This window comes from Cygnus olor, chromosome 27, assembly GCF_009769625.2.
Source record: "Cygnus olor isolate bCygOlo1 chromosome 27, bCygOlo1.pri.v2, whole genome shotgun sequence".
NCBI lineage: Eukaryota > Metazoa > Chordata > Aves > Anseriformes > Anatidae > Cygnus > Cygnus olor.
Window position 1 is genome coordinate 1,138,303 of NC_049195.1, and position 221,322 is coordinate 1,359,624.

Consider the following 221,322-nt stretch of genomic DNA (forward strand, 5'->3'; position numbering starts at 1 on the left):
GCTCAGACCTTGTACGGCTGCAGGGTTTTCCACAGGAGGTGGCTCTTCTCCTTGCTTTGATGTGACGGATGGGTCCGGTGCGTCCCCTTCCCACGCTGCCCGCACCTGGGCAGAGGAGTGGACAAGAGCAGCAAAGCTCGAGGTGTTCGTGGCCTCTGGGTGTGCTCCAAGGGGCTCTGGCACTGCTCCGTGACTCTCCAAGGCGCCAACCTCCTCTTCGGGTCCATCCCTCAAAGGCCCTCCAGGAGCTGGAGCGAGCTGTGCCCCATCTCCGAGCTGTGCCCCATCTCCGAGCTCTCCGTCGTCCCCATCGTGTCCCCTCCAGCCGTTCCCATTAGCATCCCCTGGCATGTTGTCTCTGGGGCTGTTCTCTGCTTTCTCTTCCGCTTCTTTAAGGCGCCCCCGGGATCTCCACACTGGATGAATCCCCTGCTGCATTCTGGCTCCCTCACCGACAGGTCCCCCTCTTGCAGGGCTGCTTCCAGCTCCTCTCCCACCGGCATCGGCTCGGCCAGGCTGGCTGCATCCCCCGCTGCGTTGGGGTCTCCAGCCAAACGCCCTTCCCCAACGCCATCTTCCATTTGGGCTTCTGCCGGCACCGGGGCTTCACTGGGAGAAGTTTCCACCGGAGTTTCATCATTGTTGGTGGCTTTTTCCTCCTCCCTCCCCACCTCCTGCCTAACCAGGGCTGAGGAGCCAGCGATGGGTTCGCACTCAGCTGAGTTTTTCTCCCCCTCGTTCCTCTCTCCATCCTCTCCCCATCCGGTCGGGGGCTCCTGCCCCCCCTCGAGCACTTCTGACCCCACAGCTTCCTCCTCCATTGCACAGGGCACCAATGATGCCCCCTCCTGCAGCACCCTTTCCCCCTCTGGATTGGTGTCCTCAGGCTCCCCATCACCTCCAGGTCCCGTGGGTGCCCTCTCTGCTCCGTCCCGTCCTTCCCAGGGCCACCTCCAGCCCCAATGGAGCCAGCCTCACTTTCAGACCTCGCAAGGGCGCCGTGACCCAACACTGATGCTCTGCGAGCCTCTTGAAGCTCTGGGCTTTGGTCCCAAGGGCCACAGGTCCAGGGCTGCCACCAGCTGGGAGCCGCCCCACGGTTGCTGCTCGGCGTGGGCGCCAGCACAGCCCAGGCGCTGCTTCGTCCTCCGTCCTCCTGGGTCCTCACCCAGCACCCCTGCGGCCGAGCCTCTGCACTGGTCCCCATCAGCTCCACCTGGGGGCCTGGGCAGGACCGGAGAGCTACGAGCAGCAGCATCGCTGATTCCTTTTTCTCATCAGTTTTGGGGGGTGAAACAGGGCTCAGCGGGGCTGCGAGCTGTCCCTCCGCAGGCGTTTCATCCACGGGCGCTGTATCAGTGTGTAGCCTTCCCTCCTCAGCCTCAGGTCCAAGCCGGGGTTCTTGCACTTCAGGAAGGTCTCCCTCCTGGCCTGGCCCCGGGGGGGGGCTCACGGGGGTGCAGGGGGTCCCTGGAGGGACGTTTCCCCTCCTGCTGGCCCCCTGGATGTCTCCTCCTGCCTCTGCCGTCCCTTGGGGTGCAACCCAGCGCCATCCGCTCCAAGCTGCTCGCCTCCCCCCCCGTGCTGCTCCTGAGCTGTTTCTTGGGGACTTGACCCCCCCGAAGAGCGACCTGCGCCGCATCAGCTTGAGGAATTCGGACGGCTTCCTTGAGGGGAGCCTCAGGGAGCCCGTGGGCATGGGCGAGGATTTCCTCCCTCGCTGGCTTCAAGTCACCGGAGGCTGTCTTGCTCCTGGGCACTACCTCCGTCCGGATGGGGGGCTCCTCGCCGAGCCCCCCTGCTGGGGCTGGGGGGCTGATGCTCAAGGGGCCCCCTCGGGGATGGGGGGCAGGAGGAGCCTCCGTGCTCCTGGACAGCTGCGGGATGGACAATGGCAGGGAGGTGAGGTGAAGGTGATGGAAAGGGGAGCTGTCCCCTGCACCCACGGCGCGTTGGCCGCTACTCACGCACCGAGGGGACCGGAGCTTCCTCCTCATCCTCTTCCTCCAGCACGTCTGCCCGGCTCGCGGCCACCAGCTCCCGCAGCGGCCGCTTGTCGGAGACGCCCGCCACGAAGGGGTGCTGAGAAGGAGCCGGAATGAGCAGGGATGGGGCCAGGGGCCACCACCAGGGACAGGCAGGGAGGGGACGGGACGGGGGCCACCCACCTGCAGCAGCTGCGTGGCCGACCAGCGCGCCTCGGGGCTCTTCTCCAAGGATTTCCTCAGGAAGTCCTTAAAGTCTTCGGACCTGTGGGATGGTCCCCGTGAGCACAGGGGGAGCTGCTCCCGGCCGTGGTCCCCAGGGGACTTGGGGGGTGTTGGACACCTTGGCAGAAAGGTCCCCAGCCTGGCGCTGCCCACCCATGTCACCTGCCGCGGGTCACAGCGGTGCGATGGGAACCCCCTGGTGCTGTGCCGTGGAGGAACCACAACCAACATCACCATCAGTCCATGAACCCCCGTTCTGCCTGCCCCTGCCTTGGCGTCCCCATGGGACCAGCACTCGGGGGGGGTCAGTGACAAGTGACGGGACGTGAGGGCATGGCCGCATGTGGCGCCAGGGGAGGGTTGGATCGGGCATCAGGAGGAATTCTTCACGGGGAGGGGCGGTCGAGCTTTGGAAGGGGCCTGCGGGGGGAGTGGTGGGGTCACTGCAGGTATCTGGGAGCTGTGGACGTGGCACTAGGGGACACGGACAGTGCTGGGGCTCAGGTCAGCTTGTGAGCTCGAAGGTCTTCTCCGTGCCGGGCGACCCCAGGGGGCTCACCACGCACTGCATGGGGACTCACCACCTCTTGGGGTGACGCAGGGTGGGCGGCTGGACTTGGCGATCTTCAGCAGCACCCGCAGGGGGTTTCAGCTCGTGGTGGGGGGGCTCCATCTCGGCCATCTCGATCAGCGTGATGCCCAGGGACCAGATGTCGGCCTTGTAGCCGTTAGGGGTTCTCCTTGGACGTCTCACACTGCACCACCTCCGGGGCCATCCTGCACACAGGAGCGAGGGGAAGGGGCCAGCCTGCCCGTGCTGGAGCTGGCGCCTCCCTCTGAAACCAGCCCCGGCTCCTTCCCCTCGGAGATCTGACCTCTGACACCCCAGCACTACCCCAGGGGGCTGTCACCCACCAGCAGCCCCACTACCCCTCCGTGCTATTGAGAAACCCAGCCTGAAACCAGCGCTGGGTCTGGCCGGAGATGCTCCAGGGGTTGCAGCAGGAGCGAAGCTGGTGGTGAGCAGCCACAGAAGGCGCGGGATGCTCGGGACACCCCAAAACCCCACCATCCCCCCCGGGATTTCCACCCTGCACCTACCAGTATGGGGTGCCAATGAAGGACAACCCGGCGCTGGATGGTGCTGGAGTTTTTCGCAGAGACGCCGAAATCGGCTGCAGCGCAGAAAGCGGGCTTAGGAGGGGACCCTCGGGGCAGAAGAACCAACCCCCAGGGGTGTCCTGTCCTCACATCCCCCTGGGGCTCACCCAGCTTGATGTCCCCATCGAGGGTGAGTAGGACGTTGCCGGCCTTCACGTCGCGGTGGATATCTTGCAGCGTGCAGGTACTGCAGCGCCAGCAGCAGCTGCTTGCACGCCGCTCGGATCTGCTCCTCCGTCAGGCCCTTCTCCAGCTCTGCCAGCAGCAAAAATGAACCCCGCCACTAATGAACATGCCCCCCCTCCTGGCTGCACCCTGACCCTTCCTGCAAGCCTACACCTGCCTCAAAATACCTCAAAATTTGCCAATCCCCCTTCCCACCCCTCTGACAGCCGCGCTTGTAAACCCGGAGAGCATTTATTTACCCAAAATCGCTGCATCCACGGCCCCGCCGGGACAAAACTCCACCAAGATCTGTGGAAGAGCTGAGTTTTCCACCCTAAAATCTGCAAGCGTGCCCTCGCCAGCCCCAAAGACCCGTCCCCGAGGACGCTTCACCCCCGCCTGTGTCCCCGCCGCTCACCCAGAGCCGCCCGTCCCAGTAGAGCGCGTCCAGGAGCTTGGTGTATGTTGGGGTGGTCGCAGCCGCCAGGATCTCGATCTCCACCACGTAATCCTCCAGCTCCTCCTCGCTCGGTGTCTCGATCACCTTCGCCGCCGCCAGCGCCCCCGTCGCATGTTTTGTGCCTGGGGAAGAGGTTTTCCGCCTGCCCGACAGCACTAGGGGGGCACTGGGAGCATGCCCGGGGGCTCTGGGCACTACTGGAGGGCACTGGGGGGGAGCTGGGGGTCTCTCAGTGGCAATGGAGGGCACCGGGAGGTGCAGAAAGTGCTGGGGGGCGTTGGGGAGCTCTAGGGAACACTCTGGGGGGCTCGAGGCAATACTGGGGGGCACAGGGTTGTATGCAAGGTGTTAGTACTGGGGGGATACTGGGAGGGCTCTGGGAAGCACTGGGGGGCACTGGTATTGTACTACGAGGTGCCGGACAGCACTGGGGGGGTGCTGGGGGGGGGGGCGTCTCGGTGGTACTGGGTGGCACTGGAAGGGACCTGGGGGTCTCTAGGCATCAGTGGGGGATACGGGGAGGTTATTGAGGGTCTGTATGCAGCACTGGGAGGCACAGGGATTGTACTATGAGGTACTGGGGGGCACTGGAGGCCCTGCAGGTTTTAGGGGACATCTCAGACTGCAGCCCACCCCAGCAGCAGCCTGCATGGGTTTGGGGCCGGGGGAAGAGGGGGATTTTGCCCCATCCCTGCTGCCTGGCGCCCACCCCAGGTCACCGGGTGCTACAAGGAGGCATTCGGCCACCCCCCAAAAAAAAGAGCCGGTGCCGAAGGGAAGGGGATGGTTTAGAAGCGGGGCCATTGTGCACCCCCCAGCCCTGGTGCCGGAAGGCGGCTGCTGCTGCTTTGGGGCCGGAGAGCAGCAAATCGGGTTTCCTGCCTCTGCACCGCAGTGGCAGCGATGGTGCAGGAGGGAAAACATCCCTGCTGCGCCCCACCGCTGGAACGGGGGCGGTGAGCGGTGGCCCGTGGGGACCCAAAACGGGGCTCACCCTCATGCCAGGAGGTGTGGATGGGGCTGCACTGAGCCAACGCTCAGGGACCTGCACCCTGCCACCCCCTGCTAGAAATCTGGGGCCATTTCAAAGGTTTCTGGCTTGTTGCATGATGGCGATGAGCTCCGCGCTTGATGGAGCATGGAGGATGAAAAAAAGAAGAAGAAGAAAAAGAAAAAGAAGAAGAAAAAGAGAAGAAAAAAAGCGCGTTTCCAGAATCCTTGGGGGACCGGCGGTGGTTTTTGGCTGCTCATTTTCCCCCCCTACCTTGAAGACCTTTGCCGAAGGCCCCGTCGCCCAGCTCGCCCAGCACCAGCCAGGCCTCCTCGGGGTCGACGTCCCGCTTGACATGCTCGCACCGCCTCGGCTTCTTCTTCTCCGGACCCAAGCGGAAAAGCCTCCGGAGGAAAGCCATGGGGCTGGGGGCTCAGGGGGGGCCAGCGGCCACCTCCATGCGTGGGGCCGGGGCTCGCCCCGGGGGTCTCGGGCTCCCCTGCGAGGCGCCGTGGCAGCCCGCGCTCTTCCTGCCCCGCTCAGGAAGCGGCCTCGCGGAGGGCGCAGGATGTGCGGAGGCTGCAGGCGGAGGCTGAGCGGCGGAGGCCGTAGAGAAGAGGCTGCGCTGCCCCAGGGTGGGGGTTCGGGGTGTGTAGGGGCACCCAAGGGTGCTGCCTGCACCCGCCCCCTGCAGACACCCCGCTCCTTTGGGGGCTCCGTGCTCCCCTGTGCGTGGCTCCATCACCACGCAGCAGGTGTGCACGCATCCAGGTGCTCGTGCCGACGGGTCCCCTTGTCCCCAAGCATTTTGGGGACATTAAAAGCAGGCTTGCTGCTCTGACAACACCCCCCCTCACCGAGCAGGGGGGTTTGAGGCGCCCACCCAAGGCTGTGGGGATGGGATGGAGCCACGGGGAGCCCCCCTTGGTCAGGGGCACAGAATTGGCGGGCAGGGCTGAAACAGTGCCCAGAGGAGTGGGGCAGCCCTACAGGGCCCCATGGGGGTTTTCCTCGGGCCCCACGGTGCTAATTGGTTTTTAATCAATTAATTGCCGTCGTTAATCACAGCGTCATTAATTACCCGGGGAGGTTTCATTGGGTTGTGCTCCCCATGCGTACTGGACTGCTCCGTGCCACACACGCCTGGTGGCTTTGGCCCCGGGGAGGTGAGCCGTGAGGGGGGGGACAGCTCGGGGGGGCCCCAGGGCCACAACAAATGTGCTGGCGGCCGCTTACACCCAAGGGGTGTGGGCGCATCCCTCTCACCCCCCCCAGACCTCTTGCACCCCCAGGCAAAAGCTTTCCTTCCCAGAGGAAAAGCCAGCAGCCAGGCTTTCACACTTGCACTTCTGATTTCCGCTTTTCCTTTTTTTTCCTTCCTTTCACTTCCCTTTTTTCTCTTTTTCCCATTTTTTCCTTTTTTTTTTTTTTTTTTCTCTTTTTTCTTTTTCCCTTTTTTTTTTTTTTTCCCTTTTCCTTTTTCCCTTTCCTCTTTTTTCTTTTTTTTCCCCTTTTTTCTTTTCTTTTTTTTTTTTTCCCCTTTCTTCCCCTTTTTCTTTCCTTCCCTTTTCCTCTTTTTTCCCCTTTTTTTTCCTTTTTTCCCTTTCTTTCCCCTTTCCCTTTTTTCCTTTTTTTTTTCCCTTTTCCTTTCCTTCCTTTTTCCCCTTTCCTTTCCCCCCTTTCCTTTCTCCCCTTTCCTTTCCTTTCCTTTCCTTTCCTTTCTGCTCCTTTCTGCTCCTTTCCTTTCCTTTCCGCTCCTTTCCTTTCTGCTCCTTTCCTTTCCTTTCTGCTCCTTTCCTTTCCTTTCTGCTCCTTTCCTTTCCTTTCCTTTCTGCTCCTTTCTGCTCCTTTCCTTTCCTTTCTGCTCCTTTCCTTTCCTTTCCTCCTTTTTCCTTTCCCTTTCCTTTCCTTCCTTTCCTTTCCTTTCCTCTCCCCTTCCCCTTTTTTCTTTTTTTTCCTTTTTTTTTTTTTCCTTTTTTTTCTTTTGCCTATTTTTTTTTCCCTTTTCCCACTTCTTCTCTTTTCTCCTTTTCACCTCTTTTCCTTATTTCCATTCTTTTTTTTTTTTCTTTTTCTCCTTTTTCCCTTCTTAACCCCCCCCCCCCCCTTTCCCCTTATTTCCCCCCTGTATCCCCAGCAGACCATGGCAGGACCCCGGGGTGCTCTGCCCAGGGCTGACCCCCAGCACCTCTCAGCACACCGACGACCCCAGCGCTGCCTCGACCCCTCCCCAGCCGCTCGCTGCTTCCCCTGAGCACAGCGGTAAAAACCCAAACCCACTGGGGGGAGATTTTCCCTCGCGGGCTGGCCCCCACCGGGGGGGCTCAGCCTTAAATTCGGTGTTTCCCAGCCTGACACCGGCCCCTAGCTGCACATTTGTCGTTCCCAAACCCATCGCGAGTCCCAGGAGGCTTCGCACAAGGGGAAACTGAGGCACGGGGCGGGCAACGCGATGCGGGGCCCTGACCTCCTCCCGATACCCCCCCCCTCCCACATGAATAGAAACCGGAGCCGGGAATAGAAAGCAGAGGTTTGGGGTTTTTTAGCTCTTTTTCGCCATAACACACTGTATTATTGGGGTAATTTTGCTGCCCCAACTTCCTGCCGCGGTCGGGGCGACGCCGCCCGGATCTGCCCCGGCATCGCCGCATCCCAGTGGGGCTCAGCACCGGGGGGTCCCGGGGCGGGGGGGGGGCGGCGTGGGGGCGAGGTGCTCCGGCTGCGACACGGGGGGGGGTGGGGGCTTTAAAGTCCCCATCCCAGCAATGAGCGTTCACCCCGGGAATAAAAACAACACAACTTTTATTCCAATGGCACAGGCTGGGGGCTGCGGGGTGGGGGAACCAGGGCCGGTGGGGCCGCACTTGCCCCCCCCCCCCCAATTTTCCTCCCTTTGGTGAATCTCACGGGAGGCCCCTTGCGAGCAGGGGGGGGGATGAGGGATGGCTTTCGCTCTGACTGCTAGCTGAGTCAAGCCCAAGGGGGAGCGTTCCTGGAACGAAGGGTTAATGTCACACCCAAAGCCACCCCCCCCCCAGGTCCCCCCCTTTCCCTCCCCCTGGGCTCAGCCTGCTTTCCCTCTCCCCCCATCCCACTGCCTTTTGGGGGTCTCAGCCCCACCCCCCCCCCATGTCCCCTGCCCAGCGGCTCCTTTGCCCCTTTCCTAGCCCAAGGTGTGGGGGGGACAGGAGCGAAACGTCCCCGTCCCCCTCGCCCCCCCCCCCCGGTCTGCTTTTTTCTGGCTGTTTGGCCCCAAATGAGTCACCGGGGGATTTTTATTTTTTTTTTCGGGGCTCTTTCACAACCCGGCGGGGGGGGATTCTCGGCCGGGATGCCGAGGGGTGAGCACCCATGGGGTGCTCCAGCAGCCCCCCACCACCACCCTGTTTTGCAGGTGGCGGGACCACGGACACCCGGGCTGGGGACCAAGGATAAGGCAACGTCCCTCTCGGTGGCACGGAGCCGCCGTCCCTGGAAAGCAGCACACGGCACCGGAGCGGTGCCGGGGTCTCGCTCCCGCTTTACCGGACCGGTCCAGCCCCGGGGGTGCAGGGGGGGACACGCACACGGTGGCCTCGGTCCCCATTTCCAGCCCCGGAGGGACACCGGGCAGGGACAATGCACCGGTGCCAAACTCAACGGCCGACACACCGAGCTGGGGGTGCGAAGCCACCCAGGGAGCAGGTGGGACGAGGGCCACGCGCCCACCGTCACCCAGGGCACGGGGGACCCGGCCCCGGTGATGTCCCCAATGCCCCGGGAGCATCACCCGGGACTGGGGTTGGGGGGGGGCTGGAGCCGGAAAGTCCGGCACAGTCATACAGCGAGGTGCCGGCTGCCGGTTGGCGAGAGCCCCGAAAAGCCCGTCCGTTCCGGTAAGGAAAGAGTCAATCGCACACGCACACGCAGAGCCACACACGCCACTTCCCTGAGTGGGGATGAGTCATCCTCAGCCCTTCATCCCCGTCCCAGTAACACCAGCAGCCCCACAGCGCTCTTCCTCCGGCCGCCCATGAGCCGCTCGGCCTTCGCCTCCTGAACCGGTGAGTGCCGGGGGGCACCGGGCTGGGGGGGGGGGGGGGGGGGCACCGCGCGGCCCCCGCCCCACGGGCACGCTGCGTGGGGCCCGAACACGAGGGGGCTCCGGGCACGGGGTCCCGGCGATGAGCCCGGAGCGAACCCAGCGGCACCGAGCCCCCACTTTTTGGGGCTGCCCCCCCCCCCCCCCTCGTTTTGGTGAGGGGCTGGGGTTGGTGTTGGCGGCGGGCGGTGGGCGCGCGGCGGCGGTGGGCGCAGGGTGGCAGCGGGCCCGCGGTGACTTCACGCGTTACTCACCCCGCCTGGCACCGGGCCCGCGCTATTCCCGGACCGTGACGCCCCCGGCGTTCGCCCCGGCCGCCGCCGGTCACCGGGAATTTGGGGGAGCGTGGCGGGATCACGGGACATCCCGCAGGCCTTCGACCGGGAAGCGCGGTGCTGCGGGGGGCAACGGAGTTGTTTGTCACAAACTTTCCTGCTTTGCTACAGCGCAGCTTCCCGCGCCGTTTTCTTCTTTGCCCCAAAGTGCTGCTTTTTGCCCCAAAGCCCCCGGCCCCCCCCTGCGCTCAGGGCAGCCGCGCGCGGTTTCTGCTTTTTTCGCAGAAAGGGAGGAAATCGCGTCAGCCCCGCCGCGCTCGCAGTGCCGGGAACCGGGCGTGAGCCGGGAAATCACAGCCGGGGCCCGGGCTGTGCACGCGCACGTTCACGCGTGTTTCTGCATGTGCACACGCGTGGCTGCGCGCACCCCACACGGGCACAGCGTGTGCCCCGCGGCACCCACATGTGAGCACTGGCACGCACATGTGTGTGCTCAGCTGGACCCGCATGCACACGCTTCTACTCACACGCACACACCTAAACTCACACGTCTATACTCACACACATGTGCCTGTACTCACATGCACACACCTATATTCACACACACACACCTATACTCACACTCACACCTATACTCACATGCACACACCTATGCTCATATGCACACGCCTCTACTCATATGCACACGCCTCTACTCACGTGCACACGCCTATACTCACGTGCACACACACCCACACTCACACGCACACACCTATACTTACACACACACGCATGTCAGCACATACCTGCACACATGAGCACGCTGGCACATGTGTGCCCTGCCTGGCACACGTGTGTACAGCCCCCTGGCCACGCGCCCAGCTGCCACCGCACCCACCCACCGCGATGGACGACCCACCTGCACGCACCCACCTGAACACATGCGCGTGCACACACACACGTGTTCACACACGCGCCTGCACACAAGCACTGAACACAGGCCTACACACGTGTGCACACGCACGAAGCCGCGCGCACACGCACATACACTTCCCCCATGCACACACGTGCACAAACATTCCCCCCCAGCACCCCCCTTGCACACGCGTGTTCCCGCGCCCTCCCCCCCTGCGCACGCACGGGCGGCAGGACTACAACCCCCAGCGTCCCTTTCGCCAGCGGGGACGAGCAGCGCGGCCGCCCAATCGGCGGCGGGGGCGTGGCGGAGCCGCCCAATCGGCGGCGGGGGCGTGGCGGCACCCGCCCAATAGGCGGGCAGTCCACATGGCGCGGCGGCGGCGGCGGCGGCGGGTGAGCGGCCACCGGCACCGGGACACCCCCCCCCCCCCCCCCCCACCCCCCCCCCCCCCGGGCTGCCCCCCCCGAGCTCGGAGTATTCGGGGGTGGACCGCCCGTTCCCCCCACCCCCTCAACCCCTCCACCGCCTTTTTTAAATTTTTTAACCATTTTCGGAGGGTTTTCCCCCAAAAGTTGGCGCTGGGCAGGGAGGGGCAGGCGGGGGGGGGGGGGCAAAATTAATTATTTTTTTTTGGGGGGGGTGTGAAAGACGTGTGTGTGGGGGGGGGAGAGACCCCCGGTGGGCGACCCCATGGCGCGAAGCATCCCACTTGCTCCTTATTTGGGTAGGGAGCGAGAATTTGGGGGATATTGCCCTTTTTCCCATATTTGGGGGGGGGGGGGGGAGGGAGCAGCGACGACTTGGGGGGGGGAGTGGCGATTTGGGGGGATCTTGCCCATTTTCCCCATTCTCACCCTTTTTCCCCACCCCCTCGGCAGGCTCACCGTGAGGGCGCCGCCGCTCCCCGCATGGAGGACAGCCGGGAGCAGCCCCCCGGCCCCGCCGAGCCCCCCGCCACCCTACACAGCCCGGGGGCCACGCCGCCGCCCCCCGCCCGCAGCAGGCCGCCCCCCGTTTCGGGGCAGACCCCCCGGGCACGAGCCTCCCGCGCCGGCCTCCGACGGGGTGAGAAAGCGAGGAGGAAGAGGAGGAGGGCGCAGTTTCCCGGTTTTGGGGGAAAAAGAGCAAAATTGGGGTGCCGGCGCAAAGCCCGATGGAGGCGGGGGGGCCCCGGGGGTGTGGGTCCGGTGGGTTTTAGGGTTTGTGGCCCCGCGGGCCGTGCCGCTCCCCGGCGGCCTCTGTTTAAAAACAAGCCTCGAAATAGTTCGGCCGTTGAAACGCCGCGGCTGTCACAAGCGGTTAAAAGAATAGAAAGAAGAAGAAAAAGTACTTTGGGAGCCGAGCAGCTGCTTTGCCCAAAAATAGCAACAAGTTTTATAACTCCGGAAAATGTAGAACAAACAAACGAGAAACATTTTTTAGCTGAGAAAGGAGGCGGGGGGGGTAAGGGGGGGAGGGGGGGGTGGGGGACGGAGCAAGAATTTCTGCCCTTCTGTTTTCCTGGAAGCCGGTCCTCGTGTTCTCGCGCGGCTCCAGCGCTTTGACCAACTTGGCCGCCTGCCCGGGCTGCCGAGTAACGAACGGAGAGCTCAGAAAATGCCCCCGGGCTGCAAAGGGAGGGGCGGGGGGGGGGGCTCCTGCCCTGCCTCAGTTTCCCCTCCAGGACCTTTCTGTGCCCCCCACCCCGGGGTGCGGGGTCCCTCCTGACCGCTGTGTCCCAGGAGCCGCCGCTGCCGAGGATGGCCCCGATGGCGGCGAAGGCGTCCGAGGAGGACGCGGTGGCCAGCGGGGAGAAGGAGGAGGAGGAGGCCTTCCTCGTCAGCCTCTACAAGTTCATGAAGGACCGGCACACGCCCATCGAGAGGATCCCCCACCTCGGCTTCAAGCAGAGTCCGGCCCCCACGGGGCAGGGGGGAGGCTTTTTGGGGAATTGAGGGCTCGGAGCGGGGCCGGCGGGCGCTGCGCCCTGCTGACGCCTTCTCCTCTCTTCCCAGTTAACCTCTGGAAGATTTACAAGGCGGGGAGAAGCTGGGGCCTACGAGCTGGTAAGCGGCTGGGGAGCACCCACGGGGGGCCGTCCGGGGGTTTGGGCAGGGGTTAACCCGTCCCCACTGCAGGTAACGGGGCGAGGCTCTGGAAGAACGTGTACGATGAACTCGGGGGCAGCCCCGGCAGCACCAGCGCGGCCACTTGCACCCGGCGCCACTACGAGAGGTAGGGGGGCAGCGGCCCCGCTCCATGCCTCAGTTTCCCCTCCCTGGGATTCGTCCGAGGCCGGCGCTCACGGCCGCCCGCTCGCCCCGAGGCTGGTCCTTCCGTACGTGCGGCACTCAAGGGCGAGGACGACAAGCCGCTGCCCCCCAGCAAGCCCCGCAAGCAGTACAAGGTCTCCAAGGGCGCCGAGACGGGCGAGAAGAGCAGGAGGAGCAAGAAGGAGAAGGGCCGGGAGCAGGTGCGCAGCCCCATGGGGCTGGGATGGAGCGTGGGAGCAGCCCCCAACCCCCTGGAGACCTTTCCTCCATCCCAGGCACGTGGGAGGACGTGGAAGAGCTGGGGCAGGAGGAGAGCAGAGGACTGAGCCTCCGGCAGTGGAGGACACGGGGGGAACCAGTGGGGTGGGCGGGGGGCCCAGCACCCCCACCCCAACTTCCCTTTGGTTGCAGATGCCGCCGGAGAAGGCGAAGCCTGAGGCTGTGGCCACCCCTGGAGGCAGCAAGGAGGAGCCGGCGGAGGCCCCGGAGCGAGGCCGACCGGCCGAAGGACGTGCCAGCCCCGCGGCCCCAGCGCCAAGCCCCTCAGCGGGGTGTGCGGGCACCTGCAGAGCCCACACCGAAGCCTACAAACGCCTCTTCTCCAGCTTTTACTCCAAAGGCAACCACCCCATCATGTCCCCGCTGGCCAAGAAGAAGCTGCTGGCCCAGGTGAGCAAGGCCGAGTCCTTGCACTGCCACAAGCGCCACTGCCCAGAGGGCCGGCGGGGGGCGAGCGACGCTCACCCCAGCACAAGCCCCGAGCCCCCCCGGCCAGCAGAGGAGCGGAGGAGCCCGGAGCCTCCTGGATTTAAGGATCCATCCCGAGGCAGCAGGAGTGAGGTGGGATCCGTCCCCAGCGCCTCCCCAGGGGGGAGAGACAGCCAGCCCTACCCCAGAGCCGAGGAGGGGGGCCCCGCGCCCGCCGTCTTCACCGGCTACTTCCACGCCTACCACAACAAGGTGCTGAAGCCCGTGAGCTGCCACCCCCTCGGGGGCTACTTCTCCAGCTTGAAGGATTTTTTGGAGCCGCAGCTGGAGGACACGGAGCAGCCCCAAGACCTGCGGAGCAAAACGGGGCAAGCGTGGAGCGGGGAGGGCCCGCGGGCGGCCGCTTTCACTGCTGTTAAATCCTGCCGGGTGCCCCCCGGGGCTGGCTTCGCGCCACCAACGCAGAGCCCCACAGTGCCGGGGGGCAAGCGGAGCCGGGAGGAGGAGGCTTTCGGCCCCGGCAAGAAGCTGCGGGCTGTGTCCCCCTTCGTCAAGGAGCCCGAGGGCAGGGACAAGGGCGCTGGCTCGCCCAGGGGCCAGCAGGTGCTGGCCAAGCCCAAAGCCATCGTGCCCGGTCCCGCCTACACCGCCCAGCTGCCCGCCGTGCCGCCAGCCCCGGACGTTTACAAGGGAGCGATGCTGCGGTTCCCGGTGAGCTTCGCCAACCCGCTGGAGCACCTCAAAACCCCGGCGGCGCCGCTGATGCCGTCCCTCTCCGTCAACCCCTTCGTCATCCCTGCTTTCCCCAGCCCTTTGATAGCCGCCTCCACGCAGCCCTCCGACCTGTGCCGGCCGCTGGCGACCGGCCCCGGGCACTACCCCACGTCCTACGAGAGCTCGCTGCAGCACCGGCTCTACCCCGTGGCGACGTGGCACAGCCAGCCCACATACGCCACCCCGCACGCGTCGGCCTTCCACCGCAATGCCAAGCTGTAGGGTTTTTGCCCTGATCCGGACCGGCCTCGTCCTCGCAGACAGGTGGCCGCGGGGGTGCCGCGGTGGCCGGAGCCCATCGGCGCTTCAGAGCCGCCGCGTCCCGCGGCAGAGACGAGCTGAGCTGGACCGTGTCATTTTTACTTCTGATCTTAGAGCTGTTTGTATCTACCATCGTTCGCCGGTGACTTAACTTCCAGTATCACAAGGTTATATATATATTATATATATATAAAAAAGGGAGCAAAGTGAGCTGCAGGTTTCTATTTTGTTAGAGAGGCCGTGCCCCGTGCAGTTTCACATGGCCAACGCCGAGAGGAGGCAGAGCCGAGCGGTGGCTGTCCGCCATCTCACCAGAATGCTCTGTAACTCCCTGGGTACACAGCCCCTGCTCACTCCTAGGAAGCAATGCAATTTTATTTTTAAACGACGTTGCCTTGAGCAGGGGGTTCCTGAGGTTGTTCAGGGGCTCGGGACCGCGGCAAAAGCATCCGTGAGAAGCGCGCCGGCCGCTCCGCTCGCTGCCGCCACGCACCTCCAACAGCCGAAAGGGCTGAGCCGGTGGCAGAAGGCAGCATCCCAAAATAAAACTGGCTGGATGGTCCCAACCTGGCGGTGTTTGGGTGTCCTTGATTTCTGGGATTTTCGGGGCGGGGCTGGGGGGGGACCAGCCTCACCCTTGCAGGTGTTTTGCAACCTGTGGGGAACAGGCTGAGACTTACCTGTGGGGCTTCCCCAGTCCGGTGGGGAAGGAGGGGTTTTCCTGCATCGTTTTTGGCAGCTTTTTCCCAGCCCCGGGGAATCTCAGCTGTTTCCTGGAGCACCCGTGTGCCCGGCTGCGGGTGCCGTAGGGCTGAGGGTAGCGCAGTGATGGCACCGCAGGGAGGCCTCCTGGCTCTGAAGCGCTCCTGCATGGCTGAGAACATCTGGGAGGGGACAGATGGACAGGCAGGCAGGCAGGCAGCACCTTGGACGTGAGCTGGGGAAGAGAGGAGCACGCTGGTGGTGGCCAGATGGCCCAGGACAACTCCAGAGGAAGGAGCAAACCCGCACAGACCTGCACAGCACATCTCCAGCTGCTTCCTGCCTGCGGGAGCTCCTGATGAGCCATTGCAAACGACCTGAACTCTTTATGGGACCCTCAGGACTCATTTCTCTTGTGCCAGCCACTTCCCACGAGAGCGGCTGCGGACTGCGATCCTGGCGCCTTGCTGTGAGCCGTGGAAAGGGCGGCGAGACGGTGGCACTTGCTCATCCCCAACGAGGGTAACGGCTTTGGGTGGAGAAACGGAGCAGCAGCAGTAAATCGGCTTTGAAGGACCACTTCTGCTGCTTCCACAGAAAGCAGAAAAAGAGCTAAAGTTATCCCCAAGCAGTGCTGGTCACTGGGCTGCCTTTAGGGTTAGACTTGGTGAGAGGAGTCGTCATCGCTGCTGAAATAGGGAGCAGCTTTCTGCAGCATCGTGGAGCCAGCCAGTTCTGGGGCCTCCAGACGTCAGACGCACGCTGCTGGCTGCCCCGGCACGCCTTGTGCCCCAAGTGTTGCCACCAAAACGCGTACAGCTCTGTGAGCCCCAGGGCTCGAGTGCTCCCTCAGAGCTGCCGCACTCCCTCCGCACCTGGGAGCGAGGGCACCGGGGCGAAATGGGAGACGCCCCATCCCTCAGCCTTACTGCAGCAGGGAAATTGTGACTTGAAGCCTAGGAAAGACAGCTGGGCTGCTCGAAAACACGGCAGGGCGGCAGCTGACCAAGCTTTTAGGAGCCGTTCACACGCTTCTGTCCGTAGGTCTCTCAGTTGAAGTTCATCCAGGCTGCGTTTTGCCCCGATCCATCCCCGGGGGGACTGGCAGAGCTGCGCCCCGTGGCCACCCCTCACCTGCAGCAGGTCACGGTGTCCCTCGCGCAGCCGCGGTGCAGGAAGCAAGCCGAGACCCAGCCGGTCCCCGCTTGGTGCTGGCTCCCGTTGGAAAGGTCCACGTGCTTTTTGGGAGGTGCAAGGCCACCTGGGGAAGAGAAAAAACAGTAGGAGGTGGTGCGTTTTGCACCTCGGGGCATCCAGTCCCCTCTTTAACCAAAGCGAGCCCCCGACTTGGTGCAGGTAGCAGCGGTTAGCAGCAGGGCTCAGAGCAGAACCAGGGTAAAGTCAGGAGAGCAATGGGTCCGCAGCCGCCTGCTCAGCTCGGCGCTGCCTGGCCTCCCAGTTACAACCCCGAGGATATTTGGATACAACCTCCCCTGGCAGAGGTTTTGCCCGGACTGAACCCAGATGGCTGGCAAAGTAAAACCTTGCCAACTTTTCCACAAAACCCCAGGGAAAAGAGGTGAGGTGAGGCAGGCCCTGGGCGCGGCAGGGCTTGGGAGAGCGGTCCAGTGAAAGGGCAAAACTCACGATCATTGCTCAGCACCCTCGAGACCTCTACTCACCAGCGTTGGGGCGCGAAGTCCAGTGCACAAGAGGCAATAGCGAGGCTCCGAAGGCCACGTGAGGTCCCCAAAAGCTGGACAGCGTCTGGAGCGGGTACACGGACAGCGCAGGAAGGGTGGGACGAGCCTCATGCCATCTCCCTCCTCTCGCGACGAGCAAACCCAACCGAAGGTTGAGATGTTTATCCCCTGTGGCTTTCCAGGCTCCCCGTACCGATCACCCTTCCTCTGGTCACTGTCTCAGCTCGGCAGAGCCAAAAATAGGACCTTCTCACGAGCCAGTGGGATGAGGAAGTGAGCGGAGATTTCGGAAACGTGCCTGCAGCGGGGTGGGGAACGCAGGGCTGCCCCGGCACCGCAGAATCCCATTCGCAGGCTCGTGCTCCCTGGACGCACCTCGGATGGCGCTTCACACCCCACATCCCTCGGGGGAAGCGAGTGTTGAGGGCTCAGGGCCGTAGCGTTGGGCACAGGGATTAGCCCCAATAACCACAGAAAGTCCCCCAAAATCACAGCCCTAAGCTCTGTGCTGTGAAAGCACCCCCAAGAGCCCAGTGACAGCCCCAGGGGCATTGCTGGTCCTGAGCCCCAGCAGACACAGGCCCTGGGAAACCACCTTCGACACCCCCAAACCCAGCCTCACCTCATCCCCTGGGCACCCATTTTGGGGCTCAGCACCTTTGCGGTGCCCTTTCTGCAGCTTCCCCCATTTCAAGCACAACCTGCTCAGGTCCCCGGTGCTTTCCCCTGCTTGGTGGTGCTGAGCCCCCACGTAAGTCAGGCCTTTTTCAACCAATTCAAATATTCCAAAAGTAGAAGGGAATTTCTACCCGGAGGAGGGACATACGGATGGATGGCAGTGGCAGGAGGAGCCTCCCTCCTTGCTGCCCAGCCTGCTCCCAGGACCCACAGCGTGAATTTTTCCCTGCCTGCACACTGCTTTGTCTGTCCGTGCACCCATGGCGAGAGAAATCAGAGAAATTAGGCCCTCAACAGAACCGGTCTCTTCCAAACACCCAGAACACCCAACAAGCCCACAGCTGGGCTGCCACCAGAGCCGCTTTTGGAAGAGACAGGTACAACAAAGTCAGTAAAGAAAAAAAAAAAAAAAAAGATTTATTAAACAGCAACAAAACCAGAAAACATCCCCCTAGTTTGCTACAGCCGGAACCAGCCCCCGGTCACCACGGGGCTGCTCCTCTCCCGTCCTGCAGCCTTGTTGGGTCTTCCCACGGTCCTGGCCGAGGGGCCCTGGGGTCCCTACGGCTTCTGGCTGAGCGTGGGCCCCGCCGCGGCGATGATGGAGGAGCTGGCCAGGCTGCTGCCCAGCGTTATCAGCGTGGTGCCGGCCCCTCCCGGCAGCACGCCCTGGGGCAGCAAGTGTCTGTTGGCCAGAGCCTCTCTGGTGTGGATGATGGTGCTGCCGTCGTCCACCACGGAGGGAACCCTCCCCAGGGTCTCCATCGTCCCCAGAGCGTGGCCGAGGGCCGAGGCGCTCTTGGTCAGGCTGACCTTCTCCCCGAGGTGCCCGAGGGGCCCGTCGCCCTTCACCGCGGCCAGCGTCGAGGTGAGGATGACGGTCTTGGAGGCGGTCTGCAGGACGGGTCCCACCTTCGAGTGCACCAGGCTGCCGGGAGGACTGGGAGTGCCGGCCAGCGGGGAGGTGGCGAAGGTGACGGCGCCAGTGGGAGAGCTGGCGGACGAGGAGGAGGAGGAGGAGGAAGGCTGGATGCCTGGCAGTTTGAGGGGGACTGAGGTAGCCTCACCCATCACGGACTTGGTGAGCGCAGAGAGCTTGGCGTCCGACATGACGTACAGCGTCTTCATGGGGCTGGCACTGGTCACTGCAGGGAAGGGGAGAGCGCGGTCAGCGGCCGGGGGGACGAGGTGCCCACCCCGAGCTGAGCCCCCCCGGCAGCACAGCTGTAGGGTTTCAGGCTGAAGAGAGAGAACTTGCCTCGTTTTGTCATCCACAACAAACCCCAGTGCTGTCACAGCCTGGGCAGAGCACTGCAAGGAAACCCCAAACCTGCCAGCTCCCTTCCCGGACCTCTCAGACCCCACAAAAAGCCTCTCTCTTCCTTCAGTGTCTCACCCAACACAGTCCCTTCCCGTGGGGACGGGACCTTGTGGCTCTTTCTTGGCCAGGTACCTGCCATCCTACCCTCCGAGCTGCCATAAACACGCTGAGCTCACGCTGCTCCCAGCGGCCTGGCTCAGGGCAAGCTCTCGCTCGGCTCAGGCATCTCCAGCTCCATCCCACCAGCAGCGAAGGCAGACGCTGCCGCAGGTGCTCGGACACTCACCACACTCCACCTTTGGGCAGCTAAAAGACATCAGGCTTCACAAAATGAAGCCCTTGGTGCTCTGAGGCAATAGCTGAGGTTGTGCGCGGTGGTTACCCCATCCAAGCCTGCTCCCCGGCCACATCTGGGGTTACCACAGCCCAGAGTGCAAGGGGGGAGGGAAGGAGACGTTTCTGCAGTCTGATCGCTGGGGTTAGATGCGCTCAGGACATTGGATAAAGCCTGGAGACCCACTGCTGGTTAAAGACGATGCTGACCAGAAAGACCCCGACCTGGAGAAGCCCACGGCTCGCTCCTGTGGTCACCCAAGGCCACTTGCTCTGTCCCCCAGGAGCCCACATCGACGAGCAGCACAGCAGCAGTGCTGGCTCACCCGAATCGCACCACAGCTCCGACACAACGGTGTCAGAGATGTATCGCGGTGTCCCTCACGCTCTTCAGCGGCAAGAGCTCGCCACAAGCTCCGCCAGCAGCGTGGAGCTCTCCAGATCAGGGTGCCAGGCTCAGGCACGGAGGACACAGAGCGAAGGCTGAGGACTGACTGTCTGACCAGGGTGGGGTGCTGACCCCACCGTCCTGGAGGGGATGAGAGAGGCCAAACGTGCAGCGGCACAGCAGGAACAGGAGGGTAAAACCCCTGCACAGGCTGGGAAGGGGCACAGAGACATGATGCTGCTGTCGGGCAGCAGCACACACTGCTCCATGAAAGCAGGCTCCCTGAAAGCTCCACGGAAGATATTCCGGCTGGAATACCTTCTGTGCTAACACCCCAGTCCGCCCTGCTGCTCTGGCAGCTTTGCTGCAAACCGGTCCTCCCCCTGCACACAAAGCCAAAATGAACCTCAAATGAAAGCAGGTAAAGTTCTCCACGGATCTGACTTCATCCACTAGTTACGACCAAAAAAACCCCACCAAGAACACAACATAAAATGGCAAAGTAAAGCAAAACAAAACACAAGAACACAGAAGGATTAAGCCCAGTGCTTCTGCAGCTCCCTGTTGAGTCCTGGGGGAGACCAGCAGAGACTGGGGGGTCTGAGCCAGCGCCGACGATCAGTTATAGCTGGGTCTGACGCCTGCGAGGAGCCAACGGCACGGTGAAACAGCACACGCATCGGCGTGGTGCAGAGCAGCCTTGTTTGACCTCTGGAAAACTGGCACAGCTCCCCCGAACGTCACCCACCAGACCTGGGTGCTGAATACCTACCCGTCCTTCCCCTGGCTTGGCAAATCGGCTGGACCGAGGGAAAGGAAAACATTTCTGGCGTGGCTGGAGGCGGGCTCTGCTGTGCGGAAGCCTTTTGAGGATGCGACGGGCTGCATCATTGCTCTGCGGAGGTTTTTGATTTTTTTTTTTTTTTGTACTGTGAGGCTACTAGCTGGGTATGCAATGTTTGTTCGGGTGTAATCGGATGGGTCTGCTCTCTCCAGGCAAGGTAAATAAATGTGGGCAGCAGGGAGAGTGCTTAGTGCTACCAGCGTGTGGTGGGGGCCCTACACACAAACTGAAGGTAATCCCCCGCTGCGTTCGGGCTCTAGTTTTACACCCCGCTCTTTGTCAGCTGCACGGAGCGAAATCAGAACTGCATGTACTCGTGCAAAGAAACCACAGGGGACCTAACTCAACGGAGGAGGAAAAAAAAATAAGAAAAAAAAAAGGCAACGGACTTAAAAATAAGCAGCATTCAGGCAGCTATTCCCCAGAGGGACTCCGCACACGTCACCCGGCAGGCATGGCTCCAAGCCGGCCTCCGCTCTGGCCCCCAGGCCGGCTGCCCGCGCCCCACAACTGCCATGCGCCTCACCTACGGGTGCTGCCGCGGCGGTCAGGTGGGCTGCGGGGTCGGCAGGAGCCATCTCTGCGCCAGCCTGGGCTTTGCTGAGATCCATCTGAGACAGCAGCTTGCCAGGAGAGGCGGCGCTGGAAGCTGGGGCGGCCAAGTTCCCAACTGCACCGTCTGGAGCCTGGAGGGGTTAAAGGAACGGAGAGCTGCTGGGAGCGGCCGCGGCGCTGCCAGGAGCGCCAGGACCCCAGGTGGAGCGGGGTTTGACCATCGCTGGGGGGGCTGCAGCCGTTCCTCAGGGCCTGCGCTGTCCCTCACCTCGAAATCAGAGCGCGCCTCCTCCCTGCTTCTTCTAGCCTTGCCCTCGCTCCCATCAGTCACGTCTAAACTCGAGGCAAAATCCACACCGAGAGACAATCTGCAGAGATCTGTCCTGTAAGGTGTGACGGCGCCGCTTACAGAGCCCAGCACTGTTGGCAGCGCTCGGGCTGGGACTGCCACAAACTTGTTCCCTTTTCCTGGAGTGGGGTGGCTCTGTCCCCACCGCAGGCTGCCAGGGAGGTCAGGCCTGCTCTCGTGCTCTCTGCAGCACCAGCGAAGCAACCGCCAGGAACTGGAGCTCACGCACAACTCCCACAGCACACAGACCTGCTTGTGAGAACAAGGCGCTGTTACCGCCAGCACCGGTGAAGTCCAGCAAAGACTGGAAACGGCACACACCAGAAGAGCTCCCCGGGTGCCAGAGGAAGACTACAAGTCCTTCTGGTGTCCACCAGATGTTTGCAGATGTCCACCACTGGGACAACCGGGCAGCTTGGATTCGTGTCCTAAGGCGCACGTGGCCTTCAGGGGCTGACAGGCTTCAGGCAACTCGCTCACTCTCCTCCACCACTGCCAAACATCGCCAACAAAGGCTTAGCTCCGGTCCGAGCCCTTCCTACCTGACGCTCGTGCAGGCCACAGCCTGCTCTTCCACGCCCTGCGCAGCAATTTGACGGTGCTCCATTCGTTTTAACTCATTTCTGCCCCTGGGAGGCAAAAAGGTCAGACTCCAACAAGGGGCGGTACGTCCACCACCAGCACGGCTGGCTCCGGGCAGCACCAAGGGCTGGAGGCTCCTCGCTTGCCTCGTGCCATCTAGGTGAGATCCCTGCCCACAGCTCAAACCGTCACACCTCAGCTCGTAGCTCTGGCCGTTGCAATGTAAATGGTTTTCCGCCTCGTGGCAGGACAAGAGCACGATCCAGCATCGGCATCGCTACATTTACGGAGCTGCTATCGGGATACAACCACGCTGCAGAGAGGAACTCACGCAGAAAGCACCGCTCAAACCACGTTGGAACAGTTCCTTGAGAACAGGAGCTGAAGCTTGCTTGTATTTTCACTTTAAAGCCACCCAAACACTCTTCTGCTTTTCTTACTCTGCTACTCGCAGAAAACATTTGCGCCAAACTCCCCGGGAAGATTCCTCAGCCTCCCGCCTCCCCTGTAACGCCCGTGGGGGAAGGAAGAGTTACCCACTCAAACTGCATCTCAGCTGCTACAGGCATCGCCCCAGCCCCCAGAGTTTTAAATCACAGCCGATGCGTGGGCTTCACGCTTCCTGCGCAGGCACAGTGGAGCCGTCAGCTGGAATTTCAAAGGAAACCCAACCAACAAAGGCTTTGGCTACCGCTGAAAACACAAGAGTTTAAGCTCTGGCATAATCCCCCCCCAGCCTTTTGTAAATTTGCTCTTTTACAGGAAGCCCCGGTGGATTACGTAATCCTATGTGCTAAAGGTACACACAAGCTGATGTCAAGGGCTATAATTAGTTACAAAAACACACAGCTCATTCCATTTCCTGTAAAAGCCTGCTTTCAGTTTGCTTTTGAAGCAGCTCTCACAACCGACCTCACAATTAAGCGCTACCCTGAACACACAAGCTCAGCATTGTAGGTCCAAGCCGCAGCCTGCGACCAGCTATGCAGTTTTCTAGGATCAGCGAGGCAGTCTCAGGTGTCGCTGCCTTAAAACCCCAACCCACAAAGGAACCCACTAACCCTCGAGCAGTCCGTGCCAGGTCTCATTACACCTGGTAGCTGCTGATGGATTTTGAGTGTCTCAAACAGGTAACAAAGGGCACAGAGGGAAGCACGCCAGGTCTCGTGGTTTCTTCCGACGGCCTCTGAAGAGCCCAAAAACTGAGATTGGGAGCTGCGAGGCAGCACGACGTGAGTCACCCTCTGCTTAGGCAGGAGCTGCACTGAGTGCCACTAGCTCTGCGTTTCCGAGCTCTACCTTAGCCGGCAGCAGCCCGGCTCTGCCAGCGCTCGCAGGCTCTGGTGCGCTACGAGGCGACTGGAAGAAACACAGAGAAGTCAAGGGAGGAAGGACGCGGATGCTCCCGGATCTTGGCTTTAACCAGCGGCAAACCAGGAGCCTGGGTGGAAACTACCGGCAACGGCGGATGCGAGGCCAGCTCTGAAGCAGCACGGGACAAACTAAGGACTCGTGGCTGCTGTTAATACTTACCCAGCTCCATCCAGAGGCTTCACCTGTAGACGATGCCTCCCTACACATCTCAGGGCTTTGAGCAACCCTGAACGACCTCGGCAGACAGCAGCAAGGAGCAGAAGCACGCTCCCTGCCTCCACGACACGAGCTGCCTCACTAACAGGGACCAGAACTGCAGGGCTTCACCTACAAGGCAAAGATTGCTCTGCGTCTCCTACACCAGCTCACCTGCCCCGGGCTGCGTTAGCGATATCGAGAGCCCCACGTGCAACAGAACAGAGCCGCGGCCACGCTGGAGAGACCTTGGCATCCTCCAGTGCCTTCAGCACCAGCTTGTAGGAACTGGAGCTCGATCCCCGCAGCCCTCGCTCTGTGCCCACCCCACTGCCCAAGCGTTTATCACTCTGGGAATTTGTTCTCTTGGTCTTTAAATCCCTGTTTGCCTGCAAATGCCTGTCTCGAATCACTACTTGGCTCCTGCTGGGCAGTCAGTTGAACCCCGAAGTTTTTAGGCTGGGGGATGTTGCTGGTGCCTCTTTGTCCCTGCTCTGTGGGCTCCTCTGATGACCCCAAGCTAACCCCCAGTTAATTCAAGAGCTCCTGGCAAGCTTCAAAGCTTTCGTTTACCTCCAAAGCTTGCTGCTTTGTTGTACCGTCAGACCCTCAACAGTTCAGTTTGTGGTTCCCTTCAGGCTGTTCATACAGAAATTGTTTCTGACCATCCCAGGTTCCCCAGGGCAGTGGTCATGGCCCCAAGCCTGCCACAGCTCCAGAAGCCCGTGGACAACGCTCTCAGACACAGGGTTTGACTTTTAGGGGTTCCTGTATGGAGCCAGGAGTTGGACTGCACGGTCCTTGGGCGTCCCTGCCAGCTTGGGATGGTTTTATGGCAGAGCCAGCCAGGTGCTGCCTCCCACACTGCTCATCCTCAGACAACCAGCCCTCCCTGCAAAGCCTCCTTCAGTCCCATAAGGCAGATTACAGGGCTGCCTGTCAATCCTGTGTCCCGCCAGGATAATGCCTACAGGAGAGGCCTGAGTGCTGCACAGCGCTGGAGCTGGGATCATGGGGAAGCCACCTGAGCTTGGGCTAAACCTTGCTGACGGCACGTTACGGCCACCACTCACCGAATGTCCCAGCAGGGCATCGGAACCGCTCTTTCTACCCTCACATTTACGGATCCATCTCCAAACTGGCAGTGGTTTAGGACAGAGCCCAGGGACACACCTGCAGCAAACGTACCGCGTCTGCTACCTCCAGGTGTCGGGGTGGAGAGGTCTGCGTTACAGTACCCAAGACCACTGCCTTCACCACCACGACAAAAAAAAACCCTCTCCAATTTCTTGTGCCCTCAACTCATCTGCACCAAGCCTCGTCCTGGGAAGCTGGGAGGCAGCCAGGACCCTTCCGAGACAGTACCTGGCACACCTCTAGCATGGGCACGGCAAAAGCATTTCCTTCTGTCAGCGATCCATCGCCACAAGGAGATCTGCTGTGAACAGACAACTTCGGAGCACGCACTGAGCACTTCATATATTGGTTTTAACAGCACAGCAGCGAGACGGGGCAGAAGCTGAGGTCCTGCAGCGGGAAAGACTCCAGCACCCTGACACCCGCTGTCACATCAGGGCACCTGAGAGTCAGGAGCAGCATTTCTGAGAGGAAGACACCACCAGACAGCACAGCCAGCCCACTCTCCTGCCTGAACAGACAGAGGACAGACGCTGCAGCAGCAGCCCTCCTCCTCCCACCAAGCCCTGTTACTGCCAAGAGAGCCCAGAGCCACGACAAGAGTTTCCATTCCGATGTCAGCGTTAGGAACTAGACGGAGGTTTCCTCGGTGCGGTACCAGCAGGACACCGAGTACAATCTCTGGAGGAGACGACCTTGCTGCTAACAGATGCGAAGATAACCCGGGTCCTCCAACCACCACCTTGCAAGGCCCCTCTCTGCACAGCCTCAGCAAAAGAACAAGGCTCAAACCCAGGGGAGATGCCATGACCAAGAACACTCTCCCCAGAACAGCCGTTCCTGCCCGTGAGCTTTCTCTGATCACAGCAAACACTCTCTCTAGGGAGGAGACGCCGAGGATTACCTGAGGGGCCTGCGTCTGCATCGGCTGCTCGTCGAGCTGGGGCTGCACAGCCCCCATCGCAGCCTGGCTGAGCGTGGTCACTCGGCTGGGCTGCCCACGCAGCGTCACAGTAATGGTCGTTGGGGCCTTCAAGCCTGGAAAACACAAGCGAGACGTCCCTGAAACACAGAACTGCAGGGGCCACCTTCACCCACGGGGCTGCATCAGGGGTCTCTTCCCAGCAGAGGAAGCTCACGAGTTGCTACCACACGCAGCTTTGCACAGCTACAGCTCAGAGCACCACAAAGGCAGAATAAACTCTGGAAACACCAGGCCTGGGGTGCTCCGGAAGCCTGCAGCGCTTGCTTGCCTCACCTGCCGCCTGGTTGGAGATCTGAGCCAAGCCAGGGAGGCTGCTGGCCAGCTTGGCCAGTCCCCCGTTGGTCAGCAGCTGGTGAATGGCCGTGGGTTTCCCGCTCGCCGAGGCTCCCACAGACAAGGAGGTGGCGACTGGGATGGTGCGGACGATCGTGCCCGTGCCTGTGGTGATGGCACTCAGGTTCTGGATCGGTGCGGGTGTCTTCACAGCTGAGTTCTGGAAGGGGAAGCAGAAGCACTGAGCACCTGGGAGGACTGGGGACGGTGGGATGACACAGCCTCTCCCTCCCGCAGGAGCTAGAGGTCAGATGGAGAGTTTCCACACTTCATCCCGGTAGCCACAAGCAGGTCAAGCCATCCCTTCCCGTCTGCACGTACTCATTTCAACCTGAAAGCACAACTGGGAGAAAGGCTGGCTCCACTTCTACTGAGGCCTCTCAAACTGGAAGGATGGGGAGCACTGCCTGACAGGGTCACAGAAGGACAAGAGGAGGACAGATTGCTGATCCTCCCCTCTCCATTCTCCAGACCCTTATTTATCAGCATTTTCTAGGTGGGTGCCAAGCCATTTGAGTACAATTTCCCACAGCCCTGTTCCCTAGAACCAAGGCCTTTTACGGGAACCCGTACCCTCATCACCTGTCAAACTTTGGGCACATTATTCCAGCTGCAGTTCACACCCAGCACCACTCGTCTCTCCCGGTCCTACACCACGCATTATCTGGGCTCCAGCTCCTGCCACGTCACCCCCGTACTGCTTCCCTCCAGAGAGGGACCTCCAATGTTTGCAGGCTGTGTACCTGCACGGGTGACCCAGCAGCAGCCACGCTGGCAGGAAGGGCTGATGACTTGGTCCCGATGTCCTGCAGGCTGAAGCTCAGCCCTTGCAGCAGGCTGCTGGCAGACGCTGCTCCTAGAAAAGAGGAAAGAACAATAGTTCTTTCAAATTAGTCCTGGAGAATTAACCACCATGAAATTCTAGGTCTGTCATGCAGCAGTGCCTGCAGAACTGTCCTTTGAAGAGCAGCATCCCAAGCAGCCCGCAGGGATGCTCCTAGTTATCCTATAAACACAGCCCAACACGTTTCACTGCTGCAGTGACCAACAACGCCATCTGTGAGAGAGGGAAGGCACGGTACAACTGGGCAGGAGCAGTCGTACTGCCAAAAGGAGGTCGTTTTTGGTATCTCGAGGCATCATTACATGAAAATGATGCAGTTAACGGGTTATTGAACCTTCAGCCTCATTTCTAGCAACCCTCTGGCTCTCCACGGGCTCTGAAGAGCAAAGCACTGCAAGCGCCACCTCAGCCACTGCAGGGCCGAACCCAACGCAACCAGTGAACGCAAGAAAGAGGATCCCCCGAATGATGTGGAACCTGGTTTACCTTTTACATTCACAAGAGACAGGTACCTTGGAGGGCACTGGCTGGCTGGGCCTGCATGCAGTGGGAGCTGCTGGCTACCAGCCTGCTCTGCAGGGCATGGAAAGCGCTGGGCGCTGTGCTGCTGGGGATCACGGCAGACGGAGCAGGGCTCATGGAGGAGGTTTCTGTTGCTGAGCTCAGCCTACAAAGCAAGCAGAAGAGAAAGGCACGTCTTAGTGATAAAATGGGCAACGCAACATGGCTTCGACAGCACGCTGTCACCAACCTAGCGCAACCAAGCGGGGCTTCTGGAAGCGTAAGGTGGGGAGGCGATGAGCTAAAATAAAACAAAGCAAGAGACATTTCCCTGTGTCCACCGCAGCGAGGAGCACCTGGGGCAAAATCTGTGCATTTCCAGATCAGAAGGAAGGTGCTGCAAAGGCTGTGCCAGCCTACACAAATGCAATCCACCTTGGAGTGAAAAATTTCCCATTAAAAACCTACTTCCTATCTGAGAACAGCTCTTCTTCCTCTCCCCATCCCGATCAGTCGGGGTCCAGTTCTCCAGGGCATGGTTTAAATTACAATGGAAAACAGTGATGTGAGAGATTGTCAACACCACATTCGTTCCTCAGAAGAAATCCCAGTGGCCCGTTAACTTCAGAGCCAATATCGAGAATTCTTTCGCTATCTTTGGAAAAAAATGCTCAACTACCAAAGAACGAAGACAACACTGAATTTTTGGCAAAGACAACGGCACAGTCGTTCAAAAGACGAAGATAAGCAGTCCTGCAGCAAACTTGGATTTGGAAAACCATACAGAAACGGCCCAGCAGCCACACCACCTTCCCCATCTGCCCATTTCCACCGTTCTCAGACTCGACCACCAGTTGACAAATAGTTTTCGAGAGCCTAAGTGTCTCCCATTCTTCGGAGAAATCCAGTCATAAGCAAGGTACCAGGAAGCTCCACGCACAGAACGCGCCACGCTGTGGTGCTTCATTCACACCTGCAGCCTCTCAAGGAGGCGCAGGGCTTACAAAACCAAAGCTGCACTCACTTGGAGGCGGTGAGCAGTCCGAAGGGCTCCTTCACACCTGACACGGACTGGCCGACAGCCATGGGGACCGGCTTTCCAGAGACAACTGCAAAAGAAAAAGAAGAAACCTAACTCTCCCTCCTCCATGAGGCTTGAGGGATTCCCTGTCTCACGCACTACCCCCAGGCACAGCCCAGCGCTGCAGGCCACGGGCTCATCCTGCTCACAAGACCTCTTCTCAAGGAAACCTCCGCTGCAGCCGTGAACACACGCTCGAGGCACCGCACTACAGCAGGTCAGGAGTAGCGGAGAGAGCAGAGTTGTGAATAAAAACCAGAAAGCTGCCGTCGTCAGAGCGTGACGACAGGCAGGACTCAAGGAACCGGCTCAAAGTCCGACAGCAGTGGCCACTCAGGCCCTCACCACCAAACGCAATTCTCTCTCCTAAGCGTCACCTCCACTAATCCCCTCCTCCTACTCCTCACGGCACAGAGCTACCGCCTCCAGCGCTCAGTTAGGGTCTGGCTGGCTGCTGGAGATGGATTTTGTAAATTTTGTAAGCATTCCTTACAGACACTTTACAAAATACACAGGGATGCGGCGAGTCGCAATATTTGTTTATTGTGTCACAATATTTATCGTGGCCTTTGGGATACAACTGCATTTGTCTCGTGCATTCCTCCTGCTCACGCACGGTAAGAGGGAATTCTCGTTTGGTTCGTGTTTACTTCTGCAACTCATTTCCTTTCTGTGGAAAGAAGTAAAGTTTGGAAAATTAAAAAAAAAAAAAAGATTCCGGAAACCAGAGATCTTCAAAGCTGCCCGAAGATGAACTTTAACCCTACGAAAGGATGTGTATTTATTAGTTAATTTTCACATTTCAAAACAACCGCTAATTAACCAAGAAATCCTTCTAAAGGAGCACGGTTATTTCTCAGCTTGGAAAACCCTCCGATCTCCTAACACTTTGAACGGAGACGTTGACCTTCCAGCCCTGCACTGCACCGAGCTAGCGCTAAAAATGAGCACCAGCATTACATGTGTGGGGCTCTGAGCTCCAGAAGTCCTTTGCACGAGCACAGAGAGCAAGAAAGCAAAATCCTCCGAGTACAGGAGCGAGAGCAGCCAAAGCTTCTGCCCTCCTCACGAAGGCTCGAGGGGAAGACGATGGAGCACATCACCTCTTCTTGGACAGAAGGACCTCTGCAGCGCCCGCGGCAGCGGGTTTTCTCAGCCCCGCAGGCAGGAGAGGAGCTGGAATTTGTTAACACGCGTATGAAGGGCGAATTGTCCTGGACTTCAAGCCACTGCACAGCCCCAAGGGGCACTTGGCTGAATCGTGAAGTCCGAACACGCGGAGAGGTCTTCCAGAGGGAGGAACATCGCCGTCATCCGTAAAGCAGGAGCGCGTTCCCGGGGAGAGCCTTGCTTCCGCTGCGGGGGACACGCGAGCAGGCAGCAGAACCGAAGACCCGCACGACCTACGTGGAGCGAGGCTTCGCCAGGAGCGGCACCTCGATGCCTCCCAGGAAGGTACAAAATTCGCCTCGCAGCTCACAAGGCTGCCGTCAGGCGCCTCGCTGAAGCGCGCGACCCGAACTGCTACGGAAAACGTCCCGGCTACGCGCTGCCAGCCCCCACGCATCCCCTGCTACCCCCTAGAGCACCACATCGCACCTCGAGCCTCCGTCTCCTTCCTGCAGCTGCCTCCTCAAAAAGCCAAAAACCACAGCTCCCCTCCCCACCCCACGCCGTGCCCCGGAGGAGCCGGGCGCCGCCACGACCCGCTCTCTGCTTACGAAGCGGCTTTGCAATCGCAACTCACTTTCTGCCTGGGTGGTGAGGGGTGCTCCGTTCCCCACGCCCGCAGCATCTCCGTGAGAGACAATGGTCACCTTGATTTTGGCTCGTTTGGAAGTTTTGCTGCACTGGGTCGGGCTGGGGGTCTGATGCCTCTTCAGCTGCACGCGCACATCGTCTCTCTCAGCCCCTTCCGAGTGCTCTGAGGAGACTGGAACTAGGGGACACAGAAGTAGCTTTTTGAAACCGACGGCCGATTCCTCGAGGTCAGTGCTGCTCCAAGGCGCGGAGGAGGGACACATGCCCATGCATACTTCCACAGCTCCCTTCATGCCAGCCTTGCCCATCTCCCATGCACCGGGACCCCTCGCTTCTCCTTTTCACTACGCTGACTCCTGCGTGCCCTACGCTGCTGCCTCAGGGCCAGCGCTTAGCTTAAGCTGCTCACAGGCATACAAAGCCCGTCCTGCCCTCTGCAGCGAAGAAAAAACGGATGCCTACAGTAATAACACATCTTCGCGTGAACACTTTTCCTTTCAAAGCACGGTACAATCGCTCCCGGCATCCGACCCTTCCAGCAGCCCTAACTTCCAGACGAGGGGGACGAAGGTGCAGACTTGCAGAGCCGGTGCAGGCGTTTTGTCAGTGCTGGGATTAGAGAGGAGGTGTTTGTGTGCCTGTCATTCAGCACGTCCCTTCCAGCGCTCAGAACCGGCCCTCAGAGGGCTGGACAGGAGCGCCCAGGTGGCCGGGAGGCGCTAAGCGAAGCAGCCATGAGCACAAGAGGTGCTGCAGCAAAGCCAAGCCCCCCGCACCCTACGCTGCGTGGCACTAGGGAGAAAAGCAGCAAGCTGAGACTTCTCTTCCACACCAAGGGCTCGTTCTGCTGTCGCGTCCTTTCGACCCATCACATCCGTTTCGTTCCGCCTACGGCACAAGCTTGCTGGGGAAAGGATTGTGCAAAAAGCACAGAGAGCCCGCTACAAGCGCTTTTGGGTGGCACGGGGACAAGGGGGGGTCACGAGACAGGATCAACAGCATGGGGACAAGAGGGGTTATCCCATCTGTCCGTCCTCTGCGCACTCCTCCGCCGGCGTACGGTCACCCGGCCCCGAGCTGAAACGCTGGTGGAGCAAACAAGAGCGTGGATCTGCCTCCTGCTGCGGCGCTGACAGCCTGGCAGCGCTCACAGCCGCAGCCCTGCCATGATCTGCGGCAATGGGACAAGCTCTGGAGACCCCTCTCCACCTGGAGCTTTCGAAGAATGCCGTGAGGCAGCTAACTCCCTGCTGGTAAACGTCCTGGCTTTCTAAGTCACCAGCCTGGAAGCCAAGCTACACGCATCTTTTTATTTCTATATATGTAATCAGTGCAGAGATGTGCACGTGTATGTGTCTTTACTCCTCTCCCTGCACACCCCACTACCTGCGTGTCTCTGAGCTGCGGGCTGGGACAAGGCTGCACCCAAATCCCTCGGTGTCAGGCGACTCGCAGCAGCGTTTCGGGGCTGCTCTGCTCCCCTCAACAACCTCCGAGCCCGCTGCGCTGCTATCGCTGCAGACCCGCAGCTGGAGCATGTGAATTGGTCACACTTGTGCACGCTCCCATGCCTCCCGCTCGACTGCGAACACGCTCGGACAGAACCGCTGCCCGGAGGGACCTCGCCCGGCATGCACGGACTGCGGGCACCGAAGCCCCCCGGAGTGCCACAGTGAGTGCCACCAGCCAAGCAGGACAATGAAACGGCACACGCACAGGCAGTGGCGTTAGGTGCCCCTCAAAGCGTCACTGAGCAGCGACCCGAAGTCCCTCCCGGTCACCACGAGCGAGAGCAGAGCCTGCTGCTTGCTGCAGAGGCAGCCCGTGCTGTACGAGGACTCTGCTGCAAGGGGCTCACCGTGTCTTTACGGCTCCAGGGGGGTGGCGGTCACCCCCACGTACACAGCACGCGCGCCCCAGCTTCCTACCTCACGGCTCAGGCAGCTGAGCCAGCGCAGTAACGAGCCCTGAGATGTTAACGACTTTCAGTCTTAGCAAAAGGCAGGGCAGGCTGGTGCCAGAGCATCCCCGATAAAGCATCCGGGCACCCGACTCGGCCACCGTGGTTTCTCTTCCCCGCAGGTACTGGGTAAGGGCAGAGCTCCACGTGAGCTCCCAGGCTCATCTCTACAGACGGGGAGACCACCAGCTCTCTTGAAAACAAGGCTTGAGGGAGAAAGAAACCTTTAAGGCCACCACCTTGGTCTTTGTGCCTCAGGGCTTTGTCCCCATGGCTGTGCACGCATGTTTGGACTGCGTCCTGTGTGTGCTCAGCATGCTGAAACAGCACGGACGTCACTGCATCCTTGGCAATTAAAAGCACCGGCACTCGGGGGGCTGCAGGCATTTGTCACCCCCAGCAGCACTCTCAGCTCCTGGGGTCACCTGAGCTGAGCACGGCCACCCCACACGACAGCGCAGCCTCCCAGAGCCTTGGATGTCAAGCTCTCTTCCTCCCCTAGCCCCAGATCTGCCCAGTCACCGCCTTCTGAGACACTGAAACACGTCTTCAGACATGCTGCGGATCCTGCCCCTCAGTACCTAACCCTCGGAGCACCGCAGATGCTGACCTCCACCTCGGGGTGCTCCAGCACCCAACCAAGAGCCCCCAGGATCACAGACTGCTCACCTCGGCCTGTCTCCCGCTCAGCACAGCCAAACCTGTCAACAAACTCAATCCTTTACATCCTTCTCCCACCACGCCGCCGTCACCCCCCGGCCATCCCTCTCCCTCCTCTCTTTGCTCTTCTCTAACGCCCTCTGGCCAAGAAACGCTGCTCCAGCCTCTACATCTGCCCCTTCCACTCGGGAGCTCCTCGCTTCCACGCCCGCCGGCAGCCACGTTGCAGTAAGGAGCTCCACCAGCATGCGGTCGGTCTTTAAGCTTCCCAACAAGTCACCACACCGTCCACAAAGCTTCAGTTTGGAGCAGAACTGCTGCCGGGTTCCAGCAGCATTCACCTACCGGGGCAGGGGGGGAGCTCAGGAGGCGTTAGTGCTCTCAGCTAGCACGCGAGCCGTTTGCTTAAGCTTCAGATACAGCAACGAGAAAGCAAAAAGCAGGGGACGAGGGGACACGTTGGGCCACATCCCCCAACCAATGCAAGGGAAGAGGAAAATGATGAAAGAAGGAAGCCGAGAGACAGAGAAAAGGAGGGAGATGGAGAGGGACAGAGAGAAGTGAGGAGATACTCACCAAAGAGACATGAAGAGGTGCCAGGAGGAAGAGCTTTCCTCACCAGCATGTTTTGTTTCAGAAAAGCAGCAAACTGAGCTGAAATGAATCAGAGAGAATTACAGTATCACAGCCCGGCTCTGGAGGGGGCAGCGACCTCCAGGAACACCACTGCGACGCGCAGAGACCTGGCAGCAGGCAGGCAAACGGCTCAGGGCACGAGGAGACACGCTCAGCTCCGCTCCGGATGGCAGCGCAGCGCATCCCGCGCCACACCGGGCATCGCCCCAGCTCCCGCAGGGTCCCAGCAGCACGAGCCCTCTCCAGCCCCACAGCCAGCGCGTCCCTCACCACCTGCTGCCACGACACACGCACGGACGGCACGCCGCAGCAGCGCTCCTCACAAAACGAGGCGGCCTCACTCCACTCAGCGAACCATCCTCCTGCCTCCCTTACACTACCTAGGAGCTTCCTCCTCGGCTACGACAACGGAGGAACAGAGTTCTTTAGTCCAGGAGCTGAGAAACTACGAGATCCAAGCTTGAATTTCCCCCCGGAGCCTAGCCTGAGTAACACAAAGACTTCAGAGAGCGCGTGGTCGCGCTGCTGCAGGAGACAACAACAAGTCTGATCAGGTCTGTCCTGAGCGAAGGAACGAGGCCAGAGGGGAGCACGGAGAACTACTCCCCACTCCTGCTGTTCTGGCCAGAAAGGATCCTCAATGAGGAAACCCTCACCTACAGCCACAGCTGTCACAATCGGACTGAAGCTGCGCAAAAAAGGTTTTTAATCAGCATCCAACAGGACAAAACCCCATAGCTCAAGCAGTTCAGAGCGGGTTTTCCTCTGCTGTTTCACGCAGGATGACTAATTACCAAAGGCCCACTGCTCCAGTCACAATTCAATAGCCTCAGCCACCACCTGAGAACCTTTAATCTCCCTCCCAAGCAGCCTGGAGACACCAGTCAAGGGGCTCGCACCCAAAAGGGAATCGGAGCATGGCTACGTAGCGGTTTTGTCAGCCAGAACACGTGAAAATCCTTCCCACTTGGAACAGCAGCGAGGCTCCATGAGCTGCAGAAACACCATTTCCAACCTAATTTCAACCCCCTACAAGCTGCTGCCTTCAGCTGACAGGAACGGGGAACTGAGCTGCAGAGCAAACTGCCACGGGAAGCTTGGAGTTCACGACAGGACTCAGAAGACAAAACCTAAAGAGTCGGGGCGGATAAAGACCAAAAATCCAGGTGCTCGGAGGGAAGAGGGTGGAAAAGCCGCAGGAGGTTACCTTGTGCCTGCTTATGTGTCAGGATAGTGTCCGTCCTCTGCACCTGCCTCTTGAGCAGCTGCGTGGTGCTGATCTGGGTGGGCTTCTGGATGGAGGACACCGCAGCCATTTTAGTCTTGGGGCTTGACGTGGGGCTGCTGGAGACGCTGGATAAGTCCTGCTCGAAGAGAAGGAACACCTTACCCCCATGTTTCCCCGAGGAGAGGCAATCCTAACCCTCAGCTCAGGCAAGAACGTGCATCCCTCTGCTGAAGCAGGTCTAAATCCAAAGGTTCCTTTGCCCCTTCACAAGCCTTCAGTCCTTTCACATCCTCTTGCCTCCCTCTCCCAGCCCTACCACATCTCAGCGGCACACGACATCTCTTTGCCCCATCTCAGCCTTCCCCCGCTCGCCATATCCCAGAGGGAGCCCCCACCTCCGAGCCCGAAGGCGAAGCGGGCACTTTTGCTGCTGGTGAGGTGGGCCTGCTGGATCTCTCTGGCAAATCAAACGACAGATCCCTCCTGGTCGGGTCACGCGGCTTCTTCTTCTTCTCAGCGTCCAGGTCACGGGGATCAGAGCCCGAGTGGCTCTCCGCTCGAGTGAGGACTCCAGTCAGGAAGTCAGCTATTTCATCCTAGGCAGGATGAAACTAATAGTTAGGCTATGTGGTGCGCAGGTCTCTAAATAATTCAGTTTCACGGCTAAAATTTCAAAAAAAATAACTGAAGGTTCTCAAAGAAAAACTGGTAGGGCTCCCTGGATTTAACATTCCACAAACAGAAATCCTAAACCCTTGCAGACAGACCTTGATTTCTCACCAGAGCTCCTAACTCCACTGATTTCTGACACATGGAAGAGAAACGTGACGGTTTCCCTAATGCTCCCCAAAGTACTGCTTGCTTCCCCAGAGAGATGAGAAGACTCAGAAAACTGATCTTTGCTTAAAGTACACAAACAGGAAGCTCACGTCTCTCCTCCTGTCAGAGGACAACCACTTCAAAAACCACTTGAGAAAGATTATGTTTGTTCAACCAATACTGGCAGCGAGGTTGTTACTTGTGACCACAGACATTTCAGCAGGCTTTTTATAGGTACGAAGTGTACGGGGAAGATTTCTGTCTTTACCTGGATGCACCTGTCCACCATACTCTGGGTCAGGCCTTCTGACTTCTTTTTGGCTTTGCTTATCCTAGTAAAAAAACAAGGAAAAAAAAAAAAACAAACCGTCAAACAAGTGGAAGTCAACAAATACTGTTTTTCCCCTTTCACACTCATTACACGATTCTTCACCAGAGAATAAAACTCAAACGATGGCCGGTTTGCTCCCTTACCCACTTGGACCCTACAAAGTAAGTATGAGCTGCGGCTCCCTTAGCGCTCAACTCAAGAGCACCGTCTGCTGGCAAGACGAGATTCATCCTCAGAAGTGCTGAGATGAGCTTTGGGGACAGCAACAAGGGCCCAGCATCGCTTGGTTTATGACTAAAGCTTCTTGCAAAGCAAATACATTTCCTTTCCTTCAGAGCTTCGTCTCCAGACCGGTATCAGAGCTTGACTTTTCTTTCTTTCCTCTCCCTTAGTAACTATTTCTGCTATGGATTTCTGACTTGGACAGTGCTCCAAAATATTGTTTGCATTGTTGGATCCAGCTCTAGCATCAGGCTAAAGCTGTTCTCATACACAACTTGCTCCCGTTTTTGGTGCAGTTATCCCAGAGACACACGAGTGTGACTGGAGAACAAGCTCCAAAGTTCACTGAAACCTTCAGCGCCTCCTGGAAGGCTCTTGGAGCCTCCCTTACCCCAATACCAGACACAACCTCCATCAGCTGCATGTTCCAGAGCCAGGGTGGCAAGAAAAAGCAGATTACTTGCTCTAGCGTTATGCCGTACTGTGGCCTGGATCTTCTACTTCCCACTGGGAGAAGCAATGGGGATTTATCCCAGAAAAATCACCCAACCAACCATCCCTCTATCCAGCACACTGGGCTTTGACCAACTGCTCACGTTGACAGAGCATTATTAGGCAGGACCACGTGTTTTTTTGTAAGCAGCACGCTCAGGTCTTGCCCAGTGCTTCAAGGCAGAGAATCCACCTCACAGGACATCACCTGAGATTGTCGTCTGCTCCTCCCACCACCACCATGCTGTTGTCAGCTCGGATTTTCTCCCGGAAATCTTCCATCGCTTCGATGTTGCACTGCAGGGAATTCTGACCGATCACAAAGAGGACAGGGGTCTTCATCTCCAGGAGGGGGTCATCGACGTCCTGCAAGAGCAAGGGGGACTGTAATTCAGAAGGGCTGTTCCAGGATGCAATCTTTGGGGCCAAACACGTTTCTGAAGCATTTCCCAAACAGGTAAGCACTTCCCAACAGGAAAGCACGTGCCACGGAGGAGCAGGCAGCACGTCACACGCGATCCCAGTGTGTACTAACCACATCCTAGAGGAAAGGAAATTATGAATCGCGTGGTTTGCCTGGACGAGGTGGCACATCTCAGACACCCTATTTCAACTCATCCTTCCTCTTCCGAGCTTTTGCCACACAAACCCAGGACAAAGCTGAAGCAGTGCCAGCAGCACCACAACTCGCAATGAAGCTTTCTAGAGTGAGCCCCAATGGGATTTATGCAGTCATCCTAAAGAGAAGTCTGCTCAAGCACTGCACCATCCCCAAAGAATGTCTTTTACACAGGGCTGATACGGATTTCCACTACAGTCTCAGAACTGGTTATTTCACCAGCACAACCGTAATCATTCCCAACACGGTCACAAACTGGTCAGCTAACACAGGAGCGATTTGGGATCCACGTAAATGACTTTAAGTCATCATCTCTGATGCCAAAGGACACAGTCAACAAGTGACGCTCATGTAAGACCCAAGGAAGGAGCTGCAAAAACACATTACAGGAGGGACAAGCAAACAGGACTTCACACGCCTGCTATCGCATCAGGAAACCTGTTATGGATGCAACACTTCTGCCTGCTGGGCACATCCCCTCCAAATAAAAAAAATCAGAGACATTCCTCAAAAATTTTCCAGGTATCACTGGACTTCCAAACCACGTTCTACGAAACAGTCTAGGGAGGTTAATAAACAAGCAGTTCTTTAAATGGCCCCCACCCCCTTCAGTCCTTACCCCTCTGGGGCCATCAACTGTTAGAAGAGGGAATCCAAGGCACACAACTGCAGTGACGTACTCCATCACTGAAACCTGGGTAGAAAAGCAACAACGGTCAGCATCCTCACAGTCCTCTGCTGTAAAGGTCGCTTTGCTAGGCTCAGGGCACGGAGATCTCCCACATATTTAGACTGTGCTTCGGTGCTTAAAAGTATTGGGGGGGAAAAACACCACGGAACTCAAACTCCTTTATGTCCCCATGGCCAAAAAGGATGCATCTCAAAGCCAGGCCTCAGCAAGAGGGAAGGGAATAGAATAATAATCCCCCAGAGCCTCAAATGCACCAAACTCTGACCTGAAGTTTTCAAATTGTCTGAGAGAATGCAAACGAAACAGGCACTTACGTGACAGGCCACCAAGGCACCCGTGTTCCACCCGATCAGGATGATCGGCTTGTGAGAGAAGTGGTTGTGAATCTACGGGAGACAAAGGACAGCGATGGAGGGACAGACGATGGGACGCTGCCGCTGGGCCCCGCAGCACCTGCAGGCGAGGGCGGCAAAGGCTCGCCCTACTCTCGCTGCTCTTACCTCCGCCACTTTGCTCCTCACCGCGCCGATCATGTGCTCGAGACACTGCAACACTCCCACCCCGCTGCCGTTGTTCAGCAGGTGGGTGGCGATGGGAATCACCTGTCAGTTGGAACGAAAAATGAATAAATAACAAAGGCGCAACAGGCACCAGCAACAGGCACAGGCCGGAGCCAGTTTATACACAACTTTGTGCTTCGTCTCTCCCGTGGAATTCACTGCTAAAAACAGAGGAAACAGAGAATTCCCTCCAGAGACAGCCTCTGCTGCTCACCTTGCCCCTATACACCCAGTATGTCCAACACACAGAGCACTGCGAGCAGCTCTGTAGCCAAGGTGCTCCCTCCTCCAACCTCTTCCTACGGGAAAACTCAAATTCTTAATGAAACGATACAACCTGAACTGCTGGAGACAGTTGACTTTGGATGGCAAGTCTCCCGACGTGACCCCAAACTAATCAGATTGGGCAACTTCAGCCCAATTTGTGCCTTAGCTGCCAAACACCGCAGGTGGCAGATGCCAGCTTCTGTTTTTAGCAATGGCAAGTATTTTGGTGCACCAACGGATCACAAAAATAAGCTCAGCAGCTGCAGCCTACCACAGCTGCTAACGTGAACTAGCTACTAATGTGCCTGCCTCCAAACCCGACCGTACAAACCTTTCCCAAGCAGGAAAGCTGCGACTGCCAGAAGCGGTGCCGTCGAGAAGTGGGGAACATGGAGTTGGAGGGGCCGGAGGAAGCAATCAGGATGAGGGGGGAACCAGGCAATTTGCTCTGCAGAATTCAACGAGAGATACATGAGGGAAGGCGACCTCTCAGCCCCAAACCTCGCCGCCCGCTTCCCCACCCTCCTGCTGCTCCAGACCCTCACGTGCACCAAGGGGTTCACGGGGGCAACTTAAGCAAAGCTTCACACAAGAGGACACTGAGCGGCTACGCGAGCTGCTTCTTGGTGGTAAGCCCGTGGAAGAGCATCCTCCCGGGGGGGGCTGAGAAGGAGCAACACTCTCAGCACAACCCTGATAAGCCACAGAAGAATTAAAACGGTTATTTATAAACCCAAAGCCCAGCCTGCACTACTAAGTGGGAGGGATCTTGCAGAGCTCATTAAATGCGCAAGCTTTCCCCAGCAGATGGTACCTCGGGATAGTATGGGGGAAAACGGGTCCAACAAAAGGAGTCCCCTCCTTGAGCAAGGCTAAAAAGCAGGAGGAAAAGAGCCCAAGGAGCACAAAAGAGACAGAAGGAAGAAGAAAGCAGAAGAACGGGAAGAATAAAGCCGATCTGCATCTGGGCTGGGGCAATCCCAAGCACAAGCACAGGCTGGGTGGAGAATGGATTGAGAGCAGCCCTGAGGAGAAGGACCTGGGGGCGGAGGTTGATGAGAAGCTTGACACGAGCCAGCAATGTGCGCTCGCAGCCCAGAAAGCCGACCGTGTCCTGGGCTGCACCAACAGCAGCGTGGCAGCAGGGCGAGGGAGGAGATTCTGCCCCTGCTCTGCTCGTGAGACCCCACCTGGAGCCCTGCGTTCAGCTCTGGGGCCCCAGCACAAGAAGGATGTGGAAGTAGTAGGATGAGTGCAGAGGAGGCCACGAGGATGATCAAGGGGCTGCAGCACCTCTGCTATGGAGACAGGCTGAGGGAGCTGGGGGTGTCCAGCCTGGAGAGGAGAAGGCTCCGGGGAGACCTGATAGCGGCCTGCCAGTGCCTAAAGGGGGCTACGAAAGCTGGAGAGGAATTCTGTCCGGGAGTGTGGTGATAGGACAAGGGGGAACGGCTTTAAACTAAAAGAGGGTGGGCTGAGATTAGGTATAAGGAAGAAATTCTTTACTCTGAGGGTGGTGAGGCCGTGGCACAGGCTGCCCAGAGAAGCTGTGGCTGCCGCACCCCTGGCGGTGTTCAAGGCCAGGCCGGATGGGGCTTTGTGCAGCCTGGGCTGCTGGGAGGGGAGCTGGAATTAGACGGGCTTTAAAGTCCATCCAACCCAAACCACTCTGTGATCTGCGAACAGCCTCTCGCTCCCCGCGAGCCCCCAGAGGTACTCACTGGTTTATTATGCGACAAGACACCCACTGCTGGGTCCCAAGGTCTCTTCAGCAGCAGAGACAGAGCCTCAGCTCCTGCTGCCCCCGTCTTCGCGGTGGAGGAGAGCAGCATCCTATCGATCAGGGTGGGGATCTGAAACCAGAGGCCAGAAAAGACTGAGTACACGCACACTGTTCTTCCAAGGGGCTTTTAAACATCATCCCTGCCACCCCAAGAAAAAAAAGGATAAAGACTCCATCAGCTTCCTGTCAATGAGCTTTATAAAGGGAGAACGTGGTAAGAGAGGGTAAGGCCTCTCACTGCTTTCATCACCTTTCCTTTAAGCGTTTGCAGAGCGTCCAAGTACGCAGCCAACACTGGCAAACTGAGGGTTTCCACTAACGTTGTGTGAAGCCACTGGATCAGCTTGGTGTCCCAGTTCACACTGGCCAGCGCCTGGCGGACCCTCCGGGCACATTTGTCCACCGCTATCCTCCTCAGGACCGGCTCGTTGCAAGCCTGAGAACCAGGAAATTAAAGGAGAAACACACAGTTACGGGAAAAATCAAGCATGCCACGTGCATCCCAAACCACAGGAAAGCATCAGCCTGGGCAGCTCAAAGCCCTCTGGCAACAAGCAAGGACCAACACCCTCTCGGTGAGGACAAAATCACGCCTCAAACAAGTCCCGGGCTGCCTGGTTCTTAAGACCACAGAACCCCAGAGCCAAGACTTCCGTCTTGACTCAATCGCTTTGCGAGGGGGGACGAAAAACACACAGGCAACGAATCTGCTGGAAGGTAAAAGAGCAACAGGGAGTAAAAGATCTTACCCCTTCGTTGGCCAAGCGGGCCAGCCTGTCGGACTGCAGCGCTTTGTGAATCTTGTTAAATAGCTTGTTCTGAGCCATTGTCCAACCCGTCCTGGGGAGAAAAAACAGAGGTAACGTCGATCGCTTGGACGCAGGCACCTGGGTCGGGCGAGCAGGCACAGCTGGGCATCAGCTGCACCTCCAGAACCTGCTTACAGCTATGGAGAAAGCGAGTTTCGCTAGCGAGGATTTAAGTTAAAAGATCGCTCAACAAAAGCACCAGGTTGGAAGTGTCACCAGGGCACACCCGGGAAGCATTGGAACAACAGAAACAAGAAATAAGACCAAAATAACTGTTCCTTTTAGCAAAGGTTATCTCCCTGTCTCTCAGAATAACCATTCCTGAAAATTGACTGACTACAGTTACGGAGGGGTGGGAATTTACACACGTCCGCGTTTTTAGTCTTCAACACTGGAATATGGCTGAGCCGGGGACCTGCGTGTCACTGTCCCAAGCCCCTCCAAAGAGAGAAGAGAGCCCCACACGAAGCATGCAGGAGCTTCAGCAGCTGGGCCAGCCTCTACCATTAAACCTAACAGTTCTCACTGCAGGCAGACAAAGAATTTGGACACCAGAATTCATTTTCTTTGAACATTACTCGGTTCAGGAACGTCGCTGCGTATTACGTCACACTGAAAAACCCACACTGGGCAGCGTGGGGTCGTTTCGAGCCCCAATTTGTTTTCCCAGCTGGCCCCAGCTACCTGTTGACGTGTTCCTCCCAGTCATCCGGCGGCGGAGGGGCGTCCGCGTCCGTGCGGGCAAACATGACGTGGCGCTCGCACTCGTTCATCACGCTGCGCGCCTTCTGGTTGTCGTAGAGCGGCACGGGCGTGGGCGTCACCGTCTCGACGTCGATGGGGATATCTGCTTCGCTGTGAGGAAAAAAAATCACACGTTAGAGAGCGGGATCACTCGCCTCGGGGTCTGCTATGCTGGTAAAATGAGAAAGGATTTGTAGCCAGCTGGGGTCCTAAGTCCGGCCACGTCTCTCAAAGCTCAGCTCTGGCTGCGAGAGGGAGCGCAGCAGCTGGAGTTGTCTAAGTTGTGTGAACACGAAGCACTGGAACATCCTGACTTTAACACTTAATGACGCAGCCAGAGCTCCTGGCGGGTGTTTGCAGCCAACCACAAGCCCCCGAGCTTCATCATCAGCTACTGCGCCGCTCCTGACAGAGCCCAGGCAGCTCCCGAACCCCGCTGGGACCCCAGACCCTGACACCAAGCCCCCGCGCCACGGCCCCGAGCACACTGCTGTGCCCCCAAACCCGGTCACCCCATGCCCTGCCCTGACCCCCCCCCAGGCCCTGCTGCAGCCCCCAGACCTTCCCTCAGCCCCACGCTCCCCACCACAGAGCCCAGGACTTGCTCCAGAGTCTCCCCGACCCACGTCCCCCAGGCTCTGCCTCACATTCCACCGTCCCCCCAGCCCCACAGACACCCGAAAAGCTTCCCAGCCAACAACCGGACCCTTCCCAGCTCCTCCCCATAGTCCCAGGTCCTATACAGCCTCCCAGCCCCATACTCTCCCCTCACAGCCCCCCAGGTCCCACAGGACACCCCCTTACTCCACAAGACTCACGCTGTCCCCTCAGAAACCACCCCAGGTCCCTCCTTACATACCCCCAGGGCCCTACACCCCCTCACATGCCCCGCAGCCCCCCAAGTCCTACAGACCCCACACTTTCCCCTCATGACCTACCCCAGGACCTTCCTCACAGGCCAACAAGCTCCTCCAACCCCTCACAAGCCCCTCAGCCCCCCAAATCCCCTAGTCCTGTCCTAGCTCTAGTCCACACCTGCCCCTCAGAAGCCACCCCCAAGACCATCCTCACAAGCCCCTCAGCCCCCTACAATCCCTCACAGGCCCCTCAATCCCCCAGGTCCAAACAGACCCCACAGTTTCTGCTCAGGAGCCACCCCAGGCCCCTCCTCATAGACCCACAGCCCCCTACACCCCCCCACAGGCCCCTCAACCCCCCAGGTCCCACAGACCCCACACCTTCCACTTAAGCCCTACCCCAGAACCCTCCTCACAAGCCCCTCACCCCCCAAAACCCCACATTTTCCCCTCACAACACATCCCAGGTCCCTCCTCAGAGGCCCACAGCCCCCTACAACCTCTCACCGACCCCCTCAGCCCCCCACATCCCACAAACCCCACATTTTCCCCTGACGGACCCCTCAGAAGCCACGCCACAACACTTCCCAAGGACCTTCCAGCCCCCCAACTCCCCCAGACCGCCACTTGCCCCTCCGAAACCACCCCAGCCCATCCTCACAGCCTCACAAGCCCCTACAGCCCCTCACAAGTCCCTTGGCCCCCCAAATCCCACAGACCCCCCCCCCCCTTTACCCTCAGAAGCCACGCCAGGACCCTCCTCACAGGCCCCTCAGCCCCCCACACTTCACAGGCCCCACACCTTCCCCCAGACCCCACCCTAGGCCCCTCCTGGCAGCCCCCCAGCCCCCTACACCCCCTCACGGACCCCTCAGCCCCCCCCCTCCCCCAGCCCCCCCACTTTCCCCTCACAGCTCCCTCAGAAGCCCCCCCAGCCCGCTCCTCACAGCCCCCCCCCACCGCCCAAACCCCCCATTTTCCCCTCCCACCCCCCCCAAGCCCTTCCTCACACCCCCCCAGCCCCCTCCACCCCCTCCCAAGCCCCTCAGCCCCCCCCAAAACCCCCCGGACCCCCACTTTTCCCCCACCCCCTCCGTCCCCGGGCCCGTCCCGGCCCCCCCTTCGCCCCCCCCGCCCGCCGCCCCCGGCTCACAGGGCGCTGCCGGGGCTCCGCCGGGGGGGCAGGAAGAGCATGCGGGCCGGCCGGGCGGCGCTGGCGTCGGGGTGGGCGCTCCAGGGCTTGGCGTAGCTGTGGTCCAGGCACACCAGGTCCAGCTCCCGCTCGTGGGCCGACAGCTGCAGCAGCAGCGACGTCCCCATCCTCCGCGCCGACCATTGCAGCTCCCGCTCCCGGTCCCGGTCCCGATCCCGGTCCCGATCGCGGTCCCGGTCCCGGTCCCGCTGCGCCATGGCCGCGCCGCCCCCCCCCCCCCCCCCAACTGCGCATGCGCCGTCTCCTCCGGGGGGGCACCTCCCTGCGGCGGCGCATGCGCTATGGGAGGGGGGAGGTAAGGTGTGGAGACTGGATCGCGCGGAGCGGGGCGGGAGGGGAGGGGAGAAGGGCTGGAGAGTGGAGTCCGGAATGGGAAGGGGCGGGAGGGCGTGGGGTGGGGACAGGAGGGGGTGGGGACGTGGGGACGTGGGGACATGGGGCGTGGATGTGGGGATACAAGGGTGCGGGGACGTGGGGATGAGGTGGCTTGGGGCATATGGATGTGGGAGCACAAGGATATGGGGGTGTGGGGACACAAGGGGATGGGGACATGGGGACATGGGGGTGAGGTGGCATCGAGCACACGGATGTGGGAACGCTAGGACATGGGGACATGGGGACACAGGGACACGGGGACACATGGATGTGGGGACACAGGGGTATGGGGAGGTGGGGACATGGGGCTCATGGGTGTGGGGACACGGGGACATGGAGCACATAGATGTGGGGACACAGTGACATGGGGACATGGGGACACAGTGACTTGGGGCACATGTATGTGCGGACTCAAGGATATGGGGACATGGGGACATGGGGCACGTGGAAGTGAGGACACAAGGACACGGTGACTTGGGGCACATGGATGTGGGGACACAAGGACACACAGACATGGGGACATGGGGGCACGTGAGCATGAGGACACAGGAACAGGCACAGGCATGTAGTGACAAGGGGCACACGCACATAGGGACATGGGGACACAGACATGGGGATGCGGTGACATGGGGCACATGGACTCAGTGACGTGGGACACTAAGACATGGGGACACAGGGACATGGGGACGCAGTGACACAGGTATGCACAGATGGGTTACGCCGTGATGCAGGGACACAGGGACGCGCAGAAAGTGACACAGCACAGTGACATGGCCACGCATGGACATGGCACAGGGTGACATGAGTGCACGGCGGCAGAGGTACCTGGTGACACGGGGACACCCGCTGACAGCAGCAGTGTCCCTGCCTGTCCCCACCGCAGCGCATGTGGTGTCGTTCCAGAACACAGACCGGTGGCAGCACCGTGGTGACAGTCACTCGGTGGCACGGGGACACAACACAGGGACACAGCACAGGGACACAGCCATGCTGCGGCTGCTGATGGCCAGTGCCCACATCCCAGCAGCCACGGGCGCCGGGCCCGGCGTGCACGTGTCCGCCCGCTTCAGAGGTACCGGGGGGCAGGGGGACACCGCGGTGGCCGTCCCCATGAGATGGGTTGGCATTGGCCGTCCTCGTGGGATGGGGTGGCATCGGTCATCATCACGGGACGGGATGGCATCGAGCATCCTCATGTGATGGGACAGTGCCAGCCACACGTGGGGACAGCGTGCGGGGACAGGGACAGTGCCACCTCAACATCCCCAATGCAGGCTGCTGCCACTGTCCCTCCTGTCCCCCCACCCCAGGTGTCCCCAGGAGCACCCGGGTTGTGCCGGCAGAGCGCAACCCCACCTGGAATGAGGTGACGTGGCACGGGGACAGCCAGCAGTGGCATGGGGACACTCATGCCACCCTGCTGACCGCTGTCACCTGCTCCGCAGACACTGGTGTGGCCGCTGGGCACCCGTCCCCTGCGTCCCTCAGCCAGCCTGGCCCTGCGCCTCCGGCACTGGGGCCAGCCAGCACCCCAGGGGTGAGTGGCACCCATGGGTGGGCACTGCAGGGTGCTGTTCCCAGGCTGGCTGTGCTCACCGTCCCTGTCCCCCCAGGGATCTGGGTGCCACCATGGTGCCACTGGGCCGGCTGGCGGAGGAGCCCGGGCTGCCGCTTGCCCTCAGCCACCTCCCGCTGCTGGACCCTCGGGGACGTCCCACGGGGGCCACTGTCACTGTCCGCTGCTCCTACGTCCCCCCCAGCCAGGTGGCAGCAGGGGACACCGTGCCACACCAGCAGGGATGGGTGGCACCCTGCCTGTCACCCCCATGCCTCTCCCCGGTTGTGGGGACAGCCATCGGGGTGCCACCGGGGCCACCACGCCACAACGTTAAGCCCGCGACAGGGAGGAAGGAGGATTTCCAGGTAGGGCACCCAAGGGTGCGGTGGCACCCAGGGCGGTGTCCCAAACAGTGGCCACCGTGTCCCCACGTGTCCCATAGGTGCGGGTGAGGGTGATCGAGGGCCACCAGCTGCAGGGGAATGACATCAAGCCGGTGGTGACGGTCCTCATCGGCGAGCACCGCTTCAGGACCAGGATCCGTGTGGGGAACAACCCCTACTACAACGAGGTGGCCCCAGGGGATGGGGACCCACCGGTGTCCCCCCCGCCCACCACCACGCTCACAGTTTTGCCCAATTCTAGGTGTTTTCCCAGCATTTCCACCTAACGCCTGTCCAGCTGGCAGCAGTGCCCATCCACGTCCAGGTCGGAGCCGGTGGCACCTGTGGGGACGGTGACAACTGGGTGTCCGCTGACATTGTCCCCAACCCCACAGGTTCTCAACTCCCGGGCCATCCGCGCTGAGGCCACCATCGGCGCCTTCAAGGTGAGGCTGGCAGCAGGGAAACGGGGTGAAAAACCCCATTTTAGCCATTTTCCTCCCTTTTTGCTTCCCCGCAGCTGGACGTCAGCACCATCTACAACGCACCCGGTAGGTGAGCCCCCCGTGGGGCGGTGGGTGCCCCCTTGGGGTGTCACCACGCCCCAGGGAGGTGACACGGGTGTCCCCGCGGCAGGTCGCAGGCTGAGCTGGAAGTGGCTGAGCCTGCAGCACCCCCGGCGCCCCGAGGCCGGGTCCTGCGGCTACCTCCGCGTCAGCCTGGCTGTCCTCCGCGCTGGCGAGCCTGTGGCGGTGAGCACCGTGCCCAGCACCCTGAAACCCCCCTAGTGTGCACCTGTGATTTTTTTTTAATTATTATTTTTGATTTTGGGTTATTTTTGCCCCCCATGCCAGGAGCCGGAGGAACCGGCGGGGAGCGAGGAGGTGGAGGCCAACCTCCTGCAGCCTTCGCCGCTCACCCCGTGCGTGGCCACGCTCCAGCTCCGCGTCTACCGTGCCGAGGACCTGCCCCAGGGTGCGCCACGGGGACGGGGGACACGGGTGTCACCGGGTGTCCCTGTACCCACTTGTCCCCCCTCCCCGGTGCAGAGGAACCGACCCGGCCGTACCTCCCGGCAGTGCTACCGGCCGGCGGCAAGCGGGGCTTCGTGGCGGCGGCGGTGCAAGCCAGCTTCGCCGGCAGGACGGTGGGTGGTGGGGAGCACCCACGGGTGCTGGCGGTGGGCGGGGGATGATTTCTGTGTCCCCCCCCCAGCTCTGCACCCGGGTGATGCCCCCCGATGCCAACCCTGCATGGAACGAGGTGCTCTTCTTCCCGCTGCGGGTGAGGTGCCCCCCGCACCCCCCAGGTGGGGACCCCCATTAAAACCCTTATTAATTAACGCTGTCCTTTCCCCCCAATATTTTTCTGTCCGGCAGCTGCCCCCTGTCTGTGATGCCATCGAGCTGGCCATCATCAGTGGGTAAGTGGGGTGCTCCCCAATTTGGGGGGGCCCCCGGCATCACCCCCCACCCATTGCTGCCACCTGTAGGTCCCGCGCCAAGGTCCTGGGCACCGCCACCTTGCACCTCTCCCAAATCTCCTCTGCTGGTGCCGAGCTTCAAGGTGAGCGGGGTCCAACCTCGGGGGGGGTCCCAAGCACCTTCTTCCCCCCAACTGAACCCCCTTTTTTGCTCCCAGGGGGGGTCTCTGGCTTCTTACCCTGCTTTGGACCCAGCTTCCTCCCGTTCTACGGCCCTCGGCCGGATCCTGCCAAGAGACCCAGCACCCCCAGCGTGAGTGCAGCGGGGGGGGGGGAGTAGCACCCATGCTGGGGGGGGACACCAGCCCCCAGCTGCTCCCCCCCCTTTATTTTGCAGGACACCAGGGTTGCGTACCGGGGCCGGGTGCTACTGGAGCTCAGCACCCACACCGGGAGCCCGGATGGGCGCCAGCAGGACACCATCGCCCCCGAGGACATCGCCCGCGTGCAGGTGGGGACACGGTGCCATGCCACTGATGGGGCTTTTGCTTTTTAATAGGGGGGGAGCAGTATTTATTTGAGGGGTTTTGGCTTTTTTATCCCCAGCGCCTCCTGCCCCGGCGCCGCCGCTTCGGGCTGTGCGGGGTGTTTTACTCGGCCACCATGCTGGCACCCGCACCCGAGCTGCTGCGCTTCGAGCTCAGCATCGGCAACTACGGGGACACCGGTGACCCCACGTGCTACCCCGCTGCCTCTGCCACCCCGCACGGCCACCCCCTCTTTGATGGTGAGCGCAGGGGACACCCCTGTCCCCCCCCGCCCCGGGTCACCACAAGGATGCTGATCCCACTGCGGACACAGGCAATCGCTACCACTACCTGCCCTGGTACGACGCCAAGCCGGTGGTGGCCGTCACCTCCATTTGGGAGGACGCCGGCCTCCGCTGGGACGCCACGAACCTGCTGCAGAACATGGCCCAGAGGCTGGTGAGCACCCATGGGTGGGGGAGGCGGGGGGCGAGCACCTAGCGCAGGCGGCTTTTGGGCAGCGGTGAGCTCCACAGGAGGGAAACGTGGCCGCGCTGCGGGATGCGGGGACGGCCACCTGCGGGGACGCCGGGAGGAGGCTGCTCCGGGAGCTGGCACGGGACTGCAGGTGAGCACCCATGGGTGGCCCATGGGTCCCCCAGGGTGCAGCACCCCTGAGACATCCCCACCGGCAGCCCCCCAGCAGCCCCCAGGGTGCTGGTGGTGGGACATGGAGGGGAACCCAGCACCCGCTGAGCTGCACTGGGGCATTTTTTGGGGGAAATGGGGCATTGGAGGGAAAAAAGTGGGTCATTTGGGGATAAAAATTGGATGTTTGGGGGACAAAATGGGTATTTTTGGGGGAAATGGGGCACTGGGTGGAATATGGGGAATTTCTGGGGTGGAAATGGGACTTATGGGGGAAAATGGGGCATATCTATGGGTGAATGGGGCATTTTGGGGTGAAAATTAGATATTTGAGGGGGAACAGGAAAATTCTGGGGAGAAACGGGGCATTTTAGGGGGAAATGGAGCATATCTGGGGGAAAATGGGGAAGTTCTGGGGTAGAAATGAGACATAGGGGGAAAACGGGGCATATCTGCAAGTAGAAGGGGTATTTCTGGGAGAATATGGGGCACTTCTGGGGTAGAAATAGGACATTTTAGGGGGACATAGTACATTTCTAGTGGAAAATGGGATATGTGGGGGGGAGGAAATGGGGCATATCTGGGGGAAATGGGGCATATCTGAGGGAAAATGGGGCACTTTTGTGGTGTAAATTGAACATTTTAGGAGGAAACAAAACATCTCAGGGGCAGAAAAGTGGCATTTATGTGGGAAAACAGCACACTTCTGGGCTGGAAACGTGGCATTTTGGTGCAAAATGGGGCAGTTCTGTGGGCAAGCATCCCCGGCATGCCCCCCGCTGTCCCCATCCCGGTGTCCCCAATCTGGCAGAGTGGCACTGCCAGTGCTGGAGGCGCAGCTCCCCAAAACGCCGCTGGACACGGAGCTGCGTGCCGCCCGCCTGCACCTGCTGCGCCTCATGGCCGCGGCGGCGATCGCCGGCCCCCCGCGCGGTGGCTGGGCCGCGCTGCTACCGGAGGCCGAGGCCTGGCTAGGCCGCGTGGCCGCGCTGGCGGCCGAGGTGAGGGGAAGGCCCCAAATTCGAGGCCCCTCTCCGGTGCCTGGCCCTGGGGCTTTGCCCTCAGCCCCGTCCCGTCCCCAGCCGCAGGCCGGTGTCCCTGACGTGCTGCTGTGGCTGCTGAGCGGGCCACGGCGGGTGGCCTGCGCCCGCATCCCCACGCACTGCCTGGTGTTCTCACCCCGCGGCCGTGCTGCCTGCGGGAGGCTCTGCGGCCGGACCCAGACCCTCTTCTTGGGGGTAGGGGGCAGCGTGGGTGTCCCACGTCCCCGCCGTGTCCCCTCGGTGTCCCCTTTGTGTGTCCCCTCTGTGTCCCACCAGTGTCACCTCCATGTCACTTCCACATCCCCTCCATGTCCCCTCAGTGTCCCATCAATGTCACCTCCCTGTCACTTTCACTTCCCCTCCATGTCCCATCTATGTCCCATCCACATCCCCTCCACATCCCCTCCAGTTCCACTCCATCTCCCCGCCATGCCCCAACCATGTCACCTCAATGTCCTCTCCATGCTGCCTTTGTGTCCCCTCTGTGTCCCCTCCACATCCCCTCCATGCTCCTCCTGCCCCCGCCATGTCTCCTCCACGTCCCCTCTCTGTTCCATTTGTGCCTTGTCTGTATCTCCCCATGTCCCCCATGTCCGTCCACTTTTCCCATGTCCCCCCCCACATCTCCCATGTCCCCGACATCCCCCATGTCCCCCCACATCTCCTGTGTCCCCCATATCCCCCCACTTCCCCATATCCCCTCTGTCCCCCATGTCCATCCACATCTCCCATGTCCCCACCACATCTCCCATGTCCCAGAGATCCCCCGTGTTCCCCCATGTCTCCCCACTTCCCCCATGTCCCCTCATGTCTCCCATGTCCCCCACACCCCCCACATCCTCCCCCCTGTCTCCCATATCCCCCATGTCCCCCCACATCTCCCGTAAGTCCCATGTCCCCCATGTCCCCCATGTCCCCCAGGCCTCGGGCCACATCCATGCCCAGCTCCGTGTCCGGCTGTGGCTGGGGCACGTGGCTGAGAGCCGGGACCTGCCGCGGTGCCTGGAGGGCACCCTGCGCATCTATGCCGAGACGGTGAGCACTGGGAGGGACACGGTGACATGGGGACATCCCCGAGGTCCCCCTGAGCCCCCCACCCTGGTCTTGCTGCAGTACGAAAACCAAACGAAGCTCCTGGGCAAGTGGAGCGGGAGGGGGCTGCCGGGGCGCCCCAGCTTCTCCGACATCACTGGCAAAGCAGGGCTGCCCCGCCACCGGATCCGGCCCCCCAAGGGCTGGCGCTGGGACGGACCCTGGGCTGTGGAGCCACCGCGGCGGTGAGCACCCTGGGGACCCTGCGCTGAGCTGGAGGGGATGGGGAGGTGACACCGGCTTGTCCCTGTCCCCAGGCTGCTGCTGGACACCGAGGCCAACCTGGGCAAGGTGCTGGAGGAGGTCTACGAGAATGAGAGCCGGCAGCCCGGCGGGGACTGGGGACCTGCCGCCATGGCCAACACTGATGCCGTGAGTGAGGGGTGACACAGGGACACCAGGGATGTCACTGGAGTGACACCAGCACACCAGGGCTCAGCTCCCACCTGACGCAGGCTGGTGCAGCGGTGCCCCCCAAGGATGAGGTGGCTTGTCCCCAAGGCTGGCACATCACCGACGGCTGGCGGGTGGACGTGGCGGGGGCTGTGGATGAGGCCGGTGAGCGGGCGTCCCCAGCGGGTACCATGGGGAGGGTGGTGGTGGCAGAGGTGACAAGGACACCTGGGTGGCACAGGCTGGGAGTACGGGGTGAGCGCAGCACCTGGCAGCCCCCCACTGGCATGGCACTCCGCCGAGAAGACGTACCACACGCACCGGCGACGGCGGTGGCTGCGCACCCGCCGCAGGGAGCCCAGCGCCCAGGGACAGGAGCAGGACGTGGCCACCTTCCTCCAGCTGGTTGGGGCAGCGGGGACAGGGTGACAGGGACGGGGGTGACAGGGTGGGGGTAGAAGGAGTGGGATGGCAGGGATGGGATGGCAGGGATGGGGGTGGCAGGGATGGGGTCACCGGGATGGGTTCACAGGGATGGGGTGGCAAGGTTGGGGGTGGCAGGGACAAGGTGGCAAGGAAGGGGGTGATGGGATGGGGGTGATAAGGATTGGGTGGCCGGGACAGGGTGGCAGGTAGGAGGGTGGCAGGAATGGGGTGGCAGGATTGGGGGTGCTGAGGATGGGGTGGAGGGGATGGGGATGGCAGGGATGGGGGTGACGGGATGGGGATGACGTGAAGGGGGGGCAGGGACAGGGTGGCAGGGAAGGGAGGTGACAGGATGGGGGGTGACAAGAACAAGGTGGCAGGGATGAGGTGGCAGAGACAAGCATATGGCCACCAGTGCCCTGCCTTGAGCATCCCCATCTGCGCCCCGTGCCACCGTCCCCTGCGTGCCACGTGTCCCCGCAGCACAGCCCCGAAGCGCCGGCGGCGGACGAGGCGTGGGAGTACGCGACCCTCTGGGGCTGCCGCTTCCACCTGCGGCCCCGCGCTGGGGACCTGTGCCGGCGGCGCTGCTGGCACCGGCGCATGGTGCCATCGCAGTCCTCATCCGTGGCCCCCCTCTTCCTCCTCGAGGGCTCCCCGGTACCGCAGCACCCGGCCGCCACCGTGGGAAGGGGGAGCTGGGGAGGGGGCAACGGGGACGGGGTGCTGGGGAGGGGGCTGTGAGGGTGGGGGGCGGCAGGGCGTGGTGGGATGGGGGGACAGAGGGGGAAAGGGATGGGGTGATGGAGGGAGGGAGGGACAGAGGGATGGATGGATGCAAGGACAGAGGGATGGACACAGGGATGGAGGGACAGGGATAAAGGGAGGGACAGAGGGACACAGGGATGGTGAAATGGAGGGACAGGGATGCAGGGCAGAGGGATGGACAAAGGGAGGAAGGGATGGAGGGAGAGAGGGATGTAGGGATGGGGGATGCAGGGACAAGGGAACACGGGGATAGCAGGATATGGGGACAGCAGAACCCAGGGACATTGGGATGCAGGGACAGGGGGACATGGGGGGTGGCAGGGGGAGTCACAACGGGACCCAGGGATGTAGGGACAGGGGACATGGGGGCATCAGGGGAAGGCTGACCCCCTGCCCCACATCCCAACCCCACAGGGCACGGAGGCGGCGGTGCTGGAGGGCGAGCAGCCGGCAGCAGGGACCAGGGGCCAGGGACGCCCGCAGCAGCCCATGCCCCTCATCCTCTGCACCTTCCAGCGTGAGCCCCAGGCTGCTGGGAGGGGAGGGTCCCGGGGGGGCTACAGGACCCCCTGCCACCCCCTGCCTCTCCCACAGGGCCCAGCTACTTCCAGCTGCGCTGCTACCTCTTCCAGGCGCTGGAGCTGGTGCCCCACGGCACCAAGGCCACGGCAGGTGGGACCCCCCCACCCCTCCCCGGCACCCCGGACCCCCCCAGCAGGCACCCCGGGGTGCTGACGGTGGGTGCCGCTCCCGCAGACCCCGTCGCCCACGTGTCCTTCGTGCACATCAGCCAGAGCACCCGGGTGCTCACCCGCACCCTGGACCTGCGCTGGGACCAGGCGCTGCTCTTCCACCGGGTGCTGCTTTACGGGGACCCCCGGGGGGTCCGCGACGAGCCCCCGGCTGTGGTGGTGGAGGTGTTTGACCAAGAAGGAGAGGTACGGCAGGGGGGGAGGCACCCATGGGTGGGGGACACTCATGGGTGGGGGGCACCCATGCCCTGGTGCTGCTTTGCAGGGTGCTGGCAGCTTCCTGGGGAGGTGCGTGTGCACCCCGCTTGTGTGGCTGGATCTGGGGCACCGGCAGCCCCCCCGGCTGCGACGTTACCCGCTGGAGGGGCCGGGAGGGCCAGCGGGGGAGCTGCTGGCTGCCTTCGAGCTGCTGCACGAGGCTGAGGTGAGGGGTGGGCAGGGGGGTGGCGTGGGGGCACCCGGAACCTGTCCCCATCGTTCTCGTGCCCCCCAACCCCATCAGGAGGGGGCCCTGGCGCAGCTCAGCACCCCGCCGTGGAGGGACGGCACCTTCAGCGTCCCCCTGGGCATCCGGCCCCTTCTGCGGCTGGTGGCACTCGAGGTGACCCCAGGGACAGGGACAGGGATGGGGACAGGGAGGGAGATGGGGTGGGAGGAGGTTTGGGGGTGGCTGGGGACAAGGATATGGATGAGGACAGGGCAGGGACGGGGACAGGGAAGAGAACAGGATGGGGACTGGGATGGAGATGGGATGGGGACTGGGATGGGCACAGGACTGGGACAAGATCGGGACAGGGGTGGGGAAACGGGAATGGGACATGGAAATGGAAATGGGATGGGGACAAAGTCAGGGATGGAGACTGAGAGGAGACGGGGCAGCAATGAAGAAGGGACTGGGGACGAGGACAGGGATGAAGAAAAGGATGGAGACGGGATAGTGGCAAGGGCAGGGGGTGAACGGGTGCCAGGGGGTGACAGGAGCCACGCGGGACCCCCGCAGGTGCTGGCGTGGGGGCTGCGGGGGCTGCGCGGCCGCTCCCTCCTGCCCGTGCGCGCCCCCCACCTGGAGGTGCAGTGCGGGGGCCAGGTCCTGCGCACGCCCCCCATCGCCGACCTCGCCGCCAACCCCAACTTCCCCATCAACGCCTTCCTGCTGCCGCTGGTGAGGGTGCGGGGACGGGGGGCAGCCCACCTGTGGGTGCTGCTGGCGGCACCCGGGGTGACGGCGAGGTTTGGCCCCAGCACCTGCCGGCGGAGGAGGAGTACGTGCCCCCCCTCCGGCTGCGGGTGCTGGACACGCAGGGGTTCGGGTACCGGCCCGAGGTGGGGCAGGCGTGCGTGCGGGGCCTGGGGCGCTTCTGCTGCCAGCCTGACGGTGGGGGGCGACCGTCTGGACCCGGTGCCTCCCCAGCAAGCCCTGGCCCTGGTACAGCCCTGCCCTGCCCCTGCGCATCCCCGGCACCCTCCTGCCCCATGCCTGCCCTCTCCCTGGTAGCCCCTTCCCCATCCCTGGTACTTCTCTTCCCATCCCTTCCCCATCCTTTCCCCCTCCCTTCCCCATCCCTTCCCATCCCTTCCCCATACCGGGTACCTCCCTTCCCCATTTCTTCCTATCCCTTCCCCAACCCTTCCCATCCCTTCTCATCCTTTCCCCATCCCTTCCCAACCGTTCTCATCCCTTCCCCATCCCTTCTTATTCCTTCCCCATCCCTTCTCATCACTTCTTATCCCTTCCCACCCCTTTCCCACCCCATCCCATCCCATCCCACCCCATCCCATCCCATCCCATCCCATCCCATCCCATCCCATCCCTTCCTCATCCCTTCCCATCCCTGCCCATCTCTTCCCCTCTCTGGGATGATTTCTTTCCCCTCTCCCCACACAGCCGCTGCCTGGGACAGGATCGCTCAGGTGAGTCCCCCCCCCTGCCCCCCCTAAGCCCCAGTCCTGGCAGCACTGGCCCCACAGCAGGGTCCCTGGCCCCCCACCTCCATTCCCCAGGTGTCCCCTCTGCTCCCTGCAGATGCTGCCCAAGATCACCGCTGAGAAGGGGGCTACGGACAAGGTGGGCACGGGAAGAGGGCCACCAAGGGCACCGGGGCTGCCCCTCCCTGCCTCACCCTGCTCCCCACCAGGCTGCGGAGAGGGAGGAAGAGGATGAGGAAGAAGGAGACTGGTGGAGCAAATTCTATGCGGCCATGGGGGACACAGCAAAGAGCCACCGGGGGACACACGGGGACAGCCTGAAGGTGGGCTGGGGCAGGGGACTAGGATAGGGATGGGGAGGGGACAAGGACAAAGATGGGGATGAAAACAGAGATGGGAATAGGATGGGGATAAGGGGATTGGGACAGAGATGGGGTTGCGTTAGGAACAGTGATTGGGATGGGGACAGGAACAGGAAAAGTGATGAAGAAGGGGATGGGATGGGGACAGGGACAGGGATGGGGACAGGAATGAATACAAGACAAGGACAGGGACAGGAATAAGGATGGGGAGGGGACAGAAATAAAGATGGGGAGGGGACAGGGACTAGGCGGGGGACAAGGATGAAGAGATGAGGACAGGGACAGGATGGAGACAAAGATGGGACGGTGATGAGGAAGGCAGTGGGATGGGGACAAGGCTGGGGATGGGGACAGGGATGAAGACAAGATGAGGACAAGGACAGGGACAGGAAGGAAGGTGGGATGGAGATGGGGACAAGGCTTGGGATGGGGACAAGAAGAAAGAAGGGGACGGGGACTGGATGGAGAGAAGCACCAAGACAGGGATGGGGCTGAGCTGGGGCTGGGGACAAGGACGAGGACAGCGATGGGGACAGTGCCAGCCGCACCAGCCACCTCCGTGCCCCCAGGTCTACAGCTGCGAGCTGGAGGCAGTGCCCGAATTCGAGGGGCTGCAGGATTTCTGCCAGACCTTTCCTCTCTACCAGCCGGGGGGGCCACTGGGGGCCGGGGAGGACCCTGTGCCCGTGGGCGAGTTCAAGGTGAGAGCCCACAGTGTCCCCTGGGGACCCCAAACGCGGGGCCAGGGCACCTCGGGGTGCACAGCTGGGCTGTCCCCCCCCACCTCCAGGGGCTTTTCCATCTCTACCCCCTGCCCGAGGACCCTGGGGTGCCCCCCCCACCACGCCACTTCCAGGAGCTGCCCCCCAGCCAGCCCCAGCAGTGCCTGGTGCGAATCTACGTCGTCCGCGCCTTCGACCTGTCCCCTCGTGACCGAAATGGGCTGGTAAGGCCACCCCCGTGTCCCCCGCACCCCATGTCCCCCTGGGTCACCCTGATGTCCCCCCCACTGCTGCCAGTGTGACCCCTACATCCGCGTCTCGCTGGGGGCGAAGACGCTGGGCCAGCGGGACCAGTACGTGCCCAACACCGTGGAGCCAGTTTTCGGCAGGTAGGGCCAGCGCGGGTGGCTTGGTGGCACTGCCACTGCTGGGTGGCACCAGGCTGGCACCCAGGTGAGGTGTCCCATGAGGGTCCGTGCTGGTGGGTCCCCATTCCTCGTGCCACCAGGTCCAGGTGCCACCAGGTCCCCAAGCTATTAGGTCCCCATTCCTCATGCTACCTGGTCCCTGTGCCACTGGGTCCCCAAGCTGTCAGGTCCTCATGCCACCTTGTCCCCAGTTCCTCTGCCAGCAGGGCTCTATGTCACTGGGTCCCTGTTCCTCATGCTGGAGGGTTCCTGTGCCACCACATCCCTATCCCTCATGCCAGCAGGTCCTCGTGCCACTGGGCCTCCATACCAGCAGGTCCTCGTGCCACCAGATGCCCCATTCCCAGTGCCCACAGGTCTCCATAACACCAGGTCACCATGCCACCAAGTCCCTTGGCCAGCAGGTCCCCATGCCTTTAGGTCCCCATTCTTGTACCCTACTTCCCATGCCAGTACACCCTTGTGCCACCAGATCCCCATTTCCCATGCCAGCAGGTCCCCATGCCAGGAAGTCCCCATTCCCCATGCTGGTGGGTCCCCATACAATCCAGGCCATCATGTCACCAAGTCCCCGTGCTAGCAGGTCCCTGTGCCAGGAGTTCCCCATCCCACCAGTTCCCCACGCCACCAAGTCCCCACGCCAGCAGGTCCATGCCTGCAGGTCCCCATTCTCGTGCCAGTGAGTCCCCATGCCCTTGAGTATCCCCATACCCTTGGGTGTCCCCATAACATTGGGTGTCCCCATGCCCACGGGGTGCTGGTCCCCGGGGCTGATGGCACCGTGCTGCCAGGATGTTCGAGGTGACGGGCACCATCCCTCTGGAGAAGGACCTGCGGGTCTCGCTGCTGGACTACGACCTGCTGCCTCCCGACCAGGAGATCGGCAGCACCACCATCGACCTGGAGAACCGGCTGCTGTCCCGCTTCCGTGCCCACTGCGGGCTGCCCCGCCTGTACCGCATGTGGGTGCCCCAGGATGGGCACGGCGCCGGGGCACCGGGACCTGGGGGGGGACGGGGCAATAGGGACGGGTGGGGGCATGGGGTTGAGTGTGGGGAGATGGGGAGGGAGCAGGCACAGGGGAATGGGGACAAGGAGATGGGGACAAGGAGATGGGGAGGGCACAACAGGGTGGGCACATGGGGATGGGGACAAGGTGATGGGGACAAGGAGGCTGGGAGGGCAGAGGGGATGGAGCTGAGGAGATGGGGACAAGGAGATGGGGACAAAGGGATAGGGACAAGGAGATGGGGAGGGCACAGGAGGGTGGGCACGGGGTGATGGGGATGAAGGGGTACATGGGGATGGTCATGGGGATGGGGACAGGAGATGGGGACAGTGGGCATGGGGATGGGTACAAGGAGATGGGATGTGGTAGGCACCAGGATGGGCACATGGAGAAGGGGACAGGGTGGGTACAAGAGGATGGGTGCAGGGGGATGAGGATGGGGCTGGCACAGGGATGGGCACAGGGGAATTGGGGCCAGGGAGATGGGGCAGGGGAGGCCCACAGACACGAGGACATGGGATGGGGTGGGCGCAGGGGGACAGAGTAGGCACAGGGAGCTGGCAGCGGCACAAGGGGGAAGTGGACAGGGGGATTGGGTGGGCACAGGGAGATGTGAACAAGGAGATGGGGCTGGCACAAGGGTGGGCATAAAGGGATCATGCGGGCTCGGGGCTATGGGGTGGGCACAACAAGTGGCACCGGCAGCTGGGGAGGGGACACCACGGCCCCCAGCCCCTCCACTGTGCCCTCAGCGCCGGCCCTGGGCGCTGGAGGGACCAGCTCAGCCCCAGCCGGGCTCTGGAGCACTTTGCCCGCATCCAGGGGCTGCCAGCACCCGAATTCAGCGCCGACGGCACCGCCGTCACCTTCGGGTGCTCCACCTTCCTGCTCAGCCATTTCGGTGCGTCAGGGTCCGGGGGTGCTGGGGAGGGATCATGGGGCCCCTCCGGTGGTGCGAGGGCTCGGCCTTGCAGAGAGCGGCCCCCCCGCGCACCGGCACCCTGGGGCGCCCCGGGAGCGCCTGGCCCTGCACGTGCTCCGCGCCTGTCGCCTCGTCCCCGAGCACCTCGAGACGCGGACGCTCTACAACAGCACCCAGCCCGGGCTGGAGCAGGTGGGGATGCCAGGACAGCGGGGAGACGGGGATCCTGGGGCACAGAGGGATGGCGGGGGGAAGGTGGGGACCCCGGGGTGACAAGGACCCTACTGTGATAGGGGCTCCTGGGCAGGGAGGGATGCTGAAGAGAGGTGATGGGGACCCTGGGGTGATGGGGACATGGCTGGGGAGGGACCCAAGGGTTATGGGGACTTTAGGGCATGAAGGGAGTACGACGGGGACCCTGGGGTGACAGGGACCCCCCTGACAGACAGGGACACCAGCAGCAGGGTAAGATAGGGACCCTGAGCCATAAAGGGATACACAATGGGGACACTGGGGTGACTTGGTTGGGTGCTGGGGGAATAAGGGGAACCCTGGGGTGACAGGGACCCCAGGCCAAGGGGGGATGCTGGGGGCAGGTGGCAGGGACATTGCGGACACCCTGGGATGGAGGGGGACAGCGGCACAGGGACAAGGGTGCCGGTACCAGCCTCCCCCCGCCCCATGGTGCAGGGCAAGGTGCAGATGTGGGTGGACGTCTTCCCTGCCAGCCTTGGGCCCCCTGGCCCCCCTGTCGACATCACCCCCCGCAAACCCCAGAGGTGAGCACCCCGCTGGGGGACAGGGACGTCCCCTGGGGGAGGGAGGTGGCACGTCCCCGTCCCCCTCCAGGTATGAGCTGCGCTGCGTGGTGTGGAACACGCGGGACGTGGACCTGAGGGACACCAACGTGGCCGGGCAGAGGATGAGCGACATCTACGTCACCGGGTGAGCCACAGCCACCGCCGGGGGCCCGGCGGCAGGGCCAGGGACAAGGGTGACAGCCACATCCCGTCCCCCCGGGGCACGGCAGGTGGCTGGACGGGCTGGAGGAGCAGAGGCAGAGGACGGACGTGCACTACCGCTCGCTGCAAGGGGACGGCAGCTTCAACTGGCGCTTTGTCTTCCCCTTCGAGTACCTGGTGGCCGAGCGGCTCTGCGTCCTGCCCCGAAAGGTGCCGGGGTCCCCCTGGGGCAGGCACAGGGCTGGGGGGGGCACCGAGCACGACCCACCCTTCCTTCCCTCTATTTAGGAGCATTTTGGAGCCTGGATGAGACGGTGCAGAAGCTGCCCCCCAAGCTCATCCTCCAAGTGTGGGACAACGACATGTTCACGGCCGATGACTTTTTGGGTGAGACCCCAGCTCCCTGCCCAGCGGCTGCTGGGGCGGAGGGGGGCACCCACGGGTGATGGGGGCACCCACGTTTTGGCTTTTCCCCCCCCATGCAGGCGTCCTGGAGCTGGAGCTCAGCCGGCTGCCGCAGCCAGCCCAGCGCCCCCAGGACTGCGCCCTGATGCCGCGGCCGAGCTGCTGGCCCTGGCAGGGGGCGCGGGGACCCCCCCACCTCTCCCTTTTCCGGCAGAAGCGGGTGAAGGGGTGGTGGCCCTGCACAGTGCAGGAGGGCGGCAAGCGGCGCCTCTCGGTACAGCAGGAGGGGTGGGGAAAGGGTGGGCGGCGATGAGAGGGGGGCGCAAATCCCGGCCCCCACCCCCTGAATCCATCCCCCCCTTCAGGGTAAGCTGGAGCTGAGCCTGGAGCTGCTGAAGGCCAAGGAGGCAGAAGAGCGGCCGGCAGGGAAAGGGCGAGAGGAGCCCAACATGTACCCGGCCCTACAGCCACCCGTGTAAGCCCCCATATGGAGCCCCCACCCAAAAAAAAGGGGTGCAGGGGGGTGGCAGTGGGTGCCCCCAGCTGGGTGTCGTTGCAGGCGGCCGGAGTGGTCGTTCCTGTGGCTGCAGGCACCGCTGCGCAGCCTGCGCTACGGCCTCTGGCACCGGCACCGCTGCCGCATCGTGCTGGGGCTGGCCCTGCTGCTGCTCCTCGCCCTCATCCTCGCCTTCGTCTACGCCGCACCGGTGAGCGCAGTCCCCCCCAATCCCTCCCCCTGCCAGCCCCAGAGCACCCCCTGAGCCCCCCTCTCTGCCCCCCGCAGGGTTATTTGGCCATGAAGCTGGTGAACCCTCTGCAAGGCTGGCATCTCTTCGGCAGTGCAAGCAAGCCCTGACGGGCCAGCCCTGCTCGGGGACACCCCCGGGGCACGAGGATGCTGGGTGCAGGGAGTGCCGAGGGACTGCCACCCCTCAGCGTCACCTCTTCAATAAAATGGGACCCAGATGACATGCAGAGCATCATCCCCTGACTCTGCTGGCTTCATCTTGGGGAGCGAGGCACCACGGGGCCAGGATGTCGCCCTGGGGTGCTGGGGCTGGGTCGTGTCACACACCAACGTCACACACACCAACGTTTATTCCAAGACACCAGTAACAGCTCTGGGAAGAGGCGCACGCATTTCACTCCTGGTCATCAGGCAAAAAAAAAAACAGAGGCAAAACACCAGAAATAGTCCTTTCAGGCCACAAGAACGCCTGGGCACTTCTAAAAAAGCTTCCACCTACCCCGGCGGCAGCTTTCTGCCAAAAAAAGCAGTGGTTGCTCACAAAAAACCACCGCTCCCCGCGGGCTGGGACCTGGCCCGGGTCAGAAAGCACCCCGGGAAGCAGCAGGGTGCAGAGGACACGGCTCCCAGCCCTGCCCCAGGGCCCCAGCAAGGAGGGTGCTGCAGAGATTCGCCATCTGGACGTGCCCAGAGCTGCTGGGAGGCTCCTGGGACAAAGTGACCTCATTTTTCCCTCTCTTGGGTCCCTCCGGGGACCCCCTGCCACCACCCCTCACTCTGGGAAAGCGACCACAGGAGCTCGAGGCAGTCCCCGGGGGGAAGGCGGCCGCCCCGTCCCTTTGCAGGTAAAACCGGCCGCGCCGTTCCGTCTGGCGACCGCTGGCGAGAGAAACACAGCAAGAAGGCGCTGAGGTAGGAATAAACTACAGCTCCCTGAAGGGCAGCGGGAGCTGCGGCTCCGAGAGGCACGCGCAGCTCGGCTCCTCCTCGGCGGGGTCGGGACGCAGCGAGGGGGAGCCCCGGGGAAAGCCGGCGAAGCCACGACACGGCATGCGGACGGCACCGGTGCGGGAGGCATGCGGAGGCAGCGGCATGCTGGAGCGGGGAGAGGGGCCGAGCCCCGGGAGGCGGCAGCAGCAGCAAACAGGTGGTAAAAGAGGGGAGCACGGAATTAAGCCCCCAGCGGCCAGGCAGACTGCCAGCTCGAGCTGCCTGGGATGGGGAAATCCATCAGCAGCCCGAAAACACCAAACCGGGGAGGCTGAAGGGACCCAGAGGGGTTGTGCGGTGGTGGGGGGAGCTCAAGGTGCCAAGGAAAAGCAGTCCGGTCTCTAAAGACGGCCTAAAAAGCAGCCGGGGGGGGGATGAGCAGCTCGGCAAACCCCTCCTAGAAAGGAAACCGCTGCAGAGGGGCTGTCGTCAGAGCCTGGCAAGGAACGCAGGCGCTTGGCTGGGCTCTGCTCGCTGCGTTGCTCTCAGCCGGGATTTCACAGCCGAAGCAGTGACCTCTGTATTCCCCGGACAGCAGAGAGGCGGCTCGGCGCTGCCATAACCCCACAGCCCAGTCCCGAACAGCTCCCAGAGCGAGGCTTCTGCTCCCAGCAAACCCTCAGGGGACGGCGGCTCCGTCCCCGCAGCACCCGGCCCCAGCCACGCCGCGCTGGGGGTCCCCGCTCGCACCGGGGGGTCCTGGAGTCTGACGAGAAACGGCGGCCGTCCCCGCTGGGGCTTTGGGGACACCGGGGGCCCTGCCACGAGGCCGGGTCCATCGCGCTCTGGCCAGCCTGGGATGGGAGCCAGGGTGTGGCTAGCGAGGGGCCATCCCAGGCAGGCTCCCAAGTCAATAGAAGTGTTTCCGGCTCTGCTCCTGCCACTTGTTGTAGACAATGACTCCGATAACGATGGCGAAGACGATGGCAACCAGGGAGAAGAAGACGATTAGGAAGAGAGCCAGGCCGCTCATGGGCTCCAGCGGCGCCTCCACTGCGAGACAGAGGAAGAAGAACGGCTGTGAGTTGGACGATCAGCTCGCCCCTGTCCTGCCACCGCTTCGGCCATGGGTTTTCCTGCAGGGAGCTCATTCGGAAGGACACAAAACCAGTGGGAAGAGCTCCTGTGGCTGGGAACGAGGCTCTGGGTGAGAGCCTCGCAACACAGCCAGCGGACACGTGAGGAGGGACGTTTCTGGACAGAAGCAAACACCACCAGGGCCCAAACCTCCGTGAGGTTTCGGCAGACCAGCACACCTCGTTTTGGTGATGCCGTGACCACGGTTAGCCCGGCATGCTCTGGGGGGCAGCACTTCTCCTCCAAGCGTGCCTGTGCCAAACGAAGGCAGGCTGCGACCCGGATTGTGTCACAGTGGGTGAGAGAGATCTGGGCACGGGCCTCCTGATCCCAGCTGGAGCTCGGCTGGTTTGCTGGTGAGGTGCCGTGGTTTCTGCTCCGTGACCCCGCAGGTCCTTCTGCCCCTGTTCTTCCCCCTGCTCCTACTTACTGCCCGGCAGCTTCAGGTTGTCCACCACGGGCAGGTACACCTCCCTGTCTCGCTTCTCCTCCTCCGGCGTCCGCTCCACCGTCAGCTGGTAAAGCTTCAGCGAGATGATGTCGTGGTTGTCTGCAAGCAGAGCAGAGACACGTCCTGAGGTGCCACCGACCGGCACGGCTCCGGCCGGGGACCTGAGTGCCACCGGTGGCACGTTACAACTCGGGCACCAGCCCCAGGCCGCCGGCTGTCCCCTGCCACGGGGAGAACTCACCTCTCGGGGCAGGGTCCACGCTGGGCTGAAAGCTGCGCCCAGCACGGGGCCCTCTTCCAGCACTTCCAAGGGGAACTTTTAAGCTACTTAAACCGAGAAACAACAGCCCAGACCGGGAGATCATCTGACCCCAAAGCATTCAGCCACCCAAAAAGAGCGTGTTAGAACCAGCCTCACATGACCCTATTTCCTTTGCTCGTGACTGCAGAGTTATTAGTGGGACAAGGCGAGTGCTCCACGCCAGCCTGCGAGCTCCCAGGGCATTAGGCGGAGATCTGAGGAAGAAAAGGAACTTTTGTTGGAGCCAACAATGGGCCCGGACACTGGCCATCAATGCGCTTTTGTAGGGGCATAACTCAAAATCGGGCTAAAACCTGCTGAAAGAGACACAGCGGGGTAACTTCAGGCCTCCCGGCACCCCAAGCAGCGCTGCAAGAAGTGAGAAAAAGCAAAGCAGAGGGCTTCAGCTCCCTGCCAAACCCAACTTCCATCAGCCCTTGTTGCACCACTGCTTCCAGACACACCTGGCCGGTCCCTTCCTCAACATCGCTCTCGGGCTGGGAAATCCAAAGCGCTACGAGAACTACACCTGGAGAGGCAGCACAGCACCCCCGTGTTTTAACCCCCGGGGTGCAGTTACCTCCAGCACTGCCCTCAGGCCCCGCCAACCACTACGGGTCGAGCCACGAGAGCACAGGAGGAGATTTTCAGTGCTCGCTCTGCGTTACTCCTCCCAGGGCACACATTTTGGAGACGGACCCTCATGTTTCTCTGCTGTTTGCTCTGAGATGCTGGCTGAAGCCTGGCCGTGTCCCTGTCACCGTCTGGGTGTCACTGTCAGCCTAACCCGGTGGCAGAAGGAGCTCAAGCAAAGTGCTCGGGGGCACAGCACACCCAGACCGGGGATTTGGCTCCTAGGGAATTGCTGCAAGACGAAGAACCAAGGCTCACAGCCTGGGGGTGCCTAAAGCACGGAGAGATTTTGGGCGCATCCACGAGCCCCGCCACATACCCAGCTGCACCTCCAGCACCCAAAGCTGCTTAAGTCCTGCCAGAGCTGCTTGGGAAACGCCACTCGGGGCCCCGTGGCGGTACCTGAGAGGTCTCCAGTGACAGAGGAGGTCCCGAAGTAGTACCCGCGGGGCAAGCGCACGCCTGGCACGTCGATGCAGTCCCGCCACTCGTGCTTGCCATCGATGTCAATCATCACCTGAAGGAGAGGAGGCTGCGGTAGCACCAGGGGGCTGGGGGGGGCTGCCCGCTCGGCCCCGGCCATCCTCACTCACCGTCAGCCTCCTCTTGACGTAGCGGATCACCAGGAAGGTGTCGTGGTTGAGGTTGCGCACCATGGCCGTGCAGCCCCCCAGCTCCGTGGGCCTCCCGTCCCGGTCGTGGTCGTACGTGAGCGAGCCGTTGTTCACCATGGCAGAGATGTAGGGGAAGACGCGCTGCGGGGGCAAGGCTGGGGGTGAATTTGGGGCTCTCCCCGCCGCTGCTCTGCCCACTCCGTGCCAGCGTCACGGCACACCTGCGGGGTGAAGAGCCGCGCCACCCTGCACACCCCAAACTCCTTCACTCCCCATCTGTGCCTCCCCAAACTGGGCTCAGCAGCTGACCGTGATCCCTCGCCACCCTCCAGCCCTCCTCTGGGTCAGCCGTGGCTACTGAGCAGCTGGGATGGAGAGCAGCTCCCACGCCTGCCTCCCTGGTCGCACGGGGATTTCTGGAGCTCGGATGAGGGAATTCCCTCACGGGGAAACGAGGCGAAGCCAAAGAGCTTGGAAACGAGTAGGTTGGCAAGAGCAAGTACCTGATTTCCCGGGCTGTACCTCCTCTTCTGAGCCTGCGAGTCCAGGGTTATCGCAAAGCAAGAAAGAGCACAGAAGCAAAATGGTCACGGACCAGAGTTTAGGATTAACTCGCAACCTGGGAAGTTCCTCCCTGCAGAGCTCAGCACGCTCCCTGCCTAGCAGAGGGGGTTTGTAGGGGCCAGGTCCCAAATCCTGGGGCACAGGGCTAGGAAGCAGCACGGGTGGGCAGAAGCCCCCTCGTGCACCACGTTTCTCCTCCTCAACGTGCAGCACAGCCGCTCTCCTGCGCAAAGCCACGTGCCCCGAGCACAGGCTCTGACGCTGACCACGACCGACAGCTCCCAAGGGTCCCACAAGCCACCCGCCCCCTTCCCTCAGTAATAAAACACTTCTTTAACTTTTAACGGAGATGAAGCAGCTGCCAGCCCCCACGCCTGATCGGCGCTTCTCCACCTCTGCCCTTTCTCATTCGGTCGCAGGAGGGCAGCCCCTCCAGCTGCTGACTATGCTGTAAAGCCATACACATCCCATAAATGATTTTATTTTGTTTAAATAAAGGCTGCTGTGCCTCTTTACCCCAGAAAAGCACGGCCACAGCCCTGCACGTCAAGAGGACGGCCTCACCTACCCACCACCACGCCAGTCCCCGAGCAGTGCCGGTAACGGGAAGGCGCTGCTGTGGGCACAAAGTCCGCGCCCGTGCCAGGGCAGGCTGCTGGTAACGCCTGAACAGAAGCCGCCGGTTACTCAACGTTTGCTCAGCAGCTCCAAGGTCAGGGCGCATCCAAACGGTGCCCCGTGTCCCTCGGGGACCGCGGTGAAGAATGACGGTGGTGCTGTGGGGTGGTTGGTGCCAACGTCTTGGGGTGAAACAGTAAAACAATGCCTGTTTTCTAGGGGCAGCTGGAATTGAGGGCAGGGCCAGCTTTGTTTTCGGGCTGACAAAACTGACTCCAGCATCAGGACGGGTGGAGCCCGCTTCTAACTGCCTCTGCGCCCTCTTCTCCACAGAAACCAATAAACCCCAGGCAAACAAACAACGCATCACGAACCCAAAGGTCTTCAGACGGGCACCTTTCAGGGACACAGCACAGTCACGCCGCGTGCCCCGGAGCAGGTCCCGCTGTCTGGCTGCCATAAAACAGCTCGGCAGGCTGGGGTTGGCCACTAGCCCGCTGCTCTACTCGAGGTCTACAAGGACCAGGCTCACAGTACAGCTTCCCCTCAACTGCTGCTTGCCAGCAGCCTTCAGAAAGCGCAGGAGCTCGCCACGCGGAGGTGATGAGATCCACGAATTTTCTCCTACCCCAGGATTTTTTCCCCTGGGTGAAGCTGACAACAAAACCACCCCGCAGCTTCTCACCTGTCTGAGAGGTTACCGCTTCCCTGGGCAGAAGCCAACTACACAGAGAGGGAAAGGGTGCAAAGGAAGCTGAGCAGCGTCCGCTTGTAGCCAGCTGGCCTCTGAGTTAGGAGCCCAAACCCATCACACCTCGCCGTGAGGGTGAAGGGCTGCACCAGCTGCGAGGCCGTAACCTGGGTGCTGAGCCAGCGCTGCCCGTGCCACGCTCGGCAGGCACCCAGCAAGCAGCACGGTGACAGCCATCGCCCCTCGCTCACCTCCTGCTGCTTCTCCTCGTTCGGGTAGGTGTCCACAAACACCCCCAGGCCCAGGAAGTTATCCTTGCTTCCAAAGACAGGTCCTAAAAGAAACAAAATGGGCTGTGAATGATGGCGCGAGGCGAGGAAGGCATTGCAACGCCAGGCAGGGTTGGTTTACGTGTTCCTTCGCATCGTCCTCTGCACCAGGTAGCGAGGCGGGTGCTCTCCAGCTTGCACAGGGTCAAGTTTACCTTCAAATCACTGGGGGAAACCGGCTGCAAGCTGAGTTAGCGAGGTGTAAAGGGTCAGGGCATGCAAAGGCTTGCTGACACCACGGTGGCAGGGAGACCCAGGCCAAAGGCTGATGGGGATCACTGGGGGGGGCTCTTCTGCCCCCAGCTTCGCCTGTTTCTACGTGAGGGGCCGATGTCACCTCGCAGAACTGGGCTTCACGCGCCAGAGCCGGGCACCCCAGGGCTCCACGCAGCCTTGTGCGGATAATCGAGCGCACAGACCCTCGGTGCCACAGGCAGGGAGGTCAGAGGGACAGGCTAAATCCCCTGCCCTGCGCTGGGCCAGCCTTCAGCTTCCTCCCCAGCCCAGTCCTTATTAGCTGAAGCCCCGTGCTTCCACTTACACCGCCCTGCACGCCCCGAGACTGAGGCAAACAAGTCCCAAAGGTGCTGAGCAGGCTCCAGCCTCCCAGGGACCCCACACACCCCCAGCGCCATGCATCTCTCACGTCTGTTACTCCCTTTTGGGCCTGCCAGCATGAAGGGAAAGCAGCCCTCAGGCCCCACAGCGCTGCAATTCCGCAGAGGGCTCCCGAGGCAGAGCGCAGAGAGAGCCAGCACCTCGAGGAGGTGGCACCGCACCGTCCCCGTCCCCTGCGGGCACAGCCCCGGCCCCGCTGCGTTCACCTGGCTGCATGCGGTCCTTGGTGTACCAGATGGCAAAGCCGTCGCCGTTCAGGTTCTTCTTGCCTTGCCCGTGGATTTTGAAGTGCACCTGCATCTCCCAGTCGCGGAGGTAGCACGGCTGCAGGAGGAGGAACGAGCGCGTGAAATCGGGGTGCCCCCGGGGACCCCCCAACGCCCCCCAGCCCCGAGGGTCAGGCAGCGACCACCACCACGACAGCCCGCGGCCCCGCCGAACCCGCGGGCGCACGGACACTCCCCATTTCCCTGGGCAACAGACGGCACTGCCCCGGGCTTCGGATGGGAGCGAGGATAATTAATGTCCTAATTAACCTCGAGGGACATCATTAGGCCGAGGGAGTCGGTTGTTGCCCAGGGCTATAAGGAGCCAAGAAAACAATTCCGGGCTCGCACCACTCTGAGGTGATGGCAAGTGCGGGGTCTGTAACTCGCGCCTGGGTGAAGGACAGCAGGAGGAGCCCGGGGAGCAGCTCTGCCTTCCTAATTGCTGCCGAGCCAATTATTGCTCGAGCTGCAAACGAACTCCCTGCGGGAACGGGCGCAGAACGCGATAAGCCCGGCGGCAGCTGAGCCTCGCACAGGCAGCGATATTTTGTGGGAGCCGAAAAGAGGACTAAAAACCCCAAACCCAAACCTCCCCCAGCGTTTTATAGGAAGGGCTCTGGGTGGGGCAGCCCAAGACCCCCCCAGACTGCTCAGAGCAGTCACCCCAAAAGGGGCTCAGCCCACGCAGGAATCCCTGAGCCACGCGCTGCAAATCTCAGCGTTGCTGCCCCCGGCCGCAGTCCCCTGCCCTCACCGGGCCCCCAGCCCCATTCCCACTGCCCCCCTCTCCCTACCCCCTCAAAATCCCCCCATTTCCCCTCCCTTTCCCCTAGACCCTCAAACCCAACCTCCCCCGCACCCCAATAACGCCCTCCTACCTGCTGGCCTGGCCCCCCAAACCTCCCCCGTTGCCCTGATTTGACCCCCACCCGTCCCCCAGCTCCCCAAAAGCCCCCAACCACTACCGCCCCACACCCCCTTTTTCCAGCCCCCCCCAACTCCCCCAAATTCACCCCCATTTTCCAGGCCCGAACCCCCTTCCACCTGCCCCCCAACCCCTAAAGCTCTCCCTCCGAACCCCTTCCCTCACCCACCCCGTTCCCCCACCCCGCAGCGGGTACCCCCAGCCCCCCAAAACCCCGGTGCCCCCCCCCGCCCCGGGGCTCACCACGCGGTTCCAGACGGCGCCCCGCTTGCTCTGCGCGTCGGGGGTGAGGCGGATGTACTGCGTCATCACCATGGCGTTGCCCTGCAGGTCCCACAGCCCCGAGCTGGCCGAGCCCACGCCTGCTGGCCCACAGACGCGGTCGCTACCGGGTACCCCAAATCCTGGTGCCCGGGCACCCCAAAACCTCGGCACCCCAAAGCCCTCGTGCCCCAAAGCCCAGGCACCCCAAAGTTCCAAGGCCCCAAGGCCCAGGCACCCCAAAGCCCCGCACCAGGCACCCCCAAAGCCTGGGTACCCCAAAACCCCGACACCCCAAATCCCTGCGCTGGGCACCCCAAAATCCCCACACCCCAAACTTGGCACCAGACGCCCCAAAGCTCTGGCACCCAACCCCCCGCACCAGGCGCACCAAATCCCAGTACTAGGAACCCCAAAGCCCCTGCACCCTAAACCCGGCACCCCAACCCCCCCACGCTAGGCACCCCAAAATCGCCAGCACCCAAAACCCACGCACCAGGCACCCAAAACCCGGTACTGGATGCCCTAAATCCCTATGCTGGTCACCCCAAATCCCTGGCATCCCAAACCCAGCACTGAGCACCCAAATCCCCTGCACCAGGCACCCCAAAACCCCAGGGCCCAGCATTCCAAAACCTCGCACTGGGCTCCCCCAAAGCCTGGGTACCCCAAAACCCCCAGTGCCCCAAAACTTGGTACCAGGCACCCAAAACCCCTCCACCGACCATCCCCAAACCCCCAGGACCCCAAAACCCTGGTACCAGGCACCCCAAATCCCCTGCACCAGGGGCCCCAAATCCCCCACACCCAAAACCCAGTACTTGACACTCCAAACCCGTGTACTGGGCACTCTAAAAGCCCCGCACCCCAAATTCCTGGAACCCGAAAACCACATAATGGGCACCGAAACCCCAGTACCGGGCACCCCAAATCCTCCATGCCTCAAAACCCGGTACTGGGCGCCCCAAAACCCCAACACCCCAAATCCCTGGACCCCTAAAACCACATAACGGGCACCCAAATCCCGGTAGTGAGCACCCCAAAACCCCTGGCACCGAGCATCCCAACCCCCCCACACTGGGCACCCCAAAAACCCCAGCACCCCAAAAGCCCCGCACCCTAAACCCAGCACCAGCCCCCCCAAATCTGGAACCGGGCCCCCCAAAAGCCCCGGTACCGGCTCCCCCAAAGCCCCAGTACCCCAAAACCCGGTACGGGGTGCCCCAAATCCCTATACTGGGCACCCAAAACCCCGGTATCCCGATCCAGGCACCCCAAATCCGGTACTGGGCCCCCAGACCACCGGTACCGGCTCCCCCAAAACCCCAGTACCCCAAAATCCGGTATGCGGTGCCCCAAATCCCTATACGGGGCACCCAAAACCCCGGAACCCCAAATATCGGCGCCCCAAATCCAGTCCCGGGCCCCCAGACCCGCGGTACCGGGCCCCCCAAAAGCCTCCGATACCCCAAAACCCGGTACGGAGTGCCCCAAATCCTCGTACCAGGCACCCAAAACCCCAGTACCCCCAATTAGCGGCACCCCAACACCACACACCGGCCCCCCCGACCCCCGGTACCGGGCACCCCCCGACCCCTGGTACCCCAAAACCCGGTACCGAATGCCCCCAATCCCCGTACCGGGCACCCAAAACCCCAGTACCCCAAATCCCAGCACCCCAAATCCGGTACCGGGCCCCCAGACCCCCGATACCGGGCCTCTCAAAAGCCTCCGGTACCCCAAAACCCGGTACCGGGTGCCCCCCATCCCCGTACCGGGCACCCAAAACCCCGGTACCCCAAATCCGGTACCGGACCCTCGACCCCCGGTACCGGGCCCCCGCCCCGCTCACCCTGGTAGGGCTTGGAGAGCGAGTGCTCCCGCTTCAGGTGCTCCTCGGTCTGCTCGGCCCGCGGCCCGCCCAGCCGCAGCGCCACGGCCAGCAGCCACAGCCCGGCCCGCCACCGGCCCACAGCCGCCGCCATCTTCCCCCGCCACCGCCCGCCCCGCGCGCCCATTTTCCGCCCCGCCCCGCCGACGCCGCGAGCTGATTGGCTGCACTGCGCCGTCCGTCAGAAGGAGGGGCGGGGATAGCGCGCGGGGCATGCTGGGGAATGGAGTCCTCGGAGGGCCTGGGGCCCGCCCCGCAGAGCCTGCCCCGCTCCCAACAGAGGGGAGAGACCGGGGCCGCGCGGGTCCTAGCGCCCCCCTCCAGGTCTCGGCTTCCCGAGTCCTGCCCCGCAGGTCCTGGCGGCCGCCCAGGGTCCTAGTGCCCCGCTCCTGGCACTTAGCTCCCAACCCCCGATGTCCTTAGATTCCCTCCTCCATGCCCTTAGAAACCCCCCCCATGCCCCTAGACCGCCCCCGAGACATCCCCCCATGTCCTGACAGCCCCCCTCTATGCCCGTAGACCCCCTCTCCATGCTCTTTGACCCTCTCCCATGCCCTTATACCCTCCCCTTCCATGCCCTCAGAGGCTCCCTTGCCCTCAGGGACCCCCCTTGCCCTCAGCGCCCCACCTTATCTCCCCACCTTCGCTCCCCATCCGTTCTTCTGCACACTGACCCACTCCACATAAGAGATATCCCCATATCCTATCCTATCCTACCCTATCCCATCCCATCCTAATCCCATCCTATCCCATCCTACCCTACCCTATCCTACCCTGTGCTACCCTATCCCAACCTATCCCCTCCCCTCCCCTCCCCTCCCCTCCCCTCCCCTCCCCTCCCCTCCCCTCCCCTCCCCTCCCGTCCCAACCCTAACCCCACCCCCTGTGGGCCCCATCCCGCATCGCCCCTTTAAGCCCCGCGCTGGGCGTGTCCGCCCTCCGCGGGGAGGGGGCGGGGCACCGGCGGGGCGCGGCCGCCCCCTCCCGGGCGGGCCGGGGGGGCGTGGCGCCGCGGCGTGACGTCACGGCGAGCGCGGCGGCCGCGAGACCCCAACATGGCGCCGGGCGGCGGGCGGCGGCGGGGAGGCGGCGGCGGCTGCGGCGGGGGGAGCCTGGCAGCGGGCCCGGGCCCGGGCCCGGGAGGCGGCGGCGGCGGCGGCGGCCGAGGCCCCGCGTCCCCGCCGCCGCTGCTGCCGCCGCTGCTGCTCCTGCTGGCGCTGCCCGGCGGCGGCGGCGGCTCCCCGGTAGCGGCGGCGGCGGGGGACAGCGTGATCCTGGGCATGCGGCTGGAGGAGAGCACGAAGCCGGCGGCGGCGGCTCCGTCGCGGGGCCCGATCCGGGTGACGGAGGGCAGCGAGGTGCTGCTGCGCCTCTACGGGCTGGGGCTGGGCCCGCGCACCGGCGAGCGGGTGGCCTTCGCCGAGCTGCGCCCCGCCGCCAACGCCTCGGCCGCCGCCAACGGCAGCTGCCCCGAGCGCTCGCAGGACCTGGTGGTGCGGCCCGGACCCGCCGAGCCCCGCAGCACCTCGGCGCTGCTCCGCGTGCGCGTGCAGCCGCTGCGCAAGGACGAGCGGGCCAAGACGTACGTGCTGTGCAGCCAGCGGCGGCCCGGGCAGCCGTGGCTGCCTCACCGGGGCCCCGACGGGCAGCTGGTGGTGCTGGAGGAGAAGAAGTCGCTGCTGCCGCTGTGGCTGCAGGCCACGCTGATCGGCGGGCTGCTGGTGCTGTCGGGGATGTTCAGCGGGCTCAACCTGGGGCTGATGGCGCTGGACCCCATGGAGCTGCGCATCGTGCAGAACTGCGGCACCGACAAGGAGAAGCGCTACGCGCGCAAGATCGAGCCCATCCGCCGCAAGGGGAACTACCTGCTGTGCTCCCTGCTGCTGGGCAACGTGCTGGTCAACACCACGCTCACCATCCTCCTCGACGACCTCATCGGCTCCGGCATCGGCGCCGTGGTGGCCTCCACCATCGGCATCGTCATCTTCGGGGAGATCGTGCCCCAGGCGCTCTGCTCCCGCCACGGGCTGGCCGTGGGCGCCAACACCATCGTGGTCACCAAGTTCTTCATGCTGGTGACGTTCCCCCTCTCCTACCCCATCAGCAAGCTCCTGGACTGCATCCTGGGCCAGGAGATCGGCACCGTCTACAACCGGGAGAAGCTGGTGGAGATGCTGAAGGTGACGGAGCCCTACAACGACCTGGTGCGGGAGGAGCTCAACATGATCCAGGGCGCCCTGGAGCTGCGCACCAAGACGGTGGAGGACGTGATGACCCCGCTGCAGAACTGCTTTATGATCAACAGCGACGCCATCCTGGACTTCAACACCATGTCGGAGATCATGGAGAGCGGCTACACCCGCATCCCCGTCTACGAGGACGAGCGCTCCAACATCATGGACATCCTCTACATCAAGGACCTGGCCTTTGTCGACCCTGACGACTGCACGCCCCTCAAGACCATCACCAAGTTCTACAACCACCCCGTCCACGTCGTCTTCCACGACACCAAGCTGGACGCCATGCTGGAGGAGTTCAAAAAGGGTGAGTGGTCGGGGCCGGGGGGGCGAAACGCCCCGGGGAGGGGGGGGGAGCGCTTCCCGGGGCCACTGCTTGCTTTCGCCCAGCTCCGGTTGCACGATGCCGGAAGCAAAACTGCGGCCGAGCCTCCCTGGCAGCTCTCCAGGGACGGAGCTGCCCTGCGGCCGCGAGCTTTTTCGGTGCTTTAAGGGGGCGAGGGGGCTGCGGAGCCCCCACCAGGGCGCTGGGGACAGGCAGTGGCCCCGTCTCGGTGCCCGACGCCTCCGGGGATCGCTCCGTAACGGCGCCAGGGCAGCGGAGGCAGAGCAATCTCTGCTCGGCGCCCGCCTCTAGAAGCGCTCTGAGAGTGTTTACTTGCGCCTCGTTTTTAATTATCGGCCCCGGAGGCCCTTGAAACGCTGCTGGAAAATTGCTCCGCTCCCGGCTCGGCTCCGCTCCCTGCTCGGCTCCGCTCCCTCCTCAGGGCCCTGCCCTGCCGCGTAGGACGGCCCCGAGCCCTGCGCTTCCTGCTGGCCCCGAAAACCGAGCGCGCCCGGTGGCAGGAGGGGCTGGCAGCAGCACGGCGCCGTGTCCCTCAGCGAGGGGACAAGGGGACGCCCGACCAGGCAGGGACCCTGCTGCCAAGGATGAGCAGCTCTGCGGGGTGATGCCGCCGTGACCCCGCTGCTCCTCCGGCTCCCGTTCTGCTCGCACCGGGGGTGCTTGGCCCTGTCCTTGTGACACTGGAGACGTTTTAGGGGCTTGGGGCAGTCACCAGCACCACACACCAGGATTTAGGGGATCTGCCAATTTCTCCTGCAGCAGCTCTGCTACAGCTTGGGCCAGGAGTTGGCAGGTCCAGGCCAGGCCGATCCTTGAGGGAAGAGCTCGGTGGCCGCACGCTCGGTTCCTGCCTTCCCTTTGCAGCCGTGCTGCCCCCGCACCCCAAAACATCAGCACGGGGACCATGCTGCGACTTGGTGTCACCTGTGGTTGTGACCATGACAGGATCTCACCGCCTCCGAGCCTCTGTTTTTTATCCCCGATTACCACAAGCCTTCTCGGCCGGTGCTTTTGCCTCAGTTCATCTCGCACCGGGCCAGGATTCCCACCCCGCAGCGTGATTCCCACCCCCGGCCCCTTTTCCAAAATCCAGCAGAAGGGGAGCGGGGTCGTATTCTGCAGCCGTGCTGCTGGAGCTGGGCTTACGGCCGCTGCTGGCGCCGGCTTTCCCTCTGACGAATCCTTATTAAAGGATTTAAAGCGCTCCCGCTCTGATTCCAAAGCCGCCGACGTCCTGTGATGTTGCTTTTCATAGCTGGCTCAGGAGCGGGAGGATTTGGGGGGCCCTCTGTGGGGTCACCCCAAAATTCCTGTTCCCTGGGGGTGCCGCCCAACCGACAGCCCCTGCCCTCGTCCCGCTGATCTCGACCCGGGTTGAGTGGAAGGATAAGGAGAGGAAAACGACCCGCCACGCTCCTGATCGTCCTCGCTGGGGCTCCCCTGGTGCCACGGACGCGTCCCCAAGGCTGGCACCGGGGTGACGGCTCCTGCAGCAGCTCCAGCGCCCGTTCCCGTCCTTCTCATCCTCTCCGTGCCAGCCCAGCACGAAGCTCGGAGTGGGGACGGGACACGTCACCCCTTCACAGCACCGGGTCTGGGGCTGTCCGTCCCCTCCTGGCTCCCCACCGTGGGCACCGTGAACACCCCGAAACCCCGCGGCTGCTGCTTGTGCACCACGCATTGTGGAAGGGGAAAAGTGGACTTTTCACTGGGTTACACAGCCAGCGAGCGCGAGGCCTTTGGGAATCGGCCTGTCCCCATCGACGTGGGGACCGTGGTGGCGCTGGGGAGCCTTGACATGAGGAGCGGGGCCCATCCCCACCGCGGGCACGCCGGCGTCACGCCCTTTGCTCTCGTCCTCGCTTGGCCCGCGGGGAGGAACCGCGGCCTGACTCATCGGGGCTGGGCCCTGCCGGTGCCGCCGTCCTTTCGCCGCTCCCTCGGGCCGTCGGCGCGGCCGAGGACGGGGACGACAACGGGCACGGGCTCCCCTCAGCGCCGCTTTCGCCGCCTCGTCGCAGCGGGGCCGCCCGAGCCGCGGGTGTTTGGCTGACAGAGGAGGAACCGGGGAGCCGCACGGTGCCCGTCTCTAAAATTAGCCTTTTCCTGGGTGGGAGCGTGGCGCTGAGCCGCCTGCAGCCGCCCCGCTCTGAGATTAAAGAGCAGAGAGCGTCGGGGAGGGCAGCGCCGGGTGGGCACGCGCCTGTCCTGGTGGCTCGCAGGGTGCGGAGCGCGGCCGGCCACCGGTGTGGGGATTTCAGGGCCTTCAGGGCCGAGCCTCGTGCCCGGGGCAGGGAATTCCCGAAGGCGGTGGCCGGCAGCGAGCTTTGTTGGTGTGGTTTTGGCTGAAGCAAGAGAAACGGAGCCTCGTGGCAGGGAGATGCCAACGCCTGATTTACCCAGAACCAGGCAACCTGCGCGCGGGGAACGAGAGGAGTTACTAAGTCAGGGCTGGGGAGGATTCCTGGGGACACGTCCCCTACAGGCAGCATTTCCCTGCTCTGGGCTCTTTCCCCCTGGATATTTTGGCCCCGTGCAGCACCAGGCGTCCGGAGCGTTCCCTCTGGGCTAGAACAGCGTGGCCAGGGAGACCCAGGGAGGTGGTGGCTGCTGGTGGAAACGCAGCTGTGGCTGTGCCGGTCACCCCGTGGTGCTCACACGGAGCTGTGCCGATGTCCCCAGGCCCTGGTGACGTGGGACGGTGCCTCTAGGACCCGTCCCCTCTCCTGTGACCCCCCTGGCTGAGCCCACGCCCTGAGATGTCCCGAGCCCAGCAGGCGCCGCTGTTATGGCCTTAATTACTGTCATTAAATTAGGAAGGAGCGTCCAGCCCAGGGGCTCATTTCAATTTCTACGTGTTTATTGTTCCCTGCCCGGGGTCAGATGCTGCGGAGGGATGGGCTGGGCCTGGTGGCAGGGTCCTCTCCCCCCCTGTGCTGCTCGGGACCCCCCCAGGGCGGTGGGATCGGGGTGCCCGGCGCGTGTCGAGCGTCCGTCCGTGTGTCCGCAGGGAAGTCCCACCTGGCCATCGTGCAGAAGGTGAACAACGAGGGCGAGGGAGACCCCTTCTACGAGGTGCTGGGGCTGGTGACGCTGGAGGACGTCATCGAGGAGATCATCAAGTCGGAGATCCTGGACGAGTCGGACACCTACAGTAGGTCCGGGGCTCGGCCCCGCGTCCCCGTCGCGTGCCAGGGTCCCCCGGGTGCCACCCGCCCCCACTAACGCCGTGCTCCCCGCAGCCGACAACCGCAGCAAGAAGCGGGTGGGCAACCAGAAGAACAAGCGGGACTTCTCGGCCTTCAAGGACCCCGTCAACGAGCTGAAGGTGAAGGTGTCCCCGCAGCTTCTGCTGGCCGCTCACCGCTTCCTCTCCACGGGTGAGTTTTTGGGGGCCGCTCCGCGCAGCTCGGTGCGGTGCCGCGTCTGGGCACCGCGAGGGCTCCGTCCCCTTCCCGCTGCTCTGTAATCGAGGAGTTAAAGAGCGTCAGCGTCCTGTCCGCAGTCTGCCCCCAGCTCAGCTGCTCTGGGTTTTCCCCCCGTGGCCTGCCAGGGAGCCCTGCCTGGCACCGTGTCCCCGCAGCTGGGCCGCGTTGGTGCTGTCGCTGCCCCTCGGGTGGCCTTGTCCTGCCTGGAGGATCCCAGGGGTGGGGAAGTGGGGGCACAGCGGTCCCTGCATTCAAGCAGGAGCCAGGGATTTGGCAGGAGATGGTGAGGAGGGGGCTGTGACCATGAGATCGAACTGTCCTCCCACCCCGTCCCCCAAAACGAACAGGAATGGGGCTCAGGGATGGCAGCGCTGACACTTGGCAGGTCCCTGTCCCTGCAGGAAGGTCCCTGTCCGTGTGCTGGCACTTGCCAGCCGTATCCCACAGAGTGGGGACCTCAGTGCTCTCCCTCTGGAGCTGGTGGAGGTGCCAGACCTGGGGGCCCAGGGAGGTGTCAGTGGGGCCTGGGGTCCCCCTGCATCCCCCAGCACCTCTGTCCGAGGGGACGGGACAAGGACAGGGAGCCCCGGCAGCTCTGACCCCGTCCCGTCTCGCCCGCAGAGGTGACGCTCTTCACGCCCAACTTCATCTCGGAGAAGATCCTGCTGCGGCTGCTCAAGTACTCGGACGTCATCCAGGAGCTGAAGTTTGACGAGGAGAACAAGAAGTCCCCACGCCATTTCCTCTACACCAAGAACAAGTCAGCCGACTACTTCATCCTCATCCTGCAGGTACCGCTGCTCCTCCTCGCTGGCTGGGAGCGGGGTGGTGTCACCGGCCACGCGTGGGGTCCCCGGGAGGGAACCGTCACCCCAGGGAGGCTGCAGGGAGCCTCCTTCCACCCAGCCCAGCGCCGCGGGACGCGGCGTGCGGATCCTGACGCCGTCTCTCTGCCTTGCAGGGCAAGGTGGAGGTGGAGGCCGGCAAGGAGTGCATGAAGTTCGAAGCGGGAGCCTTCTCCTACTACGGGGTGATGGCCATCAGCCCGCCTCCGGTATCGGGTAAGCGTCCCCGATGGCGTGGGCAGAGCCCCCTGCCCATTTTAGAGCTGCTGTTGGGAAGAGGAGATGCTGGAGGAGGCTCCGAGCCCTGCTGGCTCCACCCAGGCAATGCTGGGGCTGGTGCTGCTCCTCGGGGCGCTGCGCCCTGTGCGTGCCTGGCAGCGGAGCCAAGGGGCTGTGCCCAGGCTGGAGCCAGGACCCCGGTGCTGGGCTGGCACCGTGCAGGCCGATCCGCTCCCTGTGGCCCCAGTTTCGGGGTGCCCTCGTGTCGCTTGCCGAGCTCTGTGAGCAGCCAGACGTGGACCCTGGCAGCCCGTGCCGGGCTCTGCTTGGTGCTGTGGAGTCACCAGCGCTTCTCCTGCTCTGTCTTGCCCTCTGCCATCCCCACCAGCAGCGGGGGGCAGTGCAGCGCTGCCCCTTTGCCCACCAGTCTCTCTTGACGTTGTCCTCTGCGTGTGTCGTGCTGTCCGTGTCCCAGCCTGGCCCCACAAAGCAAGGGTCACCCTTTTCCAGGCTGACAGGTGAACGGCACGGCTACATGGTGCCAAACCCTGCTGGGACCGGGTTACCCCCCACCTTCGGGCGTCCCCCCCGCCCCAGCCACATGAACTCAGCGCCGGGTGCTTTGCCCCTGGGGCTGGGCCGGCTCCTCACCGTTCAACTTGGGATCCCGGTGCTGCTGGAGGAGGAAAAGCGGCTCCACCAGCCTCTGCAACAGGCTGCGGGGGCAGAGCCGAGCACCCGGTCCCGCTCATAGTGGCACAAGGGCCCCGCGCTCCCCTCATTCACCCCGATTTCCCCCGACTGCCTCCTCTGTGGTTATTTATGGAGGAGCCAGCGCTGGCCAGGCGGGTGAGCTCACCTCATGTCGAGGCTGCCCGCGGTCCCTGGGGCACCCCCGGCTTTCGGAGCACGTCACCGCGCTGTCCTCGTCACCCCCCCCTCACCCCCACGCAGGGGGAGAGATCCAGTGGGGCAGGGACGGCGTCCTCGGGCTCGGTCCCACCGCTGAGGACAGAGCTGTCCCCTGGGCGAGGGGACCGCTGTCCCCAGAGCAGGGGGAACTGGAGGCTCTGACCAGGCTCCAGTTGGGGACCCTTTGGCAGGTGACAGGCAGGGACCAAGCACTCAGGGACACGTCTGTCCCACCGCTCTGTGCTTGGCTCCATGTCCCCAGATCCTACAGGACGGGACTCGGGGCAGTGTCAGCGGGGGCTCAGCACCGCGGTCACCCACTGGGACCCTGCCCAGTGCCGCGGTGCTGACCCCGTGCCCCCCGTCCCTGCAGAGACCCGCTCCCCGTCCCACGTGGGCAGCCTGAACCGCTCGGCCTCCCTGAGCTACCACGAGCGCTCCGACTCCGTCTCGTCCCCCGTCAGCGGCAGCAACAACCAGCTCAACGCCGGCGCCCCGTACGTGGCCGACTTCAGCGTCCGCGCCCTCACCGACCTCCAGTTCGTCAAGGTGAGGCTGTGCGGGGCTGGGGGCGGCTGGGGCCTCCTGGGGGACGTGACCTCCACCCCATCCCTCTTCGATTCCCCCCGCAGATCACGCGGCAGGAGTACCAGAACGGCCTCACCGCCTCCCGCATGGACAGTTGTCCCCAGTCCCCGGACAGCAGCGCTCCCAAACCCGACCTGCCGGAGAAGCCGGAGCCCGCTGACGAGACCACCAGCCTCCTGAACGAGAGGAACTGCCTGAGCCGCCGGAGCAACCACAGCCCCGTGGAGAACTCCATCTGACCCCGGCCGCGGGCCAGGGACGCGTTGGGACCCCCGCAGCCGCCCTGCGGGGACCCTGCCCAGGTCAGAAACGCTCCGGTGGCGAAGGAGCGGGTACGGGTCCGCCGCGCCGGCCGCCGAGGGAACGGACGCGCCCGTCGCCGCTTTCACACCCGGTGTTTGCCGGAGGCACCCGCGGCGCGGGCCGGAAGGGAGCCCGGTTTTGCTGCTGCTGCTGCTTTTTGGAGACTGGTTCCGTGGTTTCAGCGCAGTGGAGGCCGGAGGCCCCGCGGTCGGCGGGCGTTCGTTCGCGTGCAGCTCAGGGAGCTTCAGGTCCCGCGGGCCGGGCCCCCCCCACGGCCTCCCCCCGGGGGTGTTTTCGGGCGGACGCGAGCGGCTCCGGGGCCTCCTCCCGGAGAACCGCACCGGGCCCGAGGCCACGGCGAGGGGCTTGGCTCCGCCACCAGCCCCCCCTGCCTCCAGCGGGGGCGCTGAGGACGGCCGGGAGACCCCCCCCCCCAAAAAAATAAAACATAAATAAAGCGGAGGTGGAACGGGGCGGGGGGGGTGACTCAGGGAGTGCCGCGGCCCCGGGGTGGGGGGCTCGGGGGGGCAGGATCCGGCACACAGCTAGTGACCAAAGTATGGGCGGGGGGGGCTCCCCTCCGCCTCCTCCCAAGGAGCTTCTCCAAAATCGCCAGCCGGGACCCCCCCCCCCTCACCGCCGGGGCTCCCCCCCCACCCCCCCCCCCGAAAAGCACAAGTCCCCTGGGTGACCGCTGTAAGTTATTGGGAGAAGGTTAATTATTTTTGTTAATCGTGTCGCGACTATCAGGTCCTAGGTTCTTCTGCGGGGAGATGCTAGAAGTAATAATAATAATAATAATAATAAATCATGATGGAAATTAAAAAAAAAAAAACTTTTTTTATTAAATCTTCCTCTATGCAACCCTTCCCCCCCGAGAATCTGTATTTATTTTTCGCATCGGGTTTGATTTGTATATTTTGGGGAGGGGGAGGCCGGGCCCGGAGGCCCCGCAGGGGCCGGTGCCGCTGTTGCAGCCTCCCCCCCAGGTTGTGGAAGCGACTCTGGAATTTTATTTTATTTTTGCCGATTGGGTAATAAAAAAATCTCTATATCTGTATTGTCGGCCTCTTGCGTGCTTTGAGGTGGGGACGGAGGCTGAGAGCTCCCGCGCTGCCCGTTCGCTTCGCCCTCGGGGAGTGCCAGCAGGATCCTGGGGGACATTGGAAGGGTGCTGGCAGCAGGGTGAGGCGGCGATCCTCCCCCGGAGACCTCATCAAGGTGTACAAATATTTGAGGGGAGGGTGTCCAGAGGATGGAGCCGGTCTCTTTTCAGCTGTGCCCAGCGACAGGACGAGAGGTGCCGGCCGCAAACCGATGCCCAGGAGGTTCCAGCGCCATTTGCGGGGGCGCTTCTGTACTGGGAGGTGACAGAGCGCGGGGACAGGTGGCCCAGAGCCTGCGGCTCTGAGGTGGCCTCGCCACGCTGCCCCGGCCGGGTTTGATGAGAAATGCTTCGCCCCAGAGCTCTGCCGGCACCGCCAGCCACGTCACCCTTCCCCTACAGGTACGGCCCCGCGGGCAGCGGGTGGCCGATCACCCCCACCCGTCCCCTCAGCATCCTGCCCAGCGCCCCCTCCGCCCGCTGGGACGCTCGCCGGGGCTGTCCCTTGGCACCCGGACCGCGGGCTGTCCCTTCTGCCTGCCCCAAGCCGCCTGCTGGAGCTTCACCCAACAGCCTCTGCTTGGCCCCCACCGCCTGCAGGCGAGCACGGCGCAGCGCCCCGCGGGTGCAGGGCAGCACCTGGCCTTTTTTTGGGGTGCAAAGCTGCTCTTTGGCGACTCCTGGCCCTCCGTCCGCCCCAAGCCACAACTGCAGGACCTGCAGCTCCTCGTAGCGCCCCGACCACATCGCGCGGGCACTCGCAGGCCTGTGGCTGGATCCGCCCCAAAGCCAGCTGGGGTGTGAGCAGGGACACAGAAGCTTTTTTTTTCTTTTTTTTTGTCCCAGCATTTGGGTTTTGGAGGCGATAAAAGGTTGCTGGAGGGGCAGGGGCACGCGCTTCTGTCCCAGCAGCTCACCAAAGGAGGTGCCACCCCCTGCTCGTAGCGCCTTGCAAGTCCCCAGCGGGTGGATTGGGACCGGGCCGTGTCCCCTCCCAGGTCCCCTCCCAGGTCCCTGGGGTGCAGCCCCGGCCTCGCTGCTCCCGTTTGGGGACAGCCCCGTCCCCCTGTCCTCACCACGTCTCGGTACCGATGCTCTCCGTGCGGTGACCCCGTGTCCACATCCACACCGTGCGCAGGGGACAGAAAAGCAGAGCCGGGTTTTGGTGCCAGGACCTCGTTTTGTTTTTTTTTCCAGCAGGCACAGAGCCCTGCGGGTCCCCCCGTCCGCGCCGGCCTCACCGTGTCCCCCTCAGCCATCCAGCAGGTCCCGGACCGCAGGGTCCGCCGTGTCGCAGGGCCGCCGTCCCCTGGCGTCGCGGGCTGCCGCCAGCGCCGGGTCAAGCTGCAGGAGCAGGGCGCAGACGTCCCGGTGGCCGCGCTCGGCCGCCTGCGGGCGACACCACCGTCACGCGTGGCGCCGCGGCAGCACCGCGGCCGGGTCCCCGCCTCATCGCCCACCTTGTGCAGCCCGGTGCGGCCGTCCCCGTCGGCGGCGGCGGGGTCGGCGCCGTGGGCCAGCAGGAGCCGGACCACGGCGAGGTGGCCGCAGTAGCAGGCGCGGTGCAGGGCGGTGGCGCCCCCGGGCGTGCGGGCGTCGCAGCGGGCGCCGCGCTGCAGCAGCAGGCGGCAGACCCCCAGGTGCCCGTTACGGCTGGCGTAGTGCTGGGGGGGCAACGGGGCGGGTGAGCGGGTTCTCCCCCCGGTACCCAGTGCTACCCCGGTACCCGATGCCCATCTGGTCAGCCCCGGTATCCGGTGCCCTGCCGGTTCCCACCCCCCCCTCACCAGTACCCGCTACCCCCCTGGTACCCGGTGCCCCCCCCGTCCTCTCCCGGTAGCCAGTGCCCCCCCCCCGTTCCCTTCCCCGGTACCCGGTGCCCCCCCTATTTCCTCCCCAGTACCTGGTGCCTTCCTGGTTCTCCCCAGCCCGGTACCCGGTGCCCACCCGGTTCCCCCCCCCCATATTTGGTGTCCCCCCCCAGATACCCGGTGCCCCCCCAGTTTCCCCCCAGTACCCGGTGCCCCCCGAGTTCCTCCCCCCCCGGTATCCGGTTCTCCTCCGGTTCCCCCCCCGGTACCCGGTGCCCCCCCGGTTCCCCCCCTCTCTACTCTGTGCCTCCCCAGTGCCTCCCCCCCGGTACCCGCTGTCCCCCCCCAGATTCCCGGTGCCCCCCCCGGTTTCCCCCTAGTACCCAGTGCCCCCCCAGTTCCTCCACCCGCCCGGTCCCCGGTGCCCCCCCGGTTCCTCCCCCCGGTCCCCGGTGCCCCCCCCGCCCCGTACCAGGGCCGTGTACCCCGCCAGGTCGGTCTCGCTGGGCTCCCCGCGGCGCTCCAGCAGCTGCAGCACCCGCGGCTCGTCCCCGTCCCGCGCCGCCGCCCAGATCCCTGCGGGCAGCGGCAGCGGGCTCAGACCGGGGGCACCGGCACCGGGCACCGGGCCCCGCGCCGACCGCTACCGGACCCTCCCCCCCAGCAGCGCGGCACCGGCACCGCCCCCGCCCGGCCCGGCCCGGCCGCGGACCCCGCTCGAAGTCCATCTCGGGCAGGCTCTGGTGCACGCTCGGCACCGCCGCCCGCGGCGGGCAGCACGGCCCCGGGGGGGAACGGCGGCCCGCCGCCATCGGCCGGGGCGGGGCGGGGGGCGAGAGGGGGCGGAGGGGGGGGGCCGAGTGCGGCCGAAAGGAGCCGAGAGGCATCCGAGTGGGGCCGAAGGGATCCGAGTGAGACCCGAGTGGGGCCGAAAGGAGCCGAGAGGAACCCGAGCGGGGCCGAAGGGACCCGAGTAGTTCCGAAGGTACCCGAACGGCACCCGAGTGATTCCGAAGGTACCCGAGTAGTTCCGAAGGTAGCCCAGCAGAGCCGAAGGGAGCCGACCGATAATCGGGTGGTTCCGAAGAGGCCCGAATGGTTCCGACGACACCCGTGTAGTTCCGAAGTCACCCAAGCGCCACAGCGCATGCGCGCTCCCCCCACCCCCTCCGCCAGGGGGCGCCCCCTCTCCCCCCGCCCGCCCCCGCCCCCGGTGCCCCCCCCCGGTGCCCCCGTCCCGTCCCCGCTTCCCACGGCCCCAGGGCCGCCGCCTGGCTCCGGGCCCAGCTCCCAGGCCCCGCCGGGACCCCGGCTGCCGCTTCCGGCCCTCTCCCTACTTCCCGGCAGGGCCCCCCCGGGGACCCCCCCCGTCCCCCCCCATGGGGTCCCTACCGGGGGGGCACCGGGCGCGGGGCCAGCCCCGGGCAGCCGCAGGCCCCGGGGGGCGGCCGGGCCCCCCCCGGCCTGGGAACGGCGCCGCGATGCCCTTTTATAGCCCCGAGCGCCGCCGTTTTCCATGAGCTCAGCACCCGGGGGGGAGGGGGGACCCGCACATCCCCCCCCCCCCAGCACCGGACGCAGCCCCGCTTCTGTTATTTTTTTTTCCTCCTTTTTATTATTAATATAAAAATACTCACGTATTTACAGCAAATAAATATATTTCGGTAACAAATAAATTACACTGGGGGGGGGGTTATACAAAAGGGGCCCAGGCGGGCGGCGTGCAGGGGGCAGCAGGCGGGGGGGGGTATTTACAGCCGGGCCCCCCCGGGCGGGGGCGCTTAGAAAAGTTCTCAGGAAGGAAAAAAACCCGAAAAGTCCTTGTGGAGGCGGCCGAAAGGGGCCCGCGGCGGGACACGGGGCCCGGGGGGTGACATGGGGCACAGGGCACGGTCCCCAAGGCGGGGCACGGTCCCCAAGGCTGGTCCCAAGGCCCGGGACGTGGCCCCCGTTGTAAGTTACGGGGCCCCAAGCAGGTTCCAGGGCCTGGGACACGGTCCTCAAGCCTTGTCCCAGTGCCTAGAACACGGTCCCCAAGGCCAGTCTTGGTCCCCAAGCCCTGTTCCAGGGCCCGGGACACGGTCCCCAAAACAGGTCACGGTCCCCAAGTCTTGTCCCAGTGCCTAGGACACAGTCCCCAAGCCCTGTCCTAGGGCCCAGGACACGGTCCCCAAGGCGGGTCGTAGTCCCCAAGCCCTGTCCCGGTGCCTAGGACACGGTCCCCAAGGATGGTCGTGGTCCCCAAGCCCTGTTCCAGGGCCCGGGACATGGTTCCCAAAACGGGTCACAGTCCCCAAGTCTTGTCCCAGTGCCTAGGACATAGACCCCAAGCCCTGTCCTAAGGCCCAGGACACGGTCCCCAAGGCGGGTCGCGGTCCCAAAGCCCTGTCCCAATGCCTGGGACGCGGTCCCCAAGCCTTGTCCCGGCGCCCGGGTCACGGTCCCCAAGGCGGGTCACGGTCCCCAAAGCCAGACGCAGCGCCCGGGACGCAGTACCGAAGGCGGACGTGGTGACACGGTGACAGAAGAGCCCCAGCTGCGTCACCCAAGGCAGGCAGGACGCGGTGCCCAGGTGGGTGCCGATGCCGCAGCCCCGAGCCGGGTGCCGGTTCCCCGTGCTGCAGCCCCAAGGCGGGTGCTGGCACCGGGGCGGTGGTCCCCGCGGCGAGTGCCGGCGTCCTGGCGGCGGGTGCCGGGCCCTGAGGTAGGTGCGGCTGCGCGGTGGCGGCTCAGACCGACGACTCCTCGGGGTTGGAGTCGGGCAGGGGCTGGCGCTGCTGCAGCTTCCGCCGCAGCTCCTCGGCCAGGTCGGCGCAGGGCGGCCGCTCCTCAGCGCCCAGCGCCAGGCGGATGTAGCCGTTGGAGGAGGAACCGCGCAGGGGACCCAGGTGGATGCGGGTGGGCGAGTGGAGGGGCTGCCCGGGGATGGCGCTGGGCGGTGAGGTGGTGCCGGGGGGGCCGCCGTTGCGGCAGACGGCGTGGCCCGGCACGATCTTGAGCGAGCCGTCCGAGTAGTAGTAGCTGGCCGGGTCCCAGAGCTTCTCGTCCGAGTCGGAGGCGGCGCTGGGCACGAAGCGCGGGCTGGGGGGCTCCTTGGGCAGCTCGATGGGGTATACCAGGGTGCTCTCGATGGCCTTGGCGCCTTTGCCCAGCTCCTCCCGCAGCCGCCGCCAGAGCGAGAACACCACCAGCACCAGCACCAGGCACAGGGCGCCCAGGCACACCGCCACCACCCACACCAGCCCCAGGCTCTCCAACGGCGCCCGCGTCTCCAGCGGCATCCCCGGGCCGGCCAGCACCGCCACCCGGTACACCTCGCTGCCCAGCCGGGCGCCCTGCTCCTCCGAATAGCAGCGGTACGTGCCGCTGTGCTGCGCCCCGGCCCCCGGCACCACCAGCGCCCGCAGGCGGGCGTCGTGCAGCACCAGCGCCTGCTCGGCCACCAGCGCTCGCCCCTCGAAGGTCCACAGCGCCTGCGCCAGGTTGGAGCCCAGGCGGCACGTCAGCACCAGGTCGGTGCCCGCCACCACCGTCACGTTTTTGGGGATGATGGGCCCTGGGGGAGAGGGGTGAGTCAGGAGGGGGATGCACAGCACAGGGGGTGTCCCTGCTGTGTCACCTCCCGTGCCAAGGCCTCGCCGCACGCCCTGCCACCCCCGTGACATGTCCCCAACGTCCCAGCTCCACGCAGCACGGGGTCTCACCTTGCTTGGCCACCTGCGGCAGGGTGCAGGCGCGGGTGTCGGAGCTCAGCACGTCCTGGACCAGCTGGGACCTGCAGGAGGAGATGGCAGCGGAGGTGAGGGGGGCCCCGCACCATGGCTGGGAGTCCCGCGGGCACCCCCTTACCCGTTGAGGCCCTCGGTGCGGACGCAGAGGCTGGCGTTGCGGCTCCAGGCGCAGTAGGGGTCCCGGGCGAGGACGCAGTCCGTGCAGGACTGGTAGCGGCTGCAGTCGGCCAGCGGCAGCTGGGCCACCTGGAAGCGCGAGCCGGCGAAGAGCAGCTTCTGCGAGGGCAGGGACAGGCGGTGAGGCGACACCGCGCGACGCCACGGCCACCAGCCCCTTCCCGCGGCACCGCTCACCTTCCGACCGGCCAGGACCAGGCTCTCCACGGGCTGCGCTGGCTCGAAAACCTGCAGCTCCTCGACCAGGTGGACGTGAGCGCCCAGGTTCAGCGCCTTGTGCACCCAGCCGTCACCTGCGGGCCGTGGCAGGAGGTGAGGGGCGTCCCCACACCGGCAGCCCCCCCTGCATCCCCCCCGGCCGCCCGGCAGGTACCTGTGCCGATGAAGAGCACCTCGTAGATGGTGCCGTCCAGCCCCGTCACCCGGTCCACCACCAGCTGGGTGAAGTTGGCGTCCTTCTTGAGCAGCAGCGGGCGCCCGCGGTGGGGCAGGATGGGCTCGTCCATCAGCGGGTGCTTCTTGGCGAAGTTGAGGGTGTTGTCGGGCAGCTCGAGGGAGCTGGCGAAGCCGTTCTGGCGGTGCCAGTCGGTGATGCACTGGGGACAGAGGGCGCCGTCAGCGCACGGCCAGCCCCGTGCCTCCCTCTGCCACGGCCCCGTGCCCCCCCAGCACTCACCGCCCCGGGACGGGGGCTCGGCACCTCGTCCGAGTACCGGCCCCACTTCTGCGCCTGCTCCCGGTACTCCTTGTAGGGCCCCTCGAATGCCTTCTTCACCTCCAGGATGTGGTACCGGCAGATAGCCGAGACGTCCACGTCCCCCCTGCAGGGACAGTGAAGGTTTGGGGGGCACCGACCACAGGGAACCCCCTGGGGGCCGAGGGGCCGCTTCCCATGCGCTCACCAGCGGGCCTGGAAGACCCCAAAAAACGTCGTGTCCTGCCAGTCGGCCCCGGGCAGGGTGAAGACGGCCTGGAGGCGGTTGAAGTGGAGCTGCTGCTCGGGCGCCGAGCACACCAGGCGAGCCTTGAGGAAGGTCGTCCACTTCTTCTGCAGCGTGCGTGCACCGCCGACATCCCCCTGGGCACCGAGCGGGCGTGAGGGCAGCACCGGCGCCTTCACCAGCTGCACCAAGCCACGCCAGGACCGCATCCCGCACGGGGGACGCCCCCCGTACCTTGCAGACCCGCGCCACGCGGGCCACCACCTGCTCCGCGTAGCAGTCGTACTCCACCGCCCGCTCGCTGAAGAAGAAGTAAACCTTGTCGTCGTCCCCGGTGCTGCTGGCTGCGCTCTCCTGCACGTACGCCGAGGCCACGAAGTGGGGCTCTGCGGGGTAAAAAGAGACGGGTAGCAGCAGGCGAGGGGGCCCACGCCCTTCCCGTGAGCCCAGTCTACCGTTGAGCCAGGAGGTGAGGTACTCCGTCTTCATGGAGTAGTGCGGGCCCAGGTTGCGGAGGATGACGGGCTCCGTGCCCAGGAAGTTGTTGAAGGTGGCCGAGTACAGCTCGCCGTCTGCAAGGGGGGGGGTTAGGGGCAGGGTGGGCACCCCCGAGGCCGCAGAGGGGACTGGGGGTGCCCCACGGTGCCACCTACCCACGATGAGGCCGGTGTGTCCCTTGGTGGGGTCGTACGGGCACTTGCCCTTGCCATCCTCGAAAGCCACTTGGTCCAGGGTGAAGCCGGACAGCTCCTGCGGGGCACAGGATTGGGGGCCCAAACCCCCTCCCCAGGTCACATCCCCCCCCACGCCCAACCAGCCCCAGGGCACGGGGACACCCCCGGGTGACCCCCCTGGGGACAGGGACACCCCTGGATGACCTTCCTGGAACAGGGACACTGAATAGTGCTCCTGGGGACAGGGACAGCCTTGGACTGATGCTCCTGGGGATAGGGACACCCCCAAATGATGCTCCTGGACACAGGGACACCCCCAAATGATGCTCCTGGATACAAGGACACCCCCAAATGGTGCTCCTGGACACAGGGACCCGCCCCAAATGATGTTCCTCGATACAAGGACACCCCCCAAATGATGCTCTTGGACACAGGGACACCCCCAAATGATGTTCCTGGGCACAGGGACAACCCCCCAGAAGACCCTCCCAGACACGGGGACCCCCCCCAAACAAAGCTCCAGCACCAGAGGGAGCTGCCCTGGAACCCACCGCCTAACACAGAGGCCCCCCGGGGCCGAGGCTCCCACCAGGGGGAGCAGCGCTGGATGCGGCCGGGTTTTTGGGGGGGTCCCTCGGGGCTCGCGGCGGGGTGGGGGGCGGCCGTACTCACGATGTAGGTGCACTTGGGCTGGAAGGCGTAGGTGCCGCAGGCGTACAGGTGGGAGCTGTTGTAGCTCTGCAGGAAGCGCACGTAGTTGAAGCAGTCGGTCTGGGGGGGTGGGAAACACGCGGTTAACGGCGAAGGGGGGGGGGAGGGGAGCACGCAAACTGGGGGGGGTGCCCCACGCCCCCCCCATAGCCACCTCCGCGCCCCCCAACCTGGTTGTTTTTCCCCTTCTGGATGCACTCGGCTTTCTTCTCCACGGGGGCCTCCCAGGAGATCTGGGGGGAGAAAAGGGGTCAGCAGGAGGGTTCGCCCCACTGCTCCCCCCTCCAAAAAAAATCCCCTTCCCCCCCCCCCTTCGCCCCCGGGGCCTCACCGCCGCCTTCAGCTCCACGGTGCCGGTGGCCAGGGCGAAGACGGCCTCGCGGGCGCCCACGTAGAGCAGCGCCTCGGCCTCGTCCAGCGTCAGCGTCAGGTAGTGCGAGACCCCCCCCTGCGAGAAGCGCTTGGCCGCGTCCTTCAGCTCTGCGGGACATGGGGGGGGGGGGGGGCGGGATGGTGACACGCACACCGCGGGGACATCGGGGCAAGGCCACCGCCGTCCCCGCGGCCGTCCCCACCCCCAAGCCACGGGTGGGCACCGCTGGCACCCCGGGGCACCCGCGGCCCCCGCCGGAAGCCCCCCGGCCCCCCGCGCACAAAGGGCTCTTTGTCACCGGAGCAGGCGCTGGCGGCGCCGGGGAACACAGCGGCCTTTGGCGAGACCCCGTGCCCCCCTCCCCCCCGAGCCCCCCCTGCCCGCCCCCAGGCCCGGCCGAGCCCGCAGAAAGGCCCCATTGACAGGGCAGGCACCAGGGCCCCGGGCGGCGACGGGGCCGCGGGGCTGGCACGGCACGGGGACGGGGACAAGGGACGGGGACAAGGGACAGGGGCACTGGTGGGGCTCTGGGGCACAGCACAGGGACGGGGGGCATGGCACGGGGGTGGGGGGCACAGTATAGGGACAGGGGGCACGGCATGGGGACAGGGGGCTTGGGCAAGGTACAGGGGACAGGGCCCAGGGACAGGGGCTTGGGTACGGGCAGAGCACAGGGACAATGGCACAGGAAAGGGATGGGGGGGTCTGGGGCACGGGGACATGGGGCACAGGGATGGGGGTCTTGGGTATGAGCACGGGGCATGGAACGGGGACACCGGCACGGCAAAGGGACAGGGGTCTGGGGCATGGGCACAGCACAGGGACGTGGGGCACGGCACAGGGACACGGTGCACAGCATGGGGACAGGGGTCTTGGGGACAGTACAGGGACACAGAGCAAGGAACAGGGACAGCAGCGTGACAGAGGGACGGGGTCTGGTACACGGACATGGGATACGGCATGGGGACACTGGCAGGGGAAAGGGACAGGGGTCACGGGCACAGGGACATGGGGCACTGGCATGGCACAGGAATAGGGGACACAGGGCACGGGGATGGTGCAATGGGGCACGGAAAGGGGACATGGGGTGCTGGCACAGCACGAGGATGGAGACAAGGGACGTGGCAAAGGGACAGGGACATAGGACACTGGCACAGCAAACGGCTGGGGGTCTCCGGGTGTTGGCACAGCACAGGGACAAGAACACGGGGCACGGCAAAGGGACGGGGACACCGGTGCTGCCATGGCACGGGGACAGGGACCCAGCACGCGGCACAGATGGGGGACACGGGGTGCTGGCACAGCGCAGGGACAAGGGGGCACAGGGTGCTGGCACGGCGAAGGGATGGCACCTCAGGCGCTGGCACGGCCCGGAGATGAGGACACGGGGCATGGCAGAGGGACGGGGACCGGGGTGACGACAGGAGACAGACAAAGGGACGGGGACCCAGGGCGATGGCGGGGCGTGGGGACAGGACAAAGGGCTGGGGACCCATCCGGAGGGGGGGTTACGGTACTCACCCGCGTAGGGGACGGTTTTTCGGGGCACGGCGCTCCACGAGGACCCCGGGGCGGCGCTGGGGACGAGTGCCAGCAGCGAGGCGAGGGCCAGCAGCAAGCAGGGGGCCATGGCGCCGGCAGGGGGGTGGCCTGCTTTTGGGGAAGGGAGGGGGGGGGACACCCAGCCCTGGTCAGGGTTACAGGGCGTCACCCACGGCGGTGGCGGCGTCACGCGGGCGGCACAGGGACAAGGCAGGCATTGAGGGCCGCGCGTCACGAGGCCGGGGCACCCCACGCGGGACAGGGTGGGGGGACACGAGGCGTGGGGTCGGGGTCCTGGGGGGGGGAGGCGCAGCGCTCCGAGCCTCCCCGCGACCCCTTTGGGCGTCCGGCCCCTCCAGGCTCAATCTGTCCCCGTGGCAGAGACCCCCCCCACACACCCTGCCGGTGTCGGGGTGCCCCCCAAGTGGCTCCCTACCCTGATGGGGGGGGTGCAGCCGGCGGTGCCCCCCACCCGCTCCGTCCCCGCGGTCACTCCTCCGGCCACTTCCCGCCCTGACGCATCCAGGCGGGTCCGGGGGGGCCGCGCAGGAGGAAACGGGCCCTTCCTCTTCCTCCCCCCCCCCCCCGGGACAGCCTCACCGCCCGTCCCGTGTCCCCCCCCCCCCCCCCCCCACCAACCCCAGCACCCCAGGGGTGCCCCCGCTGCCCCCCGCCCGGCGGGGCAGGATGCGGCCGGGCGAGCGAGCGGGCGGCCGGGAATTGTTCTGCCCGGCCGGGGGGGAAGCAGGAAGCGGGGGGGCTGGGGAAGGGTTTCCGGGAGGGTGGGGGGCCGGGAAGGGGCCCCCCACGGGCGTGGGAACGGGGGACGCCCCGGACGGGCTTCCCATGGCAGCTGGGAAGGGGGGAAGCGGGAGGTGGGGGCGCCCCGTGCTGCCCACGGTGCGGGCACGGTCGGGGTGTCAGGGGCACAGGTGGGGTGCTGTGGGCATGGTTGGGGTGTCACGGGCACGGGTGGGGTGTCACGGGCATGGTTGGGGTGTCAGGGGCATGGTCGGGGTGCTATGGGTACGGTCGGGGTGTCACGGCTATGGTCAGGGTGCTATGGGTACGGCTGGGGCGTCATGGGTATGGTCAGAGTGCCACGGGCATAGCCCCAGAGCCAAGAGCAGGGTCAGGGTGCCACAGGCAAAACCAGGGTGCCATGGGCACGGTTGGGGTGCCAAGGGCACGATTAAGGTGCCACGGGCACCGTTGGGGTGTCACAGGCACGATCGGGGTGCCGTGGTCATGGTTGGGGTGTCACAGGCACAGTCAGGGTGCCACAGGCACAGCCCCAGGGCCAAGAGCAGGGTCAGGGTGCCACGGGCAAAGCCAGGGTGCCATGGGCACGTTTTGGGTGTCACGGGCACAATCGGGGTGCCATGGGCACAGTCAGGGTGTCACGGGCACGGTTGGTGTGCAACAGGCACAGCCCCAGGGCCGAGAGCAGGGTCAGGGTGCCACGGGCACAACCAGGGTGCCACGGGCACGGTCGGGGTGCCACGGGTATGGTTGGGGTGCCGTGGGCACAGCCCCAGGGCCGAGAGCAGGGTCAGGGTGCCACGGGCACAACCAGGGTGCCACGGGCACAACCGGGGTGCTGTGGGCATGGTCAGGGTGCAACAGGCACAGCCCCAGGGCCAAGAGGAGGGTCAGGGTGCCACGGGCACAGTCGGGGTGCCACGGGCAGGGTTGGGGTGCCAGGGACGCCACGGGGGTGCCGCGGGCATTGTCAGGGTGCTGCGGTCCCGGTCCCGGTCCCCCCGTCCCCCCGCTGCAGGCTCAGGACACCCGCGGGGGGGGTCCCAGCGGTGCCATCCCGGGGGTCCCACCCGTGGGGCTGAGCCCCCCGCCCCCCCTGCCCCCGCGGGGGGGGCCCCGCCGCCAGCACCGGGGCCGGGGGTGCCGGTACCGGGGACGGGGGGGGGGGGACGACGACACCGAGGGATCGGGGCGGGGGGCGGGGGCCGGTACCGACGGCACCGGGGGGAGAAAGAGGGGAGAGAAGGGAGGGGGGGGGGTCGCAGAGCCGGTGCCGACCCCCGGTACCGGGCGGAACAAAGCGCCTCCCCCTCCTCCCCCCGCCCCCGCGGCTCCGCCACAACAATACCGGGGCGGGGCGGGGGCAACCGGGGGCGGCGGGGGGGGGGGGGGAGGGGGGAGAGGGGGGCGGGGAGGGGGGGGGCACTCACCTCGGGGCGCGGCGGGGGCGGGCGGCCCGGGGGGGGGGGGGGGCGGCGGCGGGGGGAGGAGGAGGAGGAGGAGGCGGCGGCGGCGGCGAAGGCTCGGGGCGGCGGCGGCGGGAGCGCGCCGCGCGGCTCCGCTCGGCCCCGCCCCCTGACGTCACAGCCGCGTTCACCGGGCCTGAGGGGCGGGGGGGGGCTCGGGTCGGTCCGAGCGGGGCAGGCACCGGGAAGAACAGCGGGACCCCCCCCCCCGCCTCCCTCCTCACACACCCCCCGGTAGCACGGCGCGGCCCGGGGGGACATCCCCGGGGGGACCCCCCCACCCCGACCCCCCCCCAAACCCCCCAGCCCTACCCCATGCACCCCCCAACCCCCCCCCATGGACCCCCCCAACCCCCAGGACCCCCCCCCCCGGGACTCCCCCGGCCCCATAATTCGCCCGCTGCCCCTGCACAGGATGGAGGCGGCACCGGGGGTCGATGCGTCGGGGGGTGGTTTATTGGGTGGGGGGCACCCCGGGGGGACACCCCTACCCCAACCCTCCAGCCCCCCCCCATGGACCCCAACAACCCCCCCAGACCCCCCCAACCCCCAGGACCCCTCCATCCCCATAATTTGCCCGCGCAGGATGGAGGCGGCACCGGGGGTCAATGCGTCGGGGGGTGGTTTATTGGGTGGGGGGCACCCCGGGGGGCTGCGCCCCCACCCCGAGCACCCCAGGGGGGTCTCGGCGCGCCCCCCCCCAGCTAGTCCAGCAGCTCCTGCCACTTGACGTAGAGGAGGGCGGCCAGGCCCTTGAGCTGGGTGCGCACGAGGAGCCCCGAGCCCTCGCGCAGCCCCGTGCCGAAGTGCCGGTCCAGCTGCGCACACAGACGCTCCAGGTGGCCCTGCGGGGACACGCCGGGGGGGGGAGTCAGGGACACCGGGGGGGACCCCGGCGCCCTCCCCGCCGCCCCCCCCCCCCCCCGGGGGGCTGGCACTCACCCGCTGCTCACCCGGCGGCCGCTCGCTGCCCACCACGGCGTCGGCGAGGCGCAGGAGGCTGTGGCTCAGGTAGCAGGCCTGCGGGGATGGGGCGGGGGGGCGCAGGCAGGTGGTGGCACCTCCGCGGTGTCCCCAACCCTCCGCTCCCCCCCAGGTCACCCCGTTGGCCCCAGGCGAGGGGGGGGGGGGCGCCCACCTCCTGCTCGGAGTCCTCGGGGTGCCCGTCGGGCAGCAGGCACTGCAGCGCGTCCGGCCGGGACAGCTCCAGGAGCCGGCTCAGCGCCGGGAGCTGCGGGGAAAGCGGGGGTCAGGGGACACTTGGGGACACCGCCGCCCCCAAGGAGGACACGGGGGGGGGGGAGGCTTCGCCCACCTCCGCCCCGAGGGGCAGCACGGTGCCCGGCGGCTCCCCCAGCAGCCGGGCCATGACACAAAGGCTCAGACGCCTGCGGAGCTCCCTGGGGAGAGGGCGAAGAGCGTGAGGACGGGGCGCGTGCCACCGTCCCCGCTGCCAGAGCCGCGATGTCCCCGCAGCGCCGGCGTCACCCCGGTGCCCTCCGGGTGCCCGTGGCGAGGGGCGGCGGCGCCGGCAGCCGGTTCCTGCCCGCTTTGTGCCTGCGCAACCGGCTGGAATAAAGGAATTAGAGCGAGACGCGGCCCAGCCCGCGCGGCGTGGCACGGAGCCCGCGGGGCCCTGCCAGCTCCCGCCGGGCTCCCCGTGTCCCCTCGGCGCGGGGGGGCAGGGGCCAGCTGGGGACGTACCTGCCCCTGCCGGTGACATCCGGCAGCAGCCCCACGAGGGCCAGCAGGTTGTGGTGGTGCTGAGAGAGCCGGCACAGGGACAGGCAGAGCGCGGGCAGCTGCGGGGAGTGGGCAGGGGGGTGCTGAGCGGCAGCGGGGCTCCCGGCGGGGCGCGGGGTGGCCGAGCACCCCCCGGTACCTGCCCCTGCCAGTCCGCGATGCCCTCGAGCAGGCAGAGCAGGAGGTGCCGCAGGTCGGGCAGCGGCTGGCTGCGCAGCGCCCGGTCGAGGCCGAGGAAGCAGAGCAGCGCGACCAGCTGCCGGCGGGCACGGTCCTGGTAGCGGCGCGGCTGGGCGGCCACGCACAGCTCCAGGAACTGAAGGGGAAGGCGGCGGGTCACCGGGGTGGCTCCGACGTCCCCAACGGGGCAGGGGCAGGGCGGCGGCAGCCCCAGCGGGCGCCCCTCCGGGAGCTGGCGTCGCCCAATTAGCGGGAGGGCGGTAACGAGGGTGCGGTGGCCGCGGGACGGGGCTGGCTCCCACCTTGCAGATGTCCCCGAGCTGCGTCACCAAGGCCAGCGTGCCGGTGGCATCGAGGCGAGCCTGTCCCGGGCAGCAGGATGGATCCGGGGTCCTGGAGGGAGCAGCAGGGGTTGGCGCAGGGGGCGGTGCCAGCCAGGGGTGCGTGTTCTGATTTGGGGCTCACCTCCCGACAGCGGGGCACAGCTCAGGGGGCAGCAGGTGCCGGCGGCGCAGGGCGCCCAGGTCGGCGCCCAGGCGAGCGAAGGCCTGCCCGATGTCCTGCAGCGTGGGGCACCAGGGCTCGCCTGGGGACAAGGGGACGGTGACAGCGGGCGGGGAGCACGCCCGGGGGGGGTTACGGCGGGCACCCCGGCCAGGCAGCCCCGCGCCCGCCCCGCGCTCACCGCCGGCGCTCAGCCAGATCTCCCACAGCGCCTGGAAGGCGTTGGTCGTGTCCGGCCGCAGGCTCATCAGCTGCCAAAGCGAGGAGGGGGTCAAGGGGGGGCCCCCACGCGGGGACGGGGCCCCCCCAGCTGCGGAGGCTCACCTGGAAGAGCCAGCGCAGGACGGGCGGCGGGCAGGCGGTGCCGGAGCGGTACAGCAGGCTGAGGAGCCCGTCGCGGACAAACGCCCCCCGGCCGGCGGGCGAAGCACTGGGAGAGCCAAGACAAGGGGTGAGCAGCACCCTGCCCGCGTCCCCCTGTCCCCGTGCCCCCCGGTCCCCGCATCCCCTTGTCCCCGTGTCCCCCCGGCAGCCTCTCACCACAGGAACTGCCCCTCCAGGACGCTGCGAGGCCGCAGCCCGCGGGCGTCGAGGGCGGGCGGCGGCAGCGGGCGGGCGCAGAAGACGGGCTCCCCGGGGTGCGTGGCGGGGATGAGCCGCGGCTCCACGGTGAAAAGCGCCAGGAGGAGCCTGCGGCGGGAGGGCACAGCCACCACGGCGCTGCGGGGGGGCAGCGGGGACACGCAGCCCCCCCCCCCCCCCCCCCCCCCCACCGAGGAAGGGCGCCCGCCGGCTCGCAGCCGTACCCGTGCTCCTCCGGGAGCTGCGCAGTGTCGCCCGGGGGCTCCTGCAGGCTGCCGTCGTCCACGGGCACCCGTGGCAGCGCGGGTGCGAGGCGCTGCTCCCTGGCACAGGGGCGGTGAGGGCAGGCGGGGTGAGGTCTCGCCGGGGATCCCGTCCCCGTGCCCGCGGGGGGGGCCTCACCTCTTCTCCCGCAGCAGCGCCTCCAGGCTGTTGGCGAGCGGCTCCGGGCACGGCGGCGGGGTCTGGGCACAGAGGGGCAACACCTTGGCACCGGGGCCGGGCAGGACGTCCCCGGGCACCCGCCGAGGGCTCAGCACCACGGGGCAAGGACCGACCTGCCCGCGGGGCTCTGCGGGGCTCGGGGGCGCGCTGCCCAACAGCAGCAGCTCCCGCAGCGGGATCAGGTCGTCCTCGCCATCCCTGGGGGACTCCCGTCCTGTCGTCGCGTCCCCTGCTGCATCCCCTGCTTCCTGTGGTGCTCTCCTGGCCGTGGTGTGCTGCCCACGGCTGCTGTCAGCCCCGGGGCTCGCCGCGGCCACCCCCAGCAGCACCGGGCTGTGCTGGGAACGTCCCGGTTCCTCCCGGCGCGGTGCCGCGTCCCGCTGCTCGTCATGGGGCCGAGCAGGGCCGGGTGGCTGCCGTCCCCTGCTCAGCCCCCTCTGGGTGCTGGGAGGCTCCTTGGGGCGCCGCGGGGCTGCTGGGACAACGTGGGGGTCAGCACGGGGCCGCTTGGGGCACCGGGGACAGCACCGGGGGCACCAGCCACAGCAACGCCCCGTGCCCAGCCCGAGGATGACACTGGGAACGACACCGGGGTCACCAGCAGCCCCATGCCCACCCTGGGGATGACGCTGGGGTCAGCAGCCACCCTGGCGCCCTGTGCGCGCCCCGGGGACAACACTGGGGACGACACCGGCCACCCCCTGCCCATCCCGGGGATGACGCTGGGGTCGCTGGCCGCTCTGGTGCCCTGTGCCCATCCCAGGGACCGCAGTGGGGACGACAACAGGGAGAACACCAGGGTCACCGGCTGCCCCGTGCCCATCCCGGGGACAACACAGGGGACAACACTTGGGTCACCAGCCACCCTGGTGCCACGTGCCCATCCTGGGGGTGACACCGGGGGTGACACCAGGCTCACCGGCCACCCCAGCGCCCCGTGCCCTCACCGGGGATGACGCTGGGGCTGGCACTGGGGTGACCAGCCGCCCCGTGCCCACCTTGGGGACAACACCGGGGACAACACCAGTGCCACCGGCCACCCTGGCCCCCGTGCCCGTCGCCGTGCCCCCCTCACCTGTCCCCCCAGGCGCGCCCGGTGCCCGCCGCAGGCCGGGCGGTGACGGCGGCGGCGGCCAGGGCGCCAGCAGCCCGGGGGGCGGCGGGGCCACGGGGCGGCCCACGCGCAGGCGCTTTTGAGCGCGCAGCTGCTGGTAGGAGCGCAGGCTGGCCTGGAAGCCGTAGCTGAAGAGGCCGGAGCGCGGCACGCGGGCGGAGGACAGCGGGATCTGGTACCAGCGCAGCGCCGCCGCCGGCCCCCGCCGCCGGCGCCGGCCCCCCGGCGCCATGTTGGGGCCGGGCAGGGCCCCCCCCTCGGGGGTGGCTTCAAAATGGCGGCGGAGGGGGCGGGGCTGTGAGGAAAAGGCGGGGCTTGCGCCGCGGAGGGCCAATGGGAGGCGGCCGGCCCTCGCCGCGGCTCCTCCTCCCCGCGGAGGGGGGTTAACGGCCAACGGCGCCGCGCGGGGCGGCCAACGGGGGAGCGGGGGGGGTGGGGGGTGGCGCGGATGAGCCAATCGGCGTCGGCTCTCAGGGGGAGGAGCGGGTAGTCCCCAGAGGCGGGCACGCCTCCTGGAGCTCGCAGCCAATCAGCGAGGCCTCGAAGGGGCTGTCCCCGCCCCTGACCACCGCGGTGCGTGCTGGGAGGTGTAGTCCCAGAGCCTGCCGCGCCGCGCCGCGCAGCGGAAGCGCTTCCGGGTCGTTGGCACGCGGCGGGGCCGGGGACCGGGCCGCTTCCGCTCGCCCCGGAAGTTCCGTTCCGGGAACCGGGGCACGGCGGCGGCGGCGGCGCGGCCTCCTCGAGCCCGGCGGCAACATGGCGGACGTGACCGCCCGCAGCCTGCAGTATGAGTACAAGGCGGTGAGTACCGGCACCGGCACCGGGCCGCGCTTCCCGGTCCCCGGTCCCAGGCCCTCGGGACCCCGGTTTCGGTCCCCGGGCCTCGGCCTCCGGTCCCCAGGCCCCATGTTTCGGCCCCCGGGGGCTCCCTCCCCTCCCCTCCCCTCCACGCCCCGTCCGCACCGGGGGCTCCCCCTGCCCCTTCTCCATCCCCCCCCCGTTACACCGGCGCCGTTAATGCGGAGCCGACCCCGCTGAGGGGCTCGGGGCCGCCACCGGGCCGGTTTTGGGGGGAGTGGGACGGGAATAAGGGTGTAAAGGGTCGGTAACCGGGCGGGAACAGCGACATAAAGGGTTGGTAAACGGGTAAATGGGTGGGAATAACGATGTGAGGGGTCGGTGACCGGGTGAACGGGCGGGGATAAGGGCGTAAAGGGTCGGTAAATGGGTAAAGGGCTGAGAATAAGGACGTAAGGGGTCGGTAAACAGGCGAACGGGCGGGGATAAGGGCGTAAAGGGTCGGTGACCGGACGAGAATAGCGACGTAAAGGGCCGGTGACCGGGCGCCGTTCCATCCCCGCAGAACTCCAACCTCGTCCTCCAAGCTGACCGCTCGCTCATCGACCGGACGCGGCGGGATGAGCCGACGGGCGAGGTGCTGTCGCTGGTGGGCAAGCTGGAGGGCACCCGCATGGGGGACAAGGCGCAGCGCACCAAGCCCCAGATGCAGGAGGAGCGGCGCGCCAAGTGAGTGGGGGCAGCGGGAGGCTCGGGGACGAGGGCGCGGAGCCCCGCGGAACCTCCCTGTCACGTCGGTGTGGTAAAGCCCCGGGCAGTTCGTCTCGCTTCCCTGTCTTTAAGCAACGCCCCCTTTGTTGGTTTTAGTCCTGTAAACGTGGGAGAATTCGACGCCGATTTGAGGGTTTTGTAGTGAAAATGCTTTGGCGGCCTGAGCATAGGGCTGCGCGCTAACAGCTGCCGGCTTGGGGTGTGCAGGCAGCACGCTTCCTTCGTTTGAAGGCGCTTGCTCCGTGTCAAGAAGCTAAAAGTGAACTGCAAAATTAAAACTTAATCTGTTCCTTTATTTTTCTTGGAGTCATAGAATCACTAAGGCTGGGAAAGCCCTCCTCATCTGGCCCAACCACCCCCTACCACCACCGTCACCCGCTAAACCGTGTCCCCAGGCACCAGGCCCAACCTTTCCTTGAACACCCCCAGGGACGGCGACTCCCCCACCTCCCTGGGCAACCCGTCCCAACGCCTGACTGCTCTCTCTGAGAAGAAATGTCTCCTCATTTCCAGCCCGAACCTCCCCTGGCGCAACTCGAGGCCGTTCCCTCTGGTCCTGTCGCAGTTACCCGCAAGCAGAGGCCGACCCCCAGCTCCCCACAGCTTCCTTTCAGGCAGTTGCAGAGAGCAATGAGGTCTCCCCTGAGCCTCAGGTCCCCAGACCAAACACCCCCAGGTCCCCCAGCCGCTCCTCACAGGACTTGTGCTCCAGGCCCTTCACCACCTTCGTAGCCCTGCTCTGGACACGCTGCAGGGCCTCGATGTCCTTCTTGTAGTGAGGGGCCCAATAACAGCCCGATGAGAGCATCACTCACTCCCACAGTCCCACGAGGCGTAAGGGCAGGGGGACGGAGCTGGTCAGAGCGGTGCCTTGAGCCCCCTGATCCCAGTCCTCACCGGTGGGTGATACTGGGCACTGAAATGGCGTCACCACTTCTGGGATTTCTCGTGAGCCCGTAGGGATGGATGCGTCCATCCGTCGCCGCGTGCGGTGATGGTGGGGAAGGCACTCGGGCTGCCTGCTGGTGACAAACAGAACGTCCACGCTTCATCCTGTAGTGGTGCTGGCTGGAGAAGTCCCCGCTTGGGGCCTGACCCAGGCACTCCCTCCTTGCAGGAGAAGGAAGCGTGATGAGGACAGGCACGACATCAACAAGATGAAGGGCTACACCCTGCTGTCCGAGGGCATTGACGAGATGGTGGGAATCATCTACAAGCCCAAGACCAAGGAGACGCGCGAGACCTACGAGGTGCTGCTGAGCTTCATCCAGGCCGCCCTCGGAGACCAGGTGAGGACGTGGGACAGGTCCGGGACGGGTGGGACCGCTCCGTGCAGAAAGGGGGACCAGCACCGTACCCCTCCCCACATCAAACGTCCCCGCGTTACGTGGTCGTGTTACTCGTTCCGCAGCCACGCGACATCCTCTGCGGGGCTGCCGACGAGGTGCTGGCAGTGCTGAAGAACGAGAAGCTGCGCGATAAGGAGAGGCGGAAGGAGATCGACCTGCTGCTGGGACAGACCGACGACACCCGCTACCACGTGCTGGTCAACCTGGGCAAGAAGATCACCGATTACGGCGGCGACAAGGAAATTCAGAACATGGGTACGGGCACACGCCGCCCTGCGGCCCCGGGGACGGGGCTGGCGGAACGTCCCCTGCAGCAGCCAGTGCCAGACCCAGCGTCGTTCCAGGGGCCGTGTTTTCACACAGCCTGGAAAACGCTTGGATAGCTTTCAAGCCCCAAATGCCGTTCTTTTCATCTTTTGGGCGTGCAGAGGTGGGGTGCGGGGAGCTGCGAACCTTGCATATGGCCCCCAGATTTTCTGCTTAATTAACTCCGCTCTTCCCTGCAGATGACAACATTGACGAGACGTACGGCGTGAACGTGCAGTTCGAGTCTGACGAGGAGGTGAGCGATGAGGCACCGCAGCCTGGCAGCCGAGCCCCTGCGCTGTCCCCTCGTGTTGAGCTGCGGGGACCGCGCTTGTTCTGTGTCACTCGGTCGTGTTGGGAAGTGGGCATGAGCTCGGGCTGGGCTCTCTCTGCCAGGAAGGAGAGGAGGGATTATTTTAGATGCCGCTTCCTGGCTTTGGGAGGATTTGTTGATTATCTTGCTAATCCAGGGCTTATCATGAGTCAGTACGATGGAAAACAGATGGTGGTATTTAGATCTCTTGGGGAAACTTGACAGCTCAGGAGGAAGGGATGAATTCAAATGCGCTGTTTGGAAGTATTTCACAGAAATGCTCGCTGGGATTGTTTCTGGAAGAAGCTGAGAGAATAAGAGAGACAAATGTGAGCCTCCTGGAGTCACCAGTAAAACCTCTCTGTAGGATTCTAAGAGTAAAAATAATTTTACCACGCGCTCCTTTACCTGAGCAGCAGCATTATGTTGACGTTAAAAGCACAAGCTCAGTTTCCGCTCAGGAAGGAGTTGCCAGATCGTTCATCTGTGTCAAGGAGAAGCTTCTCTTTGACGTTTGTGAGCGCCGCTTATGGGAACTCCTCTTCCAACAGGAAGGGGACGAGGACATTTATGGCGAAGTGCGTGACGAGGCGTCTGATGACGACATGGAGGGAGACGAAGCTGTCGTCCGCTGCACCCTCTCAGCCAACGTGAGTCACCGAGGAGGACGTGGAACGTGATTTGGGGTCGTCTGGAGGGGAGCCAGGGATCCTTTTGGGATGAGGATGGAGTTCAGCTCGTTGGCGGGTGGAAGGCGGCCTTGAAGGCTGTTGTCTGGCGCAGGCCAGAAGTAACATGGCATGGTGTGGGGTCTGTCAGCCAAACGGCTGCAGCTGGTCCCAGGTTCCTCTGGGTGGGTAGAGAGAGCCCCAAAACGCTCGTTCCGCAGCACAGAGGTCAGGTGCCCGCTTTGTTATTGGAGAAAAATGACGTTTTTATTGTGTTTTTTCTTTTTTTTTCCTCCAAGCTGGTGGCATCGGGCGAACTGATGAGCTCCAAGAAGAAGGATCTGCATCCCCGAGACATCGATGCCTTTTGGCTTCAGCGGCAGCTGAGCCGCTTCTACGATGACGCCATCGTTTCGCAGAAGAAGGCAGATGAAGTGCTGGAGATCTTGAAGGTACGCGGCCAGCCGCCGTGCGGGATCCCGCCAGGACCCCTGGGAGGCAGGAAGCCGCCCTGACACCGCGTACTCTGTTTCTTCAAACTAAACAATTAAATGCAGTTGTTGGCGTGAGCCAACAAGATAGGCGCTGGAGCAGAGGTTAGAGGTCATCGTAATACACAGAGAAATGTTCTTCCAAGGGGATTGGTTTTTCTGTCAGTGGTTGCTGGGAGATCATCGTAAGCCAGGCCTGTTGCCCTGCTAATTTTGGTGCTGATGCTCGTGTGCTGGGCGTCGTGACTCACTGGGGAGGGGGGGAATCAGAGAGGATGGGATTTTTATCTGCAGCCTGAGTCAGGTAAAAGTCTTGCCTGTAGCTGTTGTTTGCTTCCACTTGAGTTCGGTTCTCGTTTTACTTTGTGCAAAGAGGGATTCTCGTTGTGCCCGGTGCAGAGGTAACTGCTTGTTCCTCGTGTCTTCTGCCAGACTGCAAGCGATGACCGGGAATGTGAGAACCAGCTCGTTCTGCTCCTGGGCTTTAACACCTTCGACTTCATTAAAGTGCTGCGGCAGCATCGGATGATGAGTGAGTGGCGTTCCCTGTCACCTTGCCACCTTGGTTTTCTGTTTGGACACCTGGTTCTAGTGCCACCCAGGGCTTTTTAACTGCCATCCGTGTTGCTTTGTGCAGTTTGGGTTCTTGTCGTTTGCTCCCTCCTTCTGGTTCTAGCCTTATGACCGCCTGCCATCTCTCAATTTCCTCTCTTCAGTCCTGTACTGCACTTTGCTGGCCAGTGCCCAAAGCGAAGCTGAAAAAGAAAGGATAATGGGGAAGATGGAAGCGGATCCTGAGCTGTCCAAGTTCTTGTATCAGCTGCACGAGACAGAGAAGGAAGATCTCATCCGGGTAAGACTGGGCGAGCAGAGGAACCGTAGGACCCTTGCTGCTGTCTGAGCCGTGTCACTCAGCTGCGTGTTTTGTTTGCTGTTTGCGTGAGAGGAGCCTGCTGACTCAGCTGGGATCTCGCAAGCATGGGAAATGTTGCTTAGGTGACCACCGAGGCTCAGCTGAGAGGGCAGCGTGTTTATCATCTACTATTTTAAGTGGCTCAGATGGCTGCTTTTCCAGGAAAAATGTTGATGTATGCAAGTTTCAGGGCTTTGTGCTCGTGTTAACTTTCTTGTAACGTTACTGCTTCACCTCTGAGCCGCCTCAGTGCGAGGCTCACTGCCATGAAACGCTCTGCTCACCTCCGTTCAAATCCTAATCGCCAGTGTTTGAACACAGTGGGCCAAGAAACAAATCATAGCAGTGTTCCACAGGCTTACTGCCGTGCTGGATTTGCTCTGCTTGGCCTTTGGAGAATAGCAGTTCCGTGACTGAGTGTGGGTTTGTTTCTTTTTTTTGGAGTAACATCACATTCCTGCTTTGTTGTTATATTAAAAATAAAGCACAAGCCAATCAAAAAACCAAACCAAACTAAAAACAAAAAAACAGTTATGTCGATATGGGGGGCCAGTTTTGTGTCTCTGAGGAGTGCTGTTGCAATGTTGTGGGCTGGGCTTTTAGTAGAGCAGGTTTGTGTGCCTTCACTCCCTGCTTCTCTTTCTGTGCTCTCCTGGAAGGTAAGTTTAGGTCCTGGACCGAAAATTCCTGCCCAAAATCACAGGTTCTGGTGACACGAATGCCTGCACTTGAGAAAAGTCCTGGTGTGGGGCACTCAGGTTGTGCAGGCTGGCAGGATGCAGGGCTGTGTGTGGCAGGAGAGTCCCCGAGTCTGCGGAGGAGGCTGGGCAGCTCTCGCGTGGGCGCTGCGTTGCGGAGCGCTGAGTTCTGGTCTCCTTGCAGGAGGAGCGCTCCCGGCGGGAGCGTGTTCGTCAGTCCCGGATGGACACTGACTTGGAGACCATGGACCTCGACCAAGGAGGAGAGGTGAGACTCTTCAAAGCCGTCTGTTCCCAGACCTTTGTAGATACAAAAAGTCTTTTTGAAGTGTCGTGGGCAGGAAGATGCCGCGGATAAGCCCCTCGTGCGCTGAAGAGGCGCTTGCCGGTTGGATGCAGTCGCTTTACCTCCAGTCCCGGGACGAAAGCAGCAGGAAAGGGTTCTCCAGTCCTCGCCTCTTCCTCGTCTCACTCTCCCTTTGCTGTTCGTAGGCGCTCGCTCCCCGGCAGGTGCTGGACTTGGAGGACCTGGTGTTCGCTCAGGGCAGTCACTTCATGGCCAACAAGCGGTGCCAGCTGCCCGACGGCTCCTTCCGCAGGCAGCGCAAGGGCTACGAGGAGGTGCACGTGCCGGCCCTGAAGCCGAAGCCTTTTGGCTCTGAAGAGGTCGGTGACCTGCTTTGTTGCCACTTATTTGGTGCTGAGTTTGCTGAGTTGCTCTCAGTATCACTGATACTTTCTGGAACTCAGCTGGCTTTGGTATGGCTGTGACGCCCTTTCAAGTTTCTTGAAGGATCACTGTTTTAAGCTAAGGGATTTCATGTGGCTGCAGAGGGTTCCTGATTTCCGTTCCCTCACTTACGGGGTGTGTATCCTATGCTGGTGTCTGTGTCTCAGGGCTCCCCTGCCCCACTCAGCTGCTGTGCTGAGCCCTCGGCTCTGCTGTTGCTCGCGTTTCACCGTTGTGCAGTGTGAGGCAGCTGGGCCAGAGATTTGGCTGATGCATTGCACGCCGTGTGAGAAATTAACTCTTTTGATCAGTGCTGGGCAGCGGAAGCGTGGGCTGATCCGTTCCATCATGAGAACACGGTGGGGATTTGCTTTTTTGATGGTGCAGCCAGCTGTGGCTTGCACTGTTGGGAGTGCAAGGGCAGGCTCATGTGCCTGCTTTGATCTCTCCCTAACCTGCTCCATGATCGCTGGGCACGGGGCTTCGCCTCTTTCTGCCATCTGGAGACAATATGACCCTGCTACTCCCCAGCCTGTCTCTGAGGTCTCACATGTGCCCTGCAGCCTGTGAGGAACTGGAACAAAGGCATCGAGTTTGATTATTTTTTTTCCCTTTTCAGCAATTGGTTTCCGTGGAAAAGTTGCCCAAATATGCCCAGGCTGGATTTGAGGGATTTAAGACTCTGAACCGTATTCAGAGCAAACTCTACCGTGCAGCGCTGGAGTCGGATGAGAACCTGCTGCTCTGTGCTCCCACGGTAAGGATCCCGACGCTCGGGTTCCCTGTGATGGGGAGTGGGAAGAGAGATACTTCGTTAGCCTCTGGCAGAACGATCTTTTTAGGCAGAAAAGAGTGGCTGCTCTGGGAAATACCTTCATCCTGGAGAGGATGTGAATCTGATGGGACTGGTTCTGCCTGCCATCTAGGGCGCTGGGAAGACAAACGTGGCACTCATGTGCATGCTGCGAGAAATAGGGAAGCACATTAACATGGACGGGACCATCAACGTGGATGACTTCAAGATCATCTACATCGCACCCATGAGGTCCTTGGTGCAGGAGATGGTGGGCAGCTTTGGGAAGGTGAGGAGAGGTTTGGGCCCGCCCTGCTGGAACTGGAGGTTGGGGAAGAGGAGCTTTGTTGCGGTGACTTTGTTACGCTTGCGGAAGGATAGAAGGTCTGGCAGAAGCTTTCTGGGAGAATATGAGTTGGATTGTTCCCTTCATCTCTCTTTGTGTAGTCTGCCTTCAGTAGGCTGTCAGGGTGTGTTGGTACAGGCACTAGATAGCAGCCTGGGCTATAAAATCCTATAAAATAGAATCCTATAGAATCCTATAAAGCTGTCAGCGAGTGTCTCGGGGCCGTGCTGCTCTAACGCCGCCCTGGGGGACGCGTCTTGATCCAGCCTAACAGCCCGCGGGTTCCTCCTAGCGCCTGGCAACGTACGGCATCAACGTGGCGGAGCTGACGGGGGACCACCAGCTGTGCAAGGAGGAGATCAGCGCCACCCAGATCATCGTCTGCACCCCAGAAAAGTGGGACATCATCACGCGCAAGGGAGGGGAGCGCACCTACACCCAGCTGGTGCGGCTCGTCATCCTGGTGAGCACCGCAAAGCCCCGAGCACGCGGCTTTTCAGCGCGTTGGCAGCTGAAAATGTCTCTGGTGCTTGGCTGTGGACTTGGGTTTTGGGCTGTGGGGATGAGCCTGCTTGAGTCCATGCAAGCAGGTCTGCTAGGAAAGAAAAACCAGAGGTAAATAGAGCCAGTTTGGAGCAGGGGTGGAACTCTTGTCGTTTCCCCTCTTTAGGATGAGATCCACCTGCTGCACGATGACCGAGGGCCCGTCCTGGAGTCGCTGGTAGCCAGAGCCATCCGCAACATCGAGATGACACAGGAGGACGTGAGGCTTGTCGGCTTGAGCGCCACCCTCCCCAACTACGAGGACGTGGCTACGTTCCTCCGCGTGGATCCCGCCAAGGGCCTGTTCTATTTTGATAACAGGTACTGTGGAAGGCCGGGAGAGGTTTTACTCTGACTGCGGGTAGCTGTTGAGAGGTGGGAAAGGCCGGCCTCCTGTGGAGGCAGCTGTGTGTATCTGCCAGATGATGCCAGGGTCTCACTGGGCCTTTAGCCTGGCTTAGCCCTGTGTTTGTTTGCTCTTAGATGTGCCAGAAATCGCACGTTCAGGACTAGAGCAGTTAAATACAGCCTCAGAATGTGCATCAGGGTTTCTGCAGTGTGCTTGCCAGAATACGCGTTAGAGGAGGCAGATAAACTCTGCTCTACCCGTGTGCTGCAGAAGCTGTTTGGAGGAAGCCTGGAGTAATATTGTGGGAGTTCTGAAACACCATTTTTGCTCCCTGAATGTGTGCATAGCAAGTGGATTCCATGAAATAAGAACAAGTGTTGCTGTCTTTACTGCGGCATTTAACAGGGCAGAACCAGAGCCATCAAATCTTAGAGTAAGCTGAGGCACAAGGAAGTGTCTTGACCTCAGTAACACGAAATACAGGATCTGTGTAGAGGAAGTGGTGTGGACGAAGAATTGCCTCTTGACCGGACCTTCGTGTCAGCGTTTCTCCCTTCTGCTCGTTTATGGTCTTGGGTTTTCTTCTGACAGCTTCCGACCGGTGCCCCTGGAGCAGACCTACGTGGGTATCACGGAGAAGAAAGCCATCAAGCGCTTCCAGATAATGAATGAGATTGTTTACGAAAAGATTATGGAGCATGCTGGAAAGAACCAGGTTTGATACTTTATTTTGTTGTTCCTGACGCGCTTAACCATGGTGCTGAGGCTTCTTCAGGTTGCTGTAGCTGCAGCAGTGCTGCTGAGGAGAAGAGGGTAGGTTTGAGTGGTTGATGGCAGCTGAGAGGGGAAGGAACACAAACTTCTCTTCTCCATGCCAGCTGTCTGATTAATGTATGACCTGTCCACTTCTGTTTGAGGGGGTTTTTGCGGTGCTGCCCTCTTAGATCAGGAGCTCTGTTGGCTGTGTGCTAGCTGCAGTAGCGTGGCTCACTGGGCAGCTGGACTAATTCTAAATCTGTTAAACTTCCCATCGTGAGCACAAAGAGCAGCTTGGGTCAAGAATCTTTGCCAGCTGCAGCAGTGATTTGTCTCTCAGCAGCGGTGCCGTGTGCTTGGTTGACAGGTGCTGGTGTTCGTTCACTCCAGGAAGGAGACTGGAAAGACTGCCCGGGCCATCAGGGACATGTGTCTGGAGAAAGATACCCTGGGCCTCTTCCTGCGGGAGGGCTCGGCCTCCACCGAGGTCCTGAGGACAGAAGCTGAGCAGTGCAAGGTAATTGCGTGGTCAGGGCTGCTCTGACACAGCGAGAGCAGAAGAGCAGATACAAAGGTGCTTCCAGTTGCACAGATTTGCAGCCCTCTAGGCCACACGCTGCCTTCTGTCGCTGCTGTTCTCCCCGGTGCTCCTTGGCTCAGAAACCCTCACGCTGGTTGTGTTTTTGCCGCAGAACCTGGAGCTGAAGGACCTTCTGCCTTACGGCTTTGCCATCCACCACGCTGGGATGACGCGAGTGGACCGGACGTTGGTAGAGGATCTGTTTGCTGACAAGCACATCCAGGTGAGCCCCGCTTCCCAGGAGGAGCTGCTGCTTCCTCCAGGCACGGTTGTTCGGGTAAGGTCCTTCACAAGAATTGCTCGAAGCGTTTTTTCCAATAGCCCTTCGTGCAAAATCAAGAGAATCAATGCCCGTTGAAGAGAGCCTTGACAGGACAGAAATTAAAAGCACATAGACAGGAATGGAGAGGGCAAAATCTCCCCTAGACCCAGACGAGTGTTTAAAGCTAGGGGTCTGTCCCAGAGCAGGCTGTCTCCTTACCAGTTTCGTCCTGTGAGACCAGGCACTGAGTTTTATGTGATTCTTACAAGGATGTAACAGCTCAGTAGGAAACCAGCTGCTTCAAAAAAGCAGGAGTTCAGCATGGGGCGAGACTTGTCACCTAAAGAACTTCACCAATTGGGTGAACTCTGAGGCAAGTGAATTTGAATGCTTCTGCTTCTTAGCTGCGAAAACTTGTTCAGCAAAATAGGAGGTTCTGGTGGGAAATAGCGATGTGCTGGGGCGCTCCTGCACAGTGAACTTCTCAGTGTGTCTGCGTTGCAAAGTGGTAGGCAAACCAGTGGTAGGCAAAGGGTTTTACCAGGGTCATTTCCCAGAGGCGTGCAGTCAGCTGGCAAATTTGGGTGAAGATCCAAGTCCTGCTGTGTATCTGACCTTCTTCTGCTGAACTGTTGAGACAATCACAGCTCCCAGTCCTTGTCCCTGTTGTGCCTGTCTGACGTTTAGGATCTTTTTTACACTAGGAAGGGGCTCCTGCCTGCTTTTGCTGATCACTGTTGCTGCTCCTACAGGTTCTGGTGTCCACAGCAACGCTGGCCTGGGGGGTGAACCTCCCCGCTCACACGGTCATCATCAAAGGGACGCAGGTGTACAGCCCTGAGAAGGGGCGCTGGACTGAGCTGGGCGCTCTGGACATCCTGCAGGTGAAGTTCTGCTACCAGCGATGCTGCTGTGCCCCGGGGCTGGATTTTTCCTTTCCTGCTGAGGTGCATTCGAGGTCTGCTTCTGTACTTTCTCCGTGCAGTGGCTCCCTGTTCTGTACTGCCAGACTCTCAGCTGTTCTGGGAGCTGCCCTGCTGTGAGGGCACAGGAGAAACAGATCGGGAGCGGAGAAGACAAATGATTCCTCTCCCATTATCTTGCCCAGACACATCTGAGATATTTATGTGTGACTCCTGCCAACTAGAAGTAACAGCAGGCTGAGCAATCTGGATGTAAAGCCCCAGGTCACAGCAGCAAGGAGAAACTGCCAAGCTAAAAGCTCTTATCTTTTGCTGACCTCACTTTCTCATTCCTCAGATGCTGGGGCGTGCTGGGAGGCCTCAGTACGATACCAAAGGTGAGGGGATCCTCATCACATCCCACGGCGAGCTGCAGTATTACCTGTCCCTGCTCAACCAGCAGCTCCCCATTGAAAGTCAGATGGTGTCAAAGCTCCCAGACATGCTGAATGCAGAGACTGTGCTCGGGAACGTCCAGAACGCAAAGGTGAGCACGAATCTTTGCCTTCTCTGGGTACATGTGCCCCTAGTTGCACCCAGAGAGCCGGTTGGAATTGTGGCAGGCAAAGGATGGTCCGTGCTGGGGAAAAGCAATGTCACTGTAGGGCAGTAAAGGATCTTGCGGCCTATTTCCTCAGTGCCCAGGGAGCAAATGTAATGGAGATTTTTAAGAGACCTGGAAGGGCAGCCATGAAAAATGCCAACCTGTAAGGCTGACTGCTCTGTCAGGGAAATGGGTAACTGCTTCTGTAATTCAGCGCAGACAGAGTTCTCCCCGTGGATAAGGACACTGGGGGAAGAAACTGTGTAGAGGGTGGGTTTTCTTGTTTCATAACTCCTTAAGATTCTTCTGATGGTGGAGAGGAGTCGTGTATTGCACTGTTGGGCTTCTGAGCTCTGGTTTGATCTTGACCCAGCAAGTTTCAGCTGGGTTTAGCCCGCTGCGTCCTACACCAGTGCTGGGAGTACCGGGCCTGGTGCTGGCACGTCATCCTTGCTGCTTGGGAAGGTGTTTGGCGGCTCTGACGGTGTGTTGGTGTTCCCTCAGGACGCAGTGAATTGGCTGGGCTACACCTACCTGTACATCCGCATGCTGCGCTCCCCCACGCTCTATGGGATATCCCATGATGACCTGAAGGGAGATCCGCTGCTGGACCAGCGCCGCCTGGACCTGGTCCACACCGCAGCCCTCATGTTGGACAAGAACAACCTGGTGAAGTACGACAAGAAGACGGGGAACTTCCAGGTGAGACAGGACCAGGGAAAGGCGCTGTGGACAGGCAGAGCTGTTCAGGAGCGTCCTCTGGCTGAGAGAAAGGATGCAAGAGGCATCTCGCTGGTGAAATACAAACCCCAGGGAGGGCTGCCTCATTCAGACCTGCCTTCGTGCGTGCCTGTGGTTCCAGGGAGCTGTTTGCTGGCACAGAGAGAGCCAGTGTGAAACCTGGTCTCGTTGCTGTGTGTTTGCTGCTGTCTTCTAAGCAAATTCACACTCCCGTTGTGTTTTCATTGCCTCAGAGGGAATGAGATGGGAAGGGGGGGGTGTGAGATGTGCAGTTGTGTACCAGGAAAAGCAGCTTTCCTGGGGGATTTGTAGCCTGAGAGTTTATACTTGGCTTGCCTGGCAGTGTCCCCCCTGCTGTTCAGTATCTGCTGTTTGTGCCGTGAGCAGTCGGGTATCTGTCTGCTTCTTCACTGGCTTGTCCTTGCTGTAGGTGACAGAGCTGGGCCGCATTGCCAGCCACTACTACATCACCAACGAGACGATGCAAACTTACAACCAGCTCCTGAAGCCCACCCTGAGTGAAATCGAACTGTTCCGGGTCTTCTCGCTGTCCTCAGAGTTCAGGAACATCACCGTGAGGGAGGTATGGAGCCACAAACCCATCCGATTGATACAGCCCCGAGGCTGTTGGTCGTCGTGCTGCAGGGGATGATGCAGAGCTTGTCCTGTGCGGGGCTGTTCTCATCTCTCCTCCGCTGGGTTTCTGCAGGAGGAGAAGCTGGAGCTCCAGAAGCTGCTGGAGCGAGTTCCAATCCCAGTGAAGGAGAGCATCGAGGAGCCCAGTGCCAAGGTGAGCCCTGCCTGCCCGGGAGGGGGCTTCTCTGCCTGTCTTTTGAGGGAGGGGTGATCTTTGTGAGAGCTGCTGTGCCAAATGCTGCCATGGTCTGCTGCTCATGGAGAGCTTTCTGTTCTCTTTCCACTGTGGGGTGTCCCGGAGCACACGTCAGAGATGCCCAAAGAGCTGCAGATGCTGCAGCGAAGGGCACTCAGCCCCGCTGACCCCTTCTGTCCTGCCGTGTGTCAGAACCTTCTGGGGCCAGGTGCTGGTGCGGGGGAGACCCAGCTGACACTGAGAGCCTCTCTGTTCTGCTTCCCCAGATCAATGTGCTCCTCCAGGCCTTCATCTCGCAGCTGAAGCTGGAAGGCTTTGCTCTCATGGCAGACATGGTATACGTTACCCAGGTGAGTGGGGAGACGTGGCTGGGGCCTCTCCATCTCCTCCTAGGTGTTTGCAGTCCAGCCACGTCGTAGTCTTCCTGCTAAGAGGGGCAACAATTTGCACCCCAGGGACTTAGTTTGTGTTCGTAAATGGCTTTGAAAGTAACCAGAGCTGAGTGGTAAGGAGGTCTAAATCCTGGCAACATGGGAATTAGATCTTCATTGGAGTCTTCAACTTGTAATTAAAATCCTGAGATAATCAGCGCTGGAGGACTGCAGCGTAGCCTGGTTGTTCTTCCACAAGTGCCAGGTTGCCAGGGCTGGGAGTCGAGTAATTGCTCCTCCTGTGGGCGTTTGGGATGAAGGACCTGAGCTCAAACCATCGCGTGGCTGGGCAGGAAAATGGGTGGAGAGGAGGAAATGTTACCGGGATGATCCCAGCCACGCGCTGAGAGCTGCTCTCTGTTCCCGCAGTCTGCGGGGCGGCTGATGCGTGCCATCTTCGAGATAGTCCTGAACCGGGGCTGGGCGCAGCTCACCGACAAGACCCTCAACCTCTGCAAGATGATTGACAAACGCATGTAAGTGAGAACACCTCGGGGGTATTTCCTGATTGCAGGCCGGGTGCCTCTGGCACAGGATGAGGTTCTCCAGCATGGCTAGGATTTGTGATTGCCAGGCTGTAAAGCTGCCACCTACCACGTGTGTCTGGCTGCGGGCTGGTTCCTGGCAGCAGGGGGAACTGATGCTCTGAAGGCTGTGTCTGTTTCTTTGCTCGTCTCACCCTGCGGTGTCCTCGCAGGTGGCAGTCCATGTGTCCTTTGCGCCAGTTCAAGAAACTGCCCGAGGAAGTGGTGAAGAAAATCGAGAAGAAGAACTTCCCGTTTGAACGGCTCTACGACCTGAACCACAATGAAATCGGTACTGAGGCGTGGGGCAAATGCGGCAGGGAGAGGCGTCTGCCTCTTTGTGCCCCTCTGCCGGGTTTTGGCGCAGAGGTTGGGGTGTTTGGTCCCATCTGAAGAGGCAGAACCACGGGGTCTGGGTACAGCCTGAGGAAGGCTGAAGCTTTGCCCTTCCAGCTGTGCTTGGCTTGCAGATACTGTGAATGCAGCTCGGTCTGGGAGCTGCCGGTCATCCCGTTGTCTGTCTGTCCTGACAGCAGTGCCTTTCTGTTGCAGGGGAACTGATCCGGATGCCCAAGATGGGCAAGACAATCCACAAATACGTCCATCTGTTCCCAAAGCTGGAGCTCTCTGTCCACCTGCAGCCCATTACCCGCTCCACCCTGAAGGTGGAGCTCACTATCGCCCCTGACTTCCAGTGGGATGAGAAGGTGAGCTGTGCGCAGGAGATGAGCCACCCTCATTAAGGGGGGACGGCTAAGTATCACCAGGCTAACTACTGTGCTGCGGGCGGGTATGAGGGCACTTGTGGGGCAGGATTGCTGCGGGAGAGCTGCTGAGCAGTTCCTGGAGGTCCAGAATGGGAAACTGGACCCTGGCAGGAAGGTAACGGCTGCTCTTGCTTAGGTGCATGGCTCATCTGAAGCTTTCTGGATCCTGGTGGAGGACGTGGACAGCGAAGTGATCCTGCACCACGAGTACTTCCTGCTGAAAGCCAAGTACGCACAGGACGAGCACCTCGTCACCTTCTTTGTGCCCGTGTTTGAGCCCCTGCCCCCGCAGTACTTCATCCGCGTGGTCTCCGACCGCTGGCTCTGTAAGTCTCACCCCGCCAGCCCTCTGCTTCTCCCTGGGGTCTGAGGGTGCTTCGGGACCTCTCCTGGGGCTGTGTGAGGGGAAAGATTTCTGCCCTCCAAGCGGCAGGAGGGCTGGGGATCCCCTTGGGAGGCACAGCTCGGAGATGAAAGCACTGGAGTGCTCTCTAAGGTAAAAATGCTGTGTGTGCCTGACAGCTTGCGAGACCCAGCTGCCCGTTTCCTTCCGCCACCTGATCCTGCCTGAAAAATACCCTCCTCCGACTGAGCTGCTGGATCTGCAGCCCCTGCCCGTGTCCGCTCTGCGAAACAGCGCCTTCGAGAGCCTCTACCAGGACAAGTTCCCTTTCTTCAACCCTATCCAGACTCAGGGTGGGTACCAGCTCTGCTCACCTCCTCTGAACTGCCTGTCAGTGGGGTCTGGCTTTTTTGGCATTCACAGTCCCGTACCCTTGCTTTTGTGAGGCGTAGTCATGTAACGTGAGGAACTCCTCTGGAAAAAAAAAGTATCCCTTCTGCCTCCCTTAGCCTTAGAGGCTTGATAGCTTGAAATTTTTCTCCACGGGCCGGGGTATCTTTAATACATTCCTCAAGTACATCAAGCAGCCTGTCTGGGGCTGCCTGGCAGCAGCAGGTTTGCTCCTGGGAGCTGTGCCCGTGCTGACGCCGCTGCTCAGCCTTGCAGAGCCAGGTGGCTCCAAACTTTTCCCTCTGTGCTGCTTGTAGGGACGGGGTTGGGAGTGAAGCAAAGCTGCTGTGCCCGTGTTCATCTTCCTGGGCATAGCCCGAGTAGGGAAATAGGGAGTTCACACTTAGGAGGTACTGTGACGGAGTGCTCTGTTCAGCGGATCCTGGGCTAAAACTCTTACCCAGCCTTTCCTCCAGCTCCTCCTTGCACGGGCTGGGTCCGGGCTGTGTTATCCTTGCCTGTTCCTAGAGCTCTGGTGGAAAACCTACGAGATGACGTTAAGCTGCTCTCTTCTGTCTTGTCCGTCTGCCCTCAGTGTTTAACACCGTTTATAACAGCGACGACAACGTGTTTGTGGGCGCCCCCACGGGAAGCGGGAAGACCATTTGTGCCGAATTTGCCATCCTGAGGATGTTGCTCCAGAACTCGGAGGGGCGCTGCGTATACATCACCCCCATGGAGGCCCTGGCAGAGCAGGTGAGCCCCGCGTCCCGAGGACAACTGGAACCTTGCTCCAGCTTAGGTTTATTTCCTCTTGTCCCGTTCCACTTTCCCCATCCCTTCTGAGCTGCCACATCCCTCTGGATGGTTCCTGAGGCTTCTGGTTAGCTGTGGTCTGCTGATGTCTGAGGGAGCAAAGAAACACCGCCCCACTGCCGACGTGGGCAGCTGCACGTGCCTCTCCCCAAGGACTCGGTACAACTTACTCTCATGTGAGACTGACAGCAGCATCCCCTGCGTTTTGGCAGGTCTTCATGGACTGGTATGAAAAGTTCCAGGAGCGCCTCAATAAGAAGGTGGTCTTGCTGACGGGGGAGACCAGCACCGACCTGAAGCTGCTGGGCAAAGGGAACATCATCATCAGCACTCCTGAGAAATGGGACATCCTGTCCCGGCGCTGGAAGCAGCGTAAGAACGTCCAGAACGTCAACCTCTTCATCGTGGACGAAGTGCACCTCATCGGGGGCGAGAACGGGGTACGGCTGGGTGGGGAGGAGGGTGCGAGTCGTTGGAGTGGCGCTCGTCATCGTGTCGGTCTCAGAGATGTTGTAAAGTTGCAGGGGGTGGCTGGCTGCTCCCTCTTGACATCTGGCCTGAGGTCAGCTTTTCCTGCTGGGATTTTTCCCCAAGCTGCGGGATGGGCTGGGACAGGAGCCCCAGGTCCCTTGGGAAGCTCAGCAGCGGTGTCCTCCGGGGTCTCCATGGCTGTAGCTGGGCGAGGGGGCTTGGGCTGAAGTGCCTGGAGCTCACCCAGGACGGGGGCTTGGCGTTTCCCTCCTGTTCCTGCTGCAACCTGCCCCGTCCCACCCGCAGCCCGTGCTGGAGGTCATCTGCTCCCGGATGCGCTACATCTCCTCGCAGATCGAGCGGCCCATCCGCATCGTGGCCCTCAGCTCGTCCCTGTCCAACGCCAAGGACGTGGCGCACTGGCTGGGCTGCAGTGCCACCTCCACCTTCAACTTCCACCCCAACGTCCGCCCCGTGCCGCTGGAGCTGCACATCCAGGTAGGGCTTTGACGACCCCGTCGCCTTTTTCCCTTTTCCCTTCCCTTCCGCCTGCTCTCCAGACAGCATCGCTGCCTGCTTCTCTCCCCTGCAGGGCTTCAACATCAGCCACACGCAGACTCGCCTGCTCTCCATGGCCAAGCCCGTCTACCACGCCATCATGAAGCACTCTCCCAAGAAGCCGGTCATCGTCTTTGTCCCGTCCCGCAAGCAGACGCGTCTCACAGCCATCAACATCCTCACCACGTGCGCCTCGGACGTCCAGAGACAAAGGTAGCGGTGCCGTGGCCACCTGGGATTCAGTGCAGGGCCTTTGTCCCTCTTCTGACTGAGGCAGGGGCGGGATTTTGGCAGTTTCACTGGGCTGGGGGAGGGTTTTCCCATCGGTTGGTGTCATCAGATGTCACTCGGGCACCTGCTGTGCCCGGAGGGGACAGGGACAGGCTCGCTGCACCCGGCAGCGGTCTCTTTACTCCCCACCTCCGGCAGGTTCCTGCACTGCGCGGAGAAGGATCTGGTGCCGTACCTGGACAAGCTGAATGACAACACCCTGAAGGAGACCCTCGTGAACGGGGTGGGCTACCTGCACGAGGGGCTGACGGCCATGGAGCGGCGAGTGGTGGAGCAGCTTTTCAGCTCTGGTGAGGGGGTGGGAAGGGGACGCACCGGCTGTTCTTCCCCTGAACCCTTTTCCCCGAAGCTTGGCAGTGCCTGCAGTCTTTGGGCTGGAGATAACAGCCTGCCCAAATCTCTCTGCCTCCCTGGTCCCAAAAGGCTGTGATCTTAAACTCCACCTTCTCTTCTGGGCCTCCCTGTACGCTGAGGGCTGTCTGTGCAAGTGCAGAACCTCCACATCTTCCTCTGCAAGATGTCTGACCCAAAAAGGGGCTCTGACGTGGGCTGACTGCTCTCCCCGTGCCGTGCAGGTGCAGTGCAGGTGATGGTTGCCTCCCGCAGCCTCTGCTGGGGTATGAACATCGCTGCGCACCTGGTGATCATCATGGACACGCAGTACTACAACGGCAAGATCCACGCGTGAGTGTGGAGGGCAGGCACGAGGGAATGGGGCCCTAAACCCTAAGGGCTTCGTCCCTGTCCTTGCAGGGTCTGAGGCCCTGGTGGCTTTCTGTGGAGCAGCCACGCTTCATGAAAGCGATCCTCTGTGTGTCCCAGGTACGTGGATTACCCCATCTACGACGTGCTGCAGATGGTGGGCCACGCTAACCGCCCGCTGCAGGACGACGAGGGCCGTTGTGTCATCATGTGCCAGGGGTCCAAGAAGGTGGGTGAGGAGCCAGGCACCGCTTCTGGCCTGCAAATGGCCATCTCCTGTCTGGGATGTTCTCCTGCCAGCTTTGGGCAGGCCGATGCAGCCCTCACTGAGCACCCTGCAGCCTGGGAGGTGCTCTGGGATACTGGAGGCGCTGGGTTTATTTATCCCTCCCCCCCACACACACCTCTGCCCTGCTTTAGGATTTCTTCAAGAAATTCCTCTATGAGCCCCTGCCCGTGGAGTCGCACTTGGACCACTGCATGCACGACCACTTCAACGCCGAGATTGTCACCAAGACCATAGAAAACAAGCAGGATGCAGTGGATTACCTCACCTGGACCTTCCTGTACCGCAGGATGACCCAGAACCCAAACTACTACAACCTGCAGGGTGAGCAGAGGGCTCTGCCCTGGGGATACGGGGTGGGGGAGTTGAGGGAGGACACCGGGGACCCTCTGCTTGAGGGCTCTGCTTCCACAAGAGCAGCTTTTCTCCATCCTGGGGAATTTCTGAGCCTTGCGGCGATGCCGCTGTACCCGCAGGCGTGTCCCACAGGCACCTCTCCGATCACCTCTCCGAGCTGGTGGAGCAGACCCTCAGTGACCTGGAGCAGTCCAAGTGCATCAGCATCGAGGACGAGATGGACGTGGCCCCGCTGAACCTGGGGATGATCGCAGCCTATTACTACATTAACTACACCACCATCGGTAAGGGCTCTGCCAGGGGTAGGCGGCGTACGCGAGCGCTTGCTGGTGCTCCAGCTCTCTGTCCTCTCCCTGCATTCTCCCTGTTCTGTGGTAATCGTAGAGGAAGCTCCGCACACGTAGGTGGTTGCATAAAACTCCCTCCTTCAGCGTGAGGCTGGGTGTTGTCTGCCTGAAGGCATCTCTTGTATCGTGGCGGTGAACGCCGCCTGCTTTTTCCTGACCGCTTGGTTTTTCCGTCTTCCCCAGAGCTCTTCAGCATGTCCCTCAACGCCAAAACCAAGGTGCGAGGGCTGATTGAAATCATCTCGAATGCTGCCGAGTACGAGAACATCCCCATCAGGCACCACGAGGACAACCTGCTGCGGCAGGTGAGTGGCAGCGCCTCCGCGCCGAGCTGGGAGCGACTCAGATCTGGAGGGGACAGATGGCGTCCTGCGGGGTCGCAGCAAGGAGGGCCGCCTGCATTTTCTGCTCTGTAGGGTTAAAGATTTATCGTTTCCCTCTGTAGCTGGCCCAGAAGGTTCCCCACAAGCTGACCAACCCCAAATTCAACGACCCCCACGTCAAGACCAACCTCCTGCTGCAGGCGCACTTGTCGCGCATGCAGCTGAGCGCCGAGCTGCAGTCGGACACCGAGGAGATCCTCAGCAAGGTACAGCGAGGCGGGGGGGGTCCCGCCCGCGCTGCCTGTGGCTCGGCGCTGCCTTCTCACCCGTCCCCGTCCCTCACCCCCAGGCGATCCGGCTGATCCAAGCGTGCGTGGACGTGCTGTCGAGCAACGGCTGGCTCAGCCCCGCGCTGGCCGCCATGGAGCTGGCGCAAATGGTGACCCAGGCCATGTGGTCCAAGGACTCCTACCTCAAGCAGCTGCCTCACTTCACCTCGGAGCACATCAAGCGCTGCACGGATAAGGTAAAAACCCCCGCCTAGCCCTGGGGAAGGCGCCGCGCTGGGAAGAGGGAACGGTGCGACGGGAGCGCGAGGATCGTGGGGTAACGGCGGGGCTGAAAGCTGCTTTGTCGCAGGGGGTCGAGAGCGTCTTCGACATCATGGAGATGGAGGACGAGGACCGCAACGCGCTGCTGCAGCTCTCCGACGCCCAGATCGCTGACGTCGCCCGCTTCTGCAACCGCTACCCCAACATCGAGCTCTCCTACGAGGTGGTGGAGAAGGAAAGCATCCGAAGGTGAGGCGGGGAGGGTGGCGCGGCCCCTCGGCGCTGCGTCAGCCCAGGGGGTGCCCTGACCGTGTCCCTCGCTTCTCTCCGCGCAGCGGGGGGCCCGTGGTGGTGCTGGTGCAGCTGGAGCGTGAGGAGGAGGTCACCGGCCCCGTCATCGCTCCCCTCTTCCCCCAGGTGCGTGCCGGACCTGCAGGCGGTAAGCCAGGCTGGGGATCGTCCCCCCGGCACCCCTTAACTCTTCTCTTCCCCGGCAGAAACGCGAGGAGGGCTGGTGGGTGGTGATCGGCGACTCCAAGTCCAACAGCCTCATCTCCATCAAGCGCCTGACGCTGCAGCAGAAAGCCAAGGTGAGCGGGGCTGGGCGCCGCACGGCTCCGGCCACCCCCGCGGCCGCCCTCTGCCCCCCACAGCCCCAACACGGGCTCTTCCTCGCTGCCTAGGTGAAGCTGGATTTCGTGGCCCCGGCCACGGGGACGCACAACTACACGCTGTACTTCATGAGCGACGCCTACATGGGCTGCGACCAGGAGTACAAGTTCAGCGTGGACGTGAAAGAAGCGGAGAGCGACAGCGACTCCGACTAGCGCGGGGCTGCGCCGGTCCCTGGTGAGGATCTGAGGACAGCGACCAAACCCGAGCCGTGGTAGTGCTCGTGTCCCCTCCGTAGGCGTGGTGCCGTGTGTTTTGTGTTTTTTTTTTTATGATGACGAAGCTTTGTACAGTGTTTTTTAGAGCGGAGCTGCGTGCAGGAGCACAGTGCGGCTGCAGCAGCTGGAATAAATGTGGAGCCCTACCTCTTCCTCTGCGCTGCGGGGTTTGTTGGGGGGGAAACAGGAGCTGTCGGGGCTGTTTTCCACCTCCTTTCTCCCTGAGAGGGTTCAACAGCGAGGCTCAGGGTTTCAGCGTGTAACTTGAGTAGTTCTGTGCCCTTGGCTTTGCTGCATGTCACTGCCAGCTCCAAAAAGTTCATTAGCAGAGCTAGTTAAGGCAGAGCGAGCTGTCAGGAGTGAGAACTGGCGGCGCTGGGGTTTGGCAGGAGGAACAGAGGCCGGCTCCGGCCCCAGGAGCTGCCCCGTACCCGTTTCGGGGAGCAGCAGGCAGGCACACCCCCCCCATCACCACCTCCCTGGGGCTGTGCGTTATGGGGAGGTGTAAAACCCGTTCCCTGGCGGGCGGCCTCCCCCTCCACCCTCACCCAGCCCCGGGGCAGCGCTTACACCCTGCCCTGCTGCTTACACCCTGCCCTGCTCCCCCGGGGGGGCCAGGCGGGGCGGTGACAGCCCCAAAAGGAAGAGCCGGAGGCTTCGAGCAGGGCAACGATTTATTGAGCGCGGAGCAGGAGGGAGAAGCAATGCCCTCGGGGCGTCTCCCAAAGCCGGCCTGAGCCTGGCAGTGGCGCTGCGCCACCATGCGTGTCCTCGGGGAGCGTGGCAGGACCCCCCACGGCTGGCAGGCTCCTTTTTGGCCATGCTGAACCCCCCCCGCCCCGCCACGGGCTGCCAAAGGGCTGAAGTCCAAGTGCTGCAGGGAGGCAGGATGCAGGAGGTTGCCCACCCCGTCCCCGTCCTGCTCTCCCCACCAAGGGGCTTTGTGGCGGCTGAACCCCCCCATCCTGGGGCCGGCGCCGCGGCGTGAAACCTCCGGGTAAAGCTCTCAGCAGACTTCGGGCCGCTGGTACTTCCAGAAGGCGATCTCGCCGTCGTCGCTGCAGGAGGCCAGCAAACCCGGCTCCTTGGGGTTCCAGGCCACGCAGTTGACGTCCTGCGAGTGCGCGCGGGGCACGTGGGCGGTGAGGCTGAAGGTGGGCTGCTGCGGCGTGGAGGAGGCGCTCTCCTCGAAGACGCGGATGGCGTCGTCGCCACAGGCCGTGGCCAGCGCCCCGGTGAGGTGGCACCTGGAGGGGCGGGGGGGGGCAGCGCAAGGGGTCAGCCCAGCTCCTCCCGAACCAAGGGGAACCAAGGGGAACCAAGGGGAAGCGGGGCCGCGCCGCCACGCACCACGCCACGTACCACGCCACGTCGTAGATGGTCCTGGTGTGGTAGCCCGACAGGTTGCAGACGCACTTCCAGGTGGGGTCGGTGCCGCTGCACGCCACCCCTGGGCGGCAAGAAGAAAAAACCTCAGCGCCTGGGGTTTGCTGGGGGCGAATCGAGCAACGCCCCGGGTGCCCGGACGCGTTCCCTGCTGCTTTTCACGGGGCCGAGGGGCGCTCACCTTCCTCGTTGCCCGGCTTGTACTGCTGCCAGATGCGCACTGTCTTGTCGTCGCTGCAGGACGCCAGGCGCTCGCCGCCGCGGTCGAAGGCCACGCTCCACACGGTGGACTCGTGGCCCTCCAGCGTGGCGCAGCACACCCAGTCGTCCTCCTCCTCGCGGTACAGCTTCACCGTGTCGTCGTAGCTGGCCGAGGCCAAGAGCTGGGGGGGGGCAGGGGGTGCTGAGGCGCTGTGCACCCGCAGAAAACCCCCCAGCCCCACGCCGGCGCCGCCCTCACCTCCTGGTTGGGGTGCCAGACCACGTGCTTGACGTCCTGCGTGTGCGAGTTGAGGACGCTGACGCACTCGTACTCCTCCTCCTCATCCACTGCGGGCACAACGCTCCCCGTTAGGGCGCTGGGGGGGTGGGGGGGGGGACAGCCAGCACGGGGCCACCCCGGGGCCGCCCCGCTCACCTTCCCACACCCAGACGCTCTTGTCGCGGCTGCAGGTGGCCAGCAGGTTGCCCGAGGGGGCCCAGGCCACCGACTTCACCTCGTTCTCGTGCCCCTCCAGCGTGGTCACGCACTGCGGAGGGGATGCGGGGGGTGGGGGTCAGAGCGTGCCGGGGGCCGGCGGGCAGGGGGCTGCCGGGGGCCGGGGGCCTCACCTCAAAGCCGTCGTCGCCCTTCTTCCAGATGCAGGTGGTGGCGTCGAAGCTGGCGGAGGCCAGGTAGGAGCCGCAGGGCGACCAGGCCACGCGGCGCACCGTGCGCTGGTGCCCCTCGCCCAGCACCGCCCGGCACGCCCAGCCCGGCCCTGGGGCGGGGTTGAGGGGGTGGCTGCAGGCCCTGCCCATGCCCTCAGGCCCCGCCCCCAGCACCACCCCGTCCTTTCGCCCCGCCCTCACGCCCTTGCTGCTCCCTTAGCCCCGCCCCTCCCGGCCCCACCCCTCCCCAAGACCCCGCCCACATAGTGCCTTTGGCCCCGCCCATAGGTGCTGTGGCCCCGCCCATCCCCGCCCTCACACCCCTTGGCCCCGCCTCCCCACAGCTCTATGGCCCTGCCCTCAAACCCTGTAGCCCCGCCCTCACACCGTGGCCCCCCCCCCTCCCCAGCCCCTGTGGCCCCACCCCTCCCTTAGAGCTCCTATGGCCCCGCCCCCACACCCTGTGGCTCCTCCCCCAGCTCCCATGGCCCCTCCCTCACACCCCATGGCTCCGCCCCCACAACTCACACAGCCCCGCCCTCCCCATGTGGCCCCGCCCCTCCCACACAGCCCCTGTGGCCCCGCCCTCACACCCTCTGGCCCCGCCCCTCCCCACAGCCCCCTCACAGCCCCACGTCTCCGCCCACCGCTTGTGGCCCCGCCCCCTGCCCCTCCCCTCCCCGTGACCCCACCCACTGTCTCCTGACCCTGCCCCTCTCCTCTGTGCCCCCGCCCCCCTCCCATGACCCCACCCCTCCCCGTGCCCCCCCACCCCTCTCCCAATGGCTCCGCCCCCTGTCTCCATGGCCCCGCCTTTCCCCGTGGCCCCACCCCTTGCCTTTACCCCACCCCCTCCCCTTGCCCAGTGACTCCGCCCCCTCTCCTCGGTGGCCCCTCCCCCGGCCCCACCCCCTCTCCCCCTGCCCCCACCCCTCCCCATGGCCCTGCCTCCTCCCCCGCCCCCTCTCCCCCTCCCTCCGGCCCCGCCCCCTCTCCTCGTGGCCCCGCCCCCTCTCCCCCGCCCCTCCCCTCGGCCCCGCCCATTGCCCTTACTCTGCCCCCCACCCTACCCTTGCCCCGTGACTCCGCCCCCTCTCCTCCGTAGCCCCGCCCCTTTCCCCGTAGCCCCGCCCCCTCCCGCGGCCCCGCCCCCCGCACCTTCCCGCGCCCAGAGCCGCACGGTGCGGTCCCCGCCGCAGGACGCCAGGAGGCCGCCGCCGGGGCTCCAGGCCAGGAACCAGCAGCGGGCCTCGGGGTGCGCGGGCACCCGGCCCAGCGCCTGCAGCGCCTCCTTCATGCCGCCCGCCGCCGGAACCGGAAGCGGAACCCGCGCCGCGGGGCGGGGCCGGAAGCGGAACCGGAGCCCGGCCGGAAGCGGAACCGGGGCCGGGAGCCGGAGCCGGGGCCGGGGCCGGGCGCCATGTACACCCCCGGCGGGCCGGGGCTGCCCGGCGGGCGGCGGCGGCGGGGAGCGGCGGGCGGCGGGGCCGGCGGCGGCGGCGGCGGGGGGGGGCTGCCGAAGCAACCGGAGCGGAGCCTGGCGTCGGCGCTGCCCGGGGCGCTGTCCATCACGGCGCTGTGCACGGCGCTGGCCGAGCCCGCCTGGCTCCGCATCCACGGCGGCACCTGCGGCCGGCAGGAGCTGGGCGTCGCCGACGTGCTGGGCTACGTGGAGCCCGAGCTGCTGCGCGGTGAGACGGGGCGGGGGGGGGGCGCCGGGGAGGGGACCGGGGGCTTGGGGTCGGTCCCGGGGGTGGAGGGGCCGTGGGAAGGGGGTTAGGGGCAGGCCCCGGGGGTGGAGGGAGCGGGGTAGGGGTGCGAGGGCAGATCCCGGGGGTGCGAGGGCAGATCCCGGGGCTGTAGGGCCCGGGGAACGTGCGGGGTAGGAGCCGGTACCCGCGGGTGTAGGGGCCAGGGGAAGGGGGTTTAGGGGCCGACCCCGGGGGGTTAGGGGCCGGGGGAAGGGGTGTAGGGCCCAGTCCCGGGGGTTTAGGGACCTGGAATGGGGGTTAGGGAGTGGCCCAGGGGTGTAGGGACCAGGGGAAGGGGCGTAGGGGCAGATCCTGGGGGCTTAGGGGCAGGAGAAGGGGGTTAGGAGCAGGTCCCAGGGGTGTAGGTTCGGGCCCTGGGGATGTAGGGACTGGGGAACGGAGAGGAGGGTGCTCGGGTTCGTACTCCCCTGGAGGAGGCTGAGGGGAGGCCTCGCAGGCAGCCCCCAGTTTCCTCCCCGGGCAGCGGAGGGGCAGGCGCTGAGCTCTGCTCCCTGGGGACAGCGCCAGGAGCCGAGGGAGCAGCAGGGAGCCGGGACAGGGGAGGGTCAGGGTGGGCGTCAGGGAGGGGTCCTGCACCCAGAAGGGGTCGGGCGCTGGGACGGGCTCCCAGGGACGTGGGGGCTTCTCCCGGCTGGGGTTCACCACGGCTCAGTGCCGGGCCCTGCGCCTGGGCACAGCAACCCCATGGAGTGCCGCGGGACTGGGGCGGGGTGGCTGGGAGCTGTGCAGGGGGAAGGGATCTGGGGGTGCCGGTGGGTGCTCGCCTGGACACGAGCCGGCAGCGTGCCCAGGGGGCCAGGAAGGCCAGCGGCATCCTGGCTTGTATCAGAAACAGTGCGGCCAGCAGGGCCAGGGAGGTGCTCGTCCCCCTGTACTCGGCTCTGGGGAGGCCGCACCTCGAGTGCTGTGCTCAGCTTTGGGCCCCTCACTGCAAGAAGGACATCGAGGCCCTGCAGCGTGTCCAGAGCAGGGCTACGAAGGTGGTGAAGGGCCTGGAGCACAAGTCCTGTGAGGAGCGGCTGGGGGACCTGGGGGTGTTTGGTCTGGGGACCTGAGGCTCAGGGGAGACCTCATTGCTCCCTGCAACTGCCTGAAAGGAAGCTGTGGGGAGCTGGGGGTCGGCCTCTGCTCGCGGGTAACTGCGACAGGACCAGAGGGAACGGCCTCGAGTTGCGCCAGGGGAGGTTCGGGCTGGAAATGAGGAGACATTTCTTCTCAGAGAGAGCAGTCAGGCGTTGGGACGGGTTGCCCAGGGAGGTGGGGGAGTCGCCGTCCCTGGGGGTGTTCAAGGAAAGGTTGGGCCTGGTGCCTGGGGACACGGTTTAGCGGGTGACGGTGGTGGTAGGGGGTGGTTGGGCCAGATGAGGAGGCCTTTCCCAACCCTGATGATTTCTGGAGTTCAAGAAGCACTCGGACAGCGCTCAGGCCCACGGATTAATTTTTGGTGGTGCTGAGTGGAGGCAGCAGCAGGGCTCCGTGCGGGTCCCCTCCAGCTCAGGTTATCCTATGGGGCGGCCTGGTTTGAAGCTCCGCGTGCCCCCAGCGCCACACTTAGCGCTCCCAGGAGGCCCCAGGCTGTCACTCCAGCTCTGCGTGCCACCCGGGGCAGGCAGGCGGACGGACAGACAGACAGACAGCCCGCTTGTACCCACTGTGGCTTTTAGCCAAGGTTTCCACTTCCCCCGGGATCCCCCTCGCTGCTTCTCCTTCCGTGTTCGAGCCAGGAAGCGCTCGCACTGCCCCGTAGAGACTGGGAAGCACAAGAACGGCTCGGTGGTGAGATAAGAAGGGGAAGAAGGGAGCAGCGCCCTGCCCTCCCAGCACGGAGGGGTTTTGGGGTGGCAGCGGCCGAGCTGTGCCCTGTGCTGGGGGTGGTGGTTGGGACGCGTGGTTCCGAGGGGCTCGTGCTGGCTTTGTCGCCCTGCCTTGGGGCTAGGAGCCGAATCCGGACAGGAAAAAAGCCCCGATCCGAGTGCTTTTTGCCTTTTTATTCATCCCTCTGACACACCTGGAGTTAAAACCACGCGCCCGCTCCTCCTTTCAAGCAGCGCATCGCACGGCGTGGGCACCCTGCTGTCCCGGTGCCCCTGCTCCAACAGGCTGCTCACTTTCCTTCAGCTCGGGGCTCGCAGCGGGGCAGCCACCCCGAGCCCCTTTCCTTCTTCCTCTCCCCACCCACGGGTGTTTTTCTGGCGCAAACCCACCCGGTTTGCCCGCACAGCCTGGGGCAGCATCGTCCCCGCACGCCTTTAGGGCGAACGCCCTTCGTGTTTGCGGGGTCGCCGCGGCGCAGAGCCCCGGTGAGCTGCCAGGAAGAGCATCCCGCCACGTCTGCGCGCTAATTTTCCCCTAATTGAAGGGTTTGTCCCCAGGCTGGGTCAGGTGCTGCTCGTAAACAGCTCCCAGGGAGGTGACTCCTGGGGAGCCCGGCAGGGCGCTGCCCGTCCCGGGGCGGGTCCAGCGGCACCTTGGCCGGCCCGAGGGCTCGGCGTGCCCGAGGTACGGGTAAACGGGGTTAAATTCTGCGGGGTGAGGCTGTCGGCGTGCCCCGGCAGCACCAGGCTCGGACAGGGAGATGCGGGGCCAGGCTTCGTTCAGCTCCGAAGCTGAGCTCTGCTTGGGACCTCCCCTGCAGCGGGGCTGGTCGCCAGCAGGACGCGGTGTCAGAGCGAAGAGGCTTTCCAGTAAAATTCCCGGTTCAACATAAAATAAGGAACCTGCGCGGCCCGGTTTGTTGTCCTGGCTGCTCGGAGGCGTTCCCTTAGCTTTCATTTCCACCGCAGCAGCGCCCTACAAAAGGCGCTGCCCGGCTGCAGCGGAACAAAGGTCGGGTTTATGGAGGGCACTCAGAGGTGCCCAGCACGCACGGCACCAGGCCTCAAACCCCGGAGGAGAGCTCTGTGCGGGGTGAAACCGCCGTGCCCGTCGTGACACTGGGGAGGAGTTGGGTCAAAAAGGAAGCGCGCCGCTGGCTCCGCGGCCGCGTGGGGCCGACGTGGCCGTGCTCAGCAGCCCCATCTCCCCGCAGATTACTGCATGAACCCCCAGACCGTGCTGCTGCTCCGCGTCATCGCCGCCTTCTGCTTCCTGGGCATCATCTGCAGCCTCTCGGCCTTCCTGCTGGACGTCTTCGGGCCCAAGCACCCGGCGCTGAAGATCACTCGCCGCTACGCTTTCGCCCACATCCTCACAGGTAACGCCCGGCAGCACCGTGCAGGGCTGTCACTGCGGCTGCGCGGGGGGGAAAACCCAAATTTCTTTCCCCAATCCGAGGAAAGGGGTTTTTCAGCTCAGGGCTGCGCTGCCCAGCCTACGCGCGGAGCTCTCCCATCGCTCCTTTTCCAGCCAGAGCAGCCTCAGAGGCCTCAAGGGCAGCTCTGACCTCCAAATCGGAGCTAAATCCGGGGGTAAGAGGTCAGGGATGAACATCAAGCGCCTCCAAACGGGCACGGAGCGGTGAGTTTTACTTCTCAGAGAGCTCCCGTGACGCAGAACTGTGCCCTTCTGGGGAAGGTCGGGTGCTGTGGGTCACCCTTGGGAGGCTGAGGGAAGTTTACGTCCCTGGCTCCCCGCCGGCGTTGGCCGTGTTGGAGTGCTGAGCTGCTGGGCTGAGCTGCAGTGCCCACAGTGTCGAGCTCAGGGTGCTGAGGTGTCCGTGGAGCTCCCTGTGGGTCACAAAAACCCTTGAGCCTCACGGCCTCACTGCTCCTCCTCCTTTTTCGTGAGCCGGGCGAGCTGGTTTGCTTCCTCAGAGCCACGCCAAAGGAGCTCCTTTATTTTTCTGCTGCTTTTCCTCCTTAGCCCAGCTCGCCAGCAGAGACCGGGACGAATACCCTTAGTTCAGCGTCCGGGCTCGAAGGGAGGTGCTGAGCACGCCCTGCCCCTTCTCCTCCTGCTGGCCTGGATGCAGAGGGGAGGTTGGCCGTCAGGCTGTGCTCCTCTCCCCGCTGCGTGCCGTGCTTTCCTCCCTCCCGTGATGAATTTCAGGCTTCTGGTACATCCACGGGCTGGGCAGACCCAATTTTGCCCCAATACCTCCCTCTCTGCCTGCTCCATGCCCCTGACAAACAGAGCACAGCCGCGGGGGGGGCTCCTGCCTTAGCCGCGAAGTAAATTTACTGCTTTTTATTTCTTCCCGGTGCCTCAACCTCTGTCCTTCCCCCCCGCGCCCCCAGTCCTGCAGTGCGCCACCGTCATCGGGTTCTGCTACTGGGCCTCGGAGCTGATCCTGGCGCAGCAGCAGCAGCACAAGAAGTACCACGGCTCCCAGGTCTACGTCACCTTCGCCGTCAGCTTCTACCTGGTGGCGGGGGCCGGGGGCGCCTCCATCCTCGCCACCGCCGCCAACCTGCTGCGCCACTACCCCACCGAGGAGGAGGAGCAGGCCCTGGAGCTGCTCTCGGAGATGGAGGAGAACGAGCCCTACCCGGCCGAGTACGAGGTGATCAACCAGTTCCAGCCACCCCCGGCCTACACCCCCTGAGGCCGCCGCGGCTCCGGGGCGCGGCTCCGTGCCCCCCGAAACTCGCCCTCGCCCGAGGCTGCCGGTCCCGGCTGCTTCACCGTCGGGGCACCGTGCCGGCTCTCCCGTGCGAAGGACTGGTTTTAGAGTTGGATTTAGAGACCTGGGGGGGGGGGCGGGGGGCGCGCTCCGAAGCCGCCCCCTGTTTCAGCAACCCCCGCGGTGCGGTTTTAACCCCGCACTCCGGAGCGCCGCAGCTCCCCCGAGCCCTCCTTCACCCGCGGACCGAGGGCAGGCGGCGCCGGGACGGAGCCCGCGAGCTCGGCCCCAGCCCCGCCACGGCTGCGCCGCCGGGCACGCGCGCGTGCGAGCGTCTTTGTGCGCGTGGGGAAGGCGCCGTGGGAGAGGAGGGCTCCGCAGCACCCCCACGACGGGGGCAGGCACAGCACCGCCACCGCTCCCCTCCCGCGGCCCGTGCCCGTCGCGCCCGTTCTGCACTTTACTGGCGGGGCTCGCCGCCCGCCGGGGACGCTTCGAGGACGCCGCCGTGCCCGCGGTGAGGTTGGCAGGGGGAGGCGCGGCACCAGCTGCCGGAGGAGCTGCCCCGGGAGCGACCCGCACCCCTGCGGCACCCAGCTCCGTGCGGCACCGCTCCGGGGCTGCAAACCCAAGGGAAAACACAAAAAACAAAAAACAAATGAAAAAAAAACCAAGGTTTTTGTACGGCGCCGGCCCCGAGAAGCAGCTCCGAGGTGGGCGCCTGCGGCTGTAGGTTTTATGCAAGTTCCCGACCTCCGGGGAAATCGGACTGGTCTGCTTTTCGCTCCCTTTTAGTGGTTTTTTTCTGCCCCCGCTTTTAATTAATTAATTAATTCACCGCCCCGCTCCTCCGCCGGCCCCCCAGGGACGCTGCCGGGAGCCGCATGGTGCCGAGAGTCCCGCAGCCAAACCGAGACGGCAGCCAGCAAGGAGAGCAGCCTTGGTTTGGGGCTGTTTGGGGCAAATCGAGCGGGGAAAGCTGCGCGGGGGGGGGACGCCAGCCCGGAAAGCCCCGGGGAGCAGCGGGGGGCTCCAGGAGGAGTTTTAGGGCAGGCACGCTGCGCGATGCTGCTCCCCTCTTCCTGACGCTTCTCCCCCTGTTCCCTGCCACCGGCTGCTTCGTCCCGCTCGCTCCTCTTCCTCCCGCACCCCACAGCAGATTCAGCCGCCCGCTGGGGCTCAGGATGTGAGCGGGGTGGCTCCGTCACAGCCCCAAAACCATCGGGGTTTTGGTCCGGGCACCGGCAGCGCGATCTGAAGGGTTCAGCACGGCCCCGGCGCGGTTCTTCCCGTCCCTCCACCCCGCTGCTGCCCCCTCGGCCAAAAAAAAAAAATCAGGTCTGGGGATGTTGGGGCGTCCGGAAAATGATTTGGGTTTCCACCCCCCCCCCCCGGCGCCTCTATGCAAGAGAGGGCTCGTCTGTAAATAGTCTTGTGCATAAACACTGTATTTCTGTAAAAACCCCAAAAAAGGAAAAGGGCGTGACGCCCCCGCCCTACTAACAAATGTAGCCCCAGGAGGTCGGGGCAGGACACCGGGAGGTCCCCGAGGCGTTGGGGTGGGGGGTCGGGGGGGCCACGTGTCCCCCCCTCTGTCACCATCCCCGTGTCCCCCACGTACCGCGCCTCGGCCCCCTCCCGCGCCCCGCCCTTTTCCAGAGGAATAAACCCGTGTACAGAGTGCCCGGTGCCTGCCTGCGCTTTGTTCCCAAAACCGGGGGCGGGGGGGGGGGGGGGGGATCGCGGCCGGGTTTTCTCCTAAAGCCGGGTGGGGGGCTCCGCGCTGCTCCCCCCTCTTGCTGCTCTGCGCCCCGATAAACCCCCGCGCCCCGATAAATATCCCCGCTGTCTGCCGCTGCCCTGCGCCCCACTCATCGGCACCCTCCTAAGTCCCCCCCCCGCACCCTGTGCCCCCCGATCCTTGCGCCCCTATAAAGGCCTGCGCCCCCCACCCCAATAACTGGCCCTGCCCTGTGCGCCCCAAGAAATGCCCTTGCCCACACCCCATTGCCCTGCACCCCTCTAAGTGCCTGTGCCCCAAACCCCAAGAAACGCCCCTGGCCTGCGCCTGCTGCCACGCACCCCAATAAATAAAGGTGCCCCCACCCCAATAAATAAAGACCTGTGCCCTCTGCACCCCAATAAGTAAAGGTCAGTGCTCCCACCCCAATAAAGGCCTGTGCCATACACCCCAATAAATAAAGGCCTGTGCCCCCAACAGCCCAATAAATAAGGGTCTGAGTCCCCACACCCCAATAAATAAAGGCCAGTGTCCAGCACCCCAACAAATAAAGGCCTGTGCCATAGACCCTAATAAATAAAGCCTTGTGCCCTGCACCCCTATAAATAAAGGCTGGTGACCCCCACCCCAATAAATAAAGTCCTATGCCCCCATATCCCAATGAAGTCCTGCGTACCCCGATAAATAAAAGGTGTGTACCCTGCACCCCAATAAAGGGCTGTGTCCCCGGCACCCCAAGAAATAGTGGCCTGTACTCCTGCACCCCAATAAATAAAGGTTGCTGCTGTGCACCCCAATAAATAAAGGTCTGTGCCCCTAAACCCCAATAAATAAAGGTCTGTGCTCCCTGGACCCCAATAAATAAAGGCTGCTGCCACAAACCCCAATAAATAAAGTCCTGTGGCCCCTGTACCCCAACAAATACAGGCCTGTGCCGTGCACCCCAGTAAATAAAGGCCTGTACCCTGCGCCCCAGTAAAGGGCTTTGCCCCCAGCACCCCAATAAATAATGCCCTGCAATCCTGCACCCCAATAAAGAAAGGCGAGGTGCCCCCCACACCCCAATAAATAAAGGTTGCTGCCGTGCACCCCAGTAAATATAGGCCTGTGGCCCCCACACCCCAATAAATAAAGGCTGGTGCCCCAAACCCCACTAAATAAAGCCCTGTGACCCCTAAACCCCAATAAATAAAGGTCTGTGCGCCCTGGACCCCAACAAATACAGGCCTGTGCTGTGCACCCCAATAAAGAAAGTCCCGTGGCCCCCCCACCCCAATAACCGAAGCCCTGAGCCCCCCCCCACACCCACAGGCCCGTGTCCCCACCCCCCCAGCCCCGCCCCCAGCCCCCTCTGCCCGGGCGGGGCCGCGTCCCCGCGCCAAGCCCCGCCCCCTCCCGCACTGTCCCCGCCCACTCCTTAGACCCCGCCCGCCCACCCCCTCCCCACCCAATCGCCGCGCGGGGCGGTGGCGGCGGCGCCCAATGAGGAGCGGGCGGCGCGGCGCGCTGACGTCAGACGCCGCGCGACGGCGGCGGGGGCAGAGCGGCGGCATGTTGCAGCCGCGGCGGCCGCTCCTCGGCCTCCTCGCCCGGGCCTCGCGCCTGGGCCTCCGCCCGCCGGCCTCGGGCCTTCCGCCGCCTCCTCCCCGCCCTCCTCCTCCTCCTCCTCCTCCTCCTCCCGCCGGGGGCCAGGCGGGGCGGCGCGGCCTGCTGGGCCTGCTGGGCCTGCTGCAGTGCGGCTCCGGCGGCGGACAGCGGGCGAAGAGGCCGCGGCGGGGCCGGCAGCGGGGGAGCGGGGGGGCTGAGGAGAGGGGAGGGGGGCGGCGGGCAGGAGGAGGAGGAGGAGGAGGAGGAGGGCCCGGGGGGGGGCGGGGGCTGGCCCGGGGCCGCCCCGCCCTCGCCGCCGCCCGCCTCATGGCCGCCCTGGCCGGGGTCTTCGTGTGGGACGGGCAGCGCATCGAGGAGGAGGAGCTGCAGCGGTGCGTGCCCCCCGACACCTCCCCCCACGCCCCGCTCCGAGGGTCCCTGCCCGCCCCACGACCCCTTCGTGTCGGAGGTTCCCCCCGCTTCCCCCCCCCCCCCCCCCGAGGGTCCTGGCGCGCCCCCGACTCAGAGGGACCCCCCCCCCCAAACTTCTCGGGGTGCCCCCTGAGCCCCCGTGTTTGGGGGGGGGAAAATTCTTGGCGGTGTCCCTGAGCCCCCACACCTGGGGGTGGGCCCTGAGCTCTTCGGGGTGCCCCTGTGCTCCCCCCCATGCCTGAGGGTGGTCTCGAACCACCCTGGAGGGTCCTTGCCCACCCCATGAGCCCCCCATGTCAGAGGCCCCCCCCACATTCCTGGGGCTGCCCCCTGAGCCCTCACACCTGGAGGTATCCTCAAGCTCTTGGGGGTGCCCCTGACCCCCCCTCATGCCTGAGGGTGGCCCCAAACCCCCCAGCGGAGGGTTCTTGCCCACCCCCTTGGCAGAGGGTCCCCCACAAACTTGGGATTGCTCCCTGAGCCCCTGTTCCTGGGGGTGTTCCCCAAGCTCTTGGGGGTGCCCCTGACCTCTTCCCCCATTCCTGTGGGTGCCCCCCAAACCCTCACAAGGTCCCCAACTCCCCCCCTTACCACAAAATCCTGACTCTTGTGATCCCCCCAAAGCCCCCCTGACCCCCCCAGGCAAGGGGTTAACCCCAAAACCCGCAGGGAATGCCCCTAATCCACCCCTCCCCCCCCAACAGGGTGCCCCATGCTGGGGGTGTCCCACCAGACCCAAACGTGTGGGGTGAGCATCCCCCCCAGACACCCTGTGGTGCCCTTGCTATGGTGGCATGAGGACAGTTTGGGTCTTTTTGGTGCTTTTTGGAATTGTCCCCGGCTTCGTTGCAGTGTAATTAGTGAGCGTGGGCTGGGACTTGGGGGGGGGGGGGGGGAGTAATTAAAACTTAATGGGCAGCTCTGGCACGCCGCGGCAGCGCCGCCTTTTCCTCCTCTTCAATTCCAGCTCCCGGCGCCTCGAGCGCGCGGCCGCGCCGTCCTGTGGGTGCTCAGTAGGAGCTCGGTACCCGGCGCTGCACTAAGGAGCTTAGCTAATATCCAATTAAATCCTCGCCTTAACGAGGCCCGCCCCTCGCTTGCGCCCCTTCGCCCCGCTTTGGGGCACCTTGGGGCGCTTCAGGTGTGCGCCGATGACCTTTACGCGGCCCAGGAGAGGAGAAATCCCTTTTTATCCCCGAGGGAGGCGGCTCGCCCGCGTGCCGGGAGGTGTTTTGGGGCCGACACGGGGACAGCAAACCCGGCGCGGCGCTTTGTGGTGGCCTCAGCGGGGCTTGGATTAGGCGTGGGATTAAGCTCGGGGCCGAGCCGCTCGCTTCAAGGTTACGGGGACGGTCCCGATCCCCAGCCCCTCCCGGTGCCCTCGCCTTGATGTCCCCGCTCGCTGCTCCCCTCCTCGCGCCTTCGCTCTGGGTTTGGGGTTGCAGGGCCCTGAGCCGCTTTCCTCGGGAGCCAGCAGGGTGTGACGTGCGCCTCGGGGGGTGAAAACGAAATGTTTGCCGTGCAGCTCGTCCGCGGTTCGGGGCTTCGGGAGGTGGAGGGGGAAAGGAGGGAGGAAGCGCAGGAGTTTGGGGCAGAAATGCCCGCGAGCCGCTGGGCTCCGAGCCCTCAGCCTTCGCCGAGCACTTGATCTCGGCAGCTGCGGCAGCGCAGGCCCGTTTTGGGGGGAATTTAAGCTGTTTTGTCGCGTTTTTACTCCTCGCACGCCTCAAGGGGCGGGAGGAGGAAGGGGCGTGCTTCCCAGCAGGTGCTGCCGGTGGGTTTGGTTCGGTTCGGTTTGGTTCGAAGCTCGCTGACGCCTCAGGCAGAGGTCAGCCTGACCCCGGGGCCCTGCAGCGGGGCCCGGCTGCTCCGGCGCGCCCGAAATAAATCGCGGGGCCTGACGCTGGCACCCGCTGGGCACGGGGCTGGAACGCTGCGGCTCTTGGCGTCTCCGCTCGCGGGACAGGGGCCGGCTCACGAGGGATGGGGCCAAGCCCTACAGAGGGAGCGGTTCCCCCTCCGTTCCCCGTATTTATCGGGGTGCAGCTGCCTCCTTCCGCCTCCCTCCCTGTAAATCTGTGGGGTTTTGTTCCCGGAGCGGGAGGCGCCAGCGAACAGGATCGCAGCGTGACGCTTTTGGAGCAGGAGCGGCGCAGGCTGGGGGCTCCCCGGCACCCCCAACCTGCCCTCACCCGACGAGCGAGACCTGCCTCACAGCTCCCAGCCGGCGGTTTCATTAAGGCCGATGCTGATTACCCCACGTAATTAGTGTCTCGGGGCAGTGGCGGGGCTGGAGGCGCTGCAGGCAGCGAGCGGGGACCCCGTGTCCGCGGGGGCTGCACCGCGAGCTGGGCCGGAGGTTTGATTGTGGGGCGGCGCAGGTGGGGGCTGCAGCTCCAAACGGACGGGTTTTCCCTTTCTGACGTTTTCTCTCTGGGGTTTTGGTGGTGTGCAGAGCCCCTCGTGCTGTCCTCCCGCTGTGGGGGAGGCTGGCGGTCCTCTTTGCCTTACAAACACCAGCTGCCGCGTGCTGCTCGGGCTCCTGGGCTGCTGCAGCCCCGGAGCAGCGCCGGTCCCTCCTCATCCCCCCACATCTCCTCTCGGGGTGCTGCGGGGTCTCCGTCCTCCCCCGAGTGCCACCCCCCGAGTGCCACCCGGTCCCTGGCCGCTGCTCCTGCGCTGACTCAGCACAGCCCCGGTGCTGGTGCCGCGAGCGCTCGGTCGCTGCCTTCCCCAAACGCTTCTTCCTCGCGCCCCTCCTTCCCCGGGCTCCTCCCGCTCGCAACGAGACCGACCCCGCTCTGGAGGTGCCGCCGGGAGGTTTGGCCGCCCCCCTCCTCTCGGGGAGAAGCGTGCCTGCTCTCGCAGGGCTCTGCCCGGCCGCCCTCGGGCACTTCCCCTGAGAAGCAGCGGCTGTGAGGCAGCTGCTCGTGTCCCGGGGGGGTTTCCTTCCTCTCCTGGAAGGAAGAGCCCCGCCGTGGGTCGTGCAGCCCCTGGCGACTGCTTTTAGCCACGGAGTCGGCTCCCACTGTAGGGGAACACGTGGGGAGCCCCTTCCGAACGCACCAGAGTGAAGGTTTTGATGCTCTGTAATAACACAGGACCCTTGGGACCAAAGTTAAAGGCCTGGGGAAGCCGCAGCACCTGGCTGGCTGCGTGTTTCACGTCCCAGCGAGCGATCCCTGCACGGGGCAGCGCCCTTCCTGCAGCACCGAGCCCCAGGCCCTGCCTTTAGCTCGCCGAGAAGCTTTTGCAGGTCTCCCGGGCTCCGTCCGTCACAGGAAAGCTCCGTCCCGTGCCCGGGTTCCTCTCTAACTGTGCTCTGCGTCCCCCCAGCTCGGCGCAGGAGATGAAGCACATGGAGAACATCTCGGCCATGCTTCGCGGCGGCTCCCCGGACGAGTACCAGCGGCCGGACCCCGCGTCGGAGCGGGACGCGGTGCGCGCCCCCGGGGAGCAGCCCTGGGAGATGATCATGGACAAGAAGCACTTCAAGCTCTGGCGGCGCCCCATCGAGGGCACCCACCTGTACCAGTACCGAGGTACCGCCCGCTCTGCTCCGCCCCGCGCGCGGCTTCTTCCCCACATCCGGCACCGGCTGCGCCCCGTGCGTCCCGCCTGGCCCCTGTCTGGAGGAAAAAATGTGAAATCCCGTCCTTTACTTCCCCCTCCACGCGTCCCGTCCCCTCACAGCCCTTCGGGGGGGTCGCAGCCCCAACGCCTGCCTTGCTGCAGCAGGACGAGAAGGGAAGGTCAGTTTGTGGGGTGTAAAAACTTGCGTTTGCCCGTGACTGAAAGCTTTCTCTCTGCTGCAGTGTTTGGGACGTACACAGACGTGACTCCCAGGCAGTTCTTCAACGTCCAGGTGAGCGGAAGTCCCGCCTGTGTGGTGGGGTAGGGATGAAGCCCTGCTGCCAGGGGGGTGGGGGAGAGAAATGGTGAACGGCGTCCGTCTGCGTGACCTCCCCCGACCCAGGACAGCTCGTAGCGTAGACCAGAAGCAGGACAAAGTTATCCCACGCCCTGGTCGGGTTCCGCTGCTCATCCCGGCTGGAAGCGAGGCGTTGGCACACGCGGGCTGCGCCGTGCTGCAGGAATCCTCCAGATCCCTGCTCCTGCCCCCCTCCCACGAGCCCTGCGGGGCAGCGTAGCCCTCCTCCGCTTCCCCTTCTCCCGGCATCGCCCAGGAGTCTTTAATTTCTCGGTGTTAGGAGCCGTGGCCGTGGCGAGGTGTGTTTCCACGGGGTGAGGAGCAGGGCTGGGGATTGTCCGGCAGCGATGCTGGCGGTTACGTGTGGTTCTGACTCAGCCTCTCCTTGCTGCCAGCTGGACACCGAGTACAGGAAGAAGTGGGACTCGCTGGTCATCAAGCTGGATGTCATCGAGAGAGACCTGGCCACGGGCTCCGAAGTGATTCACTGGGTGACCCACTTCCCGGTGAGGGAGTCCTCCTCCTTTCCCCTTCTGCTCCCTCACCACGCCTCACGAGCAGGCAGGACTGACGCCCGCTCTCTCTCTCCCCCCAGTACCCAATGTATTCACGAGACTACGTCTACGTTCGCCGCTACAGCGTGGACAAGGAGAACAACCTGATGGTTCTGGTGTCGCGGTACGTGTGCGCCGGGTCGGCCTGGCCAAGCTCCCGAGGTCTTCCTGCCAGGTTGCGAGGTCGTCGGTGCCCCTTGATCCCCTGGGTCTCGCGCCAGGGTCACGTCCTGCCCCGCAGCTGAAGCAGCGGGATGGCTCGAGCTTCTGGTTTTTGTCCAGCTGAGTTACGGCAGCGCTTTGCCTTCGTTTCCCACCCGTAAAACGAAGCTGAGACCAACTTTTAAGAGCTGGGTGTAGGTTCAGTGAGGTTTTCTGAATCTCCTTCGAAACCTGAAGGAGCTCTCTTGGAAATCCAGCCTCGTTCTCAAAAACCTGGCTCTCCAGTTCCCACCTCGTCCAGGTCAGCCGGTGCTCGGTGCCGTCCCTGGCCGGAGCTCTGACGCCCCCTCTCTGTCCCTGCAGGGCTGTGGAGCACCCGAGCGTCCCGGAGGACCCGGAGTACGTTCGGGTGAGGACCTACGAGTCCCAGATGGTTATCCGTCCGCACAAAACCTTTGACGAGGTACGTCTCGGGGGGCTGGGAGGCGCGGGTGCGAGGCTGCTTGTCGCGATCTAGGGGGTAGGGGCTGGAAGTGCTGGCCCGGGAGCTCGAGGCCCTTCCCACAGGAGTTGGGTGCCCCTGGGGAGCCAAACACATCGCTCCAGAGACCCGGATGCCTTTTTAAAAAGCCTCGAGCCTCTCAAGTCTTGTTTCTAGTGCTCGATGTTCTCACAAGTGTCGCTGGATCTCTGCAGGCCGCCTAGAGCCTGAAGGGGCTGCGTGGGGTCAGTGCAGGTGCCCGACTCCTTCCTTCTCCACGAAACCTTCTCCAAAAACTCCCCGTGTGCTCTCACGGGGTCTTCCCTGCTCTGCACCACCACGGTGCTTCCCTCTTTAATGCTTCATCCGATGCTTGAGAGCCAGCGGCGCTCGCCGTGGGGGCTGTGGGCGGCCTGCCGGGCCGGGCTCACGGAGCCGCCTCCTTTTCCAGAACGGTTTCGACTACTTGCTGACGTACAGCGACAACCCGCAGACGGTGTTCCCGCGGTACTGCGTCAGCTGGATGGTCTCGAGCGGTGAGTTGCTGCCTGCGGCCTTGGGGAGCGCCGACACGGCCCTTGGTGGGACGTCCCGCTGCCTCCTCGCTCTGGGTGCCCGTGGGCGCTCCCCCCCTTCCCCTTCCTGAGCCCCCTCAGGGCAGGAAAGATGTAAAATAGCTTAAAAACGGAGCCTGCCTCGGTCTGGGGGGTTTGGGGGCTGGTCCCATCTCACAGGCTCTGCCTGGCTTACGGGCTGCGAGGAGGAAAGAGTCCAGGCAGAATGGAAACACAGCAGGATCCTCTTTTTTTTGTTGGTTTTTTTACTAAAATGAGCTGGTTTTTCCTTACTTCAGAGCAGCATTAGCCTTGGAGCAGCTCTGGGCTCCATGTCAGCAAACGGGGAGAGAACTGGCTTTTGTTGAGCGCAGCACCTGTTGAGGCTCCCACCATGGGGCCAGCTTTAGGGGGAGGGGGAGAAGGACACTTGTAGGGTCCCTGAGGCCTCCAGCTGCTCCTCGTCGCTGGTGGCACCTCGAGGAGGGGGGGGGGATAAAACCAAAACCAGCTTCTTGCGAAAGCTTGTCTTTTTTTTTTCTCTCTTTTTTCCTCTTCCCATCACGTGCTTTGCGGTAGACGGTGGAGTCTGACTACGTCCGCTCACCGCACGCAGCACCCCGACCCCCTGCCCTGCCCCTCCCTGCTGCCCCACCCCCCCAGCCCTCCTTTTACCCCATGGCCTGGTTTGAGCCGCTCAGTGCCCCCCCTGGGGGGGGCTGGGGGCAGCACCCCCAGGCCCCCGTAACCGCGCCAGGGCGGCGCTCGTGCTTCTCAGCTCTTGCCGTGAGCGCTGGGTGTGCTGCAGCAGGGCTTTAACCGCGGGGAGCTGCGGGGTGGGGGGGAGGGAAGCTTTTAGGAACCCCCTGGAGGGGCAGAGCGGGGTGGGTTTAAGCCCCGCAGCACCTCGGCTCCCAGCCGGGCTCGCTCCAGAGCCACCTGCGGCAGCGCTGGGGCACGAGGGCTCCGCCCGGGGCTGCCAAGAGCTTGGCCCTGACCTCCTGCGCGCTCTGTGCCCTTCCTGCAGAGACCTCCGTGAGTCAGAGGAGAGATGTGTTTTCACTGAAAAATTAAAAAAATAATAATAAAATAACACACACACACCCCCCCCCCCCCAAAGTGCCCTGTACTTGTTCTCCACCAGTCCAGGGCCTGTTTCAGCCAGGCTGTCGGGGCTGTTTCACCGCCGGGCACATCTACTGCGAGGGAGCCTCACTGCCTTGCGGTTGCGCTGAACTTGGGGCCGGGGGCAGGAAATGGAGCGGGGGGGGGGGGGGGGAGGAAAAAAGAGAACCCAAACCAAAAAAACGCCTCCGTGGGGCCGCTCTGAGGGGAGCTGGGTGTCAGCCCCGGCGGCTGCTGGCGATGGGGAGAAATAAAGAGAAAGGAGAGCGGGGAGGGGGCGGGTGGCTCCCGGCGGCGCTGAGCCCCGCTCACCGCTGCCTTCTCCCCCCAGGTATGCCCGACTTCCTGGAGAAGCTGCACACGGCGGCCCTGAAGGCCAAGAAGATGGAGATCGAGGTGCGGGACTATATGGCTGCCAAGCCCCTCGAGAGCGGCGGCGAGGGCAAGGCCGGCGTGCCCGCGGCCGAGCACAAGAGCGAGGGCAGCTGCAGCCCTGCCCAGCTGGAGTACGCCTAGGGCGGCCGCGGGCGCCTCAGCTCCGATTTTTTCCCCCTCCCCACAAGCTCAGCGGCCCCTCCGCGGGCGGCCTGAGGCCGGGGAAGGGGGTGCTGGCCCCCCCCCGGCGTCCCTCCGTGGCCAGGCCGCTGCAGTGTCGTGTCGTGTAACCGCCCCCACCCCCCGTACCCGTCGGTACCCCCGCCCCACAAAGGGAGCCCCACCTTTATTTGGGGCCGGCAGCGGCGCCCCGTCCTGCCCCCGTCCCTCCTCATCTCTGCACTCCGGCACCCAAAAATTTCGGGGTCTCGCCAGACATCGCGGCCCTGCGCTGCCAGACTTTACCTAACGCCCGATTTGGGGCCCCCGAGGGATCAGCACCACCTCACCGCCTCGTTGCCGGTTCATTTCCACCGAAAGACCTCTCGCCACGGGCATCCTGGACTGGGCAAACTGGGCAAACTGGGGAAACGACTTCCCGAGCTGGTTTTTAGCTGCTGCTGCTTTGTAGGGGAGGGCAGAGCTCGGGGTAACCGGGGGGGAACCTTTCTGCCAGCGCCAACCGGGGCGCCGCAGCCCCGCTCCCCAGCATCCCTGCGGCATGGGGGGGGGACCCCAAAACCGCGACCCCCCCGTGGTGTCACCGGGGTTATCTGGCTGGGGGGGCGCGGCGTGGGGGGCGCTGGGGGCAGGGGGCTCTGTAGGATGGCAGAAAATCACAAATAAACGGTCTGTGGTAGCAGCAGCCCCGCTGCTGGGTGGTGGCGAGCGCCTGGCGGTGCCGTGAGTCCATACAAACGGCCCCCAAAATACTGGGGTGCGACCCCCCCCAGCCGGGGGGGCAGCTCCGGGCTGCCAAAACCCCTAGAAAGGGAGCTCGGGGGGCTGGCCTCAGTTGTAGAAGCAGAACAGACCCCAATTAGCCCCTGACGTTAACGAACCCCTGCGGGGTGTGGCTGGGACCCCCCGTGCACCCCCCAAAATAGCTATGGGGTTTGTATTATCCCCTTGGTACCTACAGCATCCCACGCCTGCTGCCGTTGTGGCACAACGCGCCCCTCCCCGTGCAGCTCTAATTATTAATTAGCCATTAATTAGCCTCCAGGTGTGGGCCCAGCTGCCCCATATAAAGGTTTCTAGGGGGCATTTCCTTGGGGTTTGGGGCTTGTTGGTGCCATGGCTGGGTTTTGGTTGGGCCTTGGTGGCCTCCTTGGGCTGCTGGTGGGTGAGGGGGGGGCTCCCCTCCCCACTGAGGATTTTGGGGTGGGAGTGGGGGGGATTTGCCCCCCATTTGGGGGAATATTTGGGATTTGGGGGAACATTTGGGGGTTCATGGGCACTGCTATGGCTGAAGCACACTCAGCATTGAGTGCATTGCCACAAACCCACCTGGGGGAGGTGTGGGGGGGTTGTAGGGCTGTGGACCCCCCCCCGTGAGGGGCTCGTGTTCCCCTCCCCACCCCACTGCTGTCTCGCAGGGGTTGCGGGGCAGCAGGGGACCCCAGACCCCACTGAGACCCCGCAGGGCGACGCCATCCTCAGCATCAACACAGGTGAGGGGGGGAGGCAGCACGGGGGGGTGACCCTGACCCCATTTGGGGGTTCGGTCAGTGGGACGGGGGGGCTGAGCCCCCACCCTCACCCCCTGTGCCCCCCCCCAAGCGCTCGCCCCGCTCCAGGCGCCCGGTCCCGGCACCCTGCTGGAAGGGGACATCGTGCGGGCGGTGAGTGCGGGGGGGATTTTTTTGGGGGGTGGGGGCACTTTGGGGGGGGCGGTTCTCAGTGGTGTGGGGGTGCTGATGGCTGCGTCCGGCCCCCCCCAGGACCCCTCCCGAGCTTTTGCAGCCGCAAACCCCAAACGGCCGAAGAGGCGAGGGCTGGTCTGGATCCCCTACGTGCTGTCGGAGCGCTTCGGTAGGTGACGCCCGGGCAGCGTGGGGGCACGGGGGGGCTCAGAGCCGCCCTGGGGGGGCTCAGAGCCGTGCCCCCCCCCCCCCCAGACCCAAGCAGCACCCGGGTGCTGGAGGAGGCGCTGGGTGACTTGGCGAGGCTCACCTGCGTCCGCTTCGTGCCCCGCTCCCACCAGCGGGACTTTGTCATCATCGCCCCCATGGGCGGGTGAGTGGGGCGGGGGGCAGCGAGCCCCCGGGGATGGGGGTGGGAAACAGGGTGGGAGCACCCACGGGTGACGGGGGGGGCACCCACGGGTGACGGGGGACGCGTGCCTGTGGCATGGCCCATGGGCACAGCACAGGACCCCCCCAGGCTGCCGTGCATCTGTTGACACCTTATTTTTGTCCTATTTTGTTGGGTTTTTGTTGTTTGGATTTTTTTTTTTTTTCTTTTACGCCCCCCCACACCAGGTGCTTTTCCGGCATGGGCCGTGCCGGGGGGCCGCAGCTCCTCTCCTTGGCCCCCCCGTGCCTGCAGGGGGGCAAGGGGGTGGCCCTGCACGAGCTGCTGCACGCGGTGGGCTTCGGGCACGAGCACAGCCGGCCCGACTGCGACGCCTTCATCAGCATCGCCTGGAGCCACGTCCTGCCCGGTGAGCCCCCCCCCCCCCCGCGCTTGGTGCCCCCACCCTTGGGTGGTGGTGGGGGGGTGTCACCGCCAGCCCCCCCCCCCTTTACAGGCTTTGAGGGCAACTTCGTGAAGTCCCGCTCGGCCAACACGCTGGTGGGCTACGACTACTCCTCCGTGCTGCACTACGGCCGGTGAGCCCCAGACCCTCCTCCTGCCCCCCCCCCCCCAGCTACGCCTTCAGCCGCGGGGCCAAGCCCACCATCACGCCCCTGCGGGACCCCCGGGCGGTGCTGGGGCAGCGGCGGGGGCTCAGCGCCTCCGACGTGGCGCGGGTCAACCGGCTCTATGGCTGTCCCCAAGGTGGGTGGCACCAGGGGGGGACAGGGGGTGGCAGCACCCCAGGGTGCCCCGTGTCCATGGTGCATGACATGTGTCCTCCATCCAGGGCCCCTGACCATCAGCACACCGCTCTCCGTGGGGACAAGGAGCGAAGCCACCGCGGGGGGTGACAGCGCCTGCAGCAGAGGTGACAGCACCGGTGCAGTGCGCGGGGACCGATGCCACCACCGCGTCCCCATGAGACCCTTGGGTGCCAGGGGTTGGCACCGCCATTAAAAGCGGGGTGTTTGTCACTGCCATCACCTCGATGACTCCCTGAGGACCCCACCCCAGGGCCACGTGTCCCCATAGGGCTGGGGGGGGACACAGGGGGACGGGAGGCAGGGGTGTGACACACGTTTATTGCACGGCGCCGTCTCCTCGAGACGACGTGACCGACAGCAGCAGGCAGCGGGCGCACAGCTGGGGGGCAAGGCAGCCAAGCTGGGGGGGGGGGGGGGCCAGGCCCCCCCCAACCCCCCCCATGTCCTCCCCCAGGACACGGGGGGGGTCTCCCTGAGTTTGAGTCCTCGATCCTGGGTGGGGGGGCACCCCCTTGTTGCCGGTGGTGCCCCGAGGACCCTCGTACCGCGGTGGGGGGGCATTCCCAAGGTTGGGGGGGGCATTCCCAAAGTTGGGAGGGGTTTCCCCCAAACCCTAAATCGGGGGGTGGTCTTCAAAAGAGGAAGGGGGGGGGGGTCCCCGACCCCGTCACAGCAGGTTCTTGTTGCGCTTGGGGATGACCTTACGCACGGTGCGGCGCTCGGAAATGTTGCGTTTGACCCGGACGCCAGCCGGGGGGGGCGCTTTCGGGGGCCAGCGAGGGGCTGGAGTGAGCCTTGGTGAGGTTGGGGGGCTCCAGGGGGGCCGCCACGGCCCCCGCCTGCGCTTCCCAGCCCTCCAGGTCCTGGGCGCCGGAGTTGATCCACGTCTCCAGCACCTGCACGTAGGTCTCGTAGCGGCGCCTCTGCGCCGCGAGAAATAAAATGTGGGTGGGGGTGAGCCCTGTGTCCCCCCAATACCCCTGTGTGTCCCCCCCCCACCCCCTCCCGTGCCCCCCACCCCACCTCGTACAGCAGGTACTCCTTCTTCACCCGGTACTCGTCCAGGTCGCGGGCTCGGCCCCGCTTCTCGGGGAGGTTGCGCTGGTGCTCGAAGAGCTCCTGGGCCACGCGCTCCATCCACGCCTCATGGGCTCGGTGCTGCTCCTCCTGCGGGGACCGAGGTGGGAGGTAACGAGGCGGGGGGGGTCCCCAGTTTTTATTTTTTGGGGGTCCCCAGCTGGTCCCCGCAGCTCACCGGGGGGCTGCGGCTGGGCGCGGCGGGCAGGATGGGCCGGGCGAAGCGGCGCTGGGAGCCCACGGCGGCGGGGAAAGGGGGCGAGGAGAGGAGGGCGGCCACCAGGTTGATGCGGGAGATCCACGAGGACATCTCCTCCTCGCTCCTGGGGGGGCAGGGGACAAAAAGGGGGGGGGGGAGGTCAGTGCTGCCACCACCCCCTCCCCAGCATTGTCCCCGTGCTGTCCCCATGCTCACGGGGCCTGGAAGAGGAGGACGCGCTGGTCGGCCGTCTGCAGGCGGAAGACGTGGGGGCGCTTGGTGTACTTGCTGGCGCGCTCGGCCAAGGCGTGGTGGACCCCCAGGGGCTCCTCAGCCTCTGCTGGGGGGGTCCCAGGGGGGTCGGGCCCCCGGCGGGGGGTCCCCGCTTTGAGGAAGTAGAGCAGCGTCCCCTTCAGCACCGTGTGGAAGGGCTTCCAGCCCCGCCGGCCCCAGGGTGCTGTGAAGGGAGCGGGGTGGGGGCTGAGGTTTAGGGTCCGCAGGGGGGTCTGGGGGGGGGGGCACCCCCTGAGAGACCCGAAATTTGCGGGGTTGCTGCCTCTGCAGCTGCCAGGGGTTCCCATAATTTTCCTTCTGGACCCCAAATCTGCTCCTCTGGGCCCAAAATGGACCCCAAAGCTGCCTCTCTGGTACCCAAAATACTCTAAATTTGCCCCCCCCACCCCCACCCCGACTTCAGAATACCCCAAATCTGGTCCCCTTGGACCCCAAACGTGCCCCCTGGCACCAAAACATCCAAAATCTTTCCCCCTGGATCCCGGCAGAGCCCAAATCTGCCTCTCTGACTCCCTAAATCTGCTTCCGAAGACCCCAAATCTGGACACCTTGGATGCCATATCAGCTCCCCAGACCCAAAAACCCCCAAATCTGCTACCAGACCCCAAAGCGCACCAAATCTGGTCCCCTCAGGCCCCAAAACAGCCCAAATCTGGTCCCCTAGACCCTAAACCTGGACCTCAATACACCCCAAATCTGTTCCCCAGACCCCTCCCAAACACCCCAAATCTGAGCCCCCTAAACCCCAAGCAGCTGCCCAGATCCCAAAACTTCCCAAATCTGTTTCCCTTGGACCCTAAATCTGGACCTCAGACCACTCCAAATCTGCTCCCCAGACCCCAAAACACCCCAACTCTGGTTCCTTGGACCCCAAAACTGGTCCCTTTAAGCCCCAAACAGCTGCCCAAACCCCAAAACACCCAAAATCTGGTCCCTTAGACCCCCGGATCTGCTGCCCAGACCCCAAAATGCCCCAACTCTGTTCCCTTGGACCCCCAAATCCTCTCCCTGCACTCCAAACACCCCAAACCTGCTCCCCCAGACCCCAAATCCCCCTGCTAGCCCCCCTGGCACCCCAAATCTGACCCCCGCTCTCACCCTTCTTGCCGTCAGCCTCGGCCAGCACCTTGCGCGCCAGCCAGCCCTGGCGGTACGTGGTGGCGCCGTCCTGGCGCGGCAGCTCCACGAAGTGGGTGCTGCTCTTCCGGGTGGGCGCGGGGCCCCCCCCGGGCTCTCCCTCCTCCTCTTCTTCATCCCTGGGGCCAGATCAGTGTCACCAGGCGTCCCCCACCCCGAACCCCCCCGAATTTAGGGTCCCCGCATCCCGGCCCCTACTCACGCCGCCCACTCCAGCTTCTCGGTGCGGATGGAGTTGTACAGCGCCTGGGGGGGGGGGGGGGCAGCAGATTTTGGGGGGGGGGGGCGCTGGGGGGTGCCCCCCCCCCCACCCTTGGTGTCCCCCCCGGCCCCGTTACCTTCAGCATCTCCTTGGGGAAGTCCTGCCCATCCATCATCCCGCTCAGGTTGGCCACGAACTCGCCGCTGGTCATGGCACGGCCGAGGCGCTGCGGGTGGGGGGCGTCAAGGTGGGGGGGGTGGGTGCATGCACCCCCCCCCCCCAAGCACCCCCAAATTGCTCAGGGTGTCACCACGCATCCGTCCCCTCCTCAATTCAGCTCACCGGCCCGTGCAGGTCCGTGTTCAGCAGCATGATGGCACACGTCAGCGAGTGCACGGCGTCTGGGGGGGGGGCACGGGGGGGTAAAAAAAAAAGGGGGTGCCCCCCACAAAAAAAAAAAAAAGGCACGGGGACGTGGTGACCGTCACCGTCCACCCGCAATATTTGGGGTGCCTGGATGGGATGGGTGCCAAGGAGGGAAACTGAGGCACGGGGAGCAGGGGTGACACAAAGGGGTCTTGGGGGGGTCTTGGGGGGGGGTCTGTGGGGTGGGGGGCAGTCGGTCTCATGGGGTGGGGGCGTCTCGGGGTGGGGGGGGTCTCACCAGGCGAGGGGAAAGCGCCAGGGTTGCAGTGATGGAAGCGCCGCGAGAAGTGGCCCAGGATGCGCTCGCGCTCCTGCGTCTCGCCCGTCAGCACCAGCGCCTGCAGGAAGGTCCTGGGGGGGGGGGGGGGGCGCTCACAGGGACTCCCCCCCAAATTGGGACACCTCCCCCTTCCCCAGATTCCACAGCACTGCACCCCCGACAGACCCCAAATTTGGGGTCCGGGACCCCAAAGGTGCTCCCTGGGTCCCCAGCAGCCCCCAGATTTTGGCCCCACTCCTGTAGATGGACAGGACCCCCCCCCCCCAGATCTGCCTTCACTGACCCCAAAACACCCCAAATTTGTCCCCCCTGCCCCCAAACCCCCTTCGTCTGCAACCCTTGGACCTCAAGTCTGCCCCCCAGGCTCTATTGGCCCCCAAATCTGCCCCCCTGGACCCCCAAATATCACAAATCTGCCTTCAATGAGCGCAGGAGACTCCAAAGCTGACCCCTGTACCCCACAACACAAGAAGCTGCCTCCCCCAAACCTCAAAAGAGCCCAAATCTCCTTCCCATGGACCCCAAATCTGCCCCCCAGGCCCCAAACCCCCCAAATCCAGCCCTCTGAACCCCAAATCCGCTTCCCTAGACTCCACCATACCCCAAATCTGCCCCCAGACCCCAAAACACCTAAAACCTGCTTCCCGTAGATCCCAAATCTGCCCCCCAGGCCCCCCCCAGCTCCCCCAAATCCATCCCTCTGCACCCCAAATCTGCTGCCCAAGACCCCCAAATCCCCCAAATCTGCTTCCCTCGGACCCCAAATCTCATCCCCCAGACCCCAAAACCCCCCAAATCCAGCCCTCTGTACCCCAAATCCACCCCCCAGACCCCAACACCCCAAATTTGCCCCCCAGACCCCCAAACCCCCAAATCCATCCCTCTGCACCCCAAATCCACCTCCCTAGACCCCAACACCCCAAATCTGCCCCTAGACCCCAAAACACCCCAAACCTGCTTCCCTTGGACCCCAAATCTGCCCCCCGACCCTGAACCCCCCCAAATCCATCCCTCTGCACCCCAAATGTGCCCCCCCAGATCCCCAACCCCCTCCTCCCCCAACCCCATCACCCCCCCCATTTGCTCCCCATCCCCAAACTCCCTTCCCCTGCTGCCCCCCCCCTCAGCCCCCCCCTATCACCAGGGGGTCCCATGGAGGTCTCCCCCCCACCCCCACCCCTCGTGCCCCCCCCCCCCCCAAATTTACCGGAGCGCCCGGTCCAGCGCCTGCCCCGCGAACTGGAAGCGCTCCAGGTACTCCTGGGCCACCAGGCTGCTGAACTCATTGCTGGGGGGGGGGGGGGGGCACAGTGTGAGGCTGGGGGGGGGGGGGTCTGACCCCGGGACCCCCCCCACCCCGTCCCGTACTTTTTGCGGAGGAACGAGGCCACCTGGGACTTCTTGAAGCCGTCGAGGTGGAAGAGGCGGGCGGCCAGGCGCTGCGCGTCCCCGCGGCTCCCCGGCCCCCCCGGCTGGCACCTGGGTGGGGGGGACATGGGGGGGTCAGGGGGGGACATGGGGGGGGGTCAGGGGGGTCGGGGGGGGCGGGTGGAGGGGCAGTGGGGGGGTCGAGGGGAGGCGGGTGGAGCTGGGGGGGTTGGGGAGGGGCTGGGGGCTTTGGGGGGGACTGGGGGACTGGGGGGGGGAGGAGGGGAGATGGGGGGGACAGATGGACGGACAGGTGGGGGGCTGGGGATGTGGGGGGGGGGCTGGGGAGGACAGACAGATGGACGTTTGGGGACTGGGGGCATGGATAGGGGTCTGGGGAGACAGACGGACAGGTGGGGGTCTGGGGGCATGGGTGGGGGGTCTGGGGGGGACAGACGGACAGACAGATGGGTCTACGGGGGTGGATGGGGAATGGGGGGGCTGGACGGGGGGGCTTAGGGGCACAGCTGGGGGTCTCGGGGGGGTCAGGCGGGGGTCTGGGGTCTGCAGGGACAGACAGACAGACGGGAGGGGGTCCGTGGGGACAGGGGGGGCCCAAGGAACTCAGGGTGCTGGGGTCCCTCACCCATGGGTGCTGGTGGGGGGGTCCGGCGGGGGCTCCTGGCCGCTCTCGGGGGGCAGCTCCTCCGTGTTGGGGCGCAGGGAGGCGGGGGGGGGCACGGGGCCCTGAGCCACGCCCCCCCCACGGGCACAGTGGCCCCCTGGCATGGGGGGGGCCCCCCGCAGCCCCCCGGCACCCCCCGGCCCCGGGGGTCCCCGTGGTGGCCGGGCAGAGGCTGAGGAGGGGATTGGGGGGGTCCGGGGGCTGGGGGGGGGCTCCTGCCGCCCCCCACGGGGCAAAGCTGGGGGGGTCGAGGGGAGGTTAAGGGGGAAGGGGGGGGACTGGTGCCCCCCTTGCTGGGGATACTGGGGGGGGGAATCTGAGGGGGCTGGGGGGGGGAGGTAGTGCCCCCCGCCCTGGGGAGGATATGGGGAGGTTGGGGGGCTGAGGAGGGGCACGTCGAGGTGGGGTGCCAGGGGGCTGGGGGGGGGCAGATCCAGGGGAGCTGGGGGACTGGGGGGGGGGGTAGGTCCGGGGGTGCTGGGGGGCTGGGGGGGGGGGCAAGTCTGGGGGTGCCGGGGGGCTGGGAGGGGGCAGATCCAAGGGGGCTGGGGGGCCGGGGCGGGGCAGGTCCAGGGGTGCTGGGGGGCTGGGGGGAGGCAAGTCTGGGGGTGCTGGGGGGACAGGCAGATCAAGGGGTGCTGGGGGGCTTTTGGGGGGCAGGTCTGGGGGTGCTGGGGGGCTGGGTTGGGGCAGATCCAGGGGGCGTAAGAGGCTGGGGGGGCCCCAGTCCCCCCCCGCTGGTGCCAAATCTGGGGGGCACTTAGGGCTGGGTGGGGCCGGGTCCCCTCCTCCTGGGGATTCTGGGGGGGAGTCCTGGTGCCCCCCCACCGGGGTCAGCGCCGGGGGGCTGGAGAACGCCAGGCCTGGGGTGGGAGAAGACAAAAGGGGGGGGTGTATGGGGGGGGGGGGGGTGTCCCATCAGCATCACCCCCCACACACACTGCACGGTGCCCCCCTCCCCAAGCACCCCCCAACCCCAAAAAGGGGCCGGGGGTCCCCACACTCACCCTGCTCCATGGGGCTGGTGCTGCCCCCCCCTGTGGCCACCGCGACCTGCAGAGGACAGAGCTGGGTGGGCACAGGGACTGGGGGGGGGTGGGGTTGAAGTTTTGGGGTGCCCCCCAGAACACCCGCACCCCCCCCCCTTACCTCCTGGGTGCCCCCCATGGTGGGGGCGCCCGCGATGTCCAGCTCCGTGATGCGCAGGGGGGGCAGGTGCGGCCTGTAGAGGGGCGCCTGGCCGCAGAAGAGGGGGTTGGTGTGGAAGAGGGGCTCCTCCTCCTCCAGGTCCTCCTCCTCATCTTCATCCTCATCGTTGTCCTGCTCCTCCTCCTCCTCCTCCTCCTCCTCTTCCTCTTCCTCCTCCTCACTCCGTTTGGGGTCGGGGGGACTGGGTGAGATGGTGGCGTCAGGGGGCACGGGGTCCTGGGGGATGGTGTCATCCACGGGGGTGGGCTTGGGTGAGGTGGTCGCATCCATGGGTTTGGGCAAGAAGGTCTCATCCATAGGCTTGGGTGAGATGCTTCCTTTCTTGGGCGTGGATTCAGGCAAGATTCTCTCATCCATGGCCATGGATTTGGTTGAGATGGTCCCATCTGTTGGGACATGTGCCCACGAGATGGTGCCACCCACGGGCTCAGACTTGGTTGAGATGGTCCCCTCTGTGGGCATTGACTTGGTCGAGATGGTCCCATCTGTTAGAACATGCTCCCATGAGATGCTCCCGTCTGTGGGCATTGACTTGGTCAAGATGGTCCCACCCATGGGTGTGGACTTGGTTGAGATGGTTCCGTCTGTGGGCATTGACTTGGTCAACATGGTCCCATCTGCTGGGAAATGCTCCCATGAGATTGTGCCACCCATGGGCATGGACTTGGTCGAGATGGTCCCATCTGTTGGGACATGCTCCCATGACATGGTGCCATCCATGGGCATGGACTTGGTTGAGATGGTCCCGTCTGTGAGCACTGACTTGGTCGAGATGGTCTCATCTGTTGGAACATGTGCCCATGAGATGGTGTCATCCTTGGGAATGGACTTGGTCAACATGGGGCCACCCATGGGCATGGACTTGGTCGAGATGTTCCCATCTGTTGGAACATGCTCCCATGACATGGTCCCACCCATGGGTGTGGACTTGGTTGAGATGGTTCCATCCATAGGCAAGGACTTGGTCAAGATGTTCCCATCTGTGGGCATCGACTTGGTCAACATGGTCCCATCTGTTGGGACATGCACCCATGAGATTGTGCCATCCATGGGCAAGGACTTGGTCGAGATGGTCCCATCTGTGGGAACATGCGCCCATGAGATGGTGTCGTCCTTGGGAATAGACTTGGTCAGCATGGTCCCATCTGTTGGAGAAGGCTCCCATGACATGGTCCTATACATAGGCACAGACTTGGTCAAGATGATCCCACCTGCTGGGACATGCTCCCATGAGATGGTGTCATCCATGGGCAAGGACTTGGTCAACATGGTCCCATCTGGGGGTGTGGGCTTGGTCAAGGTGGTTCCATCTGTTGGGACATGCGCCCATGACATGGTCCCATGGGTGGGCACGGACTTGGGTGCGATGGTCCCAAAGGTGGGCATGGACGTGGGCGCGATGGTCCCAAAGGTGGGCACGTGCTCGTGCGAGATGCTCCTGTCCACGGCCCCACACCCACGGGGCTCCTGCCAGAAGCCCCCACCCAGGGCCACGTCCTTGTACGAGAAGCTCCCACCTGTGGGCGACGCGGTCCCACCGGGTGATGGGTGCTCACAGGAGATGCTCCCACCCATGGGCACGGACTGGGGCGAGACGGTCCCATGGGTGGCCACGGGCTCGTGTGGGGTGCTCCTGGACGTGGGGATGGGCTCGGAGGTGGTGATCCCATGGGTGGCCAAGTGCTCGCGTGAAATGGTCCCGTACGTGGAGATGGATTCAGCAGAGGTGGTCCTATGGGTGTCCATGTGCTCGTGTGAGGTGCTCCCATACGTGAAGGTGGACTTGGAGGAGGTGGTCCCATGGGTGGCCCCATGCTCATGTGAAGTGCTCCCATATGTGAAGATGGATTCGGAGGATGTGGTCCCATGGGTGGTCACGTGCTCATGTGAAGTGCTCCCATACGTGAAGATGGACTCAGAGGAGATGGTCCCATGGGTGGCCACGTGCTCTGCCAAGGCACTCCCGTAGGTGGGGATGGATTCGGAGGAGGTGGTCCCATAGGTGGCCATGGCGGTCCCATGGCTGTCCACGTGCTCGTGTGAGATGCTCCCACCCACGTCCACGGGTGAGAAGCTCTCACACGCAGCTCCACGGCTTGGGTGCTCCATCAGCGTGCTCCCACCCCGAGACGTGCACAGGGGCGAGGAGCTCCCATGGGTGCCCACGCATCCCACCGGGGCGCTCCCGTACACGGGGACGGGCTCGGAGGAGGAGGTCCCATGGGTGGGGACACGCTGGTGCGAGCCCCCCTGGTGACCAGGGTCGGACCCATGGGTGCCACCACCACCACCAGCGGTGCCACCACCATGGGTGCCACTGCCATGGGTGCCACTACCATGGGTGTCACCACCGTGGCTGCCGCCGCCGTGGGTGCCGCCGGTGTCCCCGTGCTGCCCGTCGATGGCCCCCTGCAGGTCCCAGACGCAGAGCTGGGCCTGCACCAGGCTGGCCCAGAAGACGTCGGCGGGCGCGGGCAGGGGGGGCCCGGGGGGCCCGGCGGCCGGGGGGGCGGCGTCGGAGAAGACGATGGCGTCCTGCGCCGCCAGCGCACCGGGGGGGCGGCCGCCACCCGGCTCCATGCCGCGGCGTCACCGGCGTCACCACGGCCCCCCCATGGCCGTGGGGCTGACCTGGGGGGGGAGCCCCGTTAACGGACGGATGGGTGGGGGGGGGGCGCTGGGTACCGGGGGGGTGCTGGGTGCCGGGGGCCCCCCCAGCGCGCCCCACGCCGTCCCCATGTCACCCACGTCACCGCCCGCCGGCTTCCGGCCCCGCTGCCGGGGCAGGAAGGGGGGGATGGGAGGGAGGAAACCCTGTGCCCCCCCCACCCCACCCCACGCGTGTCCCCCCCACGCATGCAACCCCCCACGCGTGTTCCCCCCCCCAAGCCCCCTGCCCCACACCGTGCCCCACAGCCCGCCCCACGCCACCCCACATCAGCCCCAGGGGGAGCCGCGGGTGGGGGGGGCACCCACGCCCTGCCCCCCCCCCCCACCCATCCGTGTCGCCCCCCCCACGCGTGTCCCCGTGGGTGCCCCCCCCAACCCGCACCCAAGGGTGGGGACCCCAAGGGGGTTGGGCTCCCTGCCCCCCCTGCACCCCACAGCGGGTGCTTCCGGTGTGTTTTCGGGGGGGGGGTCCCCCCAAATCGCGCGTGGGTGCCCCCCCCCAGCCCCCCGTGGGGGGCTTCCTGCGGGGGGGGTCCCTCCGGTTACCCCCCCCCGCCCAACGCCCCCCCACCCACGGGAAACCCACGGGGGAGGGAGGGGAGAGGGGGGGCGTGGGGGAAGCCAAGGGGCGGGGTGGGGTAAATTGGGGGGGGTAAATTTGGGGGGGGGCTCCGGGGGTGGGGGGGGGCACCCGGCTCCTGCTCCCCCCCCCCCGCTCCCCCTCCCCTTACCGGCACGGCCGGCGCGCGCGAGGGGGCGTGGCCACAACTGGCCCCGCCCCTTCCTCCACCGCCCCTCGGGAGGGCGGGGCATGGCCGGCAGGGTGGGCCACGCCCACTTCCCCTGTCGTCCCGAGGCCACGCCCCCTATCAGGGAGGCCACGCCCACTGAGGGGGCTGCGCCGGTGGGGCGGGGGGGGCTGATCCTGACAGACAGCGGGGGCCTGGTCCTGAGCCGTGGGGGGGCCTGGTCCTGCCCCACAGCTGGGCCTGATCCTGCCCCACAAGGGGCCTGATCCTGACCCACACCTGGGTCTGATCCTGCCCCATGTCTGGGCCTGATCCTGAGCCACAGCTGGGCCTGATCCTGACCTACACCTGGGTCCTGATCCTGACTCACAGGGGGCCTGATCCTGAGCCACGGAGGGCCTGATCCTGACCCACACCTGGGTCTGATCCAGCCCCACAGCTGGGGCTTGATCCTGAGCCATGGGGGGCCTGATCCTGCCCCACACCAGGACCTGATCCTGAGCCACAGCTGGGCCTCATCCTGCCCCACGCCTGCCCCACACCAGGGCCTGATCCTGCCCCCACAGACGCACACCGCACACCAGCCGCTGCAGCCAGCACCTTTATTCCCACAGGAGGCTGTGGGGGCGGTGTGCCAGCCCCCCCCCCCCCCACCCACGGGTGCCCCCCCCAGTCACTTGCGGCGCAGGTAGAAGGAGGTGATGGCGTCCTGGGCGGCCGGGGGGGCCAGGCCCAGCGCCTCACCGGGCCGCGGGGTGGTGCTGAGGAAGTGCCCGGGGAAGGCGGCGGCCTCGAAGGTGTGCGTGGAGCCCCCGAACGTCTTGTAGAAGGTGTAGGGCATGGCGTGGTCCTCCGCATGGAACAGGTCCAGCACCCCCACCTCCTGCGGGGGTGTCACCGTGGGTCACCGACACCTCAGGGACACCCCCGGGTGGCATCGCCAAGGGGTGGCGGCATCCCAGGAACCCCCACCTCGGGGTGCCACCAGGTTGGGGTGACACCACCTCGGGGTGCCATCACCAGGGGCTGACACCACCTTGGGGTGACTCCATCTTGGGGGGACACCACACCGGGGAACCCCCACCTGCAGGTGCCACCACTTCCAGGTGCCACCACCTTGGGGTGCCAACCATCTTGAGGAGACACCATCCCAGGAACCCCCACCTCCAGATGTCACCACCTCCAGGTGCCACCACCTTGGGGTGACACCAGCTTGGGGTGACACCATCCTGAGGTGATGCCATCGTGGGGTGATGCCATCCCAGGAACCCCCATCTCCACATGTCACCACCTCCAGGTGCCACCAGTTTAGGATGACACAACCTGGAGGTGCCACCACCTTGGGGTGACCCCACCTTGAGGTGACCCCACCTTAGGGTGCCACCACCCTGGGGTGCCACCACCCCGTGCACCCCCCACCCCACACACCCCCACCTCTTGGTTCCCCCACCCCCAGTCTCCTCCACCTCCAGCTACCCCCACCCCACATCACCCCCACGGGCACCCCACCCCATTGTACCCCCCCATCTCCCAGGGCTTCCCCGGTGACCCCCCCGCTCACCTCCAGCCGCAGCTGGGGCTCGGGGCCGGTGCCGCAGGACAGGGCCTGGCTGCCCCCGCGGATGCCCACGATGAGGGGGCAGCGCCGGCGCTCCAGGTGCCGGTTGGGGACCACGCTGATGGCTTCTGCGCGGGGACGGGGTGAGCGGGTGGGTGGGGGGCACCCATGGGTGGGGGTGACCCCCCCCAGCCCCCCCCCAGCCCCCACCCACACCCCCACCCACCCAGCACCCACCTTCCTGGGCGGCGTTGGCGCCCTGCAGGCTGGTGGCCACCAGGCGCCCCCCCTGCAGGCACAGCGCCTTGTGCTCCGTGTCCCGCACCGTGTAGTGGTAGGGCTGCGCCGTCCCCGAGACCACCGAGGTGGTCGTCGTCGTCCCCTCATCAAATCTCACTGCGAGGGGACACGGGGACACGGGGGACGGGGGTGTCGTGGGTGCGTGGGGATGGGGGCGTGGGGATGGGGGGTGAGGGTGTCACGGGTGTCTGGGTGTCAGGGGGACGTGGGGACGTGTAGGGTCTGTGGATGTGTGGGGACATGGGGACACGTGGGGACATGGGGATGCGTAGGGACATGGGGACATGTAGGGACATGGGGACTTGCAGGGACATGGGGACATGTAGGGGCCTGGGGACGCGTAGGGACATGGGGACACAGGGACACAAGGACTTGTAGGCACCACAGGCACATGGGGAGGGGACCCAGGGATGTGGGGACAGGGGACACAGGGATGGGGGACATGGGCATCAGGGGTGCATGGGGACACGAGGGGACACAGGCAGCACGGCACGTTAGGATGGGGGACATGGGGACATGGGGGTAGGGGACGTGGGCATCAGGAGGACAGAAGGACATCACAGGCACGTGGAGGGGGGACACAGGGACATGGGGAGGAAGCATCATGGGGTGTGGGGACATGGGGATGGAGGACAAGGGCATCATGGACAAGAAGGGGACACGGGGACGTGTCGGCATCACAGGCACGTGGGGAGGGGACATGGGGACACGGGGACATGGGGACACGGGGATATGGGGACATGGGGACAGGGCGCACGTGTCCCCTGGCCTCTACCTTTCCCCAGGAACTCGTCGAACAAGGCCTCCATGTCGGGGTCAATGACGGACGTCACGGGGCCGCTGTCCCCCGAGGTCCCCCCCATGGTGACACCCAGCGGGTGCTCACGGCGCTGGGCATGGTCCTGGCACCTCCGGGGGCTCCCGGCGCCACCTCTGGAGGAGCGAGAGAGGGCTGAGGACAGGTGCCACCGCGCCGGGGGGCTTGGTCCCTGAGCAGGTGGCCCCGCGCCCCCGCCACTTACCTGGGGGCTGCTGTGGACACATGGGACATGGCAGAGCCTGCATGAGAGAGGGGGCAGCGCTGGGGAGAACCGGCAGGGAGATTCGCCCCGTCGCCGCCCCGCACCGCCCGCTGCCGGTTGTCAGTAGGCTCCAGAGTGAACGGCTCAGGAACGCTGCCCGGATCTGATCCCAGCAGACCAGCACCCCGTCCCCGTCCCCGTCCCCGTCCCCGTCCCCGTCGGGAGCGCTACCTGCAAAGGTGTCGGCCTCCGAGAACCTGCTGGGGAGTGGTGTCCTCTGCGTTGTCACCCGCCGGCGGTGGCACTTATAGGGTGTGGGGACAGGGCCCGCCCCAGGGATGAGCTGGGACGCGGTGCGATGGCGAAATGCCGGCAGGGCCCCGCGTCCTCCGCTCCCTGTGTCCTCCACCTGCACCGTCCCCATGGTGTGGCCCCCCCGCCCTGTCCCCATGGTCCCATGTGGGCTGTCCCCGTGGTCCTGCGTGCTCTGTCCCAGTGGTGCCCCGTGCCCCCGGGACCATGCCCGCTGTCCTCAGTGTCCCATCTGCATCGTTCCCCTTGTCCCATGCTCTGTCCCCATGGTCCCATGCGCCCTGGCCCCGTGGTCCCGTGTGCCCTGGCCCCTTGTTTTTTGTGCCCCGTGGTCCCATGCGCCCTGGCCCCATGGTCCCGTGTGCCCTGTCCCCATGTTTTTTTCTTCCCCATCCTCACGATCCCATGCGCCCTGTCCCCACTGTCCCGCGTCCCACGGCCCCACGGCCCTTTGTGCCCCATCCCCATGGTCCTATGCACCCTGTCCCCGCCCCGGCCCCCTCTGGATCCCCATCCCCAGCATCCCATGCACTCCACCACTCCGCTCCCGTGCCGCCACCCCTTTGCCGTGCCGCCACCCCATTCCCGTGCTGCCGCCACCCTATTCCCGTGCCGCCACCCATTCCCATGCCGTCCCCAGCGCCGTGGGCGGGGGCCGTGCCGTGCGGGAGGCGTCCGCCAGCGCCGGATGCGGGAAGGGGCCGTGCCCCGCTGGGGGCAGCCCCGCCGCCTGCGTCACCCCCACCCCGGGGACTCCCCGTCCCCGTCCCCGCCGAGGCCGTGGCGCAACGCCGGGCACCCCGGGGCGGTGACGTGGGGGGGGTCACGGTGCCACCCATGGGGACGGGGACATCGGGGAGCAAAGCGCCTTTATTGCCGGGATGCCACTGTCCTCGGGGGGGGATGTCACCATCCCTGGGGGACATCACCAGCCCTGAGGGGGTGTCACCATCTCTGGGGGGGTGTCGCCATTCCTGGGGGGTGTCACCGTCCCAGGGGGATGTCACTGTCCCCGGGGGATGTCACCGTTCCCGGGGGATGTCACCGTCCCTGGGGGATGTCACCATCCCCAGGGGGATGTCACTGTCCCCAGGGGGGTGCCATCATCCCCAGGGAGACGTCACCGTCCCTGGGGGGATGTCACCGTCCCCGGGGGGCTCAGCAAAGCTGGAAGTAGAAGTCGAGGACGTGGGTGGCGTCGGGGTGCCGCGAGAGCCCCAGGGGCTCGTGGGCGCGCGCCGAGGTGCAAAGGAACCAGCCGGGGTTGGCGGCCGACTCGAAGCGCCACAGCCCGTCCTTGTAGGAGCGGAAGAAGGTGAAGGGCGCCGAGGCCTCGCCGGCACGGGGCAGCTCCGTGATGTTGGCGGCCTGCGGCGGTCGCCGGTGTCACCGCCGGGGGCTGCGCCGGCTGACGGTGTCCCCCCCACCGCCGCCCCCGTGGCACAGCCCCGTGAGCGTGGTCCTGGTGGTGTCCCTGTCTCCTTGATGCCACCTCCTTCACTGTGTGGCCCCATCCCCACACTGTCCCTGTCCCCATGGTGGTCCCATCCCTGATGTCCCCATCCCTGTGGTGCCCCCATCCTCATGATCCCCGTGTGTCTTGTCCCCATAGAGTCTCTGTCCCCATGGTGTCCCCAGCCCACAAATCCCCATCCCTGTGATCCCCGCATGCCCCTCTCTGCAGTGTCCCCATACCCACAATGTCCCCACATTGTCCCCATCCCAACAGCGTCCCCATCCCCAGGGTGTCAGTGTCCCCATGGTGTCCCCATCCCCACAGTGCCCCCACCCCTGTGGTGTCCCCACAGTGTCCCTGTTCTCACTGTGACCCCATCCCTATGATGTCCCCATGGTGTCCCCATCCCCATGGTGTCCCCAACCCCACGGTGTCCCCAACCCCATGATGTCCCCAACCCCGCAGTGTCCCCATGCTATCCCCATCCCCATAGTGTCCCCTTCCCCATGGTGTCCCCAACCCTGCCATGTCCCCAAGCTATCCCCGTCCCGGCGGTGCCCCCGACCCCGCAATGTCCCCATCCCCGTGGTGTCCCCGCGGTGTCCCCGTCCGTCACCTCGAGCCGCAGGGTGGGCTGGGGGGCGGTGGGGCTGGCGAGGCAGCGGGTGCCGTTCTGGATGCCCATGATGACGGGGAGCCGGGCGTGCTCGAAGGAGCGGTTGGGCACCCAAAAAACCTTCTCTGTGGGGACACCGGGGGGGTCATGACACACCGTCAGCCCCCCCCTACATCCCCCCCGCGTGTCCCCAAGCCCCCGCTCACCTTCCAGCGCGGCGTTGGCGCCCTGCAGGTGCCCGGCCACCAGCTGGTCGTTGCGCAGGTACAGCGACTTTTGGTTCATGTCCCAGATCCTGTGGGGACACCGTGACCCCAATGCCCCCACCGGGACCCCCGGGACCCCTCCCAGCCCCCCGCCCCTTACCGGTACTTGAAGACCTTGGTCTGCAGGGTGGGCGCGTGGCACGATGCGAAGCCTTCTGCCTCTGCGCAGAGGATGAGGAGGGCGAGGGTGAGCGCCATGGGGCAGGCTGTGGGGCTGGCCATGGGGCTGGCCATGGGGCAGGCCATGGGGCTGGCTGTGGGGCAGGCCACCACTCGCCTTTATAGCCCGCGGGCTCGGCGGCTCCCTCCTGAAATCGCCAGCCCGCGGAGGCGGGGATGGGGTGGGGGGCTGCCGGTGTTGTAAGCGCTCCCGGTTCCGCTTCCCCCCCCCCCGCTCCCGCCCGGTGGCCCCGGTGCCGCTCACCCATGGGACGCCCCACACCGGCCGCCCCGGCTACGCTGCCCCGCTGGGGGAGGAAGGAAGGAAGGAAGGACGCGGGGGTGTTGCCACACTGCCAGCAGGGTGCGAAGGGCTCGCCCCACCCCCCCACCCATGGGTGCTCCCGCTGCGTGGGGGGGGACGGGGACAATGAAGGCACAGAGGAGGGGAACAACGGGGAGCTAGCGGAGGCGGGGATCGAACCCCCGACCTCCGCTCTGCGAGCGCGGCGCCCTCCCCGCCGCGCCACCTTGCGGCGCGCGCGCGCGCGCGTGCGTCACGGAGGCGGCGGCGCATGCGCAGCGCGGCGGGGCGCGCGGCCGGAGAGACGCGGCGTGGGGAGCGGTGAGTGGCCGCGGCGGGGGGCGGCGCATGCGCGGTGCGCGGGGAGGGGGCGGGCGGCGCATGCGCGGTGCGCGGTGGGGGCGGGGAGACCCCGGGGAGGGCCGGGCCGGGCCATGGCGAGCGGCGGGGGGCTGCGGGCGGCGGTGGCCGCCCTGGTGCTGGCGGCGTGGGGCGCCCACGGGCTCTACTTCCACATCGGCGAGACCGAGAAGCGCAGCTTCATCGAGGAGATCCCGGACGAGACCATGGTCATCGGTGCGGGGCGGCGGGGAGGGCACCGGGGGATTGGGGGGGGGAGGCACCGGGGGGTAGCGGGAGTGGGGGGGGGGGGGGCACCGGGGGTGTGGTGAGGGGGCACCGGGAATGGGCAGGGGGCACCGGGAAGGGGCCCCAGGGTTATCGGTGAGGGGGTTCCGGGTTACCGGGGGGGGGGGTCCTCGGGTTACCGGGGGGGGTTCCCTGGGTTACCGGGAGGGGTCCCCGGGTACCGGAGGGGGGGTCCTCGGGGCACCGTGGGGCATTGAGGAAGCCTTGGGGCTGAAGCAGTAACGGGAGAGACCCCCGGGAATGGGGGGAGACCCCCGGGGACCGAGGTGGTGACGGGGGAGAACTCCGGGAATGGGGGGGGGGGTTGGGAGGGGGGCAAAAGGAGGGACCCCCGCGCACCGGGAAGAGCAACGGGGGAGCCCCCGGGGCTGAGGTGGCAACCGGAGGGACCCCGGGAACGGGGCAGGCAGGGGGAGAGGGGCAGAGACCGTGAGGAGGAAGGGACGGAGTAGGAACAGGGGGGAGAGACCCCCGGGAGTGGGGGGGGGGGGCGAGGGGAGAGACCCCCGGGAGTGGGGGGGGGGGCGAGGGGAGAGACCCCCGGGAACGGGGAGAGGCAACGGAGGAGACCCCCGGGAGTGGGGCAGGTAACGGGAGAGAGCCTGGGGGGGGGCAGGGGGAGAGACCCCCGGGGATGGGGGGTGACAGGAAAGCCCCTGGGGAGCGAGGTAGCAATGGGGGGGGGGTGGGCAGGGAGCGGAGGGGGAGCAAGGAGAGAGACCCCTGGGAACAGGGGGGGCATCGGGGGAGAGCCCTGGGGATGGGGGAGACCCCCTCTGGGATTGGGGGGGGAGCTCTGGGGGGGTCGGGGGCAGCTCTGGGGGGATGGGGGGAGCTCTGGGGGGGTCGGGGGGGGCTCTGGGGGGTGTCCGCGTCCCTGCTCCGACCCGCCGCCCCGCAGGGAACTACCGCACGCAGCTGTGGGACAAGCAGTCCGAGGCCTTCCTGCCCTCCACGCCGGGGCTGGGCATGCACGTGGAGGTGAAGGATCCCGACGGCAAGGTGGGTAGGACTGGGGGGGGGGGGCTCGGGGGTCCCGGGGGGGGGCCTGATAATGACGTGGGGGGGGTGTGCGTGTGTCCCCCCAGGTGGTGCTGTCGCGGCAGTACGGCTCCGAGGGCCGCTTCACCTTCACCTCGCACACGCCGGGCGAGCACCAGATCTGCCTGCACTCCAACTCCACCCGCATGGCGCTCTTCGCCGGCGGCAAGCTGGTAACGGGGGCTGGGGGGCGGGGGGGGGGAATCCCACGGCACCGGGGGGTGGGGGCGGGCGCGGGGAGGTCCCCCCCCCAAGGTGCTGACCCCGCGGTCGCCCCCGCAGCGGGTGCACCTGGACATCCAGGTGGGCGAGCACACCAACAACTACCCCGAGATCGCCGCCAAGGACAAGCTGACGGAGCTGCAGCTCCGCGCCCGGCAGCTCCTCGACCAGGTGGAGCAGATCCAGAAGGAGCAGAACTACCAGCGGGTGAGGGGCCGCCCCAAAACCGGACCCCAAAACGGGGTTTCGGGGCCGGGGGGGGAGGGGGTCCAGCACCCACCCCCTGACCCCGCGTCTCGGCCCCGCAGTACCGCGAGGAGCGGTTCCGCATGACGAGCGAGAGCACCAACCAGCGCGTGCTGTGGTGGTCCATCGCCCAGACCGGCATCCTCATCCTCACCGGCATCTGGCAGATGCGGCACCTCAAGAGCTTCTTCGAGGCCAAGAAGCTGGTGTAGCCACCCCAAAGCCCCGGGGGGGCCACCCCAAACCCCGGGGGATTCCCCCAAACCCGGGGACGCACGGCCCTACAAGCCCCCGCAGAACGCCAGGGGGCTGGAGGGGGCTGGGGGCGCGCTGCCCGCACCCGGTGCGGGGGTTTTTTGGGATCAATAAAGGCTGTGGGGTTTCTGGGTGTGAGCTGGTGGTTTTTGGGGTGCTGGTGGGGGGTTATTGGGGTGGGGGGATTTTGGGGGTACTTTAGGATGGATGAGGGGCCTTCGGGGTGCTGGGGGGGGGGCTTTTTGGGGTATTTTAGGGTGGATGAGGGGCCTTTTTGGGGTGCTATGTGCAGGGCTGCTCCTTCAAGGCCAAGAAGCTGGTGTAGGCCCCCCGGGGGGGCCACCCCAAACCCCAGGTTCCCCCCCGAACACGGGGAGCTGCAGCCCCGCAGAACACCAGGGGCTGGAGGGGGCTGGGGGCGCACTGCCCGCACCTGGTGCGGGGGTTTTTTGGGATCAATAAAGGCTGTGGGGTCCCTGGGCGTGAGCTGGTGGTTTTTGGGGTGTTGGAGGTGGGGTGGATTGAGTGGGGGGGGGGTTGGGGGTCCTTTAGGGTGGATGGAGGGCCTTTTTGGGGTGTTTTTTGAGGTATTTTAGGGTGGATGAGGGGCCTTTGGGGTGCTGTGTGTGGGGCGCTTTTTGGGGTGGGGGTGCTTTTTGGGGTACCTTGAGGGGCTGAGGGGCCTTTTTGGCATGCTGTGTGGGGGGTGGATTGGGGTGGGGGGCTTTTGGGGATATTTTAGGGTGGATGAGGGGCTTTTGGGATGCTGTGTGCAGGGTGCTTTTTGGGGTGGGGGACTTTTTGGGGTACTTGAGGGTGGATGAGGGGCCTTTTTAGGGTGCTACGTGCAGGGCTACTTCTTCAAGGCCAAGAAGCTGGTGTAGGCCCCCCGGGGGGGCCACTCCAAACCCTGGGGATTTCCCTCAAACCCAGGGGGCCACCCCAAACCCCAGGTTCCCCCCTGAACCCAGGGAGCTGCAGCCCCGCAGAACGCCAGGGGCTGGAGGGGGGCTGGGGGCGCGCTGCCCGCACCCGGTGCCGGGGGTATTTTTGGGATCAATAAAGGCTGTGGGGTCCCTGGGCGTGAGATGGTGGTTTTTGGGGGTGTTGGAGGTGGGGTGGATTGAGTGGGGGGGCTTTTTGGGGTCCTTTAGAGTGGATGAAGGGCCTTTTTGGGGTGCTTTTTGGGGGAGGGGGTGCTTTTTGGAGTACCTTGTGGGGTCTGAGGGGCCTTTTTGGCATGCTGTGTGTGGGGTGGATTTGGGTGGGGGGCGTTTTGGGGTATTTTAGGGTGGATGAGGGGCTTTTGGGATGCTGTGTGCCAGCTGCTTTTTGGGGTGGGGGACTTTTTGGGGTACTTGAGGGTGGATGAGGGGCCTTTTTAGGGTGCTACATGCAGGGCTACTTCTTCAAAGCCAAGAAGCTGGTGTAGCCCCCCCGGGGGGGCCACCCCAAACCCCGGGGGTTTCCCCCAAACCCAGGGAGACACGGCCCTACAAGCCCCCGCAGAATGCCAGGATGCTGGAGGGGGCTGGGGGCGCGCTGCCTGCAGCCAGTGCGGGTTTTTTTTGGGATCAATAAAGGCTGTGGGGTCCCTGGGCATGCGTTGGTGCTTTTTGGGGTGCTGGGGGGGCTTTTGGGGTGGCGGATTTGGGGGTACCTTAGGGTAGATGAGGGGCTTTTTTGGGGTGCTACATGCAGGATGTTTTGGGGGGTGGAGCTTTTGGGGGGTCCTTTAGGGTGGATGAGGCAGAGTGCTGTGAGTGGGATGCTCTTTGGGATACTTTAGGGTACCAACCACTCCAACTCTGGTTGCTTTTTGGGGTGCTGGGGGGGCGGATTGGGGTGGGGGGCTTTTTGGGATACTTAAGGGTGGATGAGGGGCCTTTTTGGGGTGCTTTTTGTGGTGGGGGGCTTTCAGGGGGGTGGGGTATTTTGAGGTGGACAAGGGGCCATTGGGGTGCTGTGTGTGGGGAGGATTGGGGTGAGGGGGCTTTTGTGGTAGGGGTGCTTTTTGGGGTACTTCAGGGTGGATGATGGGCCTTTTTGGGGTGCTGTGTTGGGGTGCTTTTGGGGGTGGGGGTGCTTTTTGGGGTCCTTTAGGGTGAATGAGGGGCCTTTTTGGGGTGGGGGTGCTTTCTGGGGTCCTTTAGGGCAGATGAGGGCCTTTTTTTTCAGGGTGCTGTAAGTGGGATGCTTTTTGGGGCTGGGGTGCTTTTGGGGGGTATTTTAGTGTAGATGAGGGGTCTTTTTGGGGTGGGGGTGCTTTTTGGGATACTTTAGAGTGGATGTGGTGCCTTGTGGGGGTGCTTTTTGGGGTACTTGAGTGTGGATGAGGGGCCTTTTTGGGGTGCTGTGTGTGGGGTACAAGTGCTTTTGGGGGTACTTTGGAGGTTGGCCTTTTTGGGGTGCTGTGGGGGGGGTGCTTTTGGGGGTGGGGGTGCTTTTTGCAGTACTTTAGGGTGGATGAAGGGCCTTTTTTGGGGTAGGGGTGCTTTTTGGGGTCCTTTAGTGTGGATGAGGGGCTTCTTTTAGGGTGTTGTAAGTGGGATGCTTTTTGGGGTTGGGGTGCTTTTGGGGGTATTTTAGGGTAGATGGGGGTCTTTCGGGGGTTGCATTTTGGGGTGGGGGGTGCCTTTTGGGGATAATTTAGTGTGGATGTGGTGCCTTTTTGGGGTGGGTGTACTTTTTGGGGGTCCTGTAGTGCAGCCGAGGCACGCTCTCCGCCCCAAACACCCCTCCCTCGAATCGCGACCCCCACGGGGGGTGCCCCCCCTCTCCCCCAGCACCCAAGGGTGCCCCCGAGCCCCCCACACCGCCAGGGGGCGGCGGAGGAGCCCTCTCGGGCCCGCTCCGAGCCGAGATGGCGGCGGCCTTCGAGCACCTGGGGCTGGACCCGCGGCTGCTGCGGGTACCGGGGGGGGAGGGGGCTCGGGGATAACGGGGGGGTCCCGGGGGGGGTCCGGGGGGGTCCGGGGGGGCCCGGGGGGGGGGTGGCCGGGCCCTCCCCGTAACGCTCCGTCCCCGCAGGCCGTGTCGGAGCTGGGCTGGGCCGCCCCCACCGCCATCCAGGCCCAGGCCATCCCCGCGGCGCTGGAGGGCCGCGACCTGCTGGCCCGGGCCCGCACCGGCTCCGGGAAGACGGCGGCCTACGGGCTGCCCCTGCTGCAGCGCCTGCTGCGGGCCGCGGTGAGGGGACGGGGGGAAACGGGGGGGAGATGGGGGGCAAGGGGGGCGTGGGGGGCTGAGAGGGGTGGGGGCACCCTGGGGTGGGTGGGATCCGTGGGGTGGGGGCTGAGAGGGGGAATGGGGGGCTGGGGGAGGCTGATAGGGATGGGGGCACCCTGGGGTGGGTGCTGTGAGAGGGATGGGGGCCATGTGGTGTGTGGGCTCTGTGGGGTGGGGGCTGTGAGAGGGATGGGGGCACCCTGGGGTGTGCGGGCTCTGTGGGGTGGGTGCTGATCGGAGTGGGGGCACCCTGGTGTGTGTGGGATCCTTGGGGTGGGCACTGATGGGAGTAAGGGTTTGGGGGTGTTGGGCATGTGGGTGGGATCCTTGGGGTGGGTGCTGACAGGGATTGGGGCCACGTTGGCACCCTGGGGTGTGTGGGCTCTGTGGGTGGGGGCTGTGAGAGGGATGGGGGCACCCTGGGGTGCGTGGGCTCCATGGGGTGGGGGCTGGTGGGAGTGGGGGTCTGGGGGTGTTGGTCGTGGGTGGATGCTGTGGGGGGTGGGTGCTCCATGGGGTGCCTGGCAGCAGGGGGGAGAACTGCGGCACGTGGGCTACTTAGAGCATCATGCATGGGGTGGGGGGCTCTGTGGGGTTGGGGATCTCCATGGGGTTGAGGGATCTCCATGGGGTTTGGGGGGCTCCGTGGCGTGCCCAGGGGGCTGTGGGGTTTGGGATCTCTGTGGGGTTTGGGGGGCTCTGTGGGGTTCGGGGGCTCCGTGGGGTACCCGGGGTGCCATGGTGCAGCTCCCCCCCCCCTGCTGCCACCGTCCCCTTGGTCCCCGCTGCGCCGGGGCCGGGTGGCGCTGACGGTGGCGGCACCGGGGGGGGTGTGTGCAGGCACCGGGTGCGGCGGCGCAGGCGGTGCGGGCGCTGGTGCTGGTGCCCTCCAAGGAGCTGGGGCAGCAGGTGGTGCTGAGCCTGCGGCAGCTGGCGGCCTTCTGCGCCCGCGAGGTGCGCGTCGCCGACATCTGCGCCCACACCGACCTCGCCGCCCAGAAGTGAGTGTCCCCCTCCCCTTGTCCCCCGTGTCCCCCTACCCAGGGGTGTTTCCGAGCTGGGCGGGTGACCCCCCCGTGTCCCCAAGGCCGGTGCTGATGGAGCGGCCGGAGGTGGTGGTGGGCACGCCGGGCCGGGTGCTGGCGCACCTGGAGGCGCGCAGCCTGGTGCTGCGGCACTCGCTGGAGCTGCTGGTGCTGGACGAGGCCGACCTGCTGCTCTCCTTCGGCTTCGGCGACGACCTCAAGGCCCTGCTCTGGTGGGAGGGGGGGCCGGGGGGCGCGGGGCTGCAGGGGATGGGGGTTGGGGGGATGTGGGGGGGCCTTGGGGAGGTTTGGGGGCGCATCCGTGACTATGGGGTGCTGCCGGGGATGGTGGCTGTGGGGACACGGGTAGGGGTTTTTTGGGGGGCATTGTAGAGGTTTGGGGGCACGTCCATGAGTGTGGGGTGTTGGTGGGGTGAGGGGAGGCCATCGGGATGCAGGTGGGGGCTTGGGGGGGCATTGTGGAGGTTTGGGGGCACATCCAGGACTGTGAGGTGTTGGTGGGATTAGGAGAGGTTGTGGGGATGTGGGGAGGGGTCTGGGGGGGGGCATTGTGGAGGTTCAGGGGCACGTCTCCAACTGTGGGGTGTTGGTGAGGTTAGGGGAGGCAGTGGGGACATGGGTAGGGATTTGGGGGGGCATTGTGAAGGTTTGGGGGCACATCCCCAGCTGTGGGGTGCTGCTGGAGTGAGGGGACTTGGGGGGCACAGCCAGGGGTCTCGTGGGACGCTCTGTGGGTTTTTGGAGCACAGCCAGTGCTGGGAGGGGGGGCTTGGGGTGCACCCCCAGGCTGGGCAGGCACTGTCAGGCCAAGGGGAGGGGGGACCCCACTACGGGGCCAGCGCTGAGCCCCCTGCGCCCCCCCAGCCACCTCCCCAAGATCTACCAGGCGCTGCTCGTGTCAGCCACCTTCAACCCCGACGTGGAGGCGCTCAAGGAGCTGGTGCTGCACAACCCGGTGAGCGGGCACGGCAGGGGGCTCGGGGTGGGCACAACAACCCTAGGGGCACAATTTAGGGGATCTCGGGGGCTTCCCCACCTCCCCCCAGCTCTGATATTTTGGTCGCAGGTGATAGTGCAGCCGCAGGAGCCCCAGCTGCCGGGCAGCGCGCAGCTGCAGCAGTGGGTGGTGTGCTGCGACACGGAGGAGGACAAGTTCCTGCTGCTCTGCGCCCTGCTGAAGCTGGCGCTGCTGCGGGGCCGCGCGCTGCTCTTCGTGGGCGCCCTCGCCCGCTGCTACCGCCTCAAGCTCTTCCTCGAGCAGTTCGGCATCGCCGCCTGCGCCCTCAACTCCGAGCTGCCTGCGCGCTCCCGGTACCCGCGGCGGGGACAGGGATGGGGTGCCCGGGGGGTAAATGGGGTGCTTGGGGAGCCAGGCTGCTGGAGGGTGGCGTGGGGGGGACATGAGGCGTGTTATTGGGGGCACCTGTGGGGAACGGGGTGCTCCTGAGTGGCCCTAAAGGGCTGGGAGGGCGGTGGGGTGCTGAGGGATTGGGATTGCCCGGGGGGTGTTGGTGGGGCACGCTCGCCTCGGGGGACAGCCTGGTGCTCACTGGGGACACGGGGTGCCCCGGGGTGTCTGAGGGATGTAGGGTGTGCTTGGGGTGCCCAGGGGGGCACCCATGGGGGGCCCTGCATTGGGTAGAAGCAGGGTGCTGGCAGGGAGCAGGGCGCCCACGGCGGCGGTGCTGAGGGCCGCCCGCGTGTCCCCAGGTGCCACGTCATCACCCAGTTCAACCGCGGCCTCTACGACTACATCGTGGCCACAGACGAGGAGGCGCTGGAGGCGCCCGCGGGGCAGCCCCCGCAGAAGAAGCGCAAGGGCGCTGCCGACAGGTGAGCGGGTACCCATGGGTGCCAGCGGGGCGGGGCCCAGGGAACGGGACCCAGGGTCTGGAGTGGGGTCCCTGTGTACCCCCCGAGGTCCCTGTGCCCCCCCCAAGGTCCCTGTGCCCCCCACGGGATCCCTGTGCCCCCCCCGAGGTTCCCTTGCCCCACGGGGTCCCTGTGCTGCAGGGACGTCCTTGCTCTGCCCGTCCCCATGCCCAGCGTGTCCCCTGTGTCCCCCTGCTGGGGAATTTTCTCCAGGTGGATTTATGCCAAGGGGAGGTCCCGGTGTCTATGCCCAGGGATCTCCCTGTCCCCAGGCTGTCCCCTTGTTCGTGGGGGGCTCCTTGCCTCAGGGTCTCATGTCCCCGTGGCCCTGGGTGTCCCCATAACCATGGGCATCGCTCGGGGGTGTCCCTGCATGAGGGTGTCCCCGTGCTCAGGGAGATCCTCCCCTAAAGCGTCCCCATGCCCACGTGGGTATCTGCCCCAGCTGTCCTCATCCCCATGGGGTGTCTCCTTAGCCCATGGGGGTCGCGAGTCCCCCCCAACATCCCCTTTCCACCCCCCCATCACGTTTTTCCCCCCCCAGCAAGGGCAAGGACCCAGAGTACAGCGTCGCGCGGGGCATTGACTTCCAAAACGTGGCCACCGTCATCAACTTCGACGTGCCGCCAACGGTCGAGTCCTACATCCATCGCGTGGGCAGGTCCGGGGGGCTTGGGTGCTCCGGGGGGGTGCTTTGGGGCAGCCTTTTGGGGGTGCTTGGGCAGGTGCCCCACCGCTGCACCCCTCCGTGCCCGCAGGACGGCCCGCGCGGACAACCCCGGCACGGCACTCACCTTCGTGCTGCCCGAGGAGCGGGACCGGCTGGCGCAGATCGAGGACAGGCTCGCTGGAGGTCGGGGGGGCTTTGTCACCGTGGGGTGGGGGGCACTGGGTGCCAAGCGACATCGTGGGGGTGTCCCTGAGGGCGCTGGGGGCACGGGCGTGTCCCCAGGGAATGTCACCATGTGTGTCCCCAGAGAACGGCGGGTCCATGCTGCAGCCCTACAAGTTCTGCATGGAGGAGATCGAGGGCCTGCGGTACCGGTGCCGGGTGAGCGCGGGTGGGGACGGGGACAGGGGGGTGGCGGCGGTGCCCCCTCCCCGGCTCTGACCCCAAGTCCCCCAGGATGCCATGCGCTCCGTCACCAAGCAGGCGGTGAAGGAGGCTCGGCTGCGGGAGATCAAGGAGGAGCTGCTCAACTCTGAGAAACTCAAGGTACCCCCGGCATCCCGAGGGGGGTGTGGGGTGGGCGCGGGGTGCCGGGATCCCCCCCCCTCACGTCCCCTCCCTGTACCCAGACGTACTTCGAGGACAACCCCCGTGACCTGCACGTCCTGCGCCACGACAAGCCGCTGCACCCCGCCATCGTCAAGCCTCACCTCCGCAATGTGCCCGACTACCTGGGTATGTCCCGCGCCCGACAGCAGCTTTTGGGGCAGGGTGGGGACACAAGACCCCAAAACGGTGCCTGGGGAAAAGGGGTGCAAGGTCGGGGGGCGTTCCTGGGGAGCGCTTCAGCCTCTGATGTTCCGCTCTGTGCCCACAGTGCCTCCCAGCCTCCGTGGCATCGCCAAGCCCGACCTGAAGAAGCGCAAGCGGCTGCGGCTGCCCCACGCCGGTGCTGGCCGCCGTGGCGGCCCCACGGTGAGTGCGGGACAGCCGTGACCCCCCCGGGCACGGGGGGTACCCACCTGTCCCCTGCTTTTTTAGGGTCTGACGCCGCTTTTCTCTGCCCTTACAGGCACGCCGCAACACCAACCCACTGCAGAGCTTCAAGTACGCCCGCCAGCGCGCCAAGCACCGTGCTGCGAAGTCCTCCTGAGCCCCCCCTGCCCCCCAGGGGCTGTGCCGGGGACCACCGCAGCTGCCTCGCGGCCCCCCTGGCGGATGGGGTGTCCCCGTGCTGTCCTCTGCGGGCAGCCGCGTGCAATAAAGGTGCCGGTGGGCTGTGCCAGCCGTGTGGCAGGGTGCTTCTCCTGCCGGGCAGCGCGGTGCCCACAGGCTGCGTGACGGTGGCAGGGGCACAGGGGAGGGTTGGTGACGCAGGGGTGGGAAGCCTCAGATGCGGGACAAAGGTGCCAGCGCGTTATCACCCCCCCCCTTATCGATACCAAGGCTGTAAACAGGGCCAAGGGCACAGCACACGGCAGTGCCAACTTCGGGGCCCCCCCATCCCCTCGAGGTGCCCGTCACCCCTACACCGACACCGCCACGGTGCCCGCCGCCCGCTGGCATCCGTCCCCAGGGCTGGCGCGTGCCTGTTCCCCGGAGTCTGGCACCCGTGTGCCACCAGCACAGCGCCTTCGGGGCGCCTGAGTTCGCCCTGCGCCCGCCCGCCCTGTGTGCCCAGCCCTGCCCGTGGCGTGCGAGACGGGTGGCAGTGCCGCGGTGCCCGTATCGCCCGCCGTTGCCTCTTATCGGGGCCTCGGCCTCTTATCGGGGCCGATGCTTCTCCAAGGCTGCCTGGCGGCCCTGAACCTTCCTCGCAGCTTGGTGGGGCAGAGGACTCTGAGGCGGGCATGGCAGCCCCGTTTCTGTTAACAGAAGCAGTTTTAGCGCCCGTGGGGCAGGCAGGGAGGCAAATCCTGTTCCTCCTTGCCCTCGCTGACTGGGCACATGCTGTGGGGCACGCTTCGGCACCCCGGGGTGCCTGCCGCTCCCTGTGCCAGGCAGGATGGGTTTCCCACGGCTGGCACAGCCTCTCCGCCACCTCCTTGGGTGTTCCTGTGAACCCGCGGGGACGTCCCCGGTGGGTACAGCCTTGCCAAACCATGTAGGCACGGTGCAAAACTCCCCGTCGGTGGTGACTCAGGGTGCCCACTCCCTCGGGCAGGGGAGCACCCAGGCGTCAGGGCACCTCCCCGTTGGGATGCGCCGGCTGACAGTGCCGATCGATCCAGGTTAATGATCACAGCGCCTTTACAGCTCCGGCACCGGCTGATTGGCCTCGGTGCTATCAGGCCAGAAGACCTCACAGGTGGCAGCCGCCCAAGGGATACGGGGTCTTATAGGGGCCGGACGAAGCCGGCAGCACCCTTTTGCCCACAATGGCAGCGTCCCCGGTGCTGGCCAGCGCGGTGCTTGGCACCATCCTGGCGCTGGTAGGTGCTTCGGGGCAGCCGAGTGCGGTGAGGTTTGGAGGGGTGGTGACGGCAGGGGGACACCCATGGGTGTTGGGTGCGTGGCACCTTTTGGGAGAGGACGGGGGCACCGAAGTGAGCTGGCTCCCTGTGGGCTGAGCCCCCACGCGCCCCTCTCCTCGCCCCGCAGGCCGCGCCGGAGCTGACGCCGATCCACCGCGCTGGCTACTGCGCTTTCTACGACGAATGCGGGCGCAACCCTGAGGTGAACGTCTCGCTGGTGTCCTCCAACGTGCCCTGCCTGTACAACCAGCCGGCGCGGCTGGCCACAGGCGCGGTGCTGCAGCTGCTGCGCTCCGTCTGCCCCGAGCTGGTGCGCGGGGACAACGATACGTGGGTGTGCTGCACGCTGCGGCAGCTCACCGCCCTGCAGGTCAGCGTGGCCCTGTCCGGCACCGTGCTGGCCCGCTGCCCCTCCTGCTCCCGCAACTTCGCCAACCTCTACTGCAACAACATCTGCAGCCCCAACCAGAGCCTCTTCACCAATGTCACCCGCATGGTCAACCGCACCACGGTGCTGGGGGTGCAGGAGGCCGTGGTGGAGTACCAGTGCTTCTACAGCCAGCGCTACGCCGACGCCGCCTTCGACTCCTGTAAGGGTGTGCGGCTTCCGGCCACAGGGGGCTACGCCATCGATACCATGTGCGGCATCTACGGCGCCCGGCTCTGCACCACGCAGCGCTGGCTCAATTTCCAGGGCGACAAGAACAACGGGCTGGCCCCGCTGCAGATCGACTTCCAGCTGGTGCCCAACGGCACGCAGCCCGGCGACGGCATCGAGCCGCTGGACGAGCGGGCGTGGGGCTGCAGCGAGGCGCTCAGCTCCGACCAGCAGCCCTGCTCCTGCCAGGACTGCGCCGAATCCTGCCCACCTGTGCCCGCGCCGCCCAGCCCTGCGCCGCCTTTCCGCTTGGGTGCCGCCGACGGCGCTTTGGTCATCTGCGTGATGCTCTTCGGCTTCTTTGCCCTCGTCTTCCTCACTGCCTTGATGTGCCGCAGGAAGAAGAAGAAGGCGGCAGTGCCGGCTCCTCGTAGGGGCTGTGCGGTGCAGTTGGGCACCTGCAGCCACCACTTCCTGGCCAGTGTTTTCTGCCACTGGGGCACACTGGTGGCCGGGCACCCGCTGCCGGTGCTGGTGGTGGCGGTGGTGGTGGCGGCCGGGCTGTCAGCTGGGATGGCGACCCTGCAGCTCACCACCGACCCCGTGGAGCTGTGGTCAGCGCCGGGCAGCCAGGCGCGGCAGGAGAAGGCGTTTTACGATGAGCACTTCGGGCCCTTCCTGCGCACCTGCCAGGTGATCGTGACAGCGCGGGACCAGCGCCCGGGGGCCACCTACGACTCGGTGGTGCTGGGCGCCAAGAACTTCAGCGGGGTGCTGTCAGCCGAGGTGCTGCAGGCGTTGCTGGAGCTGCAGGATCAGCTGACGGGGGCGAGCGTCTGGGTGCAGGAGGAGGGCAGGGAGGTGACGCTGCAGGACGTCTGCTACGCGCCCCTCAACCCCTCTGGGCCCAGCCTGGCCGACTGCTGCATCAACAGCGTGACGCAGTACTTCCAGAACAACCGCACCCGCCTGGCCATGGTGGCCACCCAGACCGTGGGCAAGGAGACCGGCACCGTGGACTGGCACGATCACCTCATCTACTGCGTCAAGTGGGTGCCTGCGGGGCCACCTGCGGGGTGCTGGGCGCTGTGTGGGGACAGGGACGGTGGGCTGGGGGTTGGGGCGATGGCTGGGGAGTGCTGGACACGGCATGGTGCTCAGCTGTGGGGTCAGGGTGATGCTCATGGGGTGCTGGATGTTGGCATAGTGCTTGTGAGGTGCTAGCCTATGGGGTCAGGGTGATGGCTATGGGGTGCTGGACACGGCACAATGCTCATGGTATGCTGGGCTGTAGGCTCAGAGTGATGCCTGTGGGGTGCTGGATGTGGCACAAGGCTCGTGGGATGCTGGGCTATGGGGTCAGGGTGATGCTCGTGGAGTCAGGGTGATGCCTATAGGGTGCTGGATGTGGCACAGTGGGTGTTTGAGGGGTGGTGGGCTATGGGGTTGGGGTGATGCCTGTGGGGTGCTGGATGCGGCATGGTGCTTGTGGGGTGCTGGGCTATGGGGTCAGGGTGATGGCTGTGGGTTGCTGTTGTAGTGTGATGGCTGTGGGGTGATGGGCTATGGGGTCGGGCTGATGACCATGGGGTGCTGGACATGGCATGGTGCTCATAGGGTGCTGGGCTGTGGGGTCAGGGTGCGACGTGTGGGGTACCAGACATGGCAAGGTGCTTGTGGGGTGCTGGACCATGGGGTCGGGGTGCTGCCCATGGGGTGCTGGACGCGTCGTGGTGCCCGTGTGCCGCCAGGCTGCGGGGTCAGGGCGATGCCCGCTGGGAGCAGGGCTCGGTGCCTGCAGGCTGTGGGTGGCGGGGGGCACCAGGCGCAGCCCCCGCTCACCGGTGCCGTGTCCCCGCCAGCTCCCCGCTCTCCTTCAAGGACATCACGGCGCTGGAGCTGAGCTGCATGGCCGAGTATGGGGGGCCCGTCTTCCCCTACATCGCACTCGGCGGCTACCCGGGTGAGTGGGGGGGGCTGTGGGGTGGGGTGGGTGCAGTGGGGTGGGACGGGGAGGAATGGGGTGTGATGGGGTACAATGGAGTGGGATGGGATGCGATGAGGTGGGATAGGGTGCAGTTTGGTTGCATGGGGTGCAGTAGGGTGCGATGGGGTGCATTGGGGTGGGATGGGGTGCATTGGGGTGCGATGGGTGCCACGCTGTGCCGCAGACTCCGAGTACACGCAGGCGGAGGCGCTCATCATCACCTACTCCCTCAACAACTTCCCGCGGAGCGACCCGCGGCACAAGTGGGTGCTGAGCTGGGAGCAGCGCTTCCTCGAGGTGGTCCGCGACTTCCAGCGCAACCACAGCCAGAACCTCTCCATCTCCTTCATGGCTGAGGTACGGTGCACGGCTGGTGGGGCTGGGGGGTACCCAAGGGTGCCCTGGTGCCCCCGCTCACCCTCCCCGTGCCCGCAGCGCTCGCTGGAGGACGAGATCAACCGCACCACGGGCGAGGACATCCCCGTCTTCGCTGTCAGCTACCTGGTGGTCTTCGCCTACATCGCCCTGGCACTGGGCGAGTACACGGCCTGGCGCCGCGTGCTGGTAATGGCCGGGGAGTCAGGGAGGGTGCCAGCACCCGAGGGTGCTCGCTGGGTGCTGAATGGGCGGCCCCGTCCTGCCGCAGGTAGAGTCAAAGGTGACGCTGGCATTGGGCGGCATCGCTGTGGTGCTGGGTGCCGTCTTCGCCTCCATGGGCTTCCTGGCACTGCTGGGGCTGCCTTCGTCCCTCATCATCCTCGAGGTCGTGCCCTTCCTCGTCCTCGCCGTGGGTGCCGACAACATCTTCATCTTCGTGCAGGAGTACCAGGTCGGTGCCGCTGGGGGGTCCCTGGAGGGCGCGGGAGCACCCATGGGTGCGGGGAGGTCCCTGTGGGACAGCTCTGGGTGCAGGGATCCCTGCGGGGTATGTGGACGTGGGGGGGCAGCCTTGGGTCCCCCTGTGGGGGGGCTCTGGGGTTCTTTGGGTTCTGGGGTCCCCATGGGGCATGGCAGCACCCTTGGGTGGGGGGTCCCCAAGGGGTATGTAGGGGGCACAACTGAGCTCAAGGGGTCCCCATAGGACAAAGGGCTACCCATGGGTACAGGGGTGTCCAAGAGGCATGACGGGGATCCCAACGGGGCTTGGGGACATGGGGATGTCCCCATGGGACCAAGGGCCACCCATGGGTGCAGGGGTCTCCCGGGAATATGGCTGGGATCCCAATGGGACTTGGGGACACGAGGAGGTCCCCGGAGGACATGCGGGTGTCCCGCTGTCCACGTGGCAGCACCCCCCGGCCGCCAGGTGCCCGCACGCAGGGCAGGCACCCCAACCTCCCATCCCGGCCAGCAGCAGTCGCAGCGGGAGGCGGGCGAGACGCGGGAGCAGCACATCGGGCGGGTGCTGGCGCAGGTGGCACCCAGCATGCTGCTGTGCAGCCTCTCCGAGGTCATCTGCTTCCTCCTGGGTGAGTGGGGACAGGGGTGCCCCCGGCATCATGCACCCAAGGGACAGCATGTGGCCGCAGGGCCACGGCACACCCCAATGGCGTTGCTGGGGTGCTGACGCCGGGGTGCCCACAGGCGCCCTCTCCTCCATGCCCGCTGTCCGCACCTTCGCCCTCACGGCCTCTGTGGCCATCGCCTTCGACTTCCTCCTCCAGATGTCGGGCTTCGTCGCCCTGCTGGCCCTTGATGCCCGCCGGCAGGAGGTACGGCACCGGGTGCCCCCGGGTCCAAGGGTGGGCATGGGGGGGGGGGGGGGGGGGGGTGCACAAGGGTGTTTGGGGCATTGCATGGGGTGCCCATGGGTATTTGGTTACCTTGGGTGGGCGTGGGGTGCCTCTGTACCCAATGTGTGTGGGGTTGGCATGGGGCACCCATAGGTCTTTGGGTGCTTGGGGTGGGCAAAATGGAGGATGTCGGGTGTCCATGGGTGGGAGGGTGACTGTGGTGCCCATGGGGTGCACCTGGGGTGCCCATGGGTATTTTGGATACCTCGGGTGGGCACAGGGTGCCCATAGGGTGCTTAACAGGGCAGGGGGGGGTACCCAGGGAGGGCACGGGGTGTCACTGCGCCCAGTGTGTTGGTATGGGGCACCCATGGGTCTTTGGGTGCCTGGGGTGGGCAAAATGGAGGGCGTGGGGTACCCATGGGTGGCAGGGTGCCTGCAGTGCCCATGGGGTACCTGAAGATACCCGAGGTGCCCATGGGGTGCCCATGGGACACGAGGATGCCCAGGGTGGGCATGGGGATGCCTCTGTACCCAAGGGTGTTGGTGGGCTGGTGTGGGGTTCCTGTGGGTATTTGGGGGCCCGGGGGCACCCACCCACCCCAGTGGCACCCTTAGGCCGCCCGCTTCGACATCTGCTGCTGCTGTGGGACAGAGAAGGAGGGTCCCACGGGGCCGGGCTTGCGGGTGCTGCGCCCCTTCCTGAGCCACTTCTACACCCCGCTGCTGCTGCACCGCCTGATCCGGCCCCTGGTGGTCAGTGGGGAGCTGGGGGCACATGGGGGGCGGGAGGAGCTTTGGGGTATATGGGGGGACTGGTGGGTCCTGGGAGGTGGGGGGCACAGGAGGGGCTGGGGCATCTGAAGGGGTTCAGGAGTCTTGGGGAAGGGGGGATATGGGGGGATTTGGGGGCAAGCTGGGGGGCTCTGGGGGTGTTTGGGGCTCAGGGGGCTCCTGGGGGTGCCCTGTGCCATGGGGTGCCCTCACGGGGCTGGGTGCTGCCCCCAGGTGCTGCTCTTCCTCTTCTTCTCCTTCGCCGGGCTCTACCTCATTCTGCAAGTGTCCGTGGGGTTGGACCAGGAGATCGCCATGCCTGAGGTGACAGCCGGGGGGCAGAGACACGTGGTGACAGCAGGGTGCCTAGGGATGGGGACACGCGGGAATGGCATGGCCGCATGCATGGCCCCATGTGGGGACAGCACCGGACGAGCGTGGCCCTGTATGGGAACAGCACAACCCAATGTGGGGCCGTGCAGACACACTATGGCCTAGGGGACACCTGGGGACACCGAGCCCTGGTCTGGGGACACCGAGCCCCGGTTTGGGGACACCTGGGAGCACCAAGCCCTGATCTGGGGACACCTAGGGACACCAAGCCCCGGTATGGGGACACCTAGGGACACCAAGCCCCGGTTTGGGGATGTGGGCAGGTCTGGGTGCCCCCACCCTCACTGAGCGCAGCCTCTGCCACTGCCAGGACTCCTACATGCTGCAGTACTTCTCCGACATGAACCAGTACCTGCCCGTGGGGGTACCCACCTACTTCGTCACCACCAGCGGCTACAACTTCTCCACGCCCGAGGGCACCAACGGCATCTGCTCCAGCGCTGGCTGCGACGACAACTCGCTGACGCAGATGATCCAGTACGCCACGCGCTTTCCCAACGTGTGAGTGGGGCACGGGGTGTGGGGCGGGCAGCGGGGCACGGCCCCACCAGCACCCTGCCAGCCCCACCTCTGCCCAGGTCCTACCTTGCCATCCCCGCCACTTCCTGGGTGGACGACTTCCTCGACTGGCTCAACCCCACCGGCCGCTGCTGCCGCATCCACCTCTTTGGGAACCTCACCGGGCAGTTTTGCCCTTCCACCAGCAGTGAGTGGGCACTGGTGCTCGCTAGGGGGGTTCCTGGGGAGGGGCCACTGTGGTGCCTGTTGGGTGGCCATTGGGTGCCCACCATGCTGCCCATTGGGATCCCATTGGGTGTCCCCTGGGCGTCAATTCAGTTCTCATTGGGTGCTGCGATGGTGCCCATTGGATGCTGTGATGGTGCCCATTGGTTCCCACCATGAAGCCCATTGGGTGCCTATGGGGTCCCATTTAGTGCCCACCAAGTTCCCATTGGGTGTCCATTGGAATGCCTCTGGGTGCCCATTGAGCTCCCATTAGGATCCCATTGCATTCCCATTGGGTGCCCATTGCATTTCCATTGGGATCCCATTGAATTCCCACTGAGTTCCCATTCGGTGCCCATTGAGTTCCCACTGGGATCCCATTCAGCTCCTATTGGGATCCCATAGAGCTCCCACTGGGTTCCCATTGGGTGCCCGTTGTTCCCAATGGGATCCCATTGAGTTCCCCTTGGGGACCTGTGATGGAACCCACTGGGTGCCCACCACGGGGCCCACTGGGTGTCCATTGGGTGCCACTGGGTGCCCGCTGGATTCCCACTGGGTGCCTGCAGCAGTGCCCCTTGGGCGCCCACCATGGGGTGTGTTGGGTGTCTACTGGGTTCCTCCTGGGTGCCCACCCCGGGGTCCATCGGGTGCCTGCCATGGTGCCACTGGGTGCCCATTGTTCCCATGGGGGGTCCACGGGGTGCCTGCCGCGGCACCCTTGGGTGCTTACCCTGCTTCCCACTGGGTCCCCACGGCCGTGCCCACAGACGACATCAGCTGCGCGTTGGGGCAATGCCTGAATGCCACGCGGCGGCCGACGGTGGAGGAGTTTGAGCGCTTCCTGCCCTGGTTCCTCCACGACCTCCCCACCCTGCAGTGCGCCAAGGGGTAGGTGCCACCCCAGGGTGCCGCGGCGGGTCCCCAGGGTGGGGCTCAGTGCCCTCCGCGCAGCCACGGGTGACCCGTTTCCCCCTCCCCACAGCGGCCTGGGTGCCTACGACACGGCGGTGAGCATGGACGCCAACGGCACCATTGTGGGTGAGTGTGGGAGGGGTGGCACGGACTGGGGGCACCCCGGGGTGCCCAGCTGAGCCCACTGCCCCCCAGCCTCGCGGTTCATGGCATACCAGCGGCCGCTGCGGACCTCACAGGAGTACACGGCAGCGCTGCGGGCCGCCCGCGCCCTGGCTGAAAACATCACCGGCACCCTGCGCCAGGTGCCCGGCACCGACCCCGATTTCCGCGTCTTCCCCTACACGTAAGCCTCCTGGGAGGGGTCGGAATAGGAGGAGGTGCCCCCCGGGTCGGGGGGGGTTCAGGGTGGGTGCCCAGTGCCCAGTTTGGGGTCAGGGTGGCCAGTGAGGGCTCAGCATGGGTGCCCGGTTAGGGGTGCCCCAGTTTGAGGTCACTGTGGGTGCCCCCTGCCCAGTTAGTGGTCAGGGTGCCCATTTAGGGGTGCCCAGCCTGTGTCAGTGTGCATGCCCTATTTTGGGGTGCCCCACTTTGGGGTGCCCAGTTAAGGTCCAGGGTGGGTTCCCCCTGCCCAGTTAGGGATCAGGGCACCCAGTTAGGGGTGCACAGTTGGGTGTCAATGTGGGTGCCCTACTTTGGGTGCCCCACTTTGGGGTGCCTGGTTCAGGCTCCACGTGGGCACCCCAGTTCCTTACTGGTATAACGCTGGAGCCCAGTTCACAGGTGGGTTCTGGGGGTGCCGGCCCGGGGCAGGGGTGCCTGGTGGCCACCCCGGGGTGCCAGCAGCAATGACGATCCCGGCAGGGTGACGTACGTGTACTACGAGCAGTACCTGACAGTGGTGGGCGAGGGCCTGTTCACGCTGGCACTGTGCCTGGTGCCCACCTTCCTCGTCTCCTTCGTGCTGCTGGGCATGGACCTACGCTCCAGCGTCGCCACCCTCATCACCATCACCATGATCCTGCTGGACACCGTGGGCATCATGGCCCTCTGGGACATCCCCTACAACGCTGTGGCCCTCATCAACCTCGTGGCGGTGCGGGGCGTGCGGGGTGGCACGGGGACATGGGAACAGGAGGTGGTAGAGGGACCTGGGGCACACAGGAGGTGGCACAGGGACCTAGGGTGCACAGGGGATGGCATGGGGACCTTGGGGAGCACAGGAGGTGGCACATGGGACACAGGTGACATGGGGACCTGGGGCACAGGAAGTGGCACATAGACATGGGGAACAGGAGGTGGCACAGGGACCTGGGGCACAGGAGGTGGCACATGGCGTGGGGTACACAAGAGGTGGCACATGGGCATGGGGCACACGGGAGGTGGCACATGGCATGGGACACACAGGAGGTGGCACGGGGACCTGGGGCATACAGGGTGGCACATGTCATGGGGCACAGGTGACATAGGGACCTGGGGCACGGGAGGTGGAACATGGACATGGGGCACAGGTGGCATGGGGACATGGGGCACACAGGGTGACATCAGCACCTGTGGCTTGGTGCTACCTGCGGTGGCACAGGGACCTGGGGACACACGGTGACGCGGCAGCTTGAGGTCCTGGGGCACGTGGGGTGCACAAGCATCGTGGGCGCCCCACTCCTCCCCCCATCCCCAGCCGTGCCAGCCCCGTGGAGCCACCCACGGGTACCCTCTCTGGTGACACCGCTGTCCCCACAGGCCGTGGGCATCTCGGTGGAGTTCGTGTCCCACCTCACCTGCGCCTTCGCCCACAGCACCAAGCCCACCCGCGTGGAGCGCGCCGCCGAGGCCACCATCACCATGGGCAGCAAGGTGGGGGCGGCACGGCCACGGGGGCACCCCGGGGTGCTCTCCCCTCACCGGTCACCCAAGGGTGCGGGGGACATAGGGTGGCCCAGCCGTGACTGACCCTGTTGTGGCCGCAGGTGGTGGCCGGGGTGGCCATGACCAACCTGCCGGGCATCGTGGTGCTGGCCTTCGCCAAGGCGCAGCTCATCCAGATCTTCTTCTTCCGCCTCAACCTCATCATCACCCTCGCCGGCCTGGCGCACGGCCTCGTCTTCCTCCCCGTCCTCCTCAGCTACATGGGTAAGGCCCCGGGGAACGGTGTCGTGACACCAGGGGACACCAGGGTGGTGGAGGGCACGGCCACGGCACTGACCCCACTGTTTCCCCGCAGGACCCAGTCCCCAGGCGACATCGGGGGACAGCAAGGGCAGCGCAGGGCCAGACATGGGGCTGGCCGTGGGCAACCCCTGCTTCGAGGGCTCGGTGCGCCAGCAGCGCTGAGCCCCCACCATCCCCCGCTGTGCCCCATCCTGCTGCTGCTTTTTATACCACGGTCGTATTTAAACTGGTTTTCTCAGAGCCAGTGACTGGGTTTAACTGGGCAGGGCATGGGCACGCAGCATACAGAAAAATGCATCGGCTTCTGCGGTGTCACCGCGTCTGTGCGGGGACGGGGACGGGCGCTCAGGGCACGGTGGCACCGGTGGGGATGGGGACACGTGGGGTGGCACGGGGCATCATGGGGATGGGGTCCTGTGGGGCACACGGGTGGCACGGGGGGTGGGGCAGCATGGGGACAGGGCCGCGTGGGGATTGTGGGGACAGGACCTGTGGGGATGGGACGCACGGACGTGTTGGGGACAGGCCACACGGCTATCTTGGGGACAGTACTTCTGGGGCACATGGACGTGATGGGGACAGGGCCACCTGGGATGCATGGACATGTTGGGGACAGCGCCACCTGGGGCACATGGACGTGATGGGGACAGGGCCACAAGAATATATGGGGACAGGACACACAGGTGTCGTGGGGACAGGGCTTTATGGGGCTGAAGAGCATCGTGGGGACACTGCCCTATGGGCACACAGGTATCATGGGGACAGGACCATGCAGGGCACATGCATGGGCCACATGAAGTCCCCATGAAATCAAGACCCCATGGGTCACACAAGCAGGGTGGGGACAGGTCCCCATGAGATCAAGATCCCATGGGGCACAATGGGGACAGGTCCCATGAGATCAAGACCCCCACAGGACACATGGCCATGGTAGAGACCAGACCTCCCAAAGACCCCAATCCTCAAAGACCCACACCCGGGGGGGGCACGAAGCCTCGTTTTATTGCTCCTCACCGCCCCCAAACCCACTCCGAGCCCCCCGGCGGGCCCTACAGCCACTTGTAGACCACCTTGGCGGGCACCGTCTGCACCTCGAGGCGGACGGGGCACTTGTAGAGGTGCGAGAGGAGGGTCTCGGCGTAGCCCACCAGGAAGCAGAGCTTAGCGGGGGCCAGGTGGGGCAGCAGCAGCAGGCAGCCCACCAGGGTGTTGGCGCGCCGCTTCAGCACCACCTCGTCGGCCAAGCACCCGGGGAAGGTGCCGTGGAAGAATTTGCGCAAGAAGACGTCCTCCACCGTCCTCTCCGCCGCCCCGAACTCCCCATCCAGGTTTCCTATGAGGGAAGAGGGCAACGCCGTTGGGGACGGCGTCCCGGTCCCCCCCCCTCCAACCGTGTCGCCCAAGGGTGATGCGGTGACTTACCGGTGTGCGAGGACAGCCAGCCCTTGCGGTGGGCGATGTAGTGGGGTGGGTGTGCCTTCTCGTAGGTGATGGGCTTGTCCCCTTTCCCCACGCGCACCCGCGCCGCCCGCGTCTGCCAGAGAAAGTGGCATCAGAGTGGGGACGGGCCCCGAGGGACACGGGATGGTCCCCGAGGGACATGGGGACAGGGACACCACCAGCAGTGCTTACCTTGAGGCAGGCAGGGGTGGTGTGGAGGTGGCAGGTGGCAGTGAGGACGGGGATGTGGCCAAGGATGGGGATGCCACGGGGCGCTGCCTGGTGGGGTGGGAGGGGATGAGGAGCACAAGGTCCCCCCAGTGTCCTGGGACATCTTGTGTGGGGTCCCCAGGGCCACCACTACTCGTAGGTGGTGTCCCCGTAGACTTCTGTGCACGGTGTCCCCTATAGCTGGTGTCCCCAGAGCCACCATTCCTGGACATCCCCCATACCTGGTGTCCCCATTACCCAGTGTACCCAGAGCCACCATTCCTGGAGCACCCCATACACGATGTCCCCATAGCCTCCTGTGCCTGTTGTCCCTTATACCCAGTGTCCCCTATACCCAGTGTCCCCAAAGCCACCATTCCTGCCCCCCCCCCCTCATACCTGGTGTCCCCCATACCCCAGAGCCACCCTTCCTGGAGCACCTGGTGTCCCCAGAGCCCCAATGCTCAGTGCCCCAGGTGCGTCCCATGTCTGCTGTCCCCACGCCCCATGTCCCTGGTGTCCTCATAACCCTAAGTGTCCCCATACCCAGTGTCCCCACACCTGGTGTCTCTCGTGTCCCCATACCCCTATGTGAACCCACGCCTCGTGTCCCCATGCCCCATGTCCCTGGTGTTCCCATACCCACTGTCCCCACACCCGTAAGTGTCCCCATGCCCAGTGTCCCTGGTGTTCCCATAACAGGTGTCTCCAGAGCCCTAAGTGTCCCCATCCCCAGTGTTCCCATGCCCCATGTCCCTGGTGTCCCCATACCTGCTGTCCCCATACCCCTAAGTGTCCCCATACCTGCTGTCCCCATACCCCTAAGTGTCCCCATACCTGGTGTCCCCATACCTGGTGTCTCGAGCCCTAAGTGTCCCCATCCCCAGTGTCCCCATGACCCATGTCCCCATACCTCATGTCCCCATGCCCAGTGTCCCCATACCTGGTGTCCCTATGCCCCATACCCGGTGTCCCCATAGCCCTAAGCGTCCCCATGCCCGGTGTTCCCCGTCCCTAATGTCCCCCCTGTCCCCATCCCCGCTGGCCCCCGTGCCCCCCGTCCCTGGTGTCCCCGTGCCCCCCCGCCCGGCCCCGCCGCGCTCACCCTCAGCGCCAAGGCGGCCGCGGGCGCCGCCATCTTGGGACGGCGGCGGGGCCTGGGGGCGGTGACAGCGCCCCCTGGCGGGCGGGAGGGCGGGGGGCACTGGGAGTACTGGGGGGCACTGGGGGCACTGGGGAGGCACTGGGCGGGTACTGGGAGCACGGGGGGGGCACTGGAGGAGCACTGGGGGTATTGGGGGCACTGGGGGAGCACTGGGGGTACTGGGTGCACTGGGGGGGCACTAGGGGTGCACTGGGGACGTTAGGGGTACTGGGGGTACTGGGAGCACTGGGGACACTGAGGGTACTGGCTACTGGGAGCGCTGGGGGTGCTGGGAGCTGGGGACACGAAGCACTGGGGGCACTGGGGGCATTCGGGGCACTGGGAGAACTGGGAGCACTGGGTGCACTGGGGGTATGGAGAGCGTGGGGGATACTGGGAGCACTGAGGGTACTGAGGGAACTGGGAGCACTGGGGGTACTGGGGGCACTGGGGGCACTGGGAACTGGGGACAGGGAGCACTGGGGGCACTGGGAGCACTCGTGGTACTGAGGACACTGGGGGCAATGTGAGCACTGAGGGTACTAAGGGTACTGGGAGAACTGGGAGCACTGGGGGTACTGGGGCCACAGGCTATACTGGGAGCACTGGAGGCACTAGGGAGGTACTGGGCACTGGGAGCACTGGGAGCTGGGGACATGGGGCACTGGGGGCACTGGTGGCACTGGGAGCTGGGGACACAGAGCACTGGGAGCTGGGGACACGGAGCACTGGGGGCACTGGGGGCACTGGGCTCCCCACAGGACAGGTCCCCCAGCACCCCGGAAGGCGGGGGGGGGCGGGGGGGGCTGAGGTTTGTGCCCGCAGGGGACAGGGACAGGAAGGGGGCGGCCCCCCCACCCCCCCCCGTGGCCCCCTGCCCGTAATCCCCCCGCCCCCCCTGCCCCGCGGTGGCTTTGGGCTCACGTGGGGACGTGACTGTGGGCAGCGGGGGGGCGGCGCTGCCCCCCCGGCACGTCCCGCGGTGTCCCCTTCCCTCCCCCCATGTCCCCAACGTCCCCATCACTTCCCCTGCCCCCCCCCCACACCCCAAAGTGCCCCCCCCCGTCGCCCCAGTGCCCCCAACCCCCCCCATGTCCCCCTGGTGTCCCCTTGTGACCCCCTAACCCTCCCCATGTCCCCCGGTGTCCTCTTGTCCCCCCTAAATTCACCCCAGCCCCCCCATCACCACCCCTTGTCCCCCCCCAGTGCCCCCCCAGCCCCACCATGTCCCCAGAGTGCCCCCACTGTCCCCCCCCATGTCCCCCTGTCCCCCCCCCCCCAGTGCCCCCAATGTCCCCTTGACCCCCCAGGCCTCTCCCAGCCCCCCCCCACACTGTCCCCATGCCCCCCCCCCATCACCTCCCCTTGCTCCCCTCATGCCCCAAGGTCCCCAAAGTGCCCCCCCCTTGTCCACCCCTTGCCCCCCAACCCCCTGTCACCCCGTGTCCCCCCCATGTCCCCCTGCCCTCTCCTTGTCCCTCCCCAGTGCCCCCACAACCCCAGCCCCCCTATGCCCCCCCATCCCCTCCCAGCCCCCCACTGTCCCCATGTCCCCCCCCATCCCACCCCCTCCCCTTGTCCCCTCCCTGTGCCCCGACGTCCCCAAAGTGCTCCCCCCTTAGTTTCCCCAGAGCCCCCCAGTGCTCCCACCCCCCCAGCCACCACGTGTCCCCCTTGTCCCCTTGTCCCCCTCCGTCACCCACCCCCAGTCCCCTCGGTGTCCCCCCCCCAGAGCCCCCACGTCCCCTGGCTCACTCGTGTCCCCCCCCAGAGCCCCCACGTCCCCTGGCTCACTCGTGTCCCCCACGTCCCCCCCCCCCCATGTCCCTACGGTGTCCCCTTGTCCCCCCCAGCCCCCCCACATCCCCTTGTCCCCCCCCTGCCCCCCGCTGTCACACCAGTGACACGTCACCACCCTTCCCGGACACCTGCCCCCCCCCCCGCTGTGGCTGCTGTGGTTTTTGGGGGGGCCCTCCCGGGGGGGGGGAGCCCTCCCTGCTCCTTCCTGGGGAGGGGACATAAAGCGCCCCGGGGCGTGGGGACAGCCAGCCATGGCCCTGCTGCTGCTGGCCCTGCTCCCCGCTGTCACCGGTGGGGACCGGAGGGGGGGACGGGGGGGACTGGGGGTGTGGGGGGGCTGGGGACATGGAGAGCTGGGAAGGGGGGGGGATGTGGGGGGACGGGGACACAGGGATGGGAACGTGGGAGGGTGGGGACAGGGATGGGGACATGGTGGGGACAGGGGTGCGGGGACCAGAGGGGTGGGGACGTGGGGACAGGGACATGGGGACGTGGGGATGGGGACATGGGGGATGTGGGGACCAGAGTGATGGTGACATGGGGATGTGGAGATGGGGACGTGGGGATGGGGACACAGGAAAGATGGGGACCAGAGTGATGGGGACATGGGGACACAGGGGACATGGAGACCAGAGGGATGGGGACATGGGGGACAGGGGGGACAGGGGAACCGGAGTGACGAGGACATGAGGGACACAGGGACATGGGGGACACGGGGACCAGAGTGATGGGGACATGGGGGAGCTGGGGACGTGGTGGGGCTGGGGACTTAGGGGACAACTGGGACCAGGGCACTGGGGACAAGGTGGGGACAGGGGCACAAGGACCAGGGTGATGGGGACATAGGGGACATGAGGGGACAGGGATGGGGACAGGGACACAGGGGCTGGGGCTGACGTCCCTGACGTGGCACTGCCCAGCCCTGGTGCTGGTGGGGCCAGAGGGCCCCCCCTCGAGCCCCCAGACCCTGCCCGCGGGGGACACCGAGGATGGCCTCTGGCTGCAGCCGGGTGACAGGGACATCACGGTGAGGGGACGGGGGGGGGGCACTGGGAGGGGAGCCGTGGGGGACTGGGAGGGCACTGGTGTGTGCTGGGGGGGCACCCGGGAGGCACTGGGGGGCACTGGTGGGCACCCATAGGGGCACTGGGGTGGAGACCAAGGGTGTCACTCACAGGGCACTGGGAGGGCACTGGGAGGGTACTGGGAGGGTACTGGGAGGGCAGCTGGGGGAACTGGGTCTCGGGCCCCTGCCGTGGCACCCATGGGTGCTACATGAGGGCTCGGTGGGCGCAGGGCGGGGGGCGGCAGCTCCACACCAGCTGGCGCTGCTGGATCTGCAGGAGCACCGTGAAGTCACTCGGCAAGGTGGCCCGTGACATCAGGGACAAGGTGAGTGGCCATGTCCCCGCACCAGGTGGCCCCGTGCCAGGTGGCCCCATGCAGGGCTCTGTCCCCACACACGGTGTCCCCACAAGGGGTGGCAGCCCCCGTGCAAGGTCTCCCCATGCAGGGTGACCCCATGCGAGGTGGTGTCCCCAAAGAAGGTGATGTCCCTGTGCAAGGTGACGTCCCCATGTGAGGTGACCCCCATGCAAGGTGTCCCCATGCGAGGTGTCCCCATGCGAGGTGACATCCCCATATGAGGTGTCCCCATGCGAGGTGTCCCCATGCGAGGTGACCCCAGGCAAGGTGTACCCATGTCAGGTGACATCCCCATGTGAGTTGTCCCCATGCCAGGTGGTGTCCCCATGCCAGGTGACCCCCCATGCAAGGTGACATCCCCATGCCAGGTGTCCCCATGCCAGGCGATGTCCCCATGAGAGGTATCCTCATGCAATGCGACATCCCCATGCCAGGTGTCCCCATACGAGGTGTCCCCATGCCAGGTGACACCCTCACTCAAGCTGTCCCCCTCCCTGTGTCCCCCCCCGTGTCCCCCGGTGGTGCTGCGGTGCCGCAGGAGAAGGTGGCCCGTGTCACCCAGCGCGTCTGCGGCTGGATGGGGCCCCTGGGGGCCAGTTGCCACCACCTGCTGCGGCACTGGGTGACACCCATCATGGACGCGCTGGCGCACGGCGAGGCCCCCACCCACGTCTGCACCCACCTGGGGCTGTGCCACAAGGCATCCTGAGCCAGGTGAGCCCCGTCCCCAAACCTGTCCCCAAACCCGTCCCCAAACCCGTGCCCTGCCCACCTGGAGGGTCCTCGAGCCCCCGCAAGGGCTCTCGAGTCGAGGGCCGGGGACGGCGCTTCAAAGCCCTGCCGGGAAGGCGCACCCATGGGTGCTGCCTGTGGGGGGAGGGGGGGGCGGGGACATGGGGTGTGGGGACATGGGGCGTGGGAACACAGGGACTTGGGGGTGTGGGGACACGGGATTTGGGGATACAGGGACGTGGGGGTGCAGGGACATGGCAGGAGATGGGGACATGGGGATAGAGGGACATGGGGGTGTGGGGACATGGGGCATGGGGACACAGGGACAATGGGGTGTGGGGACATGGCAGGAGATGGGGACATGGGGGGATGTGGGAGTATGGGGACATGGGGGCATGGGACAAGGGAACACAGGGACATGGGGGGTGGACTTGGGGACATGGGGTAGTGGGGGATATGGAGTGTGGGAGACAGGGTTTGGAGGCATGGGGACATGGGTGGGGGGGGACATGGGGGTGTGGGGACATGGGGACATGGGAGGTCATGGGGGAACTTGGGGCATGGGGGAGATGGGGATGTGGGTGGAGGACAAGGGGGTGTGTGGGGACATGGGGACATGGGGATGAGAATATGGGGACATGAGGGGCCGGGGACACAGGGACATGGCAGACAACACGTGGACATGGAGCCATGGGGACACCGCGCTGTGTCTCCCCCTCCCCTTCTCCCCCCAGGCACCAGCTGGCTCCGACGACCCCCGATGGCACCCGTGTCCCCCACATGTCCCCCACATGTCCCCAACGCTGTGACCACCCCGTCCTTCCCAGCACAATAAAGCTTTGTCATCACAGGGGTGGCACCTGCCTGTCCCCTGCGGGGGTCATACAGGGACCCTGATGGGAACCCCCATGCGGACCCCGATGGGAACTTCAGCGGGGAAATGGGGACCCCGACGGGGACATGGCTATGGGGACAGGGGGTGACACCTCCAGGGCCCTGTCCCTTGCTGTGAGCGGGGCTGGGGACAGCATGTCCCCGTGGTGCTGGCAGCGTCCCAGCAGCCACCTCCCGTCCCCACGGGGCTATAAGAGCCCGCGGGGCACGGCCCCGCCACTGCCACCATGGCACTGCCACCGTCCCCGTCCCCATCCCTGGCGCGGACGCTGCTCCTCGCCCTGCTCTGTGCCACCACAGGTAGGGACCGTGACGCCCCCCCCCCAGGGCTGGGCACCCCCCCAACCCCAAATCTGGGTGTCCCCCCCCCCTTTGGGGACACGGCAGTGGAATGGGGGGGCCCTTCCCCATTATGGGATTTGGGGGTATGGGGGAGGTCCTGGCCGCCTGGGTCTTCCCCCCCACACCCAAAGAGCCGTAAGGGGGGTCTGGGGGGGTTATGGGGGGGTCCCGGCGCTGGGTGCTGATGGTGGCCGCAGGGCTGGGGGGGCCAGGGGAGCGCTGCGGGGCCCCCCCCCACGCCTGGTGCCAGAGCTGGGGGACAGCACTGCGCTGTGGGGCCCTGGAGCTCTGCGCCCGCCGCGGCTGGGCCCCCGGCGCCAAGGTGAGCGCCGTCACGGAGCCATGTCCCCACGTCCCCACGCCCTATTTCCCATTCCCCCTGTCCCCAGCCCCCCGTGTCCGCCCCCCCACCCCATATCCCATGCCCTCTGACCCTGCGTCCTCATGACCGGGGGGGTTCCCATGTTCCTCTCCCCATGTCCCCATTCTCCCATGTCCCCGTGCCCCCCCATGTCCCGGTGCCCCACGTCCCATACCCTATGCCCAATGGCCCATGCCATGTCCCTCTGTCCCCATGTTCCCATTCCCGGTGCCCCTTGTCCCCATGCCCCATATCTGTGTTCACATGCCACATGTTTGTATGTCCCCAACTCCATGTCCCCATATAACGATGCCCCATGTCTCCACACCCCATTGCCATGTCTCCAAGTCCATTTCCCCACGTCCCCAAACACCATGCTGTACATCCCCATGTCCCCAAGCCATTCTCCTGTGCCCTATACCCCATGCTGTATGTCCCCAAGTCCATTCCCCCATGTCCGCATGCTACATGTCCCCATGTTCCCAAGCCCATTTCCCCATGTCCCCATGTCCCCAAGTCCATTCCCCCATGTCCGCATGCTACATGTCCCCATGTTCCCAAGCCCATTTCCCCATGTCCCCATGTCCCCAAGTCCATTCCCCCATGTCCGCATGCTACATGTCCCCATGTTCCCAGCCCATTTCCCCATGTCCCCATGTCCCCAAGTCCATTCCCCCATGTCCGCATGCTACATGTCCCCATGTTCCCAAGCCCATTTCCCCATGTCCCCATGTTCCCAAGTCCATTTCCCCATGTCCCCATACTCCACGCCTTATGTCCCCATGTCCCCAAGTCCATTCCCTTGTGTCCTATACCCCATGCTATATGTCCCCAAGTCCATTTCCCCATGTCCCTCTACTCCATACTGTATGTCCCCATATCCCCAAGTCCTTTTCCCCATGTCCCCAAGTCTGTTTCCCCATGCCCCCATACCCCATGCTATACATCCCCATGTCCCCAAGTCCTTTTCCCCATGTCCCAATGCTATATGTCCCCAAGTCCATTTCCCCATGTCCCAAACTCCGTTTCCCCATGCCCCCATACTCCACACCACATGTCCCCATGTCCCCAAGCCCCTTTCCCCCTTCCCTGTACCCCCCCCTCCGTCCCTGTGCCACCCATCCCCATACACCTCCGTCCCGCTGCGGGTGCCCCCTCGCGCAGGAGGACATGTGCGCTGACTGCCAGGAGGTCGTCACCCTGCTCCTCCGCATGGCCAACGAGTCGGCCACCAAGGTGCCTGAGGGACACGGGGGGGGGGGGGGGGGGGCACAAGGTGTGGGTGCCCCCGCGGGTGCCATCGTGGCTGTGGGCGCAGGCGGCTGTGGAGGGATTTCTGCGCCGGGAGTGCACGGCGCTGCCGGTGCCCACCATGGTGGCCCCCTGCCAGAACCTGGTGCACGAGTATGTCACCCTCCTCGTCACCCACCTGGAGGAACACCTCGTGAGTGGCACCCGTGGGTGCTGTGAGGGGCGGGCAGGGGTGCCCGGGGGTGCTGGGGGGGACACGGTGCCATTTGGGAACACCTTGGGGTGTGGGGTAGATTGGGGGGGGTCACTGTGCCATTTGGGGACACCTCGGGGTGCTGGAGGACACAATGCCACTTGGGGACACCCCAAGGTGCTGCGGGAGGATTAGGGACGGACACCGTGCCATTTGGGGACACCTGGGGGTGCTGGTTAGAGTGGGGACGCTGTTCCATTTAGGGACACCTTGGGGTGCTGGGAAGACTGGGGACACCGTAACATTTGGGGACATTATGGCACTTGGGGACATCTTGGGGTGGGGGGAAGACTGGAGACACTTTGCCTCTTGGGGACACTTTGGGGTTCTGGGGACACCATGCCACTGCGGGACACCTTGGGGTGCTGGGAAAACTGGGGACACTGTGCCACTGCGGGACACCTCGGGGTGCCAGGTGCCCCATGCTGGGGAGCAAACCCAGGCGTTGGGGCCCCCCCCACCCCGCGCTGCCCCTGCCTGTCGGGGGGTGCCCTCACCGTGTCCCCCCAGAAGCCCTCGGCCATCTGCGCCCGGCTGGAGCTGTGCCCAGGGCAGCCGGGGGGGGTCCTGGCCGTGCCCCCCCACCTCGGGGCACCCAGCGCCCGCCCGCAGGTAGGAGCTGCTCCGCAGGGGACTGGTGGCATCTGGGGGGTATCTATAGGGGGTATTTGGGGGCATCTCTATAGGCTTCTATATGGGCATCTGGGGGCATCTCTGGGGGGCATCTCTGGGGGCATCTATACAGGGTTCTATATGGGCATCTTGGGGGCATCTACAGCGGCTTCTGGGGGCACCTACAGGGGTAGCTGGGGGCATCTATATGGACATCTATATGGGTATCTACATGGACATCTACATAGGCTTCTATATGGGCTTCTATGTGGGCATCTGGGGGGCACCTATATGGTCTTCTGTATGGGCACTTACATGGGCATCTGTGAGCACCTATATAGGCTTCTATATGAGAATCCATATGGTATCTGTGGGTATCCACACAGACTTCTATAAGGGCTTCTACATGGGCATCTATATAGGCTTTTATACGGGCATCTGTGGGCACCTATGTGGGCATCTGAGGGTACCTATATGATTTTCTATACGGGCACCTACATGGGCATCTGTGGGTATCTATACGGGCTTTTATGGGGACATCTACATGGACATCTATGGGCATCTATATGGGATTCTATACGGGGATCTGTGCGCACCTATATGGGCTTCTATATGGGCACCTACCTGGGCATCGGTAGGCATCTACACAGGCTTTTATAGGGGCATCTACATGGGCATCTGCGGGCACCTATATGGGCTTCCGTATGGGCATCCGCGGGCACCTATGAGGTTTTCTATATGGGCCCCGATGTGGGCACCCCACTGGCCAGGACAGGGGCAGCCCCGTTGCCCCCCCCGTGGGCCGCTGGCCGCAGAGCCAGGCAGCGGGAGCTCCCCGTGCCGACGCCACCATTAGGCTCCAGAGTGAACAGGGAGCCGAAAGCACGCACCCCCCCCCCCGTGTCCCCAGGGCGAGGACCTCCCCATGCCGCTGCCGCTCTGCTGGCTGTGCCGCAACTTCATCGGCCGCCTCGAAGCCTCCATCCCCAAGGTGCCGAGGGTGGGCGGGACACAAAGGGGGGGGGGGGTCACGAAGCCGGGGCGACCCCACCCTGACGGCGGTGCCGCCCGCAGGAGGCGGCGGCGGCGGCGGTGTCGCGGTTGTGCCGGGTGCTGCCGGCGGCGGTGGCGGGCACGTGCCAGTGCCTGGCCGAGCGCTACACGGTGCTGGTGCTGGAGGCGGTACTGGAGCACCTGGGCCCCCGCCTGCTGTGCCGCCTGCTCCTCGCCTGCCACCCCGAGGACGACGGCTGCGCCCCGCTGCCACCGCGGCGGCCCCCCAGGGGCACCGAGGATGCGGCGCTGCGTGCGGGGCACGAGGTGAGGGCGGGGGGGTTGGGGGCGGTGGTGGTGGCGGTGCCAGGGTTGGGGTGGGGGGCGAGGTGCCGGGGGGGTGACCCCCAGGGTGTGGCGGAGCACCCGGGGGTGGCACAGCGCCCGCTGAGGCGCTCCGGGGTGGCACAGCACCATGGGATGCGCCAGGGACACAAAGGGTTAGCGTGGTCCCAAGGGACGCATCGCAAGGTGTCACCACCCCACAGGACGTGCCAGGAACCCAAAAAGATATTATGGCCCCAGTGGACGCTTCCCAGGGTGTCACAGTCCCAAGGGATGTGCCAGGAACCCAAAAGGTTATCATGGCCCCAAGGGACAGACCCTAGCGTGTCACGGCCCCAGGGGACATGCTCCAAGGTGTCACAGCCCCAGGGGACACTCCAGGGACACACACAGGAGGTGTCACAGCCCCAGGGGACACGCCAGGAGCGTTACGGGGACTTCACGGCCCCACGGGACACACCCCAGGGCGTCTCAGGCCAACGTCCCCGTGTCACAGCCCCAGAAGGTGCCACAGCTCCAAGGGATGTGGCACTGTCCCCAAGGGTGGGACAGCCCCAGGGGATGCACCCAGCAAAGGCCACGTCCCCAGGGGGACGCCACAGGGCGTCACCCCCCCCCCAGGGCACGCCAGGACCCCCCCAAACGTGTCACCTCCACAAGGGACGACCCCGGGGCTGCCACAGGACCCCCAAGGGCCGTCCCCGTCCCCGCTGCCACCCCTGTCCCCTCCCCGCAGGACCCGGAGCTGTCCCCGAAGCCAGGACCCTGCGCCCTGGGCCCGGCCTATTGGTGCTCCAGCCCCGAGGCCGCCCGGCGCTGCAAGGTGAGTAGGGGCAGGGTGACAAGGGACACGGGGGGGGGGGGACACACGCGGCCCCCAACATGCCCCCCCCGTGCTCCCCGCCAGGCCCTGCGGTACTGCCAGGACCACGCCGGGCTGTAGGGGGACAGGAGGAGGCAGCAGCGCGCCCGGCCCCGCAGAGACCCCAAATAAAGCTTGGATGCCAGCACCCCGCTCTCCTCCATCTGGTTTGGGGCCGCCCGGGGTTTTTTTTTTTTGTTTTTCTTCTCTTTGAAGTGGGGGTGGGCGGGTTCTCACACCTCCCCCAGCTACCCCAAAGCTGTGAAAACCACGCGTCACCTCCTGCGGCGAAACTGGGGCAAAAAGGGCGGAAAAAGGTTTAAAAAAATACACGCGGAGTCCTTTAATGGGTGGCCCCGCGGGGCTCAGGCGCCTTGCTGGTTCGTCTCGTCCTCCTCGCGCCGCTTCCAGATCTGGGGGGGGTGGGGGGAACAGGGGGGTGAGCAATGTGGGGGGAAGTTTGGGGTGCGAGAGGTGTCCCCGTGTCCCCCCCTGGCGTCCCCTCACCTGGATGTAGGCCTCGGAAAGCGTGATCATCTGCGGCAGGATGTCGGTGACCTGCAGGTCCTGCAGCTCGTACCACTTACCGGTGCCCTGCGAGGGGACACGAGGGGACACCGGTGACGCCAGGGGGCACCTTTTTGTCCCCCCCCCCCCTCCACACGCCCCGGAGGGCCACTCACGTGGTGCAGCACGTGGATGCGGTAGGAGCCCTCGGAGGGTTTCCCGTCGTGCACGATGTTGGCGATGAGGTCGTAGGTGGTGTTGGTGTGCACCGCCTGCACCTCCTCCGACAGGTACTCCCGCAGGTCCACGTTGCTGCGGAGACGCGCCGTGGGCACCCACGCTGCCCCAAAACCTCCCCCGGGGATCCCCGCGCGCACCCCGGTTTGCAAAGGGTGGGCTCGGGCACGGGGGGAGATCCCAAAAGCACCCCAAAAACGTGAGCACCCTGGTTTGCAAAGGGTGGGTTTGGGCACCAGGGGAGATCCTAAAGGCACCCCAAAAATGTGAGCATCCCGCTTTGCAAAGCCTGGGTTCAGGCACGAGGGGAGATCCCAAAGGCACCCCAGAAAAGTGCGCACACTGCAATGCAAAGCCCAGATTCGGGTTCTGGGGGAGATCCTAAAGGCACCCTAAAAACATGAGCACCCTGGTTTGCAAAGCCCGAATTTGGGCACTGGGGGAGATCCCAAAGGCACCCCAAAAACTTGGGCACCCTGCTTTGCAAAGCCTGGGTTCAGTCACTAGGGGAGATCCCAAAGGCACCCCAAACACCTGCACACCCCAGCTTGCAAAGGACGGGTTCTGGCACCGGGGGAGCCCCTTTGGGGCCTTGAGGCACCCCAAAACCCCTGCGGGGGCACTCACGTGATGGGGAAGTTGACGATGGTGGGGTTTTTCTCCACGAAGAAGTTGTTCTTGGTGAAGCGCTTGATGCAGAAGATGAGGTAGGGCGGCAGCCTGGTGAGCTGGAAGCGCTTGAGGAAGTTCTCCTTGTAGGTCTTATACTCCTTCTCGGTGGCGCCGTTGAACTTGGCCAGGATGCTGAAGAGGGGCACCTGGGGGATGATGAGCTGCTCCTTCTCGTCCTTGTAGAGCGGCGCCGTGGGCAGGTCCAGCGTCAGGTACATGAAGGTGGACTCCACCATCGTCTCCTGGTACTCGGCGTTCTGCAGCAGCTGCGCCTTCTCCTCGGCAGGCTGCGGGACCGGGCTCAGCGCAGGGCTGGCGGGGTGGGAAGCCCCCTCCCCGGGCTGTGGAAGCCCCCCAACCCCCAGGGGACACTCACCAGGTCGGGGTGAGGCAGCTTTTTGGTGAAGATGCGCATGGAGCCCTGGAAGACGTCGGTGACGATGGCTGCGGGCACGGAACGGGGACGGTGGAGAAGACAGGAGCCAACCTCGGCTTGAAACGAGCATCACCTGCAGCCGTGACCCCCCCCCGGGGGACGTCACCCACCCAAAAGCCCCCCCCAAAGCCCCCCTCTCACTTTTCTTCTTCTTCTTGGTGCCGCCCAGGGCCGAGTGCAGCGCGTTGAGGAACCAGGAGAGGAAATCGACCCCGTCCCCTGCAAAGCAGGGGGAGAAATCAGAGCCGTGCCCACAATGGCAGCGCCTCCCGGCCGCGCCCAGCGCCGCCCCGCACCCTGCTTGGTGATCTGGAAGTTCTTCTTGCTGCACAGCACCACGGCCTGCAGCATCTCGTGGGGCGAGACATGCGCCTTGAAGTTGCGCGGGTTCCACAGCTTCCGCATCAGCTCCCCAAAGCGCTGCACCAGCAGGAACATGATGTCCCCGGGCGGGCGCTTGATGCTCTTGTAGTTGTCCTCCTCCAGGAAGTAATTCCGCAGCGGGGGGACGTTGGACAGAGCCTGCGGGCGGGGACGGGGCGGGAGGCAGCCCTGTTAAGGGTTGGTTTTTTTGGGGGGGGGGGCGTGCAGCCCCCCAAAACCCAGCCCGGGGGCCGTACCTGCAGCACGGCGTTGGCGTAGTCGTTGGCCTTGATGTTGTTGAGCCCCACGATGCCGGGCAGGTAGGTGGTGCCGTCGTAGGCGCGCGAAAGCTTGGCCTGCTTGTCCAGGTTGGAGATGTGCTGCGCGGTGAAGGTGGGCTTCAGCACGTACTGCGGGGACCGGGGGGAGAAAACGGCCTCAGCTGGGGGGGGCTCCCGGGGGCAGCCCCAGGGCCGGGCGGGTGGCGCGGGGCCGCAGGGGGCCACACCGTGATGTCCTCGAGGGAGGAGTCGATGATCTCGTAGTTGTCGGGCAGGCAGTAGAACTTGAGGGTGTGCAGGTTGAGGAAGACGTGGTGGCTGAGCTGCACGCTGTGGATGTAGGCGTGGGACTTCAGCCCCCGGCCTGCCAGAGAGAGGGACGAGGCGTCAGGGGCAGGGGGCAGGAGGGATGGGGAAAGGGCTCAGGGCACCCCAAAAAGCCCCAAAACCGCAAGGAAAAGGGACAGGAGGGATAAGGGAAGAGCTCAGGGTGCCCCCAAAAGCCCAAAACCACAGGGGTAAGGGACAGGAGGGATGGGGGAAAGGGCTCAGGGTGCCCCAAAACCACAGGAGTGAGGGACAGGAGGGATTGGGAAAGGGCTCGGGGCACCCCAAAAACCCCCCAGAACCGCAGCGGGGGGGCCGGGACGCTGCCCCCGTTGCTCACCCTGGAAGTACTTCCCGCAGACCAGGCAGGCGTAGACGTTGATGTGGGACAGCGAGATGGAGCACAGCTTCTCAAAGTCAAAATCCAGCACGCTCCTGGGGGGGGGGGGGGGGGGGGGGGGGCAGAGCCGTGGGGTGGCCGCGGGACACCCCCGGTGCGCCCGGTGCCCCCTCCCGGTGCCCGTTCCCCTGCCCCCCCGCCTCACTTGTTGATGGTGTCCAGGTAGGGGCAGTGGCGGCTGCGCTGGTCCTCGGGGTCGAAGCGGCCATAGCGCACTGCGGGGGCACGGGGCTCGTCAGCGAGGGGCTCGTTAGCGAGGGGGTGGTGCCGACCCCCCTGGTGCCCCCCAATCCCATCCCGGTGCCCCCAGATCCAGCCCCGGTAAACCCCAGATCCCGCCCCAGTACCCCCAGATCCCAAACCGGTGCCACCAAATTGCACCCCAGTGCCCCCCCTGGTTCCCGTTACCCCCCCAATTCTGGCCCGGTGCCCCCCCAGATCCCATCCCGGTGCTCCCCCGGTTCCCGGTGCCTCTCCCCCGGATCCAGCCCCAGTGCCCCCCAGTTCCCAGTGCCCCCCCAGTTCCAGCCCCGGTACCGCCCAGATCCCCCCCCGGTGCCCCCCCCGGCCCCCCCCAACCCCCCCCCCATCGCCCCCCCGTTCCCCCCCGCGCTCACCGGCGGGCTCGGGCTCGGGGTCGGACTCCCCCTCTGGCTCCCGTTCGCGCTTCACCCTCACGGGCCCGCTCCCGGCTCCGGTCCCGGTCCCGGTCCCGGCCCAGGCCCCGCTGCCGGCCCCCGGCTCCTTCCTGAGGCGCGCGGGGCCCCCCGCCAGGCCCGGCCCCGGGCCCCCGCCGCTCTCCGCTGCCTCCCGCTTGTCACGGCCCCGCTCCGCCTCCCGCCGGCCCCGGCCCCGCTCCGCCTCCCCCTCCCGGCGGCTCCGCGACGAGCCCCGCGCCGAGCCCGAACCGGAGCCGGAGCCGGAGCCGGAGCCGGAGCCGCCCCCTCCCCCCCCCCCCCCGCTCCCGCTCCCGCTCCCGCTCCCGGTCCCGCTTCCCGCGGCTGGACATGGCCGCGCACTGCGCGTGCGCCGCGACCCCACCGCGCAAGCGCAGAAGGAGGCGGGGCTTCGTTCTGCACTCTGCGCGTGCGCGCCGCCCTGCCCGTCTCCGCCCCCGCGCATGCGCGCTGCCGCGCCCCCGCGGCGGCCGGCGGGGGTTTTAAAGGGGCCGCGGCCCGGTACCGGCGGGGCCTCCTGCACCTCCCGGCGCCGCTTCATGGAGGCGGCCGCGGGGTGGCGCTGCCGCCGGCCGGGCGGGCGGCTCGATATGAGCCACGGCTTCGTGCGGCACATCCGCCGCAACCAGCTCGCCAGGTACCGGCACCGGGCCCCCCGGCACCGCCAACCCTGCCCCCCTCAACCGGACCCCCCCCCCCCCCGCGGCCCCGGGTCCCCGATGCTGCCGGCTGTGCCCGCCGGTGCCCCAACAACCCCCCCGGTACCGCCCGGTACCCCCCCGGTACCCCAGTACTGCTCCCGGTACCCTCCCGGGACACCCCCCCTGGTACCCCAGTACCCCCCCGGTGTCCCGGGACCCTCCCGTGTCTCCCCCGGTGCCCCAATACCCCCCCCAGCGCTCCCCTGCCCCCCTCGGTGTCCCAGTACCCCCCCCGGTACTATCCTAGTCCCTCCCAGTATCCCCCCGGTGCTCCCGTGCCCCCCCCGGTACCCCAATACCCCCCCGGTACCCCAATACCACCTCCCGTACCCTCCCGGGATCCCCCCTTGTGCTCCCGTGCCCCCCTCGGTGCCCAAATACCCCCCCCCCCCGGTACCATCCCGTACCCTCCCGGTACCCCGCTGGTACCCTCCGGTGCTCCCGTGCCCCCCCCGGTACCCCAATAGCCCCCCCCGGGCCCTCCCCGGTGCCCCAACATCCTCCCGTGCCCCCCCTGTACCCCAATACCACCCCCCGTGCCCTCCCGGTACCCCCCCGGTACCCCAATACCCTCCCCGGTACCCCAATACCCCCCCTCCGGTGCCCTCCCGGTACTCCGGTGTCCCCCCCCCCGGTGCTCCACCATCCCCCCGGTGCCCCTCCAGGACCCCCCCGCGCCCATTCCCAGTACCCCGTACCCCCCCCCCGACCCCCCCCGGTGCCCCCCCGGTACCGGCGGGCGCTGAGGGGCCGCTGCCCCAGGGACGCCTACGAGCGCTCGGTGCGGCAGGCGCGGGGGCGGGCGAGGGGGCGGCACACCGCGGCCCCCCCCCGGCCCCGCCGTCCCGACCAGCCGGTGTACCGGCCCCGGCGGCCCGGTGAGAGGGGGGGCACCCAAAGGGGGGGGAGGGGGCTGGGGACTTGGGGGGGGGGGCACCCAAGGGTGGGCACGGGCATGGGGGGGCACCCCGATAAGATGGGGGGGGCACCCAAAGGGGGGGGCACCCAATAAGGGGGGGGCGGTCCAGGGGGCTTGGGGGGGGAGCAGGGGGGCACCCAAGGGTGGGTGTGGGCACGGGGGAAGGCACCCAAAGCGGGGGGGGGCACTGCTGATAGATGGGGGGGCACCCAATGAGGGCGGTGCTGGGGAGCACCCAATGGGGGGGGGGTACCCAATAAGGGGGGGGGCACCCAATAAGGGGCAGGTGGTCCAGGGGGCTTTGGGGGGGGGTGGGCACCCAAGGGTGGGCACGGGCATGGAGGGGGCACCCAATGGGGGGGTAGGAGGGGCCTGGTGAACTGGGGGGGCACCCCGGGGGGGGCACCCATATGGGGGGGGGCCCTGGTGAGCTTGAGGGGGGCACCCATGGGAGGGCATGGGGGGCACCCAGTCATGGGGGGGGGGGCATGGTGGCGGTCCCTAGGGTGGGCACCCAAGGGTGGGGTGGGTTGGGGGGGGGGGGGCAAGGAGGGGGAATGGGGTGGGGGGGGCACCCCCAGTGACTGGGGGGGGGTCCCCAGGGTGGGGGGGGGGGGGCACCCAGAGGTGGTGATGGGGCTGGGGGGGGCGGGCACGGGGGGCACCACCCGCAGTGACCACCCCCGCCCCGCCCCCACCCCGGGGTGGCCGCAGGGGGCGGCGCCTCCGGTGACGGCACCGCGGGGTCCCCGCCCCCCCCCGCCCCCCCCGAGCCCCGCTGCCCCCGGCTCTTCTGCCTGGACTTCGAGGGGGACGACGGGCGCATCACCAGCGTCATCGTGCACCAGGTGGGGACACGGGGGCGGGGGGGGGGCCGGGGACGTGGGGACACCCCCCCGTGAGCGTGTGTCCCCCCCCCCCCAGCCCCGCGGTGACACCGGGTGCCGCAGGGGGACAGCGCCGAGGAGGTGACGCAGAGGGTGTGCGCCTGCAGCCCCCTGGAGCCCCCCCTGCGGCGTGCCCTGTGCCAGCGGGTGCAGGACGAGCTCAGCAAGCGCCAGGGGACGCGGTGACACCGGGGACGCGGTGACATCGGGGACACCCGCCGGGGACGCGGTGACACCGGGACGGCCGCCGTCACCCCCCTGGTCCCCGCCGCCGGGTGCCGGGGGGGGTTGTGGGGGCAGTAAACGGGATGGAGGCCCCCATGTGCGTGGCTGTGTCTGGGGAAACTGAGGCACGGGGGGGTGGGGGGGTCCCTGATGTCACCACGGTTGGGGACCTCGCCGGTGGTGTCCCCTGCCATGCTGGGGACAAGGGGGGGCGTGCTGCCTCCGAGGGGGGGGGGTGCCACCAGGTCCCCATCACCTCCCCATGTGCCACCAGGTTCCTGTCACCTCCCTGGGTGCCACCAGGTCCCCAAGGTCCCCATCCCCTCCCCGTCATGGCCACCAGGTCCTTGTCACCTCCCCGGGTGCCACCAGGTCCCCATCCCATCCCCGGGTGCCACCACAGCCATAGGGTCCCCACCCCGTCCCCATTGAGGCCACCAGGTCCCTGTCCCCTCCCCAGGTGCTACTGCAGACCCTGTCCTGTCCCCAGGTGCCACCAGGGCCATCGGGTCCCCGAGGTCCCCATCCCCTCCCTGACATGGCCACCAGGTCCCTGTCACCTCCCTGGGTGCCACCAGGTCCCCAAGGTCCCCATCCCCTCCCCGTCACGGCCACTAAGTCCCTGTCACTTCCCCGGTGCCATCAGGTCCCCAAGGTCCCCGTCCACACCCTGGGTGCCATCGTGTCCCCAAGGTCCCCATCTCCTCCCTGTCATGGCCACCAAGTCCCTGTCACCTCTTTGGGTGCCACCAGGTCCCCATCCCATCCCCGGGTACCACCACAGCCATAGGGTCCCCATCCTGTCCCCATTGGGGCCACCAGGTCCCTGTCCCCTCCCCAGGTGTCACCAGGGCCATCGGGTCCCCAGGGTCCCCATCCCCTCCCCGTCATGGCCACCAGGTCCCCAACCCCTCCCTGTCACCTCCCTGGGTGCCACCAGGTCCCCAGAGTCCCCATCCCCTCCCTGTCATGGCCACCAGGTCCTTGTCCCCTCCCTGGGCGCCACCAGCTCCCCAGGATCCCCATCCCCTCCCTATCAGGTCCCCGCCCCCCCCGGTGTCCCCACCTCGGTGGCAGGGCCACAGCACCCACGTCCTCGCCACCCACCCCGCTGTCACCCTCGCGTGGCACAGAGGTGCCACCAGGACCGTGCCCCCAGATTAGGGGGGGACAGGACAGGATTGGGCCCCCCCTGAGCCGCAGGTCGCGCTGTGTTGTTGTTGTAGGGTCTCTTCCAGGTGGGCTGTGATGGTTTATTGTGGTAGGGGCTCCCCGAATTGGGCCCCGTAGGGTTGTTATTGTAGGGTCTCCTGGGGGCGAGGCAGGGATATTTGTTATTGTAGGGTCTCCTTGGGGTGAGACATGGCTATATGTTATTGTAGAGTCTCCCTGGAGTAAGGCACGGTGGTTTGTTATTGTAGGGTCTCCCAACGGCGAGTCCTGCTGGTGTATTATTGTAGGATCTTCTTGGAGCATGTCGTGCTGGTTTGTTATCGTAGAGTCTCCCTGCAGCGGATCCCACAGGCCTGTTATTGTAGGGTCTCCCAAAATCAGGCCCTATGGGTTTGTTATTGATGGGTCGCCCTGGCGCAAGGCACGGTGGTTTGTTATTGTAGGGTCTTCCAACAGCGAGTCCTGGTGGGTTGTTGTCATTGGACCTTCATAAAGCAGATCCTGCAGCCTTATTTATTGTAGGGTCTCCCAGAGAGGGTCCTGCTGGTTTGTTATTGTAGTGTGCCTGGAACACCTCCTAGTATTTTGTTTTGTAGGGTCTCACAGAGGAGGTTCCTACTGGTTTGTTATTGCAGGGTCTCCTGAAAGCACCCTTGTTTATTGTAGGGTCTCCCTGGAGCAGCTCCTGGTGGTTTGTTACTGTAGTGTCTCCTACTGCTTGGTGTGCGGGCTTATTTTTATAGGGTCTCCCCAGGCAGGTCCTGACGTTTGTTTATTATAGGGTTGTCCTGGAGCAGCTCCTGGTGGTTTGTTATTGTAGGGTCTCACAGAGGGGGTTCTTACTGGCTTGTTGTTGTAGGGTCTTCCCAAGCAGCTCCTGGTGGCTTGTTACTGTAGTGTCTCCCAGTGCTTGTTGTGGTAGCTTATTTTTGTAGGGTCTCCCCAAGCAGCTCTTGTTGGTTTGTTATTGTAGGGTCTCCCAGAACTTGCAGTGCTGGCTTATTTATTGTAGGGTCTCCTGGAGCAGATCTGGGTGGTTTGTTATTGTACGGTCTCCCATCACTTGCAGTGATGTCTTATTTACTGTAGGGTCTCCCAGAGTAGCTCGAGGTATTTATTTACTGTAGGGTCTCCAAAGCAACTTCAGGTTGTTTGTTATTGTAGGTTTTCTCAGCACTCACAGCACTGTCTTATTTACTGTAGGGTCTCCCAGAGCAGCTCCAGGTGGCTTGTTATTGTAGGGTCTCCCAGAACTCGCAATAATGTCTTATTTACTGTAGGGTCTCCAAAGCAACTCCAGGTTGTTTGTTATTGTAGGTTTTCTCAGCACTCACAGCACTGTCTTATTTACTGTAGGGTCTCCCGGAGCAGCTCCAGGTGGCTTGTTATTGTAGGGTCTCCCATCACTTGCAGTGATGCCTTATTTACCGTAGGGTCTCCCGGAGCAGCTCCAGGTGTTTATTTACCGTAGGGTCTCCTGGAGCAACTCCAGGTGCTTTGTTATTGTAGGGTCTCCCATCACTGTCTTATTTATTGTAGGGTCTCCTGAAGCGGCTCCAGGTGCTTTGTTATTGTAGGGTCTCCCAGCACTCATAACAATGTCTTATTTACCGCAGGGTCTCCCGGGGCCGTGTCACGGCGGGGTGGGGGGGCTGCTGGTGGCCAGGGGGGCCGGGCCGGGGGGCGCGGGGGGGCCGCGGGGGGCGAGCCCCAGCCCCAGGGCGATGGCGAGCAGCAGCAGCAGCCCCACGGCCACCGCCCCCCCCAGCACCAGCCGCCACCGCCGGTGCCCCGCGCGCTGCTGCCGCGCCACCGCCCGCGTGCTGCGCGTGAACGTCTCGCCCTGTGCACGGCGGGGGGGGGCGAGGAGATTGTAGGGTGGGGGGCACGTCCCCGTGTGTCCCCGTGTCCCCATACTGCCCAGGGGCATGTGGTCTTGTAGGGACCCCCCCACCGGGTTGTGGTCCGCCCCCCCACTCAGGGCCGTAACCCCCCCAGGAAGAACGTCCCCATAATGTCCCCCCCACTGCTATAACCCCCCCCCTCCGGGATGTATGTCCCTATACTGTCCCCAAAGTGTCCCCCCCCCAGCCCATAACTCCCCCAGAACAATGTCCCCGTAGTGCCCCCATGGTGTTTCCCCCTCCCCCCCCATAATCCCCCCAGCATGCATGTCCCCATAATGTCCCCCCCCCACTGCCATAACCCCCCCAGGATGCATGTCCCCATAGTGTCCCCCCCCAGCCATAACCCCCCCAGGATGCACGTCCCTATACTGTCCCCACAGTGTCCCCATCATGTCCCCCCAGGGCCACATCCTCCCAGAGCTATAGGTTCCCACACTGCCCCCCCCCCTAGGGCCACACCCCCCGGGCTGTGTGTCCCCATAGTGTCCCCATATTTTTCCCCCAAGTGCCATGTCCCCCCCAGGCTGTATGTCCCCAACACGTCCCCCAAGTGCCATGTCCCCCCCAGGCTGTATGTCCCCAACACGTCCCCCAAGTGCCATGTCCCCCCAGGCCATATGTCCCTATAGTGTCCCCCTTAAGCTGTATGTCCCCATAGTGTCCCCATAACATCCCTCCAAATGCCATGTCCCCCCCAGGCTGTGTGTCCCCACCACATCCCCCAAGTGCCACGTCCCCCCAGGCCATATGTCCCCATAGTGCTCCCATAACGTCCCTCTAAATGCCATGTCCCCCCCAGGCCGTATGTCCCCACAGTGTCCCCAGAGTGCCACATCCCCCCCTGGGCTGTGTGTCCCCACCGTGTCCCCATAACGTCCCTCCAAATGCCATGCCCCCCTGTCCCTATGCCCCCGATGCACCCCCCCAAATGCCACATCCCCCTGGGCCATATGCCCACCCCGTGCTCCCCAAGTGCCACGTCCCGTTCCCCCCGCCATGGGCCGCGTGTCCCCATGTCTCCCCCGGGCCATATGTCCCCATAGGGTCCCCTCCTCGTGCCCACCATGGCTCGCAGCTCCTGCGCGCGGCTGTCCAGGTCGCTGAGGCGCCCTTCGCGCTCCAGCGCCTTGGCGAAGTTCTGCTTCATCAGCTCCGTCACCTCCTCCGCCTCGCGCTGGCACTGCGCCAGCCCCGCCTGCGGGACCCCAAGCGTCACCGGGGGGAGGGGGTGGGGGGTGGGGGTGCTGGGGGGATTGGGGACCTTGGGGACGTGGGGACCATGGAGACCCTGCGGTCATGGGGACCTTGGGGAGACTGGGGACACGGGGACCTTGGGGACATGGGGATCTTGGGGTCATGGGGACTTTGGGGACATGGGGACCTTGGGGACGTGGGGGCCTTGGGGACATGGGGACCGTGGAGAGCTTGGGGACACAGGGACTACAGGGACCTCAGGGACGTGGGGACCTTCGGGATATTGGGGACACAGGGACCTTGGGGACATGGAGAACTTGGGGATCTTGGTGACATGGTGACCCTGGGGACATGGGGACATGGTGACCTTGGGGAAATGGTGACCTGGGGGACATGGAGACCTTCGGGACATGAGGACCTCAGGAACATGGGGACCTTGGGGACACAGGGACTATGGGGATCTTGGGGACATGAGGACCTTGGGGATACTGGGGACACAGGGACCTCAGGGACATGGGGACCACAGAGACCTCTGGGATCCTGGGGACACTGGGGACATGAGGAGCATGGAGACCTTGGGGACACAGGGACCTCAGGGACATGGGGACCTTGGGGACACAAGGACTATGGGGATCTTGGGGACATGGGGACCATGGAGACCTTGGGGATCTTGGGGACATGGTGACCTTGGGGACGTGGTGACCTTGGGGACATGGAGACCTTCGGGACATTAGGACCTCAGGGACATGGGGACCTTGGGGACACAGGGACTATGGGGATCTTGGGGACATGAGGACCTTGGGGATACTGGGGACACAGGGACCTCAGGGACATGGGGACCATGGAGACCTCTGGGATCTTGGGGACACTGGGGACATGAGGAGCATGGAGACCTTGGGGACACAGGGACCTCAGGGACATGGGGACCTTGGTGTCATGGGGACCCTGGGGCCATGGAGACCTTGGGGATCTTGGAGATGTGGGGACCTTGGGGAAAGGGGGCCCTTGAAGACATGGGGACCTTGGTGTCATGGGGACTATGGGGACGGGGGGGGCTCAGTGACTTGGGTACACAGGGACCATGGGGACGGGGCATGTGGGGACGCAGAGATGGAGGACATGGGGACACAGGGACCATGAGGACCTTGGGTCATAGGGACCATCGGGTCACGAGGACCCTGGGGACACGGGGACCAAGGGGATGGGGCATGTGGGACACAGGGATGGAGGCCATGGGGACTGTGGGGACATGGGGACCACAGGGACACAGGAATGGGACCCACAGGGACCAGGGGACACAGGGAACATGGGATGGGACCCGTGGGAACAATGGGGACAGGGCACAGCGTGGGGACATGGGGACAGGGCACAGCATGGATGGGGCAGACAGGGGACAGGACACAAGGCCAGGGACCTTGGGGACATTGGGACTGCGGGGACAGGGCACGTGGGAACAGGGATGGGACACAGGGACCATGGGGATGAGGGGACAGGGCATACGGGGGGACAAGACCCATGGGGACAGGGTGACACAGGGACGGGAGACATGGGGACATGAGGACTATGGGGACACGGGGACCCTATGAAATGGGAATGGGGCACATGGGGATCAGGGGGACATGGGGACGGGGCACACAGGGATCATGGGGCTATGAGGACCATGGGACAGGGCAGATGGAGATTAGGGGGACATGGGGACACAAGACCCGTGGGAACAGGGCAACGTTGGGGTAGGAAACATGGGGACCATGGGGACCGGGGGATCAGGGGACATGGGGACAGGGCACACAGGAATCGGGGGATATGGGGATGGGAGACGTGGGGACACAAGACTCACAGGGACAGGGTGACGCAGGGACGGGAGACACGGGGACCACGGGGACCCCAGGAAATGGGGACAGGGCACACAGGGATCATGGGGACGCGGGGACACGGGGATCAGGGGACGTGGGGATCGGGGGCACGGGGACCACGGGGACATGGGCACAGGGGGATCAGGGGGATACGGGGACCATGGGGATGCGGGGACCCAGGGACATGGCCCATGGGGACATGGGGACCATGGCGACATGGGGACACAGGGCCACGGCCCACGGCGCCAGGGCCACGCGGGCACTGCGTGGGGCAGGGCACCCACGGGGACGGGGGGGGGGGGGAGGGGGGACACGGTGCAGGGCACAGCGGGTGGCGGGGGGGGGCGCGGGGGGAGCACGGCGCGGGGACACGGCGGGGACACGGCGGCGACAGCTCCCCCCACGGCCGCCCCCCCGGGAACCGAAAGCGAAAGCGGCGGCGCTCACCATGCTCCGGGCGGCACCGGGACGGGACCGGGACGGGACCGGGACCGGACGGGGACAGAGACAGGGACCGGGACCGGGACAGGGACAGGACCGGAGCAGCCGTGCCCGTCCCGGCCCCCGGCCCCGCCCCCGCCCCACCCCCGTGGGGGCGCCCCCGGACACGCGTGACCCCCCCCCGTGGGGCCGCTCCCACGAGCCGTGTCCCCGCCCCCCCCCCTCCCCTTGACCCCCCCCCCGCGTGTCCCCTCAGCCCCATAGCTGTGGGTGCCCCCCCGAGGAACCCCACAAATGGGCGGCCCACCCAGGACCCCCCTCCCCCAAGGCGCGGGTCCCGCACGACCCCCCTGTCCCCGTAAGTGTGGGTCCCCCCCAAGACTCCCCCTCAAGCCTTGGGTTCCCCCCAGAGCCCCCCCAAAGTGTCAGTCCCCCCCAAGGAGACCCCAAAGCGTGACCCCACCTACGAACCCCCCAAGCCATGGATCCTCCAGGACCCCCATGGCCCCACAAGCCTGGGTCTTGCCCAGGACCCCGCCAAAGTGTGGATCCCACCCAGGACCCCCCCCAAGCCATGGGTGCCCCCCGGGACCCCCGAAGCCTTGGGTCCCCACAGGACCCCCTCAATGTGTGGGGTCCTCCCAGAACCATCCGCCCCCCCCCCCCCCCAAAGTCTGGATCCCACCCAGGACCCCACAAAACCTTGGGTCCCCCCAAGCCATGGGTCCCCCGGGACCCCTCTCCCAAGCCGTGGGTCCCCCCTGGATCCCCCCCCAAAGTGTGGATCCCCCCCAGGACCCCCACAAACCATGCCCCACCCCCCCGGGACACCCAAAGCCTTGGGTCCTCCCAGGAACCCCCCCCCCCAAGCCATGGGTCCCACCAGGACCCCCCTCAAAGTGTGGGGTCCCCCCAGAACCTCCCCAAAGTGCGGTCCTACCCAGAACCCCCCCAAGCCTTGTGTCCCCCCCCCCAAGCGATGGGTTCCCCAGGACCCCCATGTCCCTACAAGCGTGGGTCTCCCCCAGGACCTCCCCAAAGTGCGGATCCCACCCAGGACCCCCCAAAACCTTGGGTCCCCCCAGGACCCCCCCTCCCAAAGTGTGGGGTCCTCCAAGAACCCTCCCATGCCTTGGGTCCCCCAGAGACCCCCTCAAAGTGTGGATCCCCCCAGGACCCCCCAAGCCCTGTGTCCCCCCCAGAGCCCCCCCCCATTTTCCGGGTCCCCCCCAGCCGCGGCCCCCCGCCGGGTGGCACTGCCCTTTGTCACACGGCGCCTTTTGTCCCCAGGCACCAGGCACCCGCCTGGCACCGCTCCCCGCGTCCCCCCCCCCCCCCGCGTCACACAGCCCACGCTCGGCTCCGCAGCACCACGTTTATGGGGCCGCTGCCTCTGGGGGGGGCCCCCAGGCAGGGGGTGTGGGGGGGGCCCTATGTGGGGATGACGCCCGAGGCCAGGAGGATGATGAGGATGAGGATGACGGCGCCCAGCAGCCCGAGGATGAGGAGCAGCTTCGTGTTCTTCCACCAGTACTTGCGTGCCATCTTCTGCGACGTCGTCTTGAAGTGCTCCGACTGCGGCAACGGGGGGGCTCAGGGGGGGCGCCGGGGGGACCCCGCTGCCGCCACGGGGACCCTGCACCCACCTGGGGACCCCACAGCTGAAACCTCTTGGGGAGCCGGTGTCCCCTTGGGGACGTGAAGCCCCACATCTGGGACCTCTTGGGGACCCGGTGTCCCCTTGGGGACCCAATGTCCCACACCCGGGACCCCTAGAGGACCCGGTGACCCACATCTAAGGACCTCTTGGGGACCCGGTGTCACCCTGGGGACCCGATGTCCCACATCTAACGACCCCCTGGAGACCCGGTGTCACCTTAGGGATCCGATGCCCCAATTCTAAGGACCCCTTGGGGACCTGTTGCCACCTTGGGGACCTGGTGCCCCACACCTAAAGACCCCCTGGGGACCTGGTGTCACCGCGGGGACCTGATGCCCAAATTTTAAGGATCCCTTGGGGACCCGGTCCCGCACATTTAGGATCCCATGGGGACCCAGTGCCACCTTGAGGACCTCATGTCCCACATCTGGGGACCTGGTGTCACCTTGAGGACCTGGTACCCCACATCTAGGGACCCCTTGGGGACACAGTGCCACCTTGGGGACCTGGTGCCACCTTGGGGACCTGGCACCCTGCACCTGGGGACCCCTGGGGACGCAGTGCCACTCCGGGGGTACCCCAGGTCCCACAAGCCCATCCCCACCTGGGGTCCCGGTGCCACCCTGCGGACCACGTGGCCAAAACAGTGACCTCGGAACCCCCCCGCTCCTCATGGCCGTGTGTCCCCGCCATGTCCCCAGTGTCCCCGCAGTGTCCCCGCACCGTGGCCTCCAGGTCCTCGGTCTTGTTGCGGAGGTGCTCGAGGTTCTCGCCCCGCGCCAGGATGCGCTCCACGTTCTGGCTCATGATGCTCTTCACGCCCTCCACCTCCCGCTGCAGGTCCCGCACGCGCTCGCTGCCCCCCGGGGCGTCCGCCTGCGCCCGGCACCGCCTCGGTGGGTGGGGGGCACCCCCCCGGGCACACACACCCGGGTGCCCCGTGCCCACCCCACACAGCCCCCGAGGAGCCTCCCCAGCACCCGTGGGTGCTCACAGAGGCCCCCAAGAAGTTGGAGCTGCCCCACACCCACCCCAAGCGCACCCCCAGCACCCCATAGGGGCTCCGAACACCCCCAGGCACCCCACAAGCTCCCCATAACCCCTTGGGCACCCAACAGGGGCCCCATATACCCCCCTCCAAGCACCCACAGGTGGCCCGTAACCCCCCCAAGGACCCACAGGTACCTCGTAACCCCCCATAGGTCCCCCATATACCCCCTGAAGCACCCATAGGTGTCCCATAACCCCTCCATAGGCGCCCCATAACCCCTTCACAGGCACCCCATACATCCCCTCAGGCATTCATAGGTGGCACTCAAGTGCACATAGGCACCCCATATAGTCACCCAAGCACCCATAGGTGCCTCATATGCCACCCCAAGCACCCCATAGGCGCCCCATATACCCTCCTCCAAGCACCCACAGGTACCTCATAACCCCCATAGGCACCTCATACACCCCTGCAAGCACCCATAGGTGCTCTATAACCCCCACAGGTACCCCCCAGTCACCCATAGCCCCCCCCATACAGCCCCGCAAGCACCCATAGGTGCCCTATAGCCCCCCCATACATCCCCCATGCCCCCACAGGTGCCCTATAGCCCCCCCATACGCCCCCCCACGCACCCACAGGTACCCCTCGAGCACCCATAGGTGCCCTATAGCTCCCCCATGCACCCTTCAAGCACCCACAGGTGCCCTATAGCTCCCCCCAGACACCCCCCAAGCCCCCATAGGTGCCCCCCAAGCCCCCATAGACACCCCAAAGCCCCCCCAAGCCCCCCTAGGCACCCCAACCCCCCCCCAGGCACCCCATAGGCACCCCATAGGGCCCCCAGCCCCGCCCCCCCCCGCGGCAGCCGCAGCCCAACGGCCCCGGGGCACTTCCCCATTTCCCCATTTCCTGGTCCCGGTCCCGGTCCCGGTCCCGGTCCCGGTGCCGGTGCCGGTGCCGGTGCCGGTCCCGTCCCGCCCTCCCCTCACCATGGCCGCAGCCGCTGCCCGGCCCCGCTTCGGTCCCGGTCCCGTTCCCGCCCGGGGCTTCCGGGAGCGGCGGCGGCACCGCCCGGGGCAGGGGCGGGGGCAGGGGGCGGGGTCACGATGGGGTCAGGGGGCGGGGGCCAGGGGGCGGGGCCTGACTCGATGGGCGTGGTCAAATCTCGGTGGGCGGGGTCAGGGAACCCCGCGGGGTTGCCGTGGGGTGAGGGGGCGGGGAAAGCAGGAGGGGTCAAGGGTCAGAGGTCACGGAGGGGGCAGGGGTCGGGGGGGTGAGGGGGGGGCGTGGGGTCAGAGGTCATGGGGCTGGGGGAGGGGCCGCAGGGGGGGCAGCGAGCGGGGGTGGGGGAGGGGAGGGGGAAAGGGGGGGAGGGGAGGGTCGGTGACCGCAGCGGGGTCAGAGTTCAGCGGGTCAGAGGTCAGGGGGCGGGGCCGGGCATCGCCCCCCCCCCTCCCCCTCACTCCCCAGCAGCCGTTGGCCGCCGGGCGGTGCCGTGACGGTGACGTGGCGAGGGGGCGGGCACCCGGCCATGGCGGCGGCGGCGGCGGCGATGGGTGCGGGCACCGGGTGCCACCGGGAGGGCGGCGGGGACCCACCGCGCCCCCTGCCCCCCTGACCTCTGACCTCCGACCTCTGCCCCTCCAGGCCCAGCCCGGCGGCGGCGAGCGGGACGCGGGGCGGAGGAAACGGCAGCGGCGACACCGGCACCGGAGGAGCCCCCGGTGCCCTGCGGGGCCCCCTCCGGTGGGCGTCCCCCAGGCCGTGCCCGGCGCCTGCTGGGCTTCGAGCCGCGGGAGCTGGCGAGCTGGGGGCGCCTCGCGCGGCTGCTGCACCGCCCCCGTGACCCCGCCGCGCTCGGGGCCTTCCGGGCCGCCTTCGGTGAGCGGCGGTGACGCCGGGGCACCGGGAGCGGGACCCTGCCGCCGCGGCCCCCGGTGGCTCACGGTGTCCCCGCCGCGCCCCCCAGGGCTGCTGATGGCGCTGGACGTGCCGCAGGAGCGGGGCCTGGCGCGGCTGGACCACCGGTACCTGGACGGGCTGGAGGTGTGCCGCTTCCCCCTGCTGCCCGGCCTGCGGCCGCTGCCGCTCGACTGGATGTACCTGGTGTACGGCGTCATGCTGCTGGGTACGGGGACACGGGGACACGGGGACACGGGGACACGGGGACAAGGACGGGGGGACGGGAAGAGCAGGACGGGGGGACAGGGGCACAGGGCACGGGGACATCAGGACATGGGGCATGGGGACACAGGGACAGCAGAACAAGGGGACGGGGACACAGGGACAGCAGGACATAGGGATGTGGGGACAGGGGCAGCAGGAGGCAGGGGCATAGGGCATGGGGACAGGGACATCCAGACATGGGACGTGGGGCATGGGGACACAGGGACAACAGGACACGGGGACACAGAAATCCGGAGGCAGGAACACAGGGCATGGGGACACAGGGACATCAGGACACCGGGGTGGGGACAGGAGGACGCATGGACATGGGGACAAAAGGGCATGGGGATGTGGGGGTGGGGACAGCAGGACACAGGGACATGGAGGCACAGGGACAGAGGGGCATGGGGACATGGGGACACGGACATGGGGACACAGGGACATCAGGACATGGGGGGGATATACGGACAAGAGGATGGGCACATCAGGACATGGGGACACAGGGACGTGGATCAGGGTGGGACGGAGACAAGTACGGGGCACACGGGGATGGCCATGTTGGGGACAGGGACATGGGGACACTGGGACACGGTGATAGCTGGGTGGCACCGGGCACAGTGCACATGTGGGCGGCCACCATGATGGGGGCAGGGGGACAACGGGGACAGGGGAACAATGGGGACAGGGGGACAATGGGGACAAGGACACGGGGACACGGAGCTGGGTGCCACAGGACCCCATGGGGAACGGGTGATGGGGCCAGACGCCGGGGTGGCGAAGGGGACGGGGGGGTGGCAGGGGGGTGACAGCAGGTGACAGCGGGTGACGACAGGCGCGCTGGGCATCATGGTGGGGTTCTGCTACCGGCTGAGCACCCTGGCCTTCCTGGGGCCCTACTGGTACCTGCTGCTGCTGGACAAGACGACGTGGAACAACCACTCGTACCTCTACGGGCTGCTGGCCTTCCAGCTGGCCCTGGTGGGCGCCGACCGCTACTGGTGGGCACGGGGACACGGGGACACCTGGGGACATGGGGGGGGGGGGGGGGGGAAACGCCGCTGTGCGGTGGGGTAAGGGGGATAAGGGATGGGCGTGCTGGGGTGTCAGGGAGGGTGCGGGGTGCTGGGGGGGGTAGTGGGTGCGGGTCACCTGGGGGTGGCACTGGCCTCGGTGTCCCCAGGGGGGTGGGATGGGCTCTGGTGTCCCCCTGGGACATCAGGGTCCCTGTGGTTAAGGGGTGACACAAGCCCCGGTGTCCCCATGGCTCAGGGTACCCAAATGGGTGACACAAGCCCTGGTGTCCCCGTGGTTCCCCATGTGTCAGAGTCCCCTGACAGGTGACACAAGCCCCAGTGTTCCCCATGGCTCAGGGTACCCTAACGGGTGACACAAACCCCGGTGTCCCCGTGGTTCCTCGTAGCTCAGGGTCCCCCCAGGATGACACAAACCCTGGTGTCCCCATGGTTGTTCCCTGTGGCTCGGGGTCCCCCCATGGTGTCACAAGCCCTTGTGTCCCCATGGTTCCTCATGGCTCGGGGTCCCCCCAAGTGGCACAAGCCCCGGTGTCCCCGTGGCGGTGTCCCCTGCCCCCCACGCCACCCCCAGCACCATGCCCCCCCCCCCGCAGGTCCATCGACGGGCTCCTGCGCCCGCAGAAGCGCAATGCCCACGTGCCCCTGTGGAACTACACCCTGCTGCGCGCCCAGGTGGGTGCCGGGGGGCGGGGGGGTGGAGGGGACGATGGCACACAGGTGACAGGGGGACATCCCCGCGTGTGCCACCCACCCCCGGCCTCACCGCCCCCCCCAACCCCCCGCAGATCTTCATCGTCTACTTCATCGCGGGGCTGAAGAAGCTGGACGCCGACTGGGTGGGCGGCTACTCCATGAGCTCCCTGGGGCGCCACTGGCTCTTCGCGCCCTTTCGGTGAGCGGGGGGCGCCGGGGGGGCTCCGGGGGTGGGGTGGGGGGGTTGTGATGACGGTGACAATGACGGTGACGCGGCAGGCTGGTGCTGTCGGAGGAGATGACCAGCCTGCTGGTGGTGCACGGCGGCGGGCTGGCGCTCGACCTCTCCGCCGGCTTCTTGCTCTTCTTCGACGCCACGCGGCCGCTCGCCCTCGTCTTCGTCACCTACTTCCACTGCATGAACTCGCAGCTCTTCAGCATCGGTGAGGGGGGGGGGGGGGCAGCACCCCGGGGCCGGGCTGGGGGGGCTCGGGGGGGCCCTAATAATGTGTCCCGTCGCCCCCCAGGCATGTTCTCCTACACCATGCTGGCCAGCAGCGGGCTCTTCTGCGACGCCAGCTGGCCCCGGCGCCTCTGCGCCCGCTGCCCGCGGTGGCTCCGGGGGGGGCTGCCCAGCACCGAGCCCCCCCGGCGCAGCCCCGATTGTCACTACGGGGAGGGGGGAGCCGGCGGGGCGCGGGGGGGGCTTCGTCCCCGGCAGCACCTGGCGGCCGCCTTCACGCTGCTCTACGTGGCGGAGCAGCTCTTCCTGCCCTACTCCCACTTCATCACCCAGGTGGGGGCGATTTGGGGGCATTTTGGGGGGTTTTGGTGAAGGGGGGGGGTGCGGGGGGGACGTGGGAGGGCATTGCTTGGGGGGCATTGCACACAAGGGTGATGCTGGGCTGGTGCGGGGGGGGATGTGGGGATGGGGACACCGCTGGGGGTATGGGGACACGTGTGGGGGAAAATAGGGGCACATGGTCACTGCTGGGGGGTATGGGGACACTGCTGGGGGGGCACGTAGGGGTATAGGGACACTGCTGAGTGGCATGGGGACACTGGTGGGGGTCACATAGGGATGTGGGGACATTTCTTGGGGGCACATAGGGGAAGAGGGACAATGCTGGGGGGGGGCACATACGGGTACGGGGACACTGCTGGGGGTCCCGTCCTTGTCACCATGGGGCGGGCAGGACGCTGACCCCTGCCGCCACCCCCCCAGGGCTACAACAACTGGACCAACGGGCTGTACGGCTACTCGTGGGACATGATGGTGCACTCGCGCTTCCACCAGCACGTCAAGATCACGTACCGCGACGGGCTCACCGGGGAGGTGGGCTACCTCAAGCCGGGGGTGAGCAGGGGGAGGCGTGGGTGGGGAAAAGGGGGGGGCAGGGGGGCCCAGCCGGTGATTTTTTTTTTTTGGGGGGGGGGGTTCCCCGAGAAGGTGTTCACGCAGAGCCGGCGCTGGAAGGACCACGCGGACATGCTGAAGCAGTACTCGACGTGCCTCAGCACCATCCTGCCGCGCTACAACATCTCCCAGCCCCAGATCTACTTCGACATCTGGGTCTCCATCAACGACCGCTTCCAGCAGAGGTGGGGGGCTGGGGTTTTGGGGGCCTTTGTGGGGTCCGGGTGGGGCTCTGACAGCGCCGTGCCGCAGGCTGGTGGACCCGCGGGTGGACCTGGTGCGCGCCGAGTGGTCCCCGTGGCGCCGCACGCCCTGGCTGCTGCCGCTGCTGCTGGAGCTGTCACCGTGGCGCGAGCGGCTGCAGGAGCTGGAGAGCGGCCTGGACGGACACACGGACGTCGTCTTCATCGCCGACTTCCCCGGTGAGGGCGCGGGGAGCGGGGCTGAGAGCCCACGAGGCACCCCCCCCCCCCCCCCCAGCCCCTAAATAATTCGCTGTCGGGCGCAGGCTTGCACTTGGAGAACTTCGTCAGCGACGATTTGGGCAACACCAGCCTGCGGGTGCTGCGGGGCGAGGTGCTGGTGGAGCTGGTGGAGCAGCGCCGCAACCACAGCCTCCAGGAGGGCGAGGGGCTGCAGGTGAGTGGGGGGGGTCGGGGGGGGGTCCTGGGGGAGCTGACAGCCCAATGCCGTCCCCCCCCCGTGGAAGGTGCCCCCCGGGGAGTACCACAAGGTGCACACGGTGTCGCCGGAGCCCTCCTGCTACATGTACACCTATGTCAACACCACGGCGCTGGCGCTGGAGAAGAACCTGACGAGGCTGCAGGAGCTGCGAGAGCGGGTGCAGAATGGCACCGGTGAGCTCTGGCCCCCCAGAACCCAGGGGGGAGGCAGACCCCGAAACTGAGCCCCACGTCCCCCTAAACCAGGACGGGGAGCCCCCCAAATCTCCACATGCACCCCAAAACTGAGCCCCATGCCCCCCTCAGAGACAGAGCCGCTGCCCCCCGAGCTGCGGCCCATCCTGGGGGAGCCGCTGGCAGCGGGGGCCCCGACCGACCCAGTGGTGGTGGCGTTCCTGCGGCGGCAGCGGCGCCTGGAGGAGCTGGAGCGGCGGCGGGAGGCCAGCCTCGGCCAGCGCCTCCACCGCTTCCTCCGCAGGAAGTACTACCTCTTCCGGCGCAGGTGAGCCCCAAAATCTGCTTTTTTGGTGTTTTTTTGTTGCACCCCCCCCCCCAGATTGATGCCTTTTCGCTCCCCACAGCGCGCTGATGACCCTCATCTCCCTGCGCAACCTGGCGCTGGGCCGGCCGCCCCTGGAGCAGCTGGCGCAGGAGGTGGCCTTCGCCAACTGGCGCGGCGAGGAAGAGGAGGGCGCACGGCCCGAGGGCGAGGGGCAGGCGCCCCCCGAGCTCTGAGTGCCCCCAGTAAAGTCTCTTTTTTTAAACCCACCCCGCGCCCGCTTTTTTCCCTTCGCTTCCCCCCCCCAGGCAGAGGCTGAGGCAGGGAGGTAGAACCTAGCAGTTTTATTGAGTTGGTTTTCGTGTTGGTTTTTGTTTTTTTGGAATCGGTGAAGTTGAAACAAACGTAATAAAACCTCCAGAAAAATATTAAGAGGGAAAAAAAAAAAAAAAAAAGAAAAAGAGAGAAAGCCCCCCCACCACCCCCACCCCACTAAGGCGGGCACTGGGGCGCGGGCCCTGGGGCGGGCAGGTAAACAAGCCGGCTTCTCTGTACCACACCGGCCAAATGCGCCGCGCTCCCGGGGCCAGCCACCCCAAGCTGCCTGCCCCCATCCATCTCCCCCAGGATGACCCAATCCCCTCCTTTTTCATCCCGTTTCGGAGGCCGCCGCGGCCTCCCGGGGTGGGGGAAAGGCGGGGTCAGGGTGCAGGGGGGCTTTCAGGAAAATCAAGAGCTGCCGTCTGAGCCCGGGGGCTTCTCTGTACTCACGCCCCGCGCCTCAGCACACAATAAATACACCACTAGAAAAAACGTTCAAGTATGAAGGGCCGATTCCCCCCCCTTTTCCCCCCCAAAAAGCTCGGCCGAGCCCCCCCAGCGCAGAGCTCGGGCAGGAGGAGGGGGTTGTGCAGTTGTGGGTTCAACTTCAGCTTTCTTATAAAGAAAAAAAAAAAAAAGAAAGGAAAGAAAGAAAAAGGTTTCCTCTGGTACCAAACCCGCATGTGGGACAGGGGTGGGCTCGGCTTTAACGCCTGGCCCCCCCCCCAGCCCCGTGTCACGTACATCCTCCGAGAGGGGAAGATAGAAAGAGGTGGGAGCGGAGAGGTTAAAATCCGGTTAAGAACAAAACCAGCACCAGCGAGGTCCCGGAGGGACCCGAGGGGGCGCGGGGAAGCCCCCGCAGGACAGCGAGAGTTTGGGGGGCACCGTCTCGGAGCTCAGACGTCACGAGATTAAAAAGAAGCCAAGGGGGGGGGGGGGCACAGCGGCCGTGGGGCGGGCAGGGAGCTCGCCCCCGCAGGCCGGGGGGGGCCCGGGGAGAGGCACGAGGCCGCGTGTGGTCCCCACGCAACCGAAATCCTGGCGACAGACAGCGGTGGGCGAGAGCAGAGGGAGGACAGGAGAGCTGTGGGCAGAGGAGCTCTTTCCCCCAGAGCCTGAAAGCTTCTCTGTAGCCTACGCCAACAGGAGTGGGGAAAAAAGCCTAACACTTGTTATTTTTTAGTACTTTAGCTTTTTGGGAACTTCCCAGGGGAAACTGTCCCTACCAAAGTGGCCATAGGCTGCAGTCCTCTGATAAATGGGCTTCTTCAGATCCAGATCCCTGGAATATACAAGTCCCGCGCTCAGTGAGAGGGTCCAGGCACCGCCACGCTCACACCTCCCTGCCTGCGGGGCCGGGCGCCGCCTGCCCTGTCCTGCTCCCCCTGCCCGGGGCGGTTGCAGCTTCCCCGGCCGCCCCCAACAAGGCGGAGAAGCTGCAAGCGCGCGGCGCTCAGCTGCCGGCGGATACTTACCCCTCAGCAGCACCCGGTCCGCCCGAAAAAGCACTTATCTTCCGGCTTAAGCGGCTCGTGTCCCAGCCCAAAGGCTGCTCCTGGCCTTTACCTCGGCCGTTTTCCAGGTGCGGAAGAGGCGGCGCCGACGGCCAGCGGCGGCACGAGGCGGTGCCCGCGGGCGGCTGGCTCCGGCCGGGTGCAATTCTGCTCGGGCACCCGCGGCCGCGCCGCTCGGAGGGGACCGCGCGCGCTCAGCGCCTGCCACCCGCCCGCCGCCCCCCCGCCCGCCCCCGCGGCGCGCTCTGCCCGCGCGTTACCTGACGATCACCCCGGGGCGGAGGTCGAAGTTCTTCTTGACGATCTCCAGCAGCTCCCGCTCGCTCTTCTGGGACGTGCCGTAGTGGAAGATGGAGATGGAGAGCGGGTGGGACACGCCGATGGCGTAGGAGACCTGAGGAGCGGGGGGACGCAAAGCGATGGGACTCAAGGCACCGGCAGCACGAGGAGCATTCCCCGGGGAACGGGGCCGTGGTGGCACCCACCTGCACCAGCACCCTGCGGCACAGCCCGGCCTTGATCAGGGACTTGGCCACCCAGCGCGCGGCGTAGGCGGCCGAGCGGTCCACCTTGGTGTAGTCCTTCCCGGAGAAGGCGCCGCCGCCGTGGGCCCCCCCAGCCCCCGTAGGTGTCCACGATGATCTTGCGGCCGGTGAGGCCGGCGTCACCCTGCGGGGAGGGAGAGCGTCGTCACCGGCACACGGTGCCGCACCGGCGTGGCGCCAGGCCCCCGGGACGCCGCCGTACCTGGGGGCCGCCGATGACGAAGCGGCCGCTGGGCTGCAGGTGGTAGATGGTGTCGTCGTCCAGGTACTTGGCCGGCACCACGGCCTTGATCACCTTCTCCTTCAGGGCGTCGCGCATCTCGTCCAGGCACACCTCCTCGTCGTGCTGCACCGAGATGACGATGGTGTGCACGCGGATGGGGATGACGGCGCCACGGTCCTGCATGTACTGAACCGTCACCTGCAAGGAGACGCCGGAGCCTCAGGGGACGCGGAGGAGCAGCCCCGAGAGTCCCCGGCGAGGCAGCTCCAACGGGGCCGGCCGCAGCGGGGCCTTCGTAGGGCCCTGACCTGCGTCTTGGAGTCGGGGCGCAGCCAGGGCAGGGTGCCGTTGCGCCGCAGCTCGGCCAGCTTCGCGTTCAGCTTGTGGGCCAGCACGATGGTGAGGGGCATGCACTCCTCCGTCTCGTCCGTGGCGTACCCGAACATCAGGCCCTGCGGGAGAGGCGTGCTCCAGCTCAGCGCCCCCCGGCTCAGCGCGGGCGGCGGCAGGCGGCCCCGAGCCTCACCTGATCGCCGGCCCCGATATCCTCCTCGCTGCGGTCCAGGTGGACGCCCTGCGCGATGTCCGGGGACTGCTGCTCCAGGGCCACCAGCACGTTGCACGTCTTGTAGTCGAAGCCTGAGGAGGGAAAAACATTTGAGCGGGGCCGCCGGCACCGCTGGCCGCGAGGGAGCGGCCCCAGCACGCACCTTTGGAGGAGTCGTCGTAGCCGATGTGCCGGATCGTGTCCCGAACCACCTTCTGGTAGTCCACGACGGCTCGGGAGGTGATCTCGCCCGCCAGCAGGATCATCCCCGTCTTCGCAACCGTTTCTGCGGGGAAAGGAAGAGGAAGGGAGGGGAGGGGAGGTCAGCCCCGGCCCTGCCCGCCCCACGCCGCCTCCCCGGGGGGGCACCGACTCACCGCAGGCCACCTTGGCGTCGGGGTCCTGCTTGAGGTGGGCGTCCAGCACGGCATCGCTGATCTGATCGCAGATCTTATCTGGGGAGAAGGCACGGGGCCGTCAGCGCGGCGCGGCCCTTCCTTCCGCAGCTTCCACGGTAAGCTGCCAGTGCGAGCCGCTGCGCTGCCCGAGCCGGGCACGGGCCTCCCATTAAGCCAGCGAACACAGCGTTCTCCTTGTCCCCGCTGCGGGTTATTAGCGTGGAATTTCAGGCATTTGCCCATTAAACCCTCGGAGCTCGAGTTACATTTGGGTCAGGGCTTAGGTTCAGCCACCTACGGCACCGCCGAGAGGGAAACGGCACCGTGGGGCCGGGCAGCACCGCCCCGGCTGCCCTAATCCTGCCCCGCGGGCTGCTCTCAAGGGGTTCTTTGGTGCCTGCGGCTGCCCCCATGTGTGCCCAGCCTGGGAAATGGGGTCCCACCAGCAGCCCAGCCCCCCCCAGCACCCAGGATGCTTTACTCGGGGCTAGGAGCCCCCCCCCTCCCCCCCTTTATTGCAGAGCGTCCCACGGGCCCTGCAGCAAGCAGACAGCTTCGCCGTCCTTGGCGGCGACCTTTCGGGGCGGATTTAGGAGAGGAAGAGAGGCCAGCGCCACGCCGCAGCGGGGAGGGGGCTGCAGGAGGCTCCACTCGCCCCCGCCCGGGGTGAAAGGGCAGCGGGACAGACCTTCAACCCGCGGGGCGATAAGAGGGGCACGCCGTGCCTCGTGCCCGCCTTGCTTCATCGCCTCTCCTGCCCCGCCGCCGGCACGTGACAGCCCCCGCAGCTCCGGTGCCGGGCGAGGGAAGGAGCACGAGGGCGGCTGCGGGGGGGGCGGGGGGGAGCTGGGGGCTGGAAAACGATGACAACGGGCTTCGGTGGGGGGGGTGGGGGGGCAGAGCTGCCGGGGGCTGCTCCCGAGCATGTGCCCGAAAACGGAGGGCACAAAGGGAGGGCGTTAGGGCCGGGGGCAGCCCAGGAGGATGCCGAAGGGCCGAGAATGGGGTGGGGGGAGCACATCCCGGGGGGAGGGGCACCGGTGTCCGCCCGGTGCTCAGGGCGGCCCGGAAGCTGCTTAGTCACGGCGGTGACTCACGGCCGGGCCCCCCCCCCGACGGCATCACCCCGAGGGCGGGCACGGCGCCCCCCCCGGGGGGGGGGCACAAAACCTCCCCCCCCCCGTTTTTCTCACCCGTCCCCCCCGCCCTCCCCACGCGGGAACCACGTGCGCGCCGGGCCCGCAATGCGGCGCGCGCCGCCCCGCCACTGCGCGCGCGCCCGGTGGCGTCATCGCCTCCCCCCTCCCCTCCCCGAGCCGGCCGCGCGCGCGACCCCCCCCCCCCCTTTTATCCTCCTCCTCCCCCCCTCCCCTCGCTGAAGCGGCCTCGCGCCTGCGCGCTGCCCGCCTCGGCCCGGCCCGGCCCGGCCCGCACCTGGGTGCCCCTCGCCCACGGACTCGGAGGTGAAGAGGAAGGTGCCCTCCTCGATGAACACCTCGTGGAAGCCGTTGAGCTGCCCGTTCATGGCGGCGGGGAGGCGGGCGGGCGGAGAGCAGAGCGCGGGGCGGAGCCGGCGGGCGGAGCGGGGACGAGCACCTTCGGCGGCCGCGGCGGACTGAGCAGGGCGCCCGCCGCCCCGCCTCTATTTATATCCTCCTCGCCCCGCCCCTCCCGGCGGCGCCGGCCAATGGAGTGCGCAGCGCGCGCCGCGGGGCGGGGAGGCGGGACCACGAGGGGCGGGCGGGGGGGGCGGGTTACGTAACGCCGAGCGCTGCCCTCAGCGGTGCCGCTCCCCCGAGCAGCCCGCGGGGAGGCGAGCCGTTAGCTCGGTGTGTACCGCGGCCGGGGCGCCCCTCCTTGCCCTCACCCCGCGGCGGAGCGGGCACCGAGCGGCTCCTCCCGGCTCGCTCCCCCCCTGCGCGGCCACATGGACCCGCCCGCTGTGCCCGGCGGCGGGAGGCGCGGCGGGCGCATGCGCACGGCCGTGAAGGGAGGGGGAAAGGGGAAAGGGCCGCGCACGCGCAGTGCGGCGGCGGCGGGCGGGCGGCGAGGACGGCCCCTCCCGGGCGCCGCCATCTTGCGCGCCTGAGGCGCCGCCATTGTGCGGCCCGCGGCGCCCCCCCGGTGCTCCACCCCCCCCCGGGGCCCCCCCGCCTCACCGGGGCCTCGCCCCCCGCCCTCCCGGGCCGGCCCCGCCCGCCCCGGTTCCCTCCCCCCCGCCGTAGGCCCGGCGCCTCCCGCCGCCATCTTGTGCCGGGCAGCTGAGGGGCGCGGGGCCGCCTGACGCAACGGGCCGCGGGGGTTGCAGCGCTGGGGCCGGCCCCGCTCCCGCCGCCGCCTCCCCGCCGCCCGGCCCTGCCCCGCGGCCAGCTGTGGGCCCGGCGCCGCCTCCCCGGCGCCAGCACGGCCACGGGGCGGGCCCGAGGTGTGGGGTCAGGACAGACGGACGGGGCAGGTCGGACGGATGGACAGCGGGGTGTGTGTGGGGGGAGCTGCTCGAGCAGGACAGACGGACAGCAGCGAGCTGCGTACAGGACAGACAGACACCTGCGGACCCCCCCCCCCCCCCCCCCCAAGGTGGATGGAGAGCAGGGGCCTGCCTGGTCAGGACGGACAGACGGCCAGGACGCCTGTACAAGACAGACGGACACCTGGGACCCATGCTCTCAGGACAGATGGACACCAGGAGCCCCTCACATGACAAATGGACGCCTGGGATCCATGCCCAGGACAGATGGACACCAGGAACCTGCCCACACAAGAGGGATGGACGCCAGGGACCCCCCCCATCCAGGACAGACAGACACCCAGGACCCTCCCCCCCACGACAGACGGACACCCAGGTACCCCCCTCAAGACAGATGGACGCCTGGGACCCACGCGCCCAAGACAGACAGACAACCAGGGCAGACAGATACCTGGCACCCACATGCTCCAGGTAGAAGGACACCCAAAATCCCAGGACAGACGGACAGATCTCCAAGATAGATACACACCCATGCTTTGCACGCCCAGGACAGACGGACAGATGCCCGAGATAGACGCACACCCACGATTCACGTGCCCAGGACAGACGGAGAGCCAGGACCCACACACCTGGGACAGGTAGCGACCAGGACAGACGGACCCACCCCAGTGCCCTACACACACCCAGGAGAGACAAACCCTCGGAACCCGCACGCCCGGGACAGACACCTCGGAGCACATGTTTAGGACAGACGGACACCCCAAAGCCACATGTTTAGGACAAACAGACACTGTGAACCCGCATGTTTAGGACAAACAGACACCCTGAACCCACATGTTTAGGATAAACAGACACCCCAGGCCCACACGTTTAGGATAAAAAGACACCCCAAACCCACACATTTAGGACAGACGGACACCCCCCAACCCTCATATTTAGGACAGACATCCTGGACCCATGGATTTAGGACAGACAGACTCTCTGAACCCACATGTTTAGGGCAGGCAGACACCCCCACCCTCATATTTAGGACAGACATACACCC

At 65.1% G+C, this 221,322-nt stretch overlaps 29 protein-coding genes and 1 long non-coding RNA gene across 53 annotated transcripts in view; 14 read left to right on the forward strand and 16 right to left on the reverse strand.

Annotated features, from left to right (window-relative positions):
• The window catches only part of LOC121060364 (serine/threonine-protein kinase 10-like), a 9,031-nt gene extending 2,683 nt beyond the window's left edge, over positions 1–6,348 (reverse strand). The window contains 13 exon segments of the mRNA XM_040538083.1: positions 1–604; positions 1,736–1,877; positions 1,968–2,082; positions 2,169–2,250; positions 2,792–2,943; positions 2,945–2,987; positions 3,312–3,334; positions 3,336–3,385; positions 3,479–3,540; positions 3,542–3,626; positions 3,797–3,845; positions 3,955–4,118; positions 5,261–6,348. The exon segment at positions 1–604 is cut by the window's left edge and continues 51 nt beyond it. Coding sequence (XP_040394017.1) covers positions 1–604; positions 1,736–1,877; positions 1,968–2,082; positions 2,169–2,250; positions 2,792–2,943; positions 2,945–2,987; positions 3,312–3,334; positions 3,336–3,385; positions 3,479–3,540; positions 3,542–3,626; positions 3,797–3,845; positions 3,955–4,118; positions 5,261–5,408 — 1,719 coding nt within the window. The 5' untranslated portion in view covers positions 5,409–6,348.
• Positions 6,349–11,127: 4,779 nt separating this feature from the next.
• On the forward strand, positions 11,128–14,806 carry ARID5A (AT-rich interaction domain 5A). The gene is given in 7 exon segments (XM_040538184.1): positions 11,128–11,306; positions 11,963–12,131; positions 12,236–12,286; positions 12,359–12,455; positions 12,547–12,569; positions 12,572–12,768; positions 12,905–14,806. Coding segments are annotated over 6 exon segments (1,812 nt in total). The 5' UTR covers positions 11,128–11,306; positions 11,963–11,980; the 3' UTR covers positions 14,198–14,806.
• Positions 14,807–17,710: 2,904 nt separating this feature from the next.
• On the reverse strand, positions 17,711–44,027 carry KANSL3 (KAT8 regulatory NSL complex subunit 3). 8 transcript variants are annotated; one of them, XM_040538176.1, is made up of 22 exons: positions 43,734–44,023; positions 41,664–41,834; positions 40,920–41,010; positions 40,421–40,606; positions 40,109–40,240; positions 38,719–38,835; positions 38,061–38,162; positions 37,875–37,946; positions 37,489–37,563; positions 36,459–36,616; positions 35,474–35,537; positions 34,782–34,982; positions 34,366–34,522; positions 33,099–33,176; positions 29,889–30,080; positions 28,085–28,169; positions 27,072–27,226; positions 26,459–26,571; positions 25,656–25,875; positions 25,302–25,435; positions 20,732–20,891; positions 17,711–18,464 (listed from the first exon to the last, which is right to left on the reverse strand). In XM_040538176.1, the coding sequence occupies exons 1-22, from the start codon at positions 43,988–43,990 to the stop codon at positions 17,881–17,883; spliced, it is 3,504 nt and encodes a 1,167-aa protein (XP_040394110.1). In that variant the 5' UTR covers positions 43,991–44,023; the 3' UTR covers positions 17,711–17,880. The 8 variants fall into 8 exon arrangements, with proteins under 8 accessions (XP_040394110.1, XP_040394114.1, XP_040394111.1 ...); XM_040538180.1 differs by lacking the exon at positions 20,732–20,891 and having other exon boundaries at positions 43,734–44,024; XM_040538177.1 differs by lacking the exon at positions 33,099–33,176.
• Positions 44,028–44,638: 611 nt separating this feature from the next.
• Positions 44,639–61,905, forward strand: FER1L5 (fer-1 like family member 5). Of its 3 annotated transcripts, XM_040538372.1 has the most exons (50): positions 44,639–45,240; positions 45,479–45,534; positions 45,614–45,705; positions 45,782–46,091; positions 46,169–46,297; positions 46,372–46,434; positions 46,505–46,555; positions 46,630–46,660; positions 46,746–46,861; positions 46,964–47,084; positions 47,159–47,256; positions 47,325–47,393; positions 47,489–47,532; positions 47,602–47,675; positions 47,751–47,845; positions 47,930–48,043; positions 48,139–48,319; positions 48,394–48,518; positions 48,596–48,687; positions 49,519–49,945; positions 50,672–50,785; positions 50,864–51,027; positions 51,100–51,214; positions 51,298–51,400; positions 51,477–51,640; positions 52,145–52,321; positions 52,844–52,946; positions 53,024–53,101; positions 53,186–53,367; positions 53,447–53,605; positions 53,684–53,782; positions 54,182–54,343; positions 54,424–54,607; positions 55,067–55,092; positions 55,205–55,246; positions 55,317–55,430; positions 56,039–56,170; positions 56,260–56,415; positions 56,489–56,580; positions 57,411–57,581; positions 58,381–58,529; positions 58,603–58,742; positions 59,241–59,329; positions 59,400–59,495; positions 59,581–59,721; positions 59,799–59,899; positions 59,998–60,191; positions 60,283–60,392; positions 60,477–60,624; positions 60,702–61,905. In XM_040538372.1, exons 1-50 carry the CDS (start codon positions 44,949–44,951, stop codon positions 60,771–60,773), a joined length of 6,357 nt encoding a protein of 2,118 aa, XP_040394306.1. In that variant the 5' UTR covers positions 44,639–44,948; the 3' UTR covers positions 60,774–61,905. The 3 variants fall into 3 exon arrangements, with proteins under 3 accessions (XP_040394306.1, XP_040394305.1, XP_040394304.1); XM_040538371.1 differs by lacking the exons at positions 60,283–60,392; positions 60,477–60,624; positions 60,702–61,905 and having other exon boundaries at positions 49,519–49,708; positions 49,790–49,945; positions 59,581–59,722; positions 59,801–59,899; positions 59,998–60,146; XM_040538370.1 differs by lacking the exons at positions 60,283–60,392; positions 60,477–60,624; positions 60,702–61,905 and having other exon boundaries at positions 59,581–59,722; positions 59,801–59,899; positions 59,998–60,146.
• Positions 60,998–71,032, reverse strand: LMAN2L (lectin, mannose binding 2 like). Of its 5 annotated transcripts, none has more exons than XM_040538373.1 (9): positions 70,859–71,028; positions 68,989–69,107; positions 67,758–67,875; positions 66,856–66,938; positions 65,235–65,267; positions 64,711–64,872; positions 64,520–64,634; positions 63,163–63,282; positions 60,998–62,648 (listed from the first exon to the last, which is right to left on the reverse strand). In XM_040538373.1, exons 1-9 carry the CDS (start codon positions 71,022–71,024, stop codon positions 62,506–62,508), a joined length of 1,059 nt encoding a protein of 352 aa, XP_040394307.1. In that variant the 5' UTR covers positions 71,025–71,028; the 3' UTR covers positions 60,998–62,505. The 5 variants fall into 5 exon arrangements, with proteins under 5 accessions (XP_040394307.1, XP_040394311.1, XP_040394312.1 ...); XM_040538377.1 differs by having other exon boundaries at positions 68,989–69,069; positions 70,859–71,027; XM_040538375.1 differs by lacking the exon at positions 60,998–62,648 and adding an exon at positions 63,602–63,699 and having other exon boundaries at positions 70,859–71,032.
• Positions 71,033–72,045: 1,013 nt separating this feature from the next.
• Positions 72,046–80,206, forward strand: CNNM4 (cyclin and CBS domain divalent metal cation transport mediator 4). Its single transcript, XM_040538442.1, has 7 exons — positions 72,046–73,441; positions 76,491–76,634; positions 76,723–76,860; positions 77,530–77,699; positions 77,870–77,969; positions 79,258–79,433; positions 79,517–80,206. Exons 1-7 carry the CDS (start codon positions 72,178–72,180, stop codon positions 79,709–79,711), a joined length of 2,187 nt encoding a protein of 728 aa, XP_040394376.1. The 5' UTR covers positions 72,046–72,177; the 3' UTR covers positions 79,712–80,206.
• A 1,834-nt stretch (positions 80,207–82,040) lies between these two features.
• On the reverse strand, positions 82,041–83,593 carry ANKRD39 (ankyrin repeat domain 39). 2 transcript variants are annotated; one of them, XM_040538444.1, is made up of 4 exons: positions 83,404–83,593; positions 83,164–83,267; positions 82,341–82,544; positions 82,041–82,269 (listed from the first exon to the last, which is right to left on the reverse strand). In XM_040538444.1, exons 1-4 carry the CDS (start codon positions 83,576–83,578, stop codon positions 82,132–82,134), a joined length of 621 nt encoding a protein of 206 aa, XP_040394378.1. In that variant the 5' UTR covers positions 83,579–83,593; the 3' UTR covers positions 82,041–82,131. The 2 variants fall into 2 exon arrangements, with proteins under 2 accessions (XP_040394378.1, XP_040394377.1); XM_040538443.1 differs by having other exon boundaries at positions 82,041–82,224; positions 83,404–83,568.
• Positions 83,594–84,300: 707 nt separating this feature from the next.
• On the reverse strand, positions 84,301–93,061 carry SEMA4C (semaphorin 4C). 4 transcript variants are annotated; one of them, XM_040538473.1, is made up of 15 exons: positions 93,033–93,061; positions 90,820–90,948; positions 89,257–89,405; positions 89,096–89,158; positions 88,887–88,985; positions 88,194–88,290; positions 87,996–88,112; positions 87,775–87,926; positions 87,502–87,677; positions 87,276–87,420; positions 86,973–87,195; positions 86,777–86,892; positions 86,541–86,698; positions 86,396–86,466; positions 84,301–86,247 (listed from the first exon to the last, which is right to left on the reverse strand). In XM_040538473.1, the coding sequence occupies exons 2-15, from the start codon at positions 90,926–90,928 to the stop codon at positions 85,421–85,423; spliced, it is 2,502 nt and encodes an 833-aa protein (XP_040394407.1). In that variant the 5' UTR covers positions 90,929–90,948; positions 93,033–93,061; the 3' UTR covers positions 84,301–85,420. The 4 variants fall into 4 exon arrangements, with proteins under 4 accessions (XP_040394407.1, XP_040394406.1, XP_040394408.1 ...); XM_040538472.1 differs by having other exon boundaries at positions 90,820–90,951; positions 93,033–93,052; XM_040538474.1 differs by lacking the exon at positions 93,033–93,061 and adding an exon at positions 91,277–91,354.
• Positions 93,062–93,668: 607 nt separating this feature from the next.
• FAM178B (family with sequence similarity 178 member B) lies at positions 93,669–98,018 on the reverse strand. Of its 2 annotated transcripts, XM_040538549.1 has the most exons (15): positions 97,597–98,018; positions 96,635–96,993; positions 96,480–96,541; positions 96,302–96,400; positions 96,036–96,185; positions 95,820–95,925; positions 95,677–95,746; positions 95,457–95,577; positions 95,294–95,384; positions 94,951–95,127; positions 94,773–94,870; positions 94,384–94,468; positions 94,207–94,299; positions 94,011–94,088; positions 93,669–93,913 (listed from the first exon to the last, which is right to left on the reverse strand). In XM_040538549.1, exons 1-15 carry the CDS (start codon positions 97,865–97,867, stop codon positions 93,773–93,775), a joined length of 2,001 nt encoding a protein of 666 aa, XP_040394483.1. In that variant the 5' UTR covers positions 97,868–98,018; the 3' UTR covers positions 93,669–93,772. The 2 variants fall into 2 exon arrangements, with proteins under 2 accessions (XP_040394483.1, XP_040394482.1); XM_040538548.1 differs by having other exon boundaries at positions 96,480–96,993.
• Positions 98,019–98,219: 201 nt separating this feature from the next.
• Positions 98,220–119,573, forward strand: SNRNP200 (small nuclear ribonucleoprotein U5 subunit 200). Its single transcript, XM_040538193.1, has 45 exons — positions 98,220–98,436; positions 98,999–99,162; positions 100,322–100,493; positions 100,616–100,808; positions 101,060–101,115; positions 101,724–101,822; positions 102,140–102,292; positions 102,764–102,863; positions 103,048–103,184; positions 104,127–104,210; positions 104,435–104,608; positions 105,292–105,429; positions 105,599–105,754; positions 106,104–106,274; positions 106,482–106,675; positions 107,295–107,418; positions 107,827–107,976; positions 108,152–108,262; positions 109,054–109,185; positions 109,562–109,750; positions 110,312–110,509; positions 110,979–111,131; positions 111,258–111,338; positions 111,647–111,730; positions 112,181–112,287; positions 112,509–112,627; positions 112,888–113,042; positions 113,239–113,428; positions 113,625–113,798; positions 114,431–114,591; positions 114,864–115,091; positions 115,429–115,620; positions 115,715–115,893; positions 116,110–116,261; positions 116,547–116,655; positions 116,794–116,902; positions 117,094–117,283; positions 117,436–117,600; positions 117,847–117,968; positions 118,109–118,252; positions 118,336–118,512; positions 118,626–118,786; positions 118,873–118,954; positions 119,035–119,127; positions 119,221–119,573. The coding sequence occupies exons 1-45, from the start codon at positions 98,392–98,394 to the stop codon at positions 119,362–119,364; spliced, it is 6,411 nt and encodes a 2,136-aa protein (XP_040394127.1). The 5' UTR covers positions 98,220–98,391; the 3' UTR covers positions 119,365–119,573.
• A 514-nt stretch (positions 119,574–120,087) lies between these two features.
• Positions 120,088–123,026, reverse strand: CIAO1 (cytosolic iron-sulfur assembly component 1). Its single transcript, XM_040538194.1, has 7 exons — positions 122,842–123,026; positions 121,645–121,793; positions 121,451–121,562; positions 121,274–121,362; positions 120,995–121,196; positions 120,790–120,877; positions 120,088–120,674 (listed from the first exon to the last, which is right to left on the reverse strand). Exons 1-7 carry the CDS (start codon positions 122,978–122,980, stop codon positions 120,434–120,436), a joined length of 1,020 nt encoding a protein of 339 aa, XP_040394128.1. The 5' UTR covers positions 122,981–123,026; the 3' UTR covers positions 120,088–120,433.
• A 62-nt stretch (positions 123,027–123,088) lies between these two features.
• Positions 123,089–129,637, forward strand: TMEM127 (transmembrane protein 127). Its single transcript, XM_040538195.1, has 3 exons — positions 123,089–123,374; positions 126,484–126,648; positions 127,631–129,637. Exons 1-3 carry the CDS (start codon positions 123,104–123,106, stop codon positions 127,936–127,938), a joined length of 744 nt encoding a protein of 247 aa, XP_040394129.1. The 5' UTR covers positions 123,089–123,103; the 3' UTR covers positions 127,939–129,637.
• A 1,590-nt stretch (positions 129,638–131,227) lies between these two features.
• Positions 131,228–139,763, forward strand: STARD7 (StAR related lipid transfer domain containing 7). Its single transcript, XM_040538427.1, has 8 exons — positions 131,228–131,676; positions 135,053–135,258; positions 135,532–135,581; positions 136,043–136,153; positions 136,243–136,325; positions 136,727–136,826; positions 137,296–137,380; positions 138,855–139,763. Exons 1-8 carry the CDS (start codon positions 131,249–131,251, stop codon positions 139,037–139,039), a joined length of 1,248 nt encoding a protein of 415 aa, XP_040394361.1. The 5' UTR covers positions 131,228–131,248; the 3' UTR covers positions 139,040–139,763.
• A 127-nt stretch (positions 139,764–139,890) lies between these two features.
• ASTL (astacin like metalloendopeptidase) lies at positions 139,891–142,177 on the forward strand. Of its 2 annotated transcripts, XM_040538428.1 has the most exons (9): positions 139,891–140,243; positions 140,497–140,571; positions 140,681–140,742; positions 140,842–140,932; positions 141,019–141,136; positions 141,382–141,563; positions 141,651–141,732; positions 141,771–141,901; positions 141,987–142,177. In XM_040538428.1, exons 1-9 carry the CDS (start codon positions 140,195–140,197, stop codon positions 142,154–142,156), a joined length of 960 nt encoding a protein of 319 aa, XP_040394362.1. In that variant the 5' UTR covers positions 139,891–140,194; the 3' UTR covers positions 142,157–142,177. The 2 variants fall into 2 exon arrangements, with proteins under 2 accessions (XP_040394362.1, XP_040394364.1); XM_040538430.1 differs by lacking the exon at positions 141,771–141,901.
• An 89-nt stretch (positions 142,178–142,266) lies between these two features.
• On the reverse strand, positions 142,267–147,827 carry LOC121060534 (PH and SEC7 domain-containing protein 4-like). The gene is given in 13 exon segments (XM_040538426.1): positions 142,267–142,717; positions 142,719–142,886; positions 142,987–143,130; positions 143,219–143,363; positions 143,456–143,696; positions 144,632–144,789; positions 144,873–144,916; positions 145,009–145,098; positions 145,215–145,273; positions 145,537–145,649; positions 146,786–146,866; positions 146,947–147,057; positions 147,593–147,827. Coding segments are annotated over 13 exon segments (1,584 nt in total). The 5' UTR covers positions 147,736–147,827; the 3' UTR covers positions 142,267–142,630.
• A 62-nt stretch (positions 147,828–147,889) lies between these two features.
• LOC121060365 (cell surface glycoprotein 1-like) lies at positions 147,890–152,314 on the reverse strand. Its single transcript, XM_040538084.1, has 6 exons — positions 152,242–152,314; positions 149,891–151,471; positions 148,781–149,791; positions 148,639–148,684; positions 148,230–148,494; positions 147,890–147,947 (listed from the first exon to the last, which is right to left on the reverse strand). Exons 2-6 carry the CDS (start codon positions 151,418–151,420, stop codon positions 147,890–147,892), a joined length of 2,910 nt encoding a protein of 969 aa, XP_040394018.1. The 5' UTR covers positions 151,421–151,471; positions 152,242–152,314.
• Positions 152,315–152,847: 533 nt separating this feature from the next.
• On the reverse strand, positions 152,848–155,943 carry LOC121060464. Its single transcript, XM_040538299.1, has 6 exons — positions 155,371–155,943; positions 155,140–155,176; positions 154,893–155,050; positions 154,055–154,213; positions 153,821–153,945; positions 152,848–153,142 (listed from the first exon to the last, which is right to left on the reverse strand). Exons 1-6 carry the CDS (start codon positions 155,588–155,590, stop codon positions 152,933–152,935), a joined length of 909 nt encoding a protein of 302 aa, XP_040394233.1. The 5' UTR covers positions 155,591–155,943; the 3' UTR covers positions 152,848–152,932.
• Positions 155,944–156,303: 360 nt separating this feature from the next.
• LOC121060466 (interleukin-36 receptor antagonist protein-like) lies at positions 156,304–158,331 on the reverse strand. Of its 2 annotated transcripts, XM_040538303.1 has the most exons (5): positions 158,214–158,331; positions 157,890–157,950; positions 157,730–157,818; positions 157,524–157,648; positions 156,304–156,819 (listed from the first exon to the last, which is right to left on the reverse strand). In XM_040538303.1, the coding sequence occupies exons 1-5, from the start codon at positions 158,215–158,217 to the stop codon at positions 156,610–156,612; spliced, it is 489 nt and encodes a 162-aa protein (XP_040394237.1). In that variant the 5' UTR covers positions 158,218–158,331; the 3' UTR covers positions 156,304–156,609. The 2 variants fall into 2 exon arrangements, with proteins under 2 accessions (XP_040394237.1, XP_040394236.1); XM_040538302.1 differs by lacking the exon at positions 158,214–158,331 and having other exon boundaries at positions 157,890–158,175.
• Positions 158,332–158,633: 302 nt separating this feature from the next.
• TMED4 (transmembrane p24 trafficking protein 4) lies at positions 158,634–160,797 on the forward strand. Of its 2 annotated transcripts, none has more exons than XM_040538301.1 (5): positions 158,634–158,828; positions 159,802–159,906; positions 159,993–160,114; positions 160,224–160,370; positions 160,472–160,797. In XM_040538301.1, the coding sequence occupies exons 1-5, from the start codon at positions 158,687–158,689 to the stop codon at positions 160,619–160,621; spliced, it is 666 nt and encodes a 221-aa protein (XP_040394235.1). In that variant the 5' UTR covers positions 158,634–158,686; the 3' UTR covers positions 160,622–160,797. The 2 variants fall into 2 exon arrangements, with proteins under 2 accessions (XP_040394235.1, XP_040394234.1); XM_040538300.1 differs by having other exon boundaries at positions 158,635–158,828; positions 159,802–159,902; positions 159,989–160,114.
• Positions 160,798–163,481: 2,684 nt separating this feature from the next.
• Positions 163,482–168,762, forward strand: DDX56 (DEAD-box helicase 56). The gene is made up of 14 exons (XM_040538298.1): positions 163,482–163,575; positions 163,695–163,853; positions 164,733–164,893; positions 164,980–165,150; positions 165,803–165,893; positions 166,005–166,249; positions 166,649–166,771; positions 167,355–167,471; positions 167,569–167,663; positions 167,788–167,861; positions 167,937–168,026; positions 168,110–168,215; positions 168,358–168,455; positions 168,553–168,762. The coding sequence occupies exons 1-14, from the start codon at positions 163,528–163,530 to the stop codon at positions 168,631–168,633; spliced, it is 1,659 nt and encodes a 552-aa protein (XP_040394232.1). The 5' UTR covers positions 163,482–163,527; the 3' UTR covers positions 168,634–168,762.
• A 128-nt stretch (positions 168,763–168,890) lies between these two features.
• On the forward strand, positions 168,891–179,602 carry NPC1L1 (NPC1 like intracellular cholesterol transporter 1). Its single transcript, XM_040538297.1, has 19 exons — positions 168,891–169,912; positions 170,082–171,601; positions 172,415–172,515; positions 172,724–172,896; positions 172,975–173,103; positions 173,186–173,368; positions 173,894–174,008; positions 174,124–174,251; positions 174,891–175,028; positions 175,281–175,370; positions 175,750–175,940; positions 176,018–176,145; positions 176,936–177,056; positions 177,151–177,206; positions 177,276–177,426; positions 177,945–178,176; positions 178,821–178,934; positions 179,048–179,210; positions 179,302–179,602. Exons 1-19 carry the CDS (start codon positions 169,859–169,861, stop codon positions 179,409–179,411), a joined length of 3,897 nt encoding a protein of 1,298 aa, XP_040394231.1. The 5' UTR covers positions 168,891–169,858; the 3' UTR covers positions 179,412–179,602.
• A 629-nt stretch (positions 179,603–180,231) lies between these two features.
• On the reverse strand, positions 180,232–182,072 carry MRPS24 (mitochondrial ribosomal protein S24). The gene is made up of 4 exons (XM_040538536.1): positions 182,005–182,072; positions 180,882–180,968; positions 180,672–180,783; positions 180,232–180,582 (listed from the first exon to the last, which is right to left on the reverse strand). Exons 1-4 carry the CDS (start codon positions 182,035–182,037, stop codon positions 180,299–180,301), a joined length of 516 nt encoding a protein of 171 aa, XP_040394470.1. The 5' UTR covers positions 182,038–182,072; the 3' UTR covers positions 180,232–180,298.
• A 2,008-nt stretch (positions 182,073–184,080) lies between these two features.
• Positions 184,081–186,924, forward strand: LOC121060545. The gene is made up of 5 exons (XR_005814856.1): positions 184,081–184,134; positions 184,764–184,870; positions 185,140–185,235; positions 185,807–185,982; positions 186,735–186,924. It is a non-coding gene; the product is annotated as an uncharacterized LOC121060545 (long non-coding RNA).
• A 513-nt stretch (positions 186,925–187,437) lies between these two features.
• On the forward strand, positions 187,438–191,994 carry SFTPB (surfactant protein B). Its single transcript, XM_040538085.1, has 7 exons — positions 187,438–187,558; positions 188,762–188,833; positions 188,916–189,041; positions 189,612–189,713; positions 190,624–190,818; positions 191,788–191,874; positions 191,959–191,994. The coding sequence occupies exons 2-7, from the start codon at positions 188,768–188,770 to the stop codon at positions 191,992–191,994; spliced, it is 612 nt and encodes a 203-aa protein (XP_040394019.1). The 5' UTR covers positions 187,438–187,558; positions 188,762–188,767.
• Positions 191,995–192,231: 237 nt separating this feature from the next.
• Positions 192,232–196,145, reverse strand: USP39 (ubiquitin specific peptidase 39). Its single transcript, XM_040538086.1, has 13 exons — positions 196,099–196,145; positions 195,754–196,013; positions 195,282–195,351; positions 195,077–195,171; positions 194,637–194,773; positions 194,386–194,538; positions 194,062–194,287; positions 193,907–193,984; positions 193,706–193,773; positions 193,285–193,616; positions 192,597–192,732; positions 192,421–192,507; positions 192,232–192,326 (listed from the first exon to the last, which is right to left on the reverse strand). Exons 1-13 carry the CDS (start codon positions 196,143–196,145, stop codon positions 192,279–192,281), a joined length of 1,737 nt encoding a protein of 578 aa, XP_040394020.1. The 3' UTR covers positions 192,232–192,278.
• Positions 196,049–198,636, forward strand: C27H2orf68 (chromosome 27 C2orf68 homolog). Of its 2 annotated transcripts, none has more exons than XM_040538419.1 (4): positions 196,049–196,450; positions 197,277–197,392; positions 198,148–198,281; positions 198,428–198,636. In XM_040538419.1, exons 1-4 carry the CDS (start codon positions 196,257–196,259, stop codon positions 198,521–198,523), a joined length of 540 nt encoding a protein of 179 aa, XP_040394353.1. In that variant the 5' UTR covers positions 196,049–196,256; the 3' UTR covers positions 198,524–198,636. The 2 variants fall into 2 exon arrangements, with proteins under 2 accessions (XP_040394353.1, XP_040394352.1); XM_040538418.1 differs by having other exon boundaries at positions 196,054–196,450; positions 198,384–198,636.
• A 1,148-nt stretch (positions 198,637–199,784) lies between these two features.
• Positions 199,785–205,207, reverse strand: VAMP5 (vesicle associated membrane protein 5). The gene is made up of 3 exons (XM_040538420.1): positions 205,120–205,207; positions 202,689–202,820; positions 199,785–201,561 (listed from the first exon to the last, which is right to left on the reverse strand). The coding sequence occupies exons 1-3, from the start codon at positions 205,120–205,122 to the stop codon at positions 201,352–201,354; spliced, it is 345 nt and encodes a 114-aa protein (XP_040394354.1). The 5' UTR covers positions 205,123–205,207; the 3' UTR covers positions 199,785–201,351.
• Positions 205,208–206,474: 1,267 nt separating this feature from the next.
• Positions 206,475–208,879, reverse strand: VAMP8 (vesicle associated membrane protein 8). Its single transcript, XM_040538421.1, has 3 exons — positions 208,757–208,879; positions 207,497–207,649; positions 206,475–206,688 (listed from the first exon to the last, which is right to left on the reverse strand). The coding sequence occupies exons 1-3, from the start codon at positions 208,757–208,759 to the stop codon at positions 206,545–206,547; spliced, it is 300 nt and encodes a 99-aa protein (XP_040394355.1). The 5' UTR covers positions 208,760–208,879; the 3' UTR covers positions 206,475–206,544.
• A 407-nt stretch (positions 208,880–209,286) lies between these two features.
• GGCX (gamma-glutamyl carboxylase) lies at positions 209,287–214,528 on the forward strand. 2 transcript variants are annotated; one of them, XM_040538423.1, is made up of 16 exons: positions 209,287–209,323; positions 209,415–209,648; positions 209,737–209,895; positions 210,766–210,931; positions 211,561–211,639; positions 211,753–211,859; positions 211,940–212,103; positions 212,188–212,279; positions 212,358–212,456; positions 212,886–213,017; positions 213,111–213,262; positions 213,330–213,499; positions 213,586–213,716; positions 213,787–213,934; positions 214,067–214,262; positions 214,342–214,528. In XM_040538423.1, the coding sequence occupies exons 1-16, from the start codon at positions 209,299–209,301 to the stop codon at positions 214,493–214,495; spliced, it is 2,208 nt and encodes a 735-aa protein (XP_040394357.1). In that variant the 5' UTR covers positions 209,287–209,298; the 3' UTR covers positions 214,496–214,528. The 2 variants fall into 2 exon arrangements, with proteins under 2 accessions (XP_040394357.1, XP_040394356.1); XM_040538422.1 differs by having other exon boundaries at positions 212,188–212,456.
• Positions 214,529–214,588: 60 nt separating this feature from the next.
• Positions 214,589–219,434, reverse strand: MAT2A (methionine adenosyltransferase 2A). Its single transcript, XM_040538424.1, is given in 10 exon segments — positions 214,589–215,865; positions 216,358–216,491; positions 216,583–216,711; positions 216,713–216,766; positions 216,845–217,063; positions 217,174–217,317; positions 217,392–217,504; positions 217,576–217,698; positions 217,790–217,867; positions 219,245–219,434. Coding segments are annotated over 10 exon segments (1,188 nt in total). The 5' UTR covers positions 219,336–219,434; the 3' UTR covers positions 214,589–215,762.
• Between the last annotated feature and the right edge of the window lie 1,888 nt (positions 219,435–221,322).

Coding starts and splice junctions, on each gene's coding strand:
- KANSL3 (XM_040538176.1), bottom strand. CDS start 43,990: ATGGCGCAGCGGGACCGGGACCGGGACCGCGATCGGGACCGGGATCGG. Junction 38,163..38,718: donor AGCTTTCCTGCTTGGGAAAG/GTTTGTACGGTC, acceptor TCCAACTGACAG/GTGATTCCCATCGCCACCCA. Junction 28,170..29,888: donor CCTCACCACCCAGGCAGAAA/GTGAGTTGCGAT, acceptor TTTCTTTTGCAG/TTGTCTCTGGAAAGCCGGTC.
- FER1L5 (XM_040538372.1), top strand. CDS start 44,949: ATGGACATGGCACAGGGTGACATGAGTGCACGGCGGCAGAGGTACCTG. Junction 47,533..47,601: donor GAGCTGGCCATCATCAGTGG/GTAAGTGGGGTG, acceptor TGCCACCTGTAG/GTCCCGCGCCAAGGTCCTGG. Junction 56,171..56,259: donor TGCCCGTGGGCGAGTTCAAG/GTGAGAGCCCAC, acceptor CCCCACCTCCAG/GGGCTTTTCCATCTCTACCC.
- LMAN2L (XM_040538373.1), bottom strand. CDS start 71,024: ATGGGCGCGCGGGGCGGGCGGTGGCGGGGGAAGATGGCGGCGGCTGTG. Junction 67,876..68,988: donor GCGCCGTCTGGAACCGCGTG/GTGAGCCCCGGG, acceptor CTCCTCCTGCAG/CCGTGCTACCTCCGCGACTG. Junction 63,283..64,519: donor TGTCACTGGAGACCTCTCAG/GTACCGCCACGG, acceptor CTCTGCTTGCAG/ACAACCACGACATCATCTCG.
- CNNM4 (XM_040538442.1), top strand. CDS start 72,178: ATGCGGCTGGAGGAGAGCACGAAGCCGGCGGCGGCGGCTCCGTCGCGG. Junction 76,635..76,722: donor GGACGAGTCGGACACCTACA/GTAGGTCCGGGG, acceptor TGCTCCCCGCAG/CCGACAACCGCAGCAAGAAG. Junction 77,700..77,869: donor ACTTCATCCTCATCCTGCAG/GTACCGCTGCTC, acceptor TCTGCCTTGCAG/GGCAAGGTGGAGGTGGAGGC.
- ANKRD39 (XM_040538444.1), bottom strand. CDS start 83,578: ATGCCTCTCGGCTCCTTTCGGCCGCACTCGGCCCCCCCCCTCCGCCCC. Junction 83,268..83,403: donor CGAGATGGACTTCGAGCGGG/GTCCGCGGCCGG, acceptor CGCTGCCCGCAG/GGATCTGGGCGGCGGCGCGG. Junction 82,545..83,163: donor TGGCGGGGTACACGGCCCTG/GTACGGGGCGGG, acceptor TTGCCCCCCCAG/CACTACGCCAGCCGTAACGG.
- SEMA4C (XM_040538473.1), bottom strand. CDS start 90,928: ATGGCCCCCTGCTTGCTGCTGGCCCTCGCCTCGCTGCTGGCACTCGTC. Junction 87,196..87,275: donor CGAGCCCCCGTCCCGGGGCG/GTGAGTGCTGGG, acceptor CTCTGTCCCCAG/TGCATCACCGACTGGCACCG. Junction 86,699..86,776: donor TGGTCCTGGCCGGTCGGAAG/GTGAGCGGTGCC, acceptor CTGCCCTCGCAG/AAGCTGCTCTTCGCCGGCTC.
- FAM178B (XM_040538548.1), bottom strand. CDS start 97,867: ATGGCGCCGGGGGGCCGGCGCCGGCGGCGGGGGCCGGCGGCGGCGCTG. Junction 95,926..96,035: donor CTGGAGGGGCAGTTCCTGTG/GTGAGAGGCTGC, acceptor TGGCTCTCCCAG/TGCTTCGCCCGCCGGCCGGG. Junction 95,128..95,293: donor AGCTCGGGGACATCTGCAAG/GTGGGAGCCAGC, acceptor CTTCCCCTTCAG/TTCCTGGAGCTGTGCGTGGC.
- SNRNP200 (XM_040538193.1), top strand. CDS start 98,392: ATGGCGGACGTGACCGCCCGCAGCCTGCAGTATGAGTACAAGGCG. Junction 107,977..108,151: donor CAGAAGCTGAGCAGTGCAAG/GTAATTGCGTGG, acceptor TTTTTGCCGCAG/AACCTGGAGCTGAAGGACCT. Junction 118,787..118,872: donor GAGAAGGAAAGCATCCGAAG/GTGAGGCGGGGA, acceptor CTCTCCGCGCAG/CGGGGGGCCCGTGGTGGTGC.
- CIAO1 (XM_040538194.1), bottom strand. CDS start 122,980: ATGAAGGAGGCGCTGCAGGCGCTGGGCCGGGTGCCCGCGCACCCCGAG. Junction 121,363..121,450: donor GAGCGTCTGGGTGTGGGAAG/GTGAGCGGGGCG, acceptor TTGTGCCCGCAG/TGGATGAGGAGGAGGAGTAC. Junction 121,197..121,273: donor TCTGGCACCCCAACCAGGAG/GTGAGGGCGGCG, acceptor GCCCCCCCCCAG/CTCTTGGCCTCGGCCAGCTA.
- TMEM127 (XM_040538195.1), top strand. CDS start 123,104: ATGTACACCCCCGGCGGGCCGGGGCTGCCCGGCGGGCGGCGGCGGCGG. Junction 123,375..126,483: donor GGAGCCCGAGCTGCTGCGCG/GTGAGACGGGGC, acceptor ATCTCCCCGCAG/ATTACTGCATGAACCCCCAG. Junction 126,649..127,630: donor TTTCGCCCACATCCTCACAG/GTAACGCCCGGC, acceptor CCGCGCCCCCAG/TCCTGCAGTGCGCCACCGTC.
- STARD7 (XM_040538427.1), top strand. CDS start 131,249: ATGTTGCAGCCGCGGCGGCCGCTCCTCGGCCTCCTCGCCCGGGCCTCG. Junction 131,677..135,052: donor GAGGAGGAGGAGCTGCAGCG/GTGCGTGCCCCC, acceptor GCGTCCCCCCAG/CTCGGCGCAGGAGATGAAGC. Junction 135,259..135,531: donor CCACCTGTACCAGTACCGAG/GTACCGCCCGCT, acceptor TCTCTGCTGCAG/TGTTTGGGACGTACACAGAC.
- ASTL (XM_040538428.1), top strand. CDS start 140,195: ATGGCTGGGTTTTGGTTGGGCCTTGGTGGCCTCCTTGGGCTGCTGGTG. Junction 141,137..141,381: donor ATCATCGCCCCCATGGGCGG/GTGAGTGGGGCG, acceptor CCCCCACACCAG/GTGCTTTTCCGGCATGGGCC. Junction 141,564..141,650: donor CTGGAGCCACGTCCTGCCCG/GTGAGCCCCCCC, acceptor CCCCCTTTACAG/GCTTTGAGGGCAACTTCGTG.
- LOC121060365 (XM_040538084.1), bottom strand. CDS start 151,420: ATGGAGCCGGGTGGCGGCCGCCCCCCCGGTGCGCTGGCGGCGCAGGAC. Junction 149,792..149,890: donor TCTCGACCAAGTCCTTGCCC/ATGGATGGCACA, acceptor AAGTCCTTGCCT/ATGGATGGAACCATCTCAAC. Junction 147,948..148,229: donor CCCCCAGCACCCCCAGACTT/GCCTCCCCCCAG, acceptor CAGCCCCCTCAG/ATTCCCCCCCCCAGTATCCC.
- LOC121060464 (XM_040538299.1), bottom strand. CDS start 155,590: ATGGGGACAGGGCGGGGGGGCCACACCATGGGGACGGTGCAGGTGGAG. Junction 155,177..155,370: donor GGAGGCCGACACCTTTGCAG/GTAGCGCTCCCG, acceptor TCTCTCATGCAG/GCTCTGCCATGTCCCATGTG. Junction 153,143..153,820: donor AGCCCCAGCTGCGGCTGGAG/GTGAGCGGGGGG, acceptor ACACCCCCGCAG/GAGGTGGGGGTGCTGGACCT.
- LOC121060466 (XM_040538302.1), bottom strand. CDS start 158,035: ATGGCCTGCCCCATGGCCAGCCCCATGGCCAGCCCCACAGCCTGCCCC. Junction 157,819..157,889: donor ACCAAGGTCTTCAAGTACCG/GTAAGGGGCGGG, acceptor GTGTCCCCACAG/GATCTGGGACATGAACCAAA. Junction 157,649..157,729: donor CGCCAACGCCGCGCTGGAAG/GTGAGCGGGGGC, acceptor GTGTCCCCACAG/AGAAGGTTTTTTGGGTGCCC.
- TMED4 (XM_040538301.1), top strand. CDS start 158,687: ATGGCGAGCGGCGGGGGGCTGCGGGCGGCGGTGGCCGCCCTGGTGCTG. Junction 158,829..159,801: donor GGACGAGACCATGGTCATCG/GTGCGGGGCGGC, acceptor GCCGCCCCGCAG/GGAACTACCGCACGCAGCTG. Junction 160,115..160,223: donor TCTTCGCCGGCGGCAAGCTG/GTAACGGGGGCT, acceptor TCGCCCCCGCAG/CGGGTGCACCTGGACATCCA.
- DDX56 (XM_040538298.1), top strand. CDS start 163,528: ATGGCGGCGGCCTTCGAGCACCTGGGGCTGGACCCGCGGCTGCTGCGG. Junction 164,894..164,979: donor ACCGACCTCGCCGCCCAGAA/GTGAGTGTCCCC, acceptor CGTGTCCCCAAG/GCCGGTGCTGATGGAGCGGC. Junction 167,664..167,787: donor CGAGGACAGGCTCGCTGGAG/GTCGGGGGGGCT, acceptor GTGTGTCCCCAG/AGAACGGCGGGTCCATGCTG.
- NPC1L1 (XM_040538297.1), top strand. CDS start 169,859: ATGGCAGCGTCCCCGGTGCTGGCCAGCGCGGTGCTTGGCACCATCCTG. Junction 175,029..175,280: donor GCCTGATCCGGCCCCTGGTG/GTCAGTGGGGAG, acceptor TGCTGCCCCCAG/GTGCTGCTCTTCCTCTTCTT. Junction 177,057..177,150: donor ACCCTGCAGTGCGCCAAGGG/GTAGGTGCCACC, acceptor CCCTCCCCACAG/CGGCCTGGGTGCCTACGACA.
- MRPS24 (XM_040538536.1), bottom strand. CDS start 182,037: ATGGCGGCGCCCGCGGCCGCCTTGGCGCTGAGG. Junction 180,969..182,004: donor CGGCCGCCTTGGCGCTGAGG/GTGAGCGCGGCG, acceptor CCACCCCACCAG/GCAGCGCCCCGTGGCATCCC. Junction 180,784..180,881: donor CCACCCCTGCCTGCCTCAAG/GTAAGCACTGCT, acceptor TTTCTCTGGCAG/ACGCGGGCGGCGCGGGTGCG.
- SFTPB (XM_040538085.1), top strand. CDS start 188,768: ATGTGCGCTGACTGCCAGGAGGTCGTCACCCTGCTCCTCCGCATGGCC. Junction 189,714..190,623: donor CACCCAGCGCCCGCCCGCAG/GTAGGAGCTGCT, acceptor CCGTGTCCCCAG/GGCGAGGACCTCCCCATGCC. Junction 191,875..191,958: donor AGGCCGCCCGGCGCTGCAAG/GTGAGTAGGGGC, acceptor GCTCCCCGCCAG/GCCCTGCGGTACTGCCAGGA.
- USP39 (XM_040538086.1), bottom strand. CDS start 196,145: ATGTCCAGCCGCGGGAAGCGGGACCGGGAGCGGGAGCGGGAGCGGGA. Junction 194,539..194,636: donor CCTCCCTCGAGGACATCACG/GTGTGGCCCCCT, acceptor CGGTCCCCGCAG/TACGTGCTGAAGCCCACCTT. Junction 192,327..192,420: donor TTTCCGAGGCCTACATCCAG/GTGAGGGGACGC, acceptor CACCCCCCCCAG/ATCTGGAAGCGGCGCGAGGA.
- C27H2orf68 (XM_040538418.1), top strand. CDS start 196,257: ATGCGCGCTGCCGCGCCCCCGCGGCGGCCGGCGGGGGTTTTAAAGGGG. Junction 196,451..197,276: donor CGCCGCAACCAGCTCGCCAG/GTACCGGCACCG, acceptor CCGCTGCCCCAG/GGACGCCTACGAGCGCTCGG. Junction 197,393..198,147: donor GTACCGGCCCCGGCGGCCCG/GTGAGAGGGGGG, acceptor GGGTGGCCGCAG/GGGGCGGCGCCTCCGGTGAC.
- VAMP5 (XM_040538420.1), bottom strand. Junction 201,562..202,688: donor CGCAGGAGCTGCGAGCCATG/GTGGGCACGAGG, acceptor CGCCGTGCACAG/GGCGAGACGTTCACGCGCAG.
- VAMP8 (XM_040538421.1), bottom strand. Junction 206,689..207,496: donor CCGAGGACCTGGAGGCCACG/GTGCGGGGACAC, acceptor CCGTTGCCGCAG/TCGGAGCACTTCAAGACGAC.
- GGCX (XM_040538422.1), top strand. CDS start 209,299: ATGGCGGCGGCGGCGGCGGCGATGG. Junction 213,018..213,110: donor TGGGCTACCTCAAGCCGGGG/GTGAGCAGGGGG, acceptor TTCCCCGAGAAG/GTGTTCACGCAGAGCCGGCG. Junction 213,935..214,066: donor GCGGGTGCAGAATGGCACCG/GTGAGCTCTGGC, acceptor TGCCCCCCTCAG/AGACAGAGCCGCTGCCCCCC.